This window comes from Hippopotamus amphibius, chromosome 1, assembly GCF_030028045.1.
Source record: "Hippopotamus amphibius kiboko isolate mHipAmp2 chromosome 1, mHipAmp2.hap2, whole genome shotgun sequence".
Classification (NCBI taxonomy): domain Eukaryota; kingdom Metazoa; phylum Chordata; class Mammalia; order Artiodactyla; family Hippopotamidae; genus Hippopotamus; species Hippopotamus amphibius.
The window spans coordinates 2,791,280-3,078,597 of NC_080186.1; the positions used below are offsets into that span (position 1 = coordinate 2,791,280).

General features: G+C 51.3%; 1 protein-coding gene across 1 annotated transcript; it reads left to right on the forward strand.

Annotated features, from left to right (window-relative positions):
• The first annotated feature begins 46,262 nt into the window (after window positions 1-46,262).
• Window positions 46,263-160,183, forward strand: AJAP1 (adherens junctions associated protein 1). Its single transcript, XM_057709774.1, has 6 exons — window positions 46,263-46,388; window positions 98,814-99,631; window positions 148,806-148,893; window positions 151,091-151,333; window positions 153,094-153,226; window positions 160,053-160,183. Exons 1-5 carry the CDS (start codon window positions 46,360-46,362, stop codon window positions 153,164-153,166), a joined length of 1,251 nt encoding a protein of 416 aa, XP_057565757.1. The 5' UTR covers window positions 46,263-46,359; the 3' UTR covers window positions 153,167-153,226; window positions 160,053-160,183.
• Window positions 160,184-287,318: the final 127,135 nt, after the last annotated feature.

The following is a 287,318-nucleotide window of genomic DNA, read 5'->3' on the forward strand; positions in this document are numbered from 1 at the left end:
GAATCTGTTATTTAAATATTAGGTATACCTAGTATTTAAATGCCTGTTATATGCATACCTAGTGTTTACATTACGTGTACCAGGTGTTTACCTACCTATTCCCTAGTAAATCACATGTTACCTAACACATGACATACTACCAGCTGATCTGTGAAAAGCAGTACACAAGTGGGTGCTTGGTGGCCTGTTAAGCTCACTTCTTAGCTAAGTCAGTTACTTTTCCACGTTCACTTCACTGTTCATAATCTAAATGCATAGCTAACAAAATTCCAGTGGTTGTTGTAGAATAAGTCATCTGTGTTTTGTTTTGTTGTTGTTTTGCCTGTATCTGTATCTCACTATGCCAAGCAGGGAGGAAGGGAGGTTACTTAGCTGGGACAGGGGCTCTCACAGACATCCTTAGGTCTGGAGATGTGGTCAGGTATTGCCAGATGGGCAGCAGATCAAAGGATGGGAGCATCCTGGTAGAGGGAGGTGTGTTCAGGCTGCAGGGGATGAGAAAGCGGGGAAATGGGGGCAGAACTGTGTGCTACAAGGAGAGCCTTGGAACAAGGAAAACACTTGGTCCTTTTCTGGAAGCAAATTCAGAAAGGATGAGATGGGAGAATCACCAGGCCTGAGCTCTGATAGAGAAGGATGGTTTGGCTGAAGTGTAGCTGGGACAGGACAGCAAGCAGACTCTGGGGCTAGACAGACAGGGATCTTGCCCTGAGTATCATTTATAGCCTGTTGTGTGCCCTGGACTCATGGCCTGACCTCTCTGAGCCTTGGTTTTCCATCTGTAAAATGAGAACCATAAAGGGACAGAGTGAGCTTGCAGCCAGTGCCCACACCCCCTATTATTAAGATGCTTTCATGATAGTCTAGAAAGAGCTCAATTGGGGCAGAGGCCCCAGGGTAGAGAGATGAGTCCACAGTAACTCACATTTTACATGTTCCTTTAATGTGTACGGAACTCACCATCATCTTGTTGGATTCTCAAGTGCCCTGGGAAGGTTGCCCTGCAGGTATGACAATTCCCTTGGCCCAGATGTGGGGGTTGGGTGTAGAGAGCGATCTGTGAATTTCGACCCAGAACCCACTCTCGCTCTTCCCCACTGAGGGGAGAGCTGTTCTGAGGGTGGTCAGGAGCGGGCTGAGAAGCTTGACCAAGGCTTCAGGTGGGTCTCTTTGGATTTCTGAGCCCCCTGGTCTCCCAGCACTGATGGGGTGATTCCTAGTTTGTTCCCATCCTCCCACTGCTGTCAGGAGAGGTGGTTGTTGTTGGAAACCTGTCATTGGTGGATGTTGCCGTCAACACCTGGAAAGCCAGAGAATCAGGGTTAGCACGTTTATTGTTTGGAACCAGGAGTAAGGAAGGGGGCAGGTGTGTTTGTGGAACCCCGCCCCCATTCAACCTGGCAATCTAAGGGTCTCGGTAGAAGCTGCACGGCTCAGCTGACGGGTGCCTGCTGGAGAACCCTCCCTGGGCCTCTACTGTCAGGATACAGTCCCCACTGGCAGACTCAGCAATGTGCCCTCCAGGAATGAGAGAGGGGACCCCTGTCACACCCTGACCTCGTGCCACCTCGAGGCTCCCCGGACCCCAACAGGACCACAGTATCTTCCCCCAGAGGGTTCTAGAATTACAAGAATTATCTCACTCTCTGAAAAGGAAGGCTCCCAGATAACCACAATAGTAACTTTCACAGGCGTGGATCTCCATCTTAATCTTAATCCCCCCAATAGCAGAATTTCTACAGGACACAGAGGCCATGAAGATTGGCCAGGAAAGGGCAGCCTCCCAGCCAGCCCCCAGGCCTCCCACCCCCTCCCATCTTTTACAGCCAAAGCGAAGCAAGCAGCAGACAGCTCCGCACCCCCGCCCGCAGCCTTTGTGCCGTGATCATGCTTTGTCCTGGAGCAGCCCAGGCTCGGGGACAGAGTCCTCCTGAGAACGGCTTTCCAGAGGCCCCGGACGGGCATCAAAGGCCAGGCCAGGTGTGTCGACTTCTGTTTGGTCCCATCCCAGCCCTGCCCTGTCTCGGGGGACCCGTGAAATTCTGGCAGTACCGCCTCTGCTTTGTTTACACACCCGTCAGCCTGCTCGGTTCCCAATTGTTTTTAACAGTCTTCTGTTTGAGGGGAGAGGGACTGTACCCAGTGGTGTCGTAAAACCAGCATATCAGCTGGCAAAACACAATTCCCTTTAAAGCCTGAGATGAAGATTGCCTAGATGGCTCACAGCAGCGCCTTCACAGACACGGGCTCGCAGGCGCAGGCAGAGAGGGAGGGGTTCGTGTCATGAAAAAGGCTGTGAATGCGGGTGGGGGGGCAAAGGAAGGGTGGCCGGAGCTGACCTGGCACCTTTTATTTTTTTATTTTTTGGCTGCACCGCATGGCTTTTGGGACCTTAGTTCCCCAACCAGGAAGCGTGGACCACGAGGAAGTCCGGCCTGGCACCTTTGCAGAGAAACGAACACTAAAACTCAGATGAAAGGAATGCCTTCCTGCTCGAAACCTTGGAAAAGGATGTCTCGGTTTGAACGGCACCTGTGTTCTAATAAGTGGCTGAGAACTGGGCAGGCTGGGGGGGGTTCACTCAGCAAATTTTACTTTAAATAATGGAGCTACCTAACGGTGATGGCCAAGGCCTCTAGCGTGTGAATTTCTTCACAAGCCCTGGGGACCCAAGGGGTAGTTGGGAACCCTGCCCGCATGGAGCACAGCTGGCGGGGGCCAGGAGCCCACTAGGAGGAGAAGCCCTACCACCCTCCCCCCAGAAAAGGGGGTGAAATAGAGTCAGACTTGTCTCCAGAGGCAGGTTTGGCAAGGAAGCGCAGATGCCTGCTTCTTGCCTCATTCTTTACATCCACAGCGATATAGGGGCCGGATGTCTGCAGAGGCAAGACAAAGTGGGACCCACTCACTTCCTGAAGAGGTCTGACCCCTGACTTCAGAGTCGTCTGTCCTCTGTTCTAGTGAAAACAGGGGCCCCGGGGCTTCATGTCCTAATTGGCAGGATCATAGGAAGGGATTTTTGGAAAGAGGTCACAAGTGTAAGACAGCAGTCTTACAGGTACAGTGAGCATCATTGTTTGGGGAACAAACCCAGTCTGCCTGGTGTCAGGTGTGTCCCCGAGTGAATGGCATTTGGCTGCAGGGAGGGGACACCTGGTTCCACCAGCTGGAATGGGTACAGCTCCCCACAGCCGAGTACCCACGGGGGGACTGTGGACACCGCCCTCCGGAGAGGTTTGTCTTCATATTTATGGAAGTGCTGTCATCTGCCCTAGACAGGAAAGTGTCAAAAGTTATTGTTCAGTCCAGCTGTATTTTGGGGGCATCCCCTCAGGAGTTTGATACTTTCAGGTTTCCAGGGGTCACGGAAGAGAACATGAGAAGGAAAGCTTTGGTTCTGAAGTGAGTTACTACACACCGTAAATCCATGCGCATGTGGTCATATTAACATAATTCAAGTATATACAACATTTAATAATCATATCAAAGCAAGGGGTGAGGAATCCATTGAGCCTGGTGGTCCTTCTAACCTCAGTTAATTACCCTCAGGAATGTCTTGCAAAGGCACCTGGCAACTTTGGGTTCTTGCTTCCAGGTAGTTTGCACACCTGATCTCCCATCTCTAATGCAACGAATGACGTCCAGGGGCAACTCCAGCCACCCTGTTCAACACACATTTCAGATACCTTATATATCTGTATCGATATCGATATCTATATATCGATATAGATATAGACTTTATTTTTCAGAGCAGTTTCAGGCTCACAGAAAACTTTAGCAGAAGGTGCAGGGATTTCCCACGTACCCCCTGCTCCAGCACACACACAGCCTCCCCCACCCGCAACACCCCCACCAGAGCCATGCACTCGTTACAATGGACGAACCTACCCTGACGCATCGTTGCCGCCCAACGTCTATAGTTTACATCAGGGTTCCTTCTTGGTGCCGTGCATTCTATGTGTTCAGACACGTTGATAACGACGTGCACCGAGCATTGTAGTATCGCACACAGTCGCTTCCCTGCCCTAAAAATCCCGCGTGCTCCTCCTCCCCTTCGATGCCTCCCCCACCCCTGAGAACCGCTGGTCCTTCTACTGTCTCCACAGTTTTCCCCTTTCCAGAATGTGTAGTACGTGGTCCTTTCCAGCTAGCGTCTTTCACTTTCAACATGTACTTGATGTTCCTCCATGTATTTGCGTGGCTTGAGAGGTTCATTTTCTATTATTACTGAATAACATGCCACAGTCTGGATGTCGTTTATTTATCCATTCACCTGCTGAAGGACATCTTGGTTGCTTTTAACGTTTTATGGATAAAGCTGATATAAACATTTGCGTGCAGGATTTTGTGAGAACAGGTTTTCAACTCATTTGTGTAAATGCCAAGGAGCACGGTTGCTGGATCGTATGGCAAGAGCAAGTTTAGTTTTGTAAGAAGCTGCCCAACTGTCTTCCAAGGTGGCTGCATCATTTTGCTTTCCCATCGGCAGTGAACGAGAGTTCCTGTTGCTCCACGTCCTCACCAGCATTCAGTGTTGTCATTGTTCTGGACTTTGGCCGTTCTCATGGGTATGTGCTGGTGCCTCGCTGCTGTCTTAATTGGCATTTCCCTGATGACATAGGATGTGGAGTGCCCTTTCAGATGCTTATTTGCCATCTGTATATCTTCTGTCATGAGGTGTCTGTTCAGATCTTTTGTCCATTTTTTAATTGATTTGTTTGTCTTCTTATTGTTGAGTTTTAAGAGCTCTTTGCATGTTTTGGATCACAGTCCTTTACAGATGTGTCATCGAGGGGATCTTTATAACAGGATGAGACCCCATGAGTGGAAAAGAGTGACCTTGGTTGTCAAAGCTCTTAGTGAGCCCCCTCTCTGGGCCCAGGTGCTGACAAGGGCGCTGGAGAGGAAGAAATATGATGTTAGTTATGTAGTTCCCGTATGACCCAGCAAATTTCCCAAGCGAGTACCCAGCAACTGCTAGGTAAAACTGAGGACACATGCGCTTGGGGGGAAGGTCCCTGGGCTCATGCAGTACTTACAGGAGACCTCGAGGCTAGAAGAAGCTCAAGTGTGACTTCATAATAACTTACTCTCAGGAAGGGTAGCTGATGTGACGGACGCTTTGCCAAGCTTTGGGCTAAGTGGATTCCAGGAACCGCTTCTGCTTCTCATCAGCAGCAACCTGTCTGGCACATGGTCAAGTCCATCCTCACCATTAAAAACTAACCTTCCCAAGGTTGCCAATGACTCCACATTGCTGCATATGAGGGACGCATCTGTCCTCATCCCATTAGAGCTTTCAGCAGCCTTAGCACAGCAGACCCTCCCTCCTCCTCGAAACCCTCCCTCCTCTCACCCCCCACACTCTTCTGGGCTCCTTCCCACCTCCCCACCCTCTTCTTCCCAAACAACATTGCCATTTCCTGTTCCTTGGCCCCATCTTTAAAGGTCAGAGCCCCCCAGCTCACCATCTTGCCTCTTATGGTCTCTATCTCCCCCATCCTAAGTTTTCCCTCAGCCTCATGGCTTTAAGCAACCCCTATAAGTAATCATTCACAGGCATCTATCTCCTCCCTGGGGCTCCAGACTACACACCCAGCTGCTTGCTTGGCATTTCCACTTGAAAACACACCCCAGGTCTCAAGAGCAACCTATCCAAGTGGGGGCGCTGTTTGCTGCCTGACCCTGTCCCTCTGCTGGTCTTCCGCATGTCCTGGGTCTATTCTCCATAGCCCTCCCTCAGAGCAGGCTTGGGTGAACTCACTGCTTTTTTTTTATGTAAAACAGATCCATCACTCTCCTCCTTAACATTTTCATAATATCCTCAGCATTTAGAATAAACCTAAACGCCTTGGCAAGACCAACACGACCCCTTGAGGACTGGTCTCTGCTCCTCCCCCAGACACTAGGCCCCAGCCTCCGGGGCGTTGAAAGCTCCTCGGGGGAGGCAGCTTTATCGCTGCCATTTCTCTCCCTGGAAGGTTCTGCCCCATCCTTTGCAGAGCTCTCTCCCTCCAGCTGGCTCTCAGGGAAACTCTCTCTATGCCTGGGTCTCTGTCTGCTCAGGTGGCCACCAAGAGGTACGTCATGAGGCCACTCAGGTGGCCATCCGGGGGGGTGGGGTGGGGCTTAAACAACAGAAGCTTATTCTCCCAGAGTTCTGGAGGCCAGAATCCCCAAATCTAGGCCTTAGCGAGGCCATGCTCTCACTGAAGGCTTTGGAGAGAACCCTTCCTCAGCTTCTAGGGGTTCCAGGTGTCCTTGGCTTGTGGTCGCATCCCTCCAATCTCTGCCTCATCTTTGCATGGCCTCTCCTCTCTATGTGTCAGACTCCCTCTGCTTCTCTCCCATGAAGATACACACACTCACATGTGGGGTCCACGTGGACAATTTAGGATAAGCTCCCCTTTTCAGTGTCCCTCTGCCGCAGAAGGTCACATTCACATGTTCTGGGGTTAGGATGTGGTCATATCTTGGGGCCACCATTCAGCCCACTACAATCTGTTTTATGAGTTTCTTAAATAAACGGTAGCCACTTCCCGTGTAGATAAAGGGAAGGGTCGTTTGTGGAGGGGAAACTTCCCCCCACCCCGAGTTCTTGTGACAGGACTAATAACAAAATTGAGACTAGACAGACGAACAGGAGAAAAAGAAACACATTTTACTTCATTACATGGAGGTCCCATAGAAATGGGATCCAAAAAGTGGCCCAAACAGGCAGCTTTTGCACTTTTTAAACAAAAAAACAATAAATTTGTGAAGAATGACAGGACAGAGAAACTTAGGTTTGGGTGCTCATTTTGTGAAGAATCTAAACAGAGTTTGGGCTTTTGTCAGTGAAAGAAGTCACAAAGTTTATTTATATAAGTTTCTTAGCCCCAATTTCCCGATCTTTGGTGATAAGGATGTCCTTCTACCTCCAGGTTCAGGGAGTGCACCTCTCACATGGAGGTGTATTTCCTGCTTTCAGGGAAACAGAAAAGAGAGTCAGAGTGTTCTTCTTGGGTTGGCTGTTTCTTAAGCAACTTTAACTCAAAATAATCATAAGCCATGGAGGTGCATTTCAGGGTGGGCTGCCCTGGACTGTGACAGCCCTGGGCACATCTTACAGGCAGGTCCAACTGCTCATCTTGGTAGCGTAACATTTGCAGTAGTGTTTCTGCCTGTTGCAGGGATATTCTCAATATGAAAAGGTAAGACCTCGGTGTTTGTCTAAAAAATAACACACTGTCGTTCAGGGCAGGAGGGGAGGTGGTGGGGCCCTGTGGGATTGCAGCTTCTGGAAGAGGTGATCTTTCCCTGGACGGGGTGAGCTGAAAACTGGTGAGAGGGAGAGGACCTCAGGGGGCCAGCCAGCAGCCTCTGGATGGAAATCACGAAGTGTTTCCCCGGCAAGAAAATGCATCAGTGGGTCCTCCTCTCCCTTCATCCAGAGAGGGGTACACGGACCTAAGTGTCAACCCAGCCCCACCAGTGACAAACGCCTCCAGTTCTGCCTTGAGTGGGCGGCTGGGGACAGAGAAACGGGATGCTTGCCCCATCATGGTCTTCCTGGGACGGCTCCTTCTGCTTTCTCGGGACCCAGAGGCCCTTCCTTTCCCTCCCCAGCGCAGCCTCCAGGTCCATCTGTGCTAGGCATGGATCATCCACAGGGAAAAAGCTCAGATCAGAGACGTTAAATAAATAAAAGCCGATTTATCCTGCTGAGAGTAAGAAGGACAGACTGTCGTCGGCAATGCAAACACACTTCCATCCCACCCCTTCTTGGAGCTTTGCTCCTCCAAAGACGAGAAAGAGTGAATGCTCACTTCTTTCCTCTTGCTAGAAAAACAAAATGCAAATAAGTCTTCTGAAAGTCACGTCTACATTTAAGATTTTTGTGTAACATTTTGGAACATACAAGGAAGATGAAGGGACACACAGATGGTGAGTGGGAATTAACTAGGCCTTGACTCTTCTTTCAGTTCTGCTCCAGACCTTCTGCATAACGTGAGGTCAGGCTTTAACCACACTGGGCATCTTTTCCTTTATGTTAGAGGTAAAGCATGATCTGGTAGGAAAAAAACAAAACAAAAAACAGACAAAAAAAAAAAAAGCATGAGTTTTTGAACCAGTCAGAACTGCCTTCAAACACTATCCTGCCATGTGATCTTGGGGAAATTATTTAATTATTCTATTCCCTAAGCTGAAATAAACAAGTATTAGGGTCTTCATCAGACTGTTACAAAAACTGAATTCTGAAAATGCACTTAAGCACTCAAAAACAGCAGTTTTTCCTCCTTCCCTAAATCAACCAAGAATTAAATGACAGAAGTGAGTCGCCAAGGGCAGCCCCCATCCTTTGAAAAGTGGTCCTTTGCTCTCAGCAGCAGGGAGCCAAATATTTTCTTCTCTGTCAGTAAGAACTCAATCTGTACAAGCTTTACTGATTTAAGTTGAAGGAATATTAAAGGACATTAAAATGCTGCTCAGAAATGATATATTTTCCCCCATCAGTTAAGAGGAGGTATTGAAATAATTGTCTTACTTTCTAAATGCAGCCTGCAATGATCAGAGCAGCCCAGGAGGTATCCGCGAATTCCTGTAGTGGCGTTTCCGACCTGTGTACCTGTAGTGACCTGCGTTTTAGTTACCTGGCTTCTGTCTTTCTCCTTCTGCAACACTGAGCTCGTTGAAGGTGGGACCTTGTTTGGTCATCATTTGGGGCCACGAGGGCTCCTGGGAAAGTGCCTGGGACTTTCGTGTCTCTGGGAAAACACGCACATTCCTCTCTCCTGCCCAGCCAGACGTGCCCCTTTGCTCACTTTGGAGACTGTGTCAGTTGAGAGTCTTCTGGTCACAAACTGTCAAAATGCCACTTCAAACCAGCTGAAGCAGGGCGGGGTGTCCATGAGCTCTCCTAACCCCACGGCCAGCGGTGGACAAGCCTCAGAGCCCAGCCGCTCCCCGGTATTTCCTGACTGGTTCCCGAGAAGCTGCTATAACAAAGTACCTCAAACTGGGTGGCTTAAAATAACACACAGGGTCTCACAGCTCTGGCAGCTGGAAGTCTGAGATGCAGGGGTCAGCAAGTCCGTGCTCTCCCTGGAGGCGCCGGGGGGATCCCTCTGTTCATCTCTCGTGGCGGCTCCTGAAGACCCTCGGCTTGCAGACCCCTCACCCCAATCTCTTGCCTCCAACATCACACGGTCTTCTTCCCTCTGTGTGTCTCTCCCCTTCTCATAAGACCAGTTGTGTTCGATGTAGGGCCCACTCTGCTCCAGGATGAATGCACTCAACGCGTCACACCTGAAAGACCCCACACCCCGAGGTTCCAGGTTCTGAGGCATGAATCTGGGGACACCATTCATCCCACAGCACTGTCCCCTGCCTGATTTCTCCTGGTCTCTCCTCACTGCTTCCGGGTTTCATTCTAAGGCCGATTCTCCCCTCGTCATTGCAAAATGACGCCAAGCCAATGCCACCAGGCCTGCACCCTCCCTTACCCATCATGAGATCATGAGAGCACCGCCCCCCCATGCTCCTGCCTGACAATACCCGGAATCAAATGGTGCTTAAACCCCTGAATACGGCAACTGGAGGAGCCCTGCCGGCAGAGACAACAAAATGACACTCGAGAACCCATCCAGCCTCTGTGCCTCACCCCCAGGGTCTAATCAGGGCCCTGGCTTTGTCTTTAGAAGGGCCTGAGGCTTTCTTATTATCAACTCTGCTCTGCTCCCTATCACATTTGAAGTGCTTTGCTTGTTTTCAAATAAATAAAACATCGGTGATGAACCGTCATTTCACCAGCTTTCAATTAGAAGAGAAAACACAGGAGAAAGTGGGAAGGTGGAAAATTGCAGCACACATCTGGGGGAGGGGGCCTCACCGTGCAGGCTCCCTGTGACCAGGGTGGGGTGGGTTAGAGAGAGGGCAGCCCCCAGGCCAGCTGCACAGCCTGTTTGGGTCAACAGCGAGACGTAGATGAGACGTCCAGGTGGTCCTTGCCGGGGTCTGAAGTTCTGAGGCCCCATAACCTGGTGGGCTGCCCGTCCCTCCTCTGCCCCTGCTTCCCCTCCCCTCCCCCTGCTTTCCTCTTGCCTCTCCTCTGTCCCTGCTCTGAATCTGTCTGTAGGATCAGCACAGGATAACAGCTGCTTTGACAACCAAGGTCAGAATCTTCTCTGGGCTGTGCATAGCTGGGTCCCCTGGTGGTCCCAAGCCAGAGGGAGGGTGTGCTTTGCAGAGGTACAGTCTGGGGGGCGGAATCGGACTCCTGCCCAGACCCGGGGTTGCTCACACTGAAGGACCACCCCTGAGAACATGGGGGTGGGGGAGCTCCTGGGCAGAGCAGATGAAGTTGTACGGAGGGCTCTCCATTTCTGTAGAGGAGCCCATCCCCTGGGTGCCAAGCCACCAGCAGGGGGACCTGCACGGTCCATGTGGTCCAGGTGATGGGGCCTCGGCAGGGGGCGATTCTGGGGCCACTCCCACGAGGGTCTCTCCTACGGCCCACTAAGCCCCCCACTCCAGGGCCTCAGCCAATCCCCGCTGTGGCTCCCGGGTGTCGGCATGGTCCCCGATGTAATCAGCAACATGATAGAACGTGGACCATTTGGTGTGCTGGTGGCTTTCATTCCATGATGTCTCCATCCGCTAGAAGGATTCTCCTATCGGTGAACAGAAAGATAATGTTAAACCCATGCATGGGGCGGGGGATGCCAAATAGAAACACACACATTGTCAGGTGCCCAAATGCAGGCAGGGACTTACCAGTTCTGCTGTAAATCAGCTTTGCGCTTTGCATGTTACGTGTAACTATTAGCTTGTTCTAAAAGCAGGTAACTGATAAAATGAAGAATGACCGTTTGTCTTGCCCCCGACTCAGCTTGAACCAAGAGCCGACATAGCTGCTGCTCTTCTCATGCCTGCTGTTTGGTGGGGAGAGGCAAGGCTTTCATTCCACTAGGTTTGGGATCCACTTCAGTGAAAGAGTTGGATTCTGAAGTCTGCTGGGGCTCTGAGCAGGGGCTCGTTCCCTGGGCACTGAGTGGTCCCACTTCCTTTCCCACTGAGTCTGTAGCCTGGACCGCCTCTCTGCACCTGCTGGGGCCCAGCCCTCCTGACTCTGGTCCCTTCATTAGCCATTCTCTGTACCGAACTTTTCCTGCTCACCAACTGGATGGTTTCTGGATTGGACCAGGATGGATTCAAGATATGTGGACCCAGAGGAAGAGCTCCAGCCCCCAAACGGTACCATCAGCCTTAGGAACATGTAGTCACCTGGCCTCCATGAGGCGTGGCCTCTGGTCCCCATCAGGCACATCCCCTTCCTCGGCAGTTCCACGCCTGTGACCTCACGGGGCCTCAGGGCACTTCTGAGCCAGTGGGGATCCCAGAACTCGTGAGAACTGGGGGTGTGGGAGCCCAACACCTCGAGGTCACGTTCCCCATCTGTAGAGAGAGAGGCAACACCCGGCCTGCAGACAGCCATCATGGGGACATGGTTGGACAAAGTGTGCCCAGGGCTGCATTCATTTAACTGGGTCTGTGTAAGACCTGCACGGTGACCAGGACGTGGCCGACGGCCGTTGTACTTCCTGTGTGAGCTCAGAGCCAGCCTGCGGAGGCACCTACCTACAAACCTGGTGTGCAGGTGGGCCTCGCACCAGGGGCTCAAAGGTGAAGCCGCGGGGTTTCCAGCTCACTGCACCAGCACCTGGGTCACATCCCTGGAACAGAGGATTCCTGCAGGAGGGTGGAGACAGGGGCTCATGCTGGTGCACTAGGAACCCACGCAGCAGGAGGAGGCAAAGGGGCAGGATACGGGCAGCAGGGGAAGGGGGTTCCCAGGACATGGCCCCGGAGCTGGGTCTTCAAGTATGACGAGAGTATGGACAAGGCGGGAACACTGGCGGGTGGATGGCGGGGCTGGGCATTTGGGCGACAGAGGACAGTGTGCACCAAGGCACCCTCCCCCAGTAAGAAACTGCAGGATGTGCGACACCACAGCAAGACCTCGAGCATCATGGCCGAAGCTGGGAGCGGGGAGCCTGAGCTGGAGGTGGGGTGACCACGACCGTGGAGGGATCCGCGTGCTGTGGAGGAGCTCAGCCTCCATCACCCGGGCCCTGGGGAGCCACAGCAGAGTGAGAGAGAGAGCAGCAGCGCACTCAGACTGGACCCTGAGGTGGGGAGCCTCGAGGGGCAGGTGGGAGGCAGGGAGACGGGGCCGTGGAGCCGGCAGAGCTGATGAGCCCTGAACCCAGCCCGAAGGGGTTGAAACGGGATGAGGGAGAGATAAAGGTCAGAGTTACGGGGCAAGATGTGCAGCATCTACTGTTGCCGATCGGGGTGTGGAAGAGAAAGAGACAAAACGTGCATAACGATATACGCCGTAGAACGTGTGACATGTGATCATCACACAAGGGGCCACATGTGTGTTCACGACAGGGTTCTGCAGATCCGGGCTCCTTTCCCTCACTCACGCATTCACTCACTCACTGCACACAATTCCAGGTACCTGGGGAGGGAAGAAACGGCCCACAGACCCCAGAAAGTCCCTGTTCTAGCAAAGGAGACAGGCAAACAGACCGGGGTCCACAGACCCAGCACCAGATCTGGTCACACCCGGGCTGGCTCTGCTGGAGGGTGAGGAGGGACCTGCCCCAAGGGGCTGTCATTTAAGCCAAATCTGGGAGGAATCGGTGATGGGAGTCAGGTGAAGGAGGTGCAGGGGTGCTCCTGGCAGAGGGAATGAGGGAGGCGGCAGGAACAGTTTTGAGCAGTGTTGAGAGCCAGGAGGGCGGGCATCAGGTTAGGCTGCACCGGGTGGGGAACCGAGCACCCTGGGAGGGGCGGGGGAGTGGGGAGGGATCCTCCCAGTGGGCTGGCCTCAGGTGCAGACGTGGACTTGCGTCCTCCTCCAGGCGACGCAAAGCCCCTGCACCTCCCTCTGGGCCACCTCGTGTCCTGCTCTCCGGGGCGGGCCCAGGGGACTCGGCTGCCAGAGGAGAGACATTTATGTCCAGAAACCGAGCATCCCAAACCCCTGCCCGCAGATCTTGGCTCAGAAAGCCGGGCCCACGCTGCATCAGCACCACTCCCTCCCCCGCCACATCCTGCCACACCTGGCTGTGCAGGAAGCCATGAGGAGGCTGTTTTGATTGGCTCATTGCCGTGGGGCTCATTATGTGTACAGGGGACAATTTCTAACAATTTTCCTTGTCACTCAGGGCGGTTGCTACTTGCTGAGTTCCTCAGGCCGTTATAAATACATTATCAGACGTGTTCCACGAGCACGTGCAGGTAAAAATAATCCCCTCGGCATTTGCATTGTGGGGCACAGATGTGACATGATTTGGGCGAGACATTTGCTTCTCCATGTCCTCTAGCCCTGTGGGGTACGGGATGGTGGTCGGAGCTGTGCAGCCCGAGGGGCTGGGTCCAGGGCACGGGGGCCTCAAAAAGCCAGGAATGTGAGCCCCGTTCTCATTCCCCTTCATGGTGGGGGCTCAGGTAGGAATCAGGTGTCTGTGATGTGAACCACTGAGCTGGGACAGGGCTCCCATGACATCGAGAACACACAGGACCCACAGGCTGCTGGCACCTGCACCCTTTGCTTTAGACTCCCCTGGAAATCTGCTGACAAGCAAACCCTCAAGGCAGACCTGCTGAACCTGGGGCTCTGGGGATGGGGCCAGGAATGCTCCCAGGTGGTTTTGAAGCCCAGGTAGGAAGGGCGTACTCACATGTCTGATGGGCCAGGCAGGCAGAGCCAGGTGGTAGCACCAGAAGAGGCAGCCTCAAGGCCGGGTCTGGCACCTTCTCGCTGGGTGCTGTGAGTGGCCTAGATTCCCCAAACCTCAGTTTTGTCATCTATAAAATGGGCATGATAAGGCTTTACCGTGTAGGATTGTTTGACGTTCAGTTTGTGATGCAGCCCTTCGCAGATGCTCTAAACGCTGCAGGGTTGTTATCCGCTTACAGGGAAGGAGCGTCTGCTGACCCTCATCACTCTAGCTGCGTGACCCAGAGCAGACTCGTCCATCTCCCTAAGTCTCACTTCTGTCGCCTCTGGGTTTTTGTCAAGCGCTAAGCCAAGTGGCATTGGGCTTATCCCTACTGGGTGACTAGAGCTGCATGTGCCGAGGGCCATGGGATGGGGGTGGTGGCGGGGGGAGGGAATATGAGTCTGAAGGGTGGGGACACGGATCCCTTTTGGATTGTCAGGGGGAGAAGAGCTGCAGGAAGAAGACAGAACCCAGGCAATGGGGATGGTCACAAATCCTTGTCTGAAGAAGGGAGGTTACAAGGAGTGTGAGCAGATAGGGGCAGACAGTTTAGACACCTAGCAGACAGGTAGGACACCTGGTAGAGAGATAGGACACCTGGCACACAGGTAGGATACCTGGTAGAGAAATGGGACACCTGGTAGATAGGTAGGGCAACTGGTAGATGGTAGGACAACTGGCAGACAGGTGGAATACCTGGTACACAAGTATGGCATCTGGCAGAGAGATGAGATGTCTGGTACATAGCTAGGATACCAGCCATACAGTTAGGACACTTGGCATCAGGTAGGACACCAGACACACAAGTATGGAATCTAGTGGAGAGATAGGATGTCTGGTGCATAGGTATGATACCAGGCACACAGGTAGGACACCTGGCATCAGGTAGGACACCTGGTAGACAAATAGGGCAGAGCTTGACAGAACTGACTATGGAACTGTGTCCTTTCAGACCATCCATGTTGGTGGAATCCATATAGGTGGAAACCTCTTCTCACTCACCCTGGGCTGTGCTCCTGTTGACTGAGTACCAACCATATGCCCTCACTCTGCCTTATCAGCGCACGGCATCTCTCAGCAGCCCCAGGCTCCAGTGCACGGATGGACGGCCAACATCCAGAAAGTTTGAGCCACTTCCCAGGTCCGCGGCTGAGCCAGGGATCCTTCTGAGTTCAGATGACAAGAAGCGTAGTAACCTGCAGAATAGGGAATTGACGGCAAAGGGCACAAAGAACTTTCTAGATTGATGGAGACATTCCATATCTTGGCTGGATGTTGGTCATATATGTGTGTACATGTGTCAAAGCTTATTGAATTGTACACCTAAGGGCTTTGCGTTTCACTGTATTGTAAATTACAGCTTAATTTAAAGATAACAACAACATAGGTATCAGGCTGCCTGCATCAGAACAAAATAAGGTGCCAGGATATTCTAGATTTTGAAAACCTCTGTGCTGGAGAAGCCTGAATGGTGTGCAGGCTAATCATTCACCTGTCATCCAAAGTGGGACATGCTTCAGAGGGAGAGGAGGGCATCAAATGCAATTACAATGACATGTTTTTGACTTTTTTTGATAAGTGGGTTTTAACAAATGGGTGGACCCATTGGAATTTTTCTGAAAAACAAGTATTTTACAGTAGACTCTTAACATTTAAAAATTTTCCATGAAATTGCTTGGGCCCTTCATCAAAGTTGCATTTTGTTTTTTGCTAATGCATTTGAAATTGTTGACGCCTTTGACTCCTCGCTGTTAGACCATAACATATTTAATTGAGACAGTTATCTCTCTGCAGGTGTGGGGAGACCTGGTAAGCTCACAACAAGTTTTGCTCTACAGAGGTTATGTTCACGGGTTTTGTTTTTCCCATGCTGAAATGTGTAAATATTTCACCCAAATGCATTTACAAAGGCTGAGAACCTATCTTTGACTGTCTTACAAGATAAAACTCATCAAATAAGTTGTCTGTTTTGAAGTCATTTCTATATATGATTCTCTAGAATGTTTCTCCAAATTTAGATGCTGCAAACTTGTAGATATTTTAATTTGGTTCCATTCTGGTATGGAATATAAATTTGTTTAATTAAAAATAGGGTTTCATTAAAAGATGCTCTCTACTAGTTGAGATATTCCAAAGCACAATTATGTAATTTCTAAATTAAATCCTAGGCTGCCGGGACTCACGTGGTTTCATTGGTTCCCTCCCTCCCTTGCTTGTACGGGGATACATTTAATGTCTTCCTATTTGCAAGCTTTGTTTTCAATAATTACAATTTTCCAAAAGCCTCAAAAGCTTAAGTTCTTGTTGTTGTTTTTGCTCTAGTCTTTGGATTATTGGATGCAACCAAAACAGAGGATTTGTTTACAAAAGCGTTCAATGCCATTATAGGACATTGGAGATGGATTTACAAAGGAGCTCTTCAAAGGATCAAACATTTCTAGAATCTTATTCATGGTGAGCAGCAAGAGAGGACCCATATCGCCACATTGAAGGGCTTTTTAAAATTCAAAATCCACTTGTCATAAAACATTGTGATTCAGTTACTCTAAGTGTATACAGATACACAGTTGTAAATTTTCAACAACCATCACTTGTATCATTTGACTGTCAGATTGTCTCAGCTTTTTGGACACAAGTTTAAATTACCTGCACCTCACAACATATTCCTCCAATTCTGCTTCATATGTTTCTTACTTTAGTAAGAATGTGACTTTTACCCTGAAACTCATATCAAATATGTGCTCATATTATCACCATGTCAACTAAAAAAAAAAAGCACAACCTAAAAGCTGAGAAGTATGTTTTATTCGGCAGACAAAACTGAGGACTTAAGCCAGGGATGCAGCCTCTCAGACAGCTCTGAGGGACTGCTCCTAAGAGGTAAGAAGGAGCTAGGAGATATAGGGGTTTTTGTAACAAAGAGCAGGTAGTTGAAACATCAAAAGATGTTAAATAAAGAAAACCAGACATCTCAAGGTAATGAATTTAGTGCTTTTCTATGTATAGGAAGATGCAAGGGTCTGAGCTCGTTGAAACCACTCCTTTGATGTGCACCTTAGCATCTGGGGCCAGAATCCTGTGCTTTCCCACCCTGAGTCCCCCCAGGGCTCACCATGGCAGCAGCGGTAGTGGCTCAATGGCTGCAGCATAGGTTGTTGAGTGATAAGGCTGGTGACGTTTTTTATTCACAACCACAATAAGACCAACCAATTTCACCCTCACTGTGAGATTTTCAACAAAATTTACAACAGCACTCGCTATAGTCTCAGGAGTTTTGCTTCCAAAGGAATGAAATCTTTTTCTTTTTAAATAAATTTATTATTTATTTATTTATTTATTTATTTATTTATTTATTTATTTTATTGGCTGTGTTGGGTCTTCGTTGCTGCACACGGGCTTTCTCTAGTTGCGGAGAGTGGGGGCTACTCTTCATTGCGGTGCTTGGGCTTCTCACTGTGGTGGCCTCTGTCATTGCAGAGCACGGGCTCTAGGTGTGTGGGCTTCAGTAGTTGCAGCACATGGGCTCAATAGTTGTGGCTCACGGGCTCTAGAGCGCAGGCTCAATAGCTGTGATGCACAGGCTTAGTTGCTCCGTGGCATGTGGGATCTTCCTGGGGCAGGGATCGAATCCGTGTCCCCTGCATTGGTAGGCAGATTCTTACCCACTGCGCCACCTAGGAAGTCCCAAAGGAATGAAATCTTAAAAGCTGTATTTTTAGTTCATCAATTGGATTATGAAATATTGAGCCATTCTTGGAATTCAGCGGTTTTGTACTGGAAGTACCAGTTGTCAGGATTTCAAACTGGCTCCCTTTCCAGTTTGCAAAGCCTTCTTCTGCCAGTGGCCCTGACACATGGATAGCTAACTGCTTGATCCTTCCTTTGTGCCCAAGAAAACTTAAAATCTGAATTGAGCAGCCTGAGTTTGGGAACGTCGACTGAAAACCAAATGTACAACCTAAAAGTTGAGAGTTATGTTTGATTTGGCAGACTTTCTGAGGACTTCAACCCTGGGATACAGCATCTCAGATAACACTGAGAAAACTGTTCTGAAGAGATGGGGGGTGGGGGGAGGCGGGAGCCAGGATATATAGAAGTTTTGCAACAAAAGACCAGGTAGTCAGAACATCAAAAGATTACTGTTAATTAAAGAAAACCAGACACCTCAAGTTAAGCATTCAGAGGTTTTCTATGTATGGGAAGATGCAAAGTCTGGGCTTACTGAAATCATTCCTTTGATATACACCTCAGCTCTCTGGGGCCAGCATCCTGTGCTTTCTCATCCTGAGTCCCCCAGGGTGCACCATGGGGGGGAGGGTGGCAGCAGTAGGGGACTGCTAGAAGTGGGGGCATCCTGCCTCCATCCTGAGCTCCCTCAGGGCTCACTGTCCGGGCAGCTGTAATGTGGTGGCTGGATGGCTGCAACATCCTTTATTTACTGATATGGCAGCAACATTTTCCATTCACAGGAAGAACAGGGTTTGATCTAAATAAAAAAAAATCAGCGTTTGATCTGAATGAAAAAATCAGTCCTTAAGGAGCCATGTGCAAGAAGCCTTCTGCAGCCACACATGGTAAGTCCCCATCTTCCAGCAAAATCTTCTTAAAATGACCATTAAAGTTGGCAGTAGGGTCTGCTGCGTGGTCAGCATCCTGCCTGTGGCCCACGGGCCAAGGCGCCACGTGAAAAGGGGTCTGCGTCAACTGCAGCTTCAGCAGAATTTTAATGATCAATGGAAATGCAGGACTCACTTTTTCATTAAATGTGTACTTTCATTATTTTAGCTCATTGATGCCCAAAGACTTCATTACAAAATTTTGAAAGCATTAGCAAATAATAAGACACCTACTTGGCGGTATATATGCCCTGATGACAAAGAAAGTCTTGTCTGTATCTGTGCCTTTGGCTGCTTCCATCCTTCTGTTCTAAGCAGGCCTCTGCCCTTCACCGGGCTTCACACACATCTGCTCGTAAGGTCCCACCGGCCCCACTGGCTGCCCACTGGGGGCTTTGAGGTCTTTCAGGTGGTGGCACTGGCCACAGCACAGCTGGCTGTCCACCAAGTTGACCAGGGTGGGGCAGTAACGTGAGACATTTCTCCCCTCAGTGGAGGGAGGCCAGAGGGACGATGTTCTTGCTGACCACTCATGCCCGAGAGGTGCCCCACAGTGGTCCCCACTCGGAGACGCGAGAGACATTCTGGGTCTAGAAAGGGTTAGAGCAAGGCTGGTCCGTCATCATCAGTGGCCTTTCAGCTTGAACCCCATGTTATATTACCACTTCTTGCTGCCTGCATCTCAAGCACCAGGAGACAAGAGCATCACGCAAGCCGGGGGGCCAAAAGCTGGCATCTGCTGGACCACATGGCTTATTTTAACACGAACATTTATCATAGTTGGTTTGAAAATGAAAAATCTGGCACAAATGCCAAACTGATGGGGTGTCTCGGCAACATATGTAGACTGGGACAAAGATCCCTCTTACGGACTGAATGTCCCCCCAAAATCCATGTATTGAAATCCTAACCCCTGATATGATGGTATCAGGAGGTGGGGCCTTTGGGAGATGATTAGGTCATGGGGGTGGAGCCGCTATAAAGTGCTACTATAAAGGGGAGAGCTTCCTTGCCTCTCTGCCACTTGGAGACAGAGTATGGAGACGGCTGTCTGTGAACCAGGAAGCTGGTCTCACCAGACACCAGGTGCCTTGATCTCGGACCTCCAGCCTCTATGAGCAATAAGTCTGCTGTGTCCGAGCCCCCCAGAACGTGGTGTTCTGTTACAGCTGCCCGAATGCGCTAAGATGCTCCCCCTCCTGGGGGACAGCCCACCACTCCTACCCAGCGGTGTGTGTCTTCCCTGACCCCAGGAGCTGAAGCCCTCTCCTCCTCCAGCCGCTCTGGAGCTGACCCTGTACCTACGGCCAGCCCCTCCCTCCCCACTGCTGCCACGACAAACACAGGCTTCAGTACTTGCTGTCTTTCTCTAACACACACCCCAGAACTCTGGCCAGATCTTCCGCATTAGAAATTCCAGCAGCAGAAACATCGACTCTGCCAGGGGCCTTCTCCGTCTCAACCCCCACACACAGGAAAGCCCGTGAAGGGGCTCCTTAGGGAGGTGTGATGAGCTGGGCCAGGACGTGGGGTCTGGGAGGCGGGGAACCCTGGCTGGTTGCACTGCTGAGGGAAGGGGTGAGCCCTGTGAATGAAGTGGAGACGTGCTAGCCTCTGCCCAGGCCCTCGGCCTTCGTGGTCTGTTCTCACAGCCTGGAGAGATTCCAGAGGCCCTGTTCCGGTTACATCGCCTCCACGTGGCAGGGATGCAGCTGGACAGATGCTCTCTTCAGGACCCACAGCGATGGGGCGTACATGGCTCCCCAGGGGGGGATACTGTACAAATATCACCTGCTTTTGGGCAGGTAACACCGCCCATCCCCCTAGTTTTTGCAGATGTGCAAATTGAAACCCAGAGTCTTTCTCTGTCTCTGCCAGAGTCACACAGCTGGTTGACTCAGAGTAGAGATCTGAACCCAGGTGTGTCTGACTCCTGCACCAGGTAAGCATCTGACTTCACCCTCTCTACCCCACTGACTCACTCAGAGGTCACCCCAAGTGTGGGACAGCTTCTGCCTCTGCGCACAACCAAGCTCTGCTCACCTGTCTCACCCGCTGTCCCCCACTCCCCAGAATAACCAGGAAGGTCATCTCCAGGTGTGGCTCCCTCTGGGCTCCTCCCACCCAAGCAAGGGAGCCGACAGTTGACAGAGCACAGGAGCCCGCTCTGGGGAAGCGCTGTGTCTGGAGCACCCGCGCTGGCCCCAGGAGAAGGCCACATCCAGCACCCGCCTGAAGCAGCCTCCCACGGGGTGTTCGTCTCTCTTACAACAGAAAAGAAATCAGTCCCTCCCTGAGCCACTTTGCACACAACGTGAGGATACAGGGCAATTTGTCCAAATTACACACAGGAAGACATTCCAGACAGATCCATCACAATTAATGGGGAGTCTTTAATTCCTGGCGCTCGTGTGACGGGAAGAACAACAGATGCAGAGGAGCCTGGCCGCCCCTTCCTCCCTGGTCCCCGGTCTGAACATGAATTAAGAAATTGAACACTCCGGTGTGGGGGCCGCCCCTCATTCAGCAACGGATTTAGCTTTTATTGAGCACCTACTATGTGTCTGACATAGCTAAACACACGGTCAGTGTGTTGGGGGTCTGTGCAAGCAGGTCTGGGGTGGGAACATAAGGATGGACCTGACCCCAGGGAGGAGGTGACTGGTGGCTTTGGGGTTTTCCTCCAGGGGGTCCTGCTGCCCCAGGATCCTGTTTGTGGTCCTTTCGTTCTGCAGAGGTTTACTACCCTCTTGTGTCCTGACACCGAGTTACCTGGCGGGTGTTTAGAGATAAGTAAGATCTGAGCCGTGGCCACTCATGTAGAGGAAGCAAGAAAGAGAATTACCAAGTGAGCTGCAGAGGACACGCTGGGGTCTGTGCGGGGCTGGGGGCCTTGATCTGGCTGAGAGATGTCTGGTCGGGGCGGGATGAGAGCCGGGCCGGGGTAGGGGGTGGGGTCTGGAGAGGGCAGGCCCAGCACATGTCACCAAGGAGGGTGGAGAAGCCGGCACTGTGAATGCCAAGGAGGATGGAGGGGACCTGGGGTCCTTTCCTCCAGAGGCGGAGACAGAACAAACAAACACAGTATTTTGGGTCCTTCTTGGAACTTGCCATCCTTGAGCAGGGGGGGCTCAGGAGAGCTGGCTGTTGGATATTCAGGAGTTTTGCAAGTGGGTTGTTCTGTGGTTCATAGTTTAAATAGGCCCCCATGGGAGTACTGACACCACAGGAATTGGCAAAGACAGCAAAACTTGTCCTTTTTCTTCTTTTTCCCATCCGGTTTGCCAGCAAGGAGGGGGAGGCGGGACCCCAGGAGGAGGAGGAGCAGGACGGGCGTGGGGTACAGCAGCCCGAAGGAGTGCGCTGGGGGTGATTCTGGGGGGTGGATGGCAAGGAGAGGGCCAACTCATGGAGGAACAGCAGCCCCAGGTGCAGGCTGGCCGGGGCCCACGTGCAGCCATGTGGCTGCTTCCTGCAGATTGGCAGGGGCTGCGGGACGCAGCTGGGAGTGGTCCTGCCGGGGCTTCCTCTGCGGGGACAGGAGTGATCAGTTCCACAGAGGAGCCACTGCCTTCACGGCTGTGTTGGGGGACAGGTCAGCTGGGAAAGCTGGGCAGCCTACATGTGTCAATGCCAGAGCTTCCCGCCACCACGTGGACATTGAAAACACTCCAGAAATCAGCTCTGCGTCTCCAAACAGTTAGTGTGGACTCTGAAATATTCCAGAGAGAGAAGTTGCGGGTGTGTGGGGTGTGGGGACACTGGCCACAGGTCAGGGGCTCTCGGCAGAACAGAAACAGGTCCAGGCGTGCTGGGCTGGGCCTGCACCCCCATGCCAAGGTCAAAGCCCCCCATCTACTGAGCATCTGAGGCCCAGGCCTCCCCTCAGAGCCTCCTCACTGCGTTTTGAAGCAACAAGGAAGGTTTTTATTGTGCCACTTGAAATTAAAATCTCTCCATTTTGTGGAATTGTCAGCTGCTGGAGGAAATAAAACTGTTCCTGGGCTTAATCATTTCAATACGACGTTTCAAGATGGGCGGTGACATGCCGGGGAGTGAAAGTTGCCCCACTTTCAGCAGAGACAGATCACGGAAACGATTACATCCTGACCGTTCTGTTTCAGGGTTTAATGGAACAGGCCTGCCCTGCGTTGATAAATAGCTCAGGCAGAGAAGCAGGCCACCGCGGGGTGAGGCTTCTGCGAGGGGAAGAGGGGAGCAAGGAGGGAGTGGGGTGGCCCCTGCAGGTAGGCAGCGGGTCTGTCAGCTCCGGCTGTCATAGCAAACGCTGCAGACGGAGGGCAAGCAGGGCTCAAGAAACAGACATTTGTTACTCACAGTTCTGGAGGCTGCACATCCAAGGCCAAGGCCCCAGCAGGTGCGGTGTCTGGGGAGGACCTGCTTCCTCTCTTGCAGACGTCCCTCTCCTTCACGGGGTGGGGAGAGAGCATCTCTCCTGTGTCTCACAAGGGCGCTAATCCCCACACCAGGGATCCACCCTCAAGACTCCCAGAGGTCCTGCCTCCTAATACCATCACATTGGGAGACAGGGCCTTTTTTTAAAAAAACAATTTTCTTTTTTAATTAATTACTTAATTAATTTTTGGCCACGCTGCTTGTGGGATCTTAGTTCCCCTACCAGGGACTGAACTCACACGCTAGGCAGTGAGAACGCAGAGCCCTAACTGCTGGACTGCCAGGGAACCCCCAGGAGACAGGGCTTTAACATATGAATCTTGGGACACAGAAGTTCAGTCCGCAGCAGGTGGTCGCCAGGACAACACTTGCAGGGATGTCATCTCATAACCCCCAACGGCAGGAACCTGCTGTTTCCCCCGACTCACCGCGGGCGTTTGGCTGTGCCTCCAGGCTGCCCGGGGCTGCGGCTTCGGGCCTCGCTTGCAGGGCGAGGAAAGCAGGTGGCAGATGCTGACGTGTCCGGTCCTCCAGCCGAGGGGGGCCCGGTCTCTGCAGGCAGGTCCCGACTCCCCCTTGTGCTCCCCCATTTGTTACCAGCTGTGTGATGCAAGGCGTCCAGCTAAACGTGAATTGGCGGTAAACCACATACCTTCTGGAGAGAGACAGCCCACGCTGCATTTGTGATCTATTTGTTAAAAAATTACTTGCTGTGTATCTGAACTTGACATTTAACTGGCCTCTAGTACTCTACCCTGCAGCCGTCGACCCAGGCCAGCCTCAGCCTCTCTGAGCCTGTTTCCTCCTCCCCAGATGCTGTACACCTGCTGAGACAGGACGATTCCAGGCGGCAGAGCCCAGGGCCGGCCTGCTCAGCCTGGCGGTGAATGGGTCTTGATTGTCCTCCTGCATGGGGACAGGGGCAGGTCAGCGGCGGAAGAGGTCCATTAGCTAATGCCGTGGGGCTGGGGGCCAGCTCACTGCCTGGGGAAGGGAGGGGCGGGGGCCCTGGATGCCAGTGACACCACAGAGTTACGGGCTCGAGAGAAGGCTCCAGGGTCAAGGAAGCGTCTGACGTCAGAGCCTGGAGAAGAGAGCACTGGCCATGCCCAGGCGCCGAGTGTGGGGGGACTTTGCTTTGGGGTGTGGGGAGCGAGGCCCTGGGGGGTGCCCGGAGGGGCCGTGAAGGCAGCCGGGGTGGGAGGCCTGGGCAGGCTGGGTGGTGCTGGGGGTGGGGCAGGGAGGCATGTTGGGCTGAACTGTGTCTGGGGAGAATCCCCAGTCGGGGAGTGAAGGGGGCAGAGGAGGGGTCAGGCCACAGTCTCCGGAGTTGCCAACCGTGATGCGGGGCCCAAACGTGGGAAGGGAAGCTCCAGGGGTGCCAGCAGGTGATGGAATGGCTGCCTTGTGAGACGTGCGGGCAGAATTCCAAGATGGCCCCGTGGTCATGGTTCACCCTGGGGCGCAGCCCGAGCGGAGACTTGCTTCTTGCCCACTGATTGCAGGGCTTGTGTAGATGTCATTAAGGTCATCGAAGGGGAGGTTGCCTGGGTGGGCCTGACCCAATCGGGGGAAGGTCCTTGTAAGAGGGACTAGGGCCCTTCCCGAGTCAGGGACTCTGTCTCCTGCTGGCTTTGAGGAAGGAAGCTTCCATGAGTTCTACAGCTGCCAGGAACTCAGTTCTGCCAACAACCCTGGGAGCTCGGATGAGACCCCAGCCCCTGCCAATCCCGTGATGGCAGCCTTGCGAGGCCACACCCGGGACCCAGCTTCCGGCCAAGGGCAATTGTGAGATACTGTACGGGTGTCGTTTGAGCTGCTGAACCTGTGGCAATTGTCACACACTGTAGAGGCTGTGCGTTCCCCTGCATGGCCAGGTGGTCACCTGACAGGTAGGTTGGGTTGGGACTTCCCGTCTGGGTGAAAGGGTGCACCTGACCACTCGCCCTAGGAATCCAGAACCCACTGTTCCACGTCTCTGGGCAGAACAGAAGGTAGGCCTCACTCATTCACTCGTTTCAACACATTTTGTGCAAAGCATGTGTCAGAGCAAAAACTCGGTGGTGCCACCCTCAAGGGGCTTAGATGCAGGCAGAGAAGATCCAGTGTCAACACGCAGCAACTGGGCTGGGTGGTCAAGGACTTGTGGTGCAGGGAGGGAACTGGGAAGGGGTTGACCATGCGGGGGCCCCTGGGTGGAGGGCGGCTTCCCGGAGGAAGGAATGGCTTGGTGAGATGGATCGTGGTTTAGTGTGTTGACACAGAGCAGATGGAGGTGAACCTTCCTTCGGATCCACTGAGGGTGCAGGCCGGGTTGGAGTCAGGCCCCCAGGTCTCCCCTCACCTGGGCCAGGTGATTCCCCTCACCTGGGCCAGGTACTCCTCATGTTGTGGCCGCCCCGGGCGTTCACTCAGGTCTCCTCCCACCTCTGCTTCTACCTGGGAATGGGAGGCCCTCCAACCACCAAGTTCGCATGAGGAGGAGAAGCAGGGGGAGGATGGGAACGTGGAAGGCAGTGAGTAGAGAAGGCAGACGAGCACTTTCTCTCTAGTTTAAAGGGACCTTGCTTCGGCCATTGGCCCATTTCTGTAACCTGAGGACCCAGCTGGTGCAGCCACAGCTGCTAACATCACCCAGCTCTCCTTCCTCCTCTGTCCCAATTAAGATCCGAGTTTCCACGGGGGATCCAGAAAGGTCCTCCTGCCATCCAAGTCTTCTTTCTAAACAAGGCACCGCTCTCTCTCGCTCTCTGCACAGCAGGAAATTTGCATTTTTAATGCTCAGTGCTGCATGTATTGATTGAAATTATACTGATTTGCATTTTCGAGGTGGTCAGCCACTGGAGCTGTTTTTCTAATGCCATTTCTTACAGAGGAAGTGGAGCCATAAGCCGTAATCATGAGCGGCAGAGGACCTGGGATGTGGAAGCAGCTGCCAGAGCCCTCCTCCGTGGGGGGAAAGCTGGGCTCCTAGGATCGTCAGCCCCGGGCCAGGAGCCAGTGCCTGGGGCCTGGGGTAAAATGTTGGACAGCCGTCTGGGAGGGGTGTGACTTTCAATGTTTTGCAGGGGGACCCAGAGCTAGCCAAGGTCAGAGGACCCCAGTAGTCACCCAAGACCACTTTCACTTCTGACACCAACATCAGTGAGGGGGGAAAATCCCCAAACTATCCTTAAGTTTGATAATTTGCTGGAAAGACTCCAGAAGCCACTAAAGCTGTTCACTCACAGTGAACGGTTTATTACAGACAGGGATACCGGTCGGAACCAACCAAGGGCAGAGGCGTGGGGGGCAGAGTCTGGGTGGGCTCCAGATACAAAGCTTTCACTGTCCTCTCCCTGTGGGGTCAAGACAGAGCCTCCCCCGGCATCAGGGTGTGACCACACACTCAAAACACCACCAACCAGGCAAGCTGTCCTGAGCCCAGAGTCCAGAGCTTGCTCAGCACTCCAGTAGGTAGGCGTGATTGATTGATGATTGATTGATTGACATTTGATTGATTGATTGGTGATCGATTGGTTGGGTGCTCCCAAGGCCCAACTGAGTTACCAGGTTAGCTGAGACGGCTTGACCTGGAGCATCCATCACCAAGTCATGCGGGTGGTCTTTCTGGCATGGCCAGCCCCACCCTCAACAAAGGCCCTCCTTAACATCCTGGCAGGATGACAGGTCACCTTCCAGAAGCCAAAGGCAAAGACCAGATCTCTCTTTAGGCATGGCCAAATTTTTTACTCCACAGAGGACTCCACTGGACACCCCCCAAACCAGACCACACCCCTGCAGCTCTCTCGAAAGGACCCCAGGCAGGGAGGGGTTTAGGACTGTCAGTGAAAGAGCCTGTGAAGTCCAGTGGCCCTGGTGTGGGCAGAGGTTGTGGGGCTGTCTGGTGCCAAACAGGAAGGATGAACGCACCTGAACAAGGGCAGGGGTGGAGACTGGCGTCCCAGCCACTCCCCCCAGCTGTGCCCCCATCCGCCCACCTGCCCCAGCTCTTACTGCTTCCTCTGGCAGGAAACTCTTCCCTCTGACCTCAGCAGCACAGGACTGGCCCCTCCTCACAGTTCAGTCTCCCGTCTGGGGTCACCTCCACAGGGAGGTCTCCCTGGCTGCCCTGCCAAGGAAGCCACAAGCCTACCCCTCCTCCTCCAGGTGTTCTCGATTCCATTACTCTGATTTATCTCATTCATAGACTTTTATTGCGGGGGGGGCGCGATGAAGTCCATAAACTTGGAGACTTAAAGCATTTATTATCTTATTAAATATTTAAACATTTATCCTCTCACAGTTCTAGACATCACAGTCCTGAAATCAAGGTGTCAGCAGAGCTTCCTGACTTCTGGAGGTGCTAGGAGAGAATCCTTTTCTCACCTTTTCTAGTTTCTAGAGGCGCTGGCATTCCTTCCTCCTTCCTCAAGACTAGCGGGGCAGCGTCTTCCAATCTCTGACTCTGACCCCTGCCTCCCTCCTATGAGGAAACTGTGATGACACTGGGTTCTCCCAGGTAATCCAGGAGAATCCCTCATCTCAGGATCCTTCATTTCCTGCCATCTGTGAGGAGAGGTCACGTACTCTGGGATTCTGGGGATCAGGACATGGACATCTTTGGGGGCCATTATTCAGCCTACCATGGGGGGGATTGTCTATATATTTAGTTGTATCTCCACAGTGTCTATTCATTACCTGTCCTCACTAATTGTCTACCCCCCACCCTATACCAGACTAGACATCTCCTGAGGGAAGGGACTTGCTCACTGCTGCACCTCCAGGTCCTCTATGTGCCCGACACACAGTTGGGGGTCCGTCCAGGTGCATGAAGTGAAGAAGAGAATCCAGAGTGAGGGGTGGTGGGGTGCTTGCTGCCTGCCTGTCCCCGAGCGTCTTGGGAAGGTTCCAAGAGACAGCAGGTGGGCGAGGGACCTGGGGAGGGCAGAGTCCTTGCTCCGTGCTCCGGGAGCTTCAGGGCTTCAGCCCAGGATAACCACTACAGGGGCCGGTGGGTCACATCCTGGAGACTGGAGATGACAACGCTGCTTCTGAGAAATGTGGGCAAGGGGTCCCGGGGAGAGGGAGATGCAGGAGGTCACCAACTCACCATGGAGGCCGGTTCTCCCAACCTCAGTCACATGACACGGAACACAGAGGTACCCCCTCTCCCTGGCTGTCCCCCACCCTGGGATGCTATTCAAACCAGGAGTCTGTGAGCCACCAATAATACCAAGACCAGAGCAGGCACCTGAACCCTAGTAAGGGCTCAAGTTTGGGGGTGCCTGGCCCTCTCTTACAGCTCCATATTTGGAAGAAAGCAGGGAGAGACTCGAATTCAGCAGTTTTCCGTCTGTATCAGAGGGTTTGGGGGTGCCAGCTCCCCCATCCCATCAGCCTCCTCTCAGGTTTCAGAAGGTGCAGTCTCACTGCTCAGAGAGACCCTGAGCTGGAAGGGAAGCGTGGACCGCAGTGGGTGGGATCGTGTTAGTCGGAGATAAGCAACTGTCTCCACCTCCTTCCCGTGGCTGAGCCCCTTGGCCAATCCTCCCACCAGGATCCCCATCTCTCCGCATCCTTGGTCTCCCTCCTCCTGGAAGGTGGGCCTGCTTCCCTTCTGAGTGAGTCAGACTTCTTGAGCTATTGTGCTTTGCTTTTCATTTGTTTTTAAAATCTCCAGAGCCCCAAACAGCATAATCTTCCTTGGGCATGTAAAGACACTTTATGAGAGCCTGCCTGTCTCTGTAGCACCGACGGCAGAAATGAGGAACACGTGGAGACGCTGTCTGCAAGCAGCTCTCACCCAGCGTCTCCTCCTGGTTAAACTAACCTCTTGTCCTCAGCCAGGTAAACCCAAAGTGAGGGCAAGAGCCCAGCATTCAACCAATTTCCTGTGTGTCCTATGCTTCCAGAGTGAATCCATCACGTGTGACATTTGACAACAATGAGGGGAACTGTCTACTCACTGGGGGCCTCTCTGCAAATGACATCCTTTAATTTATCAGAGGGCTGTATGGTGACACAGTGGCGGGAGTCTGCCAGGTGACCCCTGGGCCTTTCCGCAGGCCAGAGAGGGTATAAGAAGCCCTGCTCCAGCACTGCCTACCTTCACACTTACCCACACATTCACCCCACTCCTTCACCTACCCACTCAACACACAGCTGCTCAGCACCCTGGCTGAGGCCAGAAGAGGTCCCTCTATGCTGTCTCTCTGTGACTCCTGAAAGCATGGTGGAAGGGAAAGAGCTTCCTAAGAAGTGTGGACGTCGCTTTTGTCCACAAACACCAAGCTATGCATCGAGCCTTGTGTACTCCTGGTGGAGCTGGGCAGGGATTCCCAGGGCAGTATCTGGGCATTTGCAAGGACCAGTTTCTAAGATAGCCAGTTCGAGTTCTGCCCTGGAGGAAATGATGGTCCAGCAAGAGGAACAGGTGATGGGGATGAAGATGAGGAGGAAGATAAAGGAAGAAGAAAGAGGAGGAGGATGGGGAGGAGGAGCCTGACCGTGGGTTATGTCAGCAAGGAGGACACATGGGGTGCCGTGCACACACAGAGGTGGGACACCTAATCTGACAGGGAGGCTGGGAAGGTTTCCCAGAGGAGGTGAGACTGTACTGAGTCCTAAAGGACAAGGGCAAGCTGGCCAAGGAACAAGACAGCAAGGAGGAGGAACTTTCCAAGAGGGTCTACTGGCCAATGCAGAAGCCGAAGGGCCAGAGAGATGGTGCAGAGAACTTTGGGACGTGCAGAGCATTGGTGGTGTTAAAGTAGGGCAGGTGGCATGGTGACAAGTACTGAGAAAGGTACCTAAAGGGGAAAAAAGAGCCTTGGGTGCTGTGTCAAGCATCTGCATTGTACGGGAGGAGTTGAGAGCCATTGTTGAGTTCTGAGCCAGGAAGTGACATCACCATGGCCATCACCCACTTCTGCATAGTTTATTGAGTATTTACTGTGCACCACATATTGTTCCAACGCCGAATCTATGACGGCTCATACAATACTTATTACCCCCAAGAGGGAGAACCTATCATTCAACCTCGTTGTACAGAAGCACAGAAAGGTTAAATAACTCGTCTGTAGACAAACAGCTGAAATTTCCAATGCAAAGCTAGGGTTTGAACCCACGGAGTCTGGCCAAAGCCTGCATCATAGCCATGCTTCTCTATTGCAACACAGGTCTGGCTTGACCTTGACCTTTGACTGATGCCATGACTCCTTGGAAGAGGGTGGGTGTGAGAGGGATAGAGTTGGCTGCAGAGGGTCTCAGAAGCTTAGACACTTAAGGAACTGCTTTCTACAGTGTGGAGGGACTTTTCACCTCTGACATCAGTGCCTGGACCCCACTTGACAGACACACCCACTCTCGGGGACCTCCTCAGCCTATTAATCATGCGGAGAAAAATCATAGATTTTTCTGTCAAGAGTCTGAAAGCCCCAGTTTCAAAGGATGCCTCTCATTGTACAAATGAATAGCCATCTCCTTATAAAACATTCTGCTTTGAAATTCCAGGATGAAAAGGCTGGAGCCCCATCGATTGCAGTGATGGTAATAACAGTCACAGAAATCACCATCACCGAAAGGCACCGGCATTTTCGTTTTGAAGTTGGGGAGGGCTAATTAGTGTTCTCTGACTTCATGCTCCAAACTCGAGCCTTGCCCTTCCTGCAGCGGGAAGAATACCAGCCAAGAAAATTGGTACATGCAGAAATAGGGCTCTCACCTGGGACATTCTCTTCCCTGCCCCGGGCCTTCTGAAGATCCAGCAAAGATGCTTTAGAGTCATAGCAGGAGCCCCTGGGACCATCAGCGACTTAAACATATTAGAATCCAGGACAAACATTTCTCAGCAGCTCAGGCCACGTGTCCAAACTGCACTGTTGGCCTCAGGAGGTGGCAATGTCTGTTCTGCCCCAAATACAGGGAAATCCCTCATCTTGGACCAGGCGGTGCCTGCGTGGTTACTGGTACCCAGAGTAGGGGAAGGGGAGCAGTGAACTGTCATCCTCAGGCGGATTAGTTAGACCAATCACTCAGGATGCCCTTCCCCCTGTGCTTCTGTCCTCCACTGCTCGCTCACCGGGAGCACACAAAGCTGCCGACAAAGAAGTAGCAAGATGCTCACATCCCTGTCAAGCTGCAGAAAAAACAAGGGGAACTCCAGTAAAGAGAGAAGGACAGAGCCTTCGGAACTGGGATGTGACCTCCAGCGAGGAAACTCACTCAGGCACGCTCACCCTGGGAAGTGACCTGCAAAGCACAGACAGAATGGTGCTTCCCTTTATGCATATCAACCTTAGGTTCCCCCGATGGCCACCCCTCCGTGTCCTGTGCAGGGGGAGGCGGGGAGCAACTCACAGGCCCCAAAGCAAAGGATCCTTGGGGTTGCCCCACATGCTCATGAGTCAGAGGTGCTGAAATGAGGCAAGAAAAGACAGAATTCTTCAAGAAAGTTGGCAGATCCTGTAACAGGGTGCTATTGGGGCCAAACTGGTTCACTGACTTTCCTAACCTTGGTGGGAGCAAAGGTAGCAGAGTGTGCCTTGCTGTTTAAGTGCTCAAGTGAGTACCAAGTGATCACTCTGGCTGAGCAGGGTGACCAAAGGCTGCAGGAGGGCTTGACTTTGGGAATCTTCTGGTTAACAGAGGAAGAGACAAAGATCCCATCTGGATTCCCAACCTTGTAGAAAACCCTTCTGAAATGCCTTGTCAACTGGCCTCCACTGGAAATCTCAGTGTGGACAGGAGAACAGGGCTCTTACCTGTGGGCAGAGGCTCCTGTGGTCAATGCTGCTGTTGCTTGGGTCAGAAGCAGCTAGAATGCACAGAATTTGATGAAACCTACCTCTCCCTGTACAGTATAACATCACCATAACTTATTTTATTGAAGTATAGTTGACTTGCAATGTGGTCTTATATTTAAGTCTTTAAGCCATTTTAAGTTTATTTGTGTGGATGGTGAGAGGGAGTGTTCTAACTCAACTTACATGTGGCTGCCCAGTCTTCCCAGCACCTCTTGCTGAAGAGACTGTCTTTTTCCCATTGTCTGTTCTTGCCTCCTTTGCTAAAGATTAATTGACCATAGGTGTGTGGGTTTACTTCTGGGCTCTCTGTTCTGTTCCATTGATCCACATGTCTGTTTTTGTGCCAGTGCCCTACTGTTTTGATTACTGTAGCTTTGTAGTATTGTCGGAAGTCTGGGAAGGTTATGTCTCCAGCTTTGTTCTTATTCCTCAGGATTGCTTTGGCAATTCTCAGTCTTTTAAGGTTCTATATAACTTCCCACTTCTTGAAACAGGAAGGCCCCATGACCCCAAGGAACAAGGAGGTGATGGAATCCTGGGCACACACCCAGCCAGGGGCAGGGAAGTGGAGCTGATCCCTGATTCCTCCCTCTTGGTCAAGTCCACACTGACCACCTCCTCCTGAACACTGTGGGAGGGAGAGAAATTGTACGGGGACAAGTTGCACCTGGATGTAGCCTCTTACTAAATGGACACACACCCAGGAACCCCCCAGATGGGACTCCATCAGCCCAGAGTGAAACACAGGAAGGAAGACTGCCCTGCAGATTTGGAGGTGGTGGGCTGTGGCCACTCAGACATGGTCCTGCTCCCCTCCTTCCTTCTCCCTGAACTCCTGTTCTGAGGCCCAGGGTAGATCATCACAGCTGGAAGCTGTCTGGGTGCACCTCCACCTGGGTGGCTGGGAAGAGCTGGGCCCAGAGGTCCACTTCCCTGTGTCCAGGCAGCACATTCGGTGGACTTACTCCTGGTGGGCACAAAAGCTTCTCTCTCTGATTCATGGATGCCCCTGAAGCATATCACAGAATGAATGAATGAATGAATGAGGAAAGAAGGACGATGCATCAACTCTGCGGTGTTTATTATTGAACAATGAAATCCACCTGCAACACCACCCAGTCCTGGGCTCAGCCTCACTTGGCCCCAAGTCTCACTCCCTCTGGCCTCATGCTCTACCCTGCCCCCCACCCCCACCACAGGCCATTATGTTCTTTCTCTATGGTGGACTTTGTCACCTCTCTCTCATCCCAGAAATACTGTCCTCATGCCCAGCCTCTTGTGCCTGGCCATCCCCTACTCACTTTTTAGTAGAAACAGAAATTTTGGTCTTCAGGGCCCCTGGATACCCCTAACTGTCCTCTGGGGTTCTGAACCAATGAGAGATTATGAGAGGAGCAATTAGTACCTGTTGATGGCTGGTGGGGAGACTCCACGTGATGATATCTTGGTCAGCTCAGGCTGCTATGACAAATACCATAGGCCAGGCAGTTTAAAGACCAGACACTGATCTTATAATTCTGGGAGCTGGAAACCCACAATTCTGTTCCTGGTGAGGTTCTCTTCCTGGCTTTCATACGGCCACTTTCTCACTGTCCTCACATGGCAGAGAGAGAGTGAGCTCTGGTCTCATCAGCTTCTTGTTAGGGCACTAATCCCACCATGGGGGCCCCACCCTCATGACCTTATCTATACCCAATCCCCTCCCAAAGGACCCACCTCCAAACATCATCACACTAGGGGTTAGGGCTTCAGCATAGGAATTTTCAGGGGACACAAACGTTTGGTTCATAACACCTCCCAAAAACCATGAGGCCAGCCACCCAGGAAGCGGGCAGGTGGGAACCAATAGCTGTCAGGATGTGACTTTCTAACTCTGCCACTGAACTAAGTCTCTGCACTAGAAGTCCCATCTGGGAGCACAGGAATGGGGCTTATGTCCCCCCATAACGATGATGGGGAAGACCCCTGAGCAATGACTCCACACCCCACTAAGAATGACATGGCTGCAGTGTACACAACTGCCTTGCCCTGCCCCACGGGGAGGAGCTGTGTGTTAGCCATGAGAGCAGAAGGACTGTGCCTCTTACCCAGGCCCATCTGCCAGCAAAAGGCTGAACCAGGCTCCAGAACACGCTCTGCAGACCTGCCCCAGGCTGCCCCCTGGAGCCGCTGCCTGGGCTAATAATACTCTCACTTTAAAGGCTGCTGCACAGATAAATGGCCCGAATTTATCAAGCACTCGACACACAGTAGCTAGTTTATAAAGTTAGCTGGAATTAAAGTACTTAATATGATCACCATCACCATCATCATCACTCAGGCACAGAATGGTCATCAGATGAATTTTTGAACAAAGGGATGAATGGCTGTGTAAGTTCAATAACACTGGGTCTATTTCATAGGCTCAGCCAGCCCGAGTCTTCATCTCCTTCTTCATTTAAAAAATTATTGTTATTAATGTAACTAATATTTTTATTAAAAATAACATTTCCAAATTAAGAAGACATTGTAGAAGACATCTGGTTCCTTACATCTGAATCTGCGTTCAGTCTGTTGCAATATGTCCTTTTGGTTGACATATCTAAGGAAAACCCAGCCTCAGACACCGATGTAGTTGGAAGAGAGATGAGTGTTTTAATAGCCTTTTCAGATAATTGTGGGTATCTTGTTTGATACTACATGAAAATTTGACAAGTGGTGGTTTCTTAATGCTTAGTTGCAAAGTGGAATTCCATACCCGTGCTTTTTGTACTGTATCACATTAAAATGCACTGATTTATCTTACTTTGAGTGAATCTTTTACCCATGCACGATTTTCTAAACAGTTTTATTAAGATATAATTCACATACTATACAATTCAGCCATCTAAAGGGTACAACTCAATGGTTTTGGAGTACCTTCAGATATGTGCAAGCATTACCAAGTCAATTTTAGAACATTTTCATCACCTTAAATCACCCCAAACAGAAATTGTACCCTTTAGCTATCACTCCCTATCCCTCTCCCCTGCTCCCTTCCACCCCCATCAGCCCTGAGCAGACAGCAATTTACTCCCTGTCTCTTGATTTCCCTGTTCTGGACATTTCTCATCAATAAATCATACATGTCCCTATGTCTGGTTTCTTTCACTAGTGTCATGTTTGCAAGGATCACCCATGTTGTAGCGTGTGTCAGTGCGTCATTCCACTTTATGGAATCTTCTGTTGTGTGGAGGGTCCACATTTGGTTATCCATTCGTGTATTCATGAACATTTGGGCTGTGTCCACTTTTTGGCGATTGTGAATAGAGCTGATATGAACGTGTGTACACATTCCTGGATGGACTTTCACTTCTTTTTCTTCAGACCCCTGATGGCTTCAATCCCCCAAGGGGTCTCTCTTTAATGCCTGGCAGCTTTTGATGTGGGAGTACTTGCTTGATTGAGTCAACATAGAATTTAAAGTCCAAACTGGGATAGTTTGAGAGTAAGACGGGGCAGTGTGAACAGTTACTGCAGGACAACAATCCCTCGAACATGTGGTCACTCTGCTTGCCGAGAGCCTCCTCTCTGGACATGTGTGTCCCTAGGATGGCAACCATCTCTTAAATGTTACACAGATGAGGACACCTGCCCCCTCCCTATTTTCAAGCAATCATTAATAAGATGTCCTGATCACAGAGAATTTACTAACTTTCCCACCTGGGTGTTTGGGGCTTGGATCTTGACCAGAGGAATCTGGGCATGAAGACAACCCAACATCACCAGCCCCTAATCCCAAGTCCAGCTTCCCAAGGGATGTTTGTCTAGCCCATGTTTTCTGAAACTCACTAGACTGAACCAGAGAACAACTGAGACAAAGGACCTCACATATCTGATTCAGCAGTCGCAGAATACATGCTGGCCCAATGAATACGTGAATGGAGGGATGGCTGACTCTAAGCTGCTGTCTGCTCTGCCTGTAGAGAAGTTGACCCAGATGTGTGTGTGTCATTGTTTTCCTGCCAAGTTGCCTAGAGGCATGGGCAGCTTCAAATCTGTCACAGCGCTCGGTGCTGGGTAGACACTTGCATACAACAGGTCTTACTGTCCTGTTTAGTAACTTACTACTCTCATGAACATGCACGGATGTTGCCCTGGCTTTCCTACTGTGTGTCTCTCTCTTCTGAGATCCAGACACTATCGTTTCACAGCCACTCACAGAATCTTTTACTTCTGCAGGAAGAAAGGCTAGGAATGTAGTTTGCAGGCTTCTAGCCTCTGAGAGCAGGGGTGGGCTTAGAAGGGAGGTGAAGGTGCTGAGTACCAGACAACAGCCAGCCAGTGACCTTCAGAAAGTTTTCAGTGTATGATTATGCATTTCTACCTTGTGTATCTGCTTATGGTATGAATTCTACTCTGAACTGTAAGTCCTATGAGGACAGAGGCAGGTGTGTTTAAATTATGGAAGTTTACCTGGCATCTAGGACCATGCACAATAAATGTTTGCTGCATGAAGAATAAATTTATAAATAGCTGATTAGCTGATGCCTGTCCTCAGATGTACACAAGTTTCACTGACAGCAGCCCCTTTCTAATAAAGGCAATGATTTATGAGCATCTAACTTGGCAGAAGCATTGCCCAGGTCATATATGATTTACTCTTCCTGAGGTTTTCCCCTTCCTCTCCCATTTGAAAGATGTGAGAACCATAGTGAAGGAGGTGACATAACTAGTCTGAGATCTGGTAAGGGGCGGAGGCAACACTTGAAAGCATTTGTTTGGTTCTTTAAAAAAGGAACAAACAAAACCCATGTCCTTCTGACTACTGTAAGCTTCCTTTTGTTGGATACAAACGTCCCTGCTGATTATGGTGGTGGGGGCAGTGGGAAGAGTTCTAATAGTATCACTCCTCAAAACGATACCCTGGATTGCTGATGTCGCTTTATGTAGCTTGGGAAAAAGAAACTTCTCAAGCTCATCTGGGAAGCTGTGGGCCTGATTCAGCTTTTGAACATCTGCTCCAGCACAGTAGACCCTTGCTGCCTTCTCTGCAGCCTTTCGTTGGCTCCTGCAACAAAGGAGGACCCGGAGCATCAGACATGAAACCCAGACGAGCCAGGAGTCACTGTCTCCCGGGAGACACGCACCTCCTCACTCAGTGAAATTTCCAGAAACACTAGAACAAAAGGATGATGGATTCCTTAGCTTTGCCACCCCCATCCCAAGGCAGAACTCAGCTAAAGGTGTGACATTGGTGAAACAGGCATAGATCAAGATGTTTAGCAGATAACGTGAAGACTTAAACCCCTGGTGTTATGTTTTTATTTAGCCTCTTGATTCCAGATTGACCTCAGTCATCCTCTTTGATTGTAACCTTTAGTGGGAGTTGGTAAAATCCTATTCCAGAAAATTTAGAATCTTGAACTGATGAAGGCCTGCACTTGAGTTTTACCAGCCTTACAGGTAAGCACTGGCCTGCTCTCAGTGAGGGTTACATTTGGCCAAAAGTTATCAAAACTGGGATCAACTGAAACTTGAACTAATGAGATACTTATTTTCCTCACCTAACAGAAAGTCTGTAGGCAGGTAATTTGGGATGCATGTGACTGTCCACCATGCCCTCAGGGGCCCAGACTCCTTTTATCCCTTTGCTCTGGCATTTTTGGCATGCAGCTTCCACCCTCATATCTGCCACCTCATGGTCACAATACAGTTGCTCCATCTCCTGCATCCCATCTGCATTCCAGGCAAAAATAAGAACAAGAGAAAAGGCAAAAGACAGGCACTAAAATGTCAGCCCCCTTCTAAAGAACTTTGCTAGGCATCCCATCACTTGATTTCTGCTTACATCTCATTGGCCAGAAGTGTATCACAAGCCACCCTAGGTAAAAAGAAGGCTGGAATGTATAAACTTTTGGCCAGGTACATTTTTTACTCCCCCACGTCCACTATCCCATCACCATAGTTCTGTTAGTAAGAAGGACGGGAGAGCCGATATTGGGTGGTAATCTAGTAGTGTATAACTACAGCCACATTCCCTAGAGCACCAAACAAAAGTGAACATTTCATAAAAGCACAGTTTCAAAGGTGAAATTCAGGACCAGCATTGATTATGCAGAGACCATGTCTACTGTGTATAAGAAAATAATGATCCAGGCCAGCAATTGGTAGAATTTGGGTATCGCTGTCTTAAACACAAGTTGCCTACCAGGGCTTCTGCTTTTTTTATTTTTTAAAATTAATTAATTAATTAATTGGCTGCATTGGGTTTTCACTGCTGCACATGGGGTTTCTCTAGTTGTGGTGAGCAGGGGCTACTCTTCATTGTGGTGTGGGTGGGATTCTTATTGTGGTGGCTTCTCTTATTGCAGAGCACTGGCTCTAGGCACCTGGGCTTCAGTGGTTGTGGCACATGGGCTTCATAGCTGTGGTTCACAGGCTCTAGAGCACAGACTCGGTAGTTGTGGTGCATGGGTTTAGTTGCTCCGTGGCATGTGGGATCTTCCCAGACAGGGGATCGAACCTGTGTCCCCTGCATTGGCAGGTGGATTCTTAACCACTGCACCACCTAGAAAGTCCCAGGGCTTCTCCTTTTTAACATATTCAGAAAGTGGGCAGTGAAATGGGTTTCTGTGACATGTCCTTCATATGTTACACTGGCCCAGGATGGATCTCCAAGTCACCCCTCCCTGTTGGGGGATGGTGGGCCATCCGCTTTGAATTTCTTATGCGTATGCATGTGGTCAAGTCTGGTATTCAGTCAGCATGGCTGAGAGCAGCCAGGCCGGATATTGCAATACTGAAATACCTTCCTCCCAGATGGAAACAGCCCCCCCCCACCAGCTTCCCAGAACCTCCCAGATTGCCTCCAGGCCTCTCCCAGAAGCCCTGCCTGGCTCTGTGGCTGTTGCCAACCTCTGTCCTTGTGCCCAAGCTGCACAGTGTTAGATGCTTTCAGTATTAAGCCTGTGTATGATAATATCATCAACCTCTCTGGGTTATTGTGGCACTTAAACGAGATCAGGAATGTGAAATTCATCATGGTGGCTGATGCTTATATGCAGGGATGACTTTCAGCCCACACTGGGGTGAACCAGCTGGGCATTTGCTCTATACTGGGGCATTCAGTAAACGACAAGTCTTCCTCCCTCCTTGGCATGTTCCGGAAACCTCTTCAAGCTGAGAATAACAGCTCGGACAAGGCATTGTTAGGGGAAGTGGCTTTTCTGCTCAATTACTTTCTAGATTGGCTGAGAGCAGCCCAGATGTCACCTGAGCTGCTGCTGGGGGAAAACAGGGTCCAGTAATTACTGGCTGAGAAAGGGGGGTGTAGAAGGATCTTAAAGATAATGATGGTGGTGATGACAATGGTGATGATGGTGATGATGGTGAAGATGAAGATGATGGTGATGATGATGATCATGATGATGGTGGTGATGATGATGGTGATGGTGATGGTAGTGATGGTGGTGATGATGGTGGTGATGGTGGTGATGATGGTGGTGATGATGGTAGTGGTGGTGGTGATGATGGTGATGTTGATGGTGGTGATGGTGTTAGTGATGGTGGTGATGATGGTGGGTGATGTGGTGATGATGGTGGTGGTGATGGTGGTGGTGGTGGTGGTGATGGTGGGTGGTGGTGATGGTGTTGGTGGTGGTTGTGGTGGGTGATGGTGGTGGTGATGGTGGCGATGATGGTGATGGTGGTGGTGGTGATGGTGATGGTGGTGATGATGGTGATGGTGATGATGGTGGGTGGTGGTGATGGTGGTGGTGATGATGGTGATGATGGTGGGTGATGGTGGTGATGATGGTGATGGTGGTGATGATGGTGACGGTGGTGATGGTGGGTGGTGGTGATGGTGTTGGTGGTGGTTGTGGTGGGTGATGGTGGTGGTGATGGTGATGGTGGTGATGATGGTGACGGTGGTGATGGTGGTGGTGGTGATGGTGATGTTGATAGTGGTGATGGTGGTAGTGATGGTGGTGATGATGGTGGTGGTGATGGTGGTGGTGATGATGGTGATAATGGTGGGTGATGGTGGTGATGGTGATGATGATGGTGATGATGGTGGTGATGGCGATGATGGTGGATGATGGCGGTGATGATGGTGATGGTGATGATGGTGATGGTGGTGATGGTGGTAGTAATGGTGGTGGTGATGGTGGTGATGGTGGTGGTGATCATGGTGATGATGGTGGTGATGATGGTGATAGTGGTGATGATGATGGTTACTGTTTTTGACTAATCACTGCTCTCCCTTCTAGATAGAACAGACAGCTCTCAAAGACTCATTATCTGACCATCTGTACGGTTAGGGATAAGCCAGTCACCCTCACCACTGTTGATAAGTGTCTGCCTCTAAGTTTCCAGCATTACTCAGGTACCTTTGACTCTTAGGTAGGGGATGAAGTCTAGACCAGAATCTTCCCAGCCTTGAGATTCAAAGATCCGTCTAGAGTTCAGGGATAGAAAAGGCATGCAAACACAGCATGCTTGCCAGAAAACATGCTTCTTTCCTTTGAACAAATTCTGGCATTGTCAACTTTAGGGGCTCTGTGAAAACGAGGTATTAATTCTTCTTGAATTGTTGGTACCTACTTATAAGTAGAGGTGTCCCCTGCCTCCCCCATGAGAGATTTGTTTCCTCAACCCATGGATGTCAGCCTGGCCGTGCCACTTGCTTTGGCCAGTGAAATGTGCACAAAAGTGACCTGTGCCCTTCCCAGGGAAGCCTTGAGGGTTATGGTGAAGTTCTGCCATGATTCTGCCCTGCGCTGCGGGATGGGCTGTCCAGGTGAGAGCCTCTCCTCCAGGCTGGGTCCCAGAGTGAAGATAACGTGTAGAAGGGCCGATGTAGCTGAGAGTTAACCTCAGCATGAGCAAGAAATCATCATTTATTGTCAGCCACCCAGCTCTGTGGGTTGTCTGTTGATGCAACGATATGTAGTCTGAGCTGACCAATGAGGTTTATGAATTGATTTGGAAGAGATATCAATAGCCAGAATCAGTGGCATCCCGCTCTGGTCTTTCTGCTTGGAGCCAAGGTTCCCTGAACCAGCCAGTAGCAGCGACCATTCCAGAATCAGACCTCATTCCCTGAGCACCTGCCCCTGTTTGGGGAGCTTGTTCCCAGGAAGCCTCACTCACTGGTACTTCCTGTGCACCCTCAGGGCTCAGTCGACATGATGAGGGCATCCTCATTCTCTCACCTCCCCTCCCCTCCTAGAAGGAGTCAGACTTTCAGGGCTAGCAAGAGATGTCCCCAGGCTCCTTTACCTTATTCGTGGGTGTAACCAAGGGTCTGACCCATTCATATCCCTGACAACTCCACCCCCCCCACCCCGCTTTTCCTTAATACCCAGATAATCAGTCTAGAGCTCCATCCTGAGAACTTTGAGAAGTCGGGCAGCTCTTCCTGCTACCACAGCTCCCAACCACCCAAGGCCCAGAGTCTTCTGGAATGTGAGGGAGGAAGGGAATTTTCTTCACATCTCTTCTGGAGCTAGACACCATGTCCCAATTCTTCCTCCTGGTTCCTCCAGCCACTACGGTCTTCTCCAGCCCCCATCTGCCCAGCAGCAGAGACCATGCCCCAACTCCCCTCAGCACAAGCACCACTGTCCCAGAGCAGAACTGCACGCAACACAGGACAAAAATCTCAGACTTTGGACTCAGTCATATGAGAATATGTAAGGACTCAACTGCCCCCCTGGGACCCCAGCCTTGACTGGCTTCCTGCGCGTGTCTGCCCACCCTCCAGACCTGCTCCTCTCTAGCTTCATGCCCCAAACCTCCAGATCTCATAATGCCAAAGGACTGTGATTAAAAGATCACTTTATTTTGCGATGCAAACAAACCCTCGTCCTCCTCATCCTTGCCCATCTAAATAGAATAAGCAAATCTGTCATCACTGAGAATTTCTAAAAGTCTTGTAATGAGGGTTTTTCTTCATCCCAGACCAGATCAAATTCTTCGGCAGCCCTCTTTCCACCTGTGGTGAGAGTTCATCACTTGCTCAGAGGAAATGGAGGGACCATTTTTTTCTCTCTCTGATACACAGTTGTGTTTGAATGGGTGGTAAAGACCTGGCATTTTCTCCAGCCAGGCCTGGGGGGCTGCATGATTGTCCTGTGAGTCATTTTGTCAGGGGGAGTCTCAGCCTCCATCCCAGCCTCTGGCAGCCCAGCCTTTGCCCACAGCTGGAGCTTGCAGCTGTGTGCAGACCCACCTGGGAAAAGCTCCGATGTGGGTGGGGGTGAGGGCGGGATTCCAAAGTTGGGGCACTTACCCTCCCCTGAGAAGAAAAAGTGACTTGGAGTTCCTTGCCTGCCGAACGACCACTTGAAAGTTTTAATAGGTGGGGAAGCTAGTGGGGGGGGGGGGGGAGGCAGAGAAGATAGTCTGAATGCCTTAAAGAAACATAATAATTTTAATCAGCATTTCCCTCCCATTTAAAATCACAAACTTAGCTACTTAATCAAATGTCATGCTTAAGACACATTTACCTCCTTGGGAGAAAAATGAACAATGGCAGCTCAATTTGGCTTTGAATGGGTTTTAAAAATAGTCAAGTCTGTGAAGGCCATTAGGTAAATGGCCTAAGAGAGCTTCAAAGAGGGCCTCCTGGGGGGGTCGGCCAGCTCCTTTGTTGGGAAAATAGGGCAGGGCAGAGGCAAGGGGGCTCCCAGAGGCTGGTCCCAGCCTGTGAGTCCAGGTTCCTGGGTGCAGATTTCTCCTGGTAGGCGACAAGGTGATCTTTCTACAGTGGGTACATCTGAAAACTTCCCTTGCACTTGCTGAAGATGGTAGGTGTGTGTGTGGGGGGGGGGGGGGGGCGGGGAGATAACTTATCCCATCCCCTCAAATCCCAAGAGAGGAGAAAAATGAACTGGTCAGAAATATGAGATGCTGTCCAAGTACAAGAAAGCAGTTACCTTAATGGTGAAATATGTCATGGCTTTATTATTTTTCAGCCTGTAAAAAATGACAATGTTCGCATCAAGAGAAAAGGAAAACAAGATAATAGACAGTTGCTCTCTTTGGAGGAGTTCGAGTGATCAGTGCCCAAGGGTAACAGAAACTAGTGGGTCCTTGTCCTAAATCTGACTTTCCAGCCTGGGTGGGGGCAGAGGGCAACCTCCCTCCCCCCTGGGGGTTGAAGGGGCCCGTGCCCTCTTGATGAACCTCTGCTGTGTAACTTCCCTCCTGACTCTGGCACCACTTGGCCCCACAGCTGTTTCTAGAAAACATTTCTTTTCTTTTTTTTTTTTTTTGTGTCTGGCTTCTTTAAATTTATTTATTTATTTATTTTATTGACTGTGTTGGGTCTTCGCTGCTGCACACGGGTTTTCTTTAGTTGCTGCGAGCGGGGGCTACTCTTCGTTGTGGTGCGCAGGCTCCTCATAGCCGGGGCTTCTCTTTTTGGGGAGCATGGGCTCGAGGCGCATGGGCTTCCATAGTTGCAGTGCATGGGCTCAGTAGTTGTGGCTCATGGGCTCTAAAGCGCAGGCTTAATAGTTGTGGTGCACAGGCTCAGTCGCTCTGCGGCATGTAGGATCTTCCTAGAGCAGGGATCGAACCCGTGTTCCCTGCATTGGCAGGCGGATTCTCAACCACTGCACCACCTAGGAAGCCCCAGAAAACACTTGTATTTACCGTATTCTCAGCCCAGATGTTCCTACCTGAGGTCTGGGGAATCCCCCGGGATATGTGGGTAGAATTCAAGGAGTCTTCACAATTGGGTGGCGAAAAAAATATCACATCTGAAATCCAACATTTCTTTCTGTTATAAACGGAGGCAGCAGAGCGAGGTGGTGTGACACACTGTGACAGTCAAACAGAAACCGCAGTCATTTCCCTCTCGCGTCACGGAGATTGCGGACAGCCCAGACTATTACTGCTACATGTCTGGACACCCAAATTGTGGCACACTTTGGATCTCCCAATTAATTCCTTAACCTAATACGTAATTCCATAAGGTACGAGCATATTCAATACATTGCTATATAGAAAATGCGTTTTAATATTTTGATAATGTGTTTCACTATACTTGGTTTCCTAGCAATCCTATGCCTTCTAGCCTACGCACTTTGAAGCGTCCTGAGAGGAGGTCCGTGGGTTAGCGCAAAGCTGCCAAAGGGGTCCCAGGAGCCGAGTGGGCCAGGAGCCCCCGCAGGCCCACCCAGCCCGCAGCCTCCTCCAGGGTCATTCTGGCTCCTGAAGGGCCTCCCTGGTGCAGCACCCCCTCCTTGTCCCGCTAGGTGGCAGCAGTGAGGACACCGCTTGTCTCCCGGTTGTTCCAGGACCTCCCTCCGGATCTACCCCTCTAAGGCCTCAGGGAGAGAGAGGGCTCCAGGGGAAGGCCAGCCAGGAGTGGGCAGGTAGGCAAAGTGCTGACTCAGCCTGCTGCTTCTTCGGACAATAATAGTGAAACCGTGTGTGAGGCAATCTCATTTAACCCCCACAAACACCTTTGTGGGGAGGTAATATGGAACCCATTTCACAGATGTGAAAACTGAGGACCAGAGAGGTTGGTAATGTGCCCAGTGAGTAAACAGCGGCCCCTGGGCTGCCGCAGTGAGGACTTGGGATCTGATCACCACACCCGCCTGCCCCCTGCCCCTCTCCTCTGGGACCTTCTTGGGGAGGCTGGTCACTCCCTCTGTCCTCCTGCCTGGGCAGAGGAGACCCCTATGCTCTTAAGGACCTGAGGACTCAGGGATGAAGGACCGGCCTGGGAGTCCACAGTCCCAGGGCGCTGGGCCTGGCTCTGCCCCACAACAGGCTGGGCCCCCCCTCCCCTCCAGGGAGGCCTCTCCTGCTAGTGGGGGTGTCTCCCACTGAGCTGGGGGTTTACAGAGCTTCATTGGGGCGGGGGGGGGGGTACCTGCATAGACTCGTCTCCTTTCCCCTCCCTGGACCCCTGCATCCACACCGGCCACACAAGGGCTGAGTTGTAAGGCCCCTGCTTTGAACCTCCCTCGAGGGCGCTGAGAGTGGAAAACAGGGCTTTGCCTGCGGCTTCTCAGGGGCTGAGCAGGTCTGGCTTTCTGTGAGGAGTTTGCCTGTAGTCACTTCTCTCAGGGGAAGGGACCCGGCCAAGGGCCCTTTCACCTCTAGCCAAGGCCTCGCAAGTACAGCCTAACCGGGTAGGCACAGGGGAACTCCCCGGGCCGAGAGTGTGCGTCGCGGGGTCCCGGGACTCGCGGGGGTCCTCCTCCTCCAGGCCTGGCCGAGCCGCAGCAGCAGTCGGGCCGTCAGGGGCTGCCGGACGCCCGGCCCGGGGCCTGTGGCAGCGGCGGGATCCAGGACCGACCGGACCGGGCGGGGGGCAGAAGGTGCTGAAGGTCTGACCAGGAACACAGGGACTTCCTCCACCAGGGCCCGAGGCAGGCGCCCAGGCCGCGGGGAGAGAGGAGTCCCTAGTAGCGGACCCTCCCCGCCTCGCTCAGACTCCGGCGGCCGCCTCCGCGCAGCTCCGCCTGCAGGAAACTTTTTTCCCCGCCCCCGCCCTAGGCGCCCCCGGAGTGCTTCCCCAAGAACGCCCCCTCCCCAAAGCCAGTTCTCCCGGTGCACTGGGCGCACCGGTAACCGGGTCAGAACCTCGAACCGCCTCGCAAGCCATCCGGTTACCGTGGCAACACCATCCGGCGGCGCCCGGCGGTCCAATCCGAGCCCGCGGCCTCTCTGGAGCCTTTCCCAAGGTGGGGACCCGGACGTGGCCGGGCTGGGGAAGGGGCGGCCGGGGCCCCGCCTGCGGTGGCGCCGGGCCCGGGCACAGCCTCGCGCGGGGAGGCGGGCCACCGCGAGGCGGGGCGGCGAACAGCAGCCGGGGCCGGGCAGGGGGCTCGGGCTCCAGTTCGAGGGGCGGGGAAGCGGGTGACGTGAGCCGGGCCGGGCGGGCGGAGTTGGGACCCGCTTGGGGAGGCGGGGGCCAGCGCGGGGAGCGGCAGACGCGAGGAGGGAGGCGAGCGAGCGGCGCGGGCGGCTCTGCGGCGGGCGCGGTGGGCGCGGGCGGCGGGGCCCCGGGATCCCCGCGCGCCTCCTCGGCGCGGCGCCGCCGCCGCGCGTCCCCACGCCCCGCGCTCCACGGCGCCCTCGCCCCGCGCGCCTCCCGCGCCCGCCTCCTGCCGGCCTCCGGCGCCGCGGCCGTCTGCGGAGCGAGCGCCCAGACGGAGCCCCCGGCCAACTTGAGCGGGGCCGAGCGGCAGCGGGGTCCCCGGCAGAGCCCCCCAGCCCGGAGGCGCGCGGAGGAGACCGCGTCCGGCAGCGTCGCCGCCGCCCGCCCCGCGGACCTCGCCGCCCCCTCGGCGCAGGGCTCGGGCCGGAGCGAGAGCCGCGCCGCGAGACACGCACCGTGCGCGGGCGGCGCCGCCCGCCCTCCTCCTCGCCGCCCCGGAGGGCGAAGCCGCCGCTCCCCCGACCCTCGCCGCGCGGCCGCGGCGCCGGAGCGCGCCCCTCCCGGGCCGGCAGCGGGCCCCCCCGCCTCGCAGCCGCCGTCGCCGGGTCGCCCCCGGAGGGGGCCGCGAGCCCCCCGCCCGGGCCGGAGGATGTGCGCCCCCGCGGGCCGCCCCGCCTGAGCCATGCGCCCCAACGGCGGCGGCGCGCCGGCCGGCATGGAGCCCCGCGCGGCCGCGCTCTGACTCGCTCTGCGCCCCGCGGCCGGCGGGCGGCGGGCGGCGGGCGGCGGCGGACCGAGAGCCGGAGAGCGGCGCCGCGGGACGGAAGCGAGCGGGCGCGGGCGCCGCGCAGATGGCCGGGGCCAGCGAGATCTGAGGCTCCGCTCCCCGAAACGTGACCATGTGGATCCAACAGCTTTTAGGACTCAGGTGAGCGACCGGGCCGGCGCCGGGGTGCGTGTGGGCGCGCGGGTGCGTGGGTGCCGAGCCCGGCTGAAGCGGCGCTTGTCTCAGTGTTGCGAATGAAGGGACCCCCTCTCCGCTCCCCGCGAGCGGCCAGCCGCTGTCCCGGGAGCCGGCTCGGAGCCCCGCGGCCCCGCCGGGAGCGGTCGGCTCTCCCGGGCTCCGCGCGCCCGGGTCCGGGCCGGGGCGCCCCGCTCCAGGTCCCCGGGTTCTGGGGCCGGCCGGGCGCGCCCGCGGCTCCCGGCGCCAGCAGCGCAGTGCCCTGGCCGGCAGCCCCGGCGCGCCTCCTCCCCGGGGCCCGGGCGAGGCGCGGGCCGCTGGGCGCGGCGGGCCGTGGACCCAGGGCGGGGGCCGGGGCTGCCGGAGAAAGCCAGGGCTCCGGGCTTCCGGCGAGGGCTCCGCAGGCGGAGTTGGAGGAGAGCAAAGCTTGATAGCCACGCCGCCCGCCCTTCCCCTTCATCGGGGCCCCGGGGCTGCGTAGGGGCCTGCCGGGCTCCCAGCTGCCGATCCAGCTGTTCGCCGGTGACCTCCGGGCCCGACGGGCGCGCACAGCTGGCGAGCAGCTGGGGAGGGAGACGCTGGGGCTCTGGGGGAGCACGGGCGGGCACCCCTCCCCCCCTCCCAGGCAAACACCCCGGGAGCGCCCCGGGGCTTATCTGTGTCCGGGACTCCAGGGCCGGCTGAAACCGGGGGTTCGAGCTCGGAGCCCCCTGTGGGGGTACCCAGGAAGACCCTTTGGGGCAAACTTTGTCTGCCTGCCGTGGCGCTCGAGTTTCAGCCCCTGCCTCGAGAGGCCTGGGACCCAGCAGGGCAGAGTTGTCCCCTTGGCGGGGCAGACTGCCTCGGAGCCGTCGCCCTCCTGCCGGGGGGCTCCGCGGAGCTGGTGCGTTTGGGTCCCGAGTTGCATCGAGAGCTGGGAGGATCCAGGCGGAGGCAGGGAAAGCCAGCGTGCGCTTCTCGAGTTTGTCCACTGGGATGCACTGCGCTCCCGCGTTGGGGAGAAAGGGGCCGGTCGGTGCCGGTGCCTGAGCCGCCCCCACCGCCACCCGATAAAAGCTGGGGGGAGCGAGCTGAAGGAAGAATCAAGTGCGCGTCCTGATTTTGAGAAACTGGAAGAGGACGGAGCCAAGCGTTCCCAGCTAGCCTTGATTTACGAGACAGTTCCCCACTCCTGGGGTAAAGACTGAAACATTTAGTGAAAATTGTCAAATGTGATCATTGCCCTTTTTCTGGAGAGCGGCGTTCCTTGTCTTGGTGGCTGTTTGGAGTTCAGTGGCCTGGGCTTTAAAAGGTTAATTCTGAAGCGGATTACTTTAGATATTGGCTTGGCCTGAATCGATGTCCTGTGCTCAGACTAGATAAGGTTTGGGCTCAGCCGTTCTGGGACGCAGACTAACTGGAGCTAGGGCAGCTCTGCCAGGGTGACTCTTTCCAGGTACCTTGCCATCTGCTTCCAGGGTCTCAGCCAGACCCAGGGCCTCTGAAAGATCAAAGGGGTCCCTGCTCTTTCGGAAGGAGGGTGGTGCACCTTCAGCTCCCAGACGCCTGCGGAGCTGCTGTCTGGCACTGCCTTCCTGATTGACTGCTTGCAAGTTATTTGAACTGACATCTTTTTTTATTACTAACTTGCTAGATCGAAAGATTAGTACATTTTGATAAAGAGAGAGGAGAGTAAATATCACGCATAAAAACCCTCTCTACTGGTTCAAAATCCACGAAAACGGTTCCTCTAAAGCATCCTCGAATGAGATCTACTTGGGATTTTGCTTTAGGAAATAGTTCTCTTGGTGATTTTGAAGTTTGACCTTTTGTTTTTTTTTTCCTTTCAGTGTTAGTACAAGAGATTTTCTGTAAATGTGCCTCTAAGGACGGGCTGTCACCTTTCTGGGAAGCTGACAGGAGAGAGCTCTGTCATGTGTGAGAGCCTTCCCCTAGCCGGGAGAAGGGGCTGTGCTGGGAGGGTCTGTGCTTTTGCGTCTCACCAGGCACAGAGTAGCAGTCACTGAAAGCGAGGAATGCTTGCCTGAGACCTGGTAATGTGCTTTTTCCTTGAAGACAGCCCGTCACCTTTGCTCCCAAGCCCCTCCATGGCTCCCCAGGTGAACGCTGGGTGTCCTGCTGCCTGGCTTCAGGCCTGGTTAGGTCAGGAACCTAACACAGAACCTGGGACCCAGGTGACAGAAGGCAGCTCTGGGTGCGACCTGAGTGAGGGCTCTCAGCTCTGGCTTCCGCGACAAAGTCTGGGCTTGGATTTTTGCTTCTTCATTGGAAAGGAGCTGTGCGTGGAACCTTTTCTTCCTAGGAGGAGGAACAGATTGAGTCTTTTGGAGCTGTTTTTATGCCTTTCTGGTGGTCGTTGTAGCAAAGCTCCAAACATACCTTCCATCAGCTCAGATAAAGGTATCTCTTGAAGGAGGCTCCAGAGCCTGGCCAGCTGCATTGGAGCTCGTTCTGGGAGCAGCTTCGAGGGGATGCTTACTCAGCAGGCAGCGCAGATTTTGGAGTTCGGCTGCCTGCTTGTGAAGTGGCCTTTGAGGCCACAGCCCCCCACATCGCAGCTCTGTCGGGGGCTCAGAGCCTGCGAGGCACTTGCCAGGTGTCCTCAGGGGCGCAATGGCTAGCCGGCCCCATGCTCCTCCCAGGCTGCGTCCCTTGCTGTTCCTCTGCCTGTTCTTCCAGCCTAAGGCTCTGCCACCCCTTCTGTTCCGGAGGCCCTGGGTGTGCCTGCAGTGGGGGTGGGTCTATAGAAACAGAATGTCTCTTCTTTCACGGGGCACTTCACAGCTCCCCAGGCCCCCGTCGGCCACGCGGTACCACGTTCGGGCCTCCATGAGCAGTTCCAGTAGATTGGCTGTCCCCACCCCCGCCTATAAAACCCTCCAGCAGCTGGGGCTGTGCAGCCGGGCTTTAGAGGCCGGAGTCAGAGGCTCTGCCCCTCCTGGTCAGTCCTGGCTCCCTCCCACTTCCAGCTGCTGGTATCAAATCAATTGCCACTGGGATCCCTTGAGTGTCAGTGGCCCTGATACTCATCAGGGACAATATTGCTGGAATAAGTCACCATTTTAGGAGGCAGCTCACATCTTTTCTGCCGTGCAGGTGCATCCCCCTCCCCTCACCCCCACCCCCACCCAGGGGATCCCCTGTCCAAGCAGAGGAGGGGGTGGCGGGCTCCTTCCAGTCTGTCCCTTCGGTTGATGTGTTTTAATCACCTGCTTCCTTTTCTTCTGGGCAGCAAAGAGGGCACAGGAGTGGGGAGCAGAGCAAGGCAGCTCACAAGCAGAGACAGCCCCACGCCTCCCCGAGATGTCTGTCTCCTGGTCCCTGGAGAGAGAGCGAGCAGCTTGCTTCCCCACCGCATCCTGCGTGGTCCTAGCCGGGGCTGCTCAGAGGGCAGTGGGAACGGTGGCATCCCATTCCTCCCTTGTTTTCCGAGCCCACTGACCTGGGCCCCATCAAGGTGTTTGGCAGGTGTGGGCCGGGTCTGCTTCCTGAGTCCTTCATTTCCCCGGCTGTTTTGTGGGAAAATCACAGGGTGCGCAGAGCACGTGGGTCAAAGCTGCACACTGGGTCTCAGTGAAGTGGGTGAATACCAAACCCTGACCCGGCTGACCACTGCCGAGTCTCCCAGAGCCCTGGGGCTCCTGCCTGGGGTTACGTAAGAGTCATCTGCTTTCCAAACGTAGTTGCCAAGTTTTCTTCAAAGGGCTACAACTCAGTAGAGACCAAATTGATGTAGAGATTAGCTTGGAAAGCCAAATATATCCTTGATCTAGATTTTCATGTTTGAAGTCTGGCTCGAGAGGGTTTCTCCTGCCTGATGCCAATCAGAAAAGAGGGGGAGGCAGGAGGAGGGCTTGCTGAGGCTGGAGGAGACAGACCCCGTGGCCCCCTAACTCTCTCTAAGACCCCATTCCAGGAATTCAAAGGAGCCAGTGAGTCAGAAGGCTGTCCAGTGGGGAGTGGTGGTTACATAACTCAGATTAACTCTCAGTTCATAGAAAGTCAGAGACTGCATTGTGCCTGCGTTAGAGCTCCGGGGGCCCTTGGGTCCTGGCTCCCTGGGTGTCCTTCCACATGGAGCCTGGATTGTCTCTGGCTGCCTGGCGGCTCCAGGCCCGCATTGGAGGCAGCACTCTGTACCCAGCAATGAGCAGGCACAGTGGGTGCTTCTTACAGGCCAGGTCCAAAGCCCCTTCCAGAAAAGCCTGCAGGACTAATTCCCAACTTCTGCTGGTGGGTGGGGGCGGGAGTGGGGGCAGCCACCGAATTCTCTCTCAGAAGCCTCTGGACCAGCCGAGTTGACCGGGAGTTGACTGGGGCGCCCCGGCAGGTGCAGGGAAGTGGCTAGGTGATGAGCGATGCTTCTCTCTTTGGAAAGGGCCCTGGGGATGGTGAGAGGTCAGAAACCCACCATGCATCTGTGGGGACCTTCATAGTTGATAAAATTCTCCAACATGACCCAAAGAGAGCCTGGAGTAGAGGGCTGTGGGAATGGTGGCATCCCTCCCGCCCTGTCGGCTCCAGCCTGCTGATCTGGGTACCACCGGGGTATCATGTGTTGGCAAAGAACAGGGTCCTGCTGCTGCACCAGGGGGGGGTGGGGGAGGAGGGGCTGGGGCTTGTAATTGCATTTCCATCCCGTGCGTGCACTCTGCAAGAGGCTGTCACTTTCTTTCTTTCTCCCCTCCCACCCAAGAATAGGTGGGTGGCAGCCGTGCTGGGGCCATCTGTGCTTCAGCCTTCCCCGCCCGCCATTCACGTGCTGCTTCTGTCCACTCACTGGGGCTCCTGCCATTTGGTGCTCTTTCTCTTGGGTGGCCGCCAAGGAGGGCTGGCAAGCAGAGCCCGCTGCCTCTGCCCCCCTACCGCTTCCAGCCCCTAGTGGGCAGCAACCTGGACCGCGTGGCCAATGAGACCTCCCTGCCTGTTGGGAGTTGGTGTTTAGGCCAGTGTGTGACCTCAGGGGCTTCAGCAGTGGAGACTAACAGGGTGTGTCCGTGGGGGACACTGATGCACTGTGCTCAGGCTTCCTGGTTGGCACTAGAGAGGAGCCCTGGTCTCTGGGCCGTGGGCTTGTGAGGGCAGGGACTGTCTCATCTTCATCACCTCTTGAGAAGCGTGCTGCTACTTAGTAGGTGCTCGTGGGCTGCCTGCAAATGAGTGAATTGTGCCCTTACTTTACAAGTCTTGCCCTTGTGGCTATTCGTCCCCGACTCCGCACTGAGACCCAGGAAAGGAATGCCTAGCCAGAGTTGGCCTTAGGTTGAGGCTCTGTCCTACCCCCAATAGGTAGAGCACTTTTGCCACCTCACTTACTGGTGCCTAGAATTCCACCATTAGAGATTCATTCTTTTGGCTTGAGTTTTAGTCACAAGTAGAATGCAGACATGTTCAGGAAAAACTATCCCATTGTGTGCTTTCAGTATTATCAGTTCAGTAGGAGCAAGAGCATCCAGTTTGTAACTTTCTGAGAGGAAATGTGGGTGTAGAAGGGAAGAGAACACGAAGGCAGGTGGCACAGGTCTGGCAGTGGGATGGAGGAACTAAGGTACCAGCAAGGGAGGACTGGGAGATATGGGAGTGCAGATTAGGGGCAAAAGGCAAACTTATTGGTTTATAGTGGGAGTAGAGATTAACACTGCCCGGTAGAAATATAATATGGGCTGCATTGGTATTTTAAAAATTTCCAGTAGCCACATTAAAAGAAAAAAAAAAATAACAGGTGAAATCAACCTGAATGATATATTTAACTTTTCCAGTGTACACAAAATATCATTTCAATGTGTAATCAATCTAAAATAGTACTAATGAGGATTCATTTTATGTTCTCACGCTGCTCTACGTCTTGGAAATCAGGAGTGTGGTTTATTTTCACAGCACATCTCCCTCTGAACTAGACACATTTGGGTAAGAGGCTGTCATATGGGACACTCTCCTATGGAAATTCAGAAGTGAGAAAAGCAACCAGTGTGCGACATTGACATCTTTGCTGTATTAGTAAGAGCGCCGAGGAGGGCCCGTCTGACCGGCAGCGCTCTCAGTTCAACAGTGGGCATTTGCTGATGCCAGCTCTGTGCTGGGCCAGTGCCAGGGCCAGGGACAGAACAGTGAGCTGGGGTGGGGGCTGGGGCTGCTGCCCTCAGGGGCCCCGGGCCTGGAGAGGGAGCTGGGCCTTGCAAGCAGGTCCTTCCTACCTACTGGGGTCCTGCCCCAAGCTGTAGTGAAACGCTTTTGGGGACCTGAAGAGGGAGTGACAGAACCACTCGCTGGTAACACAGGTGTCAGAGGCCGGGATCAGTGGATGGAGAGGAAAGACCAGTGAAAGATGCTGAACTCAGAAGCTGTGTCACCTGCCAGAAAGGAGAGCTGGCCTCCTGGAGGGACGTACCCCCAGTGAGCCACAGAGCCAGCTCCCGGAGTGAACACACCCTAGGGGGACAGACATCCTGGTGGCCCCTCCTAGCTCCGACGGTGCACAGTCACTGGACCTGGCCTGAGGGTGGGGCCTGCATCCTCTCTCCTGCCCCCCCAGCATCTGTCACCAATGCTGAGAGTCCGTGACACCTCAGGCCCTTGGGAGGAGGGGAGAGGGTGAATTGCCAAGGCCTGGTTTCCATGAAGACCTTTAGGAACTTGGTTGCAGAAGGAGATATGTGTGTGTGTGCGTGTGTGTGTGTGTGTGTGTGTGTGGTGTGGTGTGTGGGCAGAGTGGGTGTGTCTTTGGGGAGTTTAGGGGCCGGTGGGCATCAAAGCACTTACTATCAGGAGCTCCAGCTCCAGGTGAAGAGACCAGTTTTTAAACAAAACGCCTCCCGTGGGAGGGAACTGCTGTGTTCGCAAGACCAAGGGTCTGAAGGAGGATGCCTGGAACACACCGCATCAGAACCTGGCTTCTGACAAATGGGCAGAGAGACGGCCGATTCCAAGGGGGCTGGGGGGCTGCCTGCCAGAGCTGCACAGGCCAAGGGGGCTCTTGGAGGGATTTGGAGGCAGTGCCCTTGCATTAACCAGCCCACCCTCTGCCTTCAGGAAACACTGATGGGGTACCTCCTAAGGGCAAGACCTTGGCGCCCGGCTTGGCTTCCTGGCAGCGGGGCGTGGTCTGTGAAGAGAGTGCACGTTGCTGAGGTGCCCTGAGTGGTCATGTGCGGTCACCCTTCCTTGGGTATTATTATTTTTATTTTAACTTAAAGAATACAATTTAATTAATACATTTAATAACACAAAATAATGCAACTTCACAGTAAGTTCAATAACGTAAAATAAATGTTGTCAAGATGCTTGGATGGGCGGGAGTTAAGTCAATTGCAGAATGGTGGGCCTGAAGGAAAGGGCTGGAAGGCCCAGCTGGGCGGTCTGGACTTCATCCACTTTATGGGGAACAATGTGTAGAAGTGTGTGGACTGGAGCAGTTGGTGCTCAGAGAATAAGGGGGTTACTCCCAGAGAACCTGGGAGTTTATGTTGGGAGCCTTCAATCACTGTTGGGTGGAATAAATTAGAACAATTTGGAGCTGGATTTGGAACATCTAATAAAGGTCATCCAGTAATTCATCTTCCAGGTTTACACCCCCAGGGCAACTCTTACATAGGTGGACGAGGAGACATGCATACAATCGTGTATTGCAGAATCGCTTATAATCACAAAAAAATCAAAGCAATCTAAGTGGCTGTTGATAGGTAAATTAATGTTATGGTATATCGAGAGATTAGTTTCATAGTAACTAAAATGAATGAGCCTAAATTCTCTCTCTCTCCATATACAAGCGTTTGTGTGTATAAACATAGATAAATGTCAGTAATCGAATGGTGAACTAGAGAATTACAGAGCCATGCCACAGCTTGATCTGTACGTATGCAGCACTAGTATAAAAACACGTTTAGAGTGATCAATGCCTTTCCTGAGTATTAAAATAAAGAATTTGTATTGTGGGACAGTTCCACAGTTTGGGAGCTCTGTCTAAATTAAGTGGTAGACTCTTAGAGCTCTGAGAGAAAGCTCCTAATTTGATCTCATCTAAAGCTTTTTAAATGTACTGACATAAGCAGGGCACAGGTTCATTGTAAGACCCCTAAATTCAATCTTAAGGAACTTTGGGGCAATGAATTGCAGATCAAGTACCTTCTTTTGACCAGATCCAGTGGTGCAGCCTCTTCAGATCTTTTGCTAGAAAAGAAGGGTGAAGAAGGACTAATTGCCAGTGTCTGCAGGAGTAGGATCTCAAGAGTTCAGTACTGATTGATGGGCCACAGTGTACCAGGGCCATGCAGGGAATTTTCACGCTATTTCATGGAATCCCCGGCCCTGAGAAAAGAATGCTGAGGTTGGAGGAAGGGAAGGTCTCAGTGGAGAAGTTCTGGCGGCAGAAAAGTGCTGTTAAAAAAACCAACATTGTCAACTCTATAGACCAACAAGGTTTACGAAAATAGACCAAGAAAATCCTTGACAAAATATTAACAAATATGTAAATTTAGCAATATGTAAAAAGAAGTAAATGCCATGGCAAAGTGGGGTATATCCCATGGATGTAAGGATGGTTCAATATTTGGAAATCAATCAATTCAATGTTTTACATGAAAAGGCTAAAGAATAAAAATCATAATATTATATACATTTGATAAATTCAACACCTATCTAATGATAAGAACTTTTGGAAGAAGAGGAATAGAGGGGAATTTCCCCAACATGATAAAGAACATCTATTAAAAACTACCACTAACTTCAAACTTAATGTGGAGAAACTGGGTGCTTTTCCCCTGGGATTAGGAAGAAACCAAGGATGTCCACTCTCACCACTATTATTTAACATAGTGGTGGAAGTTCTAGCCAGTGTGATATAGGAAGAGAAGGAAATAAAAGGCACACAGAAAGGAAGAAATAAAACCATTCTTTTTTGCAGATGATATGATTGTCTACATAAAAATCTCATATAATCTATTTTAAAAAACCCATAAGACTAATAAGTGAATTCAGCAAGGCTTCAGGATACAAGATAAGTGTACAAAGATGAATTGTATTCCTTTGCATTGGCAGTGAACACACAGACACTGAAATTAAACACGCAATACCATTTATAGTTGCTCAATGAAATATTTCAATGTGAATTTCACAAAACATGTTATGCTGACAAATTGTATGCTGGGAACTACACAACGCTGATGGAAGGAATCAAAGAAGATGGAAAGAAATGGAGAGACATACCATGTTCATGGATGGGGAGACTCAGCACAGCATGGATGCCACTTCTCCTCAGATTGATGTAAAGGTTTAACACCATTCCTATCGAAACCCCAGCAAAATACTTGTACACAGAGATAAGATTTTTTAATATTCATATGTCAATGTAAAGGAGCTAGAATAACTATAGCAGTTTTGAAAAAGAATAGCAAATTGAGAAGAATTAGTCTATCTGTTTATATGACATTATATACCTACCATTATCAGGACTGCATAGTATCAATGGAGGGGCAGATACACAGATCGGTAAAACAGAACAGAGAATCCAGAGGTGGACGCCCACGAATATGCACAGCTGATTTTGACAAAGGTGCAGATTTAGTGGAGGAAAGACAGCTTTTTCAACAAATGGTACTGGAACAAAAGAACATCCATAGCACCATCCTCCCCCCCTCCAAAAAAAAATCCTCACCTTATACAAAATTAACCCAAAATGGATCACAGAATTAAATGTAAAATGTAATAAAACAATAAACCTTTTAGGGAAAAAAAGAGAAAATCTTTAAGATGTGGGGCTAGGCAGAGTTCTTAGACCTGACACCAAAACACAGTCCATATGAGGAAAAACTGATAAATTAGACCTCATCAAAAATTTAAAATTTGCTCTGTGAAAACTCTTTTAAGAAGATGAAAAGACAAGCAGAGTGTGAGAGAATATTTGTAAACCACATAGCTGACAAAGGACTAGTATCCAAAATACATGAAGACCTTTCAAAACTCACAGTAAAAAAAAATGGATCAAAATAGAAACAAATAAAGCCATGATGGGGCATCACACCAAAGAGGTTATTTAGACGGTAAAAAAAGCGTGTGGAAAGATGTTCAGCATCACTGGCCATTAGACAAATGCAATCAAAACCGTAAGGAGAGGTTACTATCTGCCTACCACAATGGTTAAAATAAAAAAAACATTGACACCTAATGCTGGGGAGAATGTGGAGAAACTAGATCCCTCACGTGGGGCTGGTGGGAAGGTAAAATGTTACAACTGCTCCAGAAAGCACTTTGGATGTTTCTTATTAACTTAAACATGCAGCTGCCTTGCAGTTGAGCATTTCACTCCTGGGCATTGATGCCAGAGAAATGAAGATTTCTGTTTGCCCAAAAACTTGTAGGTGAATGTTTATAGCAGCTTTGTTTGTAAAGAACATCTCAAATTGGAAACAACCCAGGTGCCCGTCAGTGGGTGAACGGCTAAACACACCATGGTGCCTTTACACCGTGGAATAGTATTTGGCAATAAAAATGAGGAAACTATTGGTACAGGCAACAGCTTGCAGGAGCCTCCAGAGAATTACTCTGAGTGAGAAAAGCCAACCTCCAGAGTTACACACTGTATGATGATTGCATAGCGTTCTTGAAATGGCCACATTGTAGAAACGGAGAACACAGTCAGGGGTTAGAGAGAGGGTGGGATATAGAAGGGAAGGGAACGGCTGTACAGGGCAACCTCAGGGACCCTTGTGGTGATGGCAAGCTTTCTGTCTTGATTGCTTGCTTGCTTACACCATGGTACTGCAGTTCTGTAAGATGTTACCACTGTGGGAACTGGGTAGGGGTGCACAGGATGTCTCTGTATTATGTCTTGTAGCACTTGCGAACCTACAATTAACTCCAAACATAAAAGTTTCATTAAAAAACTAGTATTTTCTACCTTACTGTCAAAGGTTAGCATCTGTGTGCGCGCGCGTGTGTGTGTGTGTGTGTGTGTTCCCTCTTTAGGGGCCATGCATTTGGGTTTAATGACAGTCATGGTTGATATGGCAGTGGGAAAGGAGTAAAGAAATTACAAACGTTGCTGTTGTGGTTCTGCCATACTTTTCAGCATGCAAAACACAGCAGCACGTGAACGTGCGGTGTGGCTAACGTGATGAGATCCATTACCAGTGACAGTAATGAATGACCTGCTGTATAATTATTGGATAAGAAGAGCTGTCCAGATCCTTATATAAATCAGGTCAGCTCTGAAAATAGCACAGCCTTTTCGGGGACAGCCCCACTTTCCTGCCCTGGCACATAGGGTGGCGTCAAGACCATGCTCCAAGGAAACACAAGAACAGTTGGTTTCTTGTTTCTGGATCAGTAAGACAAGAGCCTCAAGTTTGTGAAGGCACAATGTCCATTTGTGTCTTTGCTGTTTTCACTTCATTTGGTCTTTATGAGAAAAGAGCTGGTGTGTGTGTGTGTGTGTGTGTGTGTACGTATGTGCTCTATTAATGCTTGTGGAATGAAGTTGGCTAATGCAGTGGGAAACTCTGTGTCAGATTTGGCTGTGCGCTTCTGAGAGCCCATGAGTTAGACCCATCACTTCTCTTTTTCTGTCCTTTTATGGCCAGTTAGGAGATGCTGGAACACAATAGTTCCAGACCTTTCCATAACATGGGCTTTGGACTGAGTGACCCAGCCAGTCTACACCATCTCAGTCTGTCCTCAGGAGCCACATGATGACCCTGCAAGGCAGGTGTTGTTACTCTCGTTTCACAAAGGAGGAAACTGAAGCTCAGATAAGTTAAGTGATTTGCCCAAGGTCCCACAGCTGGCTAGTGGGGGAGCTGAGATTTGAATCCAGGTTTCATGGATTCCAAGGTCCATGCATACTCTTCTCACTGTCCCCTATGGCTCTCGTGTTTTATATAAAATCTACTTCTCACTCCCCGGCTTAAGTCACACATTGCCCGTCTGGGAAAAACAAAATAAGACAAACGAAACCAAACATAAAGCGGAGAGGGACCCAGCTGCTGTGATATCAGGTCGGCATCTTGTGGATCTAGTCCTGACTCTGATGTTGCGAGTCCTTCTGGCACCCACACTTTCAAGTAAAAGTTTTGTAGTCTAAGTGAGAGATTATTTTGCAGCAAAGAGTTCATAAAATGTCATAAAGAGATGAAAATATACCTGTGCCACAGATACAGTTATTCAGTCTACTTAATGTATAAAAATAAATGTGTCTCCAAATCCAAGGAAACCCCTCTTGAAACTCTTGTGAAATTAAATTGGGAATTAACGAATGGCCACATTGAAAAAGCTGGGTTTAACATAACTTAGAATTCTGGATAAAAAGGGTCGCGTATCACCACGTGCACGCATGCCTGCACGTGTGTTTTTTGAGGTATAATTTACGTAGCATAACATTCACCTATTTTAAGTGTACAATTCAACTTCTAGTAAACTTACTGTGTGTGAAACTGCCATTGTCATCGTAGAACATTTCCACCCCCCCCCCCCAGTAAGATCCCTTGTTCACAGTTAATCCCATTCCTACCCCCAGCCTCAAGCAACCCCTCATCTGACTTTTGGCTCTACAGATTTGCCTGTTCTGGGCATTTCGTATAAATAGAATCAGACTTTTTTTGTCTAGTTTTCTTCACTTAGCATAATGTTCTCGAGGTTTGTCTCCGTTGTGGGCTATTTTTATTTCTGAGTAGCACTCCATTTTTTGGACATACCACAATTGGTTTATCCATTCATCTCTTGATGGTGTTTGGCTTTTTGCGACTGACTTTGTGACTAATACAGATACTGCTGCTGTGAACATTGTTTCCATTTCTCTCTCCCCCCATGTACTTTGTAGCCACTGACATAAATGCTTTGGGGTTGGGGTCAGAGAAGCCCCCTGTGTGTTTGGTGCAAATGCACAGGCCAGGTATCCGGCATTCCACCTCTGGTTTTGGATTTGCCCCTTCCCTTCGCTCTGAAGAGAAGAGCTGACTGCACATAAGCCATTGTTTATTTGTTCATTTTTCATTTGATACACATTTATTGAGTGTCAACTGTGTCTCACCATGGTGCTGCATCTTGGCGAGATAAAGACCAGGATAAAGGTTTCCGTTCTGCCTTGGTACAAAGATACTGTGAAAGGGAAGATTTTGACTCATTAGAGCAAGGGCTCCTAGCTGGTCTGGGAGTGGTTTCCATGGCTGGCGGGAGGCAGCCTGTGGCCTGGGGGTGGAGGGGAGGAGGTAGGCAGATGGTCCTGCCAAGAGCCCCCACCAGCCACAAAGCATCCTCCCGCTGCACGTGGCCAGCATAGCTGATGTGGCTGGCGTGGCCAGTGTGGCTGGTATGGCTGGCGTGGCCCTCGGGCCTCCCAGGAAGCCTAAGGGAGGTAGGTGTGCTTCTCTGGGACCATGTGTTTCCTTCTAGTGGGAGAGTGGTGCCTTTTAGGGAAATCTACCCTCATGGACTTACAACAGAGGCTGCAGTTTCAGATGAAAGAGACAGTGCGGGTCCAAATGCACAGGACACAGCTTTGGGTTTTGCTGAGTTGGCTGCAGAAACTCTGGACCACGCCCTCCTGCTGGGGCTGGGCTGGGAATGTCATCCTCACACAGGTCAAGTGTGGCCCTGGGAGGTAGCCGTGATTTTGGAGATGGGGCAGAGCGAGTCCACACCTGCTTCTCTTTCCTTAAGCAAACCTTTGGGTGAAGCTCCCCTTGGCTCCCACATGGTCCTGTTCGAGCATCTAAATAACACAGCTCACTTTGAAGAGTCTTATCACTGCCCTTCCGGCCTGGCTGTACCCGTGATCAAAAATGAATGTTCTCCTGTGGAGCCAATCTCCCAAACTGCTGCAAAAAGCCATCTCAGGCAGGGAATTACCTGGGGATGGCCAATGGGCTTCATTGGCGTGCAGCCACTATTTTATAAAACTGGCTTTTCTAGATAAGAATCAGTGACTAAGCAGGGTTATGTCTTGCATACTTGCATACTCCAGAAACCATGGGACTAGCCTATGACAAAAGCCTCAGCCGCTGGACCAGCTGAAGACCACGTTCTCAGGCTTAGCAAGGAGCACTCTGTGATGAGGGGGAAGGGTCCGCCCAGGAGTCCGTTTCCCTCACTCCTCCCACCCCCTCTTTTTTGTAAAGAGAAAATGCAGGACTGTACCCAGATGCTGAAAAAAGCTGTGCTTCCTGCCGAGGGACACGGTGGCTTTCAGAATGCAAGGATTCTTTAGGGAGCCAATTACGCAAAGACAAGAGTAAGCATGTTTATTTTTATGACACTGCATTTCAAAATTCCAGAAAACATTGACGGAATGGCCCCATTAGGTGCCGGCCCCTAGTGCTGTGGCTTCATGCCGGTGGGGTTTGGGGGGCGCTGGCAGGCCCTTGATGAAAGCCTGGCCCTGGGCTAATTTACTGCCGGAACTACCCCAGCCCCAGCTTCCTCCTTCCCTCAGCATTTTCAGGCTAATTTGAGTCTCTTCACAGACGCTGATGCTCTAGAAAACCTGAGCCTCAAGCTCATGTGTCTGGCATCTGTTTCCCAGGTTCTTGTCCCCAGGGTCACGGGGGAGGTCAGGGCACCAGCCACCAGGTGGATCCCTGAGGACCACGGCCCAGGCTGGCTCTGAGGGAGAGTGTCTCCTGCAGCTTTCATTCAGCTGGCGTGGTGGCCTGCCCCCTGGTGCTGTGCTGGGCTGGGCATGGAGACAGGGGACCCTCTCTGGCGCTGCAGGGATGTTTCATCAGAGCGGGAGCTGAGGTGTGGGTGGAATTGCAGGAGCTGAGAGGAAGAAGCAGGTGGCTCTGCCTGGAGCCGTTGGGAAGACTTCCTGGAGGAGGTGGCACTTGGCCTCCATCTGGGGGGAGGAGGAGGGTGGCTGCTGTTGATGGAGCACGTCCGGTGCACATGCTTCACAGCCAGGGGTCTGGGGGCACCTAAGGGTCAATGACTTTTCGAGGACCCCCCCACCCCCAGGAGAAGAGCAGGTGATGGGAGTAGGCGGAGCTGGGTGATCAGCCAACAGCACTGAGTCAAGGTGGGAATTTCCAGCAGGAAGGGGAAGACTAGGGGACTGGCCCCTTCTCAAATAATGTCGTTGAGCGGCTGCTTCCTTTGTCCACGTGTGGGTCCAAACCTGTGCAGCAGAAACGATGAAGGCCCTCTTAAAGTAGTGTAGGGAGAGAGCTGGTGTGTATGTGTGTGTGCAGTGTGTATGTGTGTGGAGCTGTGTGTGGAGGTGTGTATCTGTGTGGGGTGTGTGTATGTGCGGGGTATGTGTATGTAGGGGTGTGCGTGTGTGTGCGTGTGTGTGTCTGTGTGTTGTGTGAGAAGTGGATATAAGGCGTCAGTTGAAAATCACCAATTAACAAATCCTTGCCCTTTTCATCCATCAGCTACCAAGCAGTTCAAAAACTTTAACAAAATCTCTCAACAGCTCTGCAAGGTCAGGAAGCATTGTCAGCCTTATTTCACAGATGGGTAGACTGAGGCAGAGCAAGTTTAAGCAGTTTTTCTAAGGTCATGCAAAGTCAGCAAAGGAACTTGACCAGCCTCCTGGGCAGCCAGCTGTCCAGCCCCAGTCCTGGGAGGGGGACGCCAGGGAGAGCACAACACATCCTCTTGTTCTGCGTGTTGTGTGTGTCCGGAGCCAGGAGTCCCCACCTGGGAGACGGTGCCTCTAGGGCTGGTGTCCATGGCAGCTCCTAGAGATGGTGGGAAAGCTGGACTTTGAACCAGCCCCCCCCAGAATCTCCTTCAGCCCCTCCCAATATCCTAAGACCCACTCTTGTCTAGGAATTCCAGCGTCCTAGTGAGTCACAAACAGGCAGAATTTATGTCAGTGGCCACAGGAAGTATTAGGATATCACAGGAGGGACTCAGACTCAGCTAACACTTTCTTTTTTTTTAATTGAGGTGAAATCCACATAACAGAATTAACCATTTTAAAATGTACATTTCAGTGTCATTTAGTACGTACACAGTATTGTGCAGCCGTCACCACTAGCTAGTGCCAAGCTATTTTCATCTTCCAAAGGGAAACTTGGTACCCATTAGCCATCACTCCCCATCCCTCCTCCCTCATCCCCTGGCAACTACCAATCTGCTTTCAGTCTCTATGGAATTGCTTATTCTGGACAGTTCATATAATTGAGATCGTACAGTATGTGGCCTTTGGTGTCTGGCCTCTCTCCCTCATCCACGTTGTAGCCTGAGTCCGTGCTTCATTCCTTTTTGTGGCTGAATAATATTCCACTGTGTGGATGGACCACATTTTGTTTTCCATTTATCTGCTGATGGCGATTTGGGTTGTTTCACCTTTGGCTGTTGTGAATAGTGCTGTTGTGGACATGGGTTTTCAGGGTCTATTTCAGCCCCTGTTTTCGATTCTCTGGGGTGCATGCCTTGATGTCAGCACTTCCTGAACACAAGTTTTATCCTCACCTGCCTGGGTTGGAAACAGCTGTACCATTTGTGTGATCTTGGGCAGTTCTCGAGTTTCCTCAGGTGAAGGATGGGGCTGTCAGCCCATGTGGGGCTAGGAGGATGGTCACTGCGTGAAAAGCACAGCCCAGCACCTCGCTGCCCAGTGACAGAGCCGACCTCCACCCCCACCCCATCACAGACCAGCCAGGCTTCCGCTTTGCCTGTGGTCCCAGTGCTGGAGCCCTGGGCACGGAGCAGCTGTTCCGTCTTTGCTCCTAACACATCCCTGGGGAAGAGGCTCGGGTGAGAAGCAGCACGTTTTATAAGCTCTACACTAAAGAGGGATTATGAGCCATTTTGGGAGTGGATTAAAGCAATTGCCCCTGGGATGAATCTTATTCTCCGTGACTTTTGCTTTCCCGTCTTCCTGGACCTCAGAGCTGAGCTGTGCGGTCTATTGAAAAACACCTGAGCTGACATTTATCCTTTTAGAGAGATGCCAGCCTGGATCCTGCAGTCATGTGGGACCTCTGTGACCCAGCCATGGGCTGTGAACTTGGAGCGTCCCTGGGATGACCTGGCTTGTTGAGCCTGTCGCCTTTCCTTGAGAGCTGCGTCCTGCTGGCACAGCAGTGCGATGTCCACTCTGCTCTTGGCTCCTGGGATACTGTCACCCCTCTGGTCCAGCGCCGGGTCCCCGAGAAGCAACCAGGTGGAGGTCTCACCTCCCAACCTCATCCCTCTGTGGTTTCCGATACCAAGAACCTGGTGGGCGACGTGTCAGGAAAAAGTGTGAGAGAGGAACAATCCCAAATTAACCGAAACATGGTTTTCCAAATGTTCTTTTGCCCTCTTCCTTTGGGAGGAGGGGAAAAAGCAAACGACAACCCACTACATCAATAGGGGCATTTAAGTTTTAGGAAAGCATCTTTTAAGGGATGTCCTAGCGTGGAGATCGTTTGAGAAGATGTCCTGAACCTTATTCATCATTCCTCCTCTGTGGAGAGGATGGTAATAGTAACGCTTGCTGGTATTTCAGAGTTTGCATCACACTTCCCATGCATTGTTTCCCTTGTTGTTCACAGTCATGAATAGAGTTGGGTGATTTTGCTCATTTTATAGTGGAAAGGTCCAAAGCATGATGGTGATAATAATATTGACAGGAAAATGACAGTCTTCATAAAAATAGCAGTAGCAGGCAACTGTTACCAGGAGTTTACAGTGTATCACATAGCATGAATGCATCATCTTTCTCAATCCTCACGCCCATGAGAGCATCGGAAGCTGGGCCTTCCCCCCCTCTAACAGGTGTGGGACCAGGGGCTCAGAACATGCCCGCCTTTCCGAGCACAGCCCAGGAGGTAGAGAAAACGGACCTCTCGCAGGTCCTGCAGTCCTTCTCCATGTGCCCTCCTGATTCTCTGCTCATGTCATATCCCCATTCCTCAGAGGACGTTGGCATGATGACATGGAAACCTCGTTAGCCATGCTTCTAATCTAAAAGATATTGGCCCATTATTTTTCCTGCTTTTGTAGATCCGGAGACTGAACAAAATTGAATCCCTGGGTAACCAGAAAATGTAATTAATGGGAACACAGAGTTTCACAGGGAAGCTGGTTAGAGCCTGCTTTCATTGTGATGGTCTAAGTGTGGACGTGCAGTACAGACCTCCACTTGCGCTCAGGTGCCATGGCAAGAATGAGACTTTTGAAAATGAGTGTTCTCCTGACCATCGTCCTTCCCGTTTGGTGGAGTCTTCCAGAACCCCTCTCCCACCATCCCTGGTTTCTGTGGTTTTAGGCTCTCTGAGATTCTTGAGAATTGTTACAATGTGTACATTTAAGCTGAGCACTGGCTGACTCTCAGCTGTAGACTGTTACAGAGGGTTGTTGCAGAGCCCGCACCTACGCTAGGTGGGGGGGTCGTCAGGGTCACTTGGACCTTCCATGGCTGGACCTTTTGGCTGCCAAATGTCACAAGAGTTATTGGACCCCAAATCACTATAGCATGAAAGGCTCCAGACACATTGAACAGAAATGAAACAGCTGAACCTCCAGGAGCCACAGGGCCACACACAGTCAGATGTTCCCATCTTGGGGGCAGGAAGGCTGTTTCTGCCGGAGCTTGGCCCTCTTGGCGCTGGAATGTAGCATGCTTCTGTCTGGGACCCTGCACTGTGCTTCTGATGCTGGTACACCTCTAAGCCTGGGAGTCTGGGAGCAGAATGTCTGGCAGGAACTCTTCAGATGGCCCCACAGAGGCCGTTCCTGGAGACCGGAACCCAGGGTAGAGGCACTTCCATTGCAAATGCCAGTTCTCTCCAAGGTCCTTTCCAGGGATGGGGCTGTGCCTGTCTGGTGCTCTACAGGGTCCCCTGTAGTATGTGTCCCAGTGGGTGATGGGGGACAATTGTGGCTCCCAAGCGGGTCCTGGGCTGTGACTGTGATGTGATGCTTTGCCGTGATTATGTCACCTGACATGCAAAGGGGACTTTGCAGAGGAAATTAAGGTCACTAATCAGTTGATCTTAAAATAAGGATATTATCCTGGGTTATCCAAGTGGCTCCAATGTGACTACACACACCCTTAAACACTGAGACAGAAAGATGGAGAAATGCAGCAGCAGGGCAGGGGATTTGAACCGAAAGAAGGATGTGTGGTGTGGAGATGGAGAGGGCCACTCATCAAGGAAATGGGGACTTCATCCTGCAACCATGAGGACTAGATTCTGCAGCCACCTGAGTGACCTCAGAAGAGGAGCCTTCCCTGGTATCTCCAGAAGGGGATGCAGTTTGTGCAACCCTGAGCACGGGACTGGCCAGGCCACTCTGGACTCAGACCCACAGAACTGTGGGCTGGTAAATGGGTGGCGTTTCAAGCTGCTAAGTTTGTGGTGCAGGTGTAATTTGTTATGTAGTGTAGCTGACTGATACAAATGACTTAGGTAGCAAGGTGCCCTTAATGTCCAGTTTTCTCCCCCCGCACCCCCCACTTCTCCGCTCTGTCTTCCCTCATCCCCTTCTCTCATCCTTTCTCTCCCTCCCTCTCCTAAGGCTTTGTCAGAATTCCTAATTTAGGAGAGGCTCCACTCCTGAGTCAGGAGCAGAGAATTTGGGATCTCTGTGGATTGCATTGAACTGCCTTGCTCCCCCATAGGGCTGACAGGTAAAATACAGGATGCTTAGTTACGTTTGAATTTCAGACAAACAACAAATACATTTTTGGTATAAATATGTCCTCAGTTTTGCTTGAGATATCCTTATACTAAGAAAGAGCTGTTGTTTTTCTGAAATGCAAATGTAGCTGGGCATCCTGTATTTTCATTTGCTAAATCTGGCTGCCCTAGTCCCAGAGATTGCAAACAGGGTGAGAGGCTGGGTTGCAGCTCAGGACAGTGGGCAGGGAGAGGGCACTGGAGAGAGGATTCAGTGAGAACCTTTGGGCTTTAGGAGCTATTATGTAGGTCAGAGGCCAGCAAACTGAAGTCTGAGGGCCGTCTCCCAGTGCTGCCTGATTTTATAAATAAAGTTTTATTGGCACAGGGCCACACCCATTCATCTGCATATTGCCTGTGATTGCTCTTGTGCTACGAAGAACAGGATTGAGTGGTTGTGTCAGAAACCCCTCCCCAGCCCAAAAGCCTAAGTCACTTGCTCTTTGGGCTTTTCCAGAAAGTTTGCTGATCCCTGGCAGTGGAGTGAAGGACTGAAATCAGACACAAGGGGGCCTTTCTGACTAGAAGGGCAGCTGGCCAGGCCTCTGCACACAGTGGGCATAAGCTCTTGGCCACTGGTCTTGGGGCCCCCACTCCCGGGGCTCAGGTTTGTCGAGAAGCGTGCAGAGCCCCAGTCCTGACTGCACAGGGTACAGGGCGGAGTAAGCAGGCTACACCCTTCCCTGCCTCCCCGTCTCCATATTTTGGGGTCTCTGGCAGAAAGTTCTGTGCAAACAAAAGCCTTCTTTCATCTGCATGTGCCTATTTCTGTCTCGTTGCCTACTTCTGCTCTTCCTTCTTGACATTCAGCGTTTTCAAACACAGATTCTGCACAGGGCATGAATCATGTTGCCATGTGGCCATGGAGACGTTGTCTGGGGCGCTGGCTCCAGCCTCCTCCTGCAGGCTGGAGAGCGCTCTCCCTTCCCCACGCGGCCGAGGTCTCAGCGCGTCAGGACCGGAGGGACCCAGAGCTCAGACCGTGCCATCCTCTCCAGCCCCCGTCCCTCTCCTGAGCCCCTTAGGGGCCAGCGATGGGAGTGTTGCTTATGCAGAGTCGGGGGAGGCTATCCCCAGGACCACCGTCATTTCCTACACGGGCTCCGGTGTTTGGGGGTCCTAGGACCACTTCTGACACCAACTGCAGCATTTGGGGGTCCTCAGTACCACCTTCAGGTTCAGTAATTTGCTAGAGGGTCTCCCAGAACTCAGAAAAGCTTTTGCACTCACAGTTAAGGTTTATTACAGGGAAGGGTGCAGACTGAAATCAGCCACAGGAAGAGATGCACGGGTGGAGCCCGGGAAGGAACCAAACATAGACGCCCAGCTGTCCCCTCCCCATGGAGTCTGGACGTTTCACTTTCCTGGTGACAGTGTGTGACGGTGCACATGGAGTGTTGTCCTCCAGGGGATCTCACCTGAGTCTTGGTGTCCAAAGTTTTCAGTGAGACCCGGTCACATAGACCTGGTTGACTGCCCACGTGGCGGACCTGTCTCCAGTCCCTTGGGAGGTCAAGCAGATGCCGTGTGTCCCCCTCCCCCAATCACGCGGGTAGACTGTTTGGTGGCCAAGCCCCTCAGGAAGATGCAGACCCTCTTATCAGACAGGACATTCCCAGGGCCTGGACCCACCTCGCAAAGGCCACAGGCAAAGGGCAGACCTCTTTGGTCAAGGTTAAATCCTTTACTACACAGCGTGTGCTACACCGGCGTCTAAGGGTCTGGCATAATCCCACCGTGGACAGTGGCATAGCCAAAGCCAGGGAAACACTGCCCCGAAGGCCTTCCGGGAAGAAAAACAGGGAGAAGATGGAGAGTGGTTTCTCCTTGAATCAGCAGGGCGTCCTGGGGTGTACAGTGAAGTTGATGTAAGAAACAGCATCAAAGCCACCTCGTTTCCTGCGGGGACTCAGACACCTGTGCTAGAAAGGAAGCCTGTGTCCTTGTCCAGGGACGGCAGCCCTGTCCGTCACTCGCTGCTCCTCCTCCTCCTCTGTGGCTTTGGACGCCCGGCATCTTTCAGGAGTGGACCCTTTGCCGCTTGGTTCTCACGCTGCAGAGATCAGTGGGCACCGTGTGTTTGCCTCCTCGTTTCATTTTTGGTGCCTGTGTATTAGTCACGCTCCTCTGATTCCCTCATCTCCTATGCACTTGCTCGTGGTTTGGTTTTTTTTTTCTTCTTCTTTTTTTTAAACCAGTTCCAAAAAAAGATGATTTGTGTGAAGGGAGTGAAAATTGAGTTTATTTACGACAAATTCAAACTTTGGCGAAGAATTCCAGAAGAGGCTACTGGCTCCCGAGATGGGTCTGGTTGCGTCATCATCGTATGTGAAGTTTCCGGTCCAGCTGGCCGGTGAGACGCTGACCCTCACTTCTGTCCTCCTGGGGTCCCTGTGGTCGCTTCTGCACCAGCCCTTCTCAGAGAGAGTAAAGGGACCCTGTGAGGTCAGCTTTCAAATAAGGCACATATCAGAGAGAAGAAAGAAGGCAATTCCTTGGGAACTGCAGCCCAGAGAGTCCCTGGACGTTGATCTGGGGGTGGGGGAGATGGGCCGAGGGAGGGAGACTGGGGATCATTGGGTCCCCTGAGCGTCTGTCACCCAGGCTTCAGGCATGACCCAGCCCTCAGACAGGCCTTGTCTTCCAGTGTTTCGCCAAGGACCAGGCACCAGGAAAGGGCAGCTTGAGGCTTTCAGCTTCAGATGCCAGTGGGGGTATTTCATTATTGAATTTGCTAAGAGTGGGTAAAATGGACGCAGTGGTTCTGGCTCCAGAAGTTAAGAAAAGAGCAATGGACAAACCTGCCACTGATGAGTTGCTTTCTCTTGGCTGTGGGTAGAAGGTTGGGCCTCTGCCCAGCCCTGGGAGTTGGGCTCAATTTTGGAGGGGAAGGGAGGGAGGTGGTGAGAGTCTCCACCTGCAGAAGCACCAGCTCACATTCGGATTCTTGAATCATCCTGGCTTCTTGGGACTGCCCACTGTGCCCTCCCAGCCCCGCCTGCCTGGCCTGGCCTCCGTGGAGGGGCTGGTGCCAGCTCCGCCTGCAAAGAGGCAGCCCTGCCTGTGGTCTTGCCCACAGCCCTGGGGGTGGGCAGGTCAGAAGGTGACTGCAGAGACCTGCCCCATGCCCATCACCCTCCTTCCTGCTCCATTGCAGAGATGCCCAGGCCGAGCTGGTCCCGCCCAGAACCATGCAGAGAACATTCCAGAAGTAGGAGCGACTGGCCGGAGGGTCCCCGTGCCCAGCACTTGCCTTGGCTCATTTGTTCTCACCCTCAGACCTCTGTCCCGACCTACGTCCCTGGCCATCTTGCATCCTTGGCTGTCCTGTGTCTAAGCCCCGCCCCCAAAACGCCATCCCACGGTTCCTTGTTTATAGGACACTGGGGACACCTAACATGGCCTCGTGACCCTCTAGTTCCTTCCGCTGGGACAGATGCTCCAGGAGAGCAGGGCTCTGTCGGTCTTGCTCCTGCCAGGTTCCAGCCCCCAGCACAGGCCTGGTGCATCCCCAGCGGGTATCTGCACAGGGTCGGTTGACCCAGTGATGGACGGATGGGTGATAGATGGACTGAACACTTGGGCATATTGGAGCTGTTTGTTCGTCTAGAAGGAGGGAAGGCTTGGGAGAGTTGGGAGGGGACCTGGGCCGTGTGAGCTGAGGTCCCTGGTCAGCAGGGTGTCTAGGGTCATGTGTGGACCCTGTGACAGGACAGAAGTGTGGGCAGGAATCCCAGGGTGGCTGAGATTAGTTCAAGGTAAACAATGATGTCATCGTTGCAGGAGGTGTCCAGTGATGCAATGACCTGCTCGTGGAGAGAGTGAGTTCCCTGCCAGAAGAGGTGTGTAAGCCTGGGCTGAGTGGCAGGTGGCAGGGACAGTGCAGAGGGGGCAGTTTGGGTGGGCTGTAGTCTCAGGAGCGTCCCAGCTTGTCAGGCTCCTGAGGGCTGAGGGCTCTGACCTCGCGTTCCTGCGTCCCCTAGTGGAGAGGCTGCCTGGTGTGTGCAGCCCTGCCGAGCCTGCTGCTGAGATTAATTGCGTTTACTTGCAGTAAATGAGGTGTTCAGATAGAGGAGGGTCTCCCTGGGGGGGGGGGGGGGCAGCGGCTTTTCTCTCCTCTTCCCAGAGGGGACCCCGCCCTCTCCCAGCCCACTCTGCAATGCCAAGTGGAGGACAGAGAGGGGATTAAGAAGGGAAAGAAGGATTAAAGAGAAAAAACCCCTAACATCCAAAACCAAAGCTGGCCGTGCAGTGGGTGGGAAGCCGTGGTTTGCAGGGAAAACTCTTTGCAGGGCAGTCAACGGACGTTCACATGGGGCGGAAGAGACTGGCCTCACAAGAAGGAACCGGCTAATGTCCCGAATGGAAGTGACCTAAAATTAAAAAAAAAAAAAAAAAGTATGTGTGAGTGCGTGTTCAGGTCACTAACAGCCAACAGTAAACATATCCATCCCATAAATGATGAAAATGAACCCCGTTTTTTCCTCTGTCATGGTGGTCCTTAGAGCTCATTATTAGTTCAAATCAGAATGCCAGTTCACTAATTTAAGAAGAAATATTAGAGAATTCCCTGGCGGTCTAGTGGTTAGAACGCTGTGCTATCACTGCCGAGGGCCCGGGTTCAAACCCTGGTTGTACAACTAAGGTCTTACAAGTTGCGGCAGCCAAAAAAAAAAAAATTAAGTATATATTATAAATATAAGATGTGAACGTGGAGTGCGGTACTTTTGCTGTTCCCGTGTATAGTGGGTTTTCTCCCGGTAGGCGGCTTGGTGAATGTGGTCAGTGTTGAGGGGCGGGTAGGTGGAGAGTTCACAGCCACCAGTGGGACTGGCTGAAGCATCTCCTGCACACGCAGGAGGGCCCTGCCAGCAAACATAAAGGGATGACCCTTTCTCAGCACTAGGAGCCACGTCGAATTCTCCCTTATGAATCTCCCCCACGGCCCCCAGTTCATAGGATCCTTGAGGGCCCAGCTGAGGAACACTGCGTGTTTGTGAATCGCTTAGACAGGGGCCTGGAACAGAAAGTGTTTGTATCACTAGCGTCAGTGAATCTGGTCCAGTGCTGTGCACTGCAGGGCCCGACCTGTTTCTAAAGATGAGCAGTACTGGTCTTAGTTGTCCATGACTGTGTAACAATCACCACAAACTCGGTGCTTGAAACAACCCACGTGTACGATTTCCCACCTCCTGTGGGTTTGGAGCCCGGCCTGGCTTAGCTGGGCCCTGGGCAAGGCTGCTGTCAGCTGTAGGCTGGGGCTGTGGTCTCATCAGAGGCCCCTGGCTGTTGCAGCTCCTTGCAGGCTGCCTGACCGAGGGCTGCGTTTCTTACTGGCTGTCGACCCTTCACCCTGTGGCCCTCTCCACATGGTAGCCTGCAACGTGGCAGCCGACTTCTTCTAAGCCAGCAGGTGGGAGCATCCCCTAGCAAGAGGGATGTTAGCATCTTAAGTGATGTGATCCCAGAAGTGACATCACTGCCTTTCCTGCTTCCCGTTGGTTAGAGGGGAGTCCCAGGTCCTACCTGTACTCAGGGGAGTGAATGATGTAAGGTGTGAACACCAGAAGGTATGGACCACGGGGACCATCCACCACCTTGGCAAACTGCTCTGTCTGGAGGTTCCAAATAATCACTGACATTTGTGGACACAATAGGACCACGGGCCAGATGCACCTACCTTGAAACCTCTTGTCCTCACAGCAGTCATGAGCTCGACCCTATCATCATCCCATTGTAACAGCTGAGAAAACCATTTCTCAGACAGGTTCAGTAACGTGCCCAAAGACACACAGCAGGTATCTGAGGTCAAGTGTGCACATCCATACCTGTTTCACCCCTGAAGGCCGAGAGCAAGCTGCTGAGTAGGACCCTGGGGAGCAGCTCTATGCCATGCACCCTAGCTCCTCCCAGTCTTATAGGTACCTTCTCACTTCAGACAGCACCCTCCTGGTGTTCTGTGCCGCACTTCCTGAGGCAGCCATTTCTCTGGATAGCCCTGTTCGCCGTCTGGTCCACGGTACTTTTACTCAATTTGCGTCTTGCCTGTCTCCTCCCCCAGAAGGTAAACTGCTTGAGGGCACAGGGTTGTAGCCTGTGTCCCCTGACCCCGGAACAGAGACATTCAAAGAGCAGGCATTCGATAAACAGCCGATGAGTCAGTGAATGAATGCAAGGTCCTCATGTCTCAGACTCTTCGGCAGGGACCTCGGCTCACAAGCGGCCCCGGTTGATTAGTTTCCTGGGGCTGCCATAACAAAAGACCCCAAGAGGTGGGGGTTTTCCACAATAGGGGTTTATCATATCACAGTTCTGGAGGCCGGAGGTCAAAGATCAAGGTGTCCACAGGGCCACGCGCCCTCTGAGGGCTCTAGGGAAGGATCCTGCCTTGCCTCTTCCAGCTTCTGGGGGCTGCCGACAATCTTCAACATTCCTTGGCTTGTGGCTGCGTCACTCCAGTCTCAGCCTCTGTCTTAGCTTGGCTTCCTTCTGTCTGAATGTGTCTCTGTGTGTCTTCACTTCTTCTTATAAAGACAGCAGTTGTATTAGTGTTCTCCAGAGAAGCAGAACCAATAGAAAAATATATATATATAACATATTTAATAACACATGTATTATTTATAATAGAATTATATATATATAATTTCTGTACACAATCATAAAAAGAGATTTATTATAAGGGACTGGCTCACATAACTATGGAAGCTGACGTATTGCAGGATATGCAGCTGGCCAGCTGGAGACCCAGGAGCACCGATGATGTAAGTTCAGATCCAAAAGCCAGGAGGCTCAAGACCCAGAGAAGAGCAAAGGCTTTAGTTCAAGTCTGAAGGGAGGAAAAGCCTGACGTCCCAGCTCAAAGTGCTCAGGTAGGAAGAGGTCCCTCCTGCTCAGCTTTTTCATCTTATTCAGCTCTTCAACGGATTGGGTGAGGCCCACCCTCGGCAGGGAGGGCAGTCTGCTTTACTCAGTCTACTGATCCAAATAGTGATCTCATCTGGAAACACCCTTACAGACACCCTCAGAATAACATTTGGCCAAATGTCAGGGCACCCCTTAGCCAGGACAAGTTGACACAAAGTTACACATCACAGCAGTCATTAATTAGATTTTGGGTCCACCATCATACAGCAAAGCCTCGTCTTACTTACATCTTCAAAGACCCTGTTTCTAAAGAAGGTCACATTCTGAGGTTCCAGGTGGACATGAGTCTGGGGTTTGCTATTCATCCCACTCTTCCCCCTTGCGAGGCAGAGGCTTGGCAGGAGTTCCGTTGTGGCTGCGCTGGGCCCAGGGCCCTCTCCTCGGCAGACGCTTGTACGTGAATAACCGTCACGGGACTGCCCAGAGACATCACCCTGCTGGCCCTGGTTCTAGTCAGCATCCAGGCCCCACTGTCCACCTCGCTCCCTTGCAAAGCCATCCTCGTGGCTGGTACACATGCTGGGCAGAGACGGCTGCCCGGGGATGGAGAATTACAGCTGCATTTTCACGTGCACTGGAGTTTTAATATCTAGACAAATAAAATTTGTTTCTACCCCAGTAAGAATGGCAAAGTCCCTGTAGCATTGCTACTTAGGAGCTGGGGTTCCAGCACGAGCATCTTTCTAGATGTGTTTTTATATGGACTTTTGGCTGAAGGGGAGTAGAAATGGGCCATTTCTCTGCAGGATTATAGTCTAGCGTCTTAGAACCCATACACTACATGAGCTAAATAATAGGTCTTTGACATTAGAATTCAGGTGGATTTGGAAATATTGTGAAGATAAACTTCTGAGCAAGTTCTGTTTGAAATGGCGTGTTTTCCAGCACCCATTATTGGCTTAAAATCCTGAGGGGAAGAGTTAAATAAATCAAAGAGACAGGTGCAGTTTTCAGATTAAACAGCCAAACTCATACAAAATCCCTTTGTCTCGACTGGACAAACGTCAAGTGTTATTTCAGACGTTTTGATGAAATGCCCTCTGTTCACCCACAGCCGGCTGAATGCCCGCTCTGTTTGCTAAAGCCCCTTGGAAGCTCGTGTTTTCAGCACCGCGGACAGTGTGCAAAATTGCCACAGACTGCAACAGAGAGGAGTGTGCACTGGGCCACGCTGGCTGTGTCCCCGTCTGCCGGCCACCGGCCAGGGAGAGGGGGCCAAGTGCCTGCCAGAGCCAGGCAGAGACGCCAGCCACGCCCGCCCCTCGGGCAGACCTCCAGGAAGACCCAGGAGGCGTCAGGGCCTCCGGCGATGGCTTGAGGCTGGGTGCTGTCCACTCCAGGCGTTTCTGCTCACTCCTCACCAGACAAGTCAGCTGGGGCAGAGGGGACAGGGCTGCACAGAGAGATCCTGGGGCAGAAGCTCCTTGTACTGGGAAATCCCTGTGCCCCATCGTGGGTGCGGAGAAGAAGCTTCTCTAGAAATGGCATATCCAGAATTGGCACCTCTGGCTGTGTCCCCCACAGAGGACAGGCAGACCAGCCAGGAAGCTGTGTGTTTGGGGATCTGACAGGCCAGAGGGGAGATGCTGCTCTGCTCATGACCTCGGGCAGGTCCTTCAGGATCTCTGCCCTGGTCTCCCCACCTGCAAAATGATGAGGGTGGCAGTAGCCATGGCGACAGCATCTCTTGGCCTGCTGAGTGCTGGACACCATGCCATGGTCAGTCCTTAGCACCCCTGTGATGACCTTCATCTTATAGGTGAGGAAATCGAGGCACAGAGAGGGTAAGTTCTTAAGGCCACACAGCCAGGAGGGGCCAGAGCTGGGATTCATCTGGGAAGTCTGGCTGAGGGTTGGTTGATAACATCACGGTCCATTTGGGCTGTGGGTTGGGATCTTGCAACTTAGTAGATGCTAAACGTGCAGGCAGCTTGCATCTGAGAATAGTGGAAGTAGAGGGTCTGGTGTCGCAGGGCCGTGAGGCTTGCTGTGAGGGTCTCCATGAGTGGTGATCGGTTGTCACTACCGAGGTTGTCCTTGCCACAATAACATCTCTCCGCTCAGGGGTGTTCTCCCTATGCCCGGGTCCAGCCTGGCCACCTGTCTGGCTTCTACCTTCCTCGTGTGGCTCCCTCCTACTGCCCCACCCAGGTCCACCCACACCTGTGCCTGCACCTGGACCCCCTTTCCTCTGCTCTCAGGCTCAAGAGCACGTCAGCTCTCAGAGGCCAGCTCACATCCCCACTGCCCCAGCCCTGGGTGTCTGGGGCCCCTTCCCAGCTCCCTGTTCCTGGCAGCTCCTTGGTCCCTGCAGAGCGCCTACCTGGTTTTGTATGATTTCAAACCCAAGGTGCCTTGTGTGTTTCCTGTAGCTCCACCCCCACAGCATCCAGAGCCATGCTGAGCCTTCATGGGGCTTTGGACGCGGGTGTGATGGCGTAAGGAGTAAGATTGCATCCTTGTCAAGCCCCCCTTGTCGGGCCAGACCCCTTCCACCCTGTGGAGCCCAGTGGGCTGTGTGCAGGCTCCACCTGCATCACCTGCCAAAGACCCAGTTCTGTGTTAATGGTAAGAGTCAGATGGCCGGTGTTCAAATCTGGACTCTTACCTGCTGTGTGGCCTTTAGTTATTATTCACCCTCTCTGTTCCTCATTCCCATCATCTGTAGAATGGGGTTAATAACAGCATCTGTCTTCAGGGGCACGGGAGGATTAAATTAAGGCCCTTAAAGGGCCGTACGTACTGCCTGCCCACAGCCCTTGCTCAGTGATGGGCCACCGACATCGCTGCTTGGCCACAGAGCTCAGAACCCCCGTTGCTGGAGGGGGTTGTGAACACGCAGATTCCTGGGTCCAGGGTCTCAGATGCTATGGGTCTGGACTGGAACCTGAGAATGTGTATTTCTTACCAGTACCCAGATGGTGCTGGTGCCACTGGCCGGGACCCACTCTGAGAACCTCGGAGCTGGTCCGTTCCGTTTCTGTGGATCTTCTGTGACCTTGAGTGTGTGAAAGGCAAAGTGACACCACAAACTTAGGAGAGCAGAGAGATGTGGGAAAAGGCATCTCAGTGCTTTCTAGGGGGTGTGGCTTCCTGTGCTGGATCCTCCTGGGGGCTCTGGTACATCTTTTGGCTTCAGAGCTGGAAAATCGCCATGAGACTCCGGAGGAGATGAAGCTGTCACTCGCCCTTTGTTTCATTCATTCCGCTGCCACCTGAGGTCCCTGCCTTGTGCCAGCTCTGGAGTGGGTACGAATGGGGCCACGGGGGCAGGAAAGGCCATCGCTGCCTGAGAAAGCCCGGGGTGGGACCTGGACAGGTGCCTCTGCGAAGGGTCAGGAGAGCGCGATGTGTGGGGCTGGGGGCCCGAGGAAGGCCTGTGGGGGGCGGATGGCCCAGGGGAGCAGCCCATAAAGCCAGGGAGGGCAGGGCCTTGGGTGTGCCAGAGCTGGGCAGGCCAGGCTTACTGGCTGGATTTAGTTTCCTGTCTCTGTAAAGCTCCAGGGTTCAGAAAATGTGCTGCTCTTCGCATGTGTGGGGCGGGGAGCGCATCCCGGCTGTTCGGGGGCAGCTGTTAAAGAGCTGATAATTGTCCTCAGTGGAAACGGCTCTCCGTTTCATTTGCTCCTGGCTCAGCACTTCTTGCAGGTTTAAGAGTTCACAGGGCGGGCGGGAAGGAGTGGGCCAGGAGACCCCTCGCGCCTGGGGTGAGCTGCCCGCCACCTTAGTGAGCTTGGCTTTCCCAGCCATTAGCTTAATGAGCTGCGGGAGGCAGACTTCAGGAGCGCAAGACCCAGAGCAGCTCAGAGGCCTGCCTGGCTACCTGGGGGAGGCAGAGAGCAGGGCTGAAGGAGGTGGAGCAGCTGGGGAGGGGAGGGGAGGCGAGGGGAGGGGAGGCAGCAAAGTGAGCAAATTCCCAGCATGTCCTGATTCCAGGGAGCTCTTTCCCTCCTGCTTCTTAGACATTTCAAATCCATCGCCTTTCCTGGGTAGAATCCTGGGATGAGAAGACTTGGCAGGCACCTGGAGGTCATCACTTGCTTTCACACAGAGCTGCATCCTAACCATCGGAGACAGTCAGGCATCTCTGCATTTCCCAGATGGGAAGGCTGGGCACGGGGATGTTGAGTTGTCCAAGGGCAGCTAGTAAAGGCAAAGCAGTACAGCGACTGAAGAGACATGGGATCCGATGGTCTCATGAGCTCACCTGCCCCTGGAGAGCCAGCCGGGTTCTTCCTTGGGACAGCAGGGCCCCTTGGCGGCTGCAGAGGATGGATGCAGAGCTGGTTGGTCCCAGGCAATTGTCTTCAGCCCTCTGTCACCGCAGGTCATCATGGCAGGTAGGAAAAGGCTGAACGACCAAGTCAGCCTCCTGCTGCTGGAGCATCCCCTCTTAGCAGGCCTTCTCTGCAGGATGTGGTAGTGGCCGAGAGCCTGTCCACGGCCGTCCCCCGTCTGTGACAGCCAGCCTTCCTGGGCTCCGAAGGCCTGTGTTAGCACGATTGTGTCCAGAACCAGGAGCTGTGAAATGCTCACAGCCCATAAATCATGAGAAACAAGGACATAACCTTGGTTCTTTCTGCACCATCAATACATCACCTAATTCAATCATAAAATGGAAGAGCAGTTCCATTTGTATAATTCCGTAGGAAACATCAGCAGATCTTTGCATTCTAAGTGCTGCCTGCACAGCCCCTCCACGGGCCACGCGAGGCCTCCTTTGATGGAACAAGCATCGAGCAGAAAAGGGTATAAACGGGCTCCCATGTCACTGCCTTCCATGAAGACACTTATTTAGGGGACCTTTTAATGCCTCGCTGCCGGGGTTTATCTGCAAATGGTGTGCAAGCTGCTAACAATTTGTGTTTCACAATTTGTGGGAACCTGGTGGCAGCCACGGTCCTAAGTAATAACACTGACAAGTCACCAGACACGGCATCTTTGGCTTCAAGCTGCTGCTGTCAGGCACTCCTTCCCGAGACCCAGGACTCCGGGGCTGCAGCCCCCTCCCCAGGCAGGGGACGGGTGGGGGGAACAAAGACCACATCCTGGTGCCTTCTTGCACTGTGTGGCCTCCCCTCACACCCCTGCCCCCAGCACTCCCCCCACTTCAGGGGCAGGTGCCTTGGGCAGCCTGCTATTAGCCATCTGGTCAACCTGAGGCCACAGGGCTGAAGGTCTGTTTGCTTGGTTATTGAAGCCTCTGCCAGGCTGGGGATGGCAGGAAGGGTCAGGTGACAGATGCAGGGGCTCAGGCAGCCATTGAAACACACACCAAATTAGGGATTGCCTGCTGTTTTCCCAGGGACACCCAAACTTTTCTGCTCCTCTGAGGTCTTTCCCCCAAAACCACATGTCAGGCACAGGGCAGCTGATGGCTGACGGTTCCTGAAGTGATGAAACAATGCAGCCTCGTGTTTACTTCCTCCCGAAAGTTCTTGGTGGGGAGGGTCTCCTCGATTCAGTGCCCCCTTATCAAATGATCACACTTGTATCAGTGTCCTGGGGCTGCTGTGACCACAGACTGGGGAGCTCAGAACAACAGAACAACAGTTCTGGTGGCCGGAAGTCTGAAATCAAGGTGTGGGCAGGGCCATGCTCCCGCCGAAGGCTCTAAGGCAGAGTCCTTCTTGCCTCTTTAGCCCCTGGTGGCCCCTGGCATTCCTTGGCTGCTGGCCACATCCTTCCTTCTCCACGTGGCCTTCTCCGCATCCCCTATCTCCCTCTGCCTTTCTCTTACAAGGACACTTGTCACTGTATTTAGGGTCTACCCAGCTAGTCCAGGATGACCTCATCTCCAAATCTTTAATCATATCTGCAAAGACCCCTTTTCCAAATGAGGCCACACGCTCAGGTTCAGGGACTGGGAGGTGGACACCTCTTTGGGGGGTGCAACAGACCTGTCACACTGAGCTCCTGCTGTGTGCTGGGGACTTTGCACCCATCATCCCTGTTCTTTATGAAACCCTACCGGGCAGCTTCTGTCCTTTGCAACTTACGACGGGGACACTGAGGCTCACAGAGGGGCAGATGCACGAAGGCCGTGTGGTAGGGCCAGGGAGCGAGTGGCCAAGCTGACCCTCAGTCCAAGACTGTTGGGCTTCACGGGCCAGGTTCCTACCTTAGTGACCATCTCCCTCCCCCAGCTGGAAACTCGAGGGGGGCTGTGGTCAAGGTTTCTGTCTTCCATGAGAGTATGAGCCCCGAATTTCCTTGTGCCCCCAGCATAACCCCATTTCCAAAAGAGTTCCCTGAACACATTATTCAGCCGTGGTAAGTAAATGAAATGATAAAGCCCGATCCTCCTGGATCCCTTACCAGTGCTGAGGGAGCAGGGAAGCCTGGGCCAGGTCCCCACCGAGCCCTTCTGGTCAGAAGGCTCCGGGAGGGATTTATCCCCTCGCTGCTATGCAGCCCATCTCAAAGCCTGCGGAGAGGAAAGGAGATTAGCTTAGATGTGTACCTGGACAGACCATCCTTCTGGAATGTTTTATCCACTCTTCCCAGCTGCTGTCAGGACCACTGGGCAAGATGAACCCCTTGGTCTGTGTGTCCCCTTGGCCTTCCAGCAGCCACCGATCCCTGTGGTCCTGCAGTGTGACCCGATGGCTGTATCAGCCCTGCTTTTAGGATTCCAGCCTCCAAGCTAGAGGTAGTCTCTGCTCTGCAGAGGGATCGGGGTAGGCAGAGGTAGCGTCCCTGAGTGGGACCAGCATCCTTGCTGCCCACTCCCCGCCCTGAGCTGATCAGAGCAGCGGCCTGTCATCCGTGAGCCAGATCCCCTGCTAGGAAGCCCCCACCCTAGGAGTATCAAGACCAAGAACACAGATGGTGACAAGAGCCAGGAGTCCTGGTCCCTCCCTCCGGAACCTTTGGCTTCGCATCTTCTTCCCGAAAGACTGATGAATGTCTGTCTGTCTTTCTTTCTCTTTGTAGAATCCACTCAACAAACATAGAAAAGTATTTGACTTTTAGAGCCACGATCATAGTGAGAGTGTGGGATGGAGTACTTGAAAACATCATGAAATCCACACGGACACTCACCATATAGCAGAATCCTGGGGGAATTTAGGGAAGCCGTGGATGGTTTTTGCAATCTCTCCCAAAATTATCTGTTGTCTCCGCTGAAATTCAGAAATAGGTTTCCCTTAAACCCAACGTAGAAACGTATAGAAATGCCAGCACACCTTCCATCGGCCTCAACACACTGATCCAGCCATAAGACATCGTGCCCAGTGTGAGGTCAGCCTGAGTAGGGGCAGCCCGGTGGTCAGCCTCTGACTGGGGCCGGACTCGGTTTCCCTTTGGATTGGAAGTAAAGGGCCTAACATCGTGTCTGCGTTCACCATCAGATGGTGGGGGTCAAGGGTTAAGTGGTACCAGCTTGGGCAGAGAATGGACAGAGATTAAAGGAACGAGAGCAGAAGTTTCTGCCCCCCCCCGTGACTAAGGTGTCTTTAAGAAAAGAAGTTCGTGTGTGGATTATAACCACTTGGGCCACAGCTGTGAAACATGGAACTGAATTCTGTGATGAACGTGGCTGTCATTCAGAGAAGTGAGAGCGCCCAGGATGGGGGTGGTTAGTGTGGACAGAGAATGGAGGGAGGCACCCCACAGAGGGACCAGCACAGGTGTTGTCTGTCTGTCTGTCCATCCGTCCATCCATCCATCTCTCCATCCTTCCATCCATCCATCCTTCCATCCATCCGTCTGTCCGTCCATCCATCCTTCCATCCATCCACCCACCTGATGCTTGTGTGCTGGGTATTAGAGGGGGCTGGGGTACAGACCAGGACAGAGCCCCTCAGAACCTTAGGGGCCCCCAGCCAAGGAAAGCGACACAGCTTTAAGTAGGCAGTGATGAGGGCTGTGCCCATGAGAAAGTTTCTCTGGGCCCAGCCTTTCCTGGGGTTGCAGGAGGGCATTCAGAGGAAGAAGCATTCACACCAAGGCCAAATGATGCAGGAGCGGCGGTGAGGATGGGAAGAGGGCAGTGGGGCTGGGCTCTGCTGGACAGGGCTGCAGAGGCAGCCTGAGAGCAGACTCACCAGCCCTGTAGGGTCAGATGTCGGGAGACTGGTTGGAAGTCGATAGCATGTGGCCTGGGTGTTGGCCGAGCTGTGGGAGCGTCACATGTGCTCAGAGTGAACACACATGCACGGCCTGAGAGGCGGCATGGCTGCCCATCCCCCGTCACTCCCCATTCCCAGGCTCTAAGGAGGTGGTCCCTCCGGGTCTGGTCAGGCCTCAGGCTGGCTCAGTGTGCCCAGGTCTCGGAGGCATGAGCTGGCTGGGGCCTCGGAGGGTCCAACAGGTAGCTGGCCTGGCCAATGTTTGTTAGCTCATTGGACTGTGGGTCCAAAAAGAAAGGAGAGGAGGGTGGGAAGGAAGGAGGGAGATAGAGACAGAGACAGAGAGAGAGGGAGAGAGACAGAGGGAGACAGATGAAGACATGGAGAGACAGAGAGAGAAACAGAGACAGAGAGAGAGAGTGATGTCCTTAGGTGAAATACAACATGTGAGAAATTTAAATATACATTCAAGCATAGACTTATTTAGTGAAAACACCCAAGGTGTAGCATCTCACTTAAAAACAAACAAGTGATTAAGTTGAAAATAGAATTCTGGGAAGAAAAATAGAGCCCTATTCGATGTTTTCTTTTGTTGTTTTCCTCTCTGTGGGGATGATCCGTGTACTCAGATCGTGTCAGCTCACGAAATGCAGGCCCATCCCCAAGAGCATCATTCCCTCCACAGATAGGGGACCAAGGACAGAGGCACTGCAGGCTCCAAGGATCCCCTCTCAGAGCGGGCACGCAGGCAGCACACACCCATTGGAAGAGGAAAGACTCGTCAGGGCTCAGGCCCACGGGAGTCTGAGGCTCTCTGGCGAGTGGGGTGGGAGGCAAGGTCCCCTCTTCTGTCACCCCATCTGTCTGGGGGGCACTAAGGCTCCTGGCTGACCTGGCACAGCAACCCCGGTCCAGGACGCTCTCTGTTCTCCGTGGAGTGTTCCGGAGACCACGAAGAAGGAACAGCGTGTCTGGAACAGCTCCTGGCAGAGCAAAGAGAGAGAAACACACCGACATCCTTCTGCCCCAGAGAGGTTTCAGACACAATTACTGATAAATCAGAACAGCGCTCCCAGTATGAATTCAACTGATTGAGGCGGTTAAATCATTTGCCCTTGCCAAAGGGTGGCCCGATTAACAGCCAAACAAGCAGTTTGTTACACCTGAAATACCTACTTTCCTACTCTCCGAGCTGATGGCAGAGCGAGTGGAGCCTGGCCGAGCCCCCACGAGCGGGCGGAGGCTGGACCGTGCGGAAGGTAGAGGGCATTCCTGCCGGATTTTGCATACACGACAGGGTGAGGACCAGGCCCTCCATTGCCCAAGACCCTCCCGTAGATTCCGGCTAGAAGGGGTGCCCTCGGGAAGCCACGAGGATGCAGGATGAGGACGGGACCCCGAGATCTGGAGGCTTGGATTTGCTGCTTTGCAGGGGCTGCACCTGGTTGAGTCTGGATCTGAAGCTTCGGTGTCCTTAGCCTTGAGACGCGATCAGGCTGTGAGCGCCCAGCGTGAGCGTGAAGGACCATGTGCTTTCCCTGATGTGCAGCGCTCCCCTGCCGTCAAGGGTTGCTGTGAAGGGTGGAGGAGGGGCGGAGAAGCGGGGCTGGCGGGCAGCATCCCTGTGAGGGGATGGGGCCCCCAGCAGAGACAAGTCAGAGAAGAGCTTTGTTCTTTCTTCCCTTCGAATGGGATGAGGGGTGCCTGCCTCAGCTGGGCTGCCTGGCCCGGGCAGCGTCCGGATTTCGCCGCCGCCCCGGGGTGTAACACAGAACTTCCCCAGCTCCGGGCACGGGCGTTACCCAGGGCACCCCTGGGGACTCATGGGTGTGTTTCCTGCTGCCTGAGGAGCCAAACCCGGCCCTTCCCTGGAGGAGCACAGCATCAGTGGGGGGCACTGCTCTCCACTGCCCACGGCCAGAGGTGTGCCGACTTCCCCCGGGAGGCCCGAGGAGGGGCTGCATCCAGCGAGACCCCGCAGGAGGTTTTCCAGGCTCCGACCCCTGTCATTGTTTCCTGGGCAGGGCTGGCCACGACCCTGCCCTCACCTCAGGAGTTGGGGGTGCTGAGCTGGGTCTGCAAAGGTGTCCAGAGCTTTCCTCCCTTTATGGTGGGTGTGACCTCTTGTGTTAAGGACCAGGGCCCAGCAAGCAGCCGTCGGCAGCCCCCATGCCTGCATCCGCTCGTCCTCAGGGATCTGCAGCCCGGAGCTGCCCCAGGCACGCTGAGAGGCCCTTGGGAGCAGGACGGCACGGTTTCTTTGCATGTGCACCTCCAGGCCTGATGGGCACTGGATGCAGTCCTGGCTGAGAGGCAGGGGCTCCTTCCTGTTTATAGAGCATCTGCCCGGGTCAGGTCCTAGGTTGACCTTGTTTCATTTACTCCTCGTCCCAAGGCATTCTGTCCATTTTACAGGTGGGGATGCTGAGAGCTTGAACCTCTGTCCAAGGCCACATGGTCCACAAGGACAGGTGGGGCTTTCCAAGTTCTCTGGACACTTGAGGTCCTTGAACCGTTTCTGATGGGAGGGAAGTCCTCAGGCTGTGTGACTCTGCTCCGCCTCAGGGGACCCGTCCAGGGCTGGGAGGGTCCGGCCGCTCTCAGCATCTGTGCCTCCCTCCCCCACCCTTCTCAGGCCGGAGCTGGGCAGGGCCCACTGGCCGCCTCCCTTGGTCCCCCTCTGGGCAGTTGGGCTCAGCTCCCGGGGGCGGTGGACCGTGCAGGTCGGTCAGCAGGCACTGGTGCTGTGGGTGGAAGGATCCCTTTGCCCCCTCAGTCCTCGGCTGCCCGCTTGCCCTGAGAGGGCGGGCACACAGCAGACCTCGGCCAGCCAAGGGGGATCCAGGGCGGAAGGTGGGGTGCTGGGTCTCCCGCTCCATCCGGACTGTGAGCCCAGGAGATGTCTGGGCATGTCCTGCCCGAGGAGAGAGCTGCCGGGCACTCGGGCTGCCTCTCCCATACCTGGGCTGCTGCCCTCTCCCCTCCTCCATGTCCCTCGCTCAGCCCTTTCCCTCCTGCTGACCGCAGACCCACAGGCAGGTGACGGCAGGGACCCCCGGAGGGACGTACATGAGTGTGATTGATGGTCAGGGTCACCTTTCGCTGCACTGCTGTCCGGGTCCCAAGGAAGCACCTGCCTGGTAGTAAAACTGAAACCAAGTGAGCAGGGGCGTTTCCTGGTCAACAGAAAAGCATCTGGACCCTGTGGACCCCAGGGCCAGAGCCACCCCCACATGTGGTCACCAGGATTGCAGGGCTTCAGCGTGGTTCCCCCAAAGCCGCCTCCATGAATCGCTCGCCAAGTGCAGCTCTTCACCCTCCGCACCCGTGAGGCCGGTAGCAGAGCCGGGGTGCCCCGGGGCCTTTGGGGTCTGAACAGTTTGCACCCAGAAGGTCCCCTCTCCCCAGTGTGCCGAGGAGGAAACAGGCTGGGGAGGCCGGCTGTCCCTCCATCACTGGTCATCATGGGGACTGACTGAGCTTGAAAATGTAAGAGCCAGCCCCGTCCCTGCCCCAGGTGAAGTGCTCGGTGGCTGCTGAGGGGGGTTTCCTACTCCCTGAAAGGAAGCGGGTCCTGGGAGTCCTCCCCCACCCGGCACCTTCCTCAGCCGTCCTCCCGACTGCTGTTGGGCCTTCCCAAGTGGACCCCACAGGTCAAGCCATGGCATTCCTTCTGCTCTCCCTCCCTACCCTCCCTGGTAGACGTCTGTTCAACATCTGAGACCTGTTATCTGCTCCTAGTAGCCCTCCAGGTTCACACAGACAGAGCTGAATCCACCCTCACCTGTTGACTGCCCTGCCTCTGGGTCATTTGTCAGCTAAAACCCGTTTCCCCAAGCGGACTGCGAGCTCCTGATTCATTCATCCCTTGGTGTGTTTGTTTGCTCCCTGAATGAATGAATTAATAAATGAACGCACATTTGTGAGCCCGGCCCTGGGCTGTGCGCTGACCAGAGAGGGTGGGGACATAGTCTCTGTTTCCAGGTCCCCAGCACCCATCACTGTGGCTGCATAGTCAAGGGTTGTACAATAACTGGATAAAAACAAAAATTAAGAAGCACAGTTAACATTAGTATTAAAGCATAATTAATATTAAATAAGAATCAAGTTCAATAAGCGTCCACCTCAGGCTGCAGTTTTCCTCCTTCATTGCGGCTCTGGGTGGTCAGCGGGGCCGGGTTCCCTCCCATTTCATGGGGAAAAATTATCTGAAGAAACCCAAGAAGCCTCCATGATGCTACCAGGATGCAGAGACCTACGTAGCAGGGTAGCCGTGGGGGTCAGCCCATGGTCACTGGCAGGCACTGGCAGGCACTGGTGGAGATGGACTCTGAGCTTCGGAGGAAACCAGGGAGAGAGGAAAGTGGGGGTGGGAGGTAGTCATGGTTGGCTTCCTGGAGGTGGTGGGGAGGAGACAGGGGCTGGAGGATGCCCTCCTTGGAAGCTCCGGAGCCCCACTCCCTCTGGTTGTGAAGCCCTTCTTTCTCCAACTGAGGCTGACCACACATGCACCGGCCGCCGGGGAGCCAATAGAGGGAGTTGCCTTCCTGCGTTAAGCACCTGGCCCCCAGGGCACATGTGACCATGTCAGGAATGCTTGTGACGACTTCAGGGTGCCATTCGCATCTTCTGGATGGGGGACAGCAAAGCCTCCAGACGTCCCGCAGTGCCCAGGACAGCTACCCCCCCAGAGAATGGTCCAGCCCAGCGGTCCATGAGCGGGGGCTGAAAACCCCTGTGTGAGAGGGAGGGTTGGGCAGGACCCACCGAGCACGTGTTCGGGGAAGGGGGTGGCTCGGGGGGCAGAGTTCTGGCTGTGCTACCTGGTAAACGGCAGCATCCCCTGGGTGCGCTGATGGGTGCGCGGTTTTGAGGTGGGCAGGGGTTTGGCAGGGGCCGTGGTGGGTTCTGCTGTGAGCTGGCTGTGAGGGTGGGCAGGGCCCAGATGGAGACCCGAGTCCGGAGCTGTGAGGTGGGGTTGTGCTTGTGAGTGACCCCTGCAAGGACAGTGTGCGGAGCCGTGGTGCTGGGTCCCCAGGAGAGAGTGATGATCGGGACCTGCCACAGGCACTGAGCCCTGAGCCCTCGGGGCGGGAGCAGCGAGAGAGAAGGTCCCTGTCCTGGTCAGCTCAGGCCACCATAACAGCCACCACAGACCTTCGTCCTCTCCTTGTCCTGGAGGCCGGAAGTCCAAGATCAAGGTGTGGGCGGGGCTGGTTCCTCCTGAGGCCTCTCTCCTCCATGTGTAGATGGCCATCTTCTCCCTGTGTCCTCACATGGCTGTCCCTCTGTGTGTGTCTGTGTCCTGAACTCTTCTTCTGAGGACGTGAGTCATGTAGAGCTAGGACCCTGCACCTGTAGCTTCATTTTACCTTAATGACTTCTTTAGAGACCTCCTCTCCAAATAGTCACATTCTGTGATACCTGGGGTCAGGACTTCAATGTATGAATTTGGGGGGGACACAGTTCAGTCTGTAACAGGGCCTTGGGGAGCAGGGAGGTTGACCCCAAGAGGAGGCCTTGCTTGGGGGGAAGCAGCGGGCAGCTGTTCTCGGAACTGCCGAGAGGTCACACCCTGTGACAACAGAACCTGTCCAACAGATCTGACACTCAGCTCTGCTGGGTTCTTTTGGGAAGAATTTCTCCAAAGAGCATTTTGTCCCCATGCCAGTGGTGGCCCTCCCATCAGTTTTATGCCAAATTGTGTTTGTGGTCAAGCTCTGGACGCTCCACTTGGAGACTCGGGTGAGGTGGTGTCTGGGATGGCGGACTTCACAGTTGGGCCACAGGAGGGGACGTTGGGTGAACTGGAAATGGGATGGCTCGGGACGTGTGTGCACGTGTCTGTGTACACACGTGTGTGCGCCCGTGTGTGTCCACGTGTCCACGTGTGACCGTGTGTGTGTGTGCCCGTGTGTGTCCACGTGTCCGCGTGGGACCGTGTGTGTGTGTGCACATGTGGCCCAGGCTTGTATGGCCTGCATGTGGAGTGCCTCTTGGGGGCTGGATGAGTCCCAAGTCCCTGCAGGACAGCTGGGGTGGGAGGCGGAAATGCCCCGGGAAGGCTCTCTACCCGAGCCCTGCCTCACACCTGCTCAGTGCTTTTGGACATAGTGAGTTCACTGCCACCATTTGTGTTCAAGCTGAGGTTGGGACGCCATGGATGGCAGTGGTTGGAGCAGAGATGTCCATCAGGCAGGACGTCCCCCAGCACCATCTGGCTGGCGGGAGGCTGGCCCCCTCCTGGCTCTGCATGCAGGCCTCGGGAAGGAGGGACCAGGCAGCCGCCCGCAGAGTGGGCTCGAGCTCTGGAGATCTGTGCCAGGTCCCCGGGACACCGCCCACTAGCTGGCGACCTGGGGCGGGGGCACCAACATCTCTGAAATGTCCATCTCCTCGTTGGTGACGCGGGGGGAGAGGGGTTGCCTCTCTCAGAGGGTGTGGATGCGGTAAGTGGCCGGCCCAGCCGGGACCAGGGGTCTGGCCTGAGCGAGCAGTCAGCTCCTGTTTGTCCGGTGTCACACCCAGTGCTTCCTGGGGCAGCGTTCCCGGGGCCTCTTCCGCGGCCCAGTGGGACCCGTGTCTGGGCTCTTCCCCTGTCGGTTGGAGTTGGGCAGGGGTGGGGTGTCGGCAGCAGAGCCTCTGTTCTTGTCACGTCCCCTCCTGATGGGGACTCAGGAACTTGCTGCAGTGGAGATGGAACCGTGCCCTACGTCGTAGGATTTGCGCAGATGACTTTGTGGACTTCCAGCAGCTCCAGCTTGTTTCCAAGTTACCATTTTCTTTTTCCCCCATCCGTGAATGTTGCAACCACCCCCTGTCCCCCAGACCGCCTCTCAATACCCCTGTGCCCCATGCAGGCCACCATACGAGTGCCTCTATCCCATGCAGAGGCCCTGTTTCATCTCAGCCTCATTTACACTCAGATGCAAAGGACCGAGGATGGTGATGTGGTTGCTGCTGGGCGTGGAGACGGCTGCCTGGGGACTTCCAGGCTCCGCAGGTCCCCTTAGGTGGGCTGGGTCTGCCTTTGACTGTGTGAGGAGGACCCTCCCTCTCCCTCCTACCTGAAATCTGCCCTTCACAGACTCGGGAGGACCTTCAAGGTCATCTGTCCTCCCGCCACCTCCATCGGCTTCAGGGGCTCCTCCCCCAGCTGCCTGACAGTGGTCATCCTTCCTCTCCTGATGCTCCTGGTCCAACACCCGCGCCTTCTATGGTTCTGAACCTCTCCAGGTTCTTCTGTAATTTCACCTCCTTCCTAAGGCCCACTCCGAGCTCTTAAACTTTCGATTTTGTCTTCCTCATAGTTTTTCTTCTGATATTCAAGGACCCATCATGCTTCAGCCACAGTAGGCCCCAGCTTTCCTTATGGGATGGTCCCGGCGGTTCTGGGGGTCAGAGAAGGGCAGGGTTGGCCTGGAGACCAGTGGAGAGAACCAGGGGGCCGCAGCCCGAGCTGGTCCCTGGGGCACCTCTGGTGGTCCACCCCTCCCCTGGTGGTCCACCCCTCCTCTGGCGGTCCACCCCTCCCCTGGCGGTCCACCCCTCCTCTGGTGGTCCACCCCTTTGTTGCTGGACACACAGGTGCTCTGCCTTTGCCTCCCATGGCTGAGTCCAGCCTCCTCTTCACTCCTAAGCAACAGAGCTGGGCCTTTGCTGAGAGTTCTTCCAGCATGTTGTCATTGTCATCATGCCCTCTCTCCTCGCACAAGAGGGGCACATGAGCACCTAAGGAGACGGTGCCCAGGGGAGGTGGCGGGACCTGCCCCAGGCCATACACTTGGTGAGCTGGTGATGGAGCTGGGTTTTTGGCCCAGATCTGCCTGACCCCAAAGCTCTCCCTCGGCCATCTCGCTCTTCCTTCCCTGTGCCCTGCCCTCCCCACCTCTGTCAGCAGCATCCTTTCCTTGTCTCTGCAAATCGCATGACAGCCCTGCTTCTGTGACTCTGAGAGGCAGAGATGCCGCCACTGTTCTCCATCCTTCTTGATTGGCTTACAAAGGGCCAGGCACGTGTACCGGGCTTTGTAAATACAACGTAACAATGGCAACACAACTAAAATAGATATTTCCCATGAGAATAGAGGAACTACATTGGGTGTTTTGGAACCTGGCATCATTTATTCTTCTGAGTCCACTTTTTAGGGACAAGACTATCTGTAATGAGCCATCTATCACCAGGAGCAGCATCTGCGATTACACAGAATGTTCTCTACGGGGAATGCAGGTTTCCCAGCACCAGAGAGGTGACGGGACAGTTCTTAAAACCTGAAACCTTGGAGGAAGGCATCCTTCCCAGAACGAGCTTCCCTCCGGGGCTGAGCGTTTACCTCCTTCAGCACCAGCTGCTTTCAGTTGTATTTTTAAGAGTCTTCTTTCCAGAGAAAAACACAGCTCCTATTTTTGTGCTTTTCTTTCTCCTGCAAGATGAGAGTAACCGCCATTCTTCTCAGAGGGTTACCGTGCGAACAGCATGAGACGATTCGTGTCGAGCACTTAGCCCAGAGCCCCACTAGGAGCTGGTGCTCAACCCGTGTGGGTGATGCAGCCAGTGCCCGTTCTGCCCTTTCTGCCCACAGCAGCTCTGTTCAGTGCCGTTTTCCATAAATATGCATTTGTGCCGTGGCCCTTATCTCTTCACATGATTGCGTAGGAACTTTCCCGTGAGCATCTTCCCAGCCTGACGGCCCTGGTGTGTGGTACCCGGGACCCCAGTGTTGAATGGTCATCAGCCTACAGCATCCCTTCTCCCACACTCCCACCCCATCCTAAATCTCTTGTTAAAAATGGATGTAAAGTAGGATTAAACTGGGTCCCAGTGAGGAGCAGGTATCTTTCCTCACTCAACCCTGGGTGCCCCAGGGGAGCTCCCCAAAACCCTACTGGTGCTGGGCCTCCTCCCCAAAGATGCTTACTGGGTCTAAGATGCGGTAGGGCTGGGGCTCAGAGTTTTGTAACTATCCTTTCCCCAAACTGGGTGGTTCTCACGTGAGGTCCAGGCTGAGAACCACTGCTGGGGGTTTGCAGAATCGACTTTGCCTTCCCAGGGTCTTCTAGACCTTGTTCTGAGTTGGCTTTGGTGGTGGAGAAGGTTACCAAACGTCGGGATTCTCGTCCAGCTCGTATTCATGTTTGCCTTTGCCCAGAGACATATGGAGAAGAGACAGGCTTGACCCCGGGATGGACCAACTCACGCCAGGGGCCCGTCTCAGACCTGAGCCGCCACCTGCAAAGGAAGCATGGAAGGGATGGCCCAGGGCACCTGGCAGGTTGGGCTGGGGGACCCGGGGTGGCTTCTCGGCTGCTGTAGCAGCTGCTGGTCACCTCCTGGGTGCTGCCCAGAGAGGGTGCAGACACCATGTTGGGGGGACAGGAGCTGAGCTGAGGGGACCGGCTGGGGGGGGCACTTCATGGGGCTGCCTTTCCTGGATGGTCTGCCTGCTATCCGACAGCAGCACGTCTGCAGGAGTAGTACCTGGCCGCAGTAGCAGAGGCTGTAGCATCAGACACGCAGAAGCCCTGCCCCCCACTCCTGGGGAGAGAGCGTTCCCGCCCACAGGGCTATCCACCCACTGCTTGTCACCACTTCCCTCCTCCGGAATGCTTGCGGGCACGTTGCCCAGGCAACCAGAATGCCAGCGTGTTGCTATCCTTCAGTCTCCTCCAAGCACCTGTGAAGCCTGTCGAGCACCAGCCCCCGTGGCTCCGAGTTCTGCAGACGCCCTGCTCTGGAGCAACCAGGGAAGGGAGATGGGCCCCTGGGTACCGTCCACAGCCACGGGGGGAGCAGAGGGACCATGGCTGGGAGCCGAGCCTAAAGTACTCACTGTGGAGTCCCCGTGACACCCCGTGGTGTGGGTACCCGTGTTCACCCCATTTTACAGGTGGGGAAACTGAGGCTCAGAGAGGTTCCACAGACTGCCCAAGTTCACACAGCTAGAAGGTTGGAAGTCAGGTAGCTGGCTCTGAGCCCCATGTCACCACCACACAAGGCCACTTCTGGGGACTGTGTGGGTTAGTCATTTCCAAGTGTCTCTTCTCTTGGGGATAAAGATGGTCATTTCCACTTCCCCAGGCCTCAGGAGGAGCAGAGCATCCGTGTGCAAGATGTTTTCTTGACCTCAGCCCTGTGGACCTTTGGGGCCGGATGATGCTTTGAGGTGGAAGGTGTCCTGTGTACATGGGATGTTTTGCAACCTCCCTGGCCCCACCCACTAGATGCCAGTAGCAGTGCCTCCCTCCCCAGCTGCTGACAACCAGGAATGTCTCCAGACCTTGCAGAACGCCCTGTGGGGGCGTGACTCCCCCTGTGAGACGCACCGGTGTGTGAATGCGCTGTGCGGACCGTACAGCGTCACTCCCACACCAGGGCTTATCATCTCCCGCAAGACCCGCAGGGCCCTGACAGCTGGATAAGGTTGGGAGGGGCTTGGATCCCACCTGCCCAGGTCCACCGCCCACCCAGGTGCCTCCCTGTGGGTGGAGACTCTGTGCAGACTGTCCAGAGAGTGGAGTCGCCATGGTTACGGCTTATAGAGGCTTTGTGCTCGCTCTACTTTTTTCTAGTGTTTCCCTGGTCCCGCAGGTCTAGGGGTGTTGAGACCTAGTTTCTGAGCACAGAGATCATAAGTCCCTGAGTCCTAGACTCGTGGTGACCCCAGCCAGACCCCTTCATTTGTGGATCTCCTCTTGTCCACACCTGGGTAATGAGGGTTTGGAATGAAGACGCCCACCCACAGATGCTCCAGGACAGGCGACTGGTTTCCCTGTGTTTTGCCCATTTTGAGGCACCCAGGAGTTCAAGGATTCCAAAAGGACCTCAGACCCCGGGGCTGACCCCACACTCCCAGGAAGGAGAGTAGCCAGAGATGTCGTGTCGTGTTGGAGGTTTCTTCCCTGTGCTGCCCCCTCTCCGTGCCCATGTGTGTGCCCGACACCCACTGGGGCCACGGGCGACCAAAGCTTAGGCACCTGGAGCACCTGTCCTGAAAGAGAGGACGCTTTAATCCCCACGAGTCCCGGGGCCAAGTGTGGAGCCGCGCCCACAGGACATCACGATGACGTCGGGCTGGCAGCACCATTTGAGTGAATCATGGCTGAGTTTGTTTCATTAGGAAATTGAACCAGTGACTGCTTTCCAGAAGAAAGCGTGTGCTCCCTTCCTGAACCGGTGCTGGGGGATGGACATCTGTATCCCTGAGAGGGCAGGGTGGGTCTCTGCTCCTGAAATGTATCCGGAACCCCCGCTGTGCCACCCTGTTGGTGATGGGGGCTGGGGTGCTGGGGGACATGGGGCAGAGGGAGGCCCCCTGGGCGCCAGAGGGTCCCTGTGGAGTGGGAGGAGATGGATGTTTCCTGGTGTTGGAAGGCCCCACACCCCGCTGTCTCCAGGGCAGAGGACTTGGGGCAACACAGAATCAGGGATAATGTGGTACCAAGCTCTCCCTCCCACCTAGAACTGAATGTCTCTTCCTGACACGATGCGCTTCCTTCACGAGGAAGATGCAGTGGTGAATCAAAGCCTCACCCACCGGGAGTTTCACTCTGCCCGAAGGTCAGAGTTGAGCGTGGCCACCAGCTCCCCTCAGTCACAGCTTTAGGGTCAGGGATTTGTCCTCAGAAAGCCCGCTGCCTCCCGCGTTCATCCGGACCCTAAGCCTGCTGCCCCTTGGTCTCTTGTCTTTGCGAAGAGCAGAATCATGCCGTCAGGCTTGAGGAGCGGGTAGCCCTGCACGTGCCTGAGAGCAAATCTTGTGCCTTCTCCCCTCCCGAGCCTCCCTCCAGCTCCCTGGGGAGAGACCGCACAGCTGGGGCACCCAGCTCCTCCCTGCCAGCCCACACCCCAAAAGCACTTGGAACGTAGGTTTTAAAGGAAGGGAAAATCCTGCCTGTCACCCACCACCCTCTCTGTTTGGGACAATGACTTCCTTAGATTTGTCCTGTTCCATGGCTTGACTGCCAAACAAGTGAGGTTTGAGGAGTTAAAAACAAAGCGGGTTTTCTCCGCAGAGTGTGCTGTGCTTGGAGTTCTGCTTCCTGAGATGAGTGTGTGGAAAGGGGAGGCTCGTGACTTTTCAGCGGAGACGCCTGGCCAACAGGACGTCACAGGGGGCAGAGGTCATCAGCAGTGGTGGGTTGTGTTGACAGCAGGCACCCCTGATACAATGTGGTGAGGAGGCTGCACCTCTGTGGTCCCTCCCAAGAATCCATCACCCCAGTCTAAGCATGAGAAAAACACAAGTCCCAGTAGACGGACAGCATACAAACTACCTGACCCATCCTCGTCAAAACTGTCAAGATCACTAAAAGAAGGCACGTCCGAGCATTCGTCACAGCCCAGAGGACCCCGAGGAGGTCCTGAGTGGAGTCCTGGAAGAGAGAACGGGTGAAATCGTAATACAGTATGGAATCTGGTTCACGGTCGTGGACCCGTGTTTTCCCTTACTTTTGACACATTCACCATGGTGATGTAGAATGTCCATACTGAGATTCTGGGAGAAGACTACACAGGACCTCTCTGTGCCCTTGTACAATTTTTCTATGAATCTAAAACTGCTCTAAAAAGAAAAACTTATTTAAACAAACAAGCCAACAGAAGTGGGGTGGGATCCAGAGGCGTCTGGACACAGGGTCACGCTGGGGGTGGGTTGGGCAGGTAGACACGGCAGGGGCCCCAGGTGCAGGGATGCCCGTGTCTGCAGGGGGATGGAGATGTCCACGCAGGAACATGGACTCCCCCTGAGCCAACTCTGTGCTGGAGGAAGCCCCTCTGTGTCTGTCCCATCTGCGTCCCTGGAGTCATTTCAGGCTGTACCCTGTCAATTATTGATCACAGACGTACGGCTCTTCTTAGAAGGTGAGGAGTCCTCAGAGCCACCTGCTCCAACCATCTCATATAAGGAAGGGAAGCAACAAGCAGAGCGGAAGCAACAAGCCCACGCTTGGACCAATCTCGAACAGAATTGTTCCCACTGTGCCTTGTTTCAGAACCAGCTGATGACAAGCCCAAGAGCAGCCATCGCAGGTGGGGGTCTTCCTCAGTCATCCAGAGCTGGGGCTGTACATGGGGTGCTTGTCACTGCCAGTGGCAGGGCTGGGACAGGCTGGCCACCTGTCGGACGCCTCTCGGGTCCTGTCCCTTCCTGGAGGTTCTGGGATGCTTCTGGGCTGTGCAGACTCAGGGCTCCTGAGTGAACTTCCGGCCCAGCCCCAGTGTTCCAGCAAGTGGATGCCAGCTGCTTGCAGGAGGCAGCCCTGCAAACTTCTTGCTCAGAGAAAAGTGCACCCTTAAGTGGAAGAGATGCCTTTGTCTCCCTTAATTGACAGTGATTTTCTTCAGTGAAGAAAATACATAGAAGGTATTGAATTGAATCTCAATTTGCTGAATCTTATTAAACTGTTCTTGGGGAAAAAAGATTTCAATAAAAATTTAAAAGGGAGAGAAAAAGTCTGCAAACTAGAGAATAAAGTGAGATAGAGCAGTAGTTCACAGCTCAGGAGCAGTCAGGTGGGGGTGTCTGGGGGCGTTTGTTCTTCCTTTGAAAGTCTGGGCTGGGGCGCTGCCGAAGGGGAGCCGTCTGTCACGGCATAGACGCAGCAGCCGGGCACTCAAGCAACGCTCGTGTGGACGAATCTGACGTCTCAACTGCACGTTCATTGCCGAGGCCGGCTCTGGCCCCAGCATCCTTTCTTTCCTCCCACCTGCCAGAGGTCGGGAGCAGGATTAGGGTGCAATGCAGTGCACCCCAAGTCTGTCTGCTCACTATCCGGGCACACATTACCTCTTGAGATCTAAACCACACACCCTGAATCCACCTCTTTAAAGTGTAGAGGGCAGTGGTTTTAGTGTATTTTAATGTATTCACAAGGTTGTGCCACTGTCGCCACTATTAATTCCGGAACATTCTCATCAGCCCTAAAGGAAACCTTGTAACCATTAACAGTCACTCCCTCCCCATCCCCCCAGCCCCCACTCCCAACCCCTGGCAGCCACCAATCTACTTTCTATCCCTGTGGATTGACAGATTCTGGGCCTTTCATGTACATGGAATCGTACAACCTGTAGCATTTTGTGACTGGCTTCTTTGTAACGTTTTCAGGGTCCATCCACGTGGTAGGGTGTATCAGCACTTCTTTCCTTTTTGTGGCCAGTTAATGTTCCACTGCAGGGCTGGACCATGTTTCTCTACCCGCGCATCAGTTGATGGCCGCGGAGGTCGTTTCTAGTTTCCTCTGTCATGGATGATGCTGCTGTGAACATCCGTGTGCACGTTTTGGTACCCAGGAGTGGAATTTCTGAGTCCACTGGTAACTCTCTGTCTTTGAGTTACTTCCAAACTGTTGAATGGCTGTACCATTTCACATTCCCGCCAACGATGCACGAGGCTTCCCGTCTCCCCACATCCGCACCAACCTTAGAACTGTCTGTCTTTTTGCTTGGAGCCATCCTCGTGGAGGTGAAGTGGTGGCACTTGCGTAAGGGGTCTGTGTATGTCTCAGAGTTTGGGGGGAGCGGATCCCACCTCGGCCTGCACGTGGCCTGGCCTCCTTGGCACGTCACCCAGCGGCCCTGAGGGGTAGTGGTGTTCTCAGCAGGGCCCTCGGCGGCCTCAGAGCCTCCCCTGCAGACGTGCGGGGTCCTCTGTCATCTCGAGAAATGCCTTCCTGGGTGAGAGGATCTGGGAGTGGTCCTCCGAGACCCTCTTCATCATGAAACGAGTGTGGAGTTGGGGGCGTCCCAGCCTTGTCTCAGCAGTGTCAGAGGGACACTACAGACTGCTCCTGGGGTCCCACCTGTTTTTAGGACCAGCTGGAGGGATGAGGAGTGGCCACTTGCTGCCCATCACGTGGTCCTTGCAGATGTGGCTCAATCCCCTCGCACCAAGATGCATCTTCACCCCAGGGTGCCCCCCACATGAGGCCAGGAAGGTGCAGATTGCACGTAGGAAAAGCAGGCCTGGTGACAGAGCAGAGGGTTTGGAGCCTTTGGCCCCTGTAAAGAGACCAGTGATGGGTCCCCTGCAGGCCATGGAATCAGCCCTTGGCCTCCCTGTGGGGAGGGCTGTACCCCCACCCCACCCACCGGGGTCCTGCATGTCCTGGCTGCTGGGGCGGGTGGAGCCTCTGTCCTGACCTGTTCAGCTGCCCTCCTTAATTTCCCTCTGTGAACAAATCCACCACCTTTAAAAGGAAGAAACTGGACTTGAAGAAGAAAAACAAATCCCGCTCTCCCCACTGTTGGGATGGATTGGCTTTTTTGCATAACAGCTGGGTGGCGTGGAAAAGAGGGGTTTCCATGGTAACCAATGACAGCTCATGATTGGGGGGAAATGGCAGAAATATCCTGCATGTGAAGTTACGCGGGGCAAGCAGGCACAGGCTCAGGCACTGCTGTTTTAATTTCCTGGGGTGACGTTGCTCCAGGTAGTGCTGGCAGGCAGGTTTGTGTGTGCTGCTGTTCATTCAGCCTGCCTGGTGGGGCCTGGTAGTACCTGGTGGGGTCTAGTGGTGCCTGGTGGGGCCTGGTGAGGCCTGATGTGGTTGTGATACCTGGGGGTGTCTGGTGAGGCCTGGTGAGGTCTGCAGGTACCTGGGGAGGCCTGAGGGTTCCTGACAGTACCTGGTGGGGCCTAGTGGTGACTGGTGGGTCTGGAGAGACCTGGTGAGGTGATGGGACCTGGTGGTACGCTGTGAAGCCTGGGGGTACCTGGTGAGGCCTGGGGATGCCTGATGGGCCCTGGTGGTACCTGGTGAGGCCTGGGGGTACCTGGTGAAACCTGGTGATACCCTGTGAGGCCTGGGGGTTCCTGGTGGAACCTGGTGAGGCTTGGGTCTGCCTGGTGGGGCCTGATGGTACTTGGTGAGGCCTGGGGTACCTGGTGAAACCTGGTGATACCTGGTGAGGCCTGGCGGTTCATGGTAGTACCTGGTGAGTCTTGGGGCTGCCTGGTGGGGCCTGATGGTACCTGGTGGTACCTGGTAAGGCCTGGGAGTGCTCAGTGGTGCCTGGTGGTGCCTGATGGGTCCTGGTGAGGCTGGGTGGTGCCTGATGGTGGCCAATGGTGGCCCCCAGGCCGAGGCACCACACCTACTGGAAGCAGCATCTCATTTCCTTGAGGGCTGGACTCGTGTCCAAATGTTCAGAGAGGTGGGAGAACTTGAGCTTCTAAACCACCCACCCTCACTGAGCCACCTGCGGCCACAGAGGAGCTGCCCTTGGTGTGCGCCTGGGGGGACCTCGCGCTGACCTAAATCTCTGTGTGCAGTAAGGCTGGCCGCGTCCCGGCACCGCACAGGGCTGACCGTGCAGAGAAATCGCACACCGGCAGCCCCTCAGTACAGAGGCATTAGCATAATGAGCTATTCCTAATTTCTGCAGCCAAGCGCTTTCGTTCTGATTAAAAAACTGGGGCCTTGTTATTTGGGGATTCATCCTTTTTGGCAATGAGTGCTGATTAATACAAGTGTCTCCCTTTCGACCTGCTGACGGCCGGGGCACAGCGCGTTGCTAGTGTCCGTGAGGGAAAGGTCAGCCCCAGGCACGTGGACACACTCACTCACTCATACACGGACTGATTTAGTCCCTTTTGTTCACGTGACACCCCTCAAAGAAAACCTGCCAGACTCCACTTCCACAGGCCCGGTTCCGAGCAGGGTTTCGGGCTGGCGACTCAGCGCTCCGAGTGTGCTCATCCACCCCCACCCACGACGCTCCCGCAGTTCTGGCTCAGACGTGACCTTGGTGATGAGCTCGGACTTTGAAGGGCGCCTGTCCGCAGCCCTCAGTTATCTAAGCCGGTGGGACAGCGTGTGCGCCGGGTCCCCCCACCCTCTGCGCGGCCACATCCCCAACCTGCCGCTGGAGCCACCTGGCTCCCTCCTCCCGGGGCCCAGCGCGTGCTCAGCCCCTCCGCCCTCACCAGGCTCCCCATGCTGAGAAGGCCGACGACAGGGCTTCCAAGGGCACCTGCGCAGGAGGTAAATGTCAGCACAGCACGCGCTTGGGCAGAGGTGGCACCCTGATGGACTTTGGGCTTCCCAGCAGCACGTCTCTGTTTCCTGAGCGAGATGCAGGGAGGCACAGTCAGCAGCTTCCCCGTGTGTGTGCAACGGTGTTCGAGCCCACGAGCCTGCTTTCAAATAGGCACATTCGACTGAGATACCAGTGGGGGGAGAGGGTGGGGTCGACACACAGGACCCACCCGGAGCAGTAGATGCTGGGACTCTGTGCCCCACGTGAAGCCCACAGGCTGAAACCCCTGTCCCTGCAAACCTCAGGACCGGCGGCTGCAGGCTTAGCATCACCCACCTCGGGCCGGGAACTTCTGTGACCCGGAGGGAAGTGCCGGCCCTTGGAGCCAGGGCGCGGACCGCGTTCAGGACCTGCCGTTCCCTCCCTGGTGCCCTCTTGGTGCCTCTGTTTTATTCTGGGTCAAAGCAAAGCAGGGGCGGGTGGCCCGTGGGGTCACCTCTTTCGCTGACAGATGGGGGCTTTGGAGACGCGGTTTCCTTCCTGTAAGTAGACTCTGTCGGCAGCTGGCCACGCGAGGGGCAGGCTCCTTGGAGGTGAAGCCGGGTCCTGAGCGCGTGCGGCTGGGCCTGTCCTTCCAGGGTGCTAACAGACCGCACTCGAGTCGGCCTTTGCAGGGAACTAATGAAGGGTGCCGTTCCCCTTTTGAAGCTGGGATTAGCGCTGGTTACAGGAAGAGCGTTTCCCAGTCCCGGTGGCGGGTGGAGGGAGCCCCCCGGGCGGAGGCGCCGCACTGATGCTCTTCTCTCTCTCCCACGCAGTTCCATGTTCCTCCGCTGGCCCGGCTGCTCCCTAGGAAGCCATGCTTGGATCCTCATAGCCATGTTTCAGCTCGCCCTGGATCTGCCCGCGTGTGAGTCCCTGGGCCCGGGCCCCGAGTTCCGACTGCTGCCCCGGCCGCCCCACCGGCCGCCCCGATTGTGGAGTTTTAAGAGCGGACAGCCCGCCCGGGTCCCGGCGCCCGTGTGGAGCCCCCGGCCGCCCCGCGTGGAGCGCGGTCACGGTCACGGGCAGATGCCGAGCCCCCGGGCCCGACGGGCACACAGACCCAGGGACCAGGTGGCCGCCCTGGGGCCCAAGGCGGGGCTGGCTAAGCCCCCAGCTGCTGCCAAATCCGGCCCTGCCCTGGGCTCCTCCTCCCCCTCCTCCTCTTCCGCGGGGGGCAGCGGAGCCCCCGCAGACCAGCAGGCCCTCCTGCGGCGGGGGAAGAGGCACCTGCAGGGACCCGCTTTCAACAGCTTTGACTTCCGAGGCAGCAGGCCCACCACGGAGACGGAGTTCATTGCCTGGGGACCCACAGGGGAGGAGGAGGCCCTGGAATCCAACACGTTTCCGGGCATTTACGGCCCCACCACGGTCTCCATCTTCCAAACACGGAAGACTACTGTGGCCACCGCCACCACCACCGCCACAGCCACCACGGCCACCTCCGTGACGCTGCAGACTCAGGGGGTCACTGAGCCCCTGGACCCCAGGAGTAGAAAACCAGTTGGGGTAAGCACAACGGAGCCTTCCACCAGTCCCAGCAGAGACAGTGGCAAAGACAGCAAGCCCCCGCGGGTTCTGGGGGAGACCTCAGGTATGCCCACCTCTTTTCTGGTTGGGGTTCGGTTGGGGGGATGCTTTGGGGGGGTGTGGCTTAGGGATGCTGAGCCGTGCCCGGGTGATGTTACTCTGTGGGACTCTCCATTTCCCAGAGGGGAGCCTAAAGCCAGGGCCCCTCCGGGAGAGATGGGGCGCTGTGTGTCCGTGAACTTGCACATGTATATATCCTGGCAAATCTGGGTTGTGCTCTACAAGGCGGGCCAAGCCCTTCCAGCCGATGGAAGGGAGAAGGGAGAGGGTCTCTCCTTGGAGGTGGCCCAGAGGTGGGCACTGTACCCGCCCTGCCTGCGTAGGGGTGTCTGAGCCCCATCAGACACAGAGTGGCATCTTCCCGAGTGGCAGAACTTCAGCTCCTGGGCCCGCCCGGAGTCAGATGTGGGCACATCTGCTGACGGAGGCAGGGTATGTGGCGTCTTCAGAAAACATCAAGAGTGTGGCCCTACGGAGGGGCGACTGCCAGACCGGCCCAGAAATAGGAATTACCTTAAACAGCAGCAGAGCCTGAGGCCAGGCGTCAGGAGGAGCTTCCTGTGCTTTGCAAACTGACTCAGGCTGGGGAATGTCTTGTTCCCGAAGATGGGTTAGGAGGTGTCTGGAGGATGGAGAGCAGACAAAGGGCTTTGGTTCTTCTGCCTGTGTCATTCTAGGTACGTGTAGACAGTTAGCATTCCTTGGCTTTGAAATATCATACTGCATCGTTGCTTTGTTTTTCTTTCTCCTGTAACTCCTGCAATTGCTTCGAAAGAAGTAGCTCTTGCAAATCTGCCAGGCCAAAGCTTGTCGTTTCACTGGTAGCCCCTCTGCATATACCTGGCTTCAGGCTGGCCAAGGGACAGCCCAGAATCCTGGACCCCTGTGCTCCTACTCGCTGCCAGCAGCCTTGGCTTCTGTGAATGGGCCATGGCCCCAAGCCCCACTGTGACTCCCAGGTTTACAGATTGGATCCGTGCAAGTACATCCTAGACTAGCAGCCATATTCGCTGACTTGCAAAACAGGATGGAAGTTCCAGGGCATGAGCACAGAGGGGAGGGGTCACCATGCAGCCTCCTCCTTCCTCGGCTTGCTTCTCCACTTCCTCAGGGTTTGGACCTGATGCGGGTCCTCTTCAGAACCCAGAGGACAAAGAGAACTGCTCCTCAGGGTCCCTCTGCAGCCAGGTTGCCACGCTGTCACTTGCACTCTGTGTGCGCACCAGATTTTGCATCCCAGCCAGCAGGCAGGCTATGGTCAGTAGTTGGACAGGTTTCCATGGAGTGGGTGGCTTTTGTTCCATGACCTACTTCCTTCCTTCACCTGGACAAGAGAACTGCAGTTTTTATTCTGAGCGATTCTTCCCTAGAGAGCAACACATCTATGGAGGCAAAGCCAAGCTCCATCTCAATGCTGGGGGCCGGGGACCAGGGACCAGGGACCGGGATGGAGGCTGTGAGCTTGGAAGCATCACGAGAGAGGGTCTGCAGGGCTGTGCCTCGGCTGTCTCCCACGTAGACCCCCTTCTGGAATCTACAGACACTCAGAGCCTGACTTTCATCCTCTTCATGCCTGGCGCCCAAGAGCAGTTTACAAAGCATTCGTTTTTACCTCAATAAACTGGCAGGCCGTCATCATAATAGAATTTAGTGGTGCATTTACTTATTGTCATCTCCCCTGCCTACGTCACTTACTATATAGACATGGATGAGAAAACGAGTTCCCATTTCTTCCAAATTACATTTGCTATTACTAAAGTTAAACGCCCGGGACTGCATTATAAGGCTTAGCAAATTAATTCACAGTACATTGGATATTGCTAATCCAACTTGACAGATGCTAATCTTGGAAAAGATTTATGGTTCTTCATAATATAATCTGGTGCTAGATTAATTTGTTTAGCACAACAAATTTAAAAGGGGGAAAATATGTGTGTTTGCTTCTAATGCAGAGAAATGTTCATTCTGGGAAGTGATGCTGGATGCTCAGAGAGGGCAGCCAGAGGTCCTCAGCTTCAAGTTCAAGGTGAAGAAAGAGAGGAAATGCTGGGGTGATTCCCCTTACCAGTTCATCAAAGTTCAGCGGGTCCTACATAAGTGACCCAATCCCGGGGGCGTTGAGAGCCCAGGCAGGGGTCCTGCAAATCCCCTTAGTCATCAGATGCATACCTAAGCCCTCTGACTCATTGGAGTATGAGCGATACTCACACTTCTCCAACAGGATTTAAGGCAGCAAGGGTGGTCTTGGGGATCCCAGAGCTGTGGTCTGGGGGGTGTGGTCACCGCGGTGAGCGGTACATGCTTCCAGGCTGCAGATCTGTGTGTGAATCTGGACTCTGCTGCACGTAGCTAGGTGACTCTGGGAAAGTTCTTGTCTCTCTTGGTTACATTTTCTTCATTTATTAAAGCTTAGAAATATCTCTCCTACATGGTTGCTGTGAGGCCTCAGTAAATCAACCCTGAGTATGCAATGCGGTGCCTGGCAACTAAGAATCCTCCATCCATGCTGGTTGTTTTTATACCCAGCAAGAGTGACTCCATGGAGAGGGTTACAGGTGTCAAGGGCAAACAAGCCCATATTTGCCCACTCACAGCTGTGGGGGGAGGGGGGCGGGGCACTCCAAAGTCTGGAATTAAGGCTTTAAGAAGTGATATGAAGAATTCGATGTCAGTTCTATTGTCCAAAGAAGTGTGTTTGGAATCAGATCTGGGAGCTGTTTTATTTTTGCTTCTGTAGAGACGTGTTTAGAAGGGGAATGTCTAAACATTCCTGTCTGTCCATAGCACAGGCATTGGTGGCTGTAGAAAGGGCAGGTGGCTGATGGTTTGGGGCACTCTGAACTCTGTCAGGAGCTAACATTATATGGAAGAGCTGCTGGAATTGTCTAAGGGCCCCTCTTGCAGGAATCATGCTCCACGTACGTTGGTTGGGAAATCTCTCCTAGTTTTTGTGTGGTGGTTAAGAGGGCCACAGCCTGCCTGCCAATTCCTGGTTTCATTTGTATTAGCTGTGCAAACTTGGACAGCTTGCTTCTTCTTTGTGTACCCCAGTGGGAATTACAGAATTAACCATCTCATCATGTTGTAAAGATGAAGTGACATAGTACAGGCCAGGTGCTCAGTGCCTGGCACATAACGGCTCCTCAGGATGTGTTTGCTGCTGTTAATATGATAATGATGATGGTGATGCTGGTGATGTTGGTGATGATGGTGGTGGTGGTGATGGTGGTGATGATGGTGGTGATGGTGGTGGTGATCATGGGTGATGGTGGTGGTGGTGGTGATGGTGGTGATGGTGGTGGTGATGATGGTGGTGATGGTGGTGATGATGGTGGTGGTGATGGTGGTGGTGATGGTGGGTGATGGTGGTGGTGATGGTGGTGGTGGTGATGATGATGGTGGTGATGCTGGTGATGGTGGTGGTGATGGTGGGTGATGGTGGTGATGATGGTGGGTGATGGTGATGATGGTGGTGATGGTGGTGATGGTGGTGATGATGGTGGGTGATGGTGGTGGTGGTGATGATGGTGGTGGTGGTGATGGTGGTAGTAATGGTGGTGATGGTGGTGATGATGGTGATGATGGTGGGTGATGGTGGTGATGGTGATGATGGTGGTGATGATGGTGGATGATGGCGGTGATGATGGTGATGGTGATGATGGTGATGGTGGTGATGGTGGTAGTAATGGTGGTGGTGATGGTGTTGATGGTGGTGGTGATGGTGGTGATGGTGGTGATGGTGGTGGTGATGGTGGTGATGGAGATGATGGAGATGTCAGTAATTATGATGATGGAGTTGATGGTGCTCGTGGTACTGGTGATGGTGGTGATGGTTACAATAATGATGATTATTATCCTTGTGATGATTTGCTGTCATTGGCTTGCTGCTCCATGGTGAGGTCATTTGATGAGGTCCCACGCTCTCATCCCTGACCTTGGTGCTCTGAGCAGAAGTGTAGATGAGGCTTAGCCAGGAACTGCTTGGGATGGAAAATCACCTGGCTCAGGTTCACCGAGGTGTTGAGCTCCAGCCTCACGCGCTGCTGGCAGAGGCTGAGTGTCAGACAGTCAGCAGTTCGCCTGAGGTCGGGAGAAGGGGGCTCCCCACAGCGAAGTGCTTTCCTCCTGTGACAGCTCTCATGTTGGTCATGTTCTGAGTCTGGAATCACAGGGTCTCCCGGGAAAAAAACGGGAAGTAATTTCCCAGGCTCTAATCTTAAAGCTCGTAAAGGGAGCTGTGGGGATTTTAAGCCAGCTGGTTTCAGGCCTCGCATTTGCCCATTGTGGGATCTCTTGGGCGCTTGGCCTGCAGTCTGTGCTCAGTAAAGATTTCCTGAACCTGATGGTCCTCAACCCTGCCTTCTGGCCCCTGGCCCCTGGTCCCTGCCTGCAGAGATACATCTGATGCTTTCCCCACCAGCCGTGTTCACAACTCTGCAAAAGTGCGCTGCCCAAGGTCCCCATTGTCACTCAAGATTTGTCCCCATTTGGATCAATCACGGATTTGTGACATCCAGCAGCTCAAGCATGCGATGGCTCAGATGTCCTCCCAGTTCTGCCTGGTAATTTTTACATTGGAATCCACTCATGCGTTTCCAAGGATGATTTCCAGGTTGCTTTGTCCTTGTCACCAGGGGACCTTCAGTGTTCTCTTGGTGGGACGGGCTGGTTTCATCTGCTCTTGCCCTGACGGTCAACTGACCTGAACCGGGAGGAGGGAGACCTTGGGATCAAGTCCCATGATGATGGAGTAGTTTCTAAGTGCCAGGATCGGAGGAGAAGGGAGCAGAAAGCAGATGTAACAGAGAGAGACGTGCTCCTCTCCTTCTGTTTAAAGCCACGATGGCGGTTTAAATGCTGAACCCCTTTTAATTAACTTGCTGGGTGTTTGCTACCAGGGAAATGAATCTGTCCTTAATTTAAAGATATTTGAAGCAAATGACTCATGAACTTCAAAAGTTTTGAGTGGCTTAATTGGGATAAGAGCATCAACGAACAAATGAGCATGTGGAGCTTTCCTAAACATCCTAAACTCTGTAGACGGCGAGGCTGATCTTTGGGGCCTTCACCGGGGCTTCCCGGATGGATGCAGTGTGGCACGTCCTGCCGGCTGTGGTTCCGGAGGGTGATCCGTCCTGGCCACAGGTGGGATCGTGTGTGTGCTGACGGCTCTGGGACCCATGCAGCCTCCCGAGCACTCCCCTGCTTTTGCTGAGCAAAGCTGTGTTCACACCAAGTGGATAAATGAGATCTGACTCATTAAAGCCGGCCTTGGATTCTCCTGGAGCTGGCTCCATCACCAGTTTCCTTTCATTCCCTTCACATGCTTCCTGCTCCAACTCATTGCATTTAATGCTTCTTGAGCTCTTTGTTCCCCCAGGGCCTCATTCCTCTTCTAAGAGCACGTTGGAATCAGAAGGTTCTTTAATTCTTGGGCAACCATGGTGGCCGTCCATCCTCCTGCGCTTTCTACTTGGGAGCCGATGCCCTCCAGGCCTCCCAGGCTGTTGTCCTCCCCAAGCCCTCGGGAGCTGCAGGCAGAGGCCTGAATTGATGCCTCCTCTACCTGGAAACCAGTGTCCTCTAAGGGTGGGTGCCAGCGGGGCTGCCGGGGATCCAGGGCTTGGGGGGCTGCAGGAGACACCCCGCAGGATGCCCCTCCCCTCCACGGGAACTGCACGCACAGATCCGTCTGATATATGGTGGATTGAATTTATGGTTTCACCCCCTCACAGGGGAATGATTCTAAGCATTATGATTAAGTATTAGAAAGAACGTCATTTTTAGAGTTTCTATTTGACTTTGTTAAAAGAACTGGTCTCGCAGTTTCTGGCTTCTGATCAATTGTGCAGCAAACCAACTCCTTAGTTGACATCAAATGCCACGCCTCAGGGCGGAGAGGAGCCAGAGGATGGAAAACCCATCCCCGTGTCCTCTTTGCAAGGAGTTTAAAAAACCTCTTTGGGAAAGCCAGACAGGGAAGGGCATGAAAGGGACAGATGACAGTTAAGGACGTGAGAGGAAATGTCACAAACAGCACGTAGGCAATAGCTCAGTTGTAATTCTGGAAACACTGATCGGGGAGGAGGGGTGAATAAGGAGAGTCCTGACGGATGGGGAGGGTGAACAGGGGCAGGGGGCAGGGAAGCCAGTGCTGCTGGAAGCCCAGAGGCCTGCCTGGTAGAGGGAGCCAGGGTGGGATGGTGGGGGGACCCCGGGGCTATCTTCTCGCCTCTAGAACGGGAGCTGGGAGAGAAAACCCTTGGGGCCCCTGGTCCAGCTGAGGCCTGCCACAGCAACATGAGAGGCGTGTGTCCTTCTGCCGAGCGCCAGGCGGCCTTGGTGCTGCTTCCCTCCCATTTTGTCATCAGTGAGAGGAGGGCCCTGGAGAGCTGTTGACCCCCCCACTTACAGCATCAACAGCCTGCCAGCAGGGGGGTGGGGGGGCGGCAGGCAGCGGGCCCAGCAGCTCCCGGGCGCAGGCAAGCTCTGGTGCGGGTGCCGAGGACTGGGGTTCAGAGCTGCCTTTGGGGTGAGACGTCGCCCCTCCTTTCCCCCCGCCGCCTCCAGCCCAGGTGTGGTCCTGGGGTCCAGTGATGACTCACGTGAAAGGGCCCACTTGAGTACACCTGGGGGAAGAAGCAGTGCCCTCACCTCTGCAGCAGGTAGGTTCCCAGCGAAGCTCAGGGCCCCCCAGAGCTCCCTGCCCAGTTCCGGAGGCTCAGCCCCAACTGTGGGGTGATGGACGTGCCACGTGGTCAGACGGGGAGACCGGCCTCAGGTCTTTGCTTCTGATGTGGTTCAGCGACTCCCTGCCCTGAAGTCCATTGTTAGGGGGTGATGATCGGCGTTAGTCGAGGAGGAAGCTTCCCTTTCCAGAAGTTTCCTTCAGCAGCAGGGATGCCGAGTCTGTCTGGGGAGCCATGTGGGGGATGAAGATGGGGCCGACCGGGAGAGCCCCTTCCTTGACCGGACCTGCCCCAGGCCCTGGCCGCTCACCCGTGAGCCAGTGGCGTGTCCTCGACTGTGCACGTGACCTCGGGGAGTCCCGGCTTCCCTGCCTGCAGGACTGGGCAATGCTTTCCATCTCGCAAGGCCGTCTTGAGACTTGACTGTGTTGTCCCCCTGCCCCCCCGGGGGAGCACTGAGCTCACAGCAGTGCCGGGGGCAGCGCTGATGTGATGCTGTCACCTCCCTGTGTGGCTGCCTTGGGGGATGGAACGGTGCCAGTGCTGGGAAAGTGCTACTTATTGTGTGTCCTTCAAACGCTCCCCGAAGATTTTGAGATGAGGACATGCAGGTGCCCGGCCAGCACTGTTCTAGTTCTTCTGTGAGCTTTCTCTGCCCTGGAAGGCTTTTGGTGGCCAGACCTAGCCCTGGAAACCCAGCGGAACCCCCAGTGAGCCACGTCAGCAGCCCCGTGTGTGGTTTGGGGGGCATCGGACCTGGGGGAGGTCGTGAGCTAGCGCGTCCTCTGCAGGAGGACAGCCTGCTTCTCTCCAGTCCCCTGCCCCACCCCGAACACAACCCTCCCTCAATAAGAGCCCAGGGAATGTTGTACTTTCCTTTCTCCAAGCTCAGCTCCCATCTCCTTGTTCTCAAAAGTCACCCCTGGGGCAGGGGTGGTGCTGATGCTGACGGAGGCTCAGTCATCCCATCCAGAGTAGGGGCGGGCAGGTGGGCCTGGACCCAGCTCTCCTCACCCCTGGGTCGGGGTCCTTTCCATGACTCCGGGGGGGCCCTCCCCACCACATGCCACTGTTGCCTGTAGCTTCAGGACATCCTGAGTGGGGGCCCTAGGTCCAGGAGGAAGCTGATTGCCTTATCCACTTGGACATTCTGGGCCCATGTGTGAGGTCCAGTAGTGAAAGAACCTTCCTTGTCCTCTTGGGCCTTCAAGAAGCTCCAGTGGGGAGAGGGGGGCTCTCCACCAGCAGAGCCCAGGCCAGGGTGGGTGGAAGGTTCAGATGCACACACGGTGTGATTTCCCACGCTACCCGGGAAAGGCCAGCAGCTTGGGCTCCGGCCAGGACTCCAGAGATGTGTCCTGAGGCCGAGGGCAGAGCCCCAGAGGGACGCACACGTGGGTCCCCTTCTATCCCTACCTCCACTCGAAGGAGGACTTTGGTGTCCTGCGTGGAGATGGGGCAGGAGGAACCACCCCAGGGGACAGAGGCAGCTGGAGAAAGCTGGGCTGGGCGGAGGCTGCCGGGGAGGGGGCAGAAGAAGGAAAGGCTGGGGCTTTAGGGCAGGCCCCCTGACCCACCCAGACGCAGGGCCCGAGTACCTAACATGCATCTGCTAATGCTCCCTTAACTCACTTTCATAGGAAACATAGCCTGCCGAAACCAGTGGTTCTAAACCCTCATGCGGTGCCCTGACTGTGACTAAAAGGAACACGAAGGAAGGTTACTTACGATAAAGGCTGGTCTGTGCACGTCTTCACTGGGAGGTGTAAGGAGGTGCTCAAAGGCTCGCCCCACCCTCACCCCTGGGGCATCACCAGGAACTTGATGCCAACACTGGAGCTGAGACACCTGTGTCATCTGGGCCTTGAGGGCAGGTGACTTTCTGAAATGGTGAACAGCTCTCTGTAACCTTGGGGACAAAAATAATACAGCTTCCTTTGGATGCGCTTGGCGGCTGCGGTCTGGGAAACCTCGGTGCTCCTTAAAATCACGCAGACCACACTGGGTCTGCACAGAGCCGAGGAGGCTCTCCAGGCTCAGAGCGTTTAGAGCCTGAATGTGCGGCAGGGCGTTCGCGTCACACAGGACAGAGGGCAGTCGGGGAGCACGTCTGCCCCCGCTCTGCAGGGCAGGTAGTGTCGCGGCCTTACTCGGCTGATGCCGGAGCATCCGGCTGCAGTCCTAGACATTCCAGAGGCAGCCGTGCACCCGGTGAGTCCGGCCTCGCCCTCGCCACTCACAGAAGGGCCGGCTTTCTCCTGTGTGTGAGTCCTGGGGCTGCAGCAACAAAACACCCCAAACTGAGGGGCTTAAAACAACAGAGGTTCACTCTCTCCCAGTTCCGGAGGCCAGAGGACCAAAACGAAGGTGTGGGCAGGGCTGTGCTCCCTCCCGAGGCTCTAGGGGAGCATCCTTCCTGCCTTTGCCAGCCGCCGGGGGCTCCGGTGTCCTTGGCCTGTGGCTGCATCCCTGCAGTCTTGGCCTCGTGTGGCTTATGCTCTCTGTGCCTGTGTCCCTCCTTACAGGGACATCTGTCATTGGATTTAGGGTCCGCCCTGATGATCCAGGTGGGTCTCATCTTGTGACCCTTCACTTAGTCACATCTGCAAAGGTCCTTTTTCTGAATAAGGTCATATTGACAGGCTCCAGGGAGTAGGACATGGCTTTCTCTTCGGGGGGCTGCGATTCAACCCACAACTATGGGAGGAGCTGTCATTAGCTCTGGGGGGGAGGGGCTTGGCAGTGCCTGGGGATTTTCTCCTGCAGAGCTGGGCAGAATTGCAGATTCTTCATCAGCCCCCAGGCCTGGCCGTGCGGGAGAGGAAGGCAGGCCTGGGGGTTGGGGTGGGGGGATTAGCTCCAGCCTCACTGCCCCTTCTCCACGAGGCCGGAGCTGCCCAGAGGCCCTGGGAGCCACTGGGGCTTGGAGAAAATGGAAGTTTCCTTTGTATAAAATGCTTTGTATAAACCGAGCTTCACAGACAGCTCAGAGGCCAAAACGCTTGAGCTCCACTGGCCTCGTCCTCAGTAGGTCATTATTCACTCACTTAATCATTCACTCCAAGTGTTTCTTGAGCACCTACTACGTTCCAGGTTCTGCAGTAACATCAGAAGACAATACACACATGGTCCCTATTCCCTCTGAGGGCAGTGGACAGACAGACACACACGTACAAACACAGATGAGGAAACTCCGGGTACGGACGTGTGCGAGGAGGGTGCACACAGGGTGGGGTGGGTGAGTGTGGCCCTGGAGGTGGGCCCCCCCACCCGAGGACCCGGATGATGAGAAGGAGAAAGTGACGGGGAAATGGAAGGTGGAGGCAAAGGGAACAGTGTGATGTGACGAGTGACCGTGGGGCTGTGGGGGGCAGGTCACAGGTATTGGGGTCGGGAAGGTCAGAGTGGTGGCCAGAGCGAGGTCTTGTGGTGCTTGGAGGTGGCCGTGAGGGCTCTGGGCTTTATCCTGAGTGTAGTGGGGGGGACAGAGTGCTGTGGCCCCACAGAGGACAGGCGTGGCGGGAGGACAGGAGTGCAGGTGATGGAGGGAGCCCAGCAGAGAGGTGAGGGTTGGGGTGGACGGACCTGCTGAGGAATCGAATGGGGAAGTGAGGAGAGAGGACAACCTAGAAGACCTCCAAGTGCTGGGTCTGAGCAACTTGCGTCTTCAGCCGAAAGTGGTGCCTCTGACTGAGATGGGGCAGCATGGGCGGGCACAGGTTGGACAGACTGTCAGTCTCTTTTGCCATGTCACGTTTAAGCTGAGCTGCGGTATGCGCTGGGCAGGTGGGGACATCTGCGGACTCCTGGACTTGTGAGTTTGCAGCTGGGGAAGGTCTGGCCAGGGGTGGAGACTCTAGAGCCCTCTGATGTCTGGGTGTGGGCAGCTGAGATCACCTGGAGGTAGTGTGGATGGCGGATGGCGTGAAGTGGGGATGGACACAGGGCCCTGGAGAGTCAGGGAAGCGTGAGGAAGAGGGGGGAGGAGGGGAGCAGGTGGGCGGCACATGGAGGCCTGGAGGTGGGGGGGAAGGGGAAGAGAAAGGAGTGAGGAGATGGGGACGGGGGAGAGGAGGGCAGCGGTAGGAGGAGGATGTGGTCCAGTGTCAGAGTGCCTGGGAGGCCAGGGAGACGAGAATGGAGGTGACTGTCACCCTTGTCCTGTGTCAGGTTGGATGATTGGCGGCTTGGTGAGAAGATACCCCACTGGACAAATTTGAGGGAGACAGGAGGCGAGCCAGTGGAGGTGGCAGGTGGAGCTGGAGATTTTGCGGAGTCTGGGCTGCAGGGGAGGGGGGAGAGTGGAGGGGGAGGACCACAGAGGTGACAGAGGACTTTGCTGTCTCGTTCTGCTGTTTTTGGTGGGGGAGTGTCCAGACACACTGCCTGCCAGGGTGAACGGTCCAGCAGACAATGAAAACTCATGTGAGGAGAGAGCAGGGATACTGTGGAGGCAACGTCCTTGAAGGACAGGGGATTGGCCTTGGTGGCTAGAGGCCGACGTCCGTGCTCAGTGGAGAAGGCGGATGAGTTGGGCTCCGGCAGAGAGTGGAGGTGATGACAGGAAGGCGGGTCTGGGAAGCCCTGCTTTTCCCAGTGACGACATCCCCCCTCGTCACTTGAGAACATGCGCTAGCTCTCTGAGGGGAACGCAGAGGAGGCCGAGGCCCTGCCCCTGCAGGTGGGGACAGACCTGGGCAGGCGCACACGGAGATCAGCTCAGATGCAGGGGGCCGTGTAAGCTGGTGGGAAGGAGGGGTCTGGGGGCACGTGGGCCTGAGCCTTCCAGGGGCAAGTGCAAAGGCCTCCCGGCAGGAGTGAGGCTGGGTGTGGGAAGAGCAGAAGGGGGGTGGGAGGCCGGAGCCCATGCAGGGAAGTGGGTAGGTGGTGGAGGTCCTGGTCAGGAGCAGGTTTGGATGTTTCTGGGAGAACTGCCCCCGCATGTGCAAGCCAGCTTCTGTCCACGCTGGCCTTGGCAATGACCTGAGCCCCACCTGTGCCCCCTCACTTGGTGAGGTGAGCGTGGCATCCTCACCTGATTACGTAGAGGGTGAGTGGACGTGGAAGAATACATCCCAGCTGCCACTCTGTGCCAACTCTGCACCCCCTTGCCCAGGGCCTCGCAGCCCCCACCTGCCCAGTCAAACTCACTCTTGGGAAAACATCACCAAGTTCACAGAGCCTCCTAGGCTCTTTCTGCTGCTTCCCACCTTCAAGCCGACGCAAACGTCAGCCCCTTCCAGGTGTGGGAGTCAGTTTGTCCTCTGTGAGAGCCTGTGCCCGAGGCTGGAGGCACTGCCAGGCCACAGAACAGCCGTCTGGGGCACACCCTTTAACAGTCTTCTCTAATCCACACCAGGACCGGCCCTGCTCCTGGCAGTCTCGGACCCAGACGTAGAAACGAGGTCCTCACTCTTCCCTCTGAGGCCCAGGTTTTATTGGAAATCACATTCTGCCCCCATGGGGACATGGGTGGACATTCAGGGTGTGTAGACCCAAGGCCTAGGGCTGGTGCTGCATTCAAAACAGTGGTCAGCGGTCAGCTGCCTCCTTGGCAAGACTGGGGCGAACCTCTGGCCAGTGGAGGGCTGACACATCAGTGGATGTCAGACTGGGCGCTGTTCCCAGAGGCTCAGGAGACAATGAGCCATCGCGGGTGATAGGATGCAAGCCCAGCTCCTCTGGTACCTTGGCAGGCAGCTGAGGATGGGCTGGTGCCTCCGTCCATTATTAGGAAACCTGAAGCATCCAGGCAATGAACGCACTCTAGTCTGCCCTGCCGCTGCCGTGGGTTTCCACGCGGTAGGCACTATGCAGGGCAGAGCCGTGCCTGGGGCAGGTGGAGGGGGCAGGAAGGCTCTACACCCCCGGGATATCCTGAAGACTCGCGCCCACAGTCCTTCTGGCTAGATCCCCAGGTATCAGTTCTTCCCATCTGCAGTTTATCCTTGGGACCTTGATCACCATCGGGACATTTAAAATCCCCATCCATCTGGCAAGGCGGACAGGCACCTTTCTGCTCCTGAGTTAAGAACCTGGCAGCGGGAGGTGGTGGGGGAGAGGAGGCCTCCTGGGGTCCCTCAGGAGAGGAAAACTTCATGAGGAGATGGATATTTCCAGGGGCTTGATGCCTCTCTCTGAACGGGCTGAGGCAGGGGCTACATTGTCAATTGAAGGCTGGCCTCATGTCTCATGGCCCATCTGGACCCATCACCCTGATGGCCATTTGTTTAGGCATTCACTTGTTCAACCCATTTACAGGAACCCAGGTTTCAGGCTGTAATAGTCAGCTATGCTTTGTAACAAAGCACCACATACTCAAGGGCTTAATCCCACCTACTTACTATGTCAGTTTCCGTGGGTTCTTCACTGGGTCCTCTGCTCGGGGTCTCATGGGCTCTGGGCTCCAGTGGGACCAGAGGTCTCCTGGTGCCTCCCATGCCCGGGTTGGGTGCTCATCTGGAGGCCCAGCTAGGGAAGGGCCCACGTGCAAGCTCATCCAGGCGTCAACAGAACTCACTTCCTCATGACCATGAGACTGACTCACTCAACTCCCCTGAAACATGGGTTTTAGCACCAGCTCTGTCATAGGAGCCACTTTCCTGGAAACGTCCATCTAGGGCCACATCTCCTCATGGAAATTTCCTTTCCACCTTGGGCCCAGCACACTCTCCTCCCCCAGCCCACCCTCCTGTGGGCTCTCTGTCATCAGAACCAGCCTCTCTGGGCCTGTCACCTCTGTCCTGGGGATCCCCGCCAGCCTCCCCATCAGCCCCTGACGGTCACGGGGCCTGCGGACCCCAAGGGTGCTGCCCCCACTCTCCTACTCCTTCTCACCATGCCCAGCTCGGAGCTCATTGTCATATTGTGTCCTGAGACAGAAATCACTGAAATAAATTACATGTCAACACCTAGAGATGGATCATTAATTAATACACTCAGCCATCACAGCTTCCCACCCATAAATAGCACCTCCAGTGAATGAGTACGTGGCCTGGCCTCTGACCTCATCGCTGATGAGTTCTCCCTCTTCTTGTGTCAGGGGAGCTGGTCAGAGCGGGAGGAACCCTCCACAGGGTCTATGTCCCCCTGGGTGTCACTACACTCACTGGGGCACTTGGGTGGTCCAGCTGGAGCATGCGGGCTGGGCCTCTCTTTAACTCAATGACATCTGCAAAGACTCTATTTGCAAATAAGGGAACATTCTGAGGTCCTGGGGGTTAGGACTCCAACAGAGCTTTTGTCAGGGACACAAGTCAACTCAAAATGCTTGTCAGAGGATTTTGGGTCCACCCAGATGATTTAGGATGATCTCATCTCGACATCTTTAACTGCAAAGATCCTTTTTCCAAATAAGATCACGTTCCCGGGTACTGAGGGTTAGGACGTCAGCATCTTTTTGAGGGGGCAAAGTTCAAACCTTAAAAGTACCCCCTTCTTTCTGTCCCCCATTGCCAACCAAATACAGCTCTTCTCTCCTGTCTGTGTGGCCCCACGAGAACGAATCCTTGAGGATGGGGGGGTGTTTGATAAGACAGCTGCGGAGGGAAGGGGCTCTTCATCCCTGAGAACAGAAGTTTCTGGAAGTTTTTCTTGACCACACATGGATGATTTAACGTCTTATTAGAGGAGGAGACGGGGAAGAAGTGAGGCAAGTCTGCAGCGTGTTTAGGGCAGAGATTCTTGTAAAGTTTGGTGTTGTTGTTGACTTGGGCTCTGGGGGAAGACACCGCAAGAGAGTTCTAGGTGGCAAGCTTGGCAGAGCTGTTGCAGAAGCCGGGATTAATCTGCAGCTCACCTAGCCTGGTGCCTGAAGAAGAAGCCGGGCGATGGGAAAGCACTTACCTTCCTCTTGATCTCATCTCATTTTTACAAAATTTAAAGACAAGCAAAAACACGAGCTGCTGCTTCTCCTGCTGGATACGTCGATTCCTGGATGGCATGCTGTGTGTTTCCCGCTGGTCCAGACAGTAGGAACGACGCGGGGCCTCCCCACTCTGCAGCTGGAGATGACACCACAGAACCTGAGGCCCCCCCTTTCAGGCCAGAGCCAGAGGGGAGGGCACATCCCCCCAGGAGGAAAACACCAGCCCTTGCTGAGCCCACACCTGCTGGATGGAAGCGGCCTCATCCTCCTGTAGATACAGGCATTTGGAGCATCTGTCAGGTGCAGGGTGGAGTTGGGCATCCAGAGGTGCACAGAGAAGAACAGACACTCCAGCCCCCCTCCCACGCTCGATCCTTGAGCAGTTCTCGTCCCCTCCCTGGCTGGATCAAACTTTGCCTGCATTCCTCCTTCTCCTTCAGGAGAGACTACTTCCTTTACCCTTGGGTACCTCTTCTTAGTCGCAATCATAGATTCAGCTCCCGAAATTAAAAGGAGATTGCAGATGCTTTTGCCTTGAGAACTTTGTATTGTTGTTGTCTTTTGAAGTAACTGAAGAGCTGACATTTGCTCAGACTCTTTCAAGATGTCATCTCTGGGGAAGAGCTGCAGGCTCCTCTTGGCATTTTAAGTTCCTCCTCACCCCCAGCCCCCACCCCCCGCCAAGAGCTAAGAAAAGTGCAGGATATCAAAGCATCCTGTTGTACACTTTAAATATATTTAACTTTGTCAATGATACCTCAATAAAGCTGAAGGAGAGGGAAAGTACGACGCAAGGCAGGCAGGCAGGCAGGCAGAGGGGCCATGGGCCTGGTCAGTTAGTCATGTCAAGTCAGCTTGAGAAGGGGGAAGAAGCAGGTGGTTTAAGGGACTGTGGCCCCGAAGCTTCGTTGGTGGCGTATGGAGGTCCACGGGGCAAGCTCACTGAGACACGGGGTACTGCTTGCGTGGGTTTCTGGAAGAACCAGCTTCTACAGGGTCCTGACCTCCCTGGGGCAAAGGCCTCTTAGTCTGGCAGCTTCTAGAAAAAAGCTGAAGCCAGGCTCTGGGATGGTGCCCTCCTCCCCCCTTCTCTTGGGTCCAATCCTTCCTGGGGGGCTGGGGTCCCAACATCTGCCAGGAAGGGGTCTGGGGGGCAGTCACCAGCAGCGTCCTCTCTATGCTGCCTTTCCCCCCAAGACCCCTCCCTGGAGGCCAGGATGCCCCCTTCTAATCTCGGCTATGATGGCAGCAGAGGGGGAGCCCCCAGAGCCTTGGGATGGCCGTGGGACGTGCCCTCCAGGAAGAAAGGCCCTGCCACGAGGGAGCGATGTGAGCACGCCTTCCCTCTTGGGGCCAGTGAGGTACACTTCCACAGCCTCTCAGGGTACAAGAACAAGACTTTCAACCAGACCCTCTGCTGCGTCCCTCTTCCCCAGAGAACCTGAGAAGGGGGCTGCGTGGTGACGTAGGACCCTTGGGGCCAGAGTGTACCGAAGATGCCTTGCGGGTCCGGGAGACCCTAAAGCCATCTCATCTTAGGACCTGGCTAGGGCATCACGTGGCCGACCTGGGCAAGTTCCAGCCTCCCGGGATGGGCTGGGGGGAAGGAACAGCACATAGATGCCTGGGAGAGAGGCTTCCCTGCCCCGCAGTTCTGCTCCCACTGCTGCTCTGGTCCACCGGCTTTCACCTGAGTCCTGGGACCCTGGAAATTGTGCCATGCGTGGCTGGGGCTTGTAAGGGAGGCCTCTCAGAATTACGCTCTGCCCACAGACAGCCCCATCGATGCTAGAACTTTCTGTAAACATAAGCGTCACCCCCACCCCAGGGGCCCCATGGTGCCCAGTGCCGGCTGGTAGAGAGCAGGTTAGTAGAAGCAGCAGAGGACTGAGATAGCTCACCAGCCCCCCTGGGGTCCTGGGTCTCAGTGTGCACATCTGTAAAATGGGGTGACCTCCATGCCAGGCCTCCCTCGGCACACGGGTAAGAGATGCTGGATCTCTGGGTGAGTTACGGTATGCCATCATCCTTTCCCCTGCATCCTCAGGAAGTCCTTGGAGAACTTCCTCTCCAAACACCCATCTCGGCCTGAATGTCTACCGGTGGCCTTTCCTGGTCCAGTTTCCTTACAGATGAACTGAAATAGGAGCCTGCACTCTTCTCTGCCCAGCAGGGTATTTCAGAGCATATTATTAGCATGGAGAACAATTAAAAAGCTGTTAAAACACTTATTTTCATCTCTGGAGTCTTCATGGGATTTCCTGGCCCCCTTGCTGTGGGCCACCCCCACCCAGGCTTCTGATGAGGTGAGCCCGTGGGAGGCACAGGGTCCCACAGGGTGTGGCCCAGGGTTTTCACTTGATTTATTTTTTTATAGAAATGAAGGCCTCCCTTTGACTGCGTACACAGGGGAAATGGAGGTCTGTACTTGCCCAAGGCCCCAGCTGCCCTGAGAACCATCACCTCCAGGTCCTGGATGTAGCAGCAGGTCATCCGATAGGGAGAGGATGCCCAGGAGGACCCCATTTGCTCCTTCTTTCATTCAATCATTCATTCTTTCAACCAACCAGAGTATGTTGAGTGCCCGGCTCTGTGCTCGGAGCTGGGCCTTCACAGCCATCAGAGTCTCTGCCCACGTCCTCGTGAAGCACGTGACCAGTCCAGGGGGAACCACATACAACTGAGCAGCTGCCTTCCCTGTTCCAAGTGGCCCGTTCCTGTTGTTCCGCAAGAACAGGCCGAAGAAGCTAACCCTGCTGCCAAGCACAGGAAACCCACCAGGCAGGGCCCATGGGGAGGGTCCGGGGTGTCCGGACCCTCCCCTGGGGGGTCTGGGATGAGCCCCTCCCCCTCGGTGGCAGGGCAGGGGCAGGACAAGGCCACTGTGACTTGTGCTACTTCCCAGATACCAGAGAAGATTCTGGTGTTGTGATCTGCCCACATGCCGTCGTCTGTGTCAGAGCCAGAAATAGAACGCGGAAGATTCTTGCTCTGATTTCTGCACTCATAATTCTAGGGCAAGATGCCCTATACGAAATGTGGATCAAAGGAGAGGGGGTTAGGGCCGAGCAGAGCAGTTCACGCGAGGCTGTGCCGCGCGAGCCGGGCCTTGCCAGCCTCCAATTAGCTGCGTTTATAACTCATCGCGTCCAAGTATCGACTGGGCTCAGCCCAGGGAGAAACAGGGCAATTTGCGAAAGGCCCTTTCTACCATGACAATGAACATCCACATACAGACCCACAAACCTCCCGAACCCCAGGCACTTGTCCTGGAGGAAGAAAGGTGCCAGCTGGGGTGCTGCGCCTCCTTAGAAGAAAGCCACACGTTAGCCGAGCCCCAGAAAATGGAGGGGGCCAATCTGCAACTCCTGCCTTCTTGTGAATAATTTGCTGTACTTCGTAGACACCAAGAGCCAGTTTCTAAGTGCTTGACTTGAATTAAATCGTGTAAGATGCACAGCAGTTCTGGGAGAAAGACACTTCTCTGATCCTTATTCGGCAGTGGCAAAAACAGAAGCACAGAGAGGTTAAGTGACTTGCCTGAGGTCACACAGCCTATAAGGGGTGGAGTCAGGATTCCTGGCTTCAGGGTGTTACTATAAAGCACTGCAGTACCCTGGGCTTTATCTCCTTCAATCTTCTCAACAACTCTTTGGAGTATAGAGTACGGATTGGGAAATGGAGACTGAAAGAGATTAAGGAGTCTGTGACAGTCCCAGAGGTCGACCTCAATGCTGCCTGGCCCCAAAGCCTGCTGTTCCGCGGCCGGGGCCTCTGAGCACACACATGTGTGGAGCCTCCATCCCCGCTCCGAGGGGCCCTGGCCTGCCCCCTGCTCTTGACCCATTCAGACTTGTTCTCAGGGAGCCTCTTCTCAGAGGTTCACGCTGCAGCCCAGCTTCTGCTGCTTCTCCAGGAGGTGCCGGCCCTGGGACATCGCAGGGAAGGTGGTTGGAGCATCTGAAGACAGGGAGGGGCTGAAGGTGTGTGAGAGGGGCAGGAAAGCCCCCGCACCCTGGCATCGCTCCGCCCCTGTATCAGCTTTGGGAAACGTCCCCAGCTGCCTGGGGACCCAGCCCAATGTCCTCAGGCAATGAATGAACAGCAGCCCTGCCTCCACGTGATCTCAGTCCACGTCCCACCGGCAGAGGGACCCACAGGGGTGATGCCGCATACAATGCATGAGCTGTCTGTGGGCATCCTTGGAAGGAAGGAGAGAGGCAGCCTCAAGGAAGACCCCGCGGTGGTGAGAGAGGGGGCCAACTTTCACACCTCCTCTGCGCAGGATCCAGGTCCAGGGGCGTCGTCTGCCCCCAGGGCCTTCGAGTTTGCCTCCCCCTCCTCCCTGTGTCCCTGTCACAGGTTGGCTGGTCCACGTCTGCTGTCAGAGCTGCCACCTGTCTTCGCCTGGTGTGTGGAGGGGGCTCAGCTGGTCTGTGGACGTGGGGGCCTCCACCAGGATCCAGGGGTCCTCATTGCTAGACGGTGCAGCCAAGAAGAGCAGTCTGGGCTCAGATCACTTCAATCTGGACAGCAGCCTGTCTCCCGTTCTGACTCTCACTTCCAAGAACAGGGAGAGAAGTGATTCCTGGGAGGGATGGGATAAGGCATGCGGGGTCCCGTCTGGGGACCCGGGGTTGAGGCTCTGCCTTAGAGGAGTCTGTCACCCCCCACACTCTGCCCGCAGACGGCCCGGGAGGTGCTCAGGGCAGGCGTGTTGCGCTGGGGGCCACCCGCCCCTGTGCCTCTGGGTCAGGGCCGGCTTTGCCCGGTCTGTCTCCTAAAGGCCCTAATTCTCTGCCTTCTGCCTCGGCCACTCCCAGCCAATCCAGGGAGCAGAGCTTAGGAGAAGAGGGCCGAGTCTCCTCAAGTCCGAAAACCAGCTCCGCCGCATCCTTGATGGGATGGCCTAACTGCTCTGCGCCTCACCTTCCTCACCTGTGAAATGGGATACGAAAAATGCCTACTTCTTAGCGTTGTGAGGACAACAGGAGCCAATACTGGTGAAGTGCTCAGAACACGCGTGGCACACGGGAAGAACTGTAAGGGGTTTATTCCACACGCAGTCTGCACATAGCAGCGGCCAGGTCTGACCCTGCCTCCCCCCCGCTCAGGAGTCATCCGTGGATCCCCGCTGCCTACGGGCAACGTCCGTGCTCCCTAACCGGGTTCAAGGCCGTGGTCACCTTGGCAGAAGGCCTCAGGGACCCTCCCCCTTCCCAGGGCCTTGCCCCCACCTCCGGTACCCGCCCTGCTCCAGGGCCACTGGCCACAGACCTCCCGTCGCACAGCTCTCTCTCTAATCCCCTGCGGCCAGAAGGAGTCTCTTCCTTCCCTCTGCGCTCAGGTTGCCTTCCGTGTCGTGCTACAGAAATTACTGCAGAGCAAGACTGGAGCTGGGCCCCCTCCGCCGTGAGCCGCCAGCCCCTTCTGAGCAGAGCCCCGAGACGTGCTTTCTTTTTTCAGCCTCCCTGTAGCCTTACAGAGTACTTGTGCCCACGGTGGTCCGTAGTATCTACCAAATAAGTGAATAGGAGTTTTTTTCCCTTATTGTTTTATATATATTTTTATTGAAGTCTAGTTGATTTACAATATTGTGTTAGTTTCAGGTCTACAGCAAATACATATATATCTATTCTTTTTCTGATTCTTTTTCCTTATAGGTTATTACAAAACACTGAGTAGAGTTCCCTGTGCTCTACAGGAGGTCCTCGTTGGTCATCTATTTTTATATAATAGTGTGTCTATGTCAATCCCACCTCCTACTGTATTCCTCCCTCCCCAGTTGATTTTTTTTAAATCGATCTACCAGAGGATTTTTTCAATGAAGAACGCGCCCGTCGGCTGTGCGCACCGGGGGTACAGGCGGGGGTGTCCTCTGAGTGGGTGCACGGCTCAGGTGGGCTCCGCCTGGGTCTGTGCGGGGACACGGGTGTCCCAGGGCTCCCGGGTGTGAAACGAGGCCTGGGCGGTTGGTCCTGTGCGGGCGCATGTGCAGGCCCTGGCCGGGCAGGGGTCTTGCTCCAGACAGGCTGGGCGGACTCGAGAGGTGCAGATGTTGGGTAAATGGGGCTATTACCCGTTTTTGCATCATTGTGCAGTGGGGATGGTCAGAGTTGCTTGAGAGATGCCTGTCCCTCCTCCCGGGAAGTGGATGGAGCAGGTGGGTCCCGGGTCCCTGGTGGGAGCCAAGCGCCGGCGGGGGAGGGGCTGGAAGGCAGAGCTCTGGGGGCGGGGGAGGCCTGCCTGCTCCTGGCCTCTGCCCAGCCCCCCGGCCACGCCCATAAATTGCAAGTGTTGATGACCAGACCTGGCAGCGGTGGTGGGCGGGGGCGGGTGTGACGTTCTCTCTTTACCTCGTAGTCAGCGTGGCTGTCAGTTTGGGTTCCTCGTGTCACATGGAGTCGGGTCTGGGCTGCTGGCTCTCAGCCCCCCGAGGCCCGTTTTCCTGGGCTTGGGCAGAAAGAGAGACATGCCAGCTGCCTAGTTATAGTTCTGCCCAGGAGCCAAGAAAGGAAGCTGTGAACTCGAGGGCGGGGGTGCCGTGTGGGTTTAGGGGTAACCCGGAACCCTCATGCTGAGAGCTGGTTAGACCCCTACTGTGTGCAGGGAGCCCGCCTGGGGACATGAGCTTGCAGCCCTGGTTTCCCCGGTACCGAGGACAGATTTTACTCGCTCACCCTAAAGTGGTATTTCTCTCATCATCTGTCAGAAGTGCAGTCACACCCAACGCCAGGGTCCTTGAGTCACTGCAGCGTCACAGTTAGGATGACCCAGAGCCCAGACGTCCACCCCAGAGTAGAGGAAGGTCAAGGCCAACAGGGAGCAGACTTCATTCGTCAAGAATCAGATCTTGTGGACCCACTATGCGCACACCGGTGACCGGCCCTGGAGAGTCGGGTCCCCGTTCCCCTGAGGTGGGAGCCCAGGAAGAGGGATTATCTGGGAATAAACTCAAAGGCGTGATTGCAAACCGTGGCGGACACGCAGGACACCACGGCCAAGTTTACAGAAGAGGAACGTCCTTCTGATGGGGAGTCCGCATGGCTAGAGGGGGCGCAGTGGTCAGGGGTCACGAGGCAGCAGTGGAAGGGGGGAGCCCTGGGGCTGCACAGGACCATCACGGGGTCCTCGGAGCAAAGGGAGGGCTGGTGCGGGGTGGGGGGCAGCGTGTGCGGGGCGGAGGGGAGGAGCAGGGCGTTCAGACCAGGAGCAGCGCTTCCCGGGAATCGGGAGCCCAGGAGGAGCCCTGGAAGACTAAGGCGACGAGATCTAACCTCTGTTCTCACGGTTCCCTCTGGCTGCTGTGTTCAGGAGAGACGTGGGAGTGGGAGGCCAGGTGGGGTCCCGGCACAGGGATGCGGGGAAGTGAAGATGGGCAGGACTACAGGAAAGCCCTGTGGCTGGGCTGGGGCCTGTGAAGACAGGAGGGCCAGCAGGAGGACAGGGGGGTGGGAGGTGATGCCCAGGCTCAGCCTGAGCAGCGGGCGCGTGAAGGCCGTCATCGGCTGAGAGGGATGGCAGCAGGCAGAGCAGGGGGGGAGGGGGTGGGGGCCATGCCTCGGCATCTGGACATGGTCAGCGGAGCCCTGAGCGGTGGGGGAGGGCAGAGCTGTCTCTTCCCGTCTCCCGCAGGAGACAGATTCTCCATCATCAGTGGCCTGAGACTCCCGGTACCCACCAGGAGCTAAATGACACAGGGGACCAGCCAAGGTGCCCGCCAAGCACATGCGTCTTGCTTGACCCCTGGCTTGGTTTCTGCGGGCTGGAGAGCCGGTCCACGCCAGCACCGCAGCTCCCCTCCGTAGACGTGACAGCCAGGTGACTCCATCCCCTGACACCCCTGTGTTTCCCGGGCGAGAGTGTTCTCTCATTGCTGCCTTCTGAGCTTTCTGGGGAAATAAGTCAAAAAGTTAATTTGATTTTGAACAGATTCTTAAATCAGTTCCCGAGAGGCAGAGATCAATTTGCATTTTATTTTTTCTTCCTGAGTCATCTTGGCTGGTATTTCACACGAGTTGTTGGTATTTTCCGTGTTCTCTCACTGCACAGCAGTGACCCTCAGAGCATATTTTTAAAAGAAGAAAGCCATCTGAAGACGGGGAGGAGGCAGCCAGTTCTTCTGTACGTGTGACTTCTGTTCCTCACAGCACGGAGGGTCACGGCGGCCCTCATCCCTGACTTTGAGTTGTGTATTTGGTCAAAGGCACACTTCCTTCTGCGTCCCCACCAGAGTCCAGCATCTCTCCCTGTGTCCTTGGCATCTGGGTGTCTACTGGGGGGTAGGGATCCCCTAATACAGACCCTCCCCCAGTGTGGGCGTCCCCATGCAGAGCACAGATCCCCTCATCTTGGAAGGTGGACAAGATCTGATGGTGCAGAGACCTCAAAGAGTTGAAAGCAGGGACTTGGAGAGATATTTGTCCACCCACGTTCACAGCAGCGTGGTTTATAACAGTCGAAAGGTGGAAGCAACTCAGGTGGCCATGGATGGATGAACAGATACACAGACTGTGGTCCCTCCACACAGTGGAATATCATTCAGCCTTAAAAAAAGAAGGACGCCTGCTACAATACAGATGAACTCTGAGGACACTGTGCTCAGTGAAATCCTCCAGTCACAAGAAGACAAATCCTGTGTGATTCCACTTGTATGACGTCCCTACAGTCATCACACTCATAGAGACAGAAAATAGAAGAGTGGGGTCAGGAGCTCGGGGAGAGAGATGGGGAGTGAGTGTTTAACAGGGACAGAGTTTTAGTTTGAGAAGACGAGAAAGTTCTGGAGACGGGTGGTGGTGATGGTTGCACAACCGTGTGAATGTGCTTAATGCCACGGAGCTGTGCACTTAAAAATGGTTGAGATGGTAAATTTTATGTTATGTGTATTTTTATCACAATTTTTAAAAAAAATTTAAAAAGAGAACTTGATGGCTTCCTACAGGGTGAGGACTGGGGTGCCCTGCTTCTGGCCCCGACCTTCATCGGAAGCGTGGGAAGAGGAAAGGCTTTCTGGAGGTTCTGACCACAGAGCCGCTGTCGGACTCTACACCTGCAAAGAAAGGGTTGTCTCTCTGCCGACGTGATGCCTGTGGCCGGGGCCATTCAAGGGGGCGTCAGAGCAGGGCAGTGACTGGCAGGGTTGAGAGATGGGCCTCCTGCAGGGATGGGGCTGAGCAGACAGACAGTCTCATGGCTCATCCCCAGTTCCTCCTGGGGATACGGGAAGATGGAAAGTGAGGATGATCTGAAGGTGTGGGTTGCATTTGGAGGGTGTGTTGGTTGCCTGGGAATTCTGCAACAAAGTGCCACAAACTGGGGGACTTAACACAATAGACGTTCATTCTCTCACAGTTCTGGAGGCCGGAAGTCTGAAATCAAGGTGTGGGCAGGGCTGAGGTCCCTCCTGAGACTTTGGGGGACGATCCTTCTTTGCCTGGTCCAGCCTCTGGGGGCTCCGGCTGTTCCTTGGCTTGTGGCTGCGTCCCTCCGATCTCTGCCTCTGTCTGCACTCAGCACCATCTCCCCATGTGTGTCTGTGTGTCCCTCCTCTTCTTACCAGGACACCAGTCACTGGAGGTAGGGCCCCCCACCCCAGTATGACCTCATCTTAACTTAATTGCGTCTTCAAAGACCCTATTTCAAATAAGGTCAAATTCCAATAGGAGTGGGAGGCGCTCTTCAACCCACTGTGGAGGGGTTGGTGCAAAGGCATGTTCTCCCCCGTGAGTGCTCATGAAGGCATTTCCTAGCGCCCCAGCTAAGGGGCCTCAGGAGCAGTAAGACCCCCGCCAGCATTCTCCATTGGAGGGCAAGGGCTCCTTGAAGAGATGCCTGACTTCAGGGCTGGGGCAGGAAAGGAACACGTCAGGCCTGGAGCACCTTGTGCCAGAGAGTGAGGAAGTGCTCGAAGACCTACAGGAATGTGTCTGAAAGACGGAGAAGCCAGCTCGAAGGGGCCCCCGCTGACCAAATCTGCAACACTTTCGGGTACAAAATAAGAAATGATGGTATAACCGGTTGAATAAAGCAAGGGTGCCTGAGTGGATAAAGAAATGAAGAGAGGAGACCCCTCCTCTTGACAGTAGGATGCCAGCTAATACAGGCAGAAGGAACGACGGAATTAAAAAATTGCCACCTTCACAGTAATAATTAATTCAGGCGAGAAATATGGATGGACCATAAAAAGAGTGGGTGAAAGTTGGGAGAGCCATGAGACTTTACATCTCAAATTGTCTCCCAGAAAATGCTTATTTTCACAAAATGTGGTGTGGGTGGGGGGGAGTAACTTTGCAATATAGATGCTTGGTGGACACCATCTGTCCCATGGTCCTAGGTGCCCCACCAGGGAGGGGACACGTAGACCTTTGCTCCATCCGATAGGAGTTACAGAGCATACAGCCTCCCCCCCAAGATCCACCACTCAGGAGGAGATGTGAGGCAAATCAAAATTACATGCTGCAAAATGCCTGCTTACTCTATCTTCAAAACAGCCAAGGTCGTGAAAGTCTAGAAAAGACTGGAAAATTATTTCCGAGGAGACTGGAGACAAGCAAAACCAAATGGGACGTGTGGTCCAGGACCGGATTGTGCCTGGACCATTGGCAAAGCCGGGTGGAGCCTCTGGGGACAAGGCACATGGGTGTCTATCCCGTCCTCGCCTCTGTCCTCTAAGTTTGAAATTGTTTCAAAGTACCAAGTAAAATGAGTTAAGTAACTAAATCTGGTTATTTTGCAGTTCCTCCCTAAGTCTCTCCCTGCGTATGTGCACACAGGCACAGACTAGAAAAAATGTTCCTGCCATTGGAATCAGCATACGGCAGAAGGGGGACACCGTGACCCACGCCTAGCTAAAACACAGCTCGGGGACAGTGCTTGTACTTTTTTCTAAAAGCCCTGGAATTCAGAGGCCATTCCCACATGAGTTCTTTCCTTTGGTAACTGCATCCTTGTAGGAAAAAAAAAAAAAACAAATGAGCAATGATGGCAAAGAGGGCTGGCCCGTCTGACAGTATTCCAGTTTCCAGTTACCTGGAAAGGTGGATCGATGTGCTGGCTCGTTCTGGGAGAGGCCCCTCGGGTCCCGTGTGCCTGGAGACCCCATAATACTTCCATAGCTGCCTCTAGAATGTGACTCAGGGGTCCCGAAATGTGGCCCCATGGGTGGCTGCAGTGCTGTCCCCATCCCCACTGATGGCTGCTCCAGGCCAGATGTGAGAAGCTCTTGTTAAAGAGGAAATGTGTTCTCCGCTGCGGGACCCATGGGGTCATTTGGGCTCCTTTTTGTCAGGTTATCGGGGCCTCATCAGAGTCGTGGGGGCAACAGGGCGTAGGACAGAGGTGGTACAAGCAAAGTTTGGAAACTCAGCACTGCGTGGCCGGGAACTTGTGTGTGGTGGGGCAGAGGCAGGGCTGGGGGAGGAGGCCTGTGATGGGGCCGTGAGATGGTGTCTGGGGCTGCAGGGAATAAAGGGAAGAGGGCTCAGCATGGGTGGAGAAACAGGGAAAACAAACTTTATGGAAACTGCAGGTGTCTGTGTCTGCTCCCCCCACACGCCGACCCCCCCGGGTGTCTGTGTATTCACACATGCGTTCATTCATCAGCAGCGGGATGCTGGGCAAATGCTGAGGCTTTGCAGGGAGCTCAGGACGGAAGGACTCAAATGGTTCCCTCTGAGTCTCCCCACCCACCCCTCCACAGTGAGTTTGTCCTTTAGGATTTGACCTGAACCCTTAAGGGCTCTGGGCAGCTGGGGCGGATTTGCATCGTGAAGGTCAGGTTGGCGCAACCCTATCTGCAGGAGGTTTTGCCAAGAACAATTCCTGACTTACCTACTCAGAATTGATTGAGGAATAATTGGCCTCCTGACTTCAATAACGCTCGTGTGCTGGTTCATTCTCGATGATATAATTATGGGAGAAGGCAGGGCTGCGGCACGCTGGACGGCCCCCGAGCGCTCCGGAGGCGGGATTGCAGCTCGGGACGGAGGGGAAGCGATCAGCTGTCTTTATTTGGGATCTGTCTGCAGAGGTTGAGGAGAGTGGGAGAGAGGACAGAGCAGAGACACACGGCTTCCAGTCAGTGCCCCTGTGACCCCCTCCGAGGGACAGTGGAGAGCGTGGACCAAATGGGTGCCCTGAGGGCCTGAGTCTGTTTGTCTAGGGCAGCCATGTGCATGTGGGTTTAGACCCAGAAGGAAGGAGCCTTGGCTTCCAAGTGCTGGAGGTAGCCTTTTCTGTTCCCAGCCCCAAAGATAACCCTTACGTCTGCATAGTGCTTCGTGGCGTTTAAGGGACTCTCGCACACGTCCTCCTCTGGCAGATGAGTAGGCTGAGAATTTAAGTGGTTTGTCCAAGGTCAGTGAATCAATCAACAGCAATTATTGGATGCTATCAGAGAGCACGGTGCTGAGTGCCGTAGGTGAGGCCCCGTGAGAAGGATGGGGGGCTGGCCCCCCCATGCAGTGGTGGGAGAGCAAAGGAAATAGAACACGTGGCTCACGGGGACCTCCGGGCAGGTGGGCCTGGGTGGGGCTCGGCAGCTCTTGTGGGGCCCGGGGATCCGGACCCCATCTCCCCACCCTGCGCTGATGCCACTGCACCAGGGAGAGAGCCCTTCAGAGTCTCCTTGGAAGGAACGAAGGAGGAGATCCCGGTGGCACCGGCAGCTGCCTTTCCCCTCCACTACTGGAATTGAAATAATCAGAATAATCACCGGTAATCAGGCTAAATAACAATGTGTAATGATAACAAATGGTCGCCCGAGACCCTCCGTGGCCTGGAGGTGGTTGGAGAGCCGAGGAGCACAGTTGCCGAGATTCATTGTTTCGGGGCCTCCGCTCAGCCCGCGCGTGGGGCAGCGGCTCGGGGACGAGTGGGGCTCCTCTTCCGAGCTGGGAGCAGGTGCTCCCACTTTGTTTTCTCTCCTCTTTTGAACCTTCGGCTTCTCTCCATGCCTTCGGGGGCATGGCCACCCCCGCCTTCCAACCTGGACAGCAGGTACAGATCTGGGTGCTTTGATGAGAAAATAGTAAAGTGCAACCCTGAGAGAGGGGTGTGAGGGGCTCCCCTCCAGGAGGACCAGGACCTCCTGCGGCCAGTCAGCCGCACACCTCATGATGGATCTGTGCCCAGGGATGAATGATGTGTGTCTCAGAGCCCCCAGCCCCCCTCCCCGGGTGGAGCGCAGAGGATGGGGGGTGAAAGGCTGCCTCTGGAAGGTGTGAGCATCCCTTTTGCTTTCGGCTCTGGGTCCAGAGTAGGCGGGTGGTCCGGGTATCTTAGGTGGAGTCTGGCAGCGGTGGCTGTCGGGTCCTGGGAAACTCATTCTCTTAGAGCAAGTCCTCGCCCCACACCCCTCTGCTGCTGGGCGAGTGGTCTGCCTGGTGTTCGGCTGGGCTTTGAGGATGCCTGGAGGGAGTGTAGAGTTTGGAATTGGGCTGAGCTGAGTTTGAATATGGGCTCTGCCACTTGCCAGGTGACTGGCAACTAGGACCAGCTCCCTTCCCTCCCCATACAGCAAGAACAGCAAAGTCTGTTGTGACAAGTCACCACAAACCAGGGGTTTTAAAATAGCAGAAATGTACTATGTACCACCCCACAGCTCTGGAGGCCAGAAGTCCTAAATCGAGGTGTGGGCAGGGCTGTGCTCCCTCTGGAGGCTCCAAGGGACCATCCTTCCTGCCTCTTCCAGCCCCTGGGGGCTCCTGGTGTCCTTGGCCTGTGGCCGCATCCCTCCAATCTCTGCCTCTGTCTTCACATGGCTTCTCCCCTGTGCCTCTTTCCCAAACCTCCTTCTCTTCTCTTTTCTAAGGACCCCTGGCATTGGATTAGGGCCCACCCTAAGTCCAAAAGATAATGGAGATCCTTAACTAGTTACATCTGCAAAGACTATTTCCAAATAGGGTCACAGTCAGAGGTATTAGGAATTAGATACATCTTTGGGCAGTGCTATTTAACCCCCTGCACCTACTCTGTAAGGTCACTATTGTGAGAATAAACACTACTCTGTGTTACGGCCTCCCGGCTTCTGGCATGCAGCCAAGACCCCACAAATGGTAGCTTGTCGCCGTCCCTTGCGGAGGGACCCAAACCATCCCACACGGGCCGCTCCAAGTCTGCCGGCAAGCTGATTTCACAGCGTGCCTGGAAATAGGCTTTACGGCTTAGGAAGAAAATCATCACATTTGGTACCAGCTCTTTCCCCTGAATTCCCTTCTTTCGCAGCTCAGCAGGCATCGGCTTGGGAGGCGCTGGTTGAACGGAACGAACCCCAGAATGTGTTTTGCCTGTTCGTTTGGTTGTTCACAGCTTGGCTTCTGGAAACGCTCCCCAGCTTGAGAAATTGCCTCCCCACGTGGGGAGTTTGGTTGACAAGGCAGCTGGTGGCCTTGGGTCACCCCGTGCCGTGTTGGGGGGGGGCTGTGTTCCTGTGGTCACTGTGCAGCCGGGTCGGAGGGTCTGCACGTGGGGCCAAGGGTAGCAGGGGCTCGCTCCATGCTGCTGGCAGGCAGAACCACCTGTGTCAGGTCCATCCGGGCTTTTCAGGAGCCCCTTCTCTGGAGGCTGGGCTGCCTGAGCCCAGAATCCAGCCTTTACTGTTCATAGTTTCTTGTGGCTGTTATGACAAAGCACCACAGACCCGGGGGTGGGGTGGGGTGTGCGTGCTGCAAACAACAGAGATGGACTCTCACAGCCCGGAGGCCAAGATCAAGATCGAGGTGGCGGCAGGGCCGCGCTCCCTACAAGAGCTCTAGGGGAGGATCTTGCTTCTTCCCCTCCCAGGTGACACTTGGCTCAAGGTCAAACCACTCTGATCGCTTCCTCTGTGGTCACGTGGCTGTTTTCTCTCCGTGTGTCTTTGTGCATCCTCGCCTGTTCTCGTAAGAACACCAGTCACATTGGATCAGAGGCCACCCACTGCAGTGTCCGCTCACAACTGACTACTTCTGCCATCACCCTGTTTCCAAATAAGGTTGCATTCCGAGACACGGGGGGCTCGGACCTCACCCTATCTTTTAAGGGGGGCACCACTCAGCCTGTAGCACTGTTTCTCAGCCCGAAATGCACTCCAGGCACCGCCCCCCCAGTTCAGCCTGAAGGGCTCTGTTGTTTCAATCCTGTTAACTTTGATTTGTGCATGTTGTGCGTGTGTGTGCACCTGTCTGCTCATGCGTGTACCTGCGTGCACCAGGGGGAGACATTGGAGGTGTGGACGCACTTAAAGCCATCAAGGCAAGACTGCCTGGTGGCCTCACTGCCCTCCAGGCTTTTGTGCTAAAGACCGAGACAGGAGGTGACCAAAGGGACCCGACAGCTGACCTTGTCATCCTCGTAACTTCTAAAATGGTCCTCGAGTAAACCTGGAGGGGACGGCCTACGTGGCAGCTGCCGCCTCGTTGGACAGAAGCATCCTCTCCACCCTTTGTAGTGGGTCCCCTGGGGTGGGGCTGAGGTGAGGGGTGAGGACATGCAGGGGGCCTCAGTCTGCCATGAAACCCCTTGTCCTCTGTCACCGTGAGAGGACCCCTGCTGTCAAGTCGGGAGGAGAGCGATGTGGCCTGATTTGGTCTGATTGGACCAAAGGGAAATGAGGAAGGGATCTGACCTTCTGAGAGATAGAGACAGAGAGAGACACAGAGACAGAGGGACTTTGGCAGCTTCGTCCAGCGCAGTACATGGGGCGGCTGTGAATGAGTGTTCTGATTCTGCTCTGTTCCCGAAAGCGGGTCACATAACGAGCTTGGGCTGCAGTGCAATCTGCCTGGGGTGGTGTGGGTGCAGGACCCAGGGGGCAGGGACCAGCCCACTGCCAAGGTGCGCCAGTCTGGACACGGCTCAGACTCAGGGCTGTGCACATTCTGTCTGGGGTGTCTGTTCCCCAACTTTATCCAGGACCCTGCCCTTTCCTCTAAGAGCAGAGATGCCTCATGGGCAGTTTAGAGGATGGAATTTCATCCAGGAGGACAGAAAGCTGTTGAAACGAAACCCAAGGGAAAAAGCATCCCTGCTCTCCAAAAAATGTTTCCACTTCCTGTGTGGTAAGGGCTGCTCCCTGGGCCCTGACACAGCGGCGGGGCCTGGGCAGAGGCTGAGTGCACAGGTGCCTGTGGACACAGTGGCCGTGGGTCCAGGTGGGGGCCTGGTTCCTGGACTTGGCCGCCTGCTGGCCCCTAATGTGACCAGACCATCTCCCGCCCCACGTACGGCCGTCCTGCTGGGTGGTGACCAGTGCCCACGGGGAGACAGGGCGAGTTACCCAGGGGAGCAGAGTGCAGGGCTCGGTGGGCGGAGGAAACTCCATCAGACACAGGAGAGGTAAGGCCACAGTGTGTCAGTGACCAAAGGAGGGGCAGGAAGGAGGGTGTGTAGGGAGGAGGGAGAGGGAGAGGAGCCGAAGGCACCGGGGGCGTCCACTGAGATGGACAGGCAAGGAAGGAGCAGGTTTGTTTCACGCGTGAGGGGTGCAGAACTTCCCCAGGGAGATCCCAACAGAGGCAAGAATGTAGGAGGTGAGGTCTTGGCGAGAGAGAATGCCACAGCAGCGGTCGGTGTAGAGACGGCCATCACAGCACGGAGAGCCGGCAGGACTGGCCAGGGAAGGCCCCTGTGCAGTCTCTGTGTGGCCCGTATTCGCCGTCCTGCAGGGCGGGGAAGGCTGAGTGCTCCACCTGCCACAGCAGGTGCTGAACGAATAGGTCTGCCATGCGGTGACGTCTACACTGGCTAAGGAGGAAGGAGCCTGGTGCCGTTCCTGGCCTGGAGCTCTCCTTGAGGCGGGCGCCCTCCTTCCTCAGATTCTCGATATCAGCAGGTGCATCAGGACCTGGGACTCTTCCTTGCTTCTCTCATCCCCTGTATCACTAAGAAATGACTTTGACCTCCTGCACTCCCCGTGCCGGAGTGGTCAGTCTTCCGAGGAGGGTTTGCCTGTCAAAGACCCAGAGCTAAAGGGTGGAATTCAAGGCGTGAGACAAAGGCTGGGTCCTCGGGGGAGAGGGGGGCCTTGCAAAGCTTGGGGATGACACCTCCTGATGCAGGGGTGCCAGTGGGTCCTGTTCTGCCCAGGGCTCTTGTGCCCTATGCACAGACTTCCTGCCAACTGTGACCTGAGGAGGGCTTCTTGGCCACACAGCCTTCGTTCTGGCCTCCCCAACATGTCCCCTTCTGCGGCCTTTCCTGATCATCCCATCCCTGCCTCTGAAGATCACGTGTCTCCTCCTTTCACAGAATCTTACATCTTTGCTGCTGGGAAGCCTCTTGTGCACTAATCAACCCAAAATTTTCAAAGTGCTTTTAGGCAAAATCTCATATCTCCAGTATAGAGAACAGGGTGAAAGAGGACAGTACAGCGTGAACAGAAGTGGGGACCCAAGAGCCACCTCCTTCATCCTTCTCGACCCCCTAGAAGGTACAATGTCAAGACTCAGATGAACATTTGGATGGGGGCCACGATGGAGGCCTAGTTCCCGCCACACAGATGGGGAAAAACTGGGACCCCAAAAGGGAGCAAGAACTGCCCAAGGTCAATCACGCAGGAATTAGCAGGAATAGATTCTGTTTTCTTCCAAAAAAATTCATGTGCATTATTCATACATAAATATATAAATTATTCATATGCGTTCTTTGTATATAAGATGCTAGGATTTATCTCAGTTTTCTCCTGAAATGCTTCACCTCATAATCTGTTTTCTTTAATAAAAGAGATTAGTCACTGTTAGTTGAAACTTGGTGCCTGATAACTCCAAAACTTGGATATTCTAGGAGACTATTTTTTTCTATTTTGCTTTTCTCTCTTGGTTTCTGTTCATTAGGTTCTGTCCCCTGGTGTGTCTGGTAATCTCGTGTTAGGTGCTGGACATTGTGTCTGAAAAGCTACAGAGGTCACTTGAGGCTCTAGACCAGAAGTTGCCAAACTACAGCCTGTGGACCCAACCCTGCCTCTTTTCTGCTTCTGTACTTTATGGCAGCTGAGAATGGGCTTTCTTTCTCTACACCTTTTTTAATGTATAAAAAATGGTTGAAAAAATCAAAATATTTCTTAACTTGTGAAAATTATTTGAAATTTGAAAGTCAGTGTCCAGTGTTTCTTTGGACACAGCCCACCTGTCCGCTTGCGTTGGTCTGCGGCAGCTTCTGAGCTCCAGTGGTGGAGGCGAGTGGTTGCGATGCAGGCTGTGTGCACCGTGAGGCCTGAACTTTAAGGTCCGGCCCTTTGCAGGAAGAGTCTGCAGACTCCTGCTTAGAAGCTGTTCCTCAGGCAGCGAGGTTGCAATCGTGAGACTGGAAGCCAGGTTTCCATCTTTCTGGAAGGCCATCCTTCTTGGAAGGTTTCAGCCTCCGTCTCTGGGTCTGCAGCCCGCAGATGCCTCCTTGATTCCCAACAGCTGTCATCTGGGGGGGTGGGAGGATAATGCCTTCTTTGTTCTCTGAACTCACAGGAAATTCCTGGCTTCTGACTTCCCAGACTGAACTTGATCATTTTTCTGTTTCTGCTTGTTCTCTCTGACGGGGTCTCAGGCTTGTGCTTTGAAGGCCTGTCTTGAGAACATGGGTTAGAATGTTTGCTGGGACCCCAGAGCAAACTAAGAGCCACTGTTTTCCATCGGTTTCCTTCTTCCTCCCCTACCCTGGGCCTCCCACCCTCAGGCCTTCCTCCCTGCAACCCTGGCATCAATCATGGGGGCTGGTCCCAAACCCATCGCTGCCTGGACTCTTTATGTCCTGACCTTGCAGCAACCTCACGGGGACAAGATGCAGAGGGAGGCCCAGTCCCACCTGGGGCAGATGCCTCCCAGCAGGATGGGCAGGTGGCTCTGCCTCCGGTGGGTGTGGTTCTCTCCTAGTGCCCCTCCCGGCCGTACAGTCCCAGCACTGCCTGCTGTCATCCTGGTGGGAGGAGGGGGATCAGACCACCACCTGAGGTCCGCGGGATGACCAAGCAGGGCTGCTGGGTGCAGATGGTGGTATCGGGACCTTTTAAATGCGGCTCTCTGTTTACTGCTTTAACAAAGTGGTAGTTAGCAGCATAAAGACGGCAGCAGTGGCTATTGGATCTAAGGATATTCCCCACCGGGAAGCCTGTCAGAAGTGGGCAGCTGGTGCTGGGAGTGCTTGCCTTTCCCCTGCTCTCTAATGCCACCCCCCACCAACGCCCTCATCAAAACTGCATCGCAATTTCCCCAAACTTTCCAGCTACACAGAGGTTTTAATGGAACCTGCGGATAACCATCTCTCTCCCGCCGGCTCCGTTGACACTGTCAGTGGATTCTGAAGGCAGAGCTGACAGCCAGCTGGGCCTCTGGACTCTGCAAGCTTAGCACAGGGCTCCAAGGAGCCTGGGCCAGACCCTCCCACGCTGCCCCTCGGGCTCAGTTTAACCCTGGAGGTTTGGCTTAGAAGGCGAAGAAAGGCTGTCACAGATGGGGTTTTTTTCCCCTACAGCAGTGATCGGGTGACTCTCAATGTAGAAATAGAGCAGTGGCCATGGCAGGGCCCCCAACCAGGAGAAGCCGACAGAAAGCAGCTCAGCCAGGGCTGAAGGCATGGCTGTGTGGCTCGGAGCCCGGGACCCTGAGCCCTGGATGCTCTGGGCGGGTTTGTCGTGGACAGGAATCCCGGACAGCTCTTCCCTGGCTTTTTAATCTCCAGAGCAGAGGCTCGTCCCTGCCAAGGCTAGGCACCAAGGATCGCCCCTCCTGGATCAGCGATCCCCACACTGAGCTCCTTGTCTCCATCCACGCACGTTTGTTGACGGCCGAGGGTGGAGCAGGAAGTGAGCAGATTTAGAGACGGGGGTGCCTGCTCCTCTCCTGAGCCCACGTTGTGTCGAGCTCCACGGACACTTAGTTTCCCCCGAGGCTCAGACGCATATGTTCTGGGGGAGGAGAGGCAGATGCCACAGCGTCTGGGGAGGGCTGGGTTAAACCAGCCTTCTGAGAGTAGCGTCTTTTCTGGAGGGTGCTCGAGCCCATGCGTCACAAATGTCTAGGAGGGGCCTGAGCTGCGTGCACAGAACTCTTGTTTTCCTGAACTCTGAGAAGGGTCTTTGGGGAAGGCAGCGTGGACCCTGCAAGGTGGTCTGCCTTCAGGAGGCCCACGGTCCCCTCCCTAACCCTTCTCTCTCTACCAAGGCAATCAAACTCCATCTGTCCCACATTCCTGCCCGTCATTCCATGTGTCAGAGCCTGGCATTCCTAAAGCAAAAGCCCAAGGCTCACGTGTGAGTAGTGGTCAGGGATGTGATCCAGTGTGTGAGGTTGGGAGCATTAGATGTGGCATCTCAGATGACCGGCTCTCTGAGTTCTGGACAGGAAACCACCACGCCCCTCCGGGAGCTGTGATCTCCCTTCATCACTGTGTCCGTGGAGCCCTCCTGCCACAAGGCCTCCCAGGAAGTCCCACTCTGACGTTCACCCATGCAGTTCCTTCTCTTTCCTGGGAAGAACCACCCCCTGCCCTCTTCACCTAGTGTATCAGTTAGCCATGGCCCTAGAGATGCCACATAACAAACAGCACCAAACCTTGGGGGATGCAACCGTACCAGGAAATCCCTGGGGTTTGCTCCTCGCCGGCTGGGGTTGCTTTTTCTGCTGACCTGGGCTGGCTTCCTTCCCACGATCGAGACTGTCAGCTCTACTCCACCTGTGTCCTATCCCCTAGTGGTGGCCTGGGCATGTTCCCATGGCAACGGAAGCATGCAGAAGAGCCAACCTCACACACAAGCCCATGTCCAGCCTCTGCTGCCTTACTAGCCCAGCCCAGAGGTGAGAGCTGGGGCAGATCACCGTATCAGGGGCTGGGGGTGGCAGGAGCAGTCCAAGTGATGAAGGTGGAGGGAAGGGGGAACACTTGGGGCCACTGTGGTGACATCACAGCTGAGGGGCTAGTCTAAGGTCTCAGTCTCTCAGGGACCCTCTCCCCACCCTCCTGGGTTGGCTCACGTCAGGTCCTCACGGTACCTCTTGTCATTGGAACCTTTGTCACAGAGGTGACACACAGTTATTTCTGAGCATCTTTGGCGGTACCTGCTCCCTCAGGCCCTGACTGCTCAGGGCGGGGACACACCTGCTTTTGTCCCCAATGCAGCTTAGTGTCCAGCCCCGTGCCTGCATGTAGTAGGTCCTCAATAAACAGCCCCTGAATGGACACGTGGCACTTTTCTCTCTAGCAGGGACCGTCTGCAGACGAGGTGTCACCCTTCCATTCTATCTCGTTGGGGGATGGTCAGACCCTGCACGGTGCCCATTTGAGGTCCTGCAGGCAAAGCACAGAGTCAGGGACCCGTCCTGCCTTGCTCGTCAAAGGGCACATCACGTACCACTGCTCGATGACAGCGCCCCTCCCATCACAGCCTGAGTGCAAAAGGCCTTCTCGTCAGTGACCCCCGAGGATGCAGGAGTCAGCGGGCAGCTTCCATGTGAAATCACGTTCTCAGAGCCCAGTCCCAGCCATGCTCTCTCCTCTACCCAAGACCCTGGGTGGGAGAAGCGGCTGCACCCACTCTGCAAGGGGCACCATGCTAGTGGGTCACCTGCAACCTTCAGAGCAACAGAGCTGAGGTCGGAACACAGGTCCAACCAGGTCCAAACATGGTGGAGTTCACTCTTGTATCTGTTGCTGGCCTGTGATCATCTTTACCTGTGACGCGCTGACCAGAGTGGGGCCTTCTGGCTGGTTTTGCTGAATCCCCTTCCGGTACCCGGCCGGCGTCCGAGAACCACTCACTCTGTCCTCTGCCTGGTCTCTGCCTGTCGACTGCGGAGTCACCCTCAGGCCTGCTTCTCTCGGATGGAGCCGCCAGCCAGGCACGTCTGTCCTGGGTCATGGTCAACACGCTGAAACATCACTGAAAATAGGGAGGGGACGAGGGCACACAGCGCAGGGATGTAAATACCCCACAGTCTGGGCCCTGTCTGTCTGATTTGGAGAGGTGTCTGGGGCACAGGGAATGTATTTTAAAAGAGAGCCTTGAATAAAAAGATTAGCAGAACAAAGGCCTCTGGGATTGGACCCTCAGTGGGAACGGGGTTTGCCTTTGTTTTTCTTTCTTTTTCTTCCTCCCTTCCTTCCTTCCTTCTTTCCTTCCTTCCTTCCTTCCTTCCTTCCTTCCTTTCTCTCTCTCTCTTTCTTTCTTTCTTCTCTCTCCTTTTCTTTCTTTCTTTCTTTCTTTCTTTCTTTCTTTCTTTCTTTCTTTCTTTCTCTCTTTCAGTATAGTTGATTTACAATGTTGTGTTAGTTTCAAGTGTACAGCAAAGTGATTCAGGTATACACATGTGTACATATATTCTTTTTCAGATTCTTTTCTCTTATAGGTCATTAGATATTGAGTATAGTTCCCTGTGCTGTATAGCAGATCCTCGTTGGTTATCTATTTTATGTATAGGAGTGTGTATATGTTAATCCCAAATTACTAATTTATCCCTCCCCCACCTTTCCCTGCCCCCCTGGGGCTTTCTGATAAGGATGCAGCACTGGTCCTTCTGTTTACTTGGAACTTGTTTACGGGGAGTCTGCTCTGGGCTGCGCTCTGAGCCGGCACGCCCAGCCCTGTCCTGTGCCAGGAAGGCAGCCTGAGCCTCTGCCCAGACTCCAGGGTCACGATCACCAGGATGGGAGCCACTGTCGCCTGCACACCTACTGTGCACAGCCTCCTGGTCTGGAGCCTGGCAGCGCTGGGCACATGCCCTGCAGGACAGGAACGGGCAGGTGGCACCACAAGGGTAGCTCCAAGGGGGGGCGGTCAGGCCTCACTGTTTGCTTACAGGGTCGAGCCATTCACCACTTTGGGGCTAAATATAGACTCCGTCCTGATGGTGGGTGCTGGTTCCGCTGGTGAGGAATCCGGTCACAGACTTTGCAGCTGACATGTGGGACCCAGAGCTCCGGCTGCAGGGGCTGGGGACCGTGCCACCCTGAGAGCAGAAGGCCCTGTGCTCTCGGAAGCTCGGGCTGGTGGGCGCAGCCTGTGTGTCCCTCCCCAGCCCTTCCCCCTCACCTCTAGCATCAGGCAATACCGGCTGCCCCCCACCAGCCCCTTCCCCAGCCTGCCATCCTTTGTTGAAATATTCAAATGCTGTTGGAGCTCAGCGAAGGAAATGGGTCATTTCCACATTGGCTGCTGAGCTCAGGGCTGGATATCAGCTGCTTCTGTTCGTCAATAAGATAAGCGATAAATTCAGTGTGTGTGTGTGTGTGTGTGTGTGTGCACGTGTGTATGCACAGGAGCCCACATGCTCTGGGGGGATCAGCAAACAACACGCGACAGGTGAGGACGGTGACACACTTCTGAAGCCCTGATGGGCACGCTGCCTGGAAGTTTCAGGCCCCACCCCCTCTGCCTGGTTTGCATTTCCTTCGGGGACTGGCGGCCCCTGAAGGAGCAGATCTGACCCCCGCGTCTGGGGTGGCCAGGGCCCCAGGCTGGGGACTCATTTCTGGCCCCTTCCTCGTCCTGGTCCCTGCTGCTCACTGACTGTGGGTCTGAGCGGCCAGGTGGACAGGGCTGGCTTCTGCGGGAGACCCTTGCGCAGAGCTGCTAAAGCCAGCTCAGAAACCCTCCTGAGACTTTGCCGCTTTCTGAAAGCGGCGGCCCTGTGGCTCTACCCACCGACCTGTGTGGTCATGCAGTGGGAAAGGCATGTGAGATAAGGGTGGACATGGTCACGGAGGCCCCCCCCGCAATCTCCCCAGCTGCCCACCCCCCCAGTCATGCTACACGCACCCTGGTGCTGTCCCCAAGGGCAGGGGTCCCAAACCTCGTAAAGGGCCACGCAGGAAATAGTTTAGGCTTTTGGGCCACACGGCTCATTTCTGCCGTCAGAGCACAAAGGCAGCCTCAGACAATATGTAAATGAATGGATGTGACCCTGTGCCAATAAAACTTTATTTACAACGTCAGACAGTGGGCTGGATGCGGCCCAGTTTTCTGACCCCTGCTCCAAGGCCTTGCTACGCCAAGTGTAGCTTCCGTGTCCCCAGGAGCAGGCGTGAGGCAGGATCTCAGCCCCTAGGGTGGGAGGCCGGCTGAGTCAGGATATGCACTTACCACCACCGGAGGGAATCTGTGTCCGCGGGGACAGGAGAAGCAGGGCCGCTGAGGACCCGCCTCCCAGCCTCCCAGGGACGGTGCCTGTCCTCGGATGCAGTGTCTAATGACTGCCTGTATCCTCTGAATAAACCTTCCTTGGCATCTTTTTTTGCAAATGAGGAAACTGAGGCAAAGCGAGTGTATCTGTGTCCTGGGGCACAGACTGGGGGCGTCAAATAATAGAAATGTGTTCTCAAAGCTCTGGAGGGCAGGAGCCGACGTCAAGGTGTCTGCAGGGCTCGCTCCCTCCAGAGGCTCCGGGGAGGATCCCTCCTCGTATGCTCCAGCTCCCGGTGGCCGCAGTTCCTCGGCGTGTGGCCGCGTCCCTCTGACCTCTGCCTCTGTCTTCACATGGGTTTCTCCTCTGTTCTCTCTGTGTCCTCTTCTCCTGTGCGCCTTGTAAGGGTACCAGCCGTTGGGCTGAGGGCCCGCCCTGAATCTAGGATAACATCATCCACGGATCCTTAAGTACTGATAATTACTTAGATCTGTAAAGACCCGATTTCCAAATAAGGTCACATTCTGAGGTTCTGGGTAGACATGGATTCTAGGTGGCGGGGGGCGGGGGGGTACTGTTCAATCCGCTACAGAGGGCCCAAGCCACCTGTCCTGGTGTCGGCTGTCTCGGGGCCGGTGAAATGCGCACAGCCCCCTCCGCGTGTGATGGCCTGGTGGAGGACTGCCTGAAGGGCGTGGCGGGGGAGGGGGGAGGTGAAAAAGGAAAAGAGACCGTGGCTCTGAGGTCAGCTGTGACGGGGACCGTGATTTTGCACATGCGGGGTGAGGGCTCTGGGCCTCTAAACCCTAACTGACCCCCTGGCCTGCCTGAGTGTCACAAAGCTCAGAAAGTGAAGTCACCGCCTGGGGCCCCCGTGACACAGCCTCACGGACTGTGGGCTGAAACAACAGAGTTTATCCTCTCGCTGTTCAGGAGGCCAGAAGTCGAGGCCGGTGTCGGCAGGGCTGTGCTCCCTCCGAAGGGGCCGGGGAAGCATCCGTCCCAGGCTCTCTCCCGAATTCTGGCAGATCCTTGGCGTGTGGCAGCTTCTCTCTGGTCTTCTCCCCATGTGTGTCTGTGTCCAAAAGTCCCCTGTTTACAAGGACACCAGGCATATCGGATTAGGGGCCACCCTCCTCCAGCACGACCGCATCTTAACTAATTACGTCTGCAACGACCCTATTTCCAAACAAGGTCACGTTCTGGGGCAGTGGGGGTCAGGGCTTCGATGTCTGCATTTGTGGGGGACTCAGTTCAACCCATAACATGGAGCAAACCCTGCTGCCCACACGTGGAGTCTCCCAAGCTCTGTGTGCCCCACATCCCACCCTCCCTCTGATCCCAGGTCTGAACGGGCAGCGCATGCCCTGCGGGCTGAGAGGGGACCGAGCTGGGATTTGGACGAGAAGTCGGTGCTGAGCAGCGTGAAGGTAGCCAGGTGCACCCGCTGGGGTCTGCACCTGACCGCACCTGACCGCCGTGTGAGCGTGCTAGGCCCCAGGCTCCTTCCATCTCCCCATCTGCAGCTCTGGGTCCTCAAGTGCAAGTCTCCAAAAGCAAAGGAAGTTCTCAACTGAGGAACTTGCCTCCAGATGAGGCCAGCCCGGAGATGGGAGTTAATGCCAGGGGACGTCGTCCAACTTCAAGTCCTTTTTGGAGCCTGTAGACAGCAGAGCGCATGTCATCATCCCAGGACCAGGACTCCACGTGTAGAGAGGAAGGACCACTGTTCTCCAGCGGGTTGCACAGAGGAGCAGCTGAAGGCACAGGCCCAGCAGCAAGCCTGCTTCAGTTCAAGTCCCATGTTTGCTGAGTCTCAGCTGTGTGTGCATAAAGGGTTAAGCTTGAAAGTTCTTGACACCCCCCACCCCCCCACCCGCCCCAGAGGTCACCCCTCAGCCCTTGGAATGTCCTGCCTGGGAAGACAGTTTTTGTGTACCTGGGGCCTCGGACCAGACACGTAGTCTATGCTAACAAGGGGATTTACGGTGGGGGTCTTGGGCTGCTGTGTCCGGGCTGGAGACCAAGGCCAGCCACGTGGGAGGTCGACCATGTGGACATGACCAAGCCTCGACCAAGACTGGATGCCCAGGCTCAGGGGAGCTTCTCTGGCTGGCCATACCTCGTGTGTGTCGTCACCGTGGTCACTGGGAGGCATCAGTGCTGTTCTTGTCGCCACTGGCAGGACGGCTGGAAGGTCCCGGTTTCTCCTGGACTCTTCCCGTTGCTGATTTCAGTCTGTAGGCTTTAATTGTAATAAACCGAAACTGGACTGTAACAGCTTTGGTCAACGCTGTGGGTCCTTCTAGGGAATTATTAAACCCGAGGGTGGTCTTGGGGACCTCCCGGGCGCACTCTGCAACCTCCCCGTGGAAATGGGGAGCATCTTTTTGCCCACTTCAGGGGGTGGTACTGAGCTGCACGTGAACTGATGCACTGAGATCCACCGGTGGCATCACTGCCAACAAGAGTCACGTCGCTGCATGGATGGAGTCAGTCCCTGCACCCCCGCCCCCAGCCCCATCTCTGCTATTAGGGAGGGCAGGGCTGGAGGGAGAAGAGGGGTGCATCACAGGGAAAGGACCACATTTCTCACATTGCAGCCACAGAGAGTGACATCTTGGAGTGTTTCTGACCCGCCAACCTCATGCTACTTCCATGATGGTGTCCTAAGGATTAAGTTCAGATGATGTGAGGTGGGTTTGAGAGGTGGGCGCCTGTTTCTTGTTGTTCACACATTCCCCCTGTTGGCAGACAGCCTCAGCACCATTGACATTTGGGTCCAGATCTTTCTTATGGGGCCACCCTGTCCGTTGTAGGATGTCTGCTGGTATCTTTGGTCTCTACCCACTAGATGCCAATGGAACCACCCCCATCCCCTGTGTCTCCTGATATGGCCAGACGTCCTTGGCTGAGGTCTGCTGCGGCAGCCTGGCTCTGAGGTCCTTACAGGGTGATTCCTTGAGGTGTCAGCACAGCTGTTTCCTGGGTGAGCCTGTGTTCTCTACACTGACGTCCTGCCCTGGGCTGGAGGGACTTCCGATGGGAGGACACGTCATCTCAGCAGAGTCTTAGCTCTAAGCATCTCTGTCTCTCACCCCGTGGAAGGCTTGATGTGCCTTTGTGTCCCCGCCACCAAGCAGGTGGCCTTGTGTTTCTGTGAACACCCCAGTTCCAGAGGGTACATTTTCCCTCAGCAGCCTGCCCCCCGCCCCGCTCCGTGGCCAACTGCCTCCGAAAGAGCCTCATCCTTGGCGATCCTCTTCCTCAGTTCAGTGGGGCCAGCCTCTCGCCTGTTTTCCTGTGGATGCTGCGAGCTTCGCTGTGATCCCAGGGACCGTCTGTCAAAGATGTCTTGTGCAGACAGCATTTTGCGGTGTTTACGGAAAAGGAATGGCCTCTTTGCAGTGAAATTGGCAGTGTGGGCACCCGCTGTCACCTGTCCAACCCCTGGAGACAGACATCCTTGGATGCACTTGTCACTGGGTCTTTGTTTCCATAATGCAGGCGCACGAGAGCCCTGCTTTGTAAATGAGCCGCTATAAACCCAGAAGTGCCATCTCTTTGCCTCAATTCCAGGGCCGTTGCTCCTGCCTCCATCCCAGGGTCCCACCAGGTGAGCCAAGCCACACCATCCTACAGGGCTGGAAGGAAGGTCCTGCAGGGGCTGGCTCCTGCCCTGGAAAGTTGATTCAGCTCCGTTTAATAAGAAACGTGTCCAGACCCAGAGATGGATTACCAATTTCCCCATCAATCTTCGGGGCCTGATCTTATTACAAACCACCACAAATATAACCATAAAAGCTCTATTGATTGATGCAGCGCTTGGCCATCCATCTGTCGTCGTCCATTATTCTGGGTATAATTTTTCATTATCTGCGTGGCAGCTGATTCCCAGCACATTAGTATACAGTGCCAATTACCAGGAGCAGAAAGAGCCCCTAAATTAGCAGGAACAATCACACCTGTCAGGACAGGGAAGCAGGATTCTCCACACAGCTTGCTCCCCTCTCTGGGGCCATGTCTGAATGGCAAAGAGTTTGAAGATGGATTCAATGTTGACCTTGGGAGGTGGAGAGGAGAAAGTGGGTGTTTTGTTTTGGTTTTTCCCTTTCTTAGGTGTCTAGAGTGCACGTTCCCTTAAGGTGACATCCTTGTCAACTCCCCCAACAGTAGGCGTAGAGGCTGTTCAAGGATGGCCTTGCCCAGGGTCACTAAGGTTTATGGCACAGATGTTCCTGCCTGCGTTATTTAATGAGCACCAGGGCCCTGACCAGAAGAAACATTGCTGAAGGTGTGAGTGTTGACATTATTCAGGAAGGAGAGAAGTTGGGAGGATGCCCTCCTAATAACAGTGTCATTTGTGGCAGGGAAAGCCCTGTCAGCAGACCAGTGGGGTAAGGTCTCTCTCAATGCAAGGATTCTATGATCTGAACATTCTTTTATTTTTTAATTAATTTTTATTGGAGTAGAGTTGATTTACGACGTTGTGTTAGTTTCGAGTGTGCAGCAAAGTGAATCAGTTATACATATACATATATCCACTCTTTTTTAGAGTCTTTTCCCATGTAGGTCATTATAGGGCACTGAGTAGAGTTCCCTGTGCTGTACAGTAGGTTCTTATTGTCTTTTACACGACGTGGTTTCTTTTCAACCCTAATGGAAAAATTGAGATAGACACATGGCTGAATTATTTCCGAGGGCCATTGGAGGGGTTCAATTGGTAAGATTCTCCCTAATCTTCAGTCTCCAAAAAATCAAGAATCCTGTTGAACTGCATCACACAGAGTGATCTGTTCTCAAGCTGGTTTCACGTGGACACACCCTGTAGGGCGAAGCTGCCCACTGATGGTTGTTCTGGCCCCACTTGAAAGACAGAGTCTTGGCTGTCTTTAAAATCACCTTAACAGTGGCCAGTGAAGGTCTCAGAAGACTGTAGACCTTTGATGATAGAGAAGGAAGGTGCTACAGAACCAGAAGTTTGCAATTTGAGCCCCAGCTTTAACCAGCCATGCAAAGTAGATTGTATATGTCTCTTTAATTGACAAGCCACGCCACCTTCAGCTATTCACCTAAATCAGGGTCTGCAAACTACACCCCATGTGCCAAATCTGGCCGTTGCCTGTTTTTGTAAATGAAGTTTTATTGGCACACAGCCACACCCATTGGTTTGCATAGCATCCACGGCTGCTCTTATGCTGGGTTGAGAAGTTGTAACAGAGCCCATACTACCCGCAAAGCCTAAAAGAGTTACTGTCTGGCCCTTTATGTCAAGGTTTGCCTTTGCAGGACCCACACAGACTTAAGGGATGTACACAGATGAGGAAACAACTCTTGGCATTTGGGGAGGCCTTAATGATGGGATAGATGCTTGAAACACTACCCAACTTCTTTTTTTTTTAATTAATTAATTTATTTATTGGCTGAGTTGGGTCTTCATTGCTGCGCACGGGCTTTCTCTAGTTGTGGTGAGCAGGGGCTACTCTTCATTGTGGTGAGCGGGCTTCTCATTGCGGAGGCTTCTTTTATTGCAGAGCACGGGCTCTAGGCACATGGGCTTCAGTAGTTGTGGCACATGGGCTCAGTAGTTGTGGTGCACAGGCTCTAGAGCACAGACTCAGTAGTTGTGGCTCATGGGCTTAGTTGCTCTGCGGCACGTGGGATATTCACAGACCAGGGTTTGAACCCATGTCCCCTGCCTTGGCAGACAGATTCTCAACCACTGCACCACCCGGGAAGCCTGAAACACTACCCAACGTCTCATGAGTGGTTCCATTATCTCCTTAGGAGCTCCCTCCCAAAGAGAGGAAAAGATGAGGCATCCTTATGGGGTTTCCATCTTCTAATCTGCTTCCTACAAACAGTATTCTTACCACATGTCAGAAGGCCCAGCCCTTGTTCAACCGTCATGACAGTGGGGTGTGTGGGGTCTTCTTACAGCCATCAATTCCATATGCCTGGGCCCAGTGACCCATCAGAACCCATGGGCCAGGCGTGGAGGCACAAGGCTGTTTGCTTTGCAAGCAAAGCACACGAGGAGCAGTGAGGAGTTTGCCTCTAACCAGTTTTATTACCAAGAATATGGTTGCAGGTTTGTTTGTTTGGAGTCTGGCGTTTAATTTTCCCTGGACTCGGGAGTGGAGGATTGCCTTGCCTTGCATCCTGGCCCTGCAGGATGAGCGGTGGATTAAATTGATCACGGGTGTGAAGACAGGCGTAGAGAAGTCTTCCCGGAGAGCACAGCCGTTATATTATTGTTGTATTTCCACCCAGATGATCCTAGCTGGTTATTAACCTACATATCATTTTTTCCAAATTTTAACTTGGCAAGTCCTATGGAGAAATTTCACACAGAAGGCAAGAGAAGGGCCTTCAGAACAAGGCAAGCATTGGAATTATGTCATTACCTTTCTCCCCTTTCCCCTAGTGTTTTATTCTCTACTTTTCAGGTATCAATTTCATAATATGTCCCACACCTTCTGTTGTAAGGTACTGTGTCAGGCAGTATGGGTGTGTCAGGGGGTGGGTAGGGGTGGATATAGAGATGATGGAGATTTGGCTCTTTCTTAAGGGGCTCAAAGACCATGAGAACCTCAGGCAAAGGGTCGGGCTTCTGTTCTTTCAGTTGTCAGTGAGGTGGCATCCCTTGAGCCAATTGTTTTCCCCTTTGGGCCTCAGTTTCTTCTGTCCACCAGAAGAAGAGAACCAATGCCTCCCCATCCTCACCCACAGAAGGCTGGGAGGAGATTAATCATCTAAGATACAGCTGGTCATGGAACTCTTCCCTTCCAAGGACTGTGGTCACTGCAAATACTCAACCCAACAGAAGAATTCTCTTGGTAAGAAGATGAGAGATCAAAATCCAGTGGTGGCCTGGGCCTCCTCTGGCCCTGCAGACATTGGGGCATGGACCACACAGTGCCTTGCTCTTGTAAGGGAACTCTCAGTACCTCCAGCTGGGTTTGGCCTGAAGTTGAACCAATCCCTACTACTCCTGTTGGCTCACTCCCATTCAGTGTGCTCTTTCACACTCCATTGATGTTGAATTCTCCTGATGACAGGTTTAGTCCAAGAACAAAGGCTTAGTTCTTGCCGTGGAGTTTGGGGTGTGACCTGCCAAGATGGCAGCGAGGCATTTGGTATGGGCCTAGAGCACTCCTTAAGAAGTCTGTCCATGGAAGGGGTGGTTAGGCTCAAACACCAGCCTCCATAATTGAGAAATATTATTCCCCCCAGGGATGTAGAGGGTAGAGTTGCCAGCTTCTGCCTTGGAAGATGCAAGGACCCCACATCAAGCCAAAACTGAGATGAACAAATCTGAGCTCAAAATCATGTAATACCACTGCTCTTAGTATGGGCTTTGGAGGCAGTAGATTCTGTGTGATCCAAGGAATTTATACAAATTTGCCCAGATGATTTTCACTTCCATAATTTATGATGACAGTATCTACCTTTGAGGGTTGTTGCCAGGAATAAATGGAATAATACTTACCTGACAACTGCTAATACTTGTTGAGTGTACTTGTGATCACCGTCATCACCAGCAACGTCATTACCATCACCATCGCCTTCTCTATCACCATCACCACCACGATCACCACCATCACCACCACCACCACCATCACCACCACCACCATCACCACCACCATCATCACCACCACCACCAGCACCAGCACCACCACCATCACCACCATCATCACCATCACCATCACCACCACCATCATCACCACCATCATCACCACCATCACCACCATCACCACCACCACCACCATGATCACCACCATCATCACCACCATCACCACCACCATCATCACCACCATCACCACCATCACCACCATCACCATCACCACCATCACCACCAACATCATCACCACCATCACCACCACCATCACCACCACCACCATCACCACCACCATCACCGCCATCATCGTCACCATCATCACCATCATCACCACCATCACCACCATCACTAGCCTCCTTCTCATCACAGGAGGCGCAGACACAAGATGAGCACATACTCTTCATGACAGTATGGCCATCTCTTGACTGGACCAGGATTGTTTAGATGGAGGGTGTGGGAGGAGTGACCAGCCATCTTTCCTGGTTGTCCATTAAACTGGACATGCATTTCAACCTCCCTCTGCCAACAAAGTCTGAGTTGGGTCTTGGGGAAGTTGGTGAATACATAGAGATTACTGAGGCAGGTGGACACTTCATTGGTTTTTTTCTTTGGTTTTTTTAAAGATGTATTTTATTTTATTTTATTATTTATTTATTTGTTTTTGGCTGCATTTGGTCTTTGTTGCTGCACCCATTGCTGTGGGCTTTCTCTAGTTGTGGCAAGCGGGGGCTACTCTTTGTTGGGGTGCGCAGGCTTCTCATTGTGGTGTCTTCTTTTGTTGTGGAGCACAGGCTCTAGGCACACAGGCTTCAGTAGTTGTGGCACATGGGCTCAGTAGTTGTGGCTCACGGGCTCTAGAGCGCAGGCTCAGTGGTTGTGGCACATGGGTTTAGTTGCTCCACGGCAGGTGGGATCTTCCCAGACCAGGGATGGAACCTGTGTCTCCTGCATTGGCAGGTGGATTCTTAATCACTGGGCTACCAGGGAAGTCCTGGACACTTCATTGTTGGTGAGATTGACAGTGGTCCCTATTGGCATAACTAGCTTTTAGCCCCATTGGCAGGCTGATTTGGCAGTCCTAGAGGGAAAGCAAGCTGGCGCAGAAATTTATAGTACATGCCACGTATTGGGCCCAGGTGCATGGGAAGCCATTGGCCAGAACCAACAGTGAATTCTGCCACTTTAAAAAATGGGCACCAGAGCATCTGTTCCTGAGGGCGGGCACCACAGCTGAGCTAGTTAAAACTGGCACTGCCTGGCGTGCTGTAGGTGCTCAATAAATGATTATTGAGTCAATGGATAAAAGAATGAATGGATGGAGGCCCAAGGCATTCATGGATTTTCTCCAGTTTTCAGAGTGGTGCTTATCCCGTGGGCTTAGGAAGGGAATCCCCCGGGACAAACAGAATAGCCTGGAAGAGAGGCAGCCAGGAAGAGAAGGCTTGTTTTCTGGTCATGCCAGCGTTGAATCATTTATTAGCAATTCCCCCCATGAGGATTGTATTCGGTAGAGAGGTAACATCTGTTTGTGAGGCTGTGTCCTTGAGAGGCCGCCAGAAAAATCTTACACTCTGAAACCCTCCCCGCTGGACCATGCACACACAGTGTTCTCACCCCAGGACCCGCTGGGTCTGCAGGTGTGATGGGTAGGCCTCTGCGCGTGGACGTCAGGAGTGGAGAGAGACAGATGCTCAAATGGCGGAGGTGAAAGAAGGCGGGGAGTCAGCCCTCCCAGGGGCACGGTGCTGCCACCTGCAGGGGTCTCTGCAGAGCCCCTCACAGCCTGTAGCCCCCAGCTCCTCAGGTGTGGTTCTTGCTGATGGGAGGAGGGCGGGGCCCCGGCCCAGGACCCTCCAGGCGGCCTCAGTGACCAACAGATTCAGCCCTAGTGTCCGTGTCCCAGGAAGGATGTAACAGATGATTTGTCAGGAGGGACCTAGCCAGAGAGGGGACCAGAGATGTTGCCAGCCTCTCTCTTCTCCCTCCCCCTGAGTCTGTGGTTGATGGAAGGTGATTCGGGGGGTGGAGGTGGGGCAGAGGGAGAGTACGGAGAGAATTCCCATCCTCTGGCCTCCTGGTCCTTGTGTGGGGTTCACAGAGCGCTCTCGACCGGGGCTGTGGCTGCCCTGCTCCTGGAGCGGCCCGTCGTGCTGTCCCTGTTCTGATGTTTCCACTGCCTCTTCCCCCCACCGTTAAACACACAAAAGCAGAGATGTGGCCGAGTGGCCGGACTGCAGGTCCTCCTCTGGGGCTTCGGGAAGCATCACCTGCTGGGCCTGGACCTTTTATTCCCTGGAAGCTCCTCTGGCAGTGAACTTCTTGGAAAGAATTCTGGAAAGGGGAAGATGCTCCCCAGTGCCTGAGTCTACAAGACTGTCAACATACCTGTCCCTCTTCCCCACCTTCCCAGTAAATCCTGGGCCATCCTGGCTCCTCCTGGCTCCTCCTGGGTCTGGCCAAACCCTGCTCCCTCTTGCAGGCCAGCTGCCCTGGTTCCTAGACTGGAGGAGCAGAACTTACCCAGGTTGTGGGGAGAGAAAGGAGGGGTGACAGAGCTTGCCTGCGCCAAGCGAAGGGCTCGGCAGGTGCAAGAAAGGACACAGCTGCCCAGGGGCTGGATCACGGCTCAGGGACTGAGAGAGGCCGGGCAGGGGCCTCCCTTCATGGGCTCTGGGTGAGAGCAGCCCTGGTGCCCATGGCATCTGGCAGCACCTGAACGTGGGCAGGAGACACCGGGTGCCTGACCTGGTCCCATGAGGCCCTGTCAACGCGGGCCGCCTGCCAGGATGTGCACACATGACGGGACCCGGGGTTCAGAGCCTGGTTGATGGGACAGGTCAGCGCACCCCCCCTTCCTGGGCACCTTCATCTCATGCCCCTGGTTTCACGGCCCCTCCCCCTTTCTCTGTTTCCAGGTTTGGCGGTCCATCAGATCATCACCATCACCGTCTCCCTCATCATGGTCATAGCTGCTCTGATTACAACTCTTGTCTTAAAAAACTGGTAAGGATCCTTGGGCCTTCTGGCCTGGAAACGGGGGTCAGTGGGGATCCCCGGGGAAGTGCGCACAGAAAGGTCCTTACTGTTCAAACGCGGTCTCGGCTCACAGCCCAGGGAATTGTGTCTCTGTTTGGGATGGAGAATGCCGCGCAGCTCCTGCCCTGCTCAACCCGCTCACCTTTGCTCCAGGCAGCTTGGCCGGCCGGTGGCGGGGCGGGGGGCGGGGGGGTGCTCCTTGACCTAGTTCCTCAGGCAGCAGGTGTCCTGTTCCCAAAGCCCATCCCTCGGATCCCAGTGCCCCTTTGACTGTCACCCTCCCAGCACGTTTTTCCTGATTTCCTGCCAGCAGCCCGGGTGGGGTCCCCGACACTCCCTCGCTGTCCTGGGCTGTCCCAGCCTCTTCTGTCTCCCGCCTTCCTCTCGCAGCCTCTCTGTGTCTGCTGAACTAGGTTACTGCTTTGCTCCAGGCAGCTTGTCTTTGCCTATTTCCTCCTGGAAATTGGCCTACTTTGAGGCTGGCCTTGCTGGGTGTACACACCTGCTACACCCCTGGGAAAATCGGGGAGCTGCTGGCTGACCCCGCTGCTCCCACGACTCTCAGGGCCCTTCCTGCCTGCAGTTACTTCTCCAGCAAACGAGGCTCCTTTTAACATCGCAGCTGAAAGGTCCTCACAGAGTCATACACCCAAATCATCCTCCTGCTAACCTGGTGGAAATCAGGCGGGCTGATGGGAGGGAGCTGCCCCAGAGCCTCCAGGTAACAGAAACAAGAGGAAATGCAAGAGAAAGCCCATCTCCAGGATGAGGGAGGATGGGGAGGGGGTGGCACCACCCCGGAACAGAGCAGCCAGGCCTCGGAGATGCTGATGGCTGGCTGTCCCAGGACCCAGGGCGTTTTCTGGGGCAGATGGTGAGGATGACATTCAGCTGCAGTGGGGCATCTTGGGCAGGGCCGGCCAGCCAGAGAAAGGGCTCCAGAGCCCTGGACCACGTGAAGCTCAGCTGTCCCAGCCCACTGGCCATCTTGGTGAGGGAGAGTCCTTCCCCCAAAGGAGGCCGCGGACTCTGTGACTTTGTTAAAAGCGGGCAGGCTTCCTCTTGGTTTTCCCACACGTTTGGGTTTGCAGCAAACCCACAAAGAGTCCTTTGGGAAGGACAACCCAGGAGGGTGGATGAGGGATTCCATGACTCTGCGGGGGGGTGTGGTGTCCCCTAGCTTCCACATCCATCTTCTCACCTTCATCTGTGGGTGGGTCTTCCCCACCAAGCAGTCAGAGTTGCTCCCATTGGGAAGACAAGGCAGGGAATTAACACAACTTCCGGGGAGAGGGGCTCGTGAACCCCTACGCCTTGCAGCCCCCTGGCTCTGCAAAGGCTCTGAGTGTGAAGCGGGGAGAGTAGGAGAACTGGTGCCCTGATGAGATCCCCCCATCTCCTCCTCCTCGGCCTCCTCCGGGAGGATGGCACTTCTTTCCATCCTTGTGAACTTGCCATAGATGTGACCTCTGGGGGCCGGGAGGGGCCCCTGTACACCTTCTCCATCAAATCCTTTGGCCAAAAAGGATGGGACCCCCGTATCTGGTCTACACAGTGTCCCACAGCCTCTGTGGTTCAGAAGAACAGGGAATGAAGGCAGCTACCCACGGGACACAAAGCGCAGTTCTCTCCATAAACCTGGATGATCTGGTCTCTAGCTTGTGAGCCTGGGCAGAGGAGGGGCTGAGGACACGGGCTCCCCAGTTCTAACTCTCCCCAAAGATAATTACATGGTCCATTCCAAATGGACAACGGCCATCCCGACCTGTGCAGAAAGCCTTCCCCGTGGGCACCCATCGCAATTTCCATCCCATCCAGGCGTTCCTGGGGAAACTGAGTCAGCGCCTCTCTCCGGCTGACATTCTTTGGCCGAGCGTGGCCTCCGATATCCAGTCACACAGCTCAGCCCCTTACCTCCTAATCCTCCCTGCAATAATGGCCCCATCTAAAATTCAAATTTTATTTTATTTTTTTTTAAAAAGAGCTGATTGCTTGATTGCGGTTGGTCTTTCTGAAGAGGCTGGGAATTACCGTTTAATATTAAATGATGTATAATTAACGCCTGGAGATGAAGTTTCCACCGTTTAAGCGCTGGAGATGTCTGTGGGTCTCGGCATCTGCCCTCCCCCACCCCCACCCCCACCCTGACCTCTCTCTCCTCTAGCTGCGCCCAGAGCGGGAACCCTCGCAGGAACAGCCACCAGCGGAAGGCGAACCACCAGGAGGAGAGCTGCCAGAACCTGACGGACTTCACGTCCGCCCGGGTGCCCAGCAGCCTAGACATCTTCACCGCCTACAACGAGACCCTCCAGTGTTCGCACGAGTGTGTCCGGGCGTCCGTGCCTGTGTACACCGACGAGACGCTGCACCCGGCCGGGGAGTACAAATCCACGTTTAATGGGAACCGGTAAGCGCAGGCTTGGGCCAGACCTGGCCGCCCCCTCCTGGGGATGCCGGGGCTGTGGATGGGTGTCGGGTGACCTTCCCATTTCTTCATGACGGACCAAGCAAAGGCAGGCAGAGAATTTGCTGAGATAAGACAAGAGGGGCAGCGTAGATGTAAAACGGGACTTCGACCTCCAGCAGCCAGGTTTCACATCCAGACCCTGCACTTGGCCGGTGGACGGACTTGTCTTGACTGGCCCTGGATCCCCCATGGAGGAGGCTGAGCGGACAGCATTGTCCAGAGTCCAAAGCCAGAGTCGTAGTCTCAGGCCTCCCAAATACCAACAGAGCGTGATCGTCCCACCCCGGTCAATATCTCTGAATCCCGGTCACGAAAACATCAGCAGCAAATCATGCAAAAATATCAAATACCAACCAGACTCCTGGTTACTAAAGGCTCTTTTTCATGAATCACATGTAATCCTTCAAAGAAGACATGCCTCTAAAACCATCCCTGGGAATATTTAAAAAACCCTTGAGTCAGCTTCTGAAGGTTTATAGGAATTAGATTAAAACATCAATAAGCTACTTTTTTAAAGTGAGCATGGACTCATGCATCCTTTTGTAAATCAAAAACAAAAAACAAAAAACCAAAATTCTCCAAGAACTTAAAGATCTTAGGAAGAAATGAGGTGGACACCAGGCTGACCTGAGGGGCCTGTGGTCAGCAGCGGGAGTGGAGGCTAGGGACACTGCCCAAGGTCCCCTGCGGGGCTCCTCCCGGAATCCTGGTCGAGGAGATTTGGAGGGACCTTCAGCTGCAGTGCGTGTAGTTGTGGCCTCGTCCTGGCCGTGAGAGCAAGTGGGTGTTCCTTAAACACCTTCCAGCTGCTCCTCTCCTTGTGTCTCCACGCCGGACTCAGCCGTGTGGTCTGTTTGAGCTTCTTCTTCGCTAGAGGAGAAGGGTGGAGGGCAGAAACCTTAGGACTGTGCTTCTAAACGACTTTGCTTTTACTTGACAACATTTGGGAGCTGGTGGGTTGCACCCCAGCATTCCAGAGGGCCAAGTACACAAAGAATTGGCAAAAGGATTTTCAAACCATTTCACTGAATGCATAGGTGCCTGTTTGGATATACATCCTGGGCACCCAGTGCTTCAGGCTTTGGGGGAAGGAGGGGGAGGGAGTGGATGGGTCTTGGTGTTTTTCTGTGTCTCTCTCTGCCCCTGTATCATGGGAGAGCCCTGCCTAGTGTGGGGTGGGCACAGCTGGCTGGCATGGAAGCACCGGATGGAGGAGGTCCTTGCTTTGGGGCCAAAGGTGGTGCTCTGTTGGTCTCACTGGCCTTGGGAAATGGTAGCACAGTCTCAAAGGGGATGAAATACCTGGTGGTGGAGAGGGGGATTTTAGGCATCGGGCCCCACCCTCTCTAGAATGTGCAGTAAAGTGGGTGGAATCTCTGCCTTCAGAGGCGGAGACCCTGAGCTTTGCACTTGTCCAGAAAATCAAAAACTGAAATCTGGAGATGATGCCACGGTGGGCCATGGTACCATCTTCCTGCTGTGTGTGGACCCCTTGGGCTGTGTGTCCTCTGAGGCCTTGCAAGATGGAAGGGAGCGCTGGCCGGCATAGGGAGGGGAGGCCAGTGGGTCCAGGCTGAGCATCACCTCCCTGGGATCCTTTTCGATTCGAGAAGCCAGTTTTCAGCTGCAGGTCTGAGCCGGGCCTGCCTGTTGGGTGTTGTGTACCAGCCCTCGCGAGCCCGTTTCTCCGCTTGCCACAGACCCTCTTCTTCTGATCGGCATCTTATTCCCGTGGCCTTTGTGTCTGAGAAATGGTTTGAAATCTCCTGCTGACTGGCCGAAGTCTTTTTTTACCTCCTGGGGGCAGGGCAGACGCCATGTGTCTGTTTCATGGTACGTACCTCTTTTATTGGACCTTCATCCATTTTCCCTTGCTCCCCACTTCCCCACCCCTGTCTCCCCTCTGGGATAACTGGGAGCCCTTCTGGACATGGCAGGTGGAATTCCAAGGGCATCACAGTTCTGGATGGAAACCAGAGGGCTGGGCTTGTGGTCTCTCTGCTGCACTCGTTAGAAAGGCCCCCACGTCCCGGTGGGAGGGAGTAACAGACTCAGGAACCTCGTCTCGGCACCCTGGCCGTTTCTGTCAGTGCCATTCCATCCGCCAGAATGGCCCGTAGGGCAGGAAACCCCAGTTCTGGAAACGAGCTACAAGTACACCTCTCGTTTCGCGCAATGAGAAGAGAGCAGGGCCCCAGCCAAGCGAGCAGATGTCACGCCTCCATCACGTCTTTACATGGGGGTGGGGGGAGAACACAGAGTGGAATTAGAATACAATTTTGAAATATAAAAATAAGAGATAAGAAAGAAAATGATAAAGAAAGAAAGTGAAGACTTGAGACATCTACTAATTTGAAGCCAGGGACCGGTACCAAAACAGGATGAATTTTCCACGCTCTGCTGGATAGGAACATTTGGTTTGCTTTCAATGATATTGACTTTAATGCTAACATTAAATTGCCTTCTTCTGTGCTGAATCTCTCGAACACACGGGCTGCTGGGGGGAAGAGCATCTCGCCCTCGTGACTGCACATTCTGGGTACGCAGGCAATAGAGGCGACCAGGGTTTTTGTTTTTTTCTTTTGCTCTTCTGATGCTAGATTTTTCAAAAGATGACAACTTGCTCATCCACAGAAATGGCCACATTTCCCCCAGATATTCCTTCTAAATGTGACACTAGATCCCTTCCAGGAGCAGGGAACCCAATTTCTAGGGCTATCGACATTTGAAAATGTGTTTTCTTACTTGTGCTGATCTTCTGATACAGGGACGGAGTGGGAAATGCCGTTGTCAGAGTCGGGAGAGGGCCCAGAGCCAGGGAGGTGTCTTCTTGGGGTGCACACGGGACCCTCAGAGGCCTCTGCTTGCAGCACTTAGCTGGGGTTGGGGGCTCCGCTGCTTTGAGAAGCAGGCATGAACCAATCGGTTCCTAATACCAGCCCTAGTGAATTGCATCTTTGCTCCAAATCAAATCTCCAGCCCTCACGTCCTGTTCTGAAGCCAACACGACCCACTTAGCACTGTTCAGCCAATGGGTGAAGGAATGTAATGAGATTAAAAGGGAAAGTGACCCCCTCCCAAAGGTCTTTGCTGAGAAGTGCAGGCCAGGCAGGCAAGATGAGGTCTTTCCCCGACATCAAGGCCTAGATGCCCTGGACACGGCTCATCCGTCAGAAGCCTGTGCTTCTGTCTGCCTGGATGTGACCCCTCTTTAAGGCCACAGACAAGCTCCCTTTGGAGTTCCAACCAGGCTCGCGATGGGGAGCCTGCCTGTTAGGTGTGGAGCTCCTGCCTGCCTGGTGAGGCCTCTGCAGGGCAGCTAGGTGGGTGCCAGCATCTCTGTCGGGATTTCAAAGATGCATAAACGCAGAAGACATTGACCCGGGAGATGCTGGCCGTGCACGTCAAAGACCTCTGCCCTCTTCCTCCAAGAGCTGCAGGCCCGCAGGCCTAGAGGGGGACACACCTTCCAGTCCAGGTAGCCCCCTCCCCGGGCGGAGTGCAGACACTTCCCGAACGGGACACTCACGTGGCAGCTTACAGGAGCACTCTTGACGTCTAGACTCATTCGGTCTTCTCAGTAATCCATCTTACAGGTGGGAAACTGAGGCCCGGGGAGGTGAAGTGACTTGCCTGGGGTCAGTCGTATTGTAAGTGGTGGGGCCATGTGACCCCAGGCCACCTGGCTCCAGGGCAACGCTCTGCCCACCAGCCAGAGAGCCTTCACCGCTATCCCCGCAACATGCCTGTGTGCCCCGTTCTGTCCCCAGCCTGGCCCCAAGTGGGAAGGAAGGCGGGTGGTGGGAGATGAGGGCTGGCTTTCCAGCTGCCTTGGCATCCCTGCCGCGGACACTCAGCCTGACTCCACAGGGCAGGGAACTGCCAGGTGGGAGGCCAGCTCCTGGGCCTCCGAAAGCCTGGCCCGAGGACTTCCTCATCCACATGGGGATGGAGCCACTGCCCTGACTTTAAAAGAAAATCAAGTTGGGGGGAAGAAAGGTGCTTTTATTCACACCTCTGCTCCAGAAGACCTTCCTGTCCCGTTAGCCCGCGTCTCTCTCCAGCAGCACAGAAGGACCCCCACAAGCAGTGGGGTGGGCTCCTCCCTGTGAGCCACCCCAGATGGGACCATGTTCTTTGCAAGGTGTCCAGACCCCACTTCCCAACTCTGCCCAAGGAGCTACTCCAGGACCATCCCCGTCTACAAGAGGGGGCACCTCTGTGTCTGAAGAGCTCGACCCACTCACCATGGATCTCAGGTGGGCGGTTTGGGGAGGTAAGAAGGGGCGACAGGACTTCCTTGGAGCTCTACCACGCTCAGCCACCACGTCTGCAGACTCAGGGCAACAGCTCCCTCCAGCCGTCTCCTCCAGCAGACACAGACCAGGAGGACCACGCGAACAGCCTTGTTAGTCCTTGATAAATGCTTCCACATCCCTTCGCTGTGTGTTGGACGGGCTGTTTATCACTCAATGGGAGGAAAGCATTCGGATTCGAAATATCCCTGATGCTTGCAGTTAATGCCTGGACGTGAAGAAGGAGCAGTGAAGAGCCAGGAAGATGGCTCAGATTTACTAGGGTTCTTATTGTCCCTTAAATAAATAGCAATTAATACTAAAACATTTAATTAAGGTTTAAGAGCCAGCGGAGTTATTTATCTCTTGCATAGCTGTTAAGCCTCTCCAAATGCATTTTTAATGGTGCTACAGCCGTTTGTTACCAGACCATCTTACGAGCTCCTGCTAACCCACACACACATCTGGGATGTGATCCCCGCCCGGTCCACGTCCTTGCTGGCGGGTTGACGGCGATGCCGGGGCTTGTGGACACAGGTGACCCTGCTTGGGCAGAAGGTCAGCCCATTTCCCTAGATTCAGCCTCTATATAGATTCCAGCAAACTCTTGTCTCAGACCCCCTCCACAGTGGAGCCATGGAACACTCTGGAGCCCAACTGAACGCTCTGGACGAGACAAAATGAGGCGGCCTTTCCTGCTCCGAGGAAAGGGATCTTGGACACACTCCCGCCATTGGCTCTTGGGCTAATTTCCTGTCATTTTTCACATAGCAAGTAAACTTCAGAAAACCTCATTAGTGTTCAGGTCTTCCCATTTGCCAAGGCCACTCATTCTGATCCTAGCCTGACAAGTCATAAAAGCGCTTGCATCCGAAGCGAGTGAGAAATAAATCATGTGTTATTATTATTTTCAAAAACACACCAAAGCTATAACTAATAAAAAAAAAACAAGAAACACACCTGAGCCTTCCCGCTTTGTTCTAAAAAATACATTAACAGAATATCCAGCTTCTGTAATTCAAAGGAACATTTTCTTCAAAGCAACAGCCAGACCCTCCTGGAAACCGTTTTCTCCCCAAGCTGAGAACCGGCACCAAGGAAACCGGTGGGGAAGGAGGTTTTTCGGGATGTGGAGAAACTAACTAGAGGCTCCGCGCTCCAGGAGGCCGTGCTGCCTTCTGCCTGTCCTCTTTGTTCCGCAAAAGCTGTTGCTCCTCTGTAAGCCCAGGACCCCTGTGCGGTTTGCAGCCTGGCGGGCCAGGGAGCCGAGCATCCCCTTCCAGGCAGCAGAGGGCACTGGTTTCTCCCACGTCAGAACTCATCCTGGATCCCCATCGCTCAGCTCTCTCTGCAGCCACAGCTCTTCCTTCTGGCCCCGAATCTTGCCGGGTACATGCGCCACCAGGTACATGACCTCCTCGGTATCCTCCTGCAGGCAGGATGCACCTCCCCCTCCCTCCCTTCCCAGGCTGAGAGGCTCTTGCTCTGAGCCTTTGGAGCAGAAAACCGGAGCCCTTCCCCCAGGAGCTGAGTGCAAGCAGCAGGGTTTTGGCAGGAACGTAGGGCAGGCCTGGAAGGTGGCCGGGTAGCCTCAGACCCCTCCTCCTTCTTGCAGGGGACAGTCACCTCTGCAGGAAGCCAGAACTGCTGTTCCAATGGCAACAGAGTTGGAGCCATTTCTCCTCTCTCTCTCTTTCTTTTTTCATCTTGAGATGCTGATAGAAGCAGATGTCGGTAGGTTTGGAAGAGGTTTGGCCCCCGAGCGGCCCAGGAGCCCCTGCACCCATCCTCCCAGGCAGGCAGCACTTGAAGGTCATTCCAGGCAGATAAGCGGCTGAGGACAAAGCTCCTTTCACAAAGATGCCTCTTCTCTGAGTTTCATCCAGTGTAGATTTCTCTCCCATGTGCCAGGCTCAGAGCTGGCACCTGGGAAAACCTAGGTGGACCTGGCAGGCACCCTGTGACACCTGGGTGGCGGCGTGTGACATACACACACTCGGATACAAACCCGTGCAGGTCGACCTACGCCTGAGGAGTCGGAGGACCGGATGCTCTAATAGACAGAAATGAAACAGAACACGTTTAGGAAAGGAGGGGGCATCCACAAAGGCCTCCCCAGGGAGGGGACCATCAGCAGAAACTTGGGGGACTTCAGGTCGGAGACGTGGGCTTTGAGGCCAGGGTGCCACCTGGAAGGGGGAGAGGGAGGGGGCAGGACGCGGGGAGGGGAGGTGGGACCTCGTCCTGAAGGATCCGAGGAGCCACTGTAGAAGCACTGAAGACTTTTAAGTAGCAGATCACGTCTGTTTGGAAAAACCCCCAGGAGACAGCTGGCCCCAGGGAAGGAGCAGAAGCAGCACCTCCCTTCCTCTGCCTGGTTAAGGGCACAGGAAAAGATCAGAGAGCAGCCCCGGGCTACAGTTCTCCAGGAAACCTTCCTTCCCAGGGAAGGAGGCCCTGTGACTCATGGTCCCACCCTGGATCCGACCGAAGGTGGGGAGGGGTGCAGGGGCCACCCTGCTGGGACAGCGGGCAGCAGCTCAAGCCAGAGACTGTCCCAGGACCCGGTGGATGGTCGCTGGCCCAGCCTTCAGTGTCCCCATATTTTTTCAATATATTTTTTAAGTTACAGGAAAATGTACAGAACATAAGATGGACCATTTTAACTGTTAACAGGACAGTTCTGTGGCATTAGGCACAGTCGCAATTGTGCAGCCATCACCACCACCCGTCTCCGGAACTCTTTTCATTTTCCCAAACTGATTCTCTGTCCCCCTTAAACACTAACTCCCCCAGCCCCCAGCCCCCAGCGTTCCACTCCCCGTCTCCATGACAACGCTAGGGACCTCATATGAGAGGGAATCATGTAGGATTTGTCTCCACGTTTTTTAACTTTAAAAAGATTAGAAAGAAGACAGACGTACAAGAGGGCCGTTCCTCCCTGTTTTAGCCACCCCTCGGCCCAAATCCTGGAGAATGGAAGGGGCGGGCGGGGGTGGGGCGCAGCTGGAGCAAGAGGAACGCTGCAGAGGGTGGCCTAGCACGTATCTCAGGGGACGTGCATTTCATCACACGCGGTGACACCCCTGTTCACAGCAGGGCGGGCCACCCCACAGGAGATGCGTGAATGCCTCATTTTGGCCTCCTGGAGTTGCCCAAGCAGGTGTCATTGGAGGTAGAAGGCAAGGCAAGGTGACGAGCAGGGGCCCTCCCTTCTCTGTGCAGACCGGGAGGGGTCCTGGAGAGGGAGCAGGCACCACCACCTCTTCCCCAGGTGGAGCAGACTTTGATGTGCCCAGGACCCTGGAGAAGATGGTGGAGGCAGTGCTGAGCAGATGCTCTCCTGTAGGCTGCAGGTGTGTCCCCCCACCTGGGTGCCCTTCAGCCCCCTCTGTCCTGTCGAGGATCACCCAGGGGGCTTATTTCATTCAGGACAAAGAACACTACCCCTAGTCTGTTTAAAAGAAGGGTGCCATGGCATTCCTCTTTGTACCATTTGAGAGACCGAATTTCCTGCAGTTGTGGGGGCTCTGAGTGGCAGCAGAGAGAGACACTGCCCCATCCTCACAATGGAGCTGCAGCTTTGAGCCAAAGCCCCTCTGGGCTGAGCTGTGGGGCGTTCCGACTCAGCTGACTGTGCCCTGGATGGCTGTAGCTCTCTGACTCCCTGGGGAATGCTGATCTTGGGGTCTGTCACTGAGGCAGGATGACTTTGGGGTCCCCATTTTCCAAGGTGTCACCCCCAGGCTGGACAAGAGCCACCCGCTTCTTTGCAGCCTGTTGACCTGGCCTGCACTCTCGGTGGTTCACATTCTTTCTCTCCAGAAAGACCGCCTCTTGGGGAGGCTCAGGAGGTAGTTTTTCTGATGCAATCTGTTAGCCTCTCCTGGGTCTCAGCCTCACGAGCCTCCAGCTGAGCAGTGGATTGAAATGGACTCCATTGCTTCCCGCAGCCCAGGAATGGAGCTGCCGGCCCCCCTGCCTTTGGCAGCAGGAGCTGGAAAGCAGGAAAACAGGATGCTGGATGCATGCAGTCACCTGCAGGCCTGGGGCATCCTCATGAGTTAATGCGGGGGTGGGATCAGCCCCCTCTTGGGAAGCCCAGCCCCCTCCTGTGCAGGCAGGAGGACCACTCCATCAATTACCATAAGTAACACCAGGTCCCCCCGGGATTCCCAGCATGTGTGCCAGTCCCTGGTGAGCAGGTCCAGCGAGACAGCCTTGGCGTCCCCAGGATACTTGGGTGTCATTAGCCAGGGAGCCGTGCACCTGGGTCTCGGTGACAGAGACTCTGGGGGCTGTGCAGATGCCTCCCGCCCTCAGCTCTCTGCCATTTAACCTCTTCTTGTTTTCTTTTCACACAGGATTCCGTTGGTGAACCTGTAAAAAAAAAATTAAAAATTACAAAAAAACACAAAATCTAAAACTAAACTATCTAAGGGGAGGGTCCCCACACCTACCACTTCTGTTTGCCGGTGGGGAACTCACAGAGCAGGACGCTATAGGCCAAATATATTTTTATAAAAATGCTGACGCCTATGGGGGACTGCCTTCTCCCAGAGCTTCTTTGGGGAACAGAAGGAAGACGACACGACAGAAGGAACTGGAGACGGAAAAAAGGCAGGAGGACACACCGGAAGCTGGGATTTGTACTAGATTCTGAACCTGTGCCAATAATACCATTATGTGCCATGTACTGACCCCGAGAGACTCGGAGACAAAACCGAAGCCGAGCAAACCACGAGGAGACATCTTACAGAAAACAGGAGTGGGCATCTCTTCCGATAGAGTCGCTATTTCTGGTTAATATACATATATAAATATATAAAGACACACAGACACACACACACACACACACACACCCCTTTTTTGTACTGTAGCAATTTTTGAAGACCTTCAATGTTCCTTTTTAAAGAAAAAAATGTGTTCTCGGTTACAAAATCTGATTTCTTTAACATGCTTAGTATGATCAGAATGAAGCGGTGTTTTCTACTTTGCAGACTCACACACAGGCACACACACGCACACACACACGGACGCACATATATATGCATATATTGGAAACGCAGTTCCACGAGTGAGCGTATTCTTCTGTGACCTGGTGTCCCATTGCCATCCATTCCGGGGCGGCCTCGACGCACACCGACAGACCCCTGAGTGGCATGTCCTGCGTCTGCTGGGTATTTGGTGAGTTGACACCAGATGTGTGACTTCTTATCCTGGGCCAGAATGAAGAACGCCATGGTTTTATACACACACATACCTATATATATAATCTATATACATATAAATACGATCTTTTTTCATTGAATTGTTTGAAGAAGCTACCTAATAGCCATGTGCACACGTGTGTGGCCGGCCACTTACAGACGGGCCTGAGCGTCAGATTGGTGGGGGCTGGTGGATTCTTGGCCATCTTTGTGTTACACGAGCATAGACCGAATTAAAGAAATTTTCCAGTTCCAAAAATTAAAGGAATACATCCTTGTAATGTGTGTGCGTATATCAGAGCAGAACTCAGAAATACACAAGTGCCCAGTTCATTTGGGAAGGAGCCCTGGGTCCCTGTGCAGGACGGGGGCTGGGCTGACGTGCTCTGTGTTTCTTTCCGCCACATAGGCTCTCAGAGGTCACCAGCTCTTTCTTGAGCCTGACAGTGACTTTGAATTTTGGTGGAGATGGTGGCAAAGATGCTGTCTCTTGTCAGCTCCGTTGGTCAACCCATGTGCTTTGCCGTCAAGAATTCCTACTGTGGAGGCTCTCGGTGGAAATAGGGGCCCAGACAGGAGTCTCCGTACAGAGAATCCCAACCACACACTTCATTGAAAATAATCCCTTACAGCCCTCAGCTTACGAAGGTGCCCTGATGCCCCACCGTGCAGTCCGTGGGGGGTGCTGTAAGGGATGGGGGACCCATCTGGGCCTCTAGCTTCCCCATTAGACAGTGGGCGTGTCCTCCTTCTGGGGACCCCAGATTCGGTGCACGTGGCCTGTCTCCTATGAGTGATTTCACCAGTAGGGCTTGAAATGCTACAGGCCAGGTTAAAAGGTTAAAGTCATCTGTCAGGCAGGGGACTAACTCCCTGCCCCTCCCCGCCCCTCACTTATTGGCCAGGACGGTGACCTGATTCTTCCACCAGGCTCCCACTGCAACAGCTTGAAATGTGCTTGAAAAGTTGGCTTTGGTACCTTCTGAAATATGGGAGAGGAAAATGATGCCAGCAGGGGGAAAACGTCATTTTTGTCACATCACCGGTTAAGATCTGTAATGGTGATACAGCTCCAAAAGTAGGATTTGGGGTTTTTTTTTTGTTTGTTTGTTTCCTACCGCAAAGCTTTGGCGCATTAAACAAGACCCTACAAACATCCACCTGTCGCCTCCAGGCTCCAGACTCGCCTGCACAGCGCTCCACGGCGCCCGACTCTGTGCCTGGCACCCAGCTCAACCCGCTTATTATCCTCTGGTCCCTGTCCCGCTGGAGGGTGGCTCTGGGGCCTTCCTGACTCAGGTGAGCACCAGACCAGGGCTGTCAGCGTCCGTCAGAGCTATGTCAGATGCTCTGAGAAGGAGGTGATGGCGGGGGGCTATTCTACCACCGACGGCAGAGCCCAGTGTTCCCGGCGGGGACGCAGCACCGCGACCACTGTTGTCCCCTCTAACTGCAGCTCAGCCCTTTCCCCGGACCTCAAGCTGCACGCGGGCTGCCTGAGCACCGGGTGATACTGAGCTTTTGAAGGAATCTTAAAATAACAACACCCCTGCCCCCACCCCCAACACACACACACACACAGGCCCTTGGCATGCGCTTAGGGCAGGGCTGGGGGACGTGTGTACAGCCACCAGCCCTGCCCGATGTTCCCATCGGAAAGCCTAGCTCTGTGCTGACATCTGTCCAAACAGATCCACTTTGGGGAAGGCTACCATTTCATGACGATTGAAGGCGTGTGTGTAGAGATGTTTTATTTTATTTTTTAAATGGTTACCTGGAAACATCTGCAAATATCATCTCCATACATGGAGATCACAAATGAAAGTGAGCAGGCTTACAAGATTCAGTTCCACCCACAGTCAAGTCTATGAAATGATACAGTTCGGGCTTTTTCCTGAATCAGGCCCTGTGCACTCACGTCCAAGCATTGCGTGTGTCTGTATCTGATGAGTTTGGCCCGGCCACCCTTCTGCAGCCCTGGGGCCACGTCCTGGGTTGGCCAGTAACCCCTCTTCTCGGCTCTTTGGATTTCAGAATCCTTTGGCGACCCCATCATGATCCCCTCAGAGCTGTATCTTCTTAGGCCCCAGGGCCCTGGTTCTTACATTTGCTTTAGCTTTTTTTTTCTCTTCTTCAAGAAAGGTCCTCAGAAAGGAAGTTACTCACCATATTGTTTGCTGGGGCCGGCCAAATATTTGTCCACCTCCATCTCATCTCTTCAGGGACTCAAACCTCACAATCACAGGCCCCCGGGCAGCACATCACCTCTGTCCCTTGCCAACCTGTAGACTCTTAAAACGTTTAAAACAGCTGGGCTTGGCTTTCGGGAACTTTCTACTGTGTGGTCAAGTCTGCTTCTAGGCTTAATCACTTTACTCTCCGTGTACTTGATGCCGTTTTTATCTGCTAGAAATAATGGGTGTAATTACCTTTGTTTACAAGTTCTGAGTGCCGGCGGGGAAGATGCTCCAGGAAAGATCAGGAAATCCTCCTGACCTCTTCCTGCTGGACTCAGAGTCCAGCAGTGTCCAAGGAGAGGCTGCTTAGGAAGCAGTGTTTTCTCCAAAGTGTTTCCAGTCCTTCCCAGTCCTGAGTGTGGGTGGACCTCATGGAATATTTTAAACTTAGAAACGTAGACCCATCAGCAAATCCTGCCACCTCTCTGAGTTTGACCACCAGGAATTCAGTGGCCAGGGACATTGCCCTCTTCAAACATTCTTTGTTTTGACAAGTATGCTACTCTTTCTTGGCCACGTTTCAACATCAACCAGAACCTTCCTTACAGGTTTTGGTCTTCAGGAATTCTGTGTGCGGATGTCCACTTCCATGCATTAGATTATGAAATGAACACAACAGAAAATTGACCCTTTCACCGTGTATGAAAGGGTCTCTATTTCACCCTCTCTATTTGACCCCATTGCCCATAGAGATGTTCCATCTGTTTCTTTTCTTCTCCCAGATGGTCCAGCATCATCAGTAGCTCAAGATGCTTATCTTGGAAGATAAGAAGAGGAACCAGGGCTGAGGTTCAAGGCTGGGACCTGCAGCTCTTTTACGGTCAGGCTGGATCTTCTCATGCCATTCATTTCAAAATGGCATCTGTACACACCTTTTCTTTGTCCATATTTTGACACTCTTTCATCAGGGAGATCTCAGCCTAAGTGAGTCTCAACACTCCACTGGGCTTTCTTTCCCTGGCTCTTCCAAGGAGCTATTGCACAAGTCACAATGGGAAAAGATACTGAGAGCCCTGAGTTCTATTGAGGTTTAGGGACCATTCTTGTTGCAGCATGGGAGTTCTTTAAGAAGACACTACTCATATACGCAATTAGGGGGGAAACATTCCATTGTGGCTCTAGCAACTAGCTGAAAATCCATCCATCTGCTTATTCAACAAAGACTTGCTGAACTTCTGCCATGTTGGTGATCAGTGAGGAGTAAAATGAACGTGGTCCTGCCCTTAGTGAGTTTTACTTTCTATGCTGGGGGAGGCAGCCAATTAACACAGAAGCAAACCAAATAATTTCCAGAGAGAGGGATGAGTGGTAGGAAGGCAACAGAGCAGAATGACAGGAAAGAGAGAGAGAGAAATGGGAGTCATCTGAGTTTCTTCATCTGGCCATCATCCCCAACTGGGAAATCATCACTTGCTTCTTGAAGGTTTGTTTGGGATTAAGGGAGCAAGAAAGCCTCACTCTTACTTCCTGGATAAAAATGCAGTGCCAAGGAATAAGATGTCCCAGTCTTGGCAAGCTCTTTCACCCCTCAATCATTCTAGCAAGGAGTGACACGGCAGGGGAAGCAGAAAGGTGGGCCCAAGATGCGGTATATCACCCTGGTGATGAACTTGGTCTCTTTCTCGAGTGCTGCCACCCCCATCCCCCCAGGTCCCCTCCCCACTCACATCCCTAGGATGTCAGGTCACCATTAGGTCAACCAGGTCTCAAGGAGGACACAGGAATCCAAGGACAGATAGGAAGCCCACAGGACACTGGGGGCCCTGGGGAGAGCCGTCCCTCCCCGTAAGAGAAGACAGTTGCCTTTTCCAAAGTTCAACCCCAACATAGATCATACTCACTGTCGTACTTCTTAAACAACATCTGCTTTTATTCCAAAACATGCTGTGATTCATGTAATTTTGAAGTGGTTACTTTGGTGTAGTTTGTCAATTTGCTGTGCCATACTGTTTTTTGATTGTTTGTTTGTTTTCTGATGTAAATAGCACAGCCCACAGATATGAGCCAAACTCTCACCATCTGAGATCTTTGATTATTCTTCCCAACGTGCTCTTCTTCGCCTGCTCTGAGCCAAGATCTGTGTGTTTGTTACATGCGGCGCTATTCCTGGGGCTTCCATCCAGGTCTTAAATGATTGATTGGCATTTTGAAGTACACTCCCAGCTCTTCATTCCAAAAAGTGTGAGGCATGGTTGGGCAGTTTTGCATTTCTGGGTTTTGAGTTTGCATTTGAATGTAAAGAGTGAGATAAACAGAGGTGTAGGCTGAGAATCAATCTTTTTAGATCACCCCACCATTAAACAAACAGGAAAGATTGAGCTTCTTTGGACCTCAAATGATGCTAGAAAGATAACCAGCCAGCAAGCCCACTGTAGCCGAACTCCAGAGTTCAAACCAGTCACCATGTGAGCATGCAAGTAGGAAATTTAACTCTGAGCACAGTCTCTTTATGCCAAAGGCCAGCTGTAGCATTTGCACTTGTCAGGGGAGCAGCCAGCCTCCTGGGGTATGGGGTGGGGTCACACATATCCGACACCCCCCCCCATTCTGCTTCACTTCGGTTGGGGAGATTCGACACCTAGGCTGTGCACAATGGGATGAGAAAGCTGTGGATACACCGGGGCTAGGAATATAAAAGGACAAGGAGGAGGAGGCAGGCGAGATGCCTGTGTGGGCTCTTGAAGGCAGTAGTGCATGGACAGTGGGGATGGGATGGGGGCAAGAATTCCCAGACACCACGACAGCGACAGGTCCGCACTCCACACTTGCAAATGCACGGCCCACGCCCAGCTGTAAAGGCAACTGGAGAGAATGGTCAGCTGGGTTATAATATGTGTCTGTGTTAGAGCTGGAAGGCTAACATCCAGCCTTCTAGGAACCCCCTTGCATTTCCCACTTGGATTCCCTGCTAAATGCTCCAAGAGTTACTGAGCACAGACTCAAGAGAGGGGTTTTAAATGAATCCATAAATCTAAGTCACACATGGAACAGCCTCAGCTTAACGGGGGGGGGGGGGTATAAACTGGGCTGGCCCTGCCATCTGGGACACAAAAGTTTATAAGCACCTAGGGTCAGGGGAGTGCGAACAGCTAGTGCAGAGTGGGGGAAGGGTCCAGTGAACCTATAAATGGCCCTGTTGTTTCCTCCGTGTAGGTTGGAATCAGAACACACATGTACCAATGGAGAGAATAAACCAAGTGGGTTTAAAGAAAAAAGCCAACCAAGTTTCTAAGACATCCCCTGGGGCTGAGTTAACTCTTGTTCAGAACTTGAATCTCAAAGTAAAACATCTGCTGAGTCATGGATTGGATGCAGAGAGGATCAGATTGTAGGAAACCCTTCTTTATAAAGTTGATCAGTTTTGTCCTAGGTGGTCTCTCTCTTACAACTAGAATCCCCTGGAGACCCGGATTCTTATCAACACCCCAATATTTGCAAAACCAAATAACTCCCCAGGAGCTTCATTCGTATGTGGACCCAAACTCGGCTGTCCACACTGGTTAGCTTTCGTTGGATTTATGAAATTCTGCAGTAAATTCTTTAGTGTTGACATCTTTATGGCTTCTGGATTGGTGAACTGGCAGTTCACGCTAGTCTTACTGAATGCGGCAAGTTATTGCTTCCAGAGAAGTGGGGAGAATTTTGCTCAAGGGAGAAACAAGTCCTAAGTTCTACTTTTTGGTATCATCATGTACCACAAAGGCTTGTTGCCACTTAAGGTCTAGGATGGGGAATCCTTTGAGCACCCCCAATACCATCATTTCAAGTCACCACGCAGGAAACTACAAGAGCAAACACCATCGTACCAACATTCTGGACCAATGTCCCATCTCCCAAGAGAATCATGCCATCCTTCTCCACTCTTCAATCGTGCCAAGTCAAAAGGGACACTTTCAAAGCTGTGGTGACACCCCCAAACCCAATTTCCAACCTTTGGGGGACTAATTGGAATAGGAGAGAGGGGTTTTGCTGAAGTCTTAGGCTGCCGGAATCCACATAGAGGTAGAGCAGTGAACGAATAGCATTGTTTTTGACTAGGTTTCCTGTGGCAGCGGCCACCAGCAGAAAGAACTCTCCCTCTGCCTGCAAAGGCTATTTTGGGCTGGACACTCCACTCTCTCCCTTATGCATATGGACTTGTAACATCAAATGTTGTGAGTGCTGACAACTTAACGTCTACAAGCCAACGTGAGTATTTTTTTCCTGATGAACTGACATGGAAGGTCTGGAAAGGAGAGATTTCTAAGGTGCTGTTAAGTATTGTGCCATTTCCACATACAAGCACAACTGGACTGCCAGTCAAGGGCCTTAAAGACGGGATGGATGGCTGGTTTTGCAAAGTCAGCAGGCTTTACAGAGCCCACCTGTGGTCACACACTCCTTGAGTTGAACTGTCGAGACCTACAGAAAACACATTTTGTTTCATTACTTTTGTTTGTTTGCTTTTTATGCGCATTTGGGTTGCTTCCTCTGAAGCCAGAAGGGTGAAAGGGACTTGAACAAAATCAGTTCTCAGTTGACTGACCATAAATTTGATCCTTAAAGATGAATTCCCAGCACAAGATGACACAAAATGACGAGGTTCAGCAGAGGTTTCAGAGATGGTCACGTGTCTGCTTGGTGGGAAGACGAGCACTGTCCACGGCATCTGCTTCTCCCTGGGACATTCTCCAGTCGTGGGGAGAGGAGATGTGGGAGCTTGCAAAGTTTGGGTATGAACCATTGAGATTTGGGGGAAATCTTGTGATCACTTTTGGGTTCCGGATAATTCTTTTCTTAAAAGCTAAAGAGTTTTGTGGGGTTTTTGTTTGTTATAATTTCCTTTTGTCCTGGCAGCCCCGTTGGAATGCTTTCTTCCTCTTCCCTTGCTTGGAAAAACAAGATGGTGGGCGATGGAGCCCAGAATGCAGTTATCTTTCAGTAAAAATTATTTAAAGGAAAAGCAGAACAACAACAAAGCCTCACCTGACCTTGAAAGGCATTGCTAAGTTTACTTAACTCGTGATTGATGTATGGATTGACAAGGGATTAATTGATGTTCTGTCTCTCTACACATGCGCTATTGAACTTGAGTTAAGCCCTTGAACATGAGTTAGACCCAGAAAGTATTACACTGGACATTGGAGGAAGCGTAAGACCACGCATTGATTATCTTTCCAAAGTCTTTTACATTTTTTTTTCAAAAGGAATAAATGTTTACTGCAAAACATTTAGAAAATATCAATAACCAAAAAGAAGAGAAACATCAGAAACCCTTCAATTATTGTTAAATTCAGTGGAAACTGCTCATTAAGGGCTGAGTGAGAGCGAGTTGGAGAGATCTCTCTGTGGTAAGCACGGTTGACCCATCTAGCTCCAATGTATGTTTTTTTAAAAAAGTAAGTCCGGTTAGCGTTTGAGTGCAACTTTTCCCATTTAACTTGTCATGGACTAAAATCTTCTCTGATCACGAGGGTGTCTCTGTGATGAAGTGGAAAAGGCAGCCAACCATTTGGATGTTTCCCTTTCACATCCAACATCAAGTATGGGCCCCTGGGCACATCTGGGTGTCAGGTGGGGGGCGAGGATACAGAGAACACTCAGAGAAACATCCAAACTCTCGGCTGGATTTTTCACGTGGGGCATCTATCTGGGGGCCACAGATCTGAGAACCAGGAGGGTCCATGTCCTTTCCAATACCCCTTGATCGTGTACTTGAATCACACTTGAATTCACCAGGTCTAATTACACACACTTAACCATAGACCCGTTTCTCCCTCCTCCTCCCCAGCTCACCTGTGGAACTAGGAACCTCACACACGCATGAGCCTGAACCGCAGGACAGGAAGGTCCATGGTGATGGCCACCCTGGCCCATTTTCACAGCTGTTCAGTTGAATGTTTTAGAACTTTATTTTTCTCCCCTCCCCCCACTCATGTATAGTAACACTGGGCTTATTTTAATTTTCCTAAATTATTTTCTGATACAATAAACTGTTTACTGTTTATTTATACTTTTACATGGAGCACTTGTTATTTTTCCACAGAAAAGCAGAAGCCTCTCTGTTTAAGTGTTATACATATATATCTATACCACTGCTGTCCTTATAGACATATTTATATATCATCTTCCTAAAACAGTTAAATTATTGTAGTTTACTGTTGTGTTTTTCTTTAGATGCATCTCATAATCATGTTAATAAACAGAAATGACACAATCTATGGGGGTGGGGGGTGGGGGGGTGGGGCGTGATTTCCATACACGTGAACTTTTATTCCAGATTTTTTTAAGTTGTTTCTGTATTTCAAAGCTATGTAATTTGGAAAATATTGTCAATGCAGCACCTATATCAACTTTGCTGTGTATATTTAGTACTCTGATGTTGCTATTAAAAAAAAAACATAATATGAAAAAAAAAGAGACAAAAGAATCACCATTAGTTCAGGCCATGACCTCAAAATGACCTTTTCTAAATGCTATTTATTTATTTATTTATTTATTTATTTATTTATTTTAACAGTATTATCTGAAACCTACCCTAAGACTATGGGTGTTCATGTCTATGTCATGGTTCATGGATTCTAAGGTTCCCTCCCTGGATCTTCACTATTTTCAAACCAATTCTCTCCTAGTTCAGCCACAAAGAAAACGTCTCCAGGTCTCCCGGTGTGGGTCTCAGGTTGCTTGTAGCTGAATCTGTGCCAGTGGGGACGGTCCCACAACACTGTACCCGAGACCACAAGTGCCCACAAGAGCAGGCTGGGGGTTCTCCATCGTGCTTCTGTGGACAGCCCGAGTCCAGCTCACATCTTCAGAGATTTCCTGCGGGAGAAACTGCCCCTAAGAGGAAAAGAGGCCCAAAGGTTATATTTGTGTGCCTGCCTGTGCCAAGGCAGGAGATTCCCAAGGGCCCCCCTCCCTGGAGCCAGGGGACACACGGGACGTGCAGAGTTTATGGAGGCAGAAGACGGGTTCAGGACAGGCTAATGATGGGTGAATATGAGCCCTGCCACCAGCCCAGCGATTCTTAACCAGGGGCGGTTTTAACCCCCCAGGGAATGCCTGGCAGTGTCTGGAGACATTTTTGGTCGTCACTGCGGAGGGGGTGCTCCTGGCCTCTGGCGGGTAGAAGCTGGGATGCTGCTGTGCATCTGACAGCATGCAGGGGGGCCCCCAGGGCAAAGGTCAGATCCAGCTGTCAACAGCGCCCGGGTTGGAAAGCCTCTCCTCACCTTCAAGAGACGCAGGCTGAACTCTGCTCTGGTGGCGGGCAGAGGTCTCGCTCCTCTGATGTGGATTTAAAGGGGATGCCCTTGCTTCAGTGACAGAGGTTTCCTGGCCCCCATGCCTGCGGGCTCCCAGGCCGAGTCTGAGAAAGCAGAGACCCTAAGGCCATCTTCTTTTTCAAAGAAGTCATACTCTCAGCCTGGAGCATTCCACTTCTGATATAGCACCTGTCCACATACCTGCTGTGGCCTCCCGTGCTGGGGACCCCTTGACCACATTGCTAAAGTCCTGTAGATCATCAACTGCCCCGACACATCAGGAGTGCCCCTGGTCTGTGAGGGACCCCTAGCCGAGGGGGTGGGGCCGAGCTGAACCCAGCACCTCGCCCCATCTGCCCACCTCGAACCACGGCCTCACAGGCTTCCAAAAAGTCTCTGCAGCATGTTTCGCCTACCGCTGAGCTTCCTGGCCCCTCTTTAGATGCATCCACTCCCACGGCCAATGACCAGCAGCAGGAAGAGGGAAGTGGCAGGGAGCTGGGGTCCCAGGGATAAGGCAACACAGAAGAGTTGACCTGCACCCCAGGACCCCAACCGAAGGTCTGCAGAGCTGAAGATGTGAGGTCTCAGCCATCTTTTCTAGAAGGAAAACACATTCAAGGATGCAGACACACCATCCATTGAAAGCAGGAGGGTAGAGGATTCCTCTTAAATACGAATAAGCATCCGTTCCCCCTAATTAGCTGCGCCACGCGGGTGGCAGCCTACCCCCTGCCCCCACCCCATGTCTGCTGCAGGACCCACAGATGATTTACGCATTGCCCTGTCCACCGCAGGCCCTGTGGGGGCAGATGCACTTCTGTGCCACCTCCGCCTGGAGCGATGCCTTCGTCTTTGCTCCTCAAGCACCCCAGGGGGCCACCCTTGGCTTCTGAGACTCTGTGCTGGCAGATGACTCCGGTGGCCACTGAGTCCCCAGGGACAGCTTCTCCTCAATCAGTGAGGCCTTAATGCCCTGGGACATTGATGAATGGGATACATAACTGTCTTTAACAAGCAGAAAAAACAATAGCTCTTTGGTCACTTAACGGATTTAAGCAAATCAACAGCCTGGATGCCATTAAAATAAACTCAATTTTCTCCCCAGTGAGAGGGGGATGTTGAGATTCCAGAGTCCATTTGCTAGTGCATAGAGCCCTTGCCTTTGAACTGAAGCCAAGAACGTAAGTACAGGGTCCCAGTAGGGCCGAATCCATTTGGCAGGGCTGACAGTGACGGGTGTCCAAATATGCAAGCCTAGCAGAAACCTTTTGGCTCTGGAGGTGGCTAGAGAGCTTTCCCCCTCCCTGAGCATTGGAGGGGCGTGGTCTGTAACACAGGGTTTCTACAGCAAGTGTCCCCACCAGCTGTAGGGAGGGCGGGGAAAGATGTTTGCAGGGAGCTAGGGGCCCCCATCACTTCCCTCAAGAGGAAGTCCGTTCAACGGTCTGGCCGGCAAAAATGCAGACTGATCTGCCACAGAAGCAACTCAAGAAACCGCCCGGGCTGGAAAAGACCATGGGCTTCTAGATCCTGTGAGTCTCTCAGGCTACCAGGACACCACCTGGAGACATTTTTAGTTGTCACAATTAGGGAAGGGTGCTGCTGGCATCTGGCGTGTGGATGCCAGTTATGCCGCCACACCTCCGCAGGTAGAGGAGAGCAAAGAATGACCCGACCTGAATGGTAATGGTGTCGACCTGGAGGAACCCTGCTGTGGGAGTTAAATTGACCTTCTTTCTGCAGAGGGTCATTTTTAATAGACCGGGTGTTGGTCTTCCAGCACATCTGGTCTGCTACTGGTTGGCTCCCAGGACTGACCGTACAATCTTCCCTAAAACACCAACTCTGTTGGGAGACAATGGTTGCATCTCACTGGCATCCAGGGCAGCAAAGCATGAGCTCCCCGTTCCCTGGTTTTTGCTTTTTTTTGCTTTTTAACCTGGCTTATTGGCTTCTGGCACAAAGTACCACAAACGGAGTGGCCTGGAACAAAAGAAATTTATAGTCTCACAGTTCTGGAGGCTGAAAGTCCAAAATCAAGGTGTTGTCAGGTCCACGCTCCTTCCAAAAGCTCTGTGGAAGGCTATCCCAGGCTTGGGGTGATGATTGTGGAAACATCACCCCAGTCCTCACAGGGCCTCTCCCTGTGTGTGATTCTGTGCCCCAATTTCACCCCTTTTATAAGGGCACCAGTGCTATTGGATTAGGGCCCCACTCTGCTCCAGGGTGACCTCATTTTAACTTATTATGGCTCCAGTGGCCCTATTTCCAAATAAGGTAATGTCCTGGGGTCCTGAAAGTCAGTTAGGACTTCAGCGTGTGAATTTGGGAGCCAGAACTCAGCCCAGAGCACTAGGGTATCAGAGTGAGATGTGGTCACTGGGATTGAAACCGGCCCCACTTTTCCCTGTTCTGTATCTGCCCTAAAAAAAAAAAAAAAAAGCGAAGAGCTGGGGGTAGGGAGGGGTGAATCCTGAAGGAAGGTTCAGGTTTCTCCACTCCCTATGAAATCTGGGGGGTCTCGTCCAGAAATGACAGAAGTCTGGTGGGGGCATCACCTTTTAGTTCTGGGGCAACTGGGTTTCTAGCTGGAGGCCCAGCTGGGCTTTGAAAGAAGTGACTTCCTTTTAAAGTGACGGTCCCCAGAATAGTGTTTTGTTTTGGTTTCAGGTTGCCAGATAAAGGTGAAGCAGCTGTCAGGATTACGTGTGGTAATAAAACTTAGAATAAAGGGGACTCTGAATACATAACTCCCTGCATGGAGAGCAGCTGCAAAGGCAGAGATTTGCCTCTTTTTTCCTTTTTTTTTTTGCATCTGTGATTACTTATTTCTGTTTCACGTCTTCCCGGAAGCCCCGCTCCTCCTGCCTGGCTCTTGTGGGTTCATCCTGCAGCGTTTGTAGTGTCCTCGTTAGAGTCTGCTGCATGCATAGAAAGAAGGGGGCTGCTCTTGCTGGCAGGAGAGGTTTTGGGCGACTTTGCCTCGCGATCCAGTGGGCTCTTCCCTGCGTTTCTCCCTGAACTCACTTTTGGCAGGAAGGTCTCAACTGGAAAGCTCCACTCTCCCCTCTGATCTGTCTGAACCCAGCACTTTATGTTCTCTCTTCTCTGTGACTCTCTCTCTGCTTTTCCTAAATATTCAGCTTTGAACTTGGCAGAAATGAGGCAGCAAAATCTCCTTCCTTCAAGGCTGTGGTTTTCCAGGCTTGCAGAGTTTCTAGGTGTGAGGTCACCGGTGCCAAAGCAGGAAGCAGGGGTGAGAAGGTGCAGGAGGTCCCGAGGAGGTGCCGGGCAAGTCCGCAGTGGTCCTAGGCTGGTGCTTGCAGCTATGCTGAAATCGCAGCCCAGAAGGTCCCCGGAGCTCTCCTTGGTGCTGAGTCAAGTCCTTCTTTTTGTCTTGATAACGCGTCTTGAGAAGAAAGAGTGTGTAGACATCCTGCTGATAGTTTTAGAGACAATCACTGAGAGTGTGGTGGCTGAGAATATTCTACACAAACTAGAACAGGGAAACTACGAGATACTGCACTTTTTTTTTTGGGGGGGGGAGATAATGACACTAAATGAACTATGGACTTGGGCTAGACCTTCCTAGAACCCCAAACCACCTCCAATGCATCTTATTAATACAAGCAGATTTCTTGGGGCTGTCATCACCAAAAGCAGCTGAGTCAGGAGAGCACCCAAGCATTTTGATAACACTTCACCTTTATCCTGTTGAAGCCGTGCATCAAGGTGGTTCAGTCTGAATGCCCCACCCCCCATTATGCTAGATCACTTTGAGTCATAGAGAAAAAATAGTATTAAGGAAGGATTATCACAGGCATCTGGTTCAGCTTTGTTCTTCCTGGAAGAAGAGAAACCACACTGCGATCGCTCCAGTAATGCAGCAGACACCTGATTCTGTAGCCCAGACCCTGGCTGGCCTCGAGACCCTGCATGGTGGTGAGTAATGGTTGGGGTGTGAGCGTCTCTCAGCCAAGTCCTTATGTGTGATAACATTATGCAGAAAAATAATGAGAACCATTGAAAGAGGCTGCTCACTTTGGGATTGAATTACTGCTTAAATCAAGCTGGCAGTGGGCAGGGGGCTTGTGGAATGAAATTAGGGATGAAGCTGTATTTCAATTGGGAAGCCCTGGTGCTTTCTTGGAGAGTGGGGTTCCTGTAAGTGAAATACAGCCCTAAGCTCACATTCCATCCTCTATGATTTATCTGAGCCGAAGGGGCTTTTTCGAACAGTTCCGAATGTTATTTTCAAAGAGCAAATGAACATCTCATTCTGGAATCAATGACACAGGTAACAGGCTTGGGAGGAGGTGGCCTGGGGGAGAAGGCAGGAGGGAACATAGAGTTCTGCCCAACCAGCAGCCAGTTCAAGGCAGGCTGCAGGGCGTGTGGAGCAGGGACACGCATGGATCTTGGTGGGGCGAGAAGTGTCATGCCTGGGGCTTTTCCTCTGAACATCAACAGGCAATAGGACTTGTCTTCTGCAGTCGGTGTTGGGGTGCATGTGGCCTGGGAAATATGAGAGAGACCAGCCCAAGCCAGACCCCAGCCTTCCCAGTCCAGTCCCATTGGCTCCAGACCATCTCAGTCCTGGACGAGAGGCTCACATTCAGATGAAGTGGGTCTGGTTTTGAAAGTGTCCCAGGTGAAGCAGACGTACCCCCACTGCAGCAGGTTCACCTTCTCAGGCATTGAGGAGCCACTGGCGCTTTGGGGCAGAGGCCTGATGTGAACGGAGCAGAGTTTGAGAAAAAAGGGCACAGGTAGTGGGTTGGAGGGAAATGGGACCAGAGTCAGTGGTCGGAGAGGAGACATGAAAGCAGTCAGTCAGGGGACAAGACCAACAAAGCCAACCACGGCCTGGGGGGAGAATTCGCGGGAGGAACAGAACACAGCACTGTATCCACGACCATCTGGGGTGCCCACCAGGAAGCCACATGTCCATGTTGGGATATGTCCACACATAGGGCTGCTCCAGGCACAAGTCCCAAAGGTGGTGGGCTGGGCAGGGGTGGATAGTCTTATGCTGTGGTCCGGGAGAAAGCAGACACCAGGACCAGAGGGCACCATTCTCCCAGGCTCTCCTCCACGGCCCCACCTCTAGCCCATCGCCCACTGTGATGCCGGTCTCTGCCCAGAGAGTGGGTGGCCAGAGAGACACATGCCAATCAGTAAAGAAGGGACTTGGGGTGGGTTCTGTCAAAGAAGGATGGGGTCACAGAGCAGAGTTTGGGGGGTGCCCAGTGCTGAGAAAGGCAAGGGGGCCACCCAGGAATCAAGCCCCCATCACTAGGGAATCCAGCTCTCCTCACTGCTCTTCCTGCTCCCTCAGTAATGGGCCACAGCCCCCCACCTCTCCACCCTTCCCATGTTGTTCTGGTCAAGCCTTGCTTCCCTTCCCTCCCTCCATTTGCATCACCTTCTCGTTGGTCTGCCCACCCTCTCACCTCTTATTCTCACTGCCCATCACAAATCTGACCTTAAATATTTTCTGCACAAAATCTCCATTGGCCCAAATGCTTTCACAGAGCTCCCAAACTCATTTGCTGTCTGTGTTTGTGATAGTGCTGGGGAAGAGCTAGGTTTTCATCTTATCTGCTCACTCAGGAGATGGATGCCCTTAAATTCACTTTTTGCCTAGGAAAGAGCAGACCTTTAGAAACTGACACCCAAGGCAAGGTTTATTTTATTTAATGGAAGATAAAGCCTAATTCTCTTAAGGGTGCCTTCTATTGGCTTAATGGTGGGTTCTCACTTCTCAGTTGCACCCAGGTTTTCTGGGTCAACCTTAGTTATGGTTAGACCAGAGAGTCATGGGTATTTACTGTCATCTGTGCCCTATTTGAGGGCTGACCAAGATGAAACCCAGCACCAAAAGGGGATTTCTTTCTCCTTCTTCCATTAAGCCTTGGGCTTTGGCCAGTGATGGGTGTAAAAAGATCAAACATCACAGAAAGCATGCAAACCAAACCACTGGGCACTCAGAGGCCTTGCTGGGAGAGACAGCCTGACCCTGATTTACTCCTTCCTCACTGTGTTCCAGAAGCAGAGGCATGCACCCTGCCTGCAGTCTGGGATGCTGGGCTGAGCACGGAAGGAGCTGGAAGGAGTGTCCACTCACAGAAGACCTTACAATGTCAACTTCTGGAAATATGGTGGGACAATGGCCAAAGCATGGCTTTATCTTTTACTGCTGCAGCCCTTCTGTTAGTATCTCATAAATCCCCTGTTCATTCTTGAGATAAGGTGGTAGGGCCATTCCTCTTGTTTCTGACACTTGGGTGAGATAAACCACAGGAGAATGAAATGAAGGTGTGCCCAAAGCCTGGATATATCCTGCCAATGGGAAGCTGCCCTTGTCCTTCAAAAGGCATCAGATTGGATGGGCTCCTCCTCACCTTCCCAGTCTTTCCATCTCCCTCCCCATTTGTCCTAAACTTCAACCCCAGGGACTAAAGCATTTGTCCCCCAGGATGAGTTATTCTTTGGAGCTCATGTTTAAGTTGTTTGTTCAGCCTACATTTTTCTTCTCTCAGGAAAAAATATTTCAAACTCTCTAAGCACAACTTAACTCTCATTTCTCCTCCTTTAGAATGCTCTTATCTCCAGCTCCTCACATTGTCACCCATGCCCTGACTTGGGATTACTCCACCCCTGCCTGGTGCTTCTACCATGTTGGGTCTGAAATACAGTGCCCATCACTGTAAGAGATGGTAGAGCAACAGGTGGCATCTACTGAGCATGCACCTTGTGCACTTAAACCAGAGTCTTCCCTGACTCTGGCCAGCCTGGGGTGAGGTCAGTGGTCTGGTTGTCTGTTGCTGTATAACAAGCCTCCCAAAGTTAGTGGATTTTTATCATTTTTTTAAATCTCTAATTCTGCTGGGGGGTGGACTGGGCTCAAGGTGGGTAGTTTTCCCTCCAGGTGTCTCACCTGGTTGCAGTCAGATGGCATTTGGAGCCTCTGAAGGCTCCATTACTCATGAATCTGAAGCCTGAGCTGGGGAGACTCGAACATCTGGGACTTCTGCATCTCTCTCTCTCTCTGATCTCCCTGTGAGCGCCAGTTTCCTCATCTCTAAAATGGTACTGATAATATGAACTATCTCAGGGGATTGTTGTCAAACTCAAATGAGCAGGTAAACATGTGATAAATATCAGCTCATAAAGTAGCAATTATCAAGAAGGCTTGGGAGCTGCAGGAAGTCTTTGGATACTCAACAGTTATCACTGGAAAGTAGAACAACACTTGTCTACATGGAGTCTGAGGGAAGACTGAGGCCAATGGATGGAAGTTACACAGAAAGTTCTTGTGTGATTCCTAACAGTACAATAGTTCAGAAATGGAACAGGCTGCCATGACAAAGAGTAAGTATTCATTATTGAATGGGAACACATTCACAGCCTAGCTGACCATTTACTAGGGAGTGGAAAGGGGATGGCTGCACCAAATGGAAAATTATACTAAGTTCCTTCAGGACTTTTCTACCTCTGATTTCCTATAAGGCTCTGATTCTGTTGTTTCCATTAATAGGACCAAGAGCATACAATCACCCTTATTACTTCATCTGGACATTCATTTATGCAACCAGTATGTATTGAGAATCCCACAAGTGCCAGGTCCTGAGCTAAACACTGATGGTACGGTGGTGATTATAGCAGCACCAAGAATAGATGGCGTTCATGAGTCTCATCCTAAAGTATCGTGGAAGATACAGTTGCAAAACCATGTAATAGGAGAAATGCTTTCTTGGGTAAGAAACCCAGGCCACCAAAACTCATCTGTAAAAGAGTAGGGAAGGGAAGCTTTTCTGAAAGAAGAAGCATTTAATTTGAGAACTGAAGGATAAATAGAAGTTTGGAGACAAATAATGGTAGAAAAGAAGAGTGGGGACCAAGAAAAGAGAATTGTGTATGGGAAGAGATGAGACAGAGCATGGTGGAGGGGATTAATAAAGCTCCTTAGGTGCCCAGGGCACAGGATGTGGAGTAGACAGGATGTGACTGAAGATCATGGAGAGGTATTCTTGTTCTTCCGGTATATATGCCATCGTCCAGCCTCCTCCCACAGTCTGTCATTTAGAAGGCTATTATTTCGTTGATGAGGACCTGTCCCAGTCAGGTTGCAGCAGAAATAGAGAGAAGGGAGTGGATTTAAAAGATCCTTGAGGAAAAATTGGCATGCCTTGAAACTGGAATTGATTTTAAAGAGGAGATGGATAATTAAATTAATGTTTAAAAATGACCAAGATTTTGAGCTTTGCAGACACAGAGGAACTGGAAGGAAGAGTTGATGGGAAGGTAAAGTTAAGGAATTCACTTTGAAACATAGTGACTCAGAGAAAATGGTAGGGCAGAATGTATTCTAGGTAATTAGAGATGAGAGGCCAAACACTGAGTGAAGGTGGGCTGGATTTACTGACTCAAAAGTCACAGGAAGATACATCTCTTCTTCCACCAGCCCAGAGAAAATGGTACCTGATCTGTACTCTCATCATAAGAAACTAGAAAACTGGATGAAACAGTTGAAGTCTAGCAGTATAAGACTGTGATCTGTGACAGAAAGAACAAATGAGGTGATTGATTTCTCCCTGGAGGCACTTTTCACACTGCAGCATAGGAAGAGGGAACACAGGCAGATAACAGTAGTCTCATTGAGGTGATGAGAAGAGATTAGAGTTTGCGGATGCTGAGGCTGGAACTGACAGCAGCCAACACTGGAAAGGAGAGAATCAGGTTGAAAAAAAAAAAAAAAGAGCTCCAGAAATCTACATAGAAGTTCTCAGGAGTCTTGTTAAATACTGAGCAGCATAGGGTGAAACTTCATAAGGTTTGATAAAAATTATCAGGGAGCTTTAAAGCAAGTAATTCCTGAAATCCACACAGGATTTATGGCATCCTGAGTGCTGATCAGCTACAGTGGAGGGACTCTGATTAACATTTGTGACACTCAGGAGAGACCCCAGATAGTTATGCTTTATTAGTAGGGCTAAACTGCCATAGATTAAAGGTTACTCTTCATTTGTCCTAAAAGAAATAAAAAAACATCTCAAAAGGATCAAAGTGATTGACAGGTAACTTAACTGCACCCAGAGCAAAATTCACAGTATTCTCAAGGATAACAAAATGCAGGCACTCAACATTGTAATATTCAAAATGTCTAGCATCAAATAAAAATTACTAGATGTGAAAAAGTAGACTAAGTGATCAATTACAAGCAGATGACTTATTTAATAGAAACAGACCCAGAAATCACAGAGATGGTGGCATTAACAACCAAAGTCCTTAAAATAGTAATTATAAATATGCTTAAGGGCTTAACAGGAGATAAAATGAGAAAAAAATATATAAAAAAGCATCTAAAACTCAAAAATAAATTATCTGAAATGGAAAATTCCTTGGGTCAGTTTAATTGTAGATTAAATGCTTAAGAAGAAAAGATCAGTGAACTTGAAATATAGAAGTAGAAATTACCCAATTGAAACATAGAAAGAAGAAAGACTGAAAAGAAAAAACAGAAAACAAACAAAAAAACAAAAAAACAAAGCTTTAGTGATCTGAAGGACAAAAATCAAGCAGTGTAACACATGTATAATAGGAGTCCCAGAAGGAGAGGATGAAATGGGGTCAGAAAAACATTTGAAGAAATAATGGTTGAAATATCTCCAATTTGATATAACTATAGCCCACAGATAAACTATAAGCCCAAGAAGCCTTATAAACTCTAAGAAGATTAAAAAAAAAAAAAAAAGAAAACCACAAAAAGCTACATTATCACCCAATTCTTGAAAGCTAGTGATGGAGAAAATCTTAAACATATTCAGCTTCCATACAGGGGAATAAGGAGAAGATGTCTCATCAAAATAATGAAAGACAGAAGACAGTGAAAAGACATCTTTGAAAAGGGAAATAAAGACTTTTAAAGACAACAAAAATCTAAGAGAATCTATGGCCAGCAGACTTGTACTAAGAAATGCTCAAGATTTTCAGACTGAAAGAAAATGGTCAACAGAAACTCAGATCTACCCAAATGATGAAGGACACCAATGATAGTGAATACCTGGATCAGTTTAAAAATAGGCTCTTATCATCTTGATGTTTAAAAAGATAAATTACTGCTTAAAGCAGAAAATCATAGTGTTCTGTGGAGTTTAAAGAAATAAAATATCTGACAACTTTAACTGAAAGGGTGAGAAGGAGAAATAAAAGTTTATTACTGTAAAGTGGCTACAGTGGACATAAATTGAAGTTAGATGGTCATCAGTTAAAACACGTATGATGAGTCTTATGGAAATCACAAAGAAATTAAAATAAAAAGGTATAACCTGTGATGGTGATACAATGAAATACTAAAAGATAATCTAAGTAAGGCAGGAAAAGAGGGGAAAGGAGCATAAGAGAATATGACACAAATAGAAAGATGAGAGGCTTGGACCTAACCGTGTTGATAATTACAATAAATGTAAATAGTCAAAGTATTTAAATTAAGGGCAGAAATCATCAGACTGGAAAAAAAAGCAGCATCCGTGGTCTGCTGGTAAGTGTTTAACAACCACTCCCTGGAGGCATACAAGTCCTAATTTGTACCAGTTGCTGATTTATGTGATGTAAATACTCCCACTATGGCCAGTTTCAAGCTACAACATGACATCCACCAACTTGCAAAATTCCTATAAAGGTGACAATCAACCAATTAACTCTTATGAACCAGTATGAGCATGCTCCAGGACATCACTGATTAAGAACAAAAACGAAGAAAACCAACAAAAAACCTATGCATGTACTGTCTACAAGAAACGCACATACAGACATCGATAGGGGGCTTCCCTGGTGGCACAGGGGTTAAGAATCCACCTGCCAATGCCAGGGACACAAGTTCAATCTCTGTCCAGGAAGATTCCACATGTCACAGAGCAACTAAGCCCGTGTGCCACAACTATTGAGCCTGCGCTTTAGAGCCCATGTGCCACAACTACTGAGTCTGTGCTCTAGAGCCCGCAAGCCACAACTACTGAGCTGGTGTGCTACAACTACTGAAGCCTGCATGCCTAGAGCCCATGCTCTGCAACAAGAGAAGCCACCACACTGAGAAGCCCGTGCACCAAAACAAAGAGTAGCCCTGGCTTGCTGCAACTAGAGGAAGCCAGTGCACAGCAACGAAGATCCAATGTAGCCAATAAATAAATAAATTAAGTAATTAATTTAAAAAAGACATTGATAGAAACAAGTAACTGATATGTTAAATGTAAAAAAATAAATAAATGGGGGGGGGGGGGCAGATAGAGGCATCCCATGCTGCAAATACTCATAAAAACCTCAGATGGCTACATTATCTTCTGACACAGTAGACTTCAGAACAAGAAATATTGCCAGGGACAAAAAAAAATTTCATAATGATAAAAGAATCTATTCATCCAAAAGATGTAAGAATTTTATGTATACAACACATAACAGAACTTCAAAACACACTAAGCAAAAACTTACAGAACTGAAAGAAGACAGACATACTCATGACTATAGTCTCAATAGTCATCTCTTAGTATTGATAGGACAGTTGGATTGCAAACAGGGCACCACAAAAGACTTGAACCACACTGTCAATCACTTTGACCTACTTGGCGTTTATAGAAAGTTACTCCGAGCAACAGAAGAAGGCATTTTCTTTTCAAGTGCGTGTGTAACCTTCACTAATTTAAGCCATATGCTGGGCTATAAAACAAGTTTCAATAAGTGTAAAATATTAAAGTCACACACAGCATATGTCTGATCACAATAACATTTTATTAGAAAATAAAGAACCAAAAAGGTATCTGGATTACATTCAAGTCTTTAGAAATTAAACAACATTCTTAAAAAAAAAAAAAAAAAGTAGCAAGAGACATTAGAAAATATTTTAAGCTGAATATAATGAAAACATAGGAAGAAATCACAAAGGAAATTAGAACATATTTGGAACTGAATGATTATGAAAGCACAACGAATGAAACTGTGTGTGTATAGCTAAAATGGTGCTTAAAGAAGAGCTTATAATTTTGAATGTTTATATGAGAAAAGAATAAAGTTGTAAGATCAAGATCAGTGATTTAGTTTTCCCACTCTAAGAATCTAGAAAGAAAACAGCAAATTTAAGTAAAAATAAGGAAATACTAAAGGCAAGAGTGAAAATCAATGAAACAAAATATCAGCAACAAGAGAACAAATTAATTAAATAAAAAACTGGTTCTTTGAAACAGCCATAAAAATCATAAACTCCAGCTAGGCTAATAAAAAAGAGACAAAACAAAATCAGATAAGACAACATATCAAAATGAAAGTGGGATATGGATCCCTCAGACAGCAAAGGGGAAATATTGGAAACAACTTTGTGAGAATAAGTTCAACAATTCAGATGAAACGCACACATTCCTTAAGATACACATTACTAAAACTGATGCGAGAATAAGAAACTTGGGATAGCTGTATGTGTATCAAAGCAATGGAATTCACAACTAAGGACATTCCACAATGAGAACTGACCCATATGGCTTCATTCTGGTGAATAATAACACAGTCCTAAGGAAATTATACTAGTCCTACACAACCTCCTTCACAAAATAAAAGAATAAATACTTCCCAGCTCGTTTATGAGTTGAGAACCAAAGGCAGAACAACAACAAAAAAGAAGAATCTACAGGCCAATATCCCTTATTAAATTAGTTGCAAAAATTCCAAATACAATTTTACCAAATCACATTCAGATATATATCTATAAAAGGATCATTAATACCAACTAGCGCTTATCCCAGGAATATGAAGTAGCTTCAATATTCAAAAAATCAATTAGCTATCCTGTTACATTAACAGAAAAAAAAAGGGGGAGAAATGTTTGTTTCAATGGACTAAGAAAAAGCATTTGACAAAACTCAAGGCCATGATGTTAAAAACCCTTATCAAAGTAGAAATAGGAGGAAATATCCTCAACTGATAAAGGACATGGAAAAAAAAAAAGAAACAAAACAAAACAATCTAAAAGGAAACAAAGCAAAAGCACACTGAATGGCGAAAGCCTGAACACTTATAGGAACATGGTAAGAACGTCTAGTCTCACTATTTTTTATTCGCTGTTTTATGGGCGCTCATAGCCAGTACAACGACACAAGCAAAAGAAATAAAAGACTTACAAATTGGACAGGAAGCAATAAAACTGTCCTTATTTGCAGATGGTAAGATCATGCATGTAGAAAAATCCTAAGAAATCTCCTAAAACATTACCAGAACAAATAACTAAATCCAGCAAGTTACCTGAAAAGTCAATATACAAAAATCAATTTCATCTCTGTAATAGCAACAAACAAATGGAAAACGAAACTTAAAAGTAGTGTCACTTGGCATTGAAAAAGCGAAATATTTGAGGATCTGCATGTAGTCAATGCAAATATATACATCTAACAATACACTATATAAAATATGTAAATATGTGGTGATATACGAATACGTGTATACATACAAAACTGTACACTGAAAAACTATAACTTTGCTGAAAGAGATTAAAGATCTGTATAATTGAATATCTTGTTCAAAGACTAAAAACTCTACATTAAGATGCTGGGACTTCCTAGGTGGCAAAGTGTTTAAGAATCTGCCTGCCAATGCAGGGACATAGGTTTGAGCCCTGTCCCAGGAAGATCCCACATGCCGAGGAGCAACTAAGCCCATGCGCCACAACTATTGAGCCTGTACTCTAGAGCCCATGAGCCACAACTATTGAGCCCATGTGCTGCAACTACTGAAGCCCATGCTCCTAGAGCCCGTTCTCCTCAACAAGAGAGGCCCACACACCACAATGAAGAGTAGCCCCCACTCTCAGCAACTACAGAAAGCCCGTGTGCAGCAACGAAGACTCAACACAGCCTAAAAAAATAATAAATCCAATAAAGAAATTTTTTTAAAAAATGTTAATTATTCCCAAATTCATATATAGATTTGATATAATTCCAATCAAAATCCAAGCAGAGTTTTTGTTTTCATTGACAAACTGATTCTAAATCTTATCTGGAGATGCAAAAAGACTTAGGACAGACAAAATGACTTTGAACAAAGAAGGGGCTTAGTCCATTTGGGCTGCCTAACAAAATGCCATAAACTGGGTGGCTTAAACAACAGAAATATATTGTTTGCAGTTCTGGGGGCTGGGAAATCCAAGATCACGTGGTGAAAGAGGGGAGGACAGAGAGGGAGAAAGCAAGCTGGGGAGGCGGGGGAGAGCTCTAACCCCTACTGTCCTGGGGGCCCCACCCTCACAGCCTCATCTAAACCCAGTCACCTCCCAGAGGCCACACCTGCAGTGCCACACTTGCATCAGGGGTCAGGGTCCTGACATGTGAATGTGGTGCTGACACACACACACACACACACGCACATGGATCCACAACCAGCAGCCAAGTGTGAGACAAGCGGAGTCTTGATCTCAGTCCTCACCATAAAACCCATCATATCTGAGACAGTGTGACAGCCATAGGAACAGACATAGAAGTCAGCGGAGCCGAACAGAAATTCAGGAGACAGGGTCATACCTATATGGTCAGTTAACTTGCAAAAATGTTTCAAGGCAATTTAATGGGGAAATCATAGTCTTTTCAAGAATGGTACTGAGTATCCCTATGCAAAAAAAAAAAAAAGAAAGAAAAAGAAAGAAAGAAAATTAGGTTTGATTCTTATTTCACATCATACTCAAAAATTAACTTGAAATGGACCATAGACATAAAAGTAAAAGCTGAAAGTGTACACTTTTGGAATAAAATATAGGAGAAATCTTCATCCTCTTGAGGTAAGCACAGATTTCATAGGACAGAGAGAGAAGAAAGCAGAAAAAATATATATAAATAGGACTTCATTTAGCATGAAAAACTTCTTTTCAAAAACACACACACACACACAAACCAAACACCATTAAGTAAATGAAGTTAAGTCACACACCAGCAGAAAATATTTACAAAGCACATTCCTGATAAACAACTTGTATCCAGAACATGTAAAGAACCCAATAAAAGAAGACAACTTTGTTTAAGAAAAGGGCAAAGTCGAGGGAGGGAGGGAATACGGGGATATGTGTATAAATACAGATGATTGAACTTGGTGTACCTCAAAAAAATAAAAAATAAAAAAAAATAAAAAAAAGAAATGGACAAAATACTTGAACAGACACTTCACAAAAGAAGAGAGAGGATGAAAAATTAAAAAAAAATTAAAAATTTAAAGAGAAGGTAAAGGTGTGGCCAACAAGTATAATGAAAAGGCTCCGAGCATCCTGACTTATCAGAAAATATAAATGATAATTTGTCAATAGCTGTGGAATGGCTAAAATCAAAGTGAAAATACAAGTGTGGCAAGGATGTGAAGCAACACGAGGTGCTGTGGAGAACAGTTTGATGGACAGTTTCTTAGGAAGCGAACCATACACTTCCTGTAAAATCCAGCAATTTATTCCTGGACATTTACCCGATAGAAATGAAACTGAGTCCACACAGAGACCTAGTCACAGACGTTCACAACAGCTTGAATTCTCAAAGCCTAGCCTGCAGAAGACCCATCCATCCATCAACAGGTGCCTGGGTGTAGAGGCTGTGGTATCACCACACAAAGGGGTATCTCCAGCATCACATGGGATCCAAGTACCGACATGCAATAAAGCAAAGTGAGGTGAAGGGGTGAAAAGCACAATCTGTATGGTTCCCTGTAGATGAAATTCCAGCCCAGGCACAGAGCAGGTCAGAGTTTGTCTGGTGCCCAAGGCCCAGGGCCATGGGCAGGGAGGGCCACTGCAAGGTGGCCCTAAGGCAACCTTTTGCAGAGCAGAGATATTCTGTGTTTTGTGGGGATGGTTACACAAGTCTATCTGGTTGTCAAAACTCATCCAAGTCTGCACTTAAAATGGGTGCTTTTGATCATAAATTACACCTCACTGAAGATGATTTTTTTGTTTTGTTTTGTTCTGTTTAAGTTTTACCTTTTTTTTTCAATTTTTATTGAAATATAGTTGATTCACAATATTGTGTTAGTTTCAGGTGTACAGCAGAGTGATTCATTTATATATAATACGTACATATTCTTTTTTAGATTCTTTTCCCATATAGGTTATTATAGTATATTGAGTCTAGTTTCCTGTGCTGTACCGTAGGGCCTTACTGGTTATCTATTTTATATTCAGTAGTGTGTGTATGTTAATCCCAAACTCCTAATTTATTCCTCCCCCCTTTCTCCTTTGGTAACCCTAAGTTTGTTTCCTATGTCTGTGAGTCTATTTCTGTTTTGCATAAGTTCACTAATATCATTTTTTTAGATTCCACATATACGTGATAGTGATATTTGTGTTTCTCTGTCTGCCTTACCTCACTTACTAGGATCATCTCTAGGTCCATCCATGTTGCTGCAGATGGTATTATTTCATTCTTTCTTATGACTGAGTCATAGTCTGTTGTGTGTATGGGCCACATCTTCTTTATCCATTCACCTGTCGATGGACACGTTGCTTCTGGGTCTCGGCTGTTGTGGACAGTGCTGCTATGAACACTGAGGCACATGCACATAGATGCAAAAATCCTCAACAAGACACTCACAAACTGAAGTTGATTTTTAAAAGTGTGAGGAGCTGGGGATGAAGTGGATGAGCTGGGATGTAAAAGCCTGCAAGCTGCCAGCTAAGAGTCTGTACGTATCCCATGCAGATGGGCTGATGAGGGTTCCACCAGGGATGAGCTCATGAAGACTTGGTTTTCACTTCACATCTGGTACTCGTGTGGACACTGAATTGCAAGAAGCCATACAGGAGACCTCAGGCTGAAGTTACGGACATAGAAAAGCATGGAAATTGAGAGCAGCCGACAGACTCCTTGCCAGTTGTGGCTGGGAGGCTCTGGAGATCGGTGTACTGAGGGGGCAGGGAGATGCAGGCTCTAAAAGTCTGCAAGTAAAATGGTTTTAAAAGATATACAGTCCCCGGCTTCCCTGGTGGTGCAGTGGTTAAGAACCCACCTGCCAATGCAGGGGACACGGGTTCGATCCCTGGGCTGGGAAGATCCCACATGGCGCAGAGCAACTAAGCCTGTGTGCCACAACTACTGATCCCGTGAGCCACAACTACTGAAATCTTTGTGCCTATAGCCCGTGCTCCCCAACAAGAGAAGCTACCGCAATGAGAAGCCCATGCACCACAATGAAGAGTAGCCCCTGCTCGCCTCAACTAGAGAAAGCCCGTGCACAGCAACGAAGACCCAATACAGCCAATAAGTAAATAAATAAAGAAATAAAAAAATAAAAGATACACAGTCCCATAAAAAAGGGCAAACATCTTGAATAGACACTTCACAAAGGGGAACCTGTGAGTGGCTGAGAAACACAAGAAAAAGTGCTCAGTTATCATTAATTCTCAGAGAAATGGAAAAGAAAAGCACCAGACTACATCCCTTTGCACCTATGGTTTTGGCAAAATTTCACACTACCTCCTTTTTGCTGAGGGTATAGAATAGAAACATGTAGTAATGGTTACAACCATTTGGTGACCCGGTTGCACATGATCCACTAAAATTGAACACACATGTTCCCTGTGACCTATTGGATGCATTTCTGGGTGTACACCTGGTGCAGAAGCCCACCTGGATGTGCATCAGATTAACAGTTTCAAACTGGAAACAAGCCAGACTTCCATCCACGTGGACTAGAATCATGACCTTACAGTGAGACACTTAAGCAACAATAAAGAGATGGATGAACTACGTGGACACACACAGGTGACTCTCACAACATCAGCAGAAAGAAGCTACACTCGGGTTACACACGGCGTGTATGTCACAATCCACAACAGGCAAGGCTGAGGTACCAGTGCGTAGGGATGCCCAACTGGGAGGCGTCACCATGGTGGCAGCAACACTAAGAGCAAGAAGCAGGCATCATAAAAGTCGAGATGGGGCCCTCTCGGTTGAAGGGAACTTTGAGGTCTTCCCGGGGCTCTGGAAACGTTCCCCGTCTCGATGTAGGTGACAGTTGCAGGGGTGGGTGCTTTAGAACTGCTCTCGTTCATCCAAGCGGCATGTTTTATGCATTCTGTGTATATATTACATTTCACAACCTAATAAATTCAAAAAGGTCAGCAGAAGACAGGTGGTCATTGAAAGCTTCAGACACTCGGGGCCACCGAGCACAGCTGCCCACACGGCCTGAGGGAGCCACACATGTAGACGCCAATGACCCCAAAAGGGAGTCAAGAGAGTAGAGCTGAGTGCCTGGTCTGAAGCCTGGAGAGGCAGGTGCTCCAGGGAGAAGCATGAGGAGGAGGGAGAGACTGGGGAGGAAGAACCAGAACCCAGGACAGTGCAGAGATGGGAGGAGGGCCCCAGGGAGCACTCCCCAGGGAGCACCCCCCCAGGGAGCCCCTCCCCAGGGAACCCCCTCCTCCCAGGGGTCCCTCGCTGGGCCCCACAGCTCTCCAAAGGCTGCCACCTTGTTTCCCCATCAGAATCCAGACTCGGGGGCAGGACACCCCCAGAAGCACCTGGAATCACTACTGCTGGTGGTCAGAGCCCAGGCCCCTCCCAGGGAGAAGGCAAAGGGTTTGCTTTGAGAGTGAAGAGGGCTGTACCAGTGACAGAGACACACCTGCAGCCTCACCCTCAAGCGGGGACTTTGGGTCACCTTGCCAGTCAGGGTCCTTCTGTTTTATGGAGAAAGCCCAGACCAGAGATGGGACGTGCCCTCCTCAGGGTCACAGGGAATAACTGTGGGGCTAGAGGAAGTCTCCAAATCAAGTTGTTCCCCTCGATGGCCTTCTCGTTTCTTATTCTAATTTGGCGGATTAACTCCTGTTAATGTTTCCCGATGGGGAGAAATGTTATTCTGTTAATACATTTGCATGATAACAGGAATTCGGGGTCTTAGTGGAAGGAACCACAGCCCAGGGAAGGCCAGTGGAGCAAGCCTTTGCCACTAGGGGTTCTGGACTTCTTGTGAATTTGAGGAGAACCCTGGGCCCCCTCCCCAGAGAAGGTGACGCTAGCCCAGAATTGTGTACACCCTTTGAGGGGGTCTTCAGACACTCTTTGCCCCCCCCAGCCCATCAGAGGCTCAGGCTGACCCCTGTGAGGGAAGCCAGCTTTAGTCCTAAGGACTGTGTGATGGTGGGCAGGAGGGAGAAGGCCCCCCTCACTGAGAGAGAGACAGAGGGACAGAGACAGTGACAGAGGCAGAGATTCTTTTCTGTGATTCATCAATACTAGGACAGAGGAACAGCCCAGGTCCACGCAGTAACCCACCCGGCGCAGGCGCTGTTCTAGGTGCCTCATAGGGAACAGCCCACTTACAACTAGGGGCTCGAATTAGAAACCTCCAGGGCTCCTGTGGCCACCCAGGGCCTTCGGGCCCCTGAGCAGAGACAGTGGCATGAGATGCTGAGTCCTTGAGTCAGGAAGCGCTCGGCCACAGCACTTCCGGTCCAGGTGGGCTGGAGGCCCCTGGCTTATCATGAAAGCCGAGCAAAGAACAAAAACATGCAAACGACAACAAAACCCACTCATCGTTAGCCTCTGTCCCAGCCTCATGATTGTAATTAAGGCAAAGAAAAATGTCTGGGGTATTTTAAGCTGCAGTTGGTGTATCGTTTTGAAAAATAGAAAGTTGGATTCTGAAACCACAGGTAGCAGCCCCGCAACAAGACATAGCAATGCCTTCCGTAAATAACTATTTATACCCCTGCTTCTTAGCCCCCCACTTCTTTTTATTCAGACCCGAGGCCAGCTGCAAGTCCTTTCTGGGTGGCAGGTGCAGTGCTGGACCAGGGTATCAAGCTAAGGGGTCCCCAGGTGATGCCCGGGAGGACCGGGGACCCAGAGGATCCCATCCTCCTCAGCCCCTGCAGGCTAGCCACCACCTTGAGCTGACCCCTGGGGCCACACGTGGAGACCCCAGGGCAGATTCTGCACTCTCCCACTGTGCACTTGGTTTAGACTTCTGGCCCCCCGCCCTGCACACACAGACACACTCAACAGGGCATGTGCAAATGCACGAGGACAGCCCCAACCCCACGGCCTATTCACCATGTGCACTGTACACAGACGGTACCCCTAAATGTGGTTAAACAGCTCCCGCCCATCCAGCACCCGGCCCCCTGCAGCCACGTTCACTCATGAATTCAGAGCCTGGGGGAGCCCAGATGACACAGGCTCCTCCCCCACATCGGCGCCAGGAGCCCTGTTGCCTCTGCCTTCTTTCTGCTCCTTCTTCTTGTGTTAATTTATCTTTCTCTCCCCTTTGGGGGTGCACAGAAGGGGCTGCTGCCGGTCGGGAGCAGATAATATCTGTCTGACACCTACTGGGCGTAAATGTCAATGCAGCAGCCTATCGATGGGCTGGGATTGCTTCTGGTTCTTCCTGATGATAAAGTTGTTGCTTGAGATACAATTGATGGGGGAAGACAAAGGAGGTCTGCAGAGATAGGTGCGCCGTGAGCCCAAGAGGGTATGCAGAGAGCCTGTGGGTGTGTGAGGGTGGGGGTCCATGTCACCTGCGTCGTGGGAACGAGGGTGTGTAGGAGTGTGTGCCTATGAGCTGGTGCAGGGAGTGTGGCCGTGACTTTGGCCGGTGACGATGTGCCTGCGAGTATGTGGCTGGGGCCGCGGGGAGTGTGTCTGTCACTAGGGAGTGGACTTGTGGACCTGTGGACGCGTGGGGTGGCCCTGGGGTGGGTCTGTGTGGGCCAGGGGTGTGTGGGTGTGTGTGCACGTGTGATGTGTTGGAGGTTGTTACTGTTCAGGTTTGGGGTGGGGGGGTGGGTCTCACATTTCCCCTGGGACAGTCTCTCTCAGACGAGGGATCTTCTCTTTCGCTCTTCCAGCCAGAAGATGGACGTGTGACTTTAAGTGATGAACAGCAGGGTTTCTTGGGTGTTTTCATGTCACACACACACACCCCTTGCATAATCTCAGATATACAGGAAACAAAGCACTCTTACCCCATGGGAGGTAAGTCCTTGGCAGCAGGGCACTGGGAAGAAAGCTCTGCATGGCACATGGCCAGCTCGGGTACCTACACTGCACCCAGGGCCTCCGTGACGGCCAGCAGTCGGTCAGATTTGTAGTAGTTCTGGTTTTAGCTGCAAGGAGGCTTCATTAGGGTCTGCCCCAAAAGAATGGTTCTGGAAATCACTGATGGTGAGGATGACGACGGTGACCCGTGAGCTCTTGGAATGTGGCAGATGACCTGCCGGGCATCTCCTGTGCATCGTCATCTCATTTAATGTTCACAAGGTCGCTGGTGGGTCTGCTCCTCTCCTTCCTGAGAGAGCGCTCACCCGGGTTACCTGGGGATGACTGCCAGCTGCCCCTCCCCTTCCTGTGATCATCTCGTCTCCCAGAGAAAGGACTTTAGCGGATGGATGGCTGCCTATAAAGAGGTTACACTTCCTATCCACCCTGTACTGGCAGACACCAAGCTCAGGGCAGAGGGCGGTGAGTAAAAGCCAGGCATGCAGCTTTGCAGGGGGTCTTTCCCTGGAAAGGATCGACTCTGCCCTCCCTGGTCCTTCCCATTTCCAGCAAGATCTGGTGCCTCTGTGACCCTCGGGTGGGTGCTCCAAGTTAAGGACGCAGAGCTGCCCTGATGACCATGGAGCTTGCTTCTGAACTGGCGCACGAGAGGGAAACTTTCTTCCACGTTAACCTGGTCCCCTGGCTAGAGCACTGCAGACTGTTCTTGAATCAATACAGAAATGGGAACTGCCATACTTACGCCGAAAATATGCAGGTTGACTTAGTGAGGCCCCAGATCTTGCCGGCTAGAAGTGGGGGCCCTTGAGTGCATCCTTCCTTACAGTTTCAAGACACCAGGCACATCAGTGAGGGTGGCCCACATCTCGAGGAGGATCGGTGGAGAAGAGTTAGAAAGTTAGAGCCGCCAACAGCCTCCTGTTGATTTTAGCAAAGCCCAGCATACGAGGAGCCCAGACAAGCACCAGCTGCTCTGCAGGCAGATGGTGGGGAGAGGCTGGCAGCCCTGCTCAGGGAACGCCCTCCACTGGCTGCCAGGCACCAAGTAGAGAGAAACCTGGGAACTTGTTGGCTTGAGAAAGTCAACCACTTTTGGACCCCAGATGATGGGATGTAAAGGTGAGGCCTCTGCCTTTCACAAGAGTACCTCCCCACCCCCCTGCCACCATTACTACTTTCTGGCCAGACTATAGAGCCTGTCCAGCTGACAGCAGACTCGTGGAGGGTGGGACCTCCCCACCCAAGTCTACCATGTCCAATGGCTTCAAAGAAGCCATCACTGAGAAGGGAAAGGAGTGATGGGAGCACAGAGGCCCAGAAACGAGGAGCTGCAGGCTTCAGCCTCACGCGTGCAGAGGACGCTGCCTGTGATCCCCCAGGCTTGGGACAGACTGGAAGCCTGTAAGACTTGGAGAACCTGGCAGACAGGATACAACCTTTGCCTGCAAACGCTGTGACCCAACCTGAAAGTAAGCGTCATCTCCCCAAAATTCTGTCCCTTAAGTGGACACTGCAATGCCTCTCTCAATGGCCCAAGGGGAGCCTGAGGTGAGAGCAGGGCTATGAATGAGTGATGGGCAATGAGCTGCCTGGAGAGAAGAACTGAGTCTGACCAAAATCAGTTCACTTCAGACACAGGGAACCTTCAGAGTCCTCACCAGCAGAGGCAAAGCCAAGTTCTGTGGAGGCAAGAGACATACAATTTGACAGCCCTCTTATACTTAAAGTACAAATATATATGCAAACTTAGGTCCTGGAGTGGATGTCTGTTTGTTTATTTATTATTATTATTTTGTTGTTTTTGTTGGCCGCACTGTGCGGCTTGTGGGATCTCAGTTCCCTGACTATGGATTGAACCCGGGCCATGGCAGCGAAAACCCCGAATCCTAACCACTAGACCACCAGGGAACTCCCTGGATGCTTATTTAAAAATGAGAAAAAAAATTATAAAGCACTTGAAATCTTGAAAGAGTTAAAGAAAGTGCATTTTCTTCTGGTTTACATTTGCAGCTTCCATTAAACTTCTTCTTTCCCTCATATTTGAATTTTGGGTGTGATCCATAACACTGTAAGAATTTTAAAAATCTGAAATCAATGCACTTTGCTACAGATCTTAAATTGTATTGAGCTACCCCACTGTATGGTCAAATTATCCCCTACACTGTAGGTAAACTCCTCAATGAATGTGCCTATTTTTGTCATTGAAATATTTATTTCATCATCTGTTTCACTGGATTGGTGGCACTGCTTGTTGTTTCAGCTAAAAATTCTAGACTTGGCTGATACAAAAGACATTAGATACATCAAGCCTGGACCCAAAACTTGGCACGTGTAACACCTGTGATGTCTCACATAGATAGGGCTGCTGGATGTCTGCTAGAGTTTTGTGCCTTACAGACACAATTCTAGTAAAGTCTATTTTGCTATTTCCACCATGAAAGAAAAAACATAGGCAGTGAGTTTGTAAATGTACACACAGCACTTTTGAGTATGTTCCTGAGAGCTCTGTTTTCACAAGTGGATGAGGAGAACCATATATTTTCATGCCGTGTGTTTGAAAGAATCCACAGCCCGTTAGCTTTGGCTCATGTTCTCCAAATCATGTTTCTTCTCCACCAAATATGTAATCCAGTCCTGGGCATGAGAAGGCATTCTTATTTCAAGGTATAACCCCTGCTCCTGAATCTTTAAGGTGTAACTCTTGATGAGTGGGCGTGTGGGCACCAGGAGAATTTCTAGAAGCTATTCCTACAGCAGACAGCAGAGCCCTGCACATGGAAACACACCCCACTAAGCCCAGTGTACTTCCAACTCCACTGCCCCGTAGCCACATCCCAATGGCCATGCCAATGCCCCTAGACAGGAAAGGCAACATGGTAGGGGTATGCTGGAGTGGAAAGAAGCAGTGGCTTAACCATTGCAGTTACAACGTCTTCTGTGACTTGCATAGAAACATACCACAATGCAATCCTCAAGAAACCCATGAATTATTTAAGTAGGGAAAAGTTAGAGTTAGAAAATATTGGAGGAACTGTTGAGATGGTTTGGGGCTTGATCTTGTGGTGAGTTCTCAGAGATGATGTGGGAGATGGAGAGAGAATGTGATTTTACCTCAGGAGATCGAGGCTGGACCCCACTGCATCACCAACTTCCTGTGAGATCTGGGCAAATCAGTTCCCTCTCTACGTCTCCATTTCCTGGTGAGTAAGACCAGGCAGTGAGAATGTCAGCTCCATGTACCTCCTCCAGTTGTCATGAGGACCAGACCACTGAGCACAGCAGGAAATGCTTTGTAAACCATGCTGTGTTCTAGGGAACTGAGTTATTACTGATGCTCTTATGTTCAGGGGAAAGTGGAAATCAGCCTCCGTAGAGTGCGTTTCATCACTACAAACCAACCAGCAGGACAACCTCGATTCCAAGAGGGCACTTGTCTGAGTGCTTCCATTTGCAAAATCCTTCTTCATTTTCCCAGTGCTCATTAATGCAGAAAAATGTCTGAGCACCTGCTCCATGCCGGTTGCTGGTGTTACAGAGGTGAAGAGGCTGATGAAGTCCCTGATCTCATTTGCGTCCTGGAAGTAAACCTGGAGACAGATGAGACCAGATTGGACCAGCCCTTCCTCACTGCTTGGCAGTCATGGGCTGGAGTCTATTCTGCCAAGAGTCAGATTCAAAGACAGAACAAACCATGACTGCTGGATCTGGGCAGCAGATCAAACCAGGCTCCTGTGGTAGTGGTGGTTGTTGGTGTGGTGATGGTGGTGGTGGTGGTTGTAGTTGTTGATGATGTTGCTGTCACCGTGGCTATTAGTTATGGTGGTGCTGTTACCAAGTCCAAGTTCCTACTGCTCGCCACACAACAGGCCAATAAATCAAGAGACGAGTTGCTGGGGCAAGGACTAGCGACTTTATTCAAAAAGCCAGCAGACTGAGAAGGTGTTGGTCTAGTGTCCCAAAGAACCATCTTACTCGACTTTGAATTCAGGCTTCTTTTACACTAAAAGGGGGAGGGGGTGTGGTTGGTTGTTGCAAACTTGTTGATGCTGGAATCCTTTGTTCTTGCAGCTGCCCACATAGGTCAGGTCAGGAGGTTCTTGCAAACCTCCAATAAGATGGATGTTACTCTTTGTTCTGCAACCTTTTATCTATATGAATGGAAAAGCGTTACACCCTTCAAGGTCAGAGCCTTGAGAAGGGGCTGTCCTGTATATTTCATGCTATAGGCAACATTCTTAACTTGCACCAAAGCAACAGAAGACACAAATTAAAGAAAGATCCACTATGGAGTCAGATTTGTTCTTCCCTGTTACAGTGCTTGTTGTTATGCTGGTGGTCGTGGAGATTGGGGTTGTGGTGGTGGCGGCATCTGTAGTGGTTGTTTTTGACCTGGTAGTTGCAACTGTTGATTTTTTGTGGTTGTTGTAATTGCTTTTATGGTGGTGGTGGTGGCTGATGTTGTGATTATTGTTGTTTAATATTCTTATGGTCCTGGTAGCGGTTGTGATAGTTGCAGTTGTTGATTTTGTGGTTGTTGCCATTGTTTCCATGGTGACGGTGATGGCTGTTTGGTGGCTGTGGTTATTGTTGGTGTTACTATTGCTGGCGTGGTGATGGGAGTTGATGTTGCATTGTTGTAATGGTAGTGATGGTTGTAGTTGCTCTGATGGTGGTGGTGAATATTGATGTTATTGTATAAGTATTGGTGATGCAGTGGTGTTGGTGTTGGTAGTTGGTGGTGTTGTGGTTGTTGCAATGGTGATTGTTGTGTTGTTGTTGACACTGTTGTGGCTGTAGTGGTGTTGGTAGTTGGTGGTGTTACAGTGTTGCAATGATGGCAGTGGTTGTTGTGATGTCACTGTTGTGGGGGTGGAGGTTGCAGTTGTTCTTATGGTGGTGTGGTGGTGATTATTGTGGTGGTCACTGTTGATGAAATGGTGGTGTTGTCATTTTGGTTGTTGCAATGGTGGTGGTAGGTGTTGTGATGTCACTGTTGTTGAGGTGGTGGTGGAGATTGTTGTTATGGTGGTGGTTGTGTTGGTACTTGGTAGTGTTTCAGTGATGGTGATCATGGTGCTGGTGGGTGTTGTGATGTCACTGCTGTGGGGGTGGAGGAGGAGGTTGTTAATATCTGGACTGTATCTGCTTCCAAGTGCATTCACTGCAGCCTCCTTTCCCGGATAGCCACACCAACTTACTTTAATTATTGATGAGAAGTTAATTAAAACATGGAGCTTCTACAAACCCCAAAGCGCTGGTCTTCAAATGCGCTCTCTTAGCCATTTATTATGACCCTCTGTTCACAGGTGGTGATCCAGCCTTCAATCTTCGTGACGACGTTCCTATCCCAGCCAGTTTAAATAGTTCTGCCAGTAAAAATTCCGCAAGATGCTATCAAATATTTTACGAGTCTAAGGGTATAGCACCAACTGTGTCTAATCATCCTTTTTTTTTGAAATCCTGTTGGGAGGAAATAAGCGATAAAAACGTCTGGCATAATTTGCTCCTTTGAGTCCCTCTTATTATTGCTCAGGGTTCCTGAATCTTTCATTTCTTCTCCTAATTTTCCCATTGTTTTATTTGTTTGAAGATAATGTGCGACATGACATCTGAGAGCAACTTTGTTCGGCCTTCTATGAACATGTCTCCTGAACACAACCCATTAGCCACCAGCTCGCTGCAGTCTCACACCATTGGCATCTCCAGGGGTGTTGCAGTCCGTGGACTTGTGCTCCGATCCAGCCACCAGCTGCTTGACCTTGAGCTGGGGATTAACTGCTGAGTCTCAGTTTCTTCATCTATAAGTTGGGGATCGTCATGCCAACCTGCAGGGCTGTCCTGAGGATGAGCTGTGATCAGGACACTGAGATCTTAAAGCTGAGCCTGGCCCAGAGGAGCAGCCTCTTTGATAACGAGGCCCGGGGTCCCCTAAACAACAGGACTGAGTGGTCACTTCTCTACTGGCCAGCACCTCCCTCCTTAGCGACCGCCGGCCAGATGGGCCACCTTTGGGTGCACAGGCATGGCCTCACCTTCTCCATCCCTAGGCCTTTCTTGCACAGACATGACACACAAACTGGAAAACAGCAAGAACGTGGCAGACAGTCCTTGCTCCGGAGAAGCCCATGTTCTGGTGGCAAAGTGAGGAGAAGCAGGGCTGGCTTCACAACTTGCAGGGTCCAGGGCAGAAGGAAAAGGTGGGGTCCTTAATAAATTATTAAAAATTTCAAAGTAGCAGGGGATTAAACCAAACACCGGGCCCTTCTAATCATGAGGCCTTGTGTACCTGAGCAGATCATACGCACATGAAGCTGTTTCTGGGGAGAAGGGAACACCTGTCATGCCAGGCCACGCTGGGCTCTGTATGTGCTTTATTTTATTTTACTGACTTACGAGTCCCAGGCGGTAGGTATTTTAATCTCTCGTTTATGGAAAATGAAGACAGAGGTCTTAACACATTGAGAGATTTCCCAAGCACACGTCCAGAATCCATGCTTTGCTGATTAGGCTGGAAGTAGGTCCTCAGTGGCACCTGCAGGCTTTCCTGTGAGGACCCCAGGCAACACGGGGAAGGAGGCAGAGCACCCCCTTCACATGGCCTTGCTCCAAGCCCAGATCTGCCCCAGCTGCTAGGAGCAGAGTCTGGGTCCAGGGTTCAAATCCTGTCTTTACCCGCTACTAGCTGGACAACACTGGACCAGTCACTTAAATCCTCTGGGCCTTAGTAGTCCCATCTGTGACACAGCCAAAACTGTACCCAATGGTGTTGAGAGGATTGGATGAGTGAAGGGAAAAAAAGCGTTTAGAATTTGCCTGATGTATTAGCAATTCTGTCTGCTGTTACGTGATATTAACTCATGTGGATTTGGGATAAAATGTAGGCTTTATTTCGGCAGATGGAAGGAGTTGGCTGCTTGAGTCATTCTAGTGGGAATGTCAGGAGGTTGGTTGAGGGTGCAGCGATCGTTTATGAATGTCTGCAGGGGTCACGTGTGGCAGGCGGGGGTGATTTGTGCATTGCTGGCCTTCTTCTAGACCAAGTGAGTGCAGAGCTCAAAGGTGGGGAACATCGGCTGGTGGTTTCTTATCCCAGGACCCACCAGACCAATCCAGGCCGGGCACTGCCCTGGAGCCTCTCCAGCAGGAGCTCGTTTCATCCTCACACGATCCAATGTTGGATCTCTGCTTTAGCCCAAGGCCATTTCTACAACATGCTCGAACATCTGAGGGAAGATATAAAAAGAACAGCTACCACAAGACTGGTTTCCAATGATGCTGACTCCAGATTGAGCCCTTGAAATGGGGCTAGCCCGCGTGGAGACGGGCCTGATTTGGAAGACTTAATATGCGAAAACCATGTCAGCTATCTCCATAACTTTTATACCGTTATATACTCAAGTGATAATATTTGGTATCTGTTGGACTAAACAAATTATGTTATAATTTCACATTTTCTTTTTACTGTTTTTCAATGTGGCTGCTAGAAAATGTGAAATTCCATACCCGGCTCACGTCCTAATTCTATTGGACGGCACTGCTGTAGAGTGGACGTTTGCTGGACATGCCAGGCCCACTGCGAGAAGCACCCCCAGAAGGCTTCGGACATCGTAGTTGCCCAGACCAGGGGTCACCCTTCCAGAATAAAGGCTGACCACATGTGAGCTGGCCACAAGGAAAGGTAACAGGATGCTCCTTTGAGGAAGCGGGCATGCATCTCTGCCCTGGGGCCTCCATGGTTTAGGTGGGCAGACTGACCACTCAGACCCTCTTTCTGGGTGGGCTCCAACCCCATGCATGGCCTCTTTGTGGTCTTTACTCGAACACCCCCTCCTCGGGGCAGCCTCTCTGGAGTTTCCTGTGGACGCCCCCCTCTGACACCTTGAAGCCCCTCCCCTGCTCCAGGTTCTCCATGGCACATACCATGTGGAATATAGCCAGTACTGGGCAATCCTATGTGTCAGCTTGACTGGCCTGAGGGATGCTCAGAAAGCTGGTAAAACATTATTCCTGGGTGTGTCTATTGGGGTGTTTCTGGAAGAGGTCAGAATTAGCTTTAGTTCTTGAGTAGAGATACCTGCCCTAACCAAGGTAGGCAGCATCCTCCAACCCACTGGGGGCCTGAACAGAGCAAAAAGGCAAAGGAAGGGCAAATTCTCTCTCTTCTTGAGCTGGGACATCCATCTTTTTTTGCCCTTGGGCATTGGCGCTCCTGCTTCTAGGGCCTTTGGACTCTGGAACTTACACCAGTGACCCCACAGTTCTTAGGCCTTTGGACTTGAACTGAACTGGTTTTCCTGGGTGTCCAGCTTGTGGATGGCACACTGTGGGACATGGTCTTCATAACCACAGGAGCCAATAACTACAATAAATCTCCTTATATATAATGCATATTTTTGTATATAAATTATACATATATTTTATGTGTGTGTGTATATATATATATATATACATAAAATATATCTCCTATTGGTTTTCTCCAGAGAACTCTGACTAATCTGAGCCCCCATTTCATTATTCAGCTTTGGGAACAGAAATTGTGTTTGCTCTTTTCACTGCTATTTTCCCAGCACATAGAACAGTGCCTGGTGGGCACTCAGGAAACATTTATGGACTGAGTAGGTGAATAGGTGGCAGAGACAGGAGGCTGCCCTGTGTGATGCCTGGGGTCCGGCTAAGGGGGTCTTCTGTTCTCCAACCAACCTGCTCCACACCCCAGCCTGAAGAGCATGGTCTCAGGGTGACTCTGCAGCTAAAGGGACAGAACTTATGTCCCATGAGACATACCCCAACACGCATACTACATACCTCTTTGGCATGCTTATTCCCTGGAATCTTAAAGAACATGGGAAACTCCACTGATCTGTCACTAGTCCCAGTGTTGTGAAGGCCCAGGCCTCTAGTCCACATGTACCTAAGACATGGGCAATGTCTCTGACCGGAGGGACAAGCCCCTAGCACTAAATTGGCCATCCGTCCCTGTGGACCAGAGATCAAAGTTCGGGACTAGATCACAGACCACAGATGAGAATTTAGTTACATTCTCATTACGTACCATTGTCTGCACATGTTTTCATAGACTCTATTCTATGGGGACAAAACTGATTTTTTTTAAAAAAATCTCTCTATTTCTAAGACCTAGAGCGATATGACTCCAGGTGTGGTCACACACACTGAGAGTCTATGGAGCTTGGAGGTATTATGGGGTGGAATATCCCCCCAACAAATGCTGAGGTCCTAACCCCCAGTGCCTGTGAAAGTGGCCTTACTTAGGAATGGGGTCTTTGCAGATAATTATGTTAAGATGAGGTCATTAGGGTGGGCCTAAATCCAATATGACTGATGTCCTTATAAAAAGGAGACATTTGGTCACAGGAACACACACAGGGGAAGAGGCTGGGTGATAAAGACAGAGATGCATCCTAATCTCAGCCTTCCAGCCTCCAGAACTGAGTCAAGGGTTGTGTTGTTCAAGCCTCCATCCTGTGGTGCTTTGTGACAGCAGTCCTAGCAGACCAGCACATGAGGGGTGGCACTTACTTGGGCTGTTTGCCAAATATTTCTCGTTCTTCTGCTGGACACATGGAGGGCCACTGTTCCCTGATCCCTTTAAGTTCAGGGCTTGCTTGGCCAATGCATGTGGGCTAAGAAGTGTGTATAGACCCTGGGGAGATGCTCCCAAACCGCGTGAGACTCATCATGTTCCCTCTGTTCCATAATCTGCTTCCGTGATTATGGGAGCTATGCTGGGATGAAAGCTCTCCAGTTTCCCTCTCTGAGGGGTGAGTTATCATGGGCCCTCTATCATCCTGCAACAGGCCTTTAATGAATGAGAAAGAACTTTGGTTATGCCAAGCCACTGAGGTTTGGGGGATACTTGTTTCATCAGCATAACCTAGGCTATCCTAGCTGATACAGGTAGAATAGCAAGAAAGAAGGGAAGGAGGGAGGAAGAGGAGAAAGGAGGAAGCCTGTTTGCTGGACAATGATGTATTTTCCTCCTAGAAAAGCTGAACTCTGGGGTTTCCATGTGGCTGCCAGATGTGCCCATTAATTTCAGCCATGGCTTTGGTGGTTTAGACTAACAGTGCATGCACACACGTGCACACTACTAGTCACACGGTTGCCTTTGGAGTCCCCCTTTGAAAGCTGACAATTCACTTGTACTTAGGAGACAGAGAGCATGTAAGTCTAACCAAGTCTGAAACCACGGAATGAGAGACACCGTGAGCATCTGTAACGAGGTACCTTTCCCCCACTCCAGATACAGAGCCACTCATCTTGGGCTTAGCTGAGCTCCCAGTAAGGAGCTAGTGCTGTGGAAGAGCTGGTGTCAAGGTAATTTGTGGTAATAAGCTGCCGAGACCAGCTCGGCGACTCGAGGTGAGTGACGGGTGCCACAAGCTTGAAGAAGACACAGACACAGACTGAAGAGAAAAGTGGGACCAGGGGGCTCAAGACCTCTGGGATCAAGAGCCCTGCTGACTCATCCCAGGTTGCTTTTATTGAGTTCTTCGGCTAACATTCTCAGGTTACACCCATAAACAATCAAAGGCCTCACATGACTGAGGCAATTATCTTTGTTTACTTCCTGGGTCCGAGTTGAGCAGGTGTGGATTTGAGCTGGGCATGGAGAGCAAAACAGCCCTGGGGGCAGGAGACCTCTCTCAGATATTAGGGGTCTGTGCCCCACCCGTGTTGGCCCCTCTGCGACTGTGCCTGTCTTAGGTTGTTCCTCCCTTGAGGAATCTTACCCGTCTCTGGCTAACCAGTCATCCTCCAGGGCCAAACAGGGTGATACAAGGAAGGCTCTATGCACCACCCCTGTTGGCCCCTCTGCGGCTGTGCCTGTCTTAGGTTGTTCCTCCTCTGAGGAGTCTTACCCGTCTTTGGCTAACCAGCCATCCTTCAGGGCCAAACAGGGTGATATTAGTCTCCATGCCCTGCACCCTTAGCTCCTCCACTGCTCAAGCAGGACATTCTGAATCCCATCGCTCGGCCCACATACTTTAACATTTTCAAGTTTTCAGAAAGGTTCCCGAATGTCTTCCCACAATAAGCCTTTTCCACCTGCGATCTCCCTCAGCAGAGGTTTGAAATATGGCAGAAACTCATTTAAGGCAGAAGAATGATAACAGACCCAGAGCTCAAGAAAACCAGCTACATTTGAGCAAAATCAGTCTTCATCAGAACCAACCCATTAAAAAAAAAAAAAAAAAAACAGCATGCCTAGTTCTATGCAGGGCATTTGCATATTTTTTAAGTTCTTAACAGAGAAAAATCACAAGGTGTCAGGATAGGAACCTCGAGACAGCTCCCATTCCCTTCAAAATGAACGAGAGATGTCATCTTTAATGAGGGAGAAGAAGGATGCCTTTAATCCTGCCACAACTCTCCCTCCTCCTCCCACAAATTGGGAGCCTTCTCTTTGCAAGCTGCTGTAGAGAAAGGAACAGGGAAATGGCCCAGGTTGGTTTGAGTGGGGCTTATTAGTCTTTTCAGACTCAACAGCCGACTTCCTTGTGTGGCCGGCAGTGAATTGGATGTTGACTCCACAGAATGACATCTGACCTCAGCAGGGTTCCTTGGGCACTGAGACTCCACTGAGCCAGCCCAGCACCAGGCTTTAAATCAGCAGCAAGACCGAAGGGTGAGTGGGTGCCCATCAATGTGGCTTCCAGAAGGCTGCTTCTTTCAAAAGAAATGGTTGATTTTAAGCCTCCCTTCACTCTGGAAGCTTTCCTAAGCCAGAGGGACTCTATAGGACAGACTTTGTGGCAGGCAGAAATTGAAGACAGCCTTCAGGAGCCCTGGCCCCTGCTTTCCATACTCCCTATAATTTCCTCTGCTTGAGTGTGGGTAGCCCTCACCTAATCAGGTGAGTCCTTTGCAAAGATGGTCTAGGGAAGGAGCCAGAGAGACCGAAAGCCACAGAGATGCTCTCCCATTGGTCTTTAACAGAGGAACCTGCCATGTTCTGAGCTATGTGGCAAGGAACCATATGTAGATGTCTTCTAGGAGCTGAGAGTGGTCCCTGGTCATGGGCCAGCAAGAAAGCAAGGACTTCAGCCCTACAACAGCAATGAAGAACAATAGCATGGGAGCTTAGAAGAGGACCCTGAGCTCCAGAAAGGGACGCAACCCCACTGACAACTGGATCAAAGCCTTGTGAAACACTGAGGGGAGATTCCAGTTAGGCCAGGGCCCGGAGTCTTGACCTATGAAAACTGTGAGGTAATCAATGGAGGGTGATTTAAGCTGCCACATGTGGGGCCATTTGTTATGCAACTTAGATAACTGATACAGACTTTTTATTTCTTTTTCAGGAAGACGAAGGTCCTTTTATTTTATTTTTTCTTTAAGAACTTTTATTGAAATACAATTGACATCAATAAACTGCATATATTTAAAGTGTACAATTTGATATTTTTTTTCTTATTAGTAACGTATATATGGCAATCCCAATCTCCCAGTTCATTCCGTCCCAACCCCCCCACCCTGCCCCCGCTTTCCCCACTTTGTGTGCATATGTTTGTTCCCTACATCTGTGTCTCTATTTCTGCCTTGCAAACCGGTTGATTTGTACCATTTTTCTATAGTCCTCATATATGTGTTAATATACGATTTTTTTTCTCACTCACTTCACTCTGTATGACAGTCTCTAGGTCCATCCATGTCTCTACAAATGCTCCAGTTTTGTTCCATTTTACAGCTGAGTAATATTCCATTGTATATGTGTACCACAGATAACTGATAGAGACTTTTGACAGGAAGTGGGGACCAAGTGCTGCTGGCTGTGTGCAAATGCACGGATCATGGATTGAGGAGGGCCTGAACCACTCTCTACACTTTCTCTGTGGTGCCACCAACCCACTTCCCATATTAACCAACCACATTAACCTAGAGTGTCCTAGTATAAGGAGAGGTAAGTGTACATGTCTGCATGTGAGCGCATACTTTCCTGATAGAACTGTCCAGCTGTGGCTTGTCTCCCCGGGACGTTGGAACTCCTTGAGGGCAGGGCCCGTGTCTTTCATTTCTGCCTCAGCACCTGGGCTGGTGCTGAGTAGCTTGACAACTGCTGTAGGACTTGATGAGTCCCTTAATTCAGCCACATCTTCATGACATTATGGGGACATGGGTGTTTCCTCCCCAACAACCACTGCACCCTCCCCGTTTTGTAATGGCGCTGGTTTGGATAGGGTTGATTCATTCCACCCCTGGCTCAGGGTTCAGACTGGGTCCTGATTAGTCTGTGTCAGGCTGGATAAGCCCACCCACCTTGACACAGAAATGAGCTCAGAAATGGTCAGAAGCCCAGATAGCGGTCAGTCAGTGCATGGAGGTGTCCTGGCCCCAGGGACTGGTTAACTGGATGATGAGGCATTTTATTGCTTGCTGGTTGGAGGAAGAGAAGCATCAGCTTGCACTGTGGACAGTCAGTTGTGCACAGAGACCTCCTGCAATAATTCGTCCACTATGAGGGAAGTCAGCCTTCGCATGGACAGCAGTGAGTCTAGATTACCACAGACAAGTGGAGTTGGATCCTTGATCAAGTCATGCCTGAAAACCACATTGTTCTGGATTTTATTATTATAAAAATAATAATATTTGTATAATAATAAAGAGCTGGGTTTTTGTTATTCCCCATAACTGAAAGCACCTCCAAATAGAAAGAGTAGGTATTTATTCCCTTTTCACAGGTGAACATGGAGGCCTCATGTTTTTAAGTAAATGGTCTTGGAAACCATAAGAACTAGAAATTATCAAAGGAGAAAAAAATGAACTCAATTTTTTTAATAGGCGGTAGGCAGAATTCTAAGATGGTCCCCATAATTCACATGCTCTGGTGTGTACAATCTGTATATCCCCTCCCTCTGAATGTGGGCAGAATTTATTAGTATGATGAAACATCACTCTTGTGGGTGATCAGGTTATATTATATGACAAAGGTGAATAGATATTAAATATACAATTAAAGTCCAAACCAGTTGACTTTGGGTTAATACAAAAGGATATTGTCCTTGATGTCCCTGGCCTGATCAGGTGATCCCTTAAAAGAGATGAGAAGCAGGACATGCTCTCCTACTGGCCTGGAAGGAAGCAAGTTGCCCCACCATGGAGTGATTCACGTGGCAGGGAATGTCTCATGGCCTCTGGGAACTGAGGGCCTCAGTCCTACAATTGCAAGAAACAGAATTCCACCAACCATTGAGCTTGGAAGAGATCCCTGAGCCCCAGATAATACTGCAGCCCAAGTCAACACTTTGATTTCAGCTTGTAAGACCCTGAGCAGAGGGCCCAGCAAACTCATACCCAGATTCCCAGCCCACAGAAACTGCAAGGTAATAGACTTGTGCTCTTTCAAGCTGCTAAATTTGCAGTAACTTGTTATATAGCAACATAAAACTAATATACAATATAACTCACCACTCAACGGACTAGTTAAGAGTTAAATATTAAAATATCTGTGCTTGTATAATCAATCTCTCTCTATCATCTATCTATCTATCTATCTATCTATCTATCTATCTATCTATCATCTATCATCTATCTACCTATCTACGTCTATCCGTCTGTCTATAACCCAGGTCCACTCAGGATAATTTCCTTTTAGATTAACTAAAAGCCAACTGATTAGAAACCTTAATTACACCTTCACCTTTGTGATCCCAAGAGCAATATTCTGTCACATTCATATGTATGTTCACATATCTAGAATACTTTAACCATGCTAGACCCCATGTGAGCTCCCTTGTGTTCACAATAGTCGCATGGACTAGACACCGTTGTCCTTGCTTACAGATGAGATGGTTGACACTCAGGCCAAGTGATTTGCCCAGTGGTGTCAGAGCCAGATTCTGCATCTGTGGCTGGCCTTTAATGCCAACCCTTGTTCCAATAGGAGAGAAGGCAACAGCACAATATGAGAAAGCAGATGCAGGTTTGAACCCTGGCTTTTTCCCTTACTGCTTGTGACTGAGTGACAGAATGTTCCTGTGCTTCTGTTTCTTCTATAGTAAGGAGCAAAGATTAGCTATAAGGGTTAAATGTGATGTTATGTGTAAAGTGCTCAGAATGCTGCCTGATTTACAGAGTAAGCATTACTTGTACTGCTACCACTGCTAATACTACCTTCTAGCAGGAGTATAACGACTTCATTGGCGGGAACAGAGGAGGAAAGAGACACCATCATGAACTCATGAAACGGGAAGGGAAGGAGGATCTGTCAGGTCCCAAATTACATACCCCTTTCCACTTCTTGTTTCTCAAAACTCTTCCAAAATTATAAAGATCATCACGGGATTCAAATGACTCGAGTTCAGAAAGTCCAAACCACTAAAGTTATGTCTAATTAGCCAGTCTTAATTGACATCAAGATAAATAGCTTTCCAAATTATTTTTCCCTGTGAAATTGAGACTTGTTGGAGGGCAACCATCTCTAACTTAAATCAATGAGTTAAAACAAATGTGATTTAGTAGATGCTGAAAGGAGAGGAGAAACTTTAACGTGCTAATCAACTCATCCATGTTGATAGTTGGGGGGAATTCTAAAACACATTAATCAGCTGTGGATGAAACAGTTTGGAGACAGTCATGTGTTGTCAGAAGCATAAATATGCAATGATGCTTATATGCTTGATAACAAGCGGCACTGGATGTTTTGATCCCCTGCAGGTCGGGCTCACTCACTGCCCAATATCTCATTTTCTTTCACTTACAGTTGAAAAGGCTGTCTTCAAGCACTATGCCCACTGTCTATAAAGAATACAGCTTGATATTTCTTTTTGCTGCCTATTTCTCCCTCATCCTACCTCTTTCCCCCACCACCTCTTTTATTGTTCCAGACTCCTGCTGACATCAGCAGCTGAAGTTTTAAAACATGCCAAAATTTTTTTCTAAAATCTGATCATGTAGTGATTAGGGAAATAGCCAATTTCAATGAGGGGAGAGAACATGTGGAGTGGCAGCTCACTTCCTGCATATTTGAGAGTTGTGGCTGCCCAAAGCTGGCACCACAGGCAAAGGCATAGCACAAGTCCAAGGCTGCTGGCAGGGCAGCATAATCTGACTGTAGTTAGAGAAGTAGTCCCAAGGTGCTGAACATCTTGTTCAGTTTTTAAATTTTTTAGCTCCCATCTTGATAAAAAAAAAAAAGCCAATTTTATTTTTAGATTTCACATTTTATTTAAGTTGTAAAAAATGAGAAAATATTGAATCAGTTAAGATTCCTTCTATTGAAAGTGACAAAACTTGATAGAAACTGTCTTAAGCAAAAATGTGAATTTATTGGCTCATGCAACTGAAAATCTTGGCATGTGTTCAGCTTAAGGCAGAATTATAACCAAGACACAAACAAAACTCTTAGAGCTTTCATCTCTCAGCCCTGCTTTCCCTCTGTTGGCTCCAGCCAGGGAGTTCCAGCTCTCCCATCGAGGTGGTGGGACTGATGATCTGGCTCCAGCCTCACAGACTCTCACATTGAGATGAACAAGAAGAATGAGAGTCTTTTCTGTAGGCAGATCCTGGAGCCTGGCCATTCACTAATTCCTTATTGGTGGTTAAGAACTCAAGCTCTTGGGGTTCACATCCCTGTTTTGTGTCTTTGGGCAAATTGCTAAACCTCTCTGGGCTTCATTTATAAAAAGGGATGGTATCTACTGCATAGGGTAGATGTGAGGCTTAGATAGGTTTGTGCAGACTGAATGCTCAGGGCAGTGTGTGCACTTAGTAAGGGCCCAACAAATGTTAGCTACTGTTGTCACATTCCTGCCCTAAATCTGTCGGAGGGCACAGAGAGGAATGACCTGGACTGATTGCTTGAGCTGTGGTCCTGTGCCCCCCACCTAGGTGGAGGGAGAAGAAAGGGCAGGCCCCTACAGCAAATTTATGTTCTCCTCAGGGGAGACAAACCCATGTTCTAACATTGTGACATGGGCGGGTGGGGATGATCTAGATTGGTGACAGCTCAGCTCGCTGTAATTCTACCGACTTCACATCACTTCCTCTCCATCTGGTTCTGGAGGAAGAAGCAGAGGAAGAAGCACTCACCCTGTGTAAGAACGGTCCAGAGGGTGCTGGGAGGTCAAACTCACCACCGTGTTACCCAGTGACAAACACAGCGTGACGTTCAAAACTCCCCAAAGCTCAAGAGCATCACCTGAGCTTGGCTTCCATGGAGACTGCTTCCACCCATGGGGAATCTATTCAGAATAAAGGCTTCTGAATTACGAAGCTAAGAGTGTGAAACAATTCCCCACAAAAGGAAGCTGACAGTCAGCTCCTGAGGTGACTCACGGGGCAGAAGTCAGGATGGAGGGATGGAAGTGAGGCTGGTGTGGGCGGGGATGTGGGCTATGACACTTGTAACTAGCAACTCCTGGAGGAGAGTTGTATAATGTCCTGAGCCTCAGGTTCCTCATCTGTAAAAGGGGACAATACCCTTTACACCACTAAGTTGTTAGAACCCGACGAGGTGGCATGTCACCAGGGCTTAGGGAGCAGTAATCTCTGTGGCAGTGTAAATGTGCAGGGTTGCCCCATGTCTCTAAGCCCGTGTTAGGAATAATCCTGACCTGTCCATCCATTCACTTATGAAAAACGCACCTTGTGTGGATCTCCTTAGGACTGGAGCCCCCAGGATGCACCACCCCCATTCAAGCCTTCCAACCTCAGTAAACTAAGGGACCGATCTCTGGTCTGAACTCTATTTTCAAGTTTACTTTAAAGTCTCTCCTCACCAAGGGCTTTACATATGAGGAAAGGAGACTTAACAAAACCCTCTCAATTAGACCAGATTGCAGAAGCAGCCATACAAATAATCCTCCAGGGCACCATCTGCTGCTGTGACATCGTGGTCCCAAGCATGCCCTGCAGCCACCAGCCCAATAAACAGGTCAGGGGCACCAGAGTCTTGAGATAAACTTTACTCATTGCTCTTCCTGTGGCTTTTGGCCGCATGAATCCATCTCCCCTCTGCAGGATAATCTCACCTTCTGATCACTTGGAGGGTCTCCTTCTTGGCTTCTTGTAAGGCTGGTCTTAATTATCTGGGGAGGTCTTGGGCAGGCTTCTGAAACTCTCTGAGCCTCAGTTTCTCCACCTGCAGGCCAGCGGGGAAGCCAAGGTCACCTCTCAGGGCTGTCAGCGCAACGGGGGCCAGCAAAGCAGCCATCACATCAAGGTGCCACGTCTGCAGAGCCAGCGGCGACACAAGCTTCCTCCTCATCTCCACCTCCTCCTCTTAGCCTGTGGGGCGGATTTGAGGGTAAATTAGATAACATAGGTGAAAGATGGCTATCAAGGAAAGGTTCCAAGATGTTCCATCCGTGGCTTCCATATTATGTTCAAATGCTGCTTGATGACCAACCAACCACAGAAAAACGGATCCTCCCCCCAGCAGCGATCGACCCAGGATAATAGCAGGGAGATCGCAATCCTGCTTCCCCCAGTTAGCTTTCCCCAATAGATGTGCTATTTTCCAATCTTTATTTTTCCATCAAAAGAAAAATGGTACCACCCCGGAGCCTCACTCCAACACATTGAAAATACACTCACCACGTCCGTGCCTTCGCAGCAGGGCTGCGTTCTTGTTTGTTTCCTAGAGAAATGGTTTCATGAACTTATTGGTGGAGTGATGTGACGGTCGCACAAATTCGCAGCTCATTAAACCAGCCACATAGAACGCGGTGTGGACCAAACATTTCCCTGTGGAGGCCAGCGCCAAAGAATAAGGAAGACAGCCCACATCAGGCCAGATGCAGAATCGCTGACCAAGAGCACACAGTGCAGAAGGTGCTGATTGAGAGCTGCGGTACGGCATTGTGTTGGGCTAAATTCTGTAATTGTTAATCAGGAGGGCATTATCATCCCTGATGACACCCATTCACCACCGAAAATCCAGACACGCTCACCTGCGTTCTCGCTGTTATATATTTTGCAGCACAATGTGTCATGAGGTTATAATTCCTAGTAACGACCCTGCGTTTTTATTCCCTTCTGCCTGTACGCATCACCAAGAAACACACAGCCTTTTCAGATGTAAAATAACGTAGAAGAAAGCTGTGCTTATTGTGGGGTTTCAGATTGATGGTAATTAGGATGCCCTGTGCCCTCAATTAATGCTTGTTTATAAACATGCCAAGTGCTTGCCTCCCGCGGTGCCTGCAGGAAACAGGGACTGGGTTCTGATGAAACTGCCTTGACACGGAAGCTTGCTCTTTGGAACCAAAGCCAGTTATCTGAGAGAGACTCGCCTCTCCTCTCCGGCTCAGGAGGGTCTGCTGTAGGGCGGCCGGACCGGAGAGGGAAGATGAAGGCTAACATGGACCTAGAGTCTCAGTGTCGTGTGGGTGTGTGGTGGTCACTGGCTGACTCAGAGACATCTAAGAGTTTCATCCAAGATACAATTTCACCACCAGCAAGAAAAAAGGCACCTCAAGGGCCAGATACTGAAGAGCAATGCGGATCTGAAGGAAGGTTTTCCTGAACTCCTGAGCTTGGAGCAGCTCACTGACCCCTGTCTGCTTGTTTAGGAAAGGTATCCGTCAGGATTCAACCAGAGAAATGGAACCAGGAGGAGGTAGAGCTACATCTCCAACCATATCTGTGCCTGCATCTCTCTGTGTCTATCCAGATTCCTATCTAGGCTTCTATGTCCAAATCTGTACAGACACCTATCTAGGCTTCTATGTCCAAATCTGTATCCACACCCTTATCTAGATACAGATAGAGCTGTGAAAGGTATGGAAATGGACATGGAGATATATTTTGTATTGCTAAAAAAGATATGTAGATAGACAGGTAGGTAGATTGATAGTTATGTTTCTGTGTTAGTCAGTTCAGGTTACTATAACAAAATACCACAGACTGGGTGGTTTATATACAACAGAAATTTATTTCTCACATCTCTGGAGGCTGGAAGTCCAGAATTGGGGTACTGGCGTGGTCAGGTACTGGCATGGTCAGGTTCTGGCAAGATCCCTCTTCCAGGCTGCGGACTGCTGTCCTCTCCTGGGTCCTCATGTGGTGGAAGGTGGAGAATACTCTTTGGGGTCCCTTTTATAACAGCACTGACCCCATTCACGAGGGCTCCACCTTCATGACCTAATCATCTCCCTCACCCCCCCAACCCTTCCTCTATGGTCACATTGGAAGATAAACAGGTATTATATCTCTATAGCTGTATTGTAAAATCCATGTATATATCATAAGATATAACTCATATATCTATATCATTAGACATAGATTAGAAATCTGCATAGATCTGGACATACTTTGTCTCTATTTTCATATCTATAGATTGTATTTCTATATCTGTATCAATATCTCTATATCTTACCTCTATATCTATATCCATATCTATACAGATATCTATCTCTCTACTCTATATATCTTTATCTATGTATCTATATGTGATTTCTATATTGATCATCATATACATACATCATATATGTATATCTCTATATCCATATATCTCTGTCTCTATGTATATAGAGACCTACATCTATTAATAGACATAAAGATAGAGAAAGATATACAGGGAGATAGAGATAGAGAAATATTCATATATGGATATACGTGTACACTAAGAGGTTTGTTTCAAGGAATTGGCTTCTGCCGTGGTGGGGCTGGGAAGCTAAAATTCACAGGCAGGTGGTCAGGAAGGCAGGCGGGGACTCTGGGGAGGGAGCTGAAGCTGCCGTCCACACCAGAGCTTCTTCGTCCTCAGGGAAAGCTCAGTTCTGTTCATAAAAGCTTTCACCTGATTGGACCAGGCCCACCCAGATTATGAGGATACTCTCCTTGACATCATTGTGGATGTCAGCCACACGTACACGCTACCTGCACAGCAGCACCTAGATTGATGTGGGGCTGAATCACTGGGAACTTCAGCTTAAAACTGCCCATTGAGCTGCCCATCACAGGAATGAACAGAAGCGCTCCCATTAGGCTGGAGAGTGTGGTAGGTGTGTTGGGAAGTTAAATATGGGAAGATAATTTGGGGAGGAATTTCCCTCAGCTCTACAGTGTATTGGGTGTGTTACGGATGTCTCAGAAAATCGACAGGAGCCCACACCCATGTACTAGCCCATGCACCAGGCACTAGTCCATGCACCACACACTAGGCCATGAGCCACATACCAACCTGTGGACCACGCACTAGCCCCTGCACCATGCACTAGCCCATGCACCCAGGCACCATGCACCAGCCTGTGCTCCACTAGCTCTGTCCTCAGCCCTGCTGGGCTTGTCTTACTGAACCATCCATGACGCTAGGAGGGAAACCCCATTTCATCCCCACTTTCCTGATGTGAAAACACAGGTGAACTGGTGTCTCCAGGGTCCTGCAATTAACTCAAGACAGAGACAGGATTTGGGCCCAGGAACCCTGGCACCTGAGTTTTTAACCACTCTTTCCCAGTGGTCTTTGTATTTTGAGCCAATCCTGAATAACTCTTGAGGGATGGTGAGAGTCAGCACGGATGTCGCCAGTGAGCCACCTGGGAAGTTCTGACACGCTCTTTTGCCTCTCCAAGCCGGTTTCATCATACAGAAAATGGAGGTGCGGCCCCTGTTTGAGGCAGTCCTGATTTGCTAGAGGGCTTGAAGTTTTAGAAGACATCATGTGTGTAGATAATTCCTGTAAACTGCGCAAAATGGGAGGGATTCTTTTTCCTTAATTCTCACCTGAGTAATTTTACTAACTTCTACACCTGTGTTCAGCTTGGCTTGATGAATTGCCCTGTGTAACAGGCAGGGATAGTATCAGAGCACGTGAGATGTGATTTAAAAAATGCCATCTCTAAAATGCATCCATTTTCAGCCAAGGTTGGAGAGAAGTCTTCCACCATTCACATTTTTCTGTTGGCTTTCCCTCTCTCTGTGTGTCCTAGAATAGGGGACTCTGTAGACCCCTGAGCAGAGCCTAGTGGCCTCTATTACTTCTCATCTTGGCTCAGAACCCCATTCCTAGGGATGTTCTCTGCCCGAGCTCAGCCACCTGCATCTTGCAGAGGCCCCAGAGACCCCTTGTTCAGAACCCAAAAAGCCACAGGACTTGTCGTGGGGGTCCTGTCCCCGCCATGCCTCAGGGAGCCCACCACCCTTGGGTTTCCTTCTCCTGGTCTTGTGACATTCCATGTCCAAGGTTTGGGCCATTTCCTCATCCCTCTAATCACAGTCTGCAGCATCTTCCCTTCCTTCCAGGAGAACACAACCCCAGTGGGCGTCCCCCTTCAAAACTGCTCAGGCTAGCATCACACATTGCCCTCCTCCACAGGACTGCTTCCGCGGGGGGAGAGAAGCCAGCATCTTTAGAATAGAAAGAGATGCTTTCTCTTCCTGCTCCTGATCCCTTTCCTTCTTTTTCTCTCCTCTTGCTTAGTCCAAAACACCTCTTCCTTTTTTTAGTGGGACGATCACCCTGTCACATCTTTTTGCATAGACACACAGGTGTGGAGAGTTGCAGAGGCGAGGTCCACTGACATGCATCTCTCACCCACAACATTTCGGGTGGAACCTGAAAGTGAGGATGAAACCCATTTGAGGATTCTCTGAGGAAGCCTGTTACTATGGAAACTCCAGCTTGGCATCATATGCAAATAGCTGTCTCCCTTGAAATCTGCCTGACAGTGGTGCTCAGCAGAAAATGTGGAGCACAGTAAAATGGGTTTTTAACTTTTATAGAGGGACCGTGAGAACTATGCCTGCTAATTAATTATGCACAAGCACTGAGAGTGGCACCAGGTAGACAAGTCTGCAGGTAATGACCTTTTGACAAATTCCCTTCAACTCTTAGTTTTTTCAAGGGAAGCTTTTTTTCAGTAAATAGAATAAGAGAAGGAGAAGCCGTTCATTTAGAGCTGGCTGCTCTGGGCGCCCATTAGCGGAGCCTTCACTGCAAAACTTCTCTCACCTCCTCATTAGTGTGACGGAAACAGGACCTCCAGTGCCACCTGGTCTGCCTTGTGTGCCCTGGTGAGTCCCTCAGGGCCGTCTCTAATCAGTGAAAGACGTGTCAGGAGCCCCCATATTAGCACGAGCTGCTCTCCTGGGGGCTGCCATCCGAGACCACCCAGGGGCTCACCGACAGCGGCCAGGGGGGCACTGGATCCCATTTCTGCAGAGCTCAGAGAAACGGGAGGTGGAGTTTGGGTCCTGAGCCCTCCAAGGTTTCCAAGGAGACAGAGAAGAAGCACCCGGGCCCCATGAGCTCCCGGTGCAAGGTCACCCAAGTTTGTCACCACATTACAGGAGGAGACCAGTGAAGGGGGATTGAAACTTTGGGGACGGCATGGGAATCAGGCTGGGGAAGTGGCACAAAACGGACAGGCCCTGGGGACCTGTCTGGATGGAGGCGGCTCCGTCCTCAGGACCCTGGGCGGGCCCCGGTGAGGAGCCTTCCAGAAGCAGGCTGGGATGAACCTGGCCCCTCACGCCCACCCTCCAGGCTCCGGGACCTCCCCAGCAGGGTGAGCAGAACTTGACGGAGGCTGAGGCAGAGCAGCAGTCAGCAGATGGGGGGGGAAGGTGGAAGCCACTCCTTGTGCAGGGGACATGGGGTCGAAGGCACAGGGACCTCGTGGGGGCCCGGGGGGAGGACGCCAGGGAGGGAGTCTGTCTGGAGATGGGGAGGCAGGTCCCAGCATTCACAGTGTCCTGTTTCATCCGTACACGGACTCTCTGGGGTCGTCCCATGTCCCTTTACAGACAAAGAGACCCAGGCTCGGTGGGGTGGGGGCCTGGCCTGGAGCACAGCAGGCAGAGCAGCAGCTCCGGGCATCCTCCCTAGTCCTTCCCTCAAACCCCCAGGACAGCACGAAGGGGGACTAGTGTCTGGGGAGGGAGGGGGCGGCCCTTTGGGGACCCGTTAGCAAGATCGGGGCCATGATGGTCCCCAAAGGCGCCCCCCTCCCACACGGGTCCTAAGCCTGCTGGGCTCCTCTATGGTGAGTGTACAAGGAGGAGACTCATGTCCTCCTGAAAATTCACATAGTGGATTTCTAAGCCCCAGGACCTCAGAATATGACCTTATTCTGCAATAAGGTCATTGCAGGTGTACTTGGTTGAGTTAAGATGAGGTCGTACTCGAGTCAGAGGCCCTAATCCAGTGTGACTGTGTCCTGGTAAAAAGGGGACCTGGACACAGATGCTCACACAGGGAGAAAACACATGCACGTGAAGGCAGAGACGGGGTGATGCGTCCACAAGCCAAGAAGCACTGAAGATGCTGGCAGAGGCTGGGGAGCTGGGTGACGGGCCTGGGACGCCCCCTCCCTCACAGGCGCGGGGACCCACCCTGGATCTCGGACTTCTAGCCCCCGGAGCTGGGAGAGGACAGGTTTCTCACGTTCAAGTGATGCATCTGGAGGGCTTGATGGGAGCCCTGGGGGCTGACGCAGGTTAGACCTGGAAGGAACGCTGAGACCATCCTTCAGTGCTGGTGGTTGGACCGCAGCTGCTGAAGGACCACACTGGGTATCACCACCCATCAGCACCCAGTGTCCACGGGGTCAGGAGTGGCAACGAGGTCACGGGCTGGGGCAGGGGAGGAAGAGATCAGCCAGGCCAGGGCGTGGCTCTCGGGCCCCGGGGATTCCACAGGAGGCTGTGAAATGTGGCACATCTCCTTGGGGTGGCGGGCCTCTCCAGCACTTTCCCTTTGATTCTCACAACGTGGCAAAGAAGGTGGAACAAATGATCTTATGAAGACCTCGCTCCCACAGCCACAGAGTAGAGAAGGGATCCCACCTTCTAGGGATGCGGCCGCCACCCCTAGTGCGTCCTATCTGCCGCTCCGCTGGCCCCGGGTTTCTGCTGGAAGGTGAGAGTGACATTCCTCCGGGGAATTTCCACTGATGAATTGTTTAGTAGGTAAAATCCACTTCCTCCGTAATTGGAAACGCAAACAGAAGTGATTATAGACTGATTTGTGGCAATTTGGCACATTTAAGGAACGCGCCATTCTGCTGGAGCAGACGCTGCTGCTGGGGGCTTTGCCTGCTGGCGATGGACGCGGGGGCCGCAACAGGGCCCCCCTGGCCGGGGGGAGGTCCCGGAGGGCACTGCGCTGGCCCAGCGTGACCCCGGCTGCACAAGTCCACTGTCCGGGAGATGCTTTTAAAACTCAGACTCAAGCCTGTGGCTGCCACAGACACACAGAGCGGCTGTCTTCAGCACCCTGAAGACCAAGGGCTTGTTATCTGTGCCTGCCTCTGCCCCAAAACACACACACAAGCACACACATGCACACACACACGCATACATCCACCCCCCCACACACACACATCCACCCCCACACACACATGTGCACACATCCACACACACACACATCCACACACACACACGTGCGCACATCCACACACACATCCACACACACACGCACACATACACACACACATGTGCTCACATCCACACACACACACACATCCACACACACGCACTCATCTACCCACACACACACACACGTGCGCACATCCACACACACACACACACACGCACATCCACACACACGTGCACACATCCACACACACATCCACACACATGCACACATCCACACACACACGCACACACACGCACACACACATCCACACACAGTGTGCACATTCACACACACACAATACACAAAAACCCCATCACACACACGCTCGTGCACACACGCACTCCACACACACCCCTTCTGTCATCCTGTCCTTCCTCTGTGCTGTCCCCACGGTATTCACTCAGCTCTGTGGAGTCAGGACCCCTGTGCAGTCGCAGGGATGCAGGTGTGCTGGCCGTGTCACCTCTATTTACTGGGTGGTTCTCACATGACCAAGGCTTTGTCACATCAGCTCGTTTTAGTCCTTCCCCAGGAAGGCAGAGGAATCTGCTTTTGAGACACAAAGTGGCCCATCCACAGTCGTGCAGGGTTGCTCAAGGTCACATAAGGTAGTGAGTCTCCTTGGCCCAGAGCACAGATGTATGTCGGGTCAGCGCCCCTTGGAGCACCCTTAACCCTCAGCTCAGGGCCTTGCTGAGTCCCCGAGCCCATTCCCCTGCTCCATCTTTCCGTTTCCCACAGAACATCTGATGGAGAAGCCAATTCCTGCTCCGGAGTTTGGGCCCTGCCAGGTGCCACCCTACACCCTCCCTGGCACTTAGGGGGAAGGTCGCTGAAGTTTTATGTCCCTGCCTTGTCGACTCCAGTGGACGCTGGCAATGCCATGACTTCTGCAGTGTTTACAATGCGAAACAGAGGCCAGTGTCTAAACCCCAGGAATTTATCTGCAAGCAGAGAATTCCAAGTTCTGAGAAGCTTTGCCAGGAAGTCTGGATGACAACGTTTGATTTAATGACTGCACGCCTCCCGCCTAGCTCCCAACATCGGAATATCCGCTGACCAAGCCACTGGCTTCCCCTCTTGTGACTTAAAATCGATACCTCTCCTCATCCCTCTCGCTCACTCACCCCTCCCCAGGTGACTAGGTCACACAAGGAGGGAGTCAGCTGGAGGCTCTTTAGGGACCCTTCCAGCCCAGGGATCCTGAGATGGGTACTCTCACTCCAAACAGCCCACCTGCTGGGTCTGCAAAGGTGCCAGACCTCCAAGCGGCTGTGCTGTCCCCACCTGCCCACCTGCCCAGAGGCTCACCCAGGCTTCCCCCTAAGTGACCCCTGCATCCTTCTCCTTTTTCAACCCAAGGATGCCACCTGGAACTAACCCCACGGAGTTGAGACCCTGCCTGTCACACATCTGGACAACAGTCTACGAAGCATATGTCAGTGGAAGGCACAGCAGTGATTAAAAAGAGACATCGACGTGAGAATGATTTTTAAGAGCTCGGGATTGCTAAGCCTTGGTCCTCAGTTTGCTCTCCAGTATATATTATGCAAATCTCTCTCTCTCTGTCCCTCTAATGGAAGAGTCTGGCTGGGTTCGCCTGGATTTTTAAAGTAGAAATTTAAATACAATATCTGAAGCTTTTAGCCTTACTTATGGCAACACAAAAAATCCAATGATCAATTAGAACTGATAATGTTTTATAGACTGTTCTCTTTATTAGAGCCATATTGCAGCTAATTCTAGAGAACGATTTCTCGGAAATGTCCCCGGGTTATGGTTTTGCTGACTCCATTTTGCACAAGATTTAAGATTCCAGCGAGGGCCAGCCTGAGCGTGCAGCAGGGCCCACCACCGCCATCCCTGGGTGGGCTGGGTGGTCTGCTCCCACGAGGGGCTCGAAAGGAGACCCCAGATGGGCCCTGCATACAAACCAGGCCCCCAGGTAGGTGATTCACCAGCGAATTTATATGTTTGGTTTAGGTCTTGCATCACTGCAAGGTGCACCTCTAAGCACCTGCCGAGAGTACGCAGAAACAGGAGGAAGTGGCATCCTTCACAACTTCCCACCAGCATCTCCGCAGCCGAGGCCTCTGCAGGACGCATCAGCAAACCCATCGTTCCCGGCCCTGGGAGCCCTCCGCGAGGCCCTTGAGAGTCAATCTCGCACCACTTGGCGCTGCCTCTGAACATCTCACAGCTCAGCTCACCTTCCCACGGGCAAATCTAACCCAGCGCCGAGGCCAGCAGCATCTGCTCTGCACAGAGTGATCCTTTCATCTCGAAGCCGTTGGTTTCCACCCCAAATACAAACCCTGCTGGGCCAGTGGATGGGAGCAGCGTGAAAGGAGCTGGTCTCGGAGCCAAGCCTTCCGAGAAGACCCCTTCCATGTCCATATCTGTTGCATCCCTGGCAACACCCAGGAGAACATCATTCCTGGTTTCTAGTGGAGGAACTGGCTCTCGGGAAGGCTCAGAGCTTGCTTGAGGTGTCAGAGCAGGGCTCAAACTCTCCATGGAGTCTGGACTCTTCCATGATGCCGAGAAGCTGGCAGAATCACACAGCGATGCTTCCCTTTTTAAACAGAGCACTCTGGTCGTGGCACGTGTGTTCAGGTCCCAAGGTCTTGGCTGTGCTCTTGGGTGACCCAGGCCACGTCCACATGTCTGTCATCGTTGGCACTAAAGGCTTTGTCCCCATGCTCATTACATGACTGATTAGTAATTAGGACTGAGCTAAAATTAACTCACTGTCCCCAGAGCCCAGCACAGCACCCCCGCCCCACCCCGCCCCCAGCCAGACGGGGCTCATTGGCTGGTGGGTGGTGGGTGAGTCAGCCTCCAAGGGGGCACAGAAAGCTTGGTTCATTCACTCACTCACTCACTCAACACGCTATCCCTGAGTTCTAGGTCGATATAACCTCTGTCATGAGGACCCTTAGAATGTGTGCAGAGTCGTCCCAACCATGGGGTAAGAGAGGGGCTGAGTCTCGATCTGGGGCTCTCCTACCTCCCTGGAACCCCCCCCCCACCCCATGTAGGCAGCTCAATGGTGGTGGAGATGTAGAAAACCCACCCTCCTTTAAGAGAAAAGGGAGGTTGTTAAATCTGGCCAACGTGAGAGGATGTGCTGGGCATGGCAAAGCCAAGATCAAGCCTGCCCCCTCCCCTGAAGTGATGGGCTGAGGAAGAGACCCTGAGAGACTGTTTCCCAGCCAATGCCATGGTTTCCTGAGTCCAAGGTTGGTTATCCGTGGTGCCCTGCAGTGGGATCTCCATTGAGGGGTGGTCTAGAGACCATGTCCCCCTCTTCCTGGGTGGTATGGGTACAGTTCTCTTCTTGCTGGGGGGCCAGTGGGAGACACTCAGACTTTTGCTGGCGGCAGTCTTTCAGGGCAGCAGTGATAAGGTGTTTGTTATTAAGTGAAGCTGAAACCTTAGAGAGGTCCCCAGGGATGTGAGAGAGGACGGGAAGATCTGGGAGTTTGGGTGACAAATTGCAGGATGGGAGGGGATGTCCAGGATACATCAGCCCTCTCCTGCCACAGACGAGAGTGACCTGCCTCTTCCTCAGTGCTGACAGGGCTGGTTTCCCTGTGGTCAGGGTCAGGTCACTCACCAAGGTCAAAAGGCAAAGGTCAACTTAGGCCTTGGCGAGTATAAGCGAGAGGACACATAGTTCTTGACCATGAACCAGATGAGATCACACTCCGGATTTTTATAGAACCAGACAAACAGAGAAACCTGCAGGGGGGATGGGGACTCAGGGCCTAAGGGCATTAGTTCTATGGGACCAGGCTGGGTCGTTCCTCCAGCCTCTGGAACCCGCGTTGGGAAGGGGAGCAGAGGGATGCCCAGTGCAAACGCCGCTGCATGTTTCCTCTCATGGCAAAAAACTCCACCTTGCGTCTTAGTGAATACATTAGGGGCGAGGAAGGAGCTGGGAGCCTGAGAACTTGTCTTCAGTTGATGGAGAGCTTCATCCATGTTCCTCAACTCCAGACGTGAAGCCCTTCCACGTGATCCTTGTGAATTTCCCACAAACCCCCCAGGTGACGCTTGTTCCATCCCAACAGGTTTCCAGTAGAAATCTTCAGCCCCGAGTGCCCAAGTTCTCTGAGCTGAGAAGACCTCAGGGGCTTCTAGAAGGTGACAGGTCACAGCAGGACCAATGAACAAAGCACCATTCTGTGAGAAGATGGGCTCTTTCTCTCGTTAGCCCAGGGGCCTGGCCTGTTACAGTGTTAGCATGTTCAAGGCTTTTCCTCTGAGTAAACACACACCAACCTAATAAAAAAGAGGTGGTGCAGTATATATAATGGAATATTATTCAGCCATAAAAAAGAATGAAATAACGCCATTTGCAGCAACACGGATGGACCCAGAGATGATCACACAAAGTGAAATAATTCAGAGAGAGAAAGACAAATACTGTATGACATCACTTACGTGTGGGATCTAATTTTTTAAACAATGATATAAATGAACTTATTTACAAAACAGAAACAGAATCACAGATACCAAAAAAAAAACCTTGTGGTTACCAAAGGGGAAACGTAGCATAGAGGGATACATCAGGAGTTTGGGATTAATACACACACCCTGCAACTATAAAATAGAGAGCCAGCAAGGACCTACTGTATAGCATGAGAACTCTACTCAGTATTCTGTGATAACCTGTATGAGAAAAGAATATAAAAAAGAATCAATACATGTACATGTATAACTGAATCACTTTGCTGTACACATGAAACTGATACAACGTTATAAATCAACTATACACCAATAAAATAAAACAAAAACAAAAATGAGCAAATGAAAAAAAAAAGGAGCTCAGAATTGCACACTTGTGGCCTTTGAGCAGCCCGGAAGACCCAGGGGGCTTCTGAACATGGTGAGTGGGGAGAGGGGCCCTCAAGGAGCCTAGATGGACACAGACCCCCAAGGCAAGGAGGAGGGCGGCGGGAGACACCACACCCAGGAGAGGACCCACACATGGCCCAGAAGTCAGGGTCAGAGGGGTGAGGGAGTCAAGTTCAAACCCGATTCATCCCTTGTAGGTGCAACGGCCGCTGTCCCATCAGCCAGCGGAGGACAGAACGGCAGGATACAGAGATTCCACGTGGGGACCCAGTGGGGGTTGCATTGTCCAGGGATTTAAGGTGAAATTCAGGAATGACAGAGAACAGAGCACCTCTACCTTAATTATCGTCCCCAGGACCCTGAGGCCAAAGAGGCCACATCCGCCCCCTTTCACCTGCAGACAGGTTCAGAGGTCAGATCCTAATAGGTAAGTTGGAAAGATGCCTTTGAAGGGCTCCTTAACGAAGGTACGAGAAGCTGTTTTTATTTAGAAGTGTGGCTCCTCTGAGCAGGCCACAGAGGGCCTGGAGGGGGTGGCGGACAGGGCAGCATAGCTCCCAATCACTGCATTTGTTCCTTTTAAGCTGCAGGGACTTGGTGCTGGGATCCCGACTTCAAGGGAAGGTCAGAAGCTTAAGTTCTAAGAGCCTCCCAAGACGTGCCTGGCAGGACAGCAAACTCTCATGAGTTTGTGTTGCTCTGTTTCAGTCACCAGGCACAGAAGGCATTTTATTCTCTCCTTCGAGGGTGGGGTGATTTGCTACCATGTCCCTCCGGGGGTTCTGAGCTGCTCCACGGACTGTCCTCCTGATGTAGACGTGGGGTCACTGGCTGACTTTCTCCCCTGGAGGCGTGTTCCTTTGTGTTGAGCCTGGGCAGCCCGAGGCCTGTGTGGTCAGCCCTGTCTCTGCAGGAGAGTTTGCAAGATGAGTGGGGATGAGTGGGGAGGGTCGTGGAGGGTCTTCCTCGAGGTCAGCATGAGACCATCAAGGAGGCACTATGGAGATGGGCGTGGGGGTGTGGGGTGACGAGACCCTTCTCCTTATTTGACTCAAAGGCCTGGGGGAGGGGTATGGAAGAGCCAGTGTACCCCCCACGCAGACCCCCTTGCGCTGGCTGTTTCCAGACATCCGGCAGGAAAGTAGATAAGAGAGAGGACCCCTTCCAATACCGAAGGCTGAGGGGGACCAGGCAAGAAGCCAGAACGAGGACCCTGGGATTTGGGGGCACAGGGTGAGCCTGGGGCCTCTGTGTCTCATGGAGCTTTGAGGCTGAGCTGCTCACTCCCCAGATGAATGGACTCTCTGTGCCTTTCTTATCGTTTTAATTTCATTTATGTAGAAGGAATACTGACAGGGTCCAAAACACGCTACCCCAAGATACGGCAACTTGAGATGTTGGACATTTAAACTGAAGAGATTTGAGAAGCAGCAGGGGCAGGAAGGACTCTCTGCCCTCCCCCTGAATCAGGTCACGAGGCCTCCTGTGAGCTGTGCCCTCCCCAGGCCAGGAGGAAAGGAGCATCCTCATCTCCAAGACAGAGCCCACCAAGACGAATCTGAAGGTACAGGACTTGCTAAGTCCTGTTGGTCCAGCTGGTTTCCTCCCCTGAGCTCAGAGCCCTTTGTCTCATCACCTTTTTAATGACTTTACACCCTTCATCAAACTTGGTATTTGACCCTCAGCCGTCACCGCTTACTTGGTCTTCATATCCTTGTGAAGTCTGTCATGTCACATAAGACTTATATGATGTACATTTGTCTATTTTTCTCTTGTTAATCTGCCTTTCAGTACAGACCCCAGCCGAGAACCTAAAAGTGTAGAGGGAAATATCTTGCTTCCTCCCCTATAGGGCTGCATACTCCCCCATCCTTGGTCATTTATTCTCTTAAATAGTTTTGTTGGCTCTGTCTGTCCTGCAACCAGCACGGCCACCACTTTTTCTCCAGGAGAAGGACCAAGCTTCCTGCTGGGTGGGTGGTGGCCACAGCACACAGATGGGGCACACACACCCTGAGAAGACCAGGTGCCTGTGAGGATCAGCTCCTTGGTCATCTGGGGGCTGGGGAACATCGTTTAGTTGCTTCTTGCCTCTGTGATCTCATCCACACCATGGACATAATAATAACCCGTATCTCAGGGGGCTGTGAGTTGCCAGTGACTTAATGTACCTGCTGTACCAAGATCAGGCCTGGGGAGAACTAGGGATGGGCTCTTGATTACTGCCCAAGATTGGGCCAAGTTTAGTTATTTTAGAAAAAAATCAGTGCACGCTATAGAAAAAATTATCTTGATACTTGTTAAACCTGATCGATGGAATATTTCCTGCCATATCGGTAAACTAAGGATGTCACAGTTCATTAGCAATTGCAGCCACCATGGATGGGGAGCTGGTGAGCCCAGAGGGAACCCGGGAAAGGGAAGAATACCTGCCATCTAGCAGCCATCAGACTGCAGCCACTCCCTGCAGTGAGCCCTGAGGGGACTCAGGATGTGAAAATACAGGTTACTGGCCCCAGATAGCCGAGGTGCACATCAAAGGAATGATCTCCGTGAGCCCAGACTCTTGCATCTTCCCACATAGAAAAGCGCTAAATTCCTTAACTTGACATATCTGTTTTCTTGAATTAACAGTCATCTTTTGATGTTCCTGACTACCTGCCCTTTGTTGCAAAACGTGTATGTAACCTGGCTCTCCCTTGCCTCCTTGGAGCTGTTGCTCAGCTCTCTGAGATGCTGTCTCTGGGGCTGCAGTCCTCTTTTTGCCTCAAATAAAACTTAACTTGCAACTCTGTTGTGCTTTTTTTTGTCAACAGTTACGGCGGCCACGAAGGGACCCGAACTCAGACTATATGCAGGATCATTGAGAGATGGGTCTAGGGATCCCTGAGGTCGGGGGCTGGAGAGGGGGATGTGGAGTGGGGAGACTGAACTCTCCTCATAATACAAGGAGGAAATGGGGACTTATAGCCAAGGAGCAGGGTCGGGGCAGCGGGTGGTGGGGTCAGTGGTGGAAACTTACTAAGAGGGAAGGACAGCTCTTTGCTGAACTCACCTAACAGGATTCTTGCTGAAGCCAGGCCAGGGTGAGCAGATATCACTGGGGGATGAGGGATGTGGTCCGATGTGGAGGGTGGGGGCCCTGGTCAGATGTGGAGGATGGGTTTCTTGCTAAAACTAAGTCCTGCAAAGACATGAACTCCCAAAATTGTGGCTTCATTGGGGGGAGGGCACAGAGGGGCCTGACAGGCCTGGTCAAGGGGAGACTCTTTGTCAGACAGAAATCTGAGTAGTTATACTTCAGGGCAGTCACCCAGCATCAGCTCCATGCCGCTTTTTGGCTTATTTCGTAACTACCGATTCTTGAGCACCTACTGTGTGCCAAACCCTTGCCCCGGGCACTCCCTCTCTACATACATTAGCTGTTGCTCCTCTCGGAGCCCCAGGAGGCAAGCACTGCAGGGTGATGCCCAGAAGACTGAGGTCTGGATGGGTTATTTCTCATTAGCAAGAATCTGGAGCAAGACCCTCTGGATCCAAGGTCCTGTCCTGGAAAATCAGACTGGCCAGCAGCCCCTCCTCCTTCTGAGCTTGTGGAACAGTGAGGACAGGTCTGCAGAGCCTCCCACGGCTGCTCTGAGGACCCGCGGTGTCCAGGCCGGCTGGCGGCTGCTGTGGGGAAGCAGGTTTCTGAGATGCCATCATTTTGGCAAATGCTGGATGAAACAAAGCTCTTTGAACTGTGTGTACTCGTCTTTAATATGCTAACGAGGTCTGGAAGAGGGTTGGGTTGTGGGTTTGACTACAGAACGTTATTTGTATAGGATCACCTTCTCACTGGTTTCCAAAGGAAAACGGCTGGGAAATGTTGTCCTGAATGCCCTTGAAGGCCCTCTGCAGCCATAAAATATCTTTGATCTGATAATTCCGCAAGACTGAACAGCGCCTTGCACCTAAGAAAATGTAAAAAAAAAAAAGAGTGTTAAAAAAAAAAAAGTAAAAGGCCTTTCTTCCCCATAGATGGCACACAGAGGGTAAAATGAACCATCCTCTTTCCTGGTCCCTCCAGCATCTCTGTGTCTGGGAAAACGACCCGGCAGAGCCATCACCTCTCGTCACTTGGAGCAGATCCGTCATTGGCAGGATTTCAGTCTTTCTGTGAGGCCTTGGCGTTGAGGTTTGAAAAATCAGCCTGCGTTCATTGTCAGAGGCTACAGTCTCCCTCCTTCCCCCAAGCAGAGGACAAGGGCCGTTGCCTTCACTTCACGGCAACAGTTGTCAAAAAGAAAGAGAGCTCCCCCAGAATGCCGATTCTGCTTCTCTGGCCTGTGAGTTTTCCATCTACAAGAACAGCTCACAGCCATTTGGCAGCTGAGTGCCTGGGATCTCAATGAGAAAATATGCTCAAGATTCGCAGGATGGAAAGAGGTTTATCATTTTGGCAGGAGCCTGATTATGTAAATCAGAAAGTGCTCTGCCCAGACCCTGGATGCCTCCAAAATGCCTCCAAAGCTTGTCAGTTGTGCTCAAGACAAGACGCTGAGTGTGTTCTCTATGCGATAAACGTCAGCTCCAAAGGGGGTCTGTAGAATCCCGCTGGTGGACCAGCTCTTCCCCTCCACACGGGCGTCCAGACCATCCCCCGATGTCTGATGGAAAAGTATTTCCAGATATCAACTATACGCCAATAAAAAGTTTTAAAAAAGAAAAAAAAAGTCATTGGAGGCTATTGTGAACTTAAATATAAATAAATAAATAAATAAATAAATAAAGTAAATTAATCAATTAATTAATAAGAAATGGCCAGAAAAGTTATACCACTCCTATATTAAATACACATTTTGCTATTTGTGCATCAAATGGAATTTAACAGTCAATATTCTAGTGTAATCTAAAATAAAATGAAAAGAAATGTACCATTCAAGTTGAAACAACTTAACCGGAATTATTAATTAAACTAATTATTGGTGGTAAGCAAAGCAAAACAAAGCAAAGAAATTCCAGGAAGAGCAGTCTGCAGGGCTGCCAGTGAGCTCTGACTGTTTTTCTTGACAAAATATTGAGACATAGCGTGTGTGTGTTAATGTGTACGTGTTTGCCTACCAAGTTGGAAGTGGCCACATACATTCCTAGTAACCAGTGAGTGAAGCCATGAATCTTCCTCATAGCTAGCAGCTAAATAAACTGATTTTGGGGGGCAGTCTATCAAAGATTTTATAAAGGCTTGTAAAAAGAATAGTTAACATTTACCCAGACACCAGGTCAAAATCTAAATGCTGCAGGCACCCTGGAGAATGTACCGCTCACAGTTACTCGGTATGGTGGGCGTGGCATCATCTGTATCCTCATCTTCTGGGTAGAAAAACAAGAGGAGAAAGCGTTCAAGTAATTGGGCTGAGGCTACACAGTTAATAAGTGACAGAGAGAATTTGAACTCAAGACACATAGCCCCAACCCCCTCACTCTACTGCTCTGTGTGACTTACTCATCGGTTCCTTATCTGTGAAGGAGCCTAAACACATACTCACGCGGCATCTCTGACACAAAGTTGTTCACCAGTTTACCTATGAGAGTGAAAACTTGGAAATAACCTGGTGGAATAATACCCTGTCATTTGAAAAAAAAATTGAGGATTTCAGGCTATAGGTGTCAAAATGCACACAAACATTCATCTCCAGTGCCTGCCTAAATCTTACTAAAAAGAACAGTAAGTAGAAACGTTTAATAACACACAAGATCACAGGGACAAGGAGAAGAGAAAAGGAGACAATACGTTATTCTAGATGCTGAGAGGCAGAAAGAAGTGTTTTCAGCTCAGCCATCCAGGAAAACAGAATCCAATCAGCAGTATAGGAAACCAAGAAGAAAACGTGGAAGACCGATGGGCACCTGAGGACCCCCGTGGATGCAGGACTGGATGCTCTGGGACCCTGGATGCAACGTGGAGGTGTTTGAAGTCAGGAGGTCTGCTGCCAGTCCACTTGGAAGTGTTTGAACCACTCCTTCCCCCAGAGCTACCTTCCCCTGCTCAGTGTGCTGCAAGAGTGACATCTGCCACCCTGGCAGGAGACTAGAGGTTTATTTTTTGGAGATGCTGATACAGAGAGTCACCGAAAACATGAGGATTCAATGAATGGCCAAATTAAAAATATGATAATTAAATGGATATTTTGCCCTCGTTGATTCCCGGGATCCTGATTGTCAGACCTCTCCTTTCCAGGCAGGAGACTGGAACCTTCTTCTCTGGGAAATCTGACCTGTCCAAGAGAAAAGCCCTACAGACACTAATAGCAGAACCTCTCCAGTGACATCTCAGGCAAATCCCTCTCCTTGGTAACAAGGAGAAAATGGAATAATGCAACACCTTTAATTCTGAGAAAAAAGCAGTGAAGCCTATACTCAGCCACATGGTCAAGTGTGAGTGTGGTGTAACACTCTTAGATACTGGGACTCATGGAGACTTTCTCTGAAACCTGCTGGGGGAGGTGCCCCATCAACATGAAGGAGTCAACCGGGGAAAGGAAGGCATGGCATCGGGAAATGGAGACAGACACAAGAAATGTGGGTGCTGGGGAAGGAGATGCCAGAACCACGGTTGTGTATCAGGACTGTGTCCAGACCAGAGCAGGTTGGAGTACCTGGAGGATGTCTCCAAGAAGATGAAGGTCACTAGATGCGTTGGAGTGAACTGGGAAGAGACTGGTGAGAGACACGTTTTTATAAGAATGAGGAAAAGCAGACAAAACAAACCAAGAGACAGCACAGAAGACAATTCACTCCGTTGAGAGCAAACAGTTTGTTCAGGGAGAGAAAAATCATCTCCTGGTGCCCAGTGGATCGAATTTACAACTTACCATTCACACCTGCAAGGTTGCGAGGATGTAAACACTGAATGTGGACTTAACCCGACTGGCGGAGTCACTGTATCCTCACGGAGGGATGATGGGCGATGGAGGGGTGGGGAGGGGGCATGTGTGGGAGTGAGAAGGATGGGAGACTGAGCATCTCTTGTCCTTAGCGGTAAGCCAATCAATAACGACTTGTCGAAAAACCAACACGTATAGATACGTTATTTATGAACATGGGAATAAAAACCAAAAGAAACTGCTGAAAAATGGCAAGTGGTAGCCTCTGGGAGTGGGAGATGGGAGGAATGTGCTCGAGAACTGTTGATTTCTATAATAAATCATATGGAATTGACCCTATAACTATGTGCATGGGTAACGGATGACAATAACACCATAGAAGAAAATAAATATGATGAATGTGAAGATTATGTGATAATATGAAAAATGAGAACCAGGTGGTGTTGGGTGAAAGCGGGATCCCAAAAGATGTGAGCAGTATGACCGCAATTGTGTGAAAAATCATAGAAAAAAGGATTGAAGAAAATGCACCAAATACTAGAGGGGGTTGGTTAGAGAGTAGGTATTTTAAAGATTCTTTTCTAGTGTTTTCCATATTTGCTGTAATGCAATGATATCCCTTTTATAATGGAAAGTGTAGGGGAGGGTAAATGCATCTGTAAAGCAATAGTGACTGCCCACTTGCACCCTGGTGGGTACGGAGTAAACAAGGTCTCTGGAATTTGCTTGGAGCCAGGGAAACCCTCCTCTTTTTGAAATCTGATGATTTCCATGGCAACCCATTGGTCAAAGGGGCCAGAGAATAAACACCTGGAATGTCAGCCAATACTTAGACCTGAGAAGAGTCAGAAAAGGAAGAAATTTGTCCCAAAGAACCAAAAGAGAGTGGTATGGGAGGTTACATACACTGATGGCACTTGGCTGGTAACAGCCTCATCAACTCCCCAGACTGCCATGGACCAGAAGAAGCACCTGGACATGAACTATCCTCTTGTGTTGCTTCTGGACACATCTTTACTGTGGGAAGACCAATATGGGACAGCTCAGAGTGAGTCATCCCCTCCTCTCCCCTTCACGCTTCATCCCACACTCCCGCATCAGCTCTGAGAGGGACCGGGTCTAAGAAAGACACCTCTTTATGGAGGGTCCAAGGAGTCCTACCCTCAATGATAGAATTGAGAAATCCTCTTCCAGTGCAGCGTAATTGACTCTACCTTCCTCTCTCTCCCGTTACACTGTCAGCTTCTTGGAGGCAACTAGATGATATTACACACATGGGAGACATTCCATAAAGGAACAGATCTGACCTCAGGGACAAATAGCAGATGGAGAGTTTCCAAAACAGGGCATCTGGAGAAAGAGGATGCTCCCAGTGGTGGCTGGGACCAGCTCATGTGGGCTTGCAAGGACCGATGGCGAGCATCTCTTCACAAATCCAGGTTGATGTCTTGTCAGTAGCTTGGAATTAGCCTATTAGTAGCTTGGTGGGAGTATTTACACCAAGGCCATGGGGAAACACTACAGTTGAGCTCCCAGCTCTCCTGGATTGCTGGCTGGTAAGTGTCACTCTCACGTGGCCGAGGATCTGTACCCACTTCCTGACAGGCCTGAGTGTTTGTTCCAGAAGCAATCAAAGGCCCAGTGATGCCAGTAATTGCTACACTGCTAACCCAGAACCAGGGACTAGACCCAAACACCCAGAAGGACTTCTTCAGCTGGAGAGCGTTAAGAATCTTCATATTTGAGAAAGTCGGAAAGTTGAGGAGGCTCTTTACTCCCCAGCCATCCTGAGACTCATCCATGACGTTTTTCAGAAATCTCAGTCACAACCAGGGATGAGGGTAGGGAGGGGTGTAGGGTCTCCATCTGTCGTCTAATTCAGTGGTAGGACCAAGCAAACATTCTACAGCAGACTTTGGAATTTCTAGAAAACAAGTTTAAGCACTGCAACATTTTAGAATTGTTTTTTCATGAATGTGCCTGGAAGGAAGCCGCAGATCACAGACTAACCATCTTTGCACCCCATTGCCTGGTTTAAAAATTTTTTTTAAATGTGGCAAATGAGTCCTGGGTGGAACTGCCAACACAGTGTAATAAAGATTGATGCTCTGTAGAAGGTTTCATTTCAGAATGCAAATGTTGTCTCTATGAATCCGAAGTATAATCACAGTGGGTGAAAAAGAAAAACCGATGTACAGTGCTGGGCTCTAAGAAACACCAAGTCCTGGAGTCAGAAGTTAAGGGGTTCTATATGGTTCTAGGGGAGACCCTTAGATCCTCAACAGGGCCAACCCAGGTGCTTTTTTTGATCCCAGAAGTGAGGGGGTGACTAGGTCTCTCAAGGATTTCTCCTTCCTATTGACAGGGTCCCACTATAGTCACATCATGAGGTGACCTATAATTCATTCATTTTATTCAACAAACACTTGTAATCACCTACTTTTTGCCTAGATTTTGTGTTGTGCTGGCTGCTTTCACAGTAGCAATCTTATTTACAACTTTTAGCAGAGGCACGAGCTGGGTACCATTACACCCCGGTCAGGATGAGGAGATGGAGGCTCTGAGCACTGCAGGGCACCTGACTGATCTCCTTCCTCTCCCCATGGCATCCTCACCTCCCTCATCAGCCTCCAGACACATTCTTCTTTCTACGCTTCATGCTTCTATGCTTTACCCCTGCCTCATGGCCTTGGGACAAGCTGTCTTTCCTTCAGAGGATGTTTTTCTGCACAGCTTCACAGAAGAGGCTCTCAGCAGAGCACTTGCCCCTCCTCCTGTTTCATAGTCTTCAATTCACTTACTCTCTGACTCCACCCTCCACGGTATAGACTTTCCACCTATACACACCTGGCCTTCTCCAGACCCGCCTGCAGGAGTTGCTAAGGAGACCATATGGGACTCTGACCATCACCATGATTTCTTATTGTGAAGTCATCACCACAACAGGGTCATTAATCATCAGGGCAGCTGGGAGTTGTGTATGTCTCAGGACCACTGAGTCCTCCACTCTGCTTGGCTAAGTTCACGCTCTGTTTGACTCTCCTCCCTTTTGTGTCAGTGCAATTCCCACTCCTCTCCATAAGCTCATGGGACCCGAAGTTGTTCCCCTAAATCGCACGCCTCTTCATAGTTTACATATACAGCAAACCCTGATAACCTATCCCCACTCCTACCCCCAACTTAATAAAACAGGTTTTCTCTCTGATCAGTGTTGCCAGCTCAGCAGTGGGAAGACTCTCTTTGGGCCCCCAGGGTCTGTGAATCTGTGACATTGGCCTGTCCTCCTCTGAGAGACTGGCCACTCCAATGAATGCTCTTCAGAATTGGGGGTAAACAGTCAAAAATGAGAGTTGCCCTGCAGTTCAATAATAGACAACACAAAAAAGATAATAAAGGAAAAAATGAGGAGAAAACATTTGAATATACACTTAACAGAACGTGTGCAAATGGCCAGCAGCACACTTGGGAAGACAATGTCATCCGTCATAAAAAGGGTGCAAGGTAAAACCACAATGAAACATTAAAACCATAAGGAAACATGAAAATTGATTAAAATAAAAGAGATCTCAAACATTGGCAAGTAGAGCTGTATTGCTTGGGGGAGGGTGAAATGGTACAAGCATTCTAGAAAACTCTCATGACCCCAACACTGACATACTTACCCTATGATTCCATGGTTCCCTTTCTAGGTGTTTATCCAGGAGAAATGAAACAAATGTTTAAAAACTCCAACCCATGTGTACACAGATGTTCATGGCAGCCCGATTCATCATGTCTCCAAACTGGAAATGATCCAAATGCCCACCTGTAGGAGGTTGGACAAATTATAACTCCCTGCAAACGAACACTTCTCAGGAACAATGAAAAGAACAAACCATTAGTACACGCAAAAGCCTAGACGAATCTCACAGGTACTACGCTGAGCACAAGAAGGATGCCAAAGAGTACACCCAGCATGTCTGTCCACGTGGAGCTCTGAAACAGGCAAAACTACTCCACAGGAATTAAAATCAGAATGGGAGTTGCCTGTGGGGTGCAGGGGATTGACTGGAAAGTGGCTGGAGAACTTTCTGGAGTGATGGACACAATTTGTCAGAAGTCATCCAATGAGGCACTTAAATCCTGGGCACTTTGTATATGTAAATTATATGTGGGAAAGAGAGAGAATGAGAGAGAGAGAAAGGGCTAGTCAGGGTCTCCAGGGACTGTTTTTCCTGAAGAATAATGTGTAAATCTCAGAAAACCCCGGAGTAACAAAGAGCGAGCAGTACTGGTGCGTTTACTGTAGATGGAGTTACCAGCCCAGTCTCAGAAGGAGGTGCATTGCACCCAGAGCCAGTAGACACGAGGATGCTACCCTTGGTCTTTGGACCAGTCATGTGGCTTTCTTTGGACCAGTCATGTGGCTTTGAGAGGCCTTGTATTTCCTCCTGCCCTCTTGTGTCCCTGCTGTTGCTCCCTCCAGGTCACTGCTCTCTCTCTGTCCCAGAACACAGGCACATGGCATGGACAGGTCAGTACAGTAAGAAGCCAAAAGGCCCAGAGGGCACAGCAGAGCTCAGCCTAGATTCCCTGCAAATGCATAGGGAACAAGCAGTCACTGCCATGGCCATCCATCTCTGAGAGTCTGTGCTCACTTGTTGCTCGGCAGTAGCTGCCCAATACATTCTCTACATTCACACCACCTTTGAGTCTTCCACCAAAATGTCATTTCCTCACTGACATTCTTCCCTCTGCTCTCTCACAGTTATTAACACTGCTTCCCCCCTAAACTGATCTGGTTATTTCATACACCACCAAACCACCAGAATCACCACAAAACTTGCAATTACTTACCAAATGGAAGCAACACAGGTCCTTCAGCCAGATATCCAGGATCCCACATTAGCAACCCCAAGAGCATCCCTCACCCTCCCTAGGCTCAACACCCTCCCAACATCTCACACCCAGGCATGGGCCCAAACCTACCCAGCCCAAAGCCTTTTACTTTTCATGTCTATCTCCCATTAGAATCCCTACCATCCCTACTAAATTGTGCCTGCTGTGAGGTTAGGTCCACCTCTGTCCCATCTCTGGTTCTCTAAATACTATGAATACCTGTGTAAGAAGAAAGAACAGGAAGAAGGAGAGAGAGAAGGAGGGAGGGAAGGAAGAGACTCCCAAAGGTTGGGCACAGAAGTTAGATGCAGAGCCTCACTGTAGACGTGTAGCACTGAATGGGGCCCATCAAGGGGATCAAGTTATGTTACCCCAAAATATGCCACTTTAGCCCAAGAATCATTTTGAGCTGAAGGCATTCAATTTCTTGACATCTCTTTTCTCTCCAAAAGAAAAACCTCTCAAAAGAACAGTCTCCATCAATCCTCTCTCCAGGAGAAGCTCTCGCCTCCACTTCTCAGGGTGGGAATTCAGCATCGCACAAAACTGTGGTACCTCCCACCTGTTCACCTAGGGACCCATTTACCTTTCAAAGTAGTAACTGGTGTTTCCATAAGTGCCCTCCCCCACCTCTAGGAAGGCATTTGTTCTCCCAGGAGTGCCCCTCTGCCCCTTCCCATCCCCTAATAAAATGGCACATAACCTCTCAGATTCCACCCCTTCCTTGGGCATTCGCTCCTTCCTAAGATGCCCCCGCACACGTCAAATTAAGAGTTCACAAATGTGTGTGACTTTTCTCCTGCTAATCTGTCTGTTGTCAATCTTAATTCACAGGGTCTCCAGCCACTAAACCTAAGAGGGTAGAGGAAAAGTTCTTCCTTCCCTATGACCACCTATGTGTTGAGAAGTCAGATATTAGAAGCAAGAAGAAAAATTAGAAACCATAAGATTAAGAAGCAGAGCCCAGAGGATTTTATTTTGTTTTGCTTGTCAATAGTTCCAGGACCAACTAAAAACATTTTGCCTCCACGTCTCACTTCTCCCCAGTGATCAGAACCCCTCTGCATCCACCTCCCCTTCCCCTTCCTCCTCCAGCAGCTTACAAAAGCCAAAGCCTGGATTTATAAGGACATGATGCTTAATGAGGCCAGAGGTGCTGAGAGGCTGCACTTGAACTCTTCTCACAGAGAGCAGGAGGACAGCAGTGGGCGGTAGAGATGTCAACCACTGTTTTGACCATCAGTATTAGTTAAATTTAATAGTGGCATCTTATTGACTATAAGAGTCTTAATTATCAGGAAGAATGGCCCCATCTGTTAACAGCAGAAAAATGATCAAAACCAAAACCACATAAATTAAATTGTTTGCTTGTCCTTTTAAAAATAAGATTAATTGGCTAAATGGACCCTATAGGTTAAAAAGGAGAAGTGGTGGGATTTCTTTTTCAGACAATTGCCTTCTTAACACTCTCAGACTTATGCTCTGGGGAAACATTCATCAAAGGGTGTTATTGTTATTACATTTTAATGTCTCTCTTCTCTGAATTTCTCCCACCTCAGTGCTTTGTCTGCCAGGAGGTTAACGGGCCTATGGGCTGTCGGAGTGGGATGTTCTGAGGAGGTGGGTGTGACGGAAGTTTCCCTGGGAGGCAGCCCTGCAGGTGTGCACACACCCACGCCCCAGCCCACATCCTGCCCACGCCCTCGACAGGATGGCTGGAGTCTGGAGAGATGTAAACCTGGCTGAGCCGCCTTCATGTGAGCAGCATCAGTGTCCTGATGGGACATCCCCCAAAGAGGACACCATATGATGGATTCCTCAGAACCTGGGAGCTGCGACGTTGTTACCAACTCCAAGCTTGTACTGCTTACTGCACAACAGGTCAATACATCGAGAGATGAGGTGGTGGGGCAAGGACTAGAGACCTTATCTGGAAAGCCAGCAAACCGAGAATATGGTGGGCTCCTGTCCCCCAAATCATTTTACCCAAATTAGAATTCAGGCTTCTTTTACACTAAAAGCGGGGAGGTCATGATTGGTTGTTGCAAACTTCTTGGTGCTGAAATCCTTTGTTCTTGAAGGTGTCCATAGGTCAGGTCACAATGTTCCTACAAACCTCCAACACTGACAAATGCTATTCTCTGTTCTGTAACTTTTTATCTCTATATGAATGGAAAAGTGTTAACCTTTAAAGGTCAGAGCCCGAGAATGGGCTGCCCTGTGTATTTCAGGCTATAGACAACATTCTAAAGGAGTAGCAAAAGCAACAGAATACAAAGTTTAAAGTAAAAGAAACAGATCACTGTGGAGTCAAATTGTTCTTCCCTGTTACATCAACTGTAGCCACACTGCCCGCCACCAGGGATTCGGGTTTTCTGTCATTGCTCTTCCTGTGGGGTGCCAGCTGTTATCAGCTAGATTGTGTCCCCCAAAATTCATATATTGAAGCCCTAACCCCGGGTCCTTCAAAATGTGACCGCATTTGAAGACAAGGGCATTTAAAGAGGTAATAAAGTTAACAGTTTGACCAGTGCCCTTCTAAGAAGAGGAGATTAAGATGCAGACACACACAGAGGGACTGCTGTGTGCAGACATGGAGAAATCTATTGTCTATAAGCCAAGGAGAGAGGCTTCAGAAGGAACCAGCCCTCCTGACACCTTGATCTCAGACTTTCAGCCTTCTGGCTGTGAGAAATAAATGTCTATTGTTTCAGGCTCCTGGTCTGCTGTGTTTTGTTGTGGCAGCCTGAGCCCACTAGGACAGCAGATCCCTTCTGATCTCTGTAGGTTTCGTGAAGCAGAACTTCTGGGTCCAGGGATGAGGAGGAAGCAGGTGGGTCCTGCCTCTTTCTTGTCTTATAAGGACTGTCTCCTGTGGTCTTAGCTTGCAAGGCATTTTTGATGCATAGAAAACATTCTTGCCCTTAAATCAAAGCATTATATTTCAAAGGAAATTTAATAAAGCTTGCCTTTGCAGCCTCGTGGAAGTGTGTCTATGCAAACAGTGGAGATCCTTGTCTGAAAGTAGTTCTCTCCCAGCTCCTCCAGCCACCAAGGGAATGAAATCAAAAGCTGGGCAGTGGCTCCGAGCTCATCATTTGTCAAACAAGGCAGAGCTCAAAGCAGCAGACTTTTGTGTCCCAGGCTAAATTTAGCTAATCACACCTCAGAGTTCTGTTCTCTGCCCAGGACCCCGGCATTCCCCATGAAAGGATTCGTGGTGGTGACAGCAATAATGATAGTTTATGCTTTTAGTTCCTTGCTCCAGAGAGTTTTCAAAGGACTCCACCACCCCGACTCTGCTCATGTCTGTGACACCAGCCAAGACTGCATGGGGGAAGATGTTGTGTCTTTTTACAATCTGCAGAGCAGGGAGGTGGAAAGATGTGCATTTGTCTGTGCACTGGATGTATGCAGAATGCCAGCCTGTGCACGGCACTGACCTCCATCCTCCCAGGACACCCCCAGGACACGGGGCAAGCCAAGTCCCTCCTGGAAACACTGTGGGAAGTTCTAGTGAAATTAAATGTGTCACCTGCCTGTCTGGGTGGTTCCAAACATGCCCAGGGAACAGCAGTGACTTGGGACACCGGTCTTGATCCATCAGCACAAGCTTTGCTGGAACAGCTCACGAGTGATGCCCAGGGTCTGCATGCTTGGTAAGGACCACAGGCAACACCGTCTGAGAAAGCAGGCCTAGATGTGACAATTGAAGGCAGAAAGAGAAAGTAGATCTTCCCTAGAACCCAGAACACCACTTATCATCTAAGTGAATTGGTATAAAATGACCCACAGCAGCTATTGATATATTAGTTTCAGAGGGTGAGGTTGGTGGAGTGGAGAGGAGTCTGTTCTTTGCTACTTTTCCTTCCATTCTGGGTGTGTGCTTTTTTTTTTCCGGGGGGGGGGGGGCACAGGGGCGATAATGGAAATCTCTTCTCTCCTGACTTTCCCTTCCATGGTGACAAGTGGACTTGACCTTCTCCAATATGGACTCTGTCTCAATCCCAACATTTCTTTCTTTTTTTTTTAAGCATTCTTATTTTACTTATTTATTTTTAAAATTTATTTTTGGCTGCATTGGGTCTTCATTGCTGTGCACGGGCTTTCTCTAGTTGTGGCAAGTGGGGGCTACTCTTCGTTGCGGTGTGCAGGCTTCTCTTGTGGAGCATGGGCTCTAGGGGCGCGGGTTTAGTTAGTTGCAGCATGCGGCCTCAGTATTTGTGGCACACAGGCTCAGTAGTTGTGGCTCATGGGCTCAGTAATTGTGGTGCATGGGCTTAGTTACTCCACAGTATGTGGGATCTTCCCAGACCAGGGATCAAACCTGTGTCCCCTGCACTGGCAGGTGGACTCTTAACCACTGCTCCACCAGGGGAGTCCCCTAACATGGCTTTTAAATTGTTTTAATCATTTAAATAATTTCTTAAATGGTTCAGAACATAGGCAGGGAGAAATGTGATATGCAGTGCTCCCCCTAACTGCCATTCTGCCCCATGCATCTTGATTCCTATTGTGCAGAAGTAAATGTGGAATCTGAGCTATGGTTCTAGGTACGTTTAATTATTCATGTGTTTGCAATGATTCTGGCAAAAAAAAGTGAGCTTTACAGCATTAAAACCTAAACAAAAATCAGAACATTTCAAGGGACTGGAGGATGTGAGCTGAGGCCTTGAGGGAGACTCAGGTTATCTGGGGGATCAAGAAAGTCTCTGGAGCTGCTGCCTGTCCAGCGACCCCCACTTGCCTCCACCCCCACATTGTGGCAACACATACCAGAATGACACGCACGGCCAGTGAGATGCCTAGGAGACGGGACATGGGTCCTGTACATGGCTTAGGTACAATCCATCAAGGGCTCTTCTCTGTCCTGGGACCTGCCAGCCCCCTGCTTTCTGGGCTCTGAATCCTCACAGTCAGGGTGGCTGTGGCCACCAGCCAGCCTGTCCACACACGCGCACTCTGCAAGGGGCCACCATCCATCCGCCAGCTTCTTCTCTCAGCTATTCTTGGCTTCTGCATGGCTCTGGGGAGGTCAGGATGATGGAGGTCCCGTCTCCATCCTCGAGAAGCTCAGGGACCCATGCTGGGGAGGAAAGACACACACCAGCAGCACAGTCGTGGTTCCGCGGCTGCCTCTTGAGGCCCTGCCTGGCCGGGCCCTACCCCCCCACTCCCCTGAGGCCCCCTTGCTCCCTCTCTGCAGCCACCCTGCCTCCTCTCCACAGTCCTGGCTGCTCTCACTCCCTTGGCCCCCAGATGGCCTCCTGGCCAGCTCCCTCCCCTCCTCCAGTCTGGGGTTCAATGCCCTCTTTTCCGTGACCACAAAGCAGCTCAGGCTGTCATAACAGAACATCACAGACAGGGCAACTTAAACAACAGAAATGTGTTTTCTTGGTTTTAGAGGCTGGAAGTCTGAGATCCAGGTGCCGGTGGGGCTGGTTCCTCCTGAGGCCTCTCTCCTGGGTGTGTAGACGGCTGCCTTCTCCTTCACATGGTCATCCCCCATGCATGTCTGTGTTCTAATCTCCTCTTCTTGTAAGGATTAGGACCCACCCCTATGACCTCATTTTACCTTGACCACCTCTTAAAGGCCCCATCCCCAAATATTGTCACATGGAGGGTTAGGCCTTTGACATGTGGGTTTGGGGGAGACGCAGCCCCATCCATCACAGCCACCTAATGCATAGATAAAGCACCATTGCTTGGGCATCCTACCCTCTCCTCCTATTCGCCCCTGCCCCACGCTGGCCATCACCCCTCACCTGCCACACCACTCCTTCATTTGCTACCTACTGTTCAGGGTCTACCTCCGCATGTGTGTGAGCTCCAAGAGGGCAGGGGTGTTGCCAGTTTTGTTTCACTGTGTTCCCTAAGCCCTTCTCCAGGGCTTGGCTGGGAGCTGAGGCTTAAAGAATGAGGTAGGTGCACAGACTGTGCCTGGAGAGAGAGGAGGCAGCCTGACCAGGAAGCTGGTCAGAAGAGGCTCCTGGGGCCCTGAGTCTCCGCGATGTCCAGTGGACACCTGCCAGAGGGAGCGTGAGCATGCAGGGCAAAGGGGAAGCCTGGCCCAGGAAGGGAGAATTGTGGAGAATGTGCTGGGAGTGTGAGGTGGGTAGACAAGGCAGGGGCCCCAGGGGCCTTGTCAGCCACAGCCTTGCCTCCCTCCCCTGCTCCCTCCTCTCCATCTGGAACGAAATCCCTTAGAGGGCATGGAAGGGAGCAGGGTTCCAGAGCTGCAAGCCCAGGTGATGGGCACCGCTCACTTCGGAGGGTCCAGGGAGCCAAGCCCCGTCCCCAGGCGGGTCACTGAGCCCTGGGCGGATGCTTCAGCTACCACAGGGGGACCCTGTTGAAGCTGGCCATGTCCAGTCCCCCCTGACAGGTAATTTCTGCAGATGGTGGATATTCCCAAATGAAGAATCCATGTCTTCACAGCAGCCGACAATAGCAACTGTCTCCACAGGACTTGCCTCTGCAGGGCCCTCATGTCCATGCATGCCAGGCTCTGAGGCTGCAGGCCCAAATTTTACTCTCTGCCCCCACCCCTGCCCCCCTCCTCGGGTCCGCATTTCATGCAGATGTGCTAGGATCAGGCAGCTCTTAGGCAAAGCCTTCCCTCCTGTGTCTGCCAGCATCCAGAGGAGATTTCTGGGCAGACTTTGTCTGCCTCTGACAGGCATCTCCCAAGCAGCCAGGAAGGACTGTGTGTGGAATTCCAGGAGAAACCCTGCAGCACCTGTCCTGCTCCTGTGAGCAAGCTGGACTTTTCCCTCACTGACTGGTGTCCCAGTGAAACCAAGCAGGACCCTGTGGGGCTCCGGGACACAAAAGCCTTTCTGTGCTCCCATTTCTCAATTATGGGAAGTAGGCTTTATTCAGCCTCCATGACCTTCCCTGAGTTCTGAAGGGTAGGTTCAAGTAGTTGCTATCAGGGAAAGGAGGGGTTGTGGAAACAAAAGTGCAGCCTTGGGGCAGGTCCTGGTTCCCCCTCAAGGGACATACACAACAATATTTTTCAGCTGTTTTGCAGATACTGAAACCCCCACCAGTGGGAGAAGTTAACTGTCTGCTGCCTGTTAGCTTGTAGACCTCAGACCACTTGAAACCAGAAGGCTGAGGATGCTGACTCCTGATGACCTCACCACCAACCAATCAGAAGAAGCTCCACGAGCTGACCATGCCCTCTTTGAACCATTACTATCAAACTTCACAGGATCCCCTCCAGGTCGGGACACACACTCCTGAGGGCATTAGCCCTCTGTGGCCCCCTTCGCCTGGCAAAGCAATAAAGCTGTTCTTTTCTACTTCACCCAAAACTCTGTCTCAGAGACTTAACTCTGTGTTGGGGCACAGAGGCCAGATTTGGCTTCACCAGCAGATGCCTTCATCCCTCTGCAGAGGGCAGCCCACAGGGATTTTGTCTGGAACATTAGCTGGGGTGTAACAAAAAGAGAGAAACAGAACTGGAGTTCAAACCTGGGAGAAATCAGGCCATGTGACTACTTACCAGCCTGGCAAATCCTTTGAAAGCCTCAGTTTTCTCATTTTTAAAGTGGGGATACATTTCCACTGGTCAGTTAACCCTTAAAAAATGGATGGCATGTGAACACTGCTGGCACTTAGGAAGTGCTTAATGAAACGAAGCACCCTTGTAGCCGTTCATAAAATCTGAGGCTGAGTCAATACATTGATCAAAAAGCCAAGCCACAGGGCGTGATGTGGAAATCAGGGCAGCTAGGTGGGTCAGGGTGACCCTCTGGTGTGGCGGAGGAGGGGGATTCATGAAGGCTGACACTCAGTTGCTTTAGACCAGAGGTCCCCACCCCCCGGGACAGCGGACCGATAGAGGTCTGCAGTCTGTTAGGAACCTGGCCACACAGCAGGATGTGAGCGGTGGGCGAGTTATCAAAGATTTATCTGCCACTCCCCATTGCTCGCATTACTGCCTGAACCATCCCCCCACCCCACCCCTGGTCCGTGGAAAAATTGTCTTCCATGAAACCGGTCCCTGGTGCCAAAAAAGTTGGGGACCACTGCTTTAGACCACAAAGTAACTGCTGCTCCCTCCCTTCCACTTTAGAATCATTTTAAGGGGTAAGAGTGGGCCAGGAATTTGGGACAAATTGTTAAAAATAGGGGATATATTTTTAAAAAATACAAAACAATAAAAATCTGTCTAACACATTTTAAGGATGACTGCACACCACTGAAATTATTTAGAACAGTAATTTTCTTCTTTTTCTTTCAAATTTCCTATTGTGTAGATATGGTTTTCTTTATTTCTCTTTGTTTCCCTCTCTATTGGTTTTGTACTTACATTTTCTACTGCTTTTTATATTTCTTTTCAGTGGTTACTAATTTTAAATGTTAACATGCCTGTTAACAAAGCCTAATAACATTAAGCAACATTTCTATATGCCACCAAGAGTTACAAGTCTTCAATTCCAAACTTTTTCCACATCTCACTTCATGTTTCTGTTGACTAGTAATTTCAGTATCTTTTAAATCCCCCAATTTTTTTCTTTAGATATTATCATTTATTTAGAGTTATTAATGTGTTCACAACTCTATTTATGTAGATTTTCTTGCACCCTTTCTTCTTCCTTTTGGGTTTAGTTTCCAACTTGTTGAAGTGTATCCTTTAATACTTCTTTCAAAAAAGATTGCTCACAATGAACAGTAAACTCTTTCAATCTGTGTTTGAAACTGTCTGAAGGGCAGATAAATGGATGTAGACTTTCTAGGTTAGGAGTTGTTTCCTTCAGTATTTAAAAACTTATTTTAATCTGTTCCATCATTTATGCTGCTAATGAGATGTCTTCTTTCCAGTTGTATTGAAGAGGAAAATTAGAAATTTGCACTCAGCTGAAAATAACTCCACGCTCATTCTGCTTTTGCAAAATATGCTTGCTGCACTGAAAAGGAAAAACAAAAACAGGATAACCTAGCAATCCAATGTAACCATAGGATGTTTTGCTAAATATGGAATGTTCTGCACCTGCTCTTATAAGTTTCTATTTGGAAACTTCCTTGCTCTGTAAATGAAGTAACAATTCTACCAATGCTAACTGTAACCATGTGCACAGACCCATATAAAAGCAAAGCTCACCCTGAGCTCAGGGCCCAGAACTTTGAAGCGTTAGCTCGGTTGGGGCTGCCGGCTTAATAAAACCTGAGTTCTCTGACCCTCCGAGTGTGGTGCTTGGTTTCCTGATGGACTGATTTCTGCAACAGTATTACTGTTCTTTTGTGTTTTTCTTCTCTCTGGTAGAGTATAAGATTTTCTCTTTATCTATGAAGATCTGAGGATTTTTCAATTTTCTCTTGATCAGTGAGGTTCCAAAGTTTTACTATAAAGTGTGCATGTGTGGATTTGTCTTACCTATTTTGCTTTGGAGGTTTTGGATTTTGAAAATCTGTGTTCTCACTTCTTCCTTCACTTCTGAAAAACTGGCAGCCATTTTTTCTTCAAATGCTTTCTCTCCTTCATATATTTTTAGATCAATGCAGGAGTCTCTCGTCCTGTCCTCCCTGTTTTTTAGCACATTCTGTCACTCCCTCTCTCTGAGCTGCCAGCTCTAATCTCCCTGCTGGCTGATTCTGCCACCTGTGTCATCCTGTGTGCTAGTGTCTCTTTTCAGAAGTAACATCTAGTCTGTGGCTAATCTCCCTGTTGTTATTTTTGCATACTTTCTTGGGTCCTCTCTGCTTCTTATATCCTCCAGAAATTATACATCGTTCTGGAATCTCTTTCCCCTTTGTATCACCTCTGCTTCCTGAGGTGCTGGTTTGGTGGTTGTTGGACCTGCAGGCTCTGGTCTTGAACTGGGGCCTCCTCTTCCTGGGGATGTTTCCCCAGGGTCTCGTGGGGCTGCTGGGCTCTCCCTCTGTTCTCTTTAACAGTAGAAGCCTGGGTGGGATCCACTGTCAATCGGCTCAGACAAAAATGTTCATTCCCAGAGTGTTACCAGCCGGCACTGGCCGGGCCACCCAGATCTGCACAGTAGTGGACAGGTGTGGGGACATCTGTGAGCAGGTCCCTCAACCTGCCGGGCTCTCAATGACCCCTCGTCACCAACCCTGCCCCACTACCGGTTCTGTGACACAAATAAACCCCTTGCTTTCTCAATTCCAGACAGAGGGTTCTATTAACTGCCCCCTGGGTCCCTGCAACAGAGCCAAGTGTGCACAAAAACACCAAGCCCTGTATGACCATGGTCTGGGGGTCTCAGTGTTTGCTAGCAATACTTTTCCAACTACTGTCTGAGCCCTGCACTTTCCTCATCCCTCCCAGGGCTGGCAGGCTGCCCAGCTCCAGGGCAAGCTCAGGAGCCCCTCTCATGTCCCCACAGCACAAGGACTTTGACACTCCCTGAGGATGTTAAATGCTCGGCCCTCAGACCCTGGTCCCAACGCCCCCAAGAGGCACCCTCTCCCCCTCCTCTGTTCCCTTGGACTTCCTTCTTCACATCTCACCTGTGATATTCCTTTCTGTCTTGGGCCCTGGGTGGTATTCAGCAATTTCTTTGTTATTATTATTAATTTTTAATTTCATTTTTAATTGAAGTGTAGTCAGTTTATAATATTGCATTCGTTTCAGGTGTACAGCACAGTGATTCAATTTTTTTTTTTTTGCAGATTATGTTCCATTATAAGTTATTATAAGTTGTTAGAAGATATCGAATATAATTCCCTGTGCTACACGGTAACTGCCTGTCACTTATCTTTGTTATTTTTAACCTGTGAGAAATCTCAACAATAAGGGCCTTTTATAGTCCAGTGAAAGATGGAGAGGCTTCCCCGAAAACTGTGTTCATCACCGCGGGCATTCAGGGTGGCACCCCCCTCCGCAGGGGTAAGAATCATATGGAAAAGAATAGACTATTTGGTCCAGAAATCCCACTTCTGGGCATTTATCTGAAGGAACCAAAGTCACTGTCTCAGAGAGATGCACGCACCCCCTTGTTCATAGCAGCACTATACACAGCGGCCACGAGAAGGGAACAAGCTAAGTGTCCATCGACGGATGAATGGACAGGGAAGATGTGGTCTCTCTACACAATAGAATAATATTCAGCCATAAAAGGAGGAAATTCTGGCATTTGCAGCAACATGGATGGACCTTGAGGGCATTATGATAAGTGAAATCAGATAGAAAAAGACAGATACTGTATGATGTCATGTATCATGGAATAAAAGAGCTGAACACAGAAACAGAGTAGAGTGGTGTTTACGAGGGGCTGGGGGTGGGGAAATTGGGGAGATGTGGGTCAAAAGGTACAAATTTCCAGTTATGAGATGAAAATGTTCTCGGGATCTGAGGGGCAGCACAGTGATTATAGTTAATAATATTGTATTATGTACTTGAACGTTGCTAAAGGAGAGATCTTAAATGTTCTCATTACAAAAAGAAAAAAAAAGGTCATCATGTGTGGGGCCGGAGGTGTTAGCTAACCTTACGTGGTAAACATTTCACAGTATATACATACATCAAATCCTCACACTGTACACCTTAAACTTACATGATGTTACATGTCAATTATAGTGCAGTAAAACGGGGAAAATGCTTTTTATTAGCAGGGGCAGGTATTCATTCTATATTACATTTTTGAAAGGTGGGTCACACAACTACCACAGGGCCATGATCCCACAGGTGTTCGTAGACCTGTAGCCACAAATATACCTTCTTCAGGGCTCTAGCGTCACATGTGACTGACTGCCTCCCATTTGTGTAAATGTAGCTGCTGGGACGTCATGATAAACATTTATGTATTTTGAAATATAAAAGAGAAAACTGGACTTCCCAAATCTTTGTGAGCTGGTATTGGAAGCAGGGAGCCTCTGAGACAAGAGCAAACTCCCCTTTTAAATGAACAGGACTGAATTTGCACGACAGGCAGGGGCTGCTTTTCAGGGCGTCCTAGGTCTGGGCTGACAATCCCACCAGCCCTGAAAACTGTGCTGGCGCTCTCCATTTGAAAGCTGCATTTTGAGTTCACTATGAGTCCCACAGGTAAGCCAGGGACCGTCACCCCCCCCCAAATCTGTTTGGATGTCTTGGCCTAATTCCATAAGACCAATGTGAAGATCTGTTGTCATGGAAACTGCTTCTAAGAAAGGGGTCTGCAACCTCTTGGGGAAATCCCCAAAGATGGGACCTTCTGTCTGGATCACAGCTGACAGGTTTTTTTCTGGGTCCCCAGGACCGTTTTGCTGGGATTTCTCTGGTCCACTCCCAGAGGAGTGCAAATTCCACTGGGCGGCCCTGAACCAGGCCTTCTCTGACACAGGTACCCAGCATAGGGTAGGGGCCACGCTCTTTGATCTACAAGGTTGCAGGACCCACGTGGAGAGCCTGTCAAGCACCCGAGCTGTATATCCAGGCTCCCTCTAGCCCACCAGCTTTCACGCACCTCCTTGCCCATCTTCCTGCATTGATGGTTTGAGCCTCCGAGTCACCCCAGGCGGCCCAGATGGTGATCACAAGCCCATCACTGGCCAATTTAGATTCAGGAGGCTGACCTAAGGCTGCCACGCACCCATTAAGAAGACGGTCTGACTGTAGATGGTCTGTTTGACCACGTGGAGGGCCTGGGGACTCATTCCATCTTTGCTAATGAGGCCTTTTTTGATTTCCTGGCACTGCTTTTTCTTGATGGATGACAAATTTATGATTCATGGAAGGCTTTAATATTAATGTTGGCCTGATGGAAGATAAATCGGACACAGAATTTATTGGTGTAGTAAAAATTAGATGTTCCCTCCCCTGTGAGTATGAAGGAATTCGTGAACTGAACACCCTGGGCCGTGTTTCAGGAATCCTCAGGTGGCTGCTAGTCCACAGAAGCTAAGTCCTCGCCCAGAAGGAAAAAGTCAAAAGAGGAAGCTGCCTGGGCTCTGGGGCCCCATTACCGGAGGGGGAGTGGGAAGCTGCCGGGAAGCTGGTTAAGGCTGCACCTGTTGCCATGCCTCCACTTCTGTCGGCTTCTGTTGGACCTGTAAATATGGCCTTGCAGCTCACATGGTGGGTGTGTTATGGGGAGTGTTCGTGCAAGAATCAGGAGAGGGAATAAAATTGATGGATACCCGCGGTGTCTCCTGCCGGCAGTGGGAAGTCGTGCAGGAACTGGCGGCCCATTTCCCTAGGCTTTCTGTCCTCTCCCGGCACGCTCTATATTTCAGTTATAAGTTCTGTAGCTGAACGCCGAGATGCAGGGCTGGGCTGCCATCTGGACTTCCCGATTTAAGTACAAAGACAAAGCAAGTGACACACCTAGTGGGCACTTACTATATGCCAGGCCAGTTCTAGGAATTTTCTTGTGTTGTCTCACCCAGTCTTGGAAACAGCACTACTTATTATGAGATGTTATTGTTGACCTCATTATAGTGATACAGACATGGTGACCACTGAGGTTCAGAGGTGAGCCCAAGTTCACCAGCAGTGAAAGAGTAGAGTTTAGATTCGAGGCTGTCTGGCTCCAGTGTCACGGCCTTAACCACCATCTTGTGTGTCATTCAGTGGCTGTCAGGAATAAGGCCCCCTCCCATCCCCTCTTGGGCTTCAGCAAGGGGTGAGCCCAGCTCGAAGCATCGATCTGCCCCTGTGCAGTGTGTGTGCCTGTGGATTTTGTTCTTTAAAATTCTACAAGAAATCCTCAGGCAAGCCCTTATTATCTGCACTCCCAAATTCCCAGGAACAAGTGTCATCCAGGCTCTCAGCCCCCAAGGCCAGCTCCTTGAGGACCACTGGCTTGTGGACACACCGACTGTCTCTCTTTGCCCCGCCAGCTGCCTTCAGCAACAGAACTGGTTTTTCAGGACTGCTTCTTTGAGATAGTGGTTTCAGGACTTTCTTGTCCTTCTGCAGCACGGCTCAGACAAGGGGGAAATGCAATGGCCGATGGCTTCCTAACTGGCTCAGAGACAGCGCCATCCTCTCTGCAGAGCGAAGACCCCCGAGTGGAAAGGGCAGTGGCCTCTCAGAGAAGTCAAGCCCTTCTGTGTTTTATGCCCACAGAGCTTTCTTTCTTCCTTTGTTCTTCGAGTCTGTACTGTTTCCACCCCTACTGGGTGGATTGCAATACGGTTCCAACTCCAACCACCGACTTAGCGTCAGACCCACAGATGAAGGGCTGGGTTTCCCCCACTTCAAATGCAGCTTCAAGGGGGGTCCTCTGGCCATCTGCCTCTCTGAATGACTGGCTATGAGTTTGGGGGCTTCTAAGACCCCTTCTCAGAGGAGGTTTGATAATTCACCAGCAGCAGAACTCAAGAAAGTGCAATATTACAGTTTTATTTATTATAATGAATATGCAGAGGAACAAGCATAATAAAGCAGCCCAGAGGGCAAGATCTGGGGACAGAACTCAGGGCTTCTGGATCCTCTCCCTGGGGAGTCCAGGTGTGCCCCCCCACCACTGGTGCATCACTGTGTCCACCAATTAGGAAGCTTCACAGAGTCTGGGTGTCCAGAGGTTTGATTGAAGTTTCATTACATAGATGAGATTGAGTAAATCATTGGCTGCACGATTAAACCCAATTCCCAGGCCCTTTCCCTTCCTGGAATTCTGGTTGTTTCAAAGCCCCAGTCCTTTCTTTATTTGGTTGCTCTTTCTGGTGACGAGTCCCTACCCTGAAATTATCCAGGGGCCCACTTGCATCATCTCATTAGCAAAACCCAAAACTCCTATCACTTAGGACAGTCCAAAGGGGTCTGAAGTGCTTGCCAAGAACCAAGATCACCATGAAATATATTTTTTATTATGCCAGAGAGTCCCGTGCTCAGGCAATCCTGTGTCCTGGCCTCAGTATTAAGACAGCATTACTGATGCTAAGCATTGCCTTACCTGCAGGTAAAGCACTAAACCACACCTGCCCCACAGGCTCCATCCCAATGGGTGAGATGTTACAGGGTCCAGATGGGTTCTGGGCCCCCATCACCTGTAAGGCTCTCATCAAAGAGCCCTGATCACACAAGAGCTCAAAGATCTGGACTTAGAACAAGGAGACCCTGTGCAGGAGAAGGAGTTTCTATTACCTTTACTTTGTTCTCATTTTTCGCTGGCGAGTAGGTCAAGGGAGTCACTATCACTGAATATATTCTGCATTTTTAAACTGTAGCAAAAGGAGGGTGAATCACAGGCTTTATTAACTATTCAGGACCGATCAGGGCCTAAGCCCAGGGCATCACTTTCCTGCATAATTACACAAAAGATGAAATGTACAGAGAGCCTGGCAGCCCTGATGCCCTTTTGGTTCTGCTTCCTTCCTTGTTGACTTTTTGACTCTCTGGGCTTAAATAAACTCCTCTTAGAGGGACGAAAGGGCATTTACTGGACGCCAGCCCCCTCTTGTATTAAATCAAACAGGGGAGAAAATGTACACAGATGAAAGGAGAGACAGAGGTCCCAGCATGTGCTAAGCCAGACCTGAACCATGGAACCCCTTCCCCCCATCTGTGTCTATTGGGGGCCTCTGTCTGCTGCAGGATCCAAGGACAGCCGTGTGTACCGTGTGAGTCAGGATTAAAGCTGGGGTCCTGAAGGTGGGGACCAGGGAGGGGAGCTGTGGGCCTGACCTGGTGTCTCAGTCTGCATGGGCTGCCGTAACAAAATGCCACAAACTGGCGGCTTAAAAAACAGATGTTTATTTCTCATGGTGCCAGAGGCTGAAGTCCCAGATCAAGGTGCTGTTAGATTCCCTTCCTGGTGAGCACTTTCTTCCTGGCTTGCAGAGGGCTGCCTTTTCACTGTGCCCTCATATAGTGGGGGTGGGGGTGGGGGGTAGAGGTGGGAGGAGAGAGCTCTCTGGTGTCTCTTCTTATAAGGACACTGATCCTACTGGGTTGGGGCCACACCCTTATGACCTCAGTTTACCTTAATTCCTTCCTTGGAGGCCCCATCTCCAAGTTCACAGTAGAGGTTAAGGCTTCATCGTATGAATTTGGGGAGACACGGTTCTGTACACAGCACCAAGGCTTTGTGGGCAGCGTCACAGGAACAGTTTAGAAACTTTTGCTTTCCCACTATCCTTCCTTTCTTATTGTAAGAGGAAACTGCTTTTCTCCCCTCCTCTCAACACTTCTGACTGGGGATGTGCAGGGATTTTCCCACATCAAGGCATCCTCCAGTTCCCACTGGGTACCAGTCTCTGCCGACTCACCCCATCTCCTCCTTCACAGTCTTGTATTAAGTTAAGAGAACACAACTTTCTACCTAAATACGCATTATTTCCACTTGAAGCTTGAGGGGCTGCTTCAGGATGTGATTTACATAGACTTTCAGGTTTTCAAAAGAGGAAGAAATCTGCGACACGCTTTTGCTAGAAAATGCACGAGAGTCTTCTAAGGGTTTTTAAGCGCCCAGAACATAAAAGGGAAATTGGCCTGACAGAGGCACAGCAGTTGATTCGGCCAATAATACATATAATATTGCCTTCCCGAAATGCTAGCGCCTCCCTGGGCTATCTCATCAATAGGCACGACTTTAAATAAGACGCTTTGTTATTAAATAAAGCCTCCTCGCAGACAGGGACCATAAGGGCTGCGGGTCAGTCATTGGGGTTTGAAATCTCCTTTAATATGAATTTCCAGAGGATATTACAAAAGAGCCTACATGGGCAATAAAACACATTGTATGCAGCCATTAAATATGCATTTCTGCAACCAGCTCTTCAAACATCTGTGAATACAAACGCATGAAACCAGAACACTGCCCGCCTGTTCTCACTCTGGGGAGGAGTTCTGGGAGAGACAGGCCTGTCCTCCTCACCCGGCCAGCAGCCTGACTGAGGTCTGCTCGAGTGTTTAAGAGGGAACAAGCAGCCCTTGTGTCACAGGCTGGAGGCTCAGTGTCCCGGAGACAGTGGACAGACACTGGCATTCTGGGAGGAAGTGGCCCTCGGCCCCCAATGACCCGGTCAGCCTTTTCTCCTGACCCGCTGTGTTTTCATTCCCCTCTCCTTGTAGGAACTCCTGGGATTGGCCCTCCTGCAGGTTTCTTGTGGCCGCCCCCCGAGCATGAGGACAGGCATGGCCTTCCTGCCCCCAGATATGCGTACATGGCTTTTAAGGGATGACAGCGGGAGATTCCTATGGCTTCTGTAACAAATAACCACCAGCTGGGTAGCTGGAAACAACAGAAAGGTGTTCTCTCACGGTTCAGGAGGCAGGAAGTCCAGACTTGAGGTATCAGCAGAATTGGCTCCTCCTGGGGGCTCTGAGGGCCTGTCCCGGTTTCTAATAGCTGCACGGAGTCCTCTGTGTTTCTGGGCCAGTAGAAGCATCACTCTGATCTCTGCCCCATCGTCACACGGTCGTCTTCCCTCTGGGGGTCTCATTTCTCTTCTCATAACAACATTGGTTGTGTGAGATTAGGCCCGCCCTGCTCTGGGATGACTTCGTCTTAACTGGTTACATCTGCAAGGACCCCATCTCCAAATAAGGTCACATTCTGAGGTCCTGGGGTTAGGACTCCAACATGTCTTTTGGGGGGACACAATTCAACCCGTAATAGATGGTTTTTACTCTTGGTAGCTGTGGACAGTGCAGCCATGTTTTCAGGACCAGAAGTTCATTTACTCAACTCACTAATGGTAGTGAAGCACCTGCCAGGTGTCATGCTGAACTTGGGGACTAAATGGGGAGGAAGCTGAGAGCGGACATCTGCTGGAGGCAGTGCTGACCCAGAGGTGAGGATGGAGTGGGGGTCATGGTGGGTGAGGATGGAAGGGGAGGCAGACATGGTGGGTGAGGATGGAGGGGGAGGGGACATGATGGGTGGGTTGCAGGGGAGAGGGAAGTGAGAAGGGAAGGGGGTTGTGATTGTTCAGGGCCTCGTGGCCACATGAAGATTCATCTTCATCCCAAGAGCAAGGGGAAACTTTACCAGCTGCAGCAGATCATAAATGCAATCAGATTTGTGTTTTAAATAGACAATTGGGCAGCTGGGAGGAGAAAGCTGCTCAGAGAGCCAGCACGGGTGTGGGCACCTGGGTGAGGAAGCATTGGTCCAGGTAAAGGACAGAGGGACTTGAGCCAAGGAGACAGCAGTGACTTAGCCGGAGGGCAGAAAATGGAGTCAAGAGCCCTCGAAGCAGCATTAAGATGTGGAGAGGCTGTCCAGGGCACTGCTGAGAGCACCCAGCACACCTGGTGTGCATCCAGCTGCTGGGAGAGGAGCCAGTCAGCAGAGAAACACCCAAGACAGCAGGGGGCTGCCACCGAGTCCCATGAACTCCTGAAAGTCTGCAGCAAAGTAAGTGAAAAAGGAACACAAAATCTTCTCTTGTCAAATGGGCCAAAACAAACAAAAAAGAGGAAAATAATATTCAGTGCTGAAGAGCCTGGGTGAAATATCACCGCCACGCCCTGCTGGTGGGGATGGAAATCAGTGAACCCACTGGAGAAGACCATTTAGCAGCAAGCTCTCCTCTGGCAAACTACTTCTGAGAATCCATCCTGAAGTCACATTCTTATTGAGGGAAGACTTACATCGATGGATTCTCACAGCAGCATCCTTCAAGAGAACAAAAAACTGCTACTCACCTGTGTAATCAACAATAGAGGAACAGTTTAACATTTCAGCGATGTCCCCATTTAAATTGTGGTTTGAAAACTAAGCAGTGGGGAAATGGCTACAACACAATAGTAAATAAAAGATGCCAGATGCGGAAACTATACTTTAGCATGTTTCCAATTTATAGGGAAAGGTGTGTAACATAATATTAAGTGGCAAATGCTGGCAGCAAAATTATTTATGGCATGATGGCAGTTGAAAGGATGAGCGTGTGTGTATTTACTGCAAATATATATGAGTATATTTAGAAAACAGAGTGAAACAAAATACACCAAATGTCTAGCAGGGATTATTTCGGCTTGGATTATTTCTGTTTGGTGGGGTTTTGGATCATATTTTTAAAAATTTGTTTATTTATTTATTTTTGTATATTTGTAATGTGGTGCATTATAGAAAACAGAGACAATACAGAAAAAGGTATATGATTTTGGAGCATCTAAAGTGACAGAGATTGCTGGATACAGCCTTTCTTAGACTGCTCTGCTGAGTCCTACTTCTCAGTTATTCCTGTGGGAGAGAGCCTTTTATCCCAGGAGTCAGTTCTGCCCCAGGAATCCCGAGAAGGCACACTCCAGGGATGGCCTCCTGGCTCCACTGGCTTCTTGCTTTTGCTCTCGGGGAGCACCTCCGGCGTTTGCTGGCACCTGTCCAGGTGAGCATACATGATGGAGCAAAGAAATTGGGAATGAAGTGTGAGAACACCAAAGAGGCATCATGCCTCTGTGTGTTGTGTGCGTGTGCGTGTGTGAGAGAGAGAGGGAAAGAGACAGAGAGAGAGAGAGAGAGAGAGAGAGAGAGAGAGAGAAGGCGGTGTGAACCAGGAACTGGGTTCAGGCCGATTCATCTGGACAGAAGGAGGGCAACTTCCATCTCCAGGGACCATCAATCTGACCATTTTCACCGACACTTAATCCCCCTTAGAACAAGGCAAATACTTTAGCATTCTTTTAAATATATAGATTTTTTAAAGGTCTCGCTTTAAAGCCGAGAAGGCAGGAGCCTAGAAGCTCAGGCCGAACTTCTCTTTGCAAGCAGGTCCGGGGCTGTGCAAATGACGTGAATTACAGCCACCATTACCTCAAGACACACTGCTCCGAGCTGGCATAAAATTGCCCATTTCCTGTGGTGATATAAGGGCCTTATTCTGAACGTGGGGTCGATATCAGGAGCTCCTATTTCGTGCCTGACACATTGGTCATTCTAATCACCGGCCCCCGCATCTCGGCCGTGCCCCCCTCTTCTCTGGCCGTATTTCTGACTCTGTCTGCAGTTTTCACCACCTGGGTCCTTTGGAGGGATGCATATTACTCAGGAAAGTCGAGGGCCTCATCCCTCTAGGGCACGTCAAGAAGTGGAGGAAACTTTATAAGCAGACAGAATAAATAACGGCATGGTAAGGGCAGCGGTGAGGGGCTGAGGGCTTGGGAGATGCAGCTGGGAGAGGGCGTGTGTGTACGAGTGTGTGTTCACATGTGTGTGCATGCCCGTCCCCACCCCCAACCCCAGCACACACAGAGTCCCCTCCCCTCCAGCTGCCCGATTGCCAATGGATTCTGTTCCTGCCTGTTCCCACCCCGTTTACGGCCCATTCTGTGGTCAGTCCTGCTTCGCAAAGGAGAATTTATTCCAATTCTGTTGATGTGACAGGAACCATCTGAGTATGATGCAGTTCTGAATTTTGTGTCTGCTTATGCCCAGTCTTGTCCGGAAGAGTCAGAGGAACAGAACATGTGACGGATGTAAGCGAATGCGGGGAACCCCCTGCAACGCACATGTACACGCACCTCAGACACCCGCCTCCGTGGACCGCATGTGCTCTGAGCCACGCCCGTCCAGTCTGGTATCAGAACTTTCTATCTGATTGCAGACAACTTTCCTCCTACCCCTCAGTAGCTCAGGAGCTGCAGCCCTTCCCATATCCACAGCAAACTGTAGGGTTCTCCAGGGTGAGAAACCATATTTGTTGCAGCGTTTGCATATTTCCCAGCCACTGAACATGGGTAACAGCTGCTGCCCTGTTTATTATCTTATCACCATCCAGGTTTTGACCATTGCGTGCCCCCGCCCTGTCTCCTCGACAACCCCGTGGTCTTGGCGTGCGAGTTAGCACAAGTCCATGGCTTTTAGGGGCACGTATCTTGCACAATAGCAGCACTGACTGTATTCTGATAAATTTTGACCCGGGAGAGGTCACAGGCAAAGCTTCAATTCACTGTGGCCATTTTATCCCCCAAGAAGAGGTGCGGGTGGTGCTGGAGAGGAACGGGGAGAAGGGAAGGAGCTGGCTTCCTCTGCAGGTCAGAGACCGATGGTCGGTAGTAAAGGAGTGTGGGTGGCTCATTGTGATGGGGCTAAGGGATGCTCCCCTAATGTCCCCAAGTGCTGATCCCCCAAGTCTGTGTTACCTTATATGGCAAAAGGAATTCTGCAGATATGACTAAAGTAAGGATCTTGAGATGAGGAGATTATCCTGGATTATCTGGGGGGGGGGGCGTAAATGTGATCAGAAGGGTCTTTGTATGAGGAAGGTAGAGGCAGAACTGACTACAGAAGAAGGCAGAGGAAGATGTGAAGCAGTATGCTACCCTGCTGGCTTTGGAGATGGAGGGAGAGGCCACGACGCAGGGGACACAGCTCTAGAGGCTGGAAGAGGCTGGGAACAGGCTTCCTACCTCAAGCCTCCAGAGGGAGCGCGGCCATGCTGACATCTTGATTTGGGGCTGGTGAAACGGATTTTGGATTGATGACTTCTAGAAATCTAAGAGAATACATGTGTGTTGTTTTAAGCCGGCACGTTTGGGATAATCTATTGTAGCAGCCAGGGGAAAGCAATGCACACGTTTCGCTGGCTGAGGTGCAGCACTGGAAACAGCCTGGGGCTGGACGCAGGGCGGCAGGCTGCACAGCACAGGGTGCACGTGTCTCTGCTTTCCGGAGGTCACCGTGGCAGGATGGCTTTGGCAGGGGGTGTAACTGCTCCATGACAATCTGGTCTCTCTGGGATGCGTGGAGAATTATAAGAAAAAGCATCACAGGAGGCAGCATCCCCAGCGTCTGACCCAGAGCAGGCAGGTAATGCATTTGGCTTTTTCTTGCTTCTGAGACGTGACCAATTTCCTTTCTTCTCAACTCCCCTAGACCTGGCTCCTACCTGCCCCTCACCCCCTCCCGCACCCCGCAGGTCAAGGCCATGGACGGGAAGTCTTTCACATGCTCCCTCTCCGTCCAGTGTCCAGAGGCTCCTGCATCCTGTGCGCCCGGCACCCCCGCCCCCCAAGCACAGCTCCGACTGCCCACTGGGGCACGCCTATCGCTTCTTGGTAACCCCATTATTGTAACCCAGAAAAGCATCTCAGAATGCAGTTTGCTGGAGAGACATTACCCAAGATAAAGTCTGATGGCATCGGGCTGCTTTTTCCAGCGTTCATCTTCCAAATGCCATTAATCAGCCTGCCGTCGTCCGAGGAGCACAGACGGCACACGGGTTCTGGCTTCCATTAACGTCATCACCACCCACCTGGGCTACTTCCTGGGGCTGCAGCTCGGCTACATTTCCATTAGATCTAATTTGGGGAGCGTACAGGCGTGGGGGGAGGTCTTGTGCCCCTGAGCAGTGCCCCAGAAAGCTCAGAGCACTTGGGTTGCTTGCTCTCTGATGCCTTTGGAGCTGTGGAGTGGGGCCACACATGGTCCCCGGGTGGGGAACAAGGTCCGGTCTCGGCGGACAGCAGCGGATGGGCCAGGTGTGGCCGGTGGGCTCCCTACCTCACCACTGCCTGATCGTACCTGGGCGTTGGGTTCCAGGAAGCACAAATTTCCCTGACTGACCAACCCCAGGAAAGGATTCATTAATCAATGAGCCCTTTATCTGGCCAACACAGGCGCTGCCTGCAGAGGTAAGGCAACCTTTGGGAGCCGGCACCCCCAATCTGGAGGCGGGCGGTGGGAGCTGTGCAAACAGACCATTAGGAAATTGCCCCACATTAAAGACACAGCTGGCCTATATCCAGGTCCTCACAAAGACCTTCATGGGACAGGGAACTTCTGTGATGTCTTTATTCTGAACCCCGAATTCTAGAGGAGGAGGATGAATTAGTCGGAAGTGACCTCAATCAGTGCCGGTCTTGGACGCATCCAGGGCACAGACAATAGAATCTGTTGGTGTAAAAGGAAGAGGTGGAGGAATTCAACTTATTATTGTTTTTAATATTATTATTGTTGTTTTTTGTTATTAGTACCATGTGTAATTATTCCTGGAGTACAGCCTCACGATTTCACGTGCCATGTGCCGTTGTGGAAATCTCTTCGAGGTGACTTTACAATGCAGCACAGTGAGTAGGGACCGTTCGTATCCCCCCGTAGGGGAGGAGGAAAACAACCACCCTCCTGTTAGCAGATGGACTCGTGGCTTCATATGTGATTTCCAATGATAGCCAAACTGGAATCCCCAAATCTCCACCACTCCACTGGTCAGATTCCCAAGGAATGGATTCACCCCAAAGACATCACGTGTCACCTCTGAATAAGATTGCCTGATGAATTATGCAATGATTTCAATTAATACATTGTTTAATTCTACATATGGATTTTAACTAAGACATTTAATAAGTAGGCACTTCATTATTTCATCCTCATCCAGAACAAGTAAATATTCAAGGTAATCACAGACATTTCCATGTCTGGGGGGCCAGATCACTTGCACTTAGACATGTATTGTGGGTCAGAGGCAGAGGTCAGGCTTGGCTGAGGCCAGAGCTTTGTGGGGAGAGCAGGAAGGGAAGGGAAAACTGGTAGGAATCAGGAAAGCATTTCTGGAAGAAATGATGTCTGAACTGGGACTGGAGACAAGTTTGAGTGAAGAAAAGGGGAAAGGATCGTGAGCCTTCACACGTGTTGCCACGCTTTCCTGCCGGGTGGATGCAGGATTGTCCATGCTCCTCCATTCGGGTAGGACAACCAGAAGCTTGGGTCTGTTTTCTTTTCAACTCCACCCTACTTGCCTTTTCTCCTTGCTGATTTAATTTGTAACCTTTCTCTGTAATAAACTGTAACTGTGAGTATCATGGCTCTTTTGAGTTCTGTGAGTCCTTCTATTGAATCATGGAAACTGGGGGGTCTTGGGGACCCTCTATGCAAAGGAGAGTGTGTCAGGCACACTCCTCCTGTGGTCCCACCTTAAATGACCAGTCAAGGGAGACGGCAGAGTGGCTTTGGAAGAAGCCTGGAGAAGGGTGGGCGGAAAGCAGGGCTGCAGAGACAGCAAAGCTCTGTCCCGCCAGGGTCTCCATCCGCCTCCCCTTCCTGCCCCCAGGGGTCTTGCTGCTGCACCTGTTTCTGGACAAGCCCCAGCCTCTCCCATCTGAGTCACTGCTTCCTTGCTACTCCCCGCTCCCCTTTCTTTGGCCAAAAGATTTCTGCTTGTCCCTCAAGAGTCAACCAAAACATTCCCCGGAGGATGTTCCTCTGACCCCCAACCCTCAGAAAAATGGTTGACATTTAGCTCTGTGATACATGTTCCCTTGCTGCATCTTAAAGAGTGGGCTTAATCACATCTCATTCATCTCTGTAATCCTATCATGTAGCCCACTGCCCAGCACAATGGAGATTTGAATTCCTGTGTGGTCAGCCAGACAATTTCAAAATCCTGGAACAATTTTCTTGACTCATGATTTCAAGAAAATATTAACGAACAACCTTGGTTTTGAGGTTTAAACCACTAAAAGTGAATGTGTGAATATAGTAGGAGGGACATTACATTTCAAGTTAAGAACTTGGATTTCAAATGCTGTCCAAATTGCTGGGCGACTGTCTGTTAATTTCTCCATTCTGGCCACCAGTTTCTGTTCCGCCAGGGTTGGGAGCGATGAGACACGCATGCTACCATTCTCATCCTGTGCTCATGACAGAGATGACAAATCATGTCCTGATTAATCACTCATCCTCATGTCTTTCCAAGCAGGTGGGGACACACTTGGTGTGAAATAAAACTTATTTGCCAGCCCAGGGTTAGACGATCCCTAAGGCTTTCTCCTTCAATTTTTCCATCAACTGTGTGTTTTTGCCTGAATTCAGCAATAATATTGAAAATGGAAAGGCGGTGGGTAGCTTGGGCTTCATTTGAGTCAATGAGTAGCCAAGAATCCTGCCAGAAATTCCCCATGGTTATGTCAGGAGGTCAAGAAAGTTGATCTATGTTTCATCTAGTCATCGCTGGGCAGAACGTCAGGCCATGAAGTAAATTACCTGAACAGAGGACATTGACAGTACCGCACCTGTTGTGAAGTGAGTTGTGTTTCCTCTGATTTATATGTTGAAGACCTAACACCCAGGACCTCAGAATGTAACTATATCAGGAAATGGGGCCTTTAAAGGGCTGATTAGGTAAAAATGAGGTTGTATGGGTGGGCCCTAACGCAATCTGACTGGCATCCTGACAAGAGGAGACTAGGACAGAGACACAGAGGGACGATGACGTGGGGACACTAAGAAAAGACAGTCTTTTCCACACCGAGGAGAGAGGCCTCAGGAGAAGCCAATCCTGCTGACACCTTGATCTCAGACTTCCAGCCTCCAGGATGTGGGAGAGCACATTTCTGCTGTTTAAGCCTCTCAGTCTGGGGTGCTTTATGGCAACCACAGGAAACTAATATGAGCTCATTTCCACGACTGGAAAACACTGCCGCCGAGGGTGGTGTCTGGGTACAGCGTGTGCCAGGGGCTGTCTTCTCTCTTTCTGCCCCGATTTCCAAACTCCACCTTCTGTCATGAAGAATTGTCTCAGCAGGATGGGGAGGGGCACAGGTGGGCTCCTGGATCACACCTTGAGTGTTTTTACTGGAAGTTTCTGGAAGCTTCTCATCATTCAACACCTGGTGCGTGCCTTCGTCAGACCGGGTTGGAGCAGGAGGCATAGTGCCTCCACCAGCTCAGCTCAGTTTTCTGAGCTAAAAAAAGTTTTCGAGTGACTCCTGAGCAGGGTAATTTCATTTGCTGTGAAGTAAAGTTAGAAGTAAATTGCACTAAATTAATATTGATTCAAATTAAGCCATTTATCTCTTTATGCATTTCAACTCCACAGCAAATACAATTCTTGCTCAAGCTCCACCACGGCAAATAAAATTACAAGTTAAATTGCATCTCGTGGTGGTTTCCCTTTTCTGGGAAACAAACAAAAAACTACACACACACACACACACACACACACACACACACACACACACACACGCACACACGCACACACACAGAGTCCAAAGCTTATAGCTGAACCAGCAGTGGTTTTCCAGATGAATGGAAATGGAGGTGATGGGAAAGCTTGCTCACTCTCTTCACAGTGATGAGCCTTGCGAGGTGGCCGGATTGTTTCACCTTAAGATGGAAGGCTTGCCTTAATTGCCCTGAGAGCGATTTCCCTAGTTCCGGGGAGGCTGCAGGAGCTGAGCGTTCGTTTGCAGACACGGGTGGGAGGATGCTGAGTGCACACCTTCCATAGATGTGTCTCCCAGGTGGCAAGTCTCTGCTTAAGCTGCCCTCCTGTTCCTGTGCTGGTTCCCACTGGCTTCTCAGTTCCTCTTCTGGGGCAGAGATGCAGAAAAGGAAAACAGCTCTGTAGGGGACACTGGAGCCCTGAGGCCAAAGCTCCAGGCGAGAGGCAAGTCATGATGCCTGTTTCCAGGGCTGAGTGCCAGAACTGTACACACGCACGTGCATGCCTGGCCGATCTGAGACCTGGGATGACACCACACGGTGCAGGATGCTTGTGGCTGTGCCAGGCCGTCCCTGCTGCCCAAAGCCCAGCCAACAGCTGACATCCCGACCTCCTCCTCATTGGCAAACAAGTGGCTGGGACTTTCGGTGAGTAAAGGTGAGGGACCCTTCTGAGTGACAGTCTTCCAGCTCTGTAGGGAATAAGAATCTGATCCTCCCAAAGAAACCCGTGGAACCCTGGATCACACTGTCTTGTGTGTTTGTCTCCTTGCCATCAGGACTCCAGCCTGAAAGCCCCCTTCCCCGATGCCCCTGGAACCCGCGAACCCCCCTTGCTTGCAGCTATGGCAATAGAAGGTTGGTCTTGGTTCATTCAGGTGGCTATAACAGGGCACCTGAGACGGGGGGCTATAAACCAGACGTGTATTTCTCACAGCTCTGGAGGCTGAAATCCAAGATCAAGGAGCCTGTAGGACACATGTCCCCACCTGGTGGAAGGGGTGAGGGAGCACTCTGGGGTCTCCTATAGGAGGGCACTAACCACCTCGCTAAGGCCTCACCTCCTGATACCATCACATTAGGGCTTAGGTTTCAACATTTGCCCAACAATGCAACAGTCATTCAGTCCACTGCCAGGCGGAATTGGGTACCCTGAGGCTCTGCTGTGACCTACCAAGCTGGGAGTCCATCTCCACTGAGAGGCATCGAATTTCCATCAGAACCACGAATCTTTGGTTAAAAGGGGGGGGGGGGGTAACTCATTACATAAGATGGATATTTGAGGTGATTATTCTTCTTTCCAGACACAGATCAGAGGAAAAGACCACCCACGTTCTGGATGGACAGACACCGAACAAACACCAAGATATCCACTTCGTCCTTTCCCTGCCAGCGTCAAGTGGACAGACAGCTCGACCCACAGGCCATAGTCAGGGTTTTCTTAGAAGTGTCCACCATACAGGACACCCACAACACGAGTCCTTAGTGACTTCACTCTCCTGGGGACCGAAAGGCTCAGTTCAGGGAGGTTTCCCTTTGGGTACACCTGGCTCTCTTTCTTTTTCTTTTCTTTCTATCTTTTGATTTTTGACTCATTTTTAAAACCTGATTTTACCATCTCAATAAGAGAGAAATTCATCAAGTGTGAACAACTTGGTTGGATTTATTTCTCTCCAACAGGAGACTCAGAGAGAGGCGTTATGGAGATCTAAGAGGAAGGTTCCAGAAGGGGAGGTGGAGGCAAGGGAGACACACCTGTGGTTGCCCAGGACAGTGGGCTGGGGACAGTGAGGAAATGCCCTTCTCCTTCAGCCCGGGCTTCAGTCTACTAACTTCTCTGACACCCATTCTCTGGGGGTGTGATTTCATCACCTGGGTTTGTGACACCGACAAATGCTTACAGCACTTTCAGTGCAGGGGGGAAGCCAGGGCTCCCTCCTCTCTGTCCATCTTGGAGGGGCCCTTGGTTGGTTGCCATCACAAAGCACCACAGACGGGGAAGTGTAGACAGCAGAGTGTATCCTCCCTGTCCTGGAGGCTGGAGGTCTGAGATCCCGGTGAGGCAAGGTTGATTCTCTCCGTGGCCTCTCTCCTCAGGGTGCAGTTGGCCCATAGCACACTCCTCGAGCTCAGCTCTTCCTCCAGGGGACAGAGGTGGATTGGAGGTCCGATGTCACTCCCAAATGCTAAGATGTAATCTGAATAGCTCATGCAGTCAGCCACAGAACCCACTTTCTACCTCTGAGGGCATCATCCCGTGGCATCCCATGTAGCCCCAGGGACACACTCACTTACAGTTGAAGAAAAGAGTGAGCTGCCCACATGTCCTGGATAGTGGCCTTTAGGATAAGTGGCCATGGAAGGACCTCAGAGATGTTTCTGTCTTCTACTCCCAAGTTCTTCCCATGGATGGAAGGCATCTGCCACAGGAAAGATGTGGGACGTCAAACCCAGCCCACCAGGAACGCTTTCTCTCTGCCAGGCAAGAAATCTCATGATGTGGTCTTTTTTGTTTCATCAAAATAAGTCACGTGGGGGTGTCTCTTTGCCTGGTTGAAACACCTCCTTGATTGTTTTGGGTTTTACCTGTTTTATCTGCTAACACAAGTGATCTGCAGGCCATGAAACCCACGATGTTCAGATTCTCAATCTTCAAGGAAGATAAAGAGGAAACCCGGGTGCTGGGAAGCCCAGGTGCCTCAGAGGTCCTCAGAGGACGCATGCTCTCACGGAAGCCATCAGCAGGTGTGTCTCCTCTGGATCCCACTGTAAGTGCTCACACACAGGAGATGTGGAGACACTCTGAAAATACAGGGGTGCTGTAAACAGGGGAGCAAGGAACCATGGGGTAGCCCATGGCCCCAGGTGCCACCTGAGTGGGGGAACAGGGTGACCTTTACAATGTAAAGTAACCATCTCACAGTAAAGCCAGTTCTCACCATTGACTCATGAATCCAGGCCTCCAGGACTCTGTTACCTCTTTCTTTTCAGTTTCTGCTGGCTTATCGCATCTGCTCCACTGGCCTCCGAGTTCTTTTCTGCACACATCTTGGGGCTGGTGGGAAACATTCACCCTCCAGATATTTTCTCCAGCAGCAGACCCTCCCTGGGCCCTGTGTGCAAACTTGCAGCCTTCTGGCCTCCAGCACCTCCCTGCCTGCCTACTTTGGTTTTCTCCTTAGTGTACATCACTATTTAACCTCCTATATATTTGGTGCCCTTGCCTTGTTTGATGTATCCATCTGCCCCACTAGCATGTAAGCAAAGGAGGGTAGGGAGTGTTGTCTGGATTCCCCACAGCTGTGTCCCTGGAAGAGTGCCTGGCACAGGGTGGGCATCTGTTAATCCCTGGGAAGGACTGAAGGAACTGGTAAAGAGAGGCAAATAGAGAGATGCCTCAGGTATAACAGAGGCTGCAGACTCTGACAGACTCAGTGAGAAAATCCTTGTCTACCAGGCCTACTGGAGACGTTGTTTTTCCCTTGAGGAAGTATATTCTGATTTTCATCGCATAGGTGAGTTGGAAAATATGATTTTTAAATACAGATGCTCAGTTTATAGCCAGCTTTATTGGAATATTTCTGTTCAGTAAATTAATTTGCATCACATTGCATTTTAGCGGCTGGATGGGATCTCTGAGAATACTTAGAATTCCGTGGGCGGTCTTGCACTCGCTTAGGTGTACATTGATAGCTATATTTTTCTTTTGATGGGGGAGATCAGAGCTCGGCAATGTACAGATAAGAATGTTTGTATAATTGGGCTTCATCAGCCAGCATGGAAGGTTTGGGACTGGACTGGTGATTCAGGGGGGAGTCTGGGGTCAGTTGACGTCTCTCCCAGGTCGATCTGTCCAGTGCTAATTGGCACCAAGAAAATCACAGCCCTCAAATAGTCTGATGAGAGGATATAAACCATTTCCTCCTAGTACTTTATGCCGAAAGTTGATGGTGCAAAATGTAAGCTCCCTAAAGCCTGACAACTCGTTTGCAATAAATTCTAGGAAGAGAAGATAATGACTCCAAGATGTCACCTCATCCCACCCCAGAATCATTTTTTTACTCTTCCAAACCATGGCCGCAGGGATGCACGCACATGGCCAGTGATGGTTGGCAGGGCATCTCCTGGACCACGAACGGAGTCCCAGGCCCTTGTCTCTGATGTTGAGCTGACTTCCCGGGAACTAAGGCTTCGTCTTCTGGGGGCCACAGTCGATGCCGCCCAGCATCTGTGGGTAGCACATCCTTTGCTTTCGCCACCATGACTGGGAGGGCGGGACCAACGGCCATGCTGGCGTCTGCTGCTGGCGTTTGGAGCCCTGTGATACGAAGTCCTTGCAGCCAGATCACCGCATTGGCAGGCAACCTGCAGATAATGGGCTTCCTAAATTACACCACACAATTGCTATTTTCACACTGTTTTCAAATGTAATTTCAAAATTAAATTAGGCCGGAGGCAGACAGGAATGCAGTGGGCTCTGTTGCCCTGGACCACGGCCAGATCCTTCTCAGACCACATAGACGGGGAGGAAACGAATGAACTTCCTAGAACCCCAGGACTGGGTCTGTGAGTGCAGAGCCACCCCTCCCGCCTCCCTGCTCAAACCTTCCCTGCCTTTCTCAAGGACATCCGTGTCCGCAGGTTCCAGAGGGAATCCATTCTCTCCCGTTTGCCATCGGCAGGAGAGCAGGGCCAGGTGACAGGCGAAGAGGGACAGTCCACACCTATTTGGGTTCCCTTGAATCTCTGCTCCATCCCCACAGCCCGGCCAGGCCTGAGGCTAGATTCCTTTGAGTGACCCTCTCAAGCTGCACTTCCTCTGTTGGGTCTTGCGTGTTTGCTAAGATCTTGCTTTAGAAAAACCATCTTTACAATGAGGTAGTGTGTCTCCCCAAAGCCCCCAGGTGTTGTGTCCTTGGGTGACCCTCATTCACTTCATGTATCATGGTTCAGGGCACAGCAGGACCTTTGTGCGTTCAAGGTCATTCCACAGACACACTGTGAGCTCTTCCTCTGCAGAGAGGAGTGCTTGGTTCTGTGGGAGAAACAAAAATGCATGTGTTGTAGATCCTGTCCTCAGGAAGCTTCCAGCTAGGAGAGAGTCATAAAACAGGCTCTTCAATACCCAGCTCAGGGCATAGCACACAGTTCAGGGTGGAATACCCACCTCAGGGCAGAGCACCCAGCACAGGACAGAGTACCCAGCACAGGGCAGAGTACCAAGCACAGTAGAGAGTACCCAGCTCAGGGCATAGCACCCAGGACAGGGTGGAGCACCCAGTGCAGGGGAGAGAGTGGAAAGAGCTGCAGGAGCATGATGGGATTCTTTTCTTTTTTTCCTTCTTAAATTTCTCTCCATAATCTTTCAAGGAGACAGACTTTTTTGGCAGTAAAATCACATAATGTAATACTCACAATTTTAACCATCTTAAAATGCACAATTCAGTGGTTTTACTACACTCACACGGTTGTGTAACTATTCCCACTGTCTGGTTCCAGAACATTCTCAATCCCCCGAAAGGAACCCTGTACCATTAGCATCCCCCCACCCCTGCCGTCTGTGCCCCCCACTCCCGCGGCGGGTTCCCCCCGTCTGGGTGAATGTGTCCATTCTAGACGTTTCACACGAATAGAGTCACACGCGATGTGGCCCGTGTGTCCGCATCCTCTCCCTCAACATCGCGCTGCCAAGGTCCACCCATGCTGTAGCGTGTCGCGTGTCAGCCACTCCCTCTTCTTAAACACGACACACCACGTTGCGACTGCTCGTTCAAACCTTGATGGACACTTGGGTCGTGTCCACGTCTTTATTGTCGTGAACACGTGTGGACAAGTGTCTGTTCTGAAAATATGTTTTCAAATCATGAGTGTACACCTAGGAGTGGGATTTCTGGGTCAGGTGGTAATCCTGTGTTTAACCTTTTAAGGCACCGCCAGCTGTTTTCAGTGTAGGAAGGTTTCAGTTTGGCCAGCACGTGTTATTTTCTGAACGTCTTGTGATGATTTTGGCCATCCTGGTGGGTGAGGAAATGCTCCTTAACGTGCATGTGCCGTCCTCCCCAGCCCCTCTCTCCTGACTTATGCGACATTGACCCTGGGTGGACTTGGCCTGGAGAGGGGCTGTAGGGGAGCGATGGGGCCGGGACTCCCTCCACCCCCCGTGCTTCCTCACCAAGCTCTGGGCGTGGAACATGGGCAGGCAGCACCCAGAGCAGGCTCTGCCGTCAGGGCTGGGCGCAGATGTGTTCCCCAGCGGGGCACGGAAACTGTGGCCCAGATGCTCTGAATGTGGCCCTGACTCTTGAAGACAGCCATCTGCAGGCCGAAGAGAGAGGCCTCAGAGGGACAACCCTGCCCACACCTTGACCTCCAACCTCCAGCCTCCAAGATTCTGAGAAAACCAACGTCTGTTGTCTCCGCCACCCTGGCTGTGGTACTCGTTACAGCAGCTCCAGAAAATGAATACAGTGAGTTACAGGCGGGCATCAGTTCCCACCAGTTTCCCTGCAACAAACCGTCGAGTCCCTTCATCAAGGCCAGGAGTGACCGCTGGGGGCAGCTAAGATGTGGTGGAGAGGGAAGGGAAGGGCGTGTGGAGTGCTCTAACCTCCTAACTGTGGGTGGGAATGGTTTATCTTAAAGTGGCTCCATTGCGGCTCTTTTCCACAAGTTTCCCATGGCCTATGGCGAAGTGCAGTCTAACGTTCACCCAAGTCTTCATCTCTACCATGTAATCTTAGGGCACGGCCTGGGGACAAAGGGCCTTTACTCTCATTTTACAGGGAGGGCGCTGGCACCCAGAGTGATCACGGAGCCTCCCTCAGAGGGTCTGGGTGGGGCTCAGAGAAGAGGGCACACGCCACACAGAGAGGGCTGCACCCAGAGCCACACAACCAACGGGAATCAGGCCGGGAGGGAGGGAGCAGGGAAGGGACAAGGCAGGAGGGATAGAGGGCTGCGCTCTCCCCCCAGGTCCGAGTTATCAGCTACGCCTTGCTGACTTGGAAGAACAGCTGAGGTTTTTGCAGAGACCGCGAAAGCCAGGGAAGGGTCTGGTCTCTGGCTTCATTAGCTGTGCCAGGCTAGAGGGAACCAGAAAAGTGCTCTCCTAGACAAAACAGAGGGCTGTCCCCTTTTCCTGCCACCTCCGGCTCACAGGGCACAGCACACGCGTGCACATGGGCGTGCACACACACCCCTCCCATGGTGCCCTTTCCAAACCACAGTCTTCCCAACTGGGTTCTTTCCAGATGCTGAGTCCAGTTGCCCTGTTGACGAGGGCATGTGATGTGATGCTCTAATGGCTGTGTGTCAGGTGTGACCTGTGTGACTTACAGCTAGGTTTGCTTTCCTTGCTGGTTGAAGGGATTAGATCCTGTGTTCTGCTCATTTTTCGTGCCTGTGTAGCACCCAGCACATTTCCCAGCATGCAAATTACAAGCACGTGCGTGATTACATTGAACGAGAACTTTTTCCGACGCTCATCAGTGTCGCCAAGGGACCCGACACTGGGAACTCCGTGAGCCAGGGATGCAGAGGACTCTGGTTTGAGAACATCTGCAGCGGGGGCTCCCTGGTAGCTCCTGGCTCCTGACCTCCTCTGAACTGCTTGCCTTTTCCCGGGGCGCCTGCTCCACACTTTTAATTCTCCTTTTTAACTACTAATCTATCAGCTGGCTCGAACAGGGTCTGACCACTGCCCGGCTTCTAGCAGCAGTGGATTCTTGAACAGCCTTCTGTTCTGAATTAAACGCAGCCCTTATCCTTGCTAAAAAAAATAGGTAAAGGCTTTGAACATTGATTTCTACCTTCAGGCTAAGGTTATTTCTTTGGGGAAACAGTGTTAGAATAAAGGATGTTTTGATCTGTTTTGCATTCACCTTAAAAAATAAAAATCACACTCAGCGCTTGACAGCTCATTCATTATACCCACCGCCCCTTTCGGGAGGTCGATACTCAAGTGAAGAAAGGCTCTCTGCTTGGCGACGCACTCCCCTCACTCTGGAAAGGCCGTAGGGAGGACGGCACCTGGAATCTTAGTGACCGGGGCACGTCGGCTTAGGGAGACACACAGCTGCAGAATAGGCAGACCCGGTGGAAATTCCCCATCTGTTTCTTTCAACTGTGAGATCTCAGCTACGAGCTTAGTTTCTTCCCTGGCTTCTGTTTGTTACAGGTGAAATGAGTGGGGTGCGTGGACCAGCCCGGCAAGGCTGCTGAGACCACGTTTATGAAAGTGCCTGGAACGGAGCAAGTTGTTTTTCTTGTTGGTATTGACATTATTATATTTAACCTTTAGGACACTCAGGTAGAGCTAAGAGGCCGAAGTGATCGAGGTTTCGGGCCATATCAGAGGTTTGGGTGCAAGAGATGGGGACTGGGCAAGCCTAGAGAAGGGTTTGGACTCGTTAAAGTGCTTTGGTGTGAAGCACACAGAAAGTCCCCTGGCTGTTGTCCCAGTTAAGCAGACACGCTGTTTACGAAGGGAACGGTGATTATGTGGATTCTCCTGTATTAACAACAATAAACCTGAGTAATGTCCTGAGCGGAGCCTCCTTCCCAGTGCAATCACCGAGCCTGTGCGTTACCTCTGCACCACCTGGCACACGGAATCAGAGCTCCCACCAGCAAATTCCCGCTGCCTCAGCCGGAAAACGGTGCCGCTCTGGACACACCCGGTAGCATAGTCAGCTTGGGACCAAAAAGGAACAAGCCAATCTCTCTGCGATGACATTTAAAGGTGAGCATGGACCAGCTCATTATGGAAACGAGGCAAAGAGGGAGGGTGGAGGCCAGAAGGAGCACTGCCGCCTTTCTGAAAGGTGGGCTGCCTTCCTCTGCCCCCCAGACACATTTCCATCAAACCCAGAAGGGCAGGAACTGATTTGTGTTTTGAATCAAAACAGTAAATGCTTTATGGCAGACATTTACTTGCTTATTCATTAGATTTGCATTTACATAAAGAACATTTCTCTCCCTCATGAAAAAAAAGCAGAGCTGTTGCCTATTAAAATTAAAAAAAAAAAGTGACAGCAAGTTTAGCTGTTAGAAATAAAAGAGGGTTGCATTGTATCCTATCCTTAAAAGAGAAGCTATGCAGGAAAATATTCTGCCCAGAGGCCAGAGGCCTGTCCAGGGATAGGAGTTCAGTGAACAGAGGTGGTGGAAGCCCCTTCTACCTGAGCCATTTATTACGGCCAAAGTCACAAACAGGAGACCCCAGCATGTGGCTCAGCAGCCCGCATCCAGCCTCAGAAGTAGGCTGCCAGTCCTGGAAATACCGGGCATGCACAGGAAAGAGAGGTCGAGGAAACATCCCAAGACTCCCTCCTCCCTCCCTTCCTCTTTCCTTCCTTCTCTCCTTTGTCTTTTTTCTTTTTTTTTTAGACTTAGATTTAGAATCGGAGTTGGAGCTGCCAATGGTGCTGGCTGAGGAAGAGGGGGGCCCGCACATGGAAATGTCCAGAGATCAGGCTGGGACCCAGGAGGGCTCTGGTGCTGTGGGTGCCTGTCTCTGGGATGCCTTCACCAAAGGTTACAGCCAAAGGTGCCACTTCAGGAGAGAGAGAAGGAGGTACCCAATCTGGGGTCCCGTGGGACAGGGCTGCTGTCGACTCCTGGGGTCCAAGGACGGACCTGTAACAACCTTGCAGAAACAGAGAAGGAGAGGTAGTGCAAGGCGGTGGGACTTGCATGCCCTGAGCCTGCTGTGCTGCCTCACGTGCGTGCTGGGGGCCCCCTTTTGTTTACATGCAGCAGGGGTGGGGGTTGGGAGGTCCAGCGGGGCACAGAGAGGGGGTGAGGAAAGGCGGCGAAGGTGGACACCAGCGGTTCTGCAGTTAAGAGCAGAATGTGCAGCCAGGGAGCTGGTTGGCACCAGCGGTCTGACTGGGAGCTGGGTGGGGCCAGAGATGCTGCTGCAAGGTCCCTGGGGCTCCTCCCAAGTGCAGGGGCTCTGCCCCGAGACCTGTGAATCAGAACCCAATTTCAGTAGAGCCTCAGGGGACCGACAGGCCCATTAGATGGCTCGGCCTTAGACCATTCATCTTAAAAGGTGACTCTGAACAGAGAGAGGCTGGGAAGGAGATAGAGGGAAAGGTAAGCAAAGGAATTGCCACTTTTTTGTTTTTGTTTTTAAAGATCAATTTATTATCACAATGAGTACTAATAAGCTCTTCCCTTCCGTGCATGTAGAAACAGCACAGCAAGACAGGCTGGTTTCCGAGCGCTTGGAGCTTCCTTTCCACATCCAAATACACAGAAGGGATGATGCCAGCTTTGTGACAAGTGTCAATGAAGCAAGATAATGTGAAAGAAAGTACTTGGTGGGTGGAGGTTCCAGAGTGGGTGGTCAGGAGTGATATTTGAGATGAAACTCCAAAATAAGAAGTCAGTCTCAGGAAGATCTAGGGAAGTACCTTCCAGAAAGAGGTGACAGCATGTGCTAAGGCCCTGAGGCAGCGGGAGCTGGGCTTGTTAAGATGGAAGGAAAATGGGCAAAGGACTTGTATAGATGTTTCTCCAAAGAAGGCATACAAATGGCCATCAGGCACATGAAAATATGCTCAACATCACTAAGCATCAGGGAAATGCAAATCAAGACCACAGAAAGGTATCACCTCACACCTGTTAGGATAGCTACAATCAAAACACAGAAGATCACAAGTGCTGGAGCAGATGTGGAGAAAAGGGAGCCTCGTGCATTGTTGGTGGGCATGGAAATTGTGCAGCTGCGTGGAGGACAGCATGGGGTTCCTCAAACATTTAAAAATAAAACTACCATAGGATCCAGCGATCTCCAAAAGACTGAATACTTCCGAATGATTGAAATAGGATCTCAAAGAGATACCTACACTCCTGCGTTCAGTGCAGCACTATTCATAATAGCCAAGAATGGAAACAACCCCAATGTCCATTCATAGATGAATGGACAGAGGAAATGTGATATATATGCTGGAATACCACTCAGCCTTTAAAAAAATAGGAAATCTTGTCACTTGTGACAACATGGATGGACCCAGAGGACATTATGCTAAATGAAATACACCAAACAGAGAAAGACAGGGGTTTCTGCCTGCCAATGCAGAGGACACAGGTTCGATCCCTGCTCCAGGAAGATCCCACATGCCATGGAGCAGCTAAGCCCATGCACCACAACTATTGAGCCTGCACTTTAGAGCCCATGAGCCACAACTATTGAGCCCGTGTGCCACAACTACTGAAGCCCATGTGCCTAGAGCCCATGCTCCACAACAAGAGAAGCCACAGCAATGAGGAGCCTGCGCACCACAACGAAGAGTAACCCCCACTGGCTGCAACTACAGAAAGCCCATGTGCAGCAACGAAGACCCAACACAGCCAATAAATAAATAAATGATAATAATAGTAAAATAAATTTTTTAAAAAAGAGAGAAAGACAAATAGTGTGTGATCTCACTTATATTTGGGATGTAAAACAGTCAAACCCACAGAATCAGAGTGGTGGTTGCCAGGGGCTGGGAGGAGGTGATGGTCAAGGGGTACTGAGTTCTAGTTACATGAGATGAAAAGTCCCAGAGATTCATAACATTGTGTCTAGAGTGACCAATATGGTATTGTGCACTTCAAAATGTATTAGAGGGACAGATCTCATATTAAGAGTTCTTACCAAAAACAAACTAAAACAAAAGAACAAACTAGAAATAAAGAACACAGGAAGTTTTTGGAGGTGATGGGTATGTTTGGTACCTTGACAGCAGAGATGGTATCATAGGTGTTTGCCTGTGTCCAAACACATCTAGATGCATGCAATTGTTTGTATATCAATGGTACTTCAGTAAAGCTTGAAAGCCCCAAATCTCAGGGAGCCAGTGGGATTGGAGCACAGATAGGAGGTGGGGAAGTAGGAGGGATGCGGTTGGGGGACAGGCAGGCCCCCTGGTTCCTGGAGGAGCGTGGATCCGGGTCTAAGATGGCCTTGGTGGGAGGGAGTGCTGGCTGTGGATGAAGGGCAGGAGCTGCCCGCTGGAGAGAAGAAATAATGAAGACACAGAGCGAAGGCTGCTGTGCACGGGGAGAAGAGCTCTCTGGAAAGGCAATTAGGAATCGCATGGCCTCTTGCTAAATGGGTGATCATCCCTCCTTTTCAAAGCAATCGCTCATAAAATTAAGGCCTAAAAGAAAGCGAGGGCAGGAGAGATGGAATACAAATTGAGTTTCAGAGGGAGAAACTTTGCAATTCTTGTGCAGAGAGGCTCCACCCGCGAGGTGGGGGACGCGGCCAGGAAGGAGCCCCGGATCAGGGATCTCAGCAGCAGCACATTGGAATTCCACCCCTCCTCCCACCCGCTCTGCACTGAATTCATCACATGCCCCGAGATGGACTTTATTGCCTCCGCACAGGTAACGCATAACAATAAACACCTTTTTAACGTGAGCGGCACAGCCCTGCAGGTAACAAGCCAGCTGCTACCTGTCATGGCTCCAGAAATACGTGACAGGGACAGGATTGCTTAGCCAAGGTCAGGCCATGGTCAGCCTTAAGGTTCCAAGGTCAGGAAGGCAAGCCCGAGGAGAACAGGGCCGGTGGGAAGGCATTTGCGGGGAGACAGACCGAGGCCACCCACACTCTGCCCTGGGGACACCTGCATGCCCACCGAGGAGAAACCCCCTCTCTGGACCCTCGCAGTGCACTGACCACTCCCTTTGTCTCTTTTAGCAACCTGGGAGAAACACCCCAACCCCCCCACCCGGCAGCCTCATCCTCAGGAAGACTGGAGGGACCCAGGGCACGTGAGTAGGGGGCTTTCTCTCAAAAATCCCTCTTCTGCTGATGCCTGGAATCCCACCACCAGCTCTCTGTGCCTCGAGACAGGAGTTCTCTCTCTTAACTGCCTACACTCCTGGGAGAGGGGGTCTGTTAAGACTCTGACACCTCCGCGTACCTGATTTTATGCAGCAGAACACAGCCTCGGAAGGTGGTGTCTGAGAATCCTCTTCACCTAAACAATTATTCTTCCAAGGATGACTTGCTGACAGTTATTAGAAGTTAGACCCCAAGCAGATGTTCTCGAGATACAAATTACTATGTATAAAGTAGATAAGAAACAAGGGTATACAGTACAGCACAGGGAATACAGCCATTATACTCTACAAATACTGAATCACTATGCTCTACACCTGAAAATAATACAATATTGCAAATCAACTATACTTCAATTTTTTAAAAGGGTGTTCTTGCACCCTGGCCGTCAGCCCCGGTTCATGCTCCTGGGCTGCCACAGTGCGTGGTTGCTGTAGGGTGTGTGAGGGTATCCCTGTCTTACAGATGGTACAACTAGGAGGGATGCAGCCTGGACTCAGACGCAGGTGTGGTGGGCTCCCAACTCCAGCAGGCATCTCCCAGGGACCATCATTGCACCCACAGCATCAGGGGGCTTGTGGTTGCATTCCAGACACTCACACCCCCTTTGCTGGTCTCAGGGCAGCACTGCCACTTCCAGGACATGCCCCACCAGCTGCTGCCCAAGTGATCCCTGAGTTTCTCTTCCACCAGAACCATATAATAGCACCCTCTTTATTTAACAGGAACATCTGTCCTTGCTAAGTCATGGAGGGGTGCTGGGGCACCGGTTGGAGGGGACACAGGAAGGGCAGAGATTCCCCTTTTGTAAAGGAAATTTGCTAACCCTAACCCTGACTCTGACCCTGACCCTGACCCTAACACAAACCCTAACCCTGAGGAGTTTACTGTACAGTTGGGCAGAGTCTCCAGGGAGTAGGGACAGAATAAACACGGAAACAGCCACAACACCCCCAAGGGTGAGAGGTGCCAGAATTTGCCAAATATGCCTCTTGGGCACATGGACTATTTGGACTTAAAGGCCACTAAGAACCAGCAGACGCTAAAAACAGGCCATGGATTTCCCCTCTTGTAAAGGAAATTTGCCTTTATAAAGGAAATTCCCATTTGTGGGGATGTGTCCCTCTCCCACACCTGGTAGAGAAGGGCTCCTTGCAACTCTTATCTGTGAAGAAGGCACCAACTTCATAACAAACCTCACTAAACAACCCTTGTTTACCATACTTTGCCCAGTCACCCTCCCATAACTTGACTCCCCCACCCAGAAGCCCCAAACTCCTTTTATTTGTTCAGTCTAAGCCCAAGTTCTATCCATCCCTTTGGGTCGCTTCTCACTGGGTGCTCCCATGTGCATATGCCAAAGGCACGTGTTTGTTTTTCTCTTGTTAACCTGTCTTTGGTCCGTCTCATGATGGGTCCCCGGCTGGAGAACCTAAGACGGGTAGATAAAACATATTTTCCTCCCCTCAGCCCCCTCCCATGCAGTCCCACATCCCTACTTCCTTCGCCTTAAAGGCATCTTCATTATAAGGTGCATACATCTGTATGATATGTCCGAGATAAAGATATTCCCATCTACTGCATATCTGTTAGGCACCTGCCGGATTCCTTCCAGCCTCCTTGACTTACCCAATCCCATGAAGTAGGAACTATTTGCCCCGCTCAAGAGAAGAAGAAACAGAGGATGCAAGTGATTAAATGCCTTGACCAAGATCCTCAAAAATGAGACAGAGCCAGACATAACCTTTCCATCCGGCTCCAAAGTGACTTGCCCAGGTCCACCCAGCTTGTACGTGACTGAGCAGAGACGTCCCCAGAGATGTTTGAACTCTTGTTGCCCTGCAGTCCTGCTGCCCCTGGACACTCTGCCTTCACTGGGGGCGACAAGCGCCTCTGCTGGAGGTGAGCAGGTACCATCTGCCCTGAGCACACAGAACTGCCTTTGTCCTGGCACCCTTTCCCACCCCACGGCGGCCCCGTCGCCCCCACCTGCCATGCTCTTTCTTCTCTGGCAGAGGAATCGAAGGCTCAGATGAGCTTTAATTTGTGACTGGACAAGTTTCAACAACACATTTCCAAATCAGATGTTTCATTTACTCCGTTTATCCTGAATTCCGTGACGCTATCTCAGAGCCTAAAAGTCTTCAGCTTGGACAATTGACACATCCAAATGGACTATTTGGATGGAAGCTTCCATCTGACCAAGTGCAGCCAAAGTGCCAGCAAATGGAAAACGCAAACATACGGCAGAAGGAGAGGAGCAGATTTCCAGCCATATTACAAGCTGTGACAAATGGGGCTCTTGCAGGGGACAAAATTATTGTCTTTGCTGCTGGTGGATGGCCTTTGGGGCAGAATGATGATAACTGTTCCTGAGAATTTTGGTTCAATTTAACTCAAACTAGCAAAGCTCTTGAATATTAACTTTGGCATTTATTTTCATATACCTTTATTATTTTTTTTTTTTAATTAAGCACTACAGTGTTAGTCATATGCCTGGCCAAAATTATGAGCTTGGGCATAGTTCTGGTTAAAGGGAAATGCAGCTCCACTATAAACAGTATCAGGAGAAGGAAGGATGGTGGCAGAAGCTGGGCGGGAAACGCCCCATGCTGCAGACCCCATGCCTACGTGCCCTGGAAGTTCTCCCTCTGGTTGCTGACTTCCTGGGGTCCCTGGGCAGCTGAGGGAGGAACATGATGGAATTGGGCTTTGGGATGATTTCAGAACCTAGAGAACCAGGAGGGGAAGCTCCTTAAGAGCCTCCTGCTGTGGTCAGAGACCCATTCAGGACACAGGGGCGTCCCCACAGCCAGAGCAAACTTCACCAAGATGGGGTGAAGGCTGTCTGAGGGCTGATGTGGGGAGCTCGGGGAGAAACTCCCTCAGAGAAGGCCAGCAGTGTGGCTGTGGGGTCTGTATCCATCAGGGTCCTCCAGAGAAACAGGACCAGTAGGATGCCCATGTATCTGTATCTCTAAACATATCTCCTTCTATCTATTTCTCTATCGGAGATTATGAGACAGGCAAGTCCTAAATCTGAGGAGCAAGCAGGCAGGCCACAGGAACATTGACGAGGCGGTCCTGAGTCCAAAGGCCATCTGAAAACTCTAATTTGAAAAGATACACGCACCTCTATGTTCACCGCAGCACTGTTTACAATAGCCAAGACATGGAAACAAGCTGCATGTCCATCGAAAGATGAATAGATAAAGAAGGGGCTGTGCATATACACAATGGACTATTACTCAGCCATAAAAAATAATGAAATGATGCCATTGTCAGCAACATGGATGGACCTAGAGATGATCATACTAAGTGATGTAAGTCAGACAGAGAACAACAAATATTGTATGATATCACTCACATGTGGAATCTAAAATATGACACAAATGAACTTATCTATGAACCAGAAACAGATTCACAGACACAGAGAACAGACTTGTGGTCAAAAGCGGGTGGGGAGGGATGGAGTGGGAGTTTGGGGTTAGCAGATGCAAACTAGTATATACAGAATGGATAAAAAACAAGGTCCTACTGTAGAGCACAGGGAACCATACTCAATATCCTTTGATAAACCATAATGGAAAAGAATATAGAAAAGAACATATTATATAACTATATATATGTTATATATATAGTTATATAACTGAATCACTTTGCTGTACAGCAGAAATTAACACAACATTGCAAATCAACTGTACTTCAGTAAAATTAAAAAAAGAAAGAAAGAAAAAAAGGCCTTCTGGAGGCAGAACTCCCTCTTCCTTGGGAAGCGCAAGTCCTTTTCTCTTAATGCCTTCAGCTGATTGGACGAGGGCCACCCCTCACATCATGCAGGGTGATGTGCTCTACTCAGAAGCTATTGACTTAAAATTTAATCACATAAGAAATACCTTCACCATGACATCTGGACTAGTGTTTGACTGAGAGCTGGGTATCCTGACCCAGTCAAGTTGACCCCTGGAATTAACCATCACAGCCTCTCAGGGCTCCAGTGGCCTGTCCTCCCCTGCACAGGAAGCTCAGACATGGCCAGTCAGCACAGCACCACTCATATGCTTGGGCCCCGCACTGGAGGACAGCTGGGGGACTTGCTGGGCGACTCTCCTGCTGGCAACAAGGGAGATGATTTGCTTTAGTGCAGTCACTGAACACCATTTCCCTGATGCCAAGGAGTCCACTAGGATGGCCCCTTTCCATCTTCTACGTTCCTCCTCAACGTGACTATTGATCCAGGCTGTGAAGGATGCAGAGCTTTTCCAGCGCAACCGTCATCACAGCCCGGAGCACGGTCAGCAGGAGCCTCAGACCTGTGGTGCCCCTGGGACGTCATCAGCTTGCGGAGCCCTTGTGTCTGAAGGAACTTAGATTTTGGTGGCATGCCAATTTTTCCCAATTGTTGTCAGGTGTTAATTTATGAATTCCCAGAGAACAAGCGTCTCCATGCTTGGCATGGAGATCTTGAGCTGGTCAAAGTTGTAGCTAATTAGGACTTTGAAGGAATTTCATGGACCCTCTGCTGGTACCCAAGTGATGTCTGTGGGTCAGAGCTTTACTGGGTTTACAAGTTGCGGTTCTCTGTACCTGGTGCCAAACAGCAACTGATGTGGGTCAGTCAGAGAAATATTCTCTTATTCTAGTGTACCGTTCACTTGTTTACTTGCCAATCAGTTTCCTTGGAGAAAGTTGGTTGTAATTGCCACGCGTGTCCCATGAAAGGGTGGATTTCTTGCATGTGCCTGAGCCCCCAACGAGGTGTCATCAACGTATTTTGGCGTGTTCACGGACCAATGTTGCAAAGCATGGACTTACACATGTTTCCCGAGGTCGTGGTACATGGATGCTTCTAGGAATTCTCACTGCAGAGCTGGATCCTGGCACAGGGAGGGTCCCTCCTGGAATTGGGAGGGGAGGGGAGGTAAATAGCGGAGAACCTCAGAGGTCCTTCCTGTGAGGCTGGCTCCCAGGTGGGCTTGAACCCCTGGCCTGGGAGCATCACAGGCTGAGTTGCATGCACCCATGTGGGCTCAAATCCAATCTCTCCCACCCATTTTTTCTCGTGTGTTGGCTGGTGTAGCTAGGAGAGTGCGCAAAGATGCTGAAAATGGCATTCACAAAACAAGAATCCTGACCAAGCAACGCTACCCTCCTGTCCCCTTCCTCCCAACATTTAAAGTCACTTTGATCAGATAAAGCCCAGGACGATGTATCTTTCCCATTTCCTGGGTCCTAAGAACACTCGCTTTGATCTCTAGGAACCATATACAATGGTAATTTTGAACTACAGGAAGTTTTTAAAAACTGTTAAGTGCTTAAGGATAAGCAAGACACAATTTCAGATTAAAGCACCTCCCACCTGCCCTGCTTCCACGGCTAAGCAAGCAGTGTCCAGTTCCGATAGCGTGGCTGAGGATGCCAGGCTCGGCCAAGGATGGACTCAAGTCTCCGGCTCTAGCCCCGGACCCCATCCACCAGGCCCAACTGCTTCTCAGAGGTAAACAAGGGCCAGGGAGTATCAGGTCTAAAACACACACGTTGCAGGCTTGGGTTCTGTGCAGCCCCAGCCACAGAAATAGAGTGTCAACCTGAAGGTGGTTATCACTGGTCACCATGGAGACCCCGCCAAGGTGCCCCACTGGAAAACAGCTCCATGCTTATCTTTTATGCATGATGGGACCAGCAGGGTTACCTTAGACATCATAGGCTCAGGTCTGTGACAAACAGCTTTTCCAAGATCTATGGGAAATGGTCCCTTGCAAGTTAATTTTGAACAAGGAAGAACCACAAGGTCAAAATTGTGGGTTAGGGTGGGAGTGAGCAGGAAAGGACTCAGACGTCAGAGGGTCCTGAGAACATCTTCGGAAGCATGTACTCACACACAGGAGGGAGCGTGCATGTGTGTAGGCGTGTGCTATGAGTACATGCACAAGGACACGCGTAAATGCATGTGTGTCACTTGTCAGATCATAGGCTAAGCATTTGCAGTGATGTCAGTTAGGCATGGTGGACAGAATGTGTTTCACATTTCAGGGTCCGTCCCTTCTTGATATGGAAACGGAATCCACACCTAGGGAGCTGGTGAACTGGTATCAATCTCCCGGGGGTCATCCATAATTAGGAGTGAGGGATGCGATGCAACTCTTAACTTTGTAACAAGCTAGGATGCTGTGGAGTTCGTGACGTGTGTGTTTGATTAGGTGGATCTTAGCCTCTTGGGTTGGTCTTCCACTCAGCTCATGACAAAGACCGCAATCCAGACTCAATCTTCATCTTAAATTTCAACAGGAAAAACCTTGGGAGTGTACACTCATGGTCGATTCTATCAGACACTCAAGTCTTCCAGGAGCTTCTTGGTCTGCTCCTAGGACACCTTCTTACATATAAAAGGGGGTCCAAAAATATTGGCAGAGTTTAACTGGATTGCATGATATGGAATGAAAGGGAAGACTAAACAATCGAACTGAAGGAGAGACGTGAACATCAGCCACACAGCCGTCGAAGATGTTTTCATCCCATCTGGGCTGCTGACCCTGGCATACGACGGGAGAAAACTTGTGTTTTCCCTCTTGTGAGATGAGAAGAATGTGTTAATTTCAATGAGGAAGTAATTTGGTCAAACGATGTGCACAGAGCCAGCCAGGGTAAGAAGAGAATTTCATTATGTACAATGGCCCAATGTCAGCGCAAATTCAAGTCCTCAAGAGAAGCTCTGTGATTCTCTATTCAGCTGAGGCCTCTGCTTCCTTCCGTGTGTCAGGATCCAATGCCCACAGTCTCCGCTGGGAGCTATAGTTTAGACTTACTTCTGAATTATGTGAAACTAAACAGAATCACGACCGTTGTATTTTGTTTTTTCCTATGGCTTTTTATTATTCCCAAGACGGCTAAATGGATTAAGTTCTAAAAGCTTTTGAAAAGGAAAGAAGAAGAAGAGTTTGTTTTCCAGCCAAGACCACGAGGAAACGATTTTGGCCCCAAAGACATTTTCAGAGTGAGTTATTATCAATCAAAAAGAAACTTATAATAGAAGCTGTTTTTCCACTATTACTATAATGTGAGCTACTGGGAATGCAATTGTACTTATATATGGAGATGTGTTTTTTATCTTAGAAAATGCCTATAATTCTCTTGCATGCAATCTGGTTGGAATTGGATTGCAAACTTCTATTTGACTACAAGGCAAAGGCCCAAGGACAGCGTGAGAAGACGAACAGTGCAGCCCAGATTCCTAAGTCACAGTCACAGCGGTTGTCTGAATCCAGGGAAAATACTGGCTTAACTGCCACCCTTGCAGCTGTAATTAGAAAGAAAAACACACTCTCATATGGGCAATGCTACATTTGCTCTGTGGTTTAACCAGTGCATTCCCAGAAACACCACCTTAATGAAAGACATAAATCCATCCAGTCACCTGCATAAACACTGCCAGTTGCAAGACTCGGAGGATTTTTGTCCTCCAGGTGCCACATTGTGGACAAGATGGAAATGATGAACTGGGACATTCACCATGCAACAGCGACAAAGAAGATCTCAAGCAAGAAAAAAGTGTGGACTTTGGTACATGTTAGACAACTGGTAAACAAGAAGCCTCTTCTTTTTTTCTCAACACGTTTCCCCTTCCATCTTTCAGAAGTTTCTTTATCAAAGTGTGAGATCCTGGGACATGGATGTGGCCTGGGAGCCCCGAGTCCCTTCCTTGTAAAGCTGTGGCGGGAGCCTCTGGAGCGTTGCTGGTCACTGCGCTCCACACCCTAACTTCTGAGCGTCCCAGGGAGATACTTAAAGCCTCCGCTGGGAGAGGCATGCACCCCCTCCCACGAGTCAGTTTAGAGGGATGAGCCCAGAGGATGCTGCAGGCTGGGAGTGACTTCAAAGTGACAATCGTAAAAGGAGGACGCCTTCCTGGAATGTTTTTGGAGGCAGTTGCCAATCTCAGCCAGGCTCAGGACATGCTGCCCGGCTTCCTAGAAGATCTTTGCCCGGTGATGGAGACCCTCCTTCTGACCCCCTCCTTTCTCCTTTGCACAATCCCCCTCCCCCATCAGTATTTCTTTCTTGGAAGTTCTATTTCCATTTCAGATCATATTGGAGAGTCACTCTTCTGGCCCCGAAAACAGCCTAACCTCTTCTATCAGAGGCCCAATGGACACCAGGTCAAGGCAGATGAGACTTTTTCTTTCCTTGAGATGAACGTGAATGGGTCGGTCTGAGGGACCAAGGGGGTGAGGACGGGAAATCTGGGAGGTACACTGATGCTAGTTTGAGTCGGCAGGGGTCTTCAGGGGGCATGTATAGACAGGGGGCCTGGCCTCATTTTCCCTCCCTTGCTGATAGGGGCTCCTGTTTGCACAGAGGGACCAGTGCATCCCAAACACTCGGAGCTGATGCACTCAGTCTAGAGGATGTCTCTGCAACACTCCGCCACGAGACCTCTGCCTTCACCCTCCTTGTTGCCACACATGAGAAAGGCGGTGCGCCTCTTTCTTTGTGAAATGGTCCAGAACAGCTCTGCCCAGCCCCAGCTCTGTTGGCAGAGGAGGTGACACCCCAGTGGATGCTTCAAAGGGTGTGAGTTGCTGGACACTCAGCAGAATGCCACCGACTTCCTCCTCTGATTATCACTCAGTGCACTACCCACTGACCACTACATAAGACGGACCCTCTTGCTATAGTTTCTTGAGTCCAAATCAGAAGTCGTAGGTGAAGCAGAACCTCCTTCCCTTGGCTTCGCATTTCCATGAGAAGGGACATTAATGGCTGTAACACTCGCGGCCTCCCTCCTTCTCTCCACAGGAATCATTGGTGAGTTTGGAAAAGGCAGCGGCTTGGATGGCTTAGCTCTGCCTCTGCCTTGCTCCACTTGCTCCGCTTGTGGCTCCTCCTGCCTGTGATGACTCAGGGTAGGTTTCATTTGGGAGCTGAGAATTGGGAGACTCCCTGTGCCTGCACCCCTAAACCTGATTCTCCAGTCTCTGCCTTGTCAGCTGTAAAAGTTTTATTATGGTTCACTGTTCTTTTATCTTATTGCCCAATTGCTACAGCACACAGGTGAGCTCTGCACCCAGAGGTGGCTGCCCTGAACACCCCTGACTGTATACTTGGGGCGAGAGACCATGCGATGGGGGAGGAAGGAGGGAGGAAGAGCCTCTGCCTGCTCAGAGTGCCCTTCGTGGCTTCAGCCTGGATTTGAGCCGCTTCCTTTTAAAACCTTTTGCATCTCAGTCAGAGGGAGGGGACAGTGTGGCCCTCAGCAGCATGGTGTGGACAGAAGGCATCGTGGATTCTGGCCCTGAGGAATCCACCCATGTGTGGACAACACCTTCATACTCTGTGCCAACAGGGGGGAGTGTTCTGTACAGGCGAGTCCTCAGTTTGGGGAGAGAAGAAAGGGAGGCCTGATGGGAAAAGGAGAGGAGAGATGTAACTTCTGAGCAGCATGCTGATGTGTCAGGGTTCAGATATAGCAAGTGGTCAAAGAAAAATGAGGCAAGTGTCTTACAATACCTCTTTTTTCCCCTGAATGTTAATAATATTATATTGACATGTGATACTCTGTCTATAAGACAAACAAACTGCTTTGTCCGTGAATCTCCATTGGACTTTCTCATTTCGCTATTGACTTTAGGTTAGGAACAAAGGGACACAGGGACACTTGTCTATAAATCACCACCTATCTTGCTGCTGGAGAACTAATTACGCTGACACCCCCATCTTTCACACTGCGTTTATTACAACGCTTGTGCTTGGGGATGAGGAGTGGATGAAAGGGAACACCGAGAGCTTTGTCTGTATCCCTCCCCTAGACCATTAATCTCCTCAGTAAAATGAGACAGGAGGTGCCATCCTTCCAGAAGGGACGGGATAAAAGATGTGCTGCTGAAACAACTGATTATTATGCATTTGCATATGAGAACTTGCAATTTGTACCCATCAAACTTGCTTCTGTGCTTGCTTTGGCGCTTTGTTTTTAAGTTAATTTTCAGGAAGCCCAAAACCATGGAGAGAGCTTTAGAATGAGCCAGAAGGGCCTCCTGCTGCGGGGATGTATGCATTTAGTATGTGTTTAATCAGATTTTTAAATGATAAAGTTAATATGCCCACATTACAGAAAGTATAGAGAAGTGCAAGCATTGGTTTTCCTCTTGGGAGTCACACCGGTTTCCCAGATTCAAATTGGAGACACCTCCAAATGAGAAAAGAGTGAGATGACCCAAGCAGGTGGCTGCAAGAGAAACCCCTAGGTCAGGGGTCCCTGAAGTGTGGAAGCTGGCTGGCAGCTGCACAGAACCTGTCAGCCTGGAAAACTCTTAGGCCCCACCCCTGACTTACAGAATCAGAAACTCTGAGAGTGGGGCCAGCAATTTGTGTCTGAACAAGACTTCCAGGTTATTCTGATACACGCTTAGGTGTGGAAACCTCTGCTCCAGATGAGACTTGAAAAACAAGTGGTGACTTAAGACTTCATGGAAGGCATTCCTAGTGAGACAGGCCTAGGAATAGTCATCTCACATAACAGAATACAGCTCCTCTCCTGTGGGTGTGCAAAGTCTAAGGAAAGATGTAACACACACTCAAAATGTCAAAGAGGTATTGACATGATACCCAATTTCTCCCCAATAATAGCATTTTGTGTGTGTGTATATGTGTGGCAGGGGGTAGGGTGGGGAGAGGGCACATGAATTCACAACTTTCTTCTTAACAGCCTTGGAAAGTAAATCTACTATCCATTCAGCAGATAACAAATATTCAGTGAAGATCTAGTACATACCAGGGGCCATTGTATATGAAACATTGGCAAATAACTCAGGAGAAATCCTCTCCTTCTACATGTTACATCCTAGTGGATCCTACAGCCTCGTAGGGTCACTTTTAAATTATGATATTGTGTAATAAGTGATGAGAAAGTGTGAGCAGAGAGAAGCAGAGCAAAGCTTCATTTGGAATCATCTGGAATGTGATTCATTACCTGTTTTTTGTCAATGACATCACACTCATGATTACATTTCCCTTTAATGTTCAATCAAGGATGATGACAGTGAGAAATGGAGAGATACCCTGGGGAGCCTTCCTGCTACAAAACAATTGGTTCTTGCATAAAAAATAATTTTTATTGCCTCCCTGGTCTTGCGTGGAAACCTTGAAGAGGCCTTAAAAAGGGGAGGTAGGAAAACAAAACCTCTGAGCTGTAAACAACATGTGTAGCAAAGCTTCCTTACAGGGGAGAGCCTAGGCAAGCAGCAAGGAGAAAAACTAACCCTGAGACTCCAGGTTAAGCTTGGGGGTGTGGAAGGGAGACAGAGTCACTCCGAGAGGTGGCTTCCCCAGGCTCAGGGCAGAAGTGAAAGAAAATCCTCTTTTGAGGAAAATATTCTTCATCGAGGTGTCTACAGTAAGGGCCACCTCTTTGAGCTCATGACCAAAAATTACCAGAACAAACCACCATGAGGGAAAACATGCAGAAACAGCACATTCAGATTTATTCTCCTAAGCAAGGAAATACTAGAATTATTATAAGAAGAATAGCAAACAATAGTGTGAGAAACATTTAAAGAAAAAAAATGGAATTACAAAGTGAAGAAGCAGCAATAGGCAGACTGAGTAAAGAACCAGATAGAACTTTTTTTTTCTTTTTTCTATCTTTTTTTTTTTTTAATTTACCCTCTTTTTTTTTTTTGGCACACAGGCTTAGTTGCTCCGTGGCATGTGGGATCTTCCTGGAGCAGGGATCGAACCTGTGTCCCCTGCATTGGCAGGCAGATTCTTAACCACTGCGCCACCTAGGAAGCCCTAGATAGAACTTTTTGAAATGAAGGATAAAATTATTAAAATGAAAATTTTAGTCTCTATATTAAGAAGCAAATTGGACATGGCTGAGGAATGAATTAATGAACAGGAAACTAGACCTCAAGCAAGGACCCATAATATGCCATGGAGAATAAAGAAGAAGAAAAATAAAAAAGATGAAAAAACGTATGGACATTTGAGTGAAAGGGCTTAATGTAAATCATCTGGTGTCCCAGAACAGGAAAGGACCCCAAAAATGAGAAAAGAATAACACAGTGAAAGTTAATGGTCAAGGACTTGACAACAGTGATAGAAACATGGATCCACAGATGTAGGAAGCACACTGCCTCCCAAGAAGAATAAATGAAAAAAAAGTCCACTCTTTGGCACCTTGTGGTAAAAGTGCAGAAAACCAAAGAGAAAGATGCAAAACTTAAAGAGGTATATGGAGAGAAAAACCACCTGCAAAGGAATGACAATTCATTTGGCAGAAAATATCTCAAAAGTCAAAATGGAAGCAAGAAGAAAATGGAATCATACCTTCAAACTCTGAGAAAAAATAAATGTTAGACTAGAACTATGAATTCAGCAAAACCATCTTTCAGAAACAAGGGCAAAATAAAGATATGGCAGATAAACTTTTTAAAAAGTGAATTTACTACCCTCTCACCTAACCTTGGGAAGTGATTAAGGATGTACTATAAGGAGGTGAAAAATGACCCCAGGAGGAAGGTGTGAAGGCCAGAAGGGATGGTGAAGAAGAGAGTGGGTAAATCTAAGAAACCTTGTCTCTACCCCCAGAGCCCAGAACAGTGTCTGGCACAGAGCTGGTACACAGTTATTTTTAAAAGGAAAAATATGTGCATAAAATAAAAATGATATTTCTAATTCATAAGAGTTTTTTTTTTTTTTTAAAAAAAGGCAAACCTAAAATTCTGAAGAGAAACATCAAAGCCAGAAGAGGCATACTTTTCAGGCTCTTGCCTAGTTCCAAGGGGCTTGTGAGGTTGCCTTAGGCTATGTTAAGTATCCATGGTGAATGTCCAAGGAAAATCACTGAAAAAGTAGAAATGGTGCATAAACTCTAGGCTAGAAAAGGGGGGGAAATGAAATAGGAAGCTACAGGCACAAAAAACATGCTTATGATATGTCAGGTACTATTCTAAAATTTTACACGTAGTTGCTCATTTAATCTTCACAGTGTTTCATTGACATGGGTCTCCATTTTTATGTTTATTTGTACAGACGAGGGTACTGAGAGGTTGGGTGACTTGCCCAAAGTCACCCAGCTAGAAAAAAATAAACTCAGAAAAAGAGGGGCAAGAAAGGAGAGGAATGTAGTAAAAGTGGACAAATTGTAAAAAGTAAGATGGTGGAAATAAATGCTATTTATCTGTAATCACAATAAATGTAAATGGACTAAACTTGTAAGACATGGATTGTGAGATCCAATTTTTAAAAAGACATTCAAACTCATGCTTATAAGAAACCCACCTAAAAAATAAGGACACACACATTTAGGCATAAAGTGATGGAATAATTTAGGCTATGCAATTAAGAACCAATAGAATGCATGGTAGCTGTATTAATGTCAGGAAAAATAGCATATAATACCAAAAAAGCATTAACAGAAATAGAGCTACTACATTATGATATATTGTTCAGTTTCCCTGGGAGACATAACAATTCCAATTTGTATTCACCTAATAAAATTTCTGCAAAACATATAAAGCAATTCCCATTGGAATTATGGGAAGAGATAGATAAATCCACCATCCTATTGGATCTCTACCTAAATAATAAATAAAGCAAGTGAAATTTCTAAAGGCGGAAAAGAATTAAACAACATAATTGATGAGTGTAGTACAGGTACCTGTACCCAACAAGTAGAGTAATGTTTTCTTATGCACACACATGACGTTTACAAAACTCGGTCCTGGAGTGGAGGAGTTCCTAGGACCCCTTTCTCTGTTGACATTATATTAAAGGTCGTGTTGTCAGTTGGACAAAGAAGGCTCATCTGCCAGGTAACCATCTCCCTAACCCGACAGAGGGCCGGGCTGCCTCCTAAGTGCAAGACTGCTCTAGTTGTCAAGTAGTTAGCGGGGACTGGGGGTCTGGAGAGAGTGGAGGTGATGATGATGATAGAGACAGAGTCTGTGATGGTGACGGTGACACCTGACACACTGAGTCTGCCATGCATGTAGGAGGCTCTGAGGTCCCGTGGATTATCTCATTCAAGCCGCATCACAACTCTGCTAAGAGGGTACCATTACCATCTGCATTTTCACATCAGAAAGTTAAGGCTTAGAAACATAGGAATCATATCACTAAGAGCAACGCTGCTCCTTAGGGCTCCCTGGCTGACGCCGTCCAGGGGGCTGAGGTCCTTCTTCTGCCTGAGGGGAGGGGAGGGCCAAGAGATAGACATTTGAGTTGCATGAGGCTGTCCTTACTGTCCTTAGGACTTTGTGAATCATTTCATTACTCTAGTGAGTAAAGTGGAGCTAATGTTCTCCTCCCCAGATCTACCTGGAAGTACAGTGCATCAAGAACCATTAAGGCTGAATCCCAGCTAAGGAGGAAATCATGCAAGATAAGGGAAAGGAGAAGTCCTTACTCATTTGGGGTTTTCCAAAATGTCAGGAGGTTTGGATAAAGAGTGAAAATGTGAGAATGTCAGCACTTGTCATCTTCCTTGAAGGCAAAAACATTGGTCACTCCTTCCCCAAGGTCCTGAGCCCAGCTTTGAGCCTGTTATCCAGCGGAGCAAGGGAGGCAAAGTGGTTGGCCCATCCACTAACCTTTCAGTAAAGAGCCTAAGTAAGACATTAGTAATAGAGTTGCTACCAGGACCCTGCACTCCCAACGTACTGAGGGTCAGGGACAAGATTCTGCTTAATTATGGGGCTGGGATTTGAACTCAGGTCTGTAGAACCATAGAACCCATTGTACTGTGAAGCCCCCCACCAGCCACCCTCCACTGGAAGATACGCTCCACTGAGAGATGTGACGGTCCTCCTTAATTAACCTACAGGCTTCCAGGAAACCCTCCCTGAGCCATTCCCCTCCTTGGTGATGAGGCTCCCACCCTGTGCCCCCAAAGCCCCAGCTGTGTTTCCCTAGCATGACCCTCTCCACTCTGGGAATTGCAGGGTTCCTCTTGTTCCCCATTAAGGCCACCCGTGTGACTGTAGGTCATTCATATCCACATCTCCTGCCCCTGGCACAGTGGCTGTCATTAAAGGCTCTTGTTGATCAATGAGGGAAAGCGACTTTCGTTTTGCAGTAGGATTTGCAGGGGGAGCAAACATATCTCAGAATAAAGAATGTGTGTCACAACATAAAATAGCTTTTCACAACCATTTACTGTCTCTGGCACAGACAGGATGACAGGAGGGATCACAAAAAGGTCACAGAGGGTGAGTTTCACCATCAAAAACCATATCGACCAAAGTCCTTTATGACAACCTGGGAGCATGGGATCGGGTGGGCTTCGATGCATTAGTGATTGTCCCGAATAGGAAAAAATTGATCGGTGACAAATTAATCCTGGCAGCTTTCATTTTTGATTTCCTTTCT

Coding starts and splice junctions, on each gene's coding strand:
- AJAP1 (XM_057709774.1), top strand. CDS start 46,360: ATGTGGATCCAACAGCTTTTAGGACTCAG. Junction 46,389..98,813: donor CAACAGCTTTTAGGACTCAG/GTGAGCGACCGG, acceptor TCTCCCACGCAG/TTCCATGTTCCTCCGCTGGC. Junction 148,894..151,090: donor ACTCTTGTCTTAAAAAACTG/GTAAGGATCCTT, acceptor TCTCTCCTCTAG/CTGCGCCCAGAGCGGGAACC.